Source organism: Zonotrichia leucophrys, chromosome Z (genome assembly GCF_028769735.1).
Source record: "Zonotrichia leucophrys gambelii isolate GWCS_2022_RI chromosome Z, RI_Zleu_2.0, whole genome shotgun sequence".
Classification (NCBI taxonomy): Eukaryota; Metazoa; Chordata; class Aves; order Passeriformes; family Passerellidae; genus Zonotrichia; species Zonotrichia leucophrys.
Window position 1 is genome coordinate 50,414,987 of NC_088200.1, and position 288,358 is coordinate 50,703,344.

Consider the following 288,358-nt stretch of genomic DNA (forward strand, 5'->3'; position numbering starts at 1 on the left):
GTGCCTAGTGATATTACAATTGAAGGATATATTTCTGTTAACTTCTCCTTTTGTCTTTGAAGTGACTATCAGAAACTTTCAGTGTAGAACCTTGTCTAGAGATCATCCTGATGTCAAAAGCCATTTTAATATTAGGCTAACATAGGTGTTGACTAATTTCCCTGACAAAGTCCTTTGCACCATTTAAACACATATGGCAAATATTACTGGCAGTAAAATGTTGCGTAACGCCTTTGTGGCCTTACTCTGGTAGCATACATATCTGTCATGGGATTTTCTGCTTGCTGTATTCTAATAAAATAGTGAAGGAAGCAAAATGCTGTAATTACCAAGATCTATGGCTGTAATCTACAACAAAACTGATTTTGCCTTCCAGTCTTATGTGAAAAAAGAAAAGATTGTGCACTGGTGTACCTGTCCTCTCTAGCAAGATTTCTTCTAATTCCTTCCTGGAGTTGTTGCTCTGCAGCTGTTTCATCAAAGTTCAACAAACTGAGTTAGTTATAATAATTTACATATATTCTTCAATGTATACAGGAAGCTGAGACGTCAGAAGACTGCAGTGTACTGGAATGACTGGTAAATGTTTGGTGTAAAGTTGTAAAATTATCTGAATGAGTACTGATGGTTGCTGTGTGCCACTTGAGAAGCCAGCTGAGACTAGTTAGTCATTATAAATCTGATCTTCATATAGCTTTGTATTAAGTAATAACTACTGTCACAGTTTATGGTGAATCTGAGTTATGAGTAGTTCACATGTGCTATTAGTAAAAATGTGTTTCCAAATGGAGAACAAAAGAAACAAAGGAAATTCTGGCTGTTTGATCCAATTAAGAATGTCAAGAGCTGTGTAGAACTGCACAGTTTCAATGTTTTGTACCCTTGGTTAATGTGTGGTATAGGAAAGAAGGCAACCATTGGCTGACGTGGCCCTAAAATGTTATACTAGAAATTACTGGATTAGTGGTGATGGTAACTACAGGCAGGGAGCTGCAACAATGACATTTCATCTCTGCAGCAAATAACGGGTCAAAGAGAAAGCACAAAGACCACATTCAGAAACTCTGTCCTTTTGTTGTGGGAAACAGCCTCAAATGCAAATGCTTATTGGTTTGAACAGACCTTGAAAAAAATGCTGGAAATTTAAACATATTCAAAAAATACACTGGTTTGTGTGAGCCTTTCAGAAATAAAATGCCATGGTGTTCTGGATTTGTGAGATTACAGATAACAATACAGAACTGGTTGAAAATGTTGCAATTCTGCAGCTGCTGTGTGACATAACAATAATCAACATGTTAAATGAGAGTTAAAACAGAGCTTGATATAACCTCCATGCTTCCTCCAGCTTCACAGCAAGACTCTGAAGGATGACCTAAAGGAGTGAATATGCAAAAAATCTAGATGCTATGAGCAACTTAAACAGAAGAAATCCCTCACTTTCTCTTGGGTGTTATTACAGTGAAGTTCTCATGTAGTTGTAAAAAGCTGACACTAAAAGTCTGTCTTGTGAAGTACAGGAGTGTTGAGTTCTTTGGCAGAGAGCAGAAAAAAAAATTAATCTGATCTGCAGAAGTGCAGAATATCCAGGCAGCTTACAATGAAACCTGTATTATGTACTGAATCTTACCACCTTCCTTCACTCAAGCTTTGGTCTGAATGACTGACTCATTATGCTCCTGAATTTGTAGGCTGTAGCAGGCATGTAGTGTTAGTGAATATGGCCAAAGTGCCTGAGGACACAGAAAGAAGGAGGGGGGAAAAATAATTCCTGCCTGAATGAAAATGGAGCTTCAGTTTCATTTGTGTCAGTGTTGGATCAAAACTTCTGGGAAGTCTGAGAAGCCCATTGTAGGTTTATCCACATGGATTAAATTCATACCATGTGCAGGAAGGTCCCTCCACTCCTTTCATTTCAGTCTTCCACATCAGCAGAATGTCACAGTGCTTGACAGAGGAACTTAGTGGTTATTAATGGCTGCTGGGTAGGAAATTATTTTCTTGTATTGCTAATAACCAGTTTCTAAATCTTGCTCTAGGAGTACATGTGAAGGTCTTACGAGAATGACAGAAGAAAATATGGTAATTTATGGTACCAACTATTAGGATAGTAATTTCAAGCTATCAGTCAAGTTACATGTTGGTTGTTTGCCAGTGGAAGAAGGAAGTAGCAGTGGTGACAAGGAACTGGCAACAATTATTTTGTGTCATAGTCTGATATGATGGGGTAAGATCTAATACAGTCCCACAATGTCTAAACAGTTATGGCAAAAGGATTGACTCATATACTGGAAAAACTACTTGTAGCATTCTTTAGTTGAAAGCAAGTTAGAGTAGTTAATTTGTTTTTTTCAGGTAGTTGTTGCCATGAATTGTGGGTCTCCTATGCTTCAAATAGCATCAGGTTCTTGGGAAGCTGCTGAATCAGAACTCTCTGACAGATGTAACCAGATACTCATATACAACTAGGAGGGAAAATACCCCTGTAACTTTCTAGTATCTTCTTATAGATTCATAAGAGTTTAAAACCAGAAGGGACTATTAACTCTGTTCACAACCATTTAATTTAATTTGTTCTTAATTTGGTCATTAAGCATACTACAGTTACAGGTATGTTAAACAACCTTCATTGTGCTTTATACAGTGTATAACTATATAGTGTGTGTGAAGATCAGCCAGAACAATATGTGCATAAGTAGCCTTCAGATGTTCATTATTATCAGCAAATCTTAGTATTTGAAACCCAACCAATATTTCCACGTTATTTTGCTGAATCAAGAAGATATGTGTAGAGCCATCCCATTAGTCATTTTTATTCATCAGTCTGCAGTGTAAAAACCAAAAAAAACCTGACTTCCAGCAAATCAGTAAAATTTTAGTTGTTTTGGTTTTAGGAAACAGGAGTAGAGGAATCCATGATGGATTTGTATTTTCCAAACTCCATACCACTGCCTCGCTTGGGTTTGAAATTGCATTTCCAAATAGCATTTCCAATGGGAACTCTAACATGGAGTACATCTTTAATGACTGGATACTTTTTCCTCTGTGAGATTTTAGAAATTTTTCAAGAGAAGAAACTTGTTGGAATATTAGGGGAAAACTGCTACTTTCAGTTTGCATTGGAGACTCTTTCTGGCAACCATCTGAGTGGGCCAGTTCAGCGCACTGAATGCAATGCACAAGGGGCTGGAGTCATTCAGAGAGTACTTTGTTGTCTGGAGGGTTTTTTTAGCCCTTTGGGGAAACTGGAAGAGGTTTACTGACTCAGGGAGAGTCAGATGATAAAATTCTGTCACTGACAACTGAATTCTCTCTCTCTTAACACCTTTTATGTGCATCATAAAAGGTCATCATGTCAAGAATTTAGTAGCTTATTGCTTTCTGTAGAACTGCAGAGCACTCACAAGAGCTGTGAAAGTCAATGGAAGGGGCATCTGGAAATTCCTGCTAATTCCAAAAAATTGAAAAAAAACAATCTAAGAACCTCACTTTAGACACCCACTTTAGATCCTGATCCTCTTGGACATTAATCTGCTGTTCTTCAATTTCCATGTTATTATAGTAGTCATTCTCTTCATAGGTTTGGTATAAATGCAGTCTATGAAGCACCCTAGTATTGTAATGAGAAGGAAAACAGAGACATGCAAGAAACCCAGTGCTTATGTCTTCAGAGTTGTCTCTGAATTATGCAGAAGACACATGCTGAACATTGGGAATGGGACACAGTGGTGACTAGCAGCCCTCGCCGTATCTTAAGGCACATACACAAGTGACCCCATGTTCTGGTATTCTTTATTTTAAAGAATTGAATCCATGACTTCATTCTGGATTTTTAGCCCTACAAAATAATGCATCCCTAATAGCTTTTCTTTTCATCATCTTTGTAATCCTAACTCTAATCTGAGATTTTTAAAATATTCCTTATATTTCTATACTTCTCTGTTACTAGAAAACTGCTTGTGTTTGGGTTTTTTTTTTTTTTAACATCATGACATCTTTTATGTCTAAATCAGAGGAACAAGTATTTGTTTGCCAACAACACACTCACCCTCCCTCCAGAATCAAAAAGAAAATCTAGTTCTTTGCATCCCATAGTATTATCCTGTCCTTACCTGCTCTGGTTCTCACTTCTGTGAGCCTTTATGGAAAAAGGCTTTTCAACCAGAGGGTGTTGGGCACTGGAACAGGCTCCCCAGAGAAGTGAGGCCACCAGCCTGACAGAGCTCAAGAAGAGTTTGGACAGTACTGTCATGCACGTGGTGACCCTTGGGATGGTGCTGTGCAGAGCCAGGGGTTGGACTCAGTGATCCTTGTGAGTCCCCTCCAATGCAGTTTATTCTACGATCCAGCTGACAATTATTTGACACCTGCTTTGGTTCCACTTCCGTTCTCCCTGCACTATCCTTCTTTCTGAGGATGTCCTATCTGGAGTTTCAGTGAGGATATTTCTCTGATAATATTAGTATTCACAAAAATTCCCTCATACAAAGTGCAGGACAGTACATTCATTCCCTAATCCAGTGTGACTTGCATTCTCATTTTTTTTCATGTATGTGGTACTTTAAATTTGCCTGTGTCTCACTTTAGGTCTATCAAATACTACAGGTCTTTGTCCTCTACCAGTAAAGGAAACCTCATAAAATTTTAATGGCTATCTTTCAGTGTATTTCTTGCTTCAAAGACATCATTATGACCTTATTGGAATTTCCCTTCTTGAAGATACATCTGTTAAAATTTTAGTTACATACAATCATCATGGCAAAAAATAGGAGGCTGTCTAGATACAATATGCATTTGCAGTAACTGTAGGGATGTGGCTGAAAGCATGTAAGCCTCGCTTAAGCATGCAAGCCTCAGGGTGTGAGATCCTCTTCCAAACATCTCTCCATAAGACAAAGGAATTTTGCAGTGTGCTGCTCTCACAGCCCAAGTCACTAGGACATTTCTCATTGACTACATAGAAAATAGATTAGTTAGCCAACAAATATCTTGCTCATACATGTGCTGTATTTGACATTCTAAGCTTTATTTTGTACCTGTTCTTTATCTAGTTAATGGAAACCAAATATGGTGTCCTTGGGTGAAACATTAGACCAGGACGCTGCTGGGCTCTTCAGGATTTGCAGCTTCCAGATGTTTTTACACAACTGTTCGAAACCGAGATGTTGAGTGTATGGCTTTCATTTTGTTTTTCTGCATTACGCACTATTGCTCCTTTGTCTCCCTTCCTTTGTGTGGTATTTGAGATGGCTTAAGGTAACGGTGTATATTGGCAATCCATTTTTACTGGGGCTCTGGATCCAATCAGTGCTGCGAGTAATTGAATGAACCTCTCCATCTACTAGTTTTTTATAAGCTTCTTTACGCTGTCTGAGTAGTTGTGTCTTTTTTTGGCAGAAATATATGACAGTTGCTAGATTGAATGAAACAGAAATTTTCAATTTAATTTGTGAACTCTGCTAATGAAAAGAAGTAATGTGAAAAATAAATCACTGCTTTGAAAAGACCTCTATGTCATGTCTCGTAAAAAAAGCCTTCAGATGTTCTTTAGTACAAACTGTATTTATTTTTATTTGTCTTCCTAATATCTAATAATGAAGCCTTGTATTTATGTGCCCTATCTTCAAAGTGGTTTGAAAACATTTGTTGTCTGAACATCTGCACGATGGGATGTCCATCTGCTACACAAAATAATCTTAAATGAATGCAGCACAACTACCACATGCCAGATTTTGAGAGGATGATTTTGCTTCAGCTTTATCTACCATTTGCCCAAAGGTTTACAGCATATTTTATATGTTCTTGGCTGTAGATTCAAACATGCTATAGCAAAATAATATATCTCTCTATGACACAAAAATTGAATTTGTTTCTTTTCCGTTTGGATTTTTCTAATATGTGCTACTTGTTTGCCTTAATCTCAGAATCCTGTGAAATTCTAATGCAACATAAATATGTTCCATCTGAGTTTATTTACCATGTTCTTCCTTCACTATGATACATTTGCATTTTTACTGTTGTTTTAATTTTTCCATCACACTCCAGTTACAATAATTTAATGTGTTTTCTGTTGTGTGACCTGGTGAAATTCATGTCTTCTACAAGAGTCAGACTTTGCCTATATTGTGTTGAAGGGGAATTTCAAAGAAGATAAGTGAACACAACTGGTTGACTTTGTTTAAAATGCTCCCTCCCTGGACCAAGACTTCCGTGCCTACTGCTGCGGTGGAAATGTTTAGTATCTATCAGGGCTACTCCCTGCTGCCATTGTGATTAGCCTGTGATTATCACCTCCCAGCCCCAGAGACAGAATGGTAACAGAGTTCTCCTGTTGGCAGAAGCTATTGATGTGAAGAGCTGGCTGTAACCTAGCAGTGACTTTGGGTGATTTTCTGTAATTTGCAGCTAATAGAAGAGTCTTGTCAGGAAGCAAAGCAGCTCAAGAAGTCTATAGCCTTCTCCACAGCATCTCCCGTAGATCTCTGCACAGCAGTGGAGCTCAGCAGTAGTTTTCTGTATCAATGAGATCACGCTGCGAAAAAAAATAATTAATTGTACTGGTAAGCAAGTAAACGCTTGCCCTTGGACTTAGTATTCATTGTAATCTCATGTTAATCTTATATGGGTGTGAGTCTAATTTGTTCAGTGAAACTAACAAAGAAAAAATCCCTCCAAAACCTCAATTTTACACAGACTTTTTAAAAAAGAATATAATAATTAATCAAACTGAAATTTGGAGCTGAACTTTCATCTTCTGTCTTTTAGATGGCTGTTTGCCTGGCTTGAACCTATTTCATTTTTCTTCTTTCACTTCAATACTTTGGTAGTTGAGATTGGGAAACAGCAGATGAATGTGTTTTATGGGAAAGTTTAAAGGAAGGAGTTCATGTGCAGCATGTTATCAATCATGTCCTGTAAATATGATTACAGCATTTACACTGCTTCACATCAAAAGCCAAATGTTTGGTGATGTCTCCACCGTTGTAAACTTGAAGGAAACTTTTTTACATTGTAGTGATCCCTCTCTGAAACTGGATGCCTGCTGTCAACAGTGAAAGCAGTAGCACTGTGATCTGAGAAAACTGGTAGCAGAGGGTGCAAATGCCAAGCTGCTGGTCAGTGCTGCAGCTGCCTAGGGAGGAACCAGAGATTTTCCATCATCTGTTCCAGCTGCAGTGAGGAAGTTGGCATTTTTCCACCTGTGCTTGTAATGGAATCAATATCGGTGTCTTGCTACAGCATCTGTAGAGCCATCTGTCTTTAGCCACTGACCTCCATTATCCTAGTGAGGGTAACTTTGATTAATCTCCTTGGGTGTTTTGTTTACAGAACAATTTTACTCAAATAGAATTTACTCAAATACAGTTATTGTTTTTTTTTTTTTTTTGTATCAGAACAGAGCAAAAGTAAGTTTTTCACATTGTGCCTGTGGACATGGATGTGAACAGAAAGACTGGGTCCAAATTTGTCACATGTTATTGAGATAAATTTAAGTGCAACTATTTCTGGTTTACATTTTTAGCTAGTGTCATTAACACTCACTGTGTGTACCTAGCCAGTAGTTTTTTATGCAAGAAAAAGATCCTGAGGAACACAGGGATTGAGCATGATTTATTTTTCCCTCATTAACCTACTCATCAACTCCCCTGTCCTGGATTCTGGGTAATGTAGTCCACAAGGACTCTCCTTGGGATAGATGGTTCTAGATGGTTAACATTTGAAAAAAGCCCTAGGCAGAGGAACCTAACACAATACAATTGCTCTCCAAAGAGTGGGCCATGGGCCCATGCTGTCTGCAGAGGCTCTTTCTCAAAATGAGAGCCTGAGACCCTACATAGCAGGGCTTGTGATCATGGGGAGGTGGAACAAGGACATACACTGGAAAAGAAGTTTAGCCTCTGGGTGCTGGGATCTGGGATGCAGGAACAATGGGAACAAAAATGGTTGGTAACTATGATTTCTGTTCTAAAGGAAATTCCAATGGTTTCAGACAAAGCTTATTCCAAAACAGAATAAAATGCTAGCATGTTCCCATTAAACAAAAGCCTGACAGGGTTTGATTACTGTGGTAGTATTTAAAAATTGTTTCAATATTAGTGTTGTAGTTCTGTGGAATTTTGAAAATTAAACTTGCCTATATTATACATAATGTTCATAGTATGTAACTATTTAGCATTTTGTCAATGTAGATTACAGTGTTACATAAACTTTGTCACAGTCTGAGCAGCTAAATCTTAACCAAAGTGGAGAAAAGCTGTGTATTTCAAATGCTTCCTGATGGATTTGTGGAGGCCAACCTGTTCCTGTAAACTTTCTCATACTGACAAACTGGATATTTTAAAGTCTTCTAAAAGTGGGCACATCCGCAGTTATGCTACAGTTGTGACCTAATGGAATCAGTTCCTTTGCTCCCATCTGTAGGAGGTCAAGAGCTGTTCCAACTGCCTCATCCATCACTGCGGTGCTAAGTCCAGATATTCAAATCTATATATCAGGATTTAGAATATTAGCAGGTTTTGTATTAATTTCTTTCTTCAGTTTGCAAAACCAAAGTCATGAGTCCTAGGCAGTTTCTGTGGTATTGCTGGCTGATCAGACATCTGCTTCAGCCCTTCATCACATCAGGGAGTGGGGGTCTTTTCTATTCTGCCTGTTCCTCCATACAACTAGTATTAGACTTGTTGTAGGTAGGACCAGCATTGTCACAGGTAAAACAAAGCTATTGTAGCTGTTAAATTTTGAAAATTTTCTGGAATAGCAAATTTTGTTGTACAATTCATGATGAGAATTTCCTGTAAAGCATAGTTCTTTCTTGATTTGCTATGGGGCACCTTGTTGCATCTCTTTGGAAACCAGCACGTGGATCCAACCATTAGAAAACTGTGCAAACTCTTATTTGTGGGGCCATGATGCTCTGGCTTCCTGACTTTTTGTAAATCATATATTTTGCACTCCTATAGGCAGTAGTGAGAGATCAATGCATCTGTCCTAACTTTTGGTTAGAACTAAACAGAAAGGGCAGAGATGCGGATAAACCATTGAAATGGCTATTAGCTTAGTCTCTGTTACAAATTAAGATACTAAATCAAGACTACAGTGATTTTATCAACCACATGTTGATGAAGAAAAGGAAAGGTAGCCTGGATCTGCAATCAAAGCTCATATTTGTGCTGGTAATTGCAAACTTGATGTCTTTTTTTGAGGGGGTTGTTGAAGATTGCAATGCAAGTTGTTTTCAATTACCACCTGTATGGCAGATTGTCTTTTGTCAAGTGAGCAGTTTGCCTTATCTCTCTCTCTGAGTGACCACATTCACACCTCCCTGGGAGGGGACATCTGCTGATAACAGGCTATTGAATGTCCCTGCATGGCTGATAAGAACTATAACATCCCATTATGAGATGCTGTGCCCAGTGGGAGGAGCCAAGCATTCCTACCCAGATATAATCCAGAGGTTTTCAAGACACCAGCCCAGCTTTCTCCACTGGATTCCTCAGAGGAACAGCAGCTGCCTCTTCTTCCACTGGATCTTCAGAGGAAGAATTCATCCTTCTCTACAGAACCCCCTGCTCCAACAGAAACACACCTGACACTTCAGGAGGACTGCAGCCACATTTCCAATTGGACTGCCACCAACACCCCACAGGGTGTCAGGTTGGGTTCTGACTCTGTCGGGGTTGTTCTAGTGTACCGCATTGCTTATTTTATCCCTTTTTTTTTTCTTTTCCCTATTAAAGAGCTGTTATTTCCCATATTTTTGCCTGAGAGCCCCTCAATTTAAAATTTTATAGCAATTCAGAGGAGGGGGGAGGGTTTACATTCTCCATTTCAGGGGAGGCTCCTGCTTTCCTTAGCAGACTCCTGTCTTTCCAAACCAAGACAGGGGTATACGCTGAAAGTGGCTGTGATCTCACATAAAAGGTATCATTGAAATCTGTGCATCTGAAAAAATTGTCCAAAGTGTCTTTATCCATAGAAGTAAACTGTTTGCATTTGTATATATCCACCAACAAGCATAGAACTCTTTACATGCACATTTCAACCTGGGACGTTTTATCAGGTCAGCAGGAGCAAAGGCTGTGCCTTGCCATCAGGAAGGGCAAGGGTCTTCCCTAGCACAAGCACACCTGACCCCACCATACATACTGACAGCAGTCAACAGCTGTCCTCCTGGGAAGAGGAAGCCATGCTGGGGAGCTTTGGCCTAACTGGCAGCCTATGAAATGCAGTCCAACAGAAGAGGCAAAGATTTCTCTGTTAACAAATTGTATCAATTGCCAGAGTGCTTTACACCATATTTATCATGTGTCCTGCTCCATGTCTGTCCAGCACCTTTGAGACACATCAGACCACCAAGGGTCAGACTTTCTATCTCTCTCATCACTCAACTACTCAATATATTGCCAATGACCAACAAAATGGGGCTAAAGCTGAGGTAGGGATAATGGCACAAGAGACCTTTTCAAGAGGTTCAGTATCTTTAGCTGCTAGAAGATACACAGGGCATTTTGTACCTTGCGAATTCCTCTAGATTTGTCACTGCTTCATTGTAGTCAGGAGCAATGGCTGAAGTATAGTATCATTCCAGTTCCTTGGGTTATAGTGTTGGGTTTTTTTTGTTTAAACCCTTTTTTTGCTTTTGTCTGACTGTATGAGAAATTCAGGTGCTCAAATATGGATATCTAGAGTAATTTCATGTGGTATGGTGAACCATGCCTAACCATCAGCTGTGGTCTTTGAGGGCTACAGAGCTCCCACAAGCACTGCATGAGGGTTTCAGGCGCCCACAGTAGCCTCCCACCTCGATGCAACTGCAGTTGGTGCTGCCGTTGGTCGATGTCTCCCATGAAGTACCTTGATAAAACACTGCTACTGTGCTATGGATAGCTCTGACTTCTTACCAGTCCCAAGCTACTAAGAGGAAATTGCACAGAGTGAAAAGACCAACAAAGACAAGTCATATAGTTCCTTGTGCTTTTAGCTGATATTTTGGGAAGAAATTACTTCAAAACATTTCACGTGAAGTTTGTTCAGCTTTGAGCTTCAAGTATTTATTGTTCACCTTTCTGAGGTCCAGAGTGCTTAATCCCACTGCAAACTTAATCTGCTGCCTCACTGAAAGCCCCCTCTACTCTTTGGCGGAGAAGGGGCCCATGGAAGTGGCAGCCCTCTGTAGATCCATTGAGGTCTGCAGGGCTAGGTCCCAGCCTACAGCACACCCACACTGCCCAGTGCTATCAGCCCTGATTTTCTGCTAGCCAGAAATTGCCATGAATCAGATCTGCGAGGCTGCCACCAGCCAGCTTCCTGTGCAGCCACATTTGTACCCATGCTGTTGACTCTCTCCGTACTTCCTGTGAAATCAGCTCTGCACCATGGTCATGATTCCTGTCAGTGCTTAGCACAGGCTCTCCCTGTTGAGAAGCAAAGCAAAACAAAGCAAAGCCCTCTGCCACCCCGGCTGAGCTTTTTAACTTTGTTACTACACCAAAAGCTGTCACTTGTAAACTCAGTGTCCTTCTGTAAGTCTACTTAGAAGAATAATCTATTAACCATCAAAACATAAACAAGTTTTAATCAAACTTCCAAAACACTGTGAGAGAACTTATCAGTGAGCATGTAAATGAAGACTCCCAGAGAAGCATTTTTCCCTTCATTGGGAGTTAAAACTCTCCTGCACCTGAAAGGAGACCTTTACTTCATGTTCTCTCTCTAGTCCCTTTATACCCATCGCTTCAGACAATATTTACCCTTTTCTCACCACATCTGTCTTGGAAGGTTGTTCTCTGTCATGCCTTCTGTTTGTCATGCCTGATTTAGACCTAAATTTTTTGGGGCAGGGAAAATATCTGTATTTGTAAAATGCCCAGTAAATTTATGGTGCTCTATAATTTATGATTGCAAATGCAGGACATATTTCAGTTTGAAATTCCAACTTATATTTTCAAAGCCATAAATAAAGTATTTATGAGCCAGATCTTGAACATTTAGTTTCTAACATGTCATATTTGAATGTTTAATTCAAGGATGGATAAATATTGAAGTTATGTGTACAGGACATAGTCCTTACTTTCTCCTTCTTCAGGCGATATTGAGGGGCCAATATCCCCTTCATTGCCAGAAAAGGGATATTATACTCTGCTTATGAGGATCCAGTGTACTATGTGTCACCAGGCAGAGTCAGCAATGATGGGTCCAGCTAAAAATGGCTTTGGAAAGGATAAACAATGATCCCCTTTCAAAAGCACTTGTGAACTAAGCTGATATACAGAAATGTTATTTTGATATAGCACAGAGTGAGTATGAATGTCCATTTCTTAAGAAAATGTTTGAGTGCTGCTGTTGCTCTCTCATCCCATATGGTTGTGTTTTTCAGCATGGTTTGAACTTGAAGCATTTTCCATTTATAAAAAATAATCCCTTAACAAGATCTTTTTTCAAAAAATATTCAATTCCTTTTGCAATTCACATGTGAGCCTCTGCTTCTGATATTTTTCTAATCAGTTAATCTCTTGTTCTCAGTTCACTTGTCTCCTTCCTCTGTTCTATGTGCATTTTATACCCATTGCTCTGAAATCTACTTAACTGGTCTGAGAGTGTGGAAAGGTTAGACAGCCTTGCTGTTGCTCCAGAGGATCTTGAGTTACCTGCTATGACAGTGTCTGAAGTCTCAGAGTTAATGTGCTCAGCTCACTGACAGTTTCCCTCTGGTTTTGCCTCTGTGAGACTGTCCTAAGTGCAGTCCTGGGCTCAGGATGGACATTGAGGCTATGTTGAAGCAAAATGAAAATTTTCCAGGATAGAAATCCATTTTAATTTAGGTGAAATGTACATTTTTGAGTTGAGTCTGTGGTTAGAAAGCATAGTTATTTAGCCAGATTGCAAGGCCTAAGCTCAGTGAAGTTACTTCAGCGAATGACAGAGATAAAGGGGAGGAGACAGAAGATGATAGAGAGAGACAGGGACTGCTGTAAGGGCAAGTCAACCTGACCTTGGAATTCTTTCTGATAAAAAGGAATAGTGGTAAAAGTCACACAAAACCCATAAAAATGAATATGTATGAACCTATTGTGAAACTGATGTATATGTACTTGAGAGAGAGCTAAAAAGAGACCTGACTTCTCAGAGGTATGCATGCCTTGTTTGAGGAGAGCAATCTCCGCATGCATCCAGCGCTGTAATAAACATACCAGCTTTACAATTTTACAAAGTTATGGGGTTTTCTTCTTTTCTCTGCAAAACAATGTATAACATCATTATGAGAAAGAAATGTCCCTTTGAGCATTGGAATGTGTTCATGCAAGGTTCTCTGGGCCACCTGGTGAGGTAGCTGAGGTTGGGTGCCGGGAGCTCGGCTCACTCCTGCACCGGCACTGGAAGCACAGCTGCAGACAGATCATCTTCTTCTGGAGTCCTGCAAGGCAGGTTAAACAGACACTCTTTCCAGCAGCCATGCAGATGGAGGCAAAAATGTGCTAAGCCTTCTGGAAAGACAGGTAGACTTAAAGTCTCACTGTCACAGCCATAGGCTAGAATGTTAGTTTATTAAATGTCTTTTTGAGCATCACATTATTTTAATCATAGTCAGGAAAATAAAAGCAGTTTGTCTTTCCACATATGTAACCTATTACTGGCTGAATCATAAAGACGCATTCTCATTCTACATCTACTTCTCTGGTGAATTCTTGTAAGGGAGACGAGAACATAACAATCTCTTAATCTGTTTCCTGTTACTGAGAAAATTATGTGGCTGTGATACATGGTTGATAAATGAATATATACTGGACAATTCCTGCTGTGCAAGCAGCACATCCATGCTGTAATTAGGTACTAGATTCTGTCGTCCCCTGAACGTCCTGTATGGATTATCTGTGGTGGTTTAATAAACCAAATTAGTAGTTCTGTGACCTGTCACCATCCACCCTTAGCCTTTGCATTCCATGTATGACCTTGAGAGATAGTGGCAGTTGGAGTGTCATGATAACATTTCTCCTTTACAACACTTCAACATAAAATGGTTGGCTAATGCAAATTACTGGGGGGGTTTGTTTGGACTCTCTGTTTTGGGTTAGATTTCATTGTTGTTGTTTGTTTAAGGAGGTTTTGTTTTGTTTTGTTTTGTTTTGTTTGGGGTTTTGGTTGTTTTGTTGTTTTATTTTTCTTTTGAAAACGCTCACTACACTGTGTAATGCTGGTTAATTCAGCTATGCATGTGCATTAAGACACCACCTTTTCCCCTATAGCTTCTATTGCTCCCTTGACAGAGGTAGGAGGTGGCATTCAGTACCCAGCTTGAAAGCTCCCTTGAGAACAAATGCTTAATATCAGCAAAAAAAGTCTCTATCTGATGTTTTTTTAGAATGATTAGTTAGGGAGTACTTAAGACTAATATTTCTGAGGACTAGACAACAGCAGTTTAAGGAACAAATTATGGGTTTTGACAGTTCCAAAAATCAAATTATAATGGATTGTGCCTTGTAAGTTTTTGAAACTGCCATGAATCAGCAGTTTGAAATTATATGAAAATGAAAGTTGCATTATTTTTCTTTTTCTTTCTTTAAGATTTGTAGCTGCACCTCAATTTTCAAAGTCTTATTTAAGTAGTCGAGGCACAAGTCATATCAGTTGATTAAGCAACTTCGCTTCTCAAGGCTTTAAGAAAGAGGTTCCATATATGCTGAGGCTCTGGATAAAATATTGCAACAATCAATAATGCAATCAACAACTCTAAAAAGATAAAAAAGCAAGCTTTAAAATGAAAAACCTGAAAATACATCAGTAATCTAATTCATTTGGTAAAAGTCATGCAGTCTTCATATAATTATCTTTTAAAAAGGACAAAGTTTCTGTTCTTATCAGTCGTTATGTGTGTTCCAGCACCTTCTGGAATCGTTGGAACAATAGGAGATGGATTTCCCTCAGAACGGCTTTCAATAAAATCTTCAACAAGGAAGATGAGAAGGCAAGAGCACAGACAGGAAAGTTGCAGATACTGAGAGAAAGACAGGGTGCTTAGGATAATTCCTGTGTATGTTTTTCCTATTCTTATTCATCCTACAACTGATTAACAGGTGATGTTGAGCTAGAGAAGTGAGCTCTTGTTTCAAATCTGACACCATTTAGAAGAAAGCATTTCACCATGCTTTATTCAGGGGGAGAGTAAATATTTGAAGGATTTAGTATTAATTTGCCTTCAAATCCTAAGTACCAAATAAAGGCATGTGAAATACATTTCCAACTGAAAAACAATATCATTTAAGGCTGAAAATAAGTGTAAGCTAGATTTATACCAATGAAGATTCAGCGACAATACATGACTGAAAAATAAAATAATGCAAAATAGATATGAATGTGAACCTCCAGCATTCAGTTCTGCATGATAAAGGTCCAGTTGACAGGGTTTTATCCTATAAATTCCACTCTCACTGATTAATGGCAGAATTCTGTGCGTACCTTAATCTCCCAAATGGTTCCTTCAGCTTCCTTGGGACTAAGCAGGTGTTAAAGCTTCTTTATATGTTTGAGGACTTTCCTGAGTTTACACCAAGACAGGCTGTTCTGTGCCACTGTCAGACGGACTCAGACCCCACTCACTTATCTAAGCACTGCTCAGTTTGTGGATTACCAGTGTCTGCTTCTTGCCTCTGCGCAAGATTTTTTTTGCTTGACTAGCTGGCAGGACAAATACTGGCCGGAGTGTCCAGGCTGTTTCAGATGCAGCTACCCACACATATTCCAGTCTCATGTAAGTGCACCATTTTCTTCCCACCAGTTGTCATGAGAAGGAAGCTCATGAAACCGATGTTTAGCTCCTGATCTTGAAAATTCTAAATTTCTGAACTCCAAATCACAGCAAACCTATGATAAAATCCAGCGGATATGATCAAAGTTTCTATAAGAGCTAGGAATATTTAATCATGGTCTAGTAACCACCAGAAGTTTCTTTAGCTTTCCAAACACCATGGTCTGATATTACACAAGTATATCTTCCTGCTAATCCTAATTTTGATTAGTGTTGGGAACAGTGATTATGTATAACTTCAAATGTTTAAAAAGTCTCAGAGTTGCTTCATAGTCAACAGAAGTCAAAGGTATTCAGTGCCTTGATGTTGAGCATAGAAAGGTGTGTGAGTGAAGACCTGCCCAACATTGCCATCACCTCGCTCCCTGTAAAATGCCTGTGCAGAGACACCAGGGCTGGGTGAGCCCAGACCACAGCTCTGTCCACAAAGGCTTTACACAGAGTGCTGGAAAAACCAAGAAGCATAGACAAAGTCATCAGGGATTCCTTCAACCCCACTTCCCTTTCTCTCTCTGTGATTCCTTCCAGGCCTTCCAGGTATAACAGCAACCATAAAAAATTAGGCTTCTTTAATGAGAGGAAAGGTCACAGACTTGGATTCTTTTGTGTGTTTGCCCAACAACAGACATTGTCTGGCTAAACATCACTATACAATAACTTAGATCAAAAAGAGAGCTTTATTTACTGTCCTCTCACATAAATGCAGACTAAGAAAGAACTATTTATTTACCACCAAAGCTGAAGCAGTACAAACATAATTTAATCTAACATCAGAAAAAAAATTTCCACTCTCGGGAAAGGCTTATTATAATTTTTCCTAGCTCAAAGTCCAGGAATCCTAATGTATGTCAGCAGCTAATAAAATTAATCTTTGGGATTTTTAAAATTTTCAATTAATTGTGCTTATATATTCCAGGGATTAAAAGGACAAATGCATCAATGCTCTGAAAAAACGCTGTCGAAAATAGCATCATTCTACCTGAAAACAAATTGACTGTAATATTATCAATACCTAGCTGTGACACAGTGGACCCTGAAGTGGTTCACAGAGAAGTCGTTATACAGGTGTGGCAATTGCAGCACAGTCTTGGTGAATGTCACTGAGCACAAACCTACTTTCAGAGCAGCAAGGAAGTGTGCCCAGCAATGCACACAGTTACCAGGCTGGTTTATGTGTTCAAGTCTGTTTTGTTGCACAAAGAGATGAACAGGAAGCAACAACTTAGCATCTGGGTTTTGCTTTGTGTTTCGGTTTCTAAGACTGGCAGTGATAGGCTAATGAAAAATACTGGATTGAATCCAAGTGTCCTGAGCCTGTCATGTCCATAAGCATATAATCTGCACACCTCTTCTCAGTGAATCCACTGATCATGTAATGGAAAAGAGCACACATTATTTACTTTTCAAGAAAAATGTGATTGAACTTCTGAGATAACACATGATCTTCTGGTGTGAAACTCTTGCTAAAATGGTAAAAAAACTTTGCAGGCTAGGGATAGAAGAGGAAGAGTCATACTGAAATAGAGGAAGGCAGAACACTAAGGTACACTTTCTGGAATAGTGACCTGAAAACACCAGTGGTTCTAGAACATGCCTGTGTACTGCTTGCTAAGCTGCCCACAGTAGGTAGGTGACAATTTGTGGGATGCTGCTTGGATCAGAGGAAGGCAGGTAGTCTTTTATTTCTTGTTTATTTTTTGTGCCTTGTTTGAGATTTGCAGATGGCATGGCTCAGGGATCTCAGTAGCTGCTGTCCTACAGACCAGGAGTATGGAAGTGATGGGGAGTCTCCAATTTCTTTTTAACTGATGTCTTGGTAGCGTGGCCTCCTTTCTGTACCTAACTCCTGTTTGCCCCTGTTTTTTACTTCTATATTCATTTATGTTGACCCAGTGTAGGATATCTAGAGATAGGGACTCACCTCTCAGAAGTTCTGTTTCACCTTGACACATAACTATTGTTCCTGCAGTTGTCATTACCTCCCCCTTCTGCTGTACTGAACAACAGATAATAAGCACTAGAGAGAAGAAAGGGCCTTCTTACAGCTGCATATTTTGGCCACACTCTAATGAAATGAACAGGAGAAATGTCTGACTACTGACCACCCTGCAGGTGTTATGCAGGAGGGTGGATGCTGTTGTTTCTCTTAGTGTTGCTACAGCTGTTTTTCCCAACAGGGCTGTGTTGCCAATTTTTAACTCCATCTGTTACACAGGTCATACTTCCTCTGTAAAATATACATTAGTGTATATACACACATGATTATATAGTTCCCACAGTTTGTCTTTTTTCCTGCCCCTCCTCAAATCCTGTGGTGCTTTACCTGGCTGAAGCTTGTTTTGTTGGTCCCCAGCTTAGCAATGCCATTTGCAGAGGGCAGATTTCTGGCTGGCCTGGGGAGAAGCCGTTCTCACGCTGGCTAAACTGGTTGTGCTGCCCTCCTCCTGGGCCCACTCACCGGACTTGAGCTCCAGTTCCTCTGCAAAGGGGAGATGGAAACTGCTTAGGGGAAGGAGGACAATGAGCAGCACAGCTTTCATGTCTAGTTAACTTGTGAAATACAGCTGTGTGCAATGAACACTAAGGAAACACTGAGAATCAAAATTCAGTAGCGGCAATGCAAATGTAGCGCAACTTCCAACAAATCAAGAGAAAAACACACCACCAAAACACCCCAAATATTTTTTGTTGTTGTGGCTTAATTACATTGTGGTTTACAATTTTTTGCAGAGACCTTTAATATGGAGTCTCTACATGGATTATTGTTAGTGTGAGAATAACAGCACTTTATTAATTACTTAGATTGGTTGCAGTAGTGCTTCTTTTGCTTGCTATTTTTTAAGACTTTTAGAGTTTTGCTACCTATTATGTTTTGGGGTTTTTTTCTTATGAATAGTGCCACATAAATATACTACAACCAGCCTGGCAAGAGCTGCACTTTGCTAATTGAATATAAAATCATATTCAAATTGATAGCAGTATCCCTTCCTTTAGCTTGCCTCTGCATGCTCATTGGAATTTTGCTTTGACTGTGAACCAGAGTTTGATGAAAAAATCTTCACTTCTCATGTTTGCGTCCTGCAAATGTTATGTCTTAAATCCCTCTTTTTTTCCACATGACTTCATGTGCTAGCAATTTGACTTAATGAGCAGCTACAATAAATGTAGAGTATGGAAATATTGTTGTAAGTCTGCTAGAACATTCCCATACTTAAACAAAGTGTTGCGTTGAAAGAGATGTAAAATATATAATTACACTGAAGCCTTGAACAAAATCCTTCTTCTTATTTCATTCTTACCCTTTTTTGGACAATGTGAGTAGTTCTCGTTTATGCCTTCTTTTTGAACAATATTGCTGAGCTTTTAAGCGTCAGAGCTTTGCTCTGCCTATCATCATCTGTAGATGCTACTAAAATGAATAGGTTTCCTTGTGTATTGTTTGTTTTATTTGAAGGTCTGCCAGATTCCTTATGTACCGAAGTTATTTTAAAAAGTCTCAGATATGCCCATTGGTAATTTTATCTGGGAATTTAATTTACTAGAGGCAACAAACAAGCAAAGCCTAGAATTAAATCAATGAGATTTCCTCTCTGGATTTACAAATATTAAACAAGTTAACTTTGCCTTCTTCTCTGCTTCAGTACCATCCTGCTCTGTTTTTCTTGCCTACAAATGCATATGTCATGGATGCAAATGTACATTCCATGTTTAAGGATTGATATTTGTTTTTTAATGTATTTTAGTACCTTTGCAAGCCACATCTTTCAAAGATTAAAGAAATAAGTTGGTGCTGACTTATAAACTACAGAGATTCAGTCTGGTTCCCAGCCTCCAGGCTTTGGAGAAGTGTGTGTGTTTGCTGCATTTCAGGGAGTACCTGAGTGCCATTTGCAGGTCTCTGCCTGAGGTTTGGTGAGCTGCCATGCTTATGCTCTGCATTTTCCACTCATCTGCTAATGCTAGCAAGGATTTCTTTCCTGACCACAGGCTCTCTCTGTGAGCTGAGCTTTCTTTCTCTCCTGTATCCCAGCCTTCTCTTCCAAGACACAGTGTAAGCCCTAAAAATCTCCCTGGTGGTGGAGTGTCACAGGGGACTGAACACGGCACGATCCTGCCTCATGAGCCATGAGACAACTGCCATTCAGAGCTCATGCTGCCAACAGCATTACCAAAATGGGAATACTTCCAGTTCACCCACATGTTTTGGTTTGTCAGGCAGATATTTACATTATTTCTAATGGAAATTTAACATTTTCTGTCGCAAGCAGACTTTTTTTTTTGGTTGAGACTTCATTTTTCCTCCAAGAAGGCTTTGATTAGAAGTCCTGTGAGCTATCACTGCTCTACTCCCCCACCTAGTTAGTTTTAGATGTTTCTCTTGAGGTTTATGCTCAATACTTTTTTTTTTATCTTTGGGCTAGGGAGCTTATGTTTGCTTTTACCATTGTTTGCATCTTAGTATGTTTCAGGAAAATGTTTCCTTTGAGCATTAATGTTACAGGGAGGCCTGGGCAGCCTACAAAAGGCAAGATGGGACATTTTACATCAGTGAACAAAAACAGTTAAAAGGCCCTTACTCTTGACACCCTAGTTCATTTTTAAAAAAATTGAGATAACAATTATTCTTGTAAAATGTCTGTTATGCCAAGGGATGAGAAAGCACTGAAAATCCCACAGGAAATGTCAGCAAGCCCCAGCCTGAACCTGGTCCGGCCTTCAACAAGGAATGCAGCATTGCACTGGGTCCTGGCTCATGAATGCCTTTCCTGAGCTGACACACATGCTCTGAGGTCTCCTGCTTGCTTTTCATGACTTGGCATCACAGAGTCTCTCTCCTGAGCAGCTCCTGAGAATATTTTGAAAAACTTCTTCAAAACACTATTGTAAGCAGTTTGTAACACTTGTACAATAATAGCACTATCACACTGTTTTACAAGGCCATAATTTGGTTCCCTCCCTGGCATAAACCAGGAGAACTTTATTCTGGTAGTTCCTCCACTTGGTGACTGGCTTACTGCCTTGTAAAACAGCACGATGGGACTATTACTGCTGGAGGAAGGGACAGGCATCACGAGAGCCGATTAGTTGACACCTCTTTTTCATTTAGCATAATATTTTTCTTCTTGGAAGTAACATATAAACCAAAATGTTTGCAACTGTAATACCTCATAACTTACTTTACCCCCACAATCCAAAATCAATTTTAATGTAACTTGCTTAATTTATAACCAACCCACCTATACCATTATTCATTGTTTATACACCAGCGTAAACAAGGAGGACGTGGCCGCCACACGCAGCAGGGGAGGACGGGGTGGCCATGCCACCTGACTGGGAGCAGGAGCATTTGCATCAGATGGAGCAGCGGCTGGCAGGAGGGCTTGCAGCCCCCCTGGCTTCCTGCAAGTCTGCCCTGGCTGGAGAGGCACGTGACATTTCATAACACTGCCAGTGTTTTTCTAATACCCTCATGGGTCCTTCTGAAAAATGTGTTCACTTACACCTGCAAGACTTCTACATGATAGGGAAATACTACTGTCCCTGTTTGACAGTCATTTTGGGCAGAGAGGGGCAAAGGCTAGCGTTTGCCCTTTGCTGTCAATTCTGCTTTGTTCCCATCCCAGACAGCATAAGGGTTCCTCTCCTAGTGATGTTCTACATGCCAGAGGGAACCCAAGATGCTGCAAACAGCTCTGAGCATTTAAAGAGTTCAGCTGTAATGCCTGGGCAAGGCTGTGCTACCACTGCACCACAAATACTTTCTCAACACCTTTGCTTCCTTTTAAACTAGATGTATTTTGTGATAAAATGCCTCTTAAAAAAAAAAAGAAAGAAATTGCTTTCAGGAACTCAGAATCAGTGCTTCTGTGTGTGTAGAATTTCTCATTATTCTCTTCCTTTCACTGTTTAACAAGTTTAGCTTAGACCAATGAGTTGTCAACCCAAAGATGTGTGTAGGAAAAAGAACTCTTGCCCAGAATAATTGCCACCCAGGCTTAGTTCCTGGCTAATATGATCCTGATTAGCTTTGTGTCCTCATAACAAATCAGACCCAGTCTCTGTTGAGGACATAAGAACAGCGCCATTGCCAAAAACAAATTTTGATTAACTCCTCTCCTCTCCTCTCCTCTCCTCTCCTCTCCTCTCCTCTCCTCTCCTCTCCTCTCCTCTCCTCTCCTCTCCTCTCCTCTCCTCTCCTCTCCTCTCCTCTCCTCTCCTCTCCTCTCCTCTCCTCTCCTCTCCTCTCCTCTCCTCTCCTCTCCTCTCCTCTCCTCTCCTCTCCTCTCCTCTCCTCTCCTCTCCTCTCCTCTCCTCTCCTCTCCTCTCCTCTCCTCTCCTCTCCTCTCCTCTCCTCTCCTCTCCTCTCCTCTCCTCTCTTCTCCTCTCCTCTCCTCTCCTCTCCTCTCCTCTCCTCTCCTCTCCTCTCCTCTCCTCTCCTCTCCTCTCCTCTCCTTCCCCTTTCCCCTTTCCCCTTTCCCCTTTCCCCTTTCCCCTTTCCCCTTTCCCCTTTCCCCTTTCCCTTTTCCCTTTCCCTTTCCCCTTTCCCCTTTCCCCTTTCCCCTTTCCCCTTTCCCCTTTCCATCCCAGTTGAGTTTTCTTCAATCCAAATTCTGAGAGCATCTGCCCAGCACAAAGTCAGGGTACTGCTTCCACTGCTCAGATAGTGGCAGTCTTTGTCAAGAGCTTTCCCAGGAATCTAGATGGTGTGGAAATCCCCTGCAGATGTGAAGGTTGTTTAAGTTTCATTTCCTTCTTTCATGCATCCTCTGACACAAGGGGCCTTTACAGGATGGGTCAATATTACTGTAACACAAGGGCATACTCCAGCAGTACCTGGCTGGTGTGGGACCCAGCAGGCTACCTGGAGCAGTAACAAAACAGAGGGTCTGCAGCCTGACACAAGCCTTGCTAGGACTAAGTCAAAACAAGTAATTAGCTTCTTTCTTTTCCCACCCTTAACCTGGCCTTGTACAGTTAATGAATAATACTTCTATATGTCATACATACTGATGAACAGCATTTGCTCTTCTACTATGCATATCTCCTTGCAAATTTGCCAAATTTCTTGCTAGCTGCACTTGCCCCCTAAACTACTCTCAAATGATTCCTTTCAACTCCACTGAGCTGCCTGAAAATTGCCTTGAAGGCACATTCAATCACGCATGTGATCCCATGAGAGTGGGATTGATCTTGTCAGTTCTCTTTTTAGCATTGACATTTCTGGTTTGAGCTGCTCTTAAGTGTTATTGCACTGATCAGGGACTGCCTTTGAGACAACCCTGCAGATCCCTGCTGTTACCTGGTGACGGTCCCTTGCCTGATTTTGCAGTGGCAGGACGTGTCTCACCTGCCTGCTGCAGTTCGTGCTGCAGCAGAGCAGAGTGAGCTGTGTGAGCCACTGTGGTTCACATCCCACTGCGTCCCCGCAAACCCAATTGAAGAGCTTATTGCAGTGAGCACGGACAGCTGGACTGCGAGTGGTGGTGGCTGGAGAAGCAGGACAGATCATGCCGACCATCTCAGCTGCAGGGGTAATAACCTGCAGACTGGAGCATTAACCAGAGCTAATTCCCATATAGGCTTGAGGCAGATGCCTTTAAGGGACAGCGTGCCAATGTGCTTCCAGCAGACCGAGACAAGTGTATCAGAAAAAACACGTGTGCATTCAATGTTGAAAATGGCCCGGTAGCTGTACAGCAGTAATTTAAATCCTTTCCAAATCCCACCAGTCAGTTTCCCTGTTAATTCTGACCCTCTCATCATCTCTGCACCGTGGCCCTGCTGAAGACGTGCAAAACGTGATCCACTGTGTGGGCCTTGGGGTGGCAGGGCAGGGCTCCGGGCCGTGCTGTTCCCATCCCGGGGCAGCAGACTGGAGTCTGGGGTGCCTCCGTGCAGTCAGTGTCCCCCTCCCACGGGAGCTGCCAGGCTCCGGCCACAGCAGTGCCTGTCCCGCCAGCCACAGGGCAGGCAGACGGGGCTTGGGGGGGGGATTCTGGGCTGTGTTGTCAATGTCAATATTTCTACAAGAAAATGGAACTTTTTTATTTAAATTGTGGAATTCTTCTCTCTAAGGAAAGCATGGAAAAAATTACTCACAGATTAAATGAGCTCACAGATTAAAATCTAAGTTTATTCAAATTTCAGATAATTTCTTTTACTACTTTTTTTTCTTTTCAGTTGAAGAAAACATTTTGTACTGAAGGGACAGTCTAGTTCCCACTTGTTAATGTTCCCAGTGCACTGCATGCATCTTGGCTCTATCTCAGAGAGAGTCTTCAGAGTGCTGCTGACAGGATTTAAAGCTCACCAGTGCTGCTGGGCTGAGTTTAAAGCTTGGGCTTTAAAGCCAGAAGCCGTGGGGGCTGTCTGTGTTTGCATGCATAGTTAATCAGACATCGATTAACATCCCTAGCACAACAAATCCCTGAGGATCACGATTTAATGGATGCGTTCTGGGTCACAGGCATAGTGCAGTCCACTTGAGCTTGCGGAAAACTGGCTTCTGACAGTGAAGTGGCATTGTTTCTTGTCATATCATCAGCACTTCATACAAGTTCCCTGATTTTGTAAACACATTTGAGAGAGGGACCTTTTATGTATCAACCATTTTCTCTGCCATTCCCCCTCCACGATGCAAATGTTGTTAACAAATTTTTTCCTTTTCTTCAGCTTTCAGTTAAATCCACAACCGATCATTTTGTTGGCCCAGTGTTCCCACTCGGCGAGATTGCACACCTGGAGATTTTTACAGGAGTTTCGTTTTAGTTTAATTCCCACGGGGTTTTGTACCCCTCTCTCAACAAAAAAATCAGAATAGCTTACATTCCTGCACCATGCTTTTCCTCCCAAAGGACCCTAAAACCATTTACAAACTATAAAAGCTGCTTTTCCTCTAAACAAAAATCACTTTACCCATCAGTAAAGTGCAGCCACCTGGAGGGGAGGGAGAGTGGAGAGCAGCAGCTGCTTAAAAACCCCCAATATTGTTGCATTTTAAGCTGAAAAGTGATAAGTACTAATATCCAGCTGAATGTATGGCTGGCATTTCAGAAAGTAGGATGTAATTTTTCAAACTGTAATTTGACCTAGAGAATGTACCCAGCTCTTGCCCCAAGTACAAAGAGACATTTAATTTTAGCACGCAGTCAAACAAGCAGCTTATGACTTATTATAAAGAAAACCAGGACCTCTGGCAGGAAATTATCCTAAAGTTATGCAGAAAGAAAGAAAAGAATGAAGTGGATAATCACCTCCCAAGCACAACTGTGTAGTATTATTTCATGAAGGACTATGTGCTGAGCAATCTCAGGCAGTTTGTTTTTTAAGTCTCAGATAATTGCAGCCCAAGGGGATAGGCTGCAACAATGATCTAGATGGCACGCAGAAAAATCGTCCGTCTCATTACTGTCTGAATACACAAAAAATTACTGTAATAATGATGATGACGAGGACAATGATGATGATAATGGCAACAACAACAACAACAACAACAATAAAACTCCAACAACAACCATTGATGATACAAATTAAACCAAATTCATGTGAACATGCTTGAGGCTGGTTTTCTTTGTTTTCAGAGATTACTTTTTGATGACTCAGAAGTGCTGGGCTCGACTATGGCAGGTTGTGTACTTGGGAACATGTACATGAAACATACAGAAAAAACAGTGTGTCTGGAGTCATCATGTGCACGTTTCCCAGTTGCAGGTGATGTGCCAAGGGAGAAATCTATATGCATTTTAAAATGCTGTGACAAGAGTAAAGATTTTCAATGAGCACCCTACTGAGAAGGAGTTTCACAGAAGACATTTATCACTACGGAGACCACAGAGATGTATGGCTGCCATAGCAAGAGTGATTACTGCTTATTTAGCAATCCTCATCTGGGCATTCCCAGGGGTCCTGAGGGACTGCAAGAGAGACATATGTCTCTTACACCCACTAAAGTGATAAAAAGGCACCATTCCTCTTTTAATGGAAAACCTCAGGTTTTTTAAAAGTTGCTCCCTTTGCTGAGGCTGGTGCTTGGACTGACTCTAAAAGAGACATTACTTTTTGAGACTGTAGGAAGCAAAGGACATTACACCTCTTTACTTAATAATATTGTCTTTATTTTACTAAAACACAAACGTGTTAAAGCACTGTCATCTAGTGAAGGACAAAATAAGCTGAAAGCATGAGGGAGGAGATGAAATAGGACTGAGATTGCATATGGGCAAAAGGAAGTGATCTGACCCCAAAATAACAGAATTAACTGGGTTGTTCCCTTTGCATTTGTCCCAGAAATATCTGGACTCCATATATGACTCCTGTATCCTGCCACAAATCAAACCAGCATCTTCATCTACTGTTTTTATACTGTCCATTTGAAATGCCAGTGTTAATACACTTTAACTAGAGTGCTCATTGCTGTTCTGGAGTGCTCTTGTTAGGGTTTGAAGAAAATTACATTCTTTTAACAGATAGAAGAGTTTCATGGGTTAAATAAAGCAGAATATATTCATTTTGAATATCTAAACATATAATACATTGCAGAAGTGAAAAGAATTTTAAAAATAGTAAGTTTTTGCCTTGTAACTAATTTTTCTTTTTCTCAATGCTGATGAAATCCACACTGAAGTCTGAGTAGTACCATCATAACAGAACACCAATACCCAAACAGGTTTTCTGAAGTTTGATTCTTCTCGATCTAGATTTTGTTGCTTAGTTAATATCTTCTCTATAAATTTATACTTTTGTTCAAAGGTAAACTACATTTTTTCTAACTACTATGACTTCTTCAAAAGGAGGCATGCTACATTGGTAAAGTTACACTTAAGGCAGGTTGACTAAAGTGATTGGAGTATTTTTCTTTTATTAGCATTAATTGAAGATAAATCTTCTTATTCAGTTTGCTTCCCTTATGCTGTTTCCATGTTAGAAGGTCATTCACAAAGTAGAAGCCATAATCAGGTTCACTTAATGGAAAGACAGAGCATGTAATTCCTGCAAGTAGATCAACTGATATTTCATCCCTCAGAGATAAAGGTCCACAACAGAATGAAGATAACATCAGAGTCATTGAGGGAATGAGTAACTGTACCTGAAAAATACATGATGATCAAACCTGGAAAATATGTCTGCAAGAAACCTTAGAAGGTCTTGATGTTTTTATCAACTCTATCTTTTTAAGTACTGAAGTGACATAAAAGCAGGGGGAAATGATTATACAATTTCAATTCCTTTACAGTATTTATTTCAAAGGCCATGGGTCAAGTAAAAATACAACAGAAATAACCCTGGTCAAATTTATTTGAAAAGTTTAAGTGCAACCAAAGCTTGGGAAGTTTTGGAGATCCATTATTTAAAGTATGAAGTGTAAGTTTCTTATCCAACAAACATTTATACACCATCTGAATTTGGGAGTCTCCCATCAAGTTCAACAAGCCTAATAGATGGCATAATTTTAAACACTGTTCAGTATTTAAAGATATTTTTTTATCTCTATTCAGTTCTATTCAGTAGATCATACTTTTTGTATACACAGAGAAGCTCATGCTTTGGGAAACCTGCCTAAAAGTTTTGTTAATTTCTATAATGGAGAATAATGAATTTGTACCTTGGACACCTGAGTGAAATGTGTGTATAAGGTGTACTCTATTATGAGGAGAATCACATTCTTGTATGGCAGAAATTAAAGTTTCATGATGAATTTATTGTTATCCTGCAGATTTTGTGAACTAGGTAGAGGAAACTCTTGGGCAGTTAATGTTCATATTATCAAAGCTGTTTTCTGAATATATTTAAAAAATTACCTTTTGGCAACCATATAACCCTGATTAAATTACGGTATTAGCATAGATAATTCTGGCATGGATAAAGTATGGCAATGGACAGAGTTTGTAAATGTGCATCTAATTCTATAGCTTGGGGGTAAAAACAGCCAAGGTGAGCTGTTTTCCTAGGAAGAGATCTCTGGCATCTGCCACTAACATTTTTCTGCTAAATACAAAAGAGGGTTTGTGGATATGATAAAAAGCTTTGGCTTTGTTGGAAATCTTGCTCAAAGAATAAAGATAACAAGTATTTAACTTAAAATTTTGGTAAGCAGCATTTATTCTCCAAGTATATAATGTCTCTGTAATGATTTTAATATGTCTCTGTGATTGTTCAGTGGGATGTACCAAATGAAAGGGATATTTAACAGGTCTGTTTTTATCATTGTATCTGCCTAATGATCTACCACATGTGCATATCATGTGGATATGGGCACATGGGCAGAAAATAGACAGACTTGGAGTCGGTACAGGACTACATTTTAGGCAAAATTGGAGCTTCAGTTTGGAGGGAGTCTCAAGGTCAGCCTGAAATCACCTTTTCTGCTCTTGTAAGATTTCACATTGGCATGGTAGATAAAAGGCACTAGAGGACTGTTTTTGCCACTAATAATAAAATTTCACTTGCTAGCTGTTGTGCTTGTGTCTGTTTGCTGCTTGTCTTCAAAATTTCAGAAGTAAAGGTATGTTCAGGAAATTTTCCTTGCATTTTTGCTCTATTCAGAAGAAGAAGCACTTCCAGGTTTCACATGTTCTCCAAACCTGTGGAGGAGCTCCTGCTCTGAGAAATCACCCAATTCTTTCACCTAATCCTCATGACAGAAATGATTTGTTGTGCTGAGTATGACCTTGGTTCTGTAGTAATGTGATATGATTGCAAGGAAAGCAATAATAGCCTTCAAAGACTCCTGCCTCTTCCTATTTTGTAACAAGAATATTATTTCCTATTACTGCACGTTAATCCAGAAAAGCCTCTGTTGCATTTTGTGGGACTTTAGATGAAGATGTGTTTTCTTTCCTCTTTTCCCTGACAGAAATGCAGTGTGATTTCAAATTGAGTCCATCCCTCAAACCATTAAAAATGAACTGGATGAACTACATGACATGCATGGTATATGGTACCTTTTTTTAAACCTGGAGGAAATATCCAGCCTTTCTCAAAACAAAAGCTTTTCTCATAGTCATCCCTTGGCTTTAAAAAGGTTTAAATCCTCATCAGGGATGACTAGTGCCACTTACAACAACAGGTGAGTCCCTTTTACATTCGGGTAAATGGCAGCTCTTAGGAAAGTGTAAGGCTTGAACACTACTTCTAGTGCTGTTGCTTTCATGTTAAATTCCAGGTAGTCACACCAATAAAGGAATTGCCAGTATTCATGCTGTATTCTACGCAACAGGCCAGCTCACACACCTATTTATAAGTTTTATCCATCAGTGAACCAATTCCAGGCACATGAAAAAGAAGAAGTTTTCTTTCTATTCTTTTGATCTTTAGCACATAAGCTGTGATTTAAATTTGATGATGGAGAGGCAATACAGTTACCGAATTTCCCTATATCTTTTTATGGAACAAAATTGCTATTTTCCAGGGGAAATTGTTGCTGTTTATTCTTCTTAGGAACCCAAGTCTGTATTTTTCATGCTTTATTGGTCCTCTGCATAATTTTAAGTGGATCTGAGTTTACAGAACTCTGTGAAGTCTACATCAGATTTTCCAATGATTAGTGGAAAGGTATCAGGGCAAATTTGACTGTGATCATCGTCAACGATACCCAGACCTCAGAACTGAATATGCAGACCAACAAAGATTGCTTAAATGCCAACATGGTTTTTGGGTGGTATTGAGTTGGCTTGGAAGCTCTTCTCAGATTCTAGTTCTCTGCTGTTTGCAGCAGGATAAAAGGGCCAGGCAGGATCTGTCCTTTACCAGTTTGTGGGTATGGTTTTAATTCCTCAGAGCTGAGAACTGTGGCTGGCATTAGGTTTCTCTGAGTACAAGAACTCAGAATGTAACTGAAAGAGGAAAGGGATTAGAAGGATGGAAAAAAGGGAAGAGAGAGAACCACAACTCTAAAACAGTTCCTACTGCGTGCAATTCAACCCATGCCTATTGTGTTTAGCTGCCTTTTCCCATGCACTTGTTTTTGATCTACAACATACGCGACAGTGGTAACTACTAAAACCCAGGGAACATTTGCAAGCTATCAAAGGAGGTGGAGTCACTCAGGCAACTGGAAAGGGAAACTCTGCTATTTCTCAGGATATTTATAGAAGGGTACCCCCACTGCCATTTGTGCTTCAGGGAGGTCCTTCCCTTGATTGCTGATAGTGTGTACTTTAGCCATGTGTGGTGCAGCAGATTGGGCTCAGCCCTGTGAGCCACAGTTCCCCTTTCCCAGAGATTCCTTTGAACTTTGCAGCCCCATGCAATAAACTTATGTGTGGTGTTAGGCTGGCCCACCCAGAAGTGAGATATTTCTTGGAAGCTGTCTTGCACTTCCCTATGGCAAGCTACTGTGAAAATGCTATGGTAAGAGCTCTGTGTCAACACTGCTTCTCCCTCCCATCCCTGCTCCAGCCTGCCCACTGCAGGCAGACCTGGACTATCCCTGCAGGAGCAGCACCTTTTGCTCAGCACTGTTTCTGATTTGAGATCTTTCATTACTGTCCCACTCCATGTGGACCGCTGGAAAAGCAGGATGTTCACTGACAACATCACATTTGCCCAAAGCTATTGTTTCAGCTTTTGTTTTTAATTGCAGCATTCTCAATAGCTGGCTTCTTTTCTGCTTTTTTGATTATGAAACAGGGCTATGTTCCATGTGTTTTGTTATTGATGGTGCTGTTCCAATCTCTAACCCATTCTCAAAACAACAGTCGGAAAATACTTTTCAGGTCTCTCTCCCCAGTAACAGCTGGTGCATTTTCAAAGACTTTGGTTTAAGATGAGAGAAGGGAAGGGAGTACCAGAAGGGCTAAGCGAGCCTGACAGCTCTCTTATCCAAACACACTGTCATTCCCGTGATTGATGGAGTCCTTGGCCAAACTCTGGAAGGCTTTCAAACACACTGTTCTGGGGTGGTGTGAGTTTCACAGGGTCATTCTGGCAGGTGTGACTAAACGCAAATTAAGTGTTAGCTCCCCAAATAAATACTAACTCCAGGAAGACAACTAGTACAATTTTCACAACTCACTACCTTTGAGCAAAGCAAATTGTCTCAGAACTTAGACATATTAATGAAAAATGCTGAGAATCCTGCAGTTGATTAGGCACTGATCATTATGTTAAAAATGTTAATACTTCTGCCAACAAATGCATGTTTCACAACCAAAACTGTGAGTATATGTTTTTAGTCAGTGGCTTTAAAAAATTACAAAAACAATAAAAAATACAAAGAATCAACCAACCAACCAACTAAAAAAAAAAAAAAAAGGGAAGTGAAACAACAACAACAACAACAACAAACCAATAAAACCAAAAAACCCAAACTAGCAAACCAAACAGAAAAAAAACCCCAAACCCACCACCAACCACTCCGTTCTCCTCAAACCTCCCAACCCTCACCATATATTCAAAGTAAAATTTTAGTTTAGCATCCAGAAAAGTGTCCCGTTCACTCAAAATGTGTTCAAGGACTAGCTTATCAGCACGAAGAGGCTTGTGATAGAGCTGTCTTTTCTCTGAGAAGTAAAAAACCCTACGTTCAAATGCCTCTAAAGAATCCCAGTCTGGAAGGGAAGCAGTTTTATATCCTTATATGTATTGTTCATATCCTTGTGATATGAGAGGTTGATATATATGTAACGTATTGTTGATACAAGAAAAGTATTTAATACACTACAAAGCTATATACAAATGTGACTCAATTTGACAATTTCAAATGCACTGTCTAAACAGGAAGGTCAAATAAATATGCACATCATTTGAATGGAACTCAGTTTCAATGTCCCTATACTAGAAAATTTTTCTAGTGTTTTCTTCTACTGTGAGTTATGACTAAGAATGTCTATCAGCCTAAAAATGCCCTGACAATGTTTCAATGTCATAAAAAAGGACTTTGGCTTCCAGTAAATGAATCACCACATTTTTTCTTTTATAAATATTACTTTGCACATAGAACACCTTCCACTAAATTTCCAGGAGTGAGGAAACTCTCCCTGTGCCTTTGGGAGACTGGAATGCGTGAAGTGAGGATGAGAGAATGCGTTAGGTTCCCAGTGATGTAAAAGCCGAAGCAGATGTGAAGAATCAATTCCAGTTCATCCCTCTGCTAATGTGTTGCTGTAACTATTAAACCTTACCCTCATTATATTTATAACAGTAAGTCAGTGAAGAGTTGCCTGCCAGTACAGGGATCTACTTTCCTGTGTTTTCTCAGAGTTCTCCAGAGAACCAGAGATTCAGTTTTTCTTTGGATTGGCATACACAGGTTAAAAGATGACACCGTGAAACTGTGTAATATTCATGTGTCTATACAGTTGGTGAGGCTCTTGGTTTTCCCAGCAGGCAAATGGGTAAAAAAGCAAAGACTCTATTCCGTCACTGTATGAGCTTTCTGGCTGCTTCTGGATGGAATAATCCTGGAGTTTGACTTTAAACCGGAAAATGCTGGAATTAATTTTGCTTTTACAATTGCACTAACTATGGTCAGTGTTTCATCCTCTGTCACTGAAGGACAAGAGAAGCTTTCTGCCATGGATGCATCAGATTCATCATGTGCAAAAATTTCCCTCTTGGAGGGTATCCATAATCATTGATGCTGCTGTGCTGTTTTCTCTCTCTGCCAACTGCCTCAGATCCCTGTGCCTTTAAAAGTCCCAGCTAACCGGTCTCTGGGGCCCAAACTCCTGCACATGTCTAGGACTGCATTTAAGCACTTTGCACCCCACTCAGATTGGGTCAGTTTGCATGTGCCTTCCAGTGTGCCCTAGCATATGAGTTTCCCCTTAAAGGAGAAATCTTATTTACCATTACACCACTTAAATAGTATAAAGGCAACTAAACGTTTCATTTACAACTGGGTTCTGAATACTGGCCTAGAGGATTTCATTCTGGTTTTAATTTCTTGGATACTTTTGTTTTGAATATATTGTCAGTGATTGAAAGCTTATACAGGGTGGGAAGGGGAAAGAGAGCAGATGAGTCACATTACATAGCTTGTGAAAGGCTGGAACAGAATGGCTGCTGCAGAACAATGCACATTTAGAAAGACACAGAGGCTGTGCTGGCAACTTTAGGCAGCTTTAAAGTAATGTGGATATAATACGTCCCCAGCATGAGGCTGCATAACTCTGCCAGAGTACTGCAATGAGAAGTACTGCCAAACAGTAAGTGCAGAGAAGTTCCCAGTATCTCACAGAATAAAGAAGCTGTGGAAAGACATCGTAGAAGATGCTTTGTTATTGGAAGTACAGGTGGGGTAGGGTTCCCCCATTTATGTCAAATTGTCTTTTCAGTCCTTTTTCAGATAAGGGAGGTAAATCAGCCCTCTGCAGGCAATATTAGGCTACTGACTTGATAGCAATTGGCTATAAAAAGACTGGAGAGACTGGATCCTAGAGTTATCTACATTATAAGCTTTACCTGACTGTAGTTGTACAGATACAATCCCACCCAAAACAACTTAGTGCTTCAAGGACATCTTCCAGTATTGCTTCACATACCACCCAATCTTCCTGAGTCTTTTTGTGGAGAGAGCCTTAGGTGACAGCATAGCAAGTAGTATTTGTATTGCTTGATTGCTTGAGATCTTTGAGCTGGCCTTCCCATAGGTCTTCATGAGCAGATACTCCAGTACCAGATATTGAATGAGAAAAATATGTTATAGAACACACATACACTCACAAACACATACACACACATGCATCTACAGATATGTAGACAAAAATTCAGAGTTTTCTTCTGAGTTTGGAAATAAGGATGTAAATGTGTAGGCACTTGGTTTATAAGGACTCATTTAACTCTTAATAGTCCTTTTTGCTGTCATTACCTGAGATAGGTAGCACAGTGATAGTGCTACATGATATCATGTGGACCCCATGTGAGTCAAGGGTCACAAAAAGCAAGAAGAGCAGACTCACACTGTGTGTCATACATGCAAAATTAATAAAACTGCAGAGCTGTTTCTTTTCACTTTACATACATGACTACTGATTTCCTGCTAAACTATTTCCTTATGTGAAACATAATGCTGTCTGACACTGGAAATTGTTTGATCATGAGTTACCATTCTAGAATTCATCATGTTGAATTTTATGTGCTTGTTAATTCACCTTAAAGCTCTAATTATGTTATACTCCTAGTTTATTTAAAAAAAAAAAAACCACAAACGAAAAGAACCACCAACCAAACAAAAGCATCAATTTAAAACAAAACAGGAAAAATCATCCCCTGCCCAAAAAGAACCACAAACGGAATGTGCAAATTCAATTGATTAGTTATAAAAAAATAAAAAAAAAAATCAATTCAGTGACAGCAGTACTATGGATATTATTTTTTTAGGTGTTGATAATTTGACTGCCAGATTGGACTGCTGTGAAGGTTGTTCCCAAATATTGGTTTTGATCTGTTGCAGAAAAACACACTAAACTTACATGTGTTTCTAGTAATGTATTACTACAGTGATTACTTAAATTAGGGAAATATGGTACCTAAACTTGTTATGCGCTCCAAAGCTAAGATGAAGTCTATGGAAGATAATAGCGGTCAAGCCTCCAATAATTTCCTTCCACACTCCATTTAATTTTCTTCATCAGAGTAGACCCTCAACACAGTAGAAGTAGAGTGGTTATTTTTCATAAAATGGGGTATTATTTTAGACATTTTATTAACCAAAGTGCACAAGGAAAGGCGATAAAGCAAACAACAGTTTCTGAGGAGGAAATCCTACAGAGAATTGACCTTAGAAATAATGAAGTTAGGTGGAGAAACATTTGCCAACATTCCCGTAGTAGACCAAAATATCTGAGCCTCAAGGAGAGGTGTGAGGAGCAAAGGCGACACAGAGGAAGGAAAACACAAGCAGGAGAAACAGGCTGTTTGGGAGGTTGTTATTTTTAAATGGCCTCAATACTATGCTTTAAAGAACAATTTGATCTTTACACAGAGTGAGAAATTACCGTGAGAATACTGTCTTCTTTCTCTTCTTACTCATTTACTTCAGTGAAAACACCTACCTTCTGCTCTATTTAGAAATGAATGTCTGGCCTGAGAAGCCTGTAACAATGAATTTGTTCTTAAGCCTAGGCCGGGATTTTAATAGATGTTAATAATTTTTATGGCTTTAGTGAAAACTCTTACTGTTTAGATCCCATACAAATAAAAGTCTTTCTATCACCTGTCATAATACCCTATATTGTTGTAGTTTAAGATAAAAGTCCATTAGAGTGATTGGCTGACTCACTGCAAAGATTCAAAGGCTGTTTATCTCGATTAATTAAAGACCTGTAATTACACCGGTTTGACCTCGAGGACAGCAATTACTCCACAAAAGCTCTCTACAGGAAACCAGACATTAGCCTTGGCTAATTAGCTTGACATTCACAAGCTGCCTGTATCAGAATGCAGATGTTTTGGCAACACCGGCATGCAAACAGCACCTACAAATGCTGCATGAACTGCCCCCAGAAAAGCAACTGCCTGTCAGTGATGGCTAAGAGTGAAATTATTTTCTTGATTGCTTTTATAATTTGCGTTTAGAAAAATCCTTTTCCCAGAGACAATTTCCCATGGAGACAAATGGAAGAAGGACATGGCAGCCTGGGAGATTGACTCAATTTATTATGGGAAAAAGTAGAGGAGTCTGGTTCTGTAGCTTTTCCTGGTCCTCCTGACAGTGATTAGTCTTCTCATGCCTATTGGCACATTCCTTCCCCTTGTCAAACCCTTGCCTATAAGGTTTATATTTAGAATGCTGTAGGATCCCTACATATGGTCCGAATACAGCAGCATATGAAGTAAAAAGTTGTCATTCAATTTATGCTAAAACTTGCATCATTTGCGCACAAACTAATGTGGAGTTTTGGGATGGGTTTACAGTTACAACTTCCATAGATGTTTAAATAAAGATTCTATTAGTCCTACAAAGATGTTTTAACATATGCTCAGTATGTAGCTCAAAATAAGCTGTGAGTTCACACTTTTTGAGAAAAGAGAATTTAGAATTATTTCTTTTCTTATGTCCTTCCCAAGTGACTGTCAAATTCTAACTTATGTTTCAATCTTATTCTTCAACCTAGTTTTCTACTGTGTGTTTTCAATGTTATAGGTTTGGAGTCATAGTACAATGATAGATAAGATTTGGTATTTGTCAGCATGACTATATATGGTGGGCCTAGACACTGAAATGCCAAACTTCTTTGTAATTTTTCTAGAAACTACAGTATGAGGGGTTTATCTGTTATGAATCAGTGTTTCAGCAAATGATCAAGTTGTGAATTTGGATAGCGGCCCAATAATCCACATCAGACCAGATGCCTTGGCCCTCCTCTGAAGGCCTGACTATGAGAGATTCACTTGCCTCTCTCCATATTCAGTGTGCCTACCACAATTTTGGGGTGTCCACCTGGGGTGGCAACAGATCCTGCCAAACAGAGATCAGCACAAGGGCTGGCACAGACAGACATATTCTTACATCATGTCTCAGAATTACACCATGGCAGGTATCCTGGTGAGAAGCAAGATAATAGCTGCATATAAATAAGAGAGATACGGCTGCTTTTTCTTTTTAATTGTTCATACCAAGAACGTTTTAAGTAAAGTCAGAATATTTTACTATCTCAAATGCAAATTCAAATAAAAATGTTAAGATGCCATTTTGTTCTTCCTGTCACAGACATTTTTTTATGAAAACATCCTTTGCAAATAAAGAAAAGAACCAAAAGGGGGATGAATCAGAAAAATTAAGTTGTTGAATATTCATGGTTGCTGCCAGCAAACATTTCCACCTGCTCTGAAGATTACGGTGATCAGCTTTCAATCAGCCAAACCACTTCTGCTATGCCTTCTGGAATTTTCCATAAACTTAATAGAAGAAAGGACTAGATTGTGAGACTTTTATGAGATGCATATGAAATGGAGAACAAAGAAGAAGAAAACCCCTCTGTGGACTTAAGTATGTTTGTAGTCCTTTCTTGTAACTAGCTTTTTACCCTCTGCAAGATATGAGATGGATAAGGAATGTTGGAATTTACATTAACAATTATGCTTCTCATAAGTTTATTTGTCATTCATTTATTTTCCGGTCTCAGCATAAGCAGTGTTCCATTGCTCAACTAACTGAGTAACATCTACACTTGTCAAGTGATGTTTGATTCTTCTTGAAAGTAAAAAAAGGGGAAAAAAGTCATATGCAAAAGACATTTGCAGTGAAAAATATCAACTAGCCCCATGGAACCGTGTGCTAATTGAAGATTTGTTGATACGTAGGGAATCATTTTACAGTTAGAATGAATGTTCTTCCTTTCACTATTTCCAACATCTACTCTTGCCCTCTGTGACATCGAGGAGCCTTTAGAAATGTCATTAAATTGTCCATTATTTTTACAGACATTCACAGCATATCTCTAATTTGATGCTTTTGCAGACCTGGTATCCAACGCAGAAGCACATTGTTTCATGTCAAGCTATGGAAATGCAGCCAAGGATCTGGTCCTTGTCTCAGGCTCTATCAGTTTTCTGCTGAAATAATTAATCATCACTGGACATGGTTGTGATGTTTTTGCACTGTCAGCACTATCAGAGCTGGCTGGTGTAAACCTGCTTCAGGTTTGTGTCATGATGTTCAAACTAATTTTCTGGTATAGCACATATCAATCTCAAAGAAAGGGTAATAATAGTAAAATGGTTACATTTTGATGAAAACCTGACCTGTTCACAATTCCTCTCAATCTCTCCTTTTGGGGGGATAGGAGGGGAAAGATAGAGTAGGCCTGCAAATGCCAAGTGGTGCATTCCTCCTAGCATGAAGCATTTCAGGAAAGTGAAGGTGCAACAGAATCTATGGAGCCTCAAGGCTACAAAGGACTGTCTTGTATGGATTCCTGATTGTATAGGTAGGACTGCCACCTCTCATACTTCTTTCAGTTGGCCTTCAAGTCACATGGGTCATGACATATCCAGAACCATGCGTGACGCCTGCAAACAGGCAGATGCCAATCTAGTGCATGGCATTGAAAATACACAGCTCAGAAATGACAAGTTACACTGTGTGCCAACCCTGAAAATGAGCATACTCATAAAGGTGCCTTTTCCAGTGTCTGTGTTTTGTTCCATACCATGAAAATTCACAGGGCTGAGCACGACTCAAACTGCCTCTAAGGCCTAAGGGACTGTACTACAACAAAGTGAGAAAAAGATTTGCGTCTACTTTCCCTATCTCTGCAGGCCTGTCTGTTTTCTAGACGTTTCAGCCCATGAAAAAGAAGCTGCTGTTTTGCAAACCCCTTCAGCCCTTATTCCCAAGAATCTTTGCCAAAAAGGCTATCAAATGCAGTGGTGGGGCATGGGGGGGCTTAGGAATGGGAAAGAAAATTGTGTATACCTACTTTTCCCTCATGAAATATACTAAATCTCAACAAAGAGCCACTGAAGCCAAACCAGTGACCCTGAATGTGCCTCCCAAGTCAGCCTTTGGAAAGGTAGCTTTTTAGGCATATGGGATAAAAAACTATATCCTGGAAAAACACAGAATGTAAATATTTAAAGAAAAAGAAACACAATGAAACAAATGCCTTGTGTTCATATTTCCATGGACCAGTGCCATGTATCTCTCAGACTGCTACCCAGCTAATGTTTACTGTACCAAATGTTTTATAAACCAGTGGATTACTCTCCTCCGTGGTTGTGAAAAAACATTGATGTATTTGTCCTGGACTTCCTTTTCCTGCCTTTGTTGTTAATTTGTGAGTTTCTCACATCCCTCTGACAATTTCTGTCTGTTTACATGTTTTAGATTTCTGATGGAATGTATACATTGCTCTTACCACCACTCAGGATCTGTTGCCCATTATCCCCAGGAACAAAAAATGTCTCTCAGCCATTTTTAGTGGACATTTGAGAACACAGGCCAGGAGTATCTCAGGTGTCTTTATGTTCCTATCATGTTCCTTGAAACTGCTTGAAGCAACACCTCTCTCCAAGGAGAAAAGACTGTCAGGTCTCAACCTCTGTTCAAATCTCTTGAAAGGTCTTAATCCAAATTATTTGAATTATGGAGAATGAAAACCACAGACTCCTAATTCTAACTTATGCTCTCTCACAACTATGTTATACTTCACTTTATGACATTTGATGATGAATCATGAGGTCAGAAACCAGCTGGGGAGCTGTATTTTTGCACATTGTGATTTTGCACATCTCTGTGTAGCAGACACACCTCTACTCAGCATGAGAAGCTCAGCCCTGGAAGATATAACCAGCAATTCCACCAATTTTCCCTCATTGCAGGTCTCTGATCAAGGCCTAGAGAGCTTCGTATGAAGCAAAAGAAGAAGCTTTCCTCTCTATGGTTTCATCTTTCCTGGGAAAGTTATCAGAAAATACCAAGCAGAGAGAGAAATTGATACAAAATAAATATGAAAGGAACATCAGGCTCATCAAACACCACAATTTTTTGGCTCTGGGAACATGCATGGAAGGGAGCTGGTCAAGAGCAGTCACTTCCACCCCAAGCGAGCACCCTTGCCCACACATTTCTTATGCAGTTGCGTGTGTACAGCGCTCAGATGGATGTTTGATCACGTTCACTCACAGATGTGGCTGGACACCTCTGTGCCCAAGGGGTGCCAGGAACGCATTCCTTAACCCTGGGAAAAACAACGAAGCTGTTGCTTTAAACCATAGCAGCAATCTTGTTCAGTGTTAGACCATGGGCAAGAACTCATTTCATATGTGAGGACAAGCAGGGAATTTTGTCTAAATATTCTGAAAATATATTCATTTACTTGAAAATAAAAGCTCTGGCTCAGTTTGCGCAATGATAAATGGTTGGTTGCCATATTACCTAGGCTGAAAAAGTCTGCATCTCTTTCTGGGAAAGCAGTGGGAAAAATGTCAAAAATTTAATGTTTCAAGTACAAAAACAAAGTCAAAACCTTCTCACAGATTGTGGTTGGGAAGCATATTAACTGGTGGTGCTCAGCTACTTGTAAGTGCTTAGTACCAAACTTCCATTAACTTCAATGATATGACTGTTTCCTGTGGGAATTGGACTTCTGGTTTTTATTTTTTGGGTTTGTTTTGGTTTTTTTTTTGAGGGGTTGGCCCACATTTCTTGTAGTTTTTGGTTTGGGTATTCTTGCTACTGCCTACCAGAAGTAGGTGGAAGTATTTCTGCAACTTTAGTAAAAATCAAAAGTTGAAAATTACTGAGAAGTCTCAGTGATAGGTCAGGGCCTAGTTCCAATTGCTTTCCAGAGGAAACAGCAGGTCACATGCCTTTGTTGATTTTTTTATGCTTAGCCTGTGCTCTTGCTTTTTATTAGATAGATGAGAATCATGGAGGAAACCATCCTGTTCAGAAAACATCAAGTTCAAAGGCCAGTATCAGCTGATTTAAGCTTTCCTTTCTTCTATTTTTTTATCCCATTTTGCTTGCCTTCTGTCATTAAAAATTACAGCAGCACAGATCCTTTTTTGGAGAAGAGTCTGAAGGTAAGGCCAACCCTTACTCTGCACTCCAAAGTGGTGAAAAACATCTTGGTGATCACTGAATGCAGCAGTTTTAGATCAGATTCATCATCATAGCATTTAGTAGGACAAGGTTTCCATTCAGTGTGACATCATTCTTCTAAATAATCTGTTTTTTGTGTCCATCACAGATGGGACACAAGTGGGTACAAATCATTGCAAGAGAGATTTGATCCTGATTTTAAGAAAACATGTGCATTGGTGTAGTTGGTGATGCACTGGCATGGATTATTGTGTGGGGTGGTGGTGGAAATTCCCAGCCCTGAAGGGTTTTAAAAAGGAGTTTGTCTAAGGCCAGTGAGGAATAATATAATTTTGTTAGTTATGTAAGTCCTACCAGCCATCTCCTCTTATTAGTGAGCTTTTCAGAAATAAGCCAAGTGGTCTGAGCAACCATGCAAGGAAGGATCCAGGACCTTTGAGGGAGGATGAGCAATCTCTAATCACCAGACAACAACAAATCCTGCCAGCCTCAAACCCTTCCAGCATCTTCCAGCATCTTCAGAGCCCAGCTCCCAGTGCTGCAGGAGCAGACCCAGAAGCCAGACTGCTGCAGTTTGTGCAGAGAGCCCAGGGATCTGCCCCCTGCACTGCCCACGTGTGCTCACAGCACCACTGCTGAGTTCTCACTGGGTCCAGAGCCAGCAATGTCCCTGTCTTAGCAGTAATGCATGTATTTTGTGCACTTAAGGAACAAAAACGTACTTTCAGTCTAGACAGTGCCCTCAGCTTCCTAACATCCTCCTCTCATGTTGGGTCTGGACTCACTCCTGAGAGGAAGAGTGTGTGGAGACTGCAGATTCCTGTCAGTCCAAGCACGTGTACAACAAACATGCTCAAAGGAACTTTGCAGCTGGACTGTTGGACTAACCCTGACTCCAAGCCTATGGCAAGGAAATTGCTGAGAGGTTGCAACTGGAGTGTGTTTATGTGGTAGGAAGGGACTCACTGTGTGCTTCTGCAGAGAAATACAGGCTATGTCCTGAGAAGCACACACAAGTGTTGCCATCTTCTTTATAAAACACCCCCAGGAATGTAAAAGTTGTTCAAAAACTATATAGGCAATGTCTGGTCAAAGTGCTGTCTGGGGGAATGGCAGGTGTTTGTTCTTATGGGACCTCTTCATGTCTCAGGGCATCTGAATATTTAAAGGGATCATTTGTATGTGAGGGGGTAAAGAAGGGTCAGGGCCACATTGTTCTTTGCTCTCTTTGTTTGTTAGAACAAAGCAAGGAGTCAAATTTGAATTCACAGGGGAGGAACAGCCAAACTTCGTGCTTGGAAACCTGTTTGCATTTGTAACTAGCATAGTGTTAATTAAGTTAAAATGGATTCTCAAGCATATTTTCAGTGCTGGTTTGTTTTTCTCTAAAACTTTGTTTCAGGGACAGGAGGGAAAGACAGTCCTTTTGTTGTGCATGTGACAATTTAAGCACAGTTACTTAACACTCCAATCTTCTCTGTGTGCATGGTGCAAATCACAGAAAGACAATTTGCAGAGTATTGCTATAGTTCTCATAGTAATCATAATTTGGCCTTGATTTTTCACAAGAAATTGTAGAAGGGGGAAAATAAGATACTTACAATGTCAGTTCAATTTGGGGTTTAGCTAATTTAAAATGTGTGTTTCCTATGAACAATAGCTCCAAATGGCAACTGAGCCTAAATTACGTGTTATCTCATTTGTATTCAGCATCACCACTACAGCTCTCAATTGCAGCTTCTCGTATAAAATGCCCATGTGAACACAGCATTTTACAGCCTCTGCATTTCTGGGTCAATCTGTATCAAGTCAGTTCACTGATACACACACAGAACAGATTTTCTGCCTTGTTCTTTGCTACCAGTCTGTTTCTTGCAAGGCCAAGAGATACACGAAGCACATTTGACTTCAGCCTGGGAGATGCACAATAAGTTCATTTCTGTTGTAAAGTCATTTTCCAAAGCAGAGCTGAACCTGGTTAAAAAGCTCCCAAACATATAGTTACTGAGAAAGAAAGAGGAGGAGGACTATGTACCATCACAGGACTTGTACTGCTCTGAAGTGTTCGCAACAAAAGCCAAGCCTCACACAGCAGTCAGAGAGAGGAGCTCTGGAGACATTGTCCTGCTTGTCACTAAAGCTGCAGGACCTGGCCTGTGGGAAGGGACAGCGGCTTCTGCCCCTTGCTGAGTCTCCAAATCAGGTGGAGAAGGGATGTGCCCATGCTTAATCAGGAGACAAAGTCCCCTGTGCCATGAATGCAAGGGTCAAGAGCAGGGACTGTGAGCATTTGCCATTTCCACAGTAAGGACCCTCGGGGAGCAGCAGTGTCTTCCTGATCGGAAGGGGCTGAGGAATGGGTGGGAACCACCAGCTGTACCCTGCTACTCCCAGGCTCACTGTCTGCTGCAGTGAAAAAAGATGTCTGGAAAATATGTTTAATCCAGTTATCTGTAATCATAGTTGTGGAAGCATGACTACTGCAGCCATTATGATTTTGAAAGCTTTAAAATGCTTTAGATCATATTATTTGGTATGTTTCATTATTTACTCTCTTTTAATTATGCCAGTAGTGGCTTAATCTATCACCTGGTGATGTTATCTTGCATGACAGAATCTGACCACTAAGATTTTCTTTGTGCCTATTATTACAGCTTTGATGTTCTGAATTAAATTAAGTCTTTTTTTTCCTAGAGGATCTCTTTTGGTTGGTTTTTTTTTGGTTGGTTTTGTTTTGTTTGCTTATTTCAGTTCAAATGAATATAACTGAAAAATTAAACTTTGACTTGGAGAAAAGAAGGCAGGAGAAATGAGATCTCATGTAACCCCTTTATTTCTCTGTGAAAGCAAGGCAATATTTCTCCTATGATTTCGAAGCTTGCCTAAAATTTGAAGAGTTTTTTTTCAAATAAAGGAAGTTCTTTGGTCTCCAAATAGAACATGCAGCTAAGATTTTCCAAAGTTGGAGGCAGGCCCCCACAAACTTCTAAATGTGATGTATCAAGTACTATGACTCTGCTGTCACTTTCTGTGTTTACTCACAGTATGCCCTAAATTTGATATTAAACCAGTTGTCTTTTATATTGCCTATTTGTAGAAGTAAAAACCACCTCCTTGGTGACAAGATCCCCTGTTGAGGACTCTGTGAAAATAAAGAGGTTGAATGGAAGACTAGAAATGAATCTTGCTTCTAAGGGCTGGGGTTTGGGGATGAAGTTTTTCTGAATTTTGTATGAGTTTCAGATACAAACGGAGTTCATGTGGTGGCAAGCACTGCTGAATCATGAGAAACTCAGATATAGAAATATTCCTTTAAGTTTTGGATCTTTGTCCTTATGGGAACAGGAGACACAAGCAGTATGATGCAACACAGTGTGATTTGCTGTGGGTTCAGATAGATTTCCAGTAACCTGCTGTGCTCAGTGGCGCCTCTCCTGAGAAATTTCAGAGGCTGAACCTCCTGGCCTATGGGTGTGGCTGTGTTGCCCCACTTGTCTAATGGAGAGGTGCTAATAACTGTGAAAAATGTTTTTTAAAATTATTTATGAAGAAGTGTATTGAGAGAATAGGGAAATCAAGGGCGACCACCACATGACTCACGCTCTGTGAAATTTTCACTGAACGAAACACTTCTGAAAGCCAGTTTTACTAGGCACCCTACAAAAACGTTCTGTTTAGCCATTCTGCATTTGCAGGGTGCTTCTAGTGCTGAGATTCTTCTATGCCTTAACTCTTCATATGGTTGATATCATCAACCCAGTCTGAAAATAGGTGAAGGTGTTTGTAGAGGAAAGCAGAACCATTAGAGCAAATTCTTAGGATCTGTCACCATTCTGTATGTCTCACTTAATTAACTTTTTTTTTGCAAGCAGTTTCTCCAGAAGCAATATTTCAGTGACAACTCTGTTCCCAGGAAGCATATAGGCACAATTACCAATGTGTGAAGAAATTATTTCATTTATTCAATTGCTTGTATTCGGTAGAGCAGCACCAGAGAGGCAGTGCAGAAGAGGAAGACAGAAGAAAATCATGCAAAGATTGATTTCAAAGAGAAGTTACTAGAGTTATTCTGATTTGACCTGGGCTTTTTTCTCATTGACTGCCTATGGAATTAAGGGTGGAAGGCCAGATTATTTAATGAAGTTTCTGCGTTTGGCTAATGTGAATACCCAGTAAGAGAAGAATATGAAAAACTGCATGCTGCTTCAGCCAATATGAAAAGTTCCTATTAACTCTAAAGACAATCTGTATTGTAACAGACATCTCTTTTCCCTATTGTAGCTTAACATCAAGATTGAAAAAAGAGGCAGTGGAGATGCAGTAAAACACAAATTAAGCCTGTTTGCAATCATGCTTGAGCATCTTGGACATAACAGAGGCAGATTCATGATCTCGCATCTCCCTTCTACATCACATACATTCCATAGCCTAGAAGGAGGCAAGCTGACAGTGGGACTTCAAAAATTATTATTTTAGTTTTGCAGGAGGTGGCCACTGACTTGGAAGTTGAAATGTACATTTGAAAGAAACAAGGAAAACCAAAGTTTCCTGCGATGGCCATTTCCCTGAAACTTTTCTGAAAGAGAAACGAAACATGATTTTGAAATCACCTCCATCATGGATTTCCATGGAAAGGCTGAGTGCTGACAGGATGTTGGGGCCTCTAATGACACCATTTGGTCACTGATTATTTGTAGGTTGGGGCTTAGTGGGTGGCATCGAGCTCTTTGTGAACTTTTTCATCTTCTTGTTGCTTTTGGCTGTTTTCTTCTTTTTTTTCTGTTCTTCTTTCTTTTTTTTTCCTCCTGTCCCCTGGAGTGGCCGGGAAAGGGTGGTGGTGGGAGGACAGAGCATTCACAGCTAGCCTGAGACACAAGCCAGTTTATTTACTTAAACAACAAACATCCAGCATGCCAGGAGAGCAGTGACAGAGGGCAGTTCCTGAATGGGATGAGACAGTATGTCTTCTAAAGCGCCCACCCACGTTGCCTGAAAGGGTTTAGCAGTGCTGTCTCCTTGTGAGGAAATAACAGCTTGTGTGTTCAGAAACGTCACAGGCAACCCGGCAATGTGTGTGTTGTGAGGATCTCACAAGCTGTCTGAAAATGACCAGAGGCAAAACTCTGCTTATTTTCCCTTTATTTCCTTCACAGCTCTGCATAGCCCTCCCCTGGTCCTCTTTTTGGGGCTGTCATTCTTCTCATCATCCTGCATGCAGCTGGCATTTAGCAGCAGAGCACATTCTCCATCAGATGGACAGAGAAGGGGGTTATATAAACAAACAGAACAACAAGAACATTTCTAGGAGCAACATCAAACCTGACCTTTTGTTTTATGGCAAAAAGTAACGAAGATGTTCTTGGGAAAACAGCTTAGCTGAGAGAGAAAAAACACGAACCCTTGAACTGTTGTGCGTGTGAGGAGCTGACCAAGCAGTGATTTGCTTTCTTACCAGGGCTCTGAACTCTGCTGGACTATAAAAATGTACATGGTTGCTGTCATTCCATAAAGCTTGGTAACCTCAGAACTCAGCTGAAATGAAGCAAAACAAACCTTTTGCTATCTGTTGTTTTTTCTAGCAGTCCTGGAGTTGGATTTTTGCTGACAACTCCTCAGCATGGCAATATGTGACACCAGTGCTCTGTGATCACTGCTGCTCTCCTGCTGCTTTTCCAGATTGAGGCAAAGTTGTTGACTTTGACCTACAAAGCCCTTGATGGCTTTGGACTTTCCTACTAGATTTTCTCTCTCTGAAAGCTGTGACCAACAGAGGGGCCCCAGCTGCTGTGTTTAAAAGAGAGCTATGAGACAGGTTTCTCTTCAAGGATGCCTTGTGGATGGCATAAACTCTTCCATACACATTCCAAAATATTCTCATGTGAAAGGTTTGCATCAGAGCAAGTAATTTCCTCTGGCTCTTGTCAAAAGTCTAATGTTCCCTTGAAAGACCACCAGGGAATCCCAAGATTTCATCCTTCATCTTCTAAATGCCAGCTCAGAAACTCTGTTATAGGGTTTTTAAAATACCTGGGCACTGGTACTTCACTACTTTCCTTCAGTTTTGATGGCATTTGAGAAGTTCCTTACTTCAGTTAAAGGGAATAAAATTAATTTCATCTTAATTCAGGTGCTTAAAATTTTTTTTCAATATTTATTATCTAATTAATGAGTACTTACCACTTCGCCTGCACCTAGGCTTCAGTTAATATGAACTATTAGACTGGACTTCATCAGCAGTCAGTGGTGAGGATTTTTTTAGCTCTCCAGACACTGCCATGGGATTAAAGGACCCATGCTTTAGAACTTCCCTTCCTCTTCACTGATTAGAGAAAGTCAGCGAATACTCATATGCATCTGAAACTCAGTTACCTAAACACGCTTAAATGGATAAATGTCAGATGGTGGTCACATCAAAACTGGGGTTTTTTCATTCCCTTTAACTAAAATTACAATTCTGTAATGCATATTCCTTCCCAAACTGTTTATGACTTCTTACTAGCACTGAGTTCTTTTCATCCACGACTCTTAGGCTGGGATCAACAACAGTGGTTAGCTCTACCCACATGGCATCTAGATGGCTTTTTGGATTTGGACTTTACTGTCCTAAATTTCAGTTTATCTCATCCACTCTTGCCTGGCTGCCATTAGCATTATACAAAATCATATGCAGACATCCCCTTCTAAAAAACTAAAGCTCATCCTCAAAATACACACAGAAGCAGCACCCATTTGCACTTCACCTTTTTAGGCGACTTGTGAAATCATGTTCTAAAGTAGTCTAAGAGTACACCTCACTGACTTCTCTGAGAAGCACTTCTCTCCCTGCTTTTCCCACAAAACACCGTAGCAAGCTTGTAAATACTTGGTACATCTGCAACAAACTTCACAGATAATTCATGCAACACTCACAGTTTAATGGTGGAAGAATGATGCATTTGGCCAGATTTCTGTGCCTACGCACACCTGCAGTTGTGGACCTGTGTCCTTACATGTGAGAAGGACAACTCTGAACAAATTAGATTAAATTATTTAAATAAATAGGAAAGCTAATCTCTAGAGGTAGGCACAGACAGAGCTGATTTTCTGCACTCTGATGAGGCCATCAAATCACATAAGCAAATGATAATTTGTGAAACCACATGGTGCCTATCACATCCACAGAAGTCTCTGGCTGAATGAAACTGGTCAAGAAACTATTCTGCTTCTTCCATCTAGCTCTTCCCGAAGACAGCTCAAAATTGTCCTTCCTTTCCATGTGAGCCATACAAGGTCTCTTCTGGTAAAACTGAGGTTTGTCAGCAGACAGAATCTCACTTGGCCACGTCACTAAACACCATTTCATAGATTGTTACCTGTGCTAGAGCTCATAGCTCGTGCCTGGTTTTACCATTAATCAGCTTTCCTGTTTGCAGTCTCCATGCTGATCATAAGCATAGCAAAACTATCTGCCTAAGAGGTGTAACCCTGCATTCCTCCCTACACACACCCCTGTGTATTGAGAGATGCAGCCTCAACTAATAGACAATTTTGAGTTTGTGCTTCCTCTGTTGCTGTTTGCTGCGTGTGGATACAGTCTCACACAGCACCACTGAAGCACCAAGTTATTGCTAAATGCAGTTTGAATAAAAGAGTAAGAGCATTTATAAACATTGCTACATTGTTTGGGGTCTCTGAAAACATTTTCCCTGACATTACACCATGCAGATAGTCATATGCTTAATGGTCATGCTTGAATTCTTGATGGCTATGCTTGAACTTGGACTACAGTAAATATGTGCTTCAGTGTTTTGTTAATAAACTGTAGCACAGCCAATCCCTGGTGTAATTTTAATTGGAGAATCACACTGTCCCTGAAAAAGGAAGAAGGAGAGGCTAGTCCAGGTTTTTAAACAGACCTTTCTACTGTACTGTACTGCACCCAAGGGAGAAGAAACAGTCCCATAATGACCAAAACTGAACAATTACCTTTGGGCATATGTTTCAATTAACAAATTATGGCTCATTTCAAAGTGACCAGTAGCAATCACTGTTTCTTACAAGCTCCAAGTGAACAGCAAACCTCTAAGCTCATGCCAGCAGTGGCACAAGCTTTTGTTGTGCCAAGAGTGCCGACCCTCCACCAGCACCTGTCCTCCCGGAGGAAAGAGGGGGGAAGCCTGTGTGAGTTAGTGGGCATGGGTGTCTGTTCAAAGGCTGGACTTGGTGATCTTGGAGGTTTTTTCCAACCATGGAAAAGACTCTATAGTTCTGACACTCAACATTTGTTTACAGTTCATTAAACATCTGCCTTCTGCCCGCACCGAGACAGAGCTTTATGGAAAATGTTTTGTGAGCTAGCATTTGTCTCCAAAGTTTCTCTGAGAGTTTTTTCATACAGGTCCACAGTGGACCTCTGTGTTTCATCTCAGTTTGTGAGATAATAGTTTACCTAAATATTATTATTATCAGCCCAAAATTACCTAAACCACATGACTTGTTTTGGAGCTAGCATGGAAAATCTTAACTTTAAAACAGTAGAGTAGATACAGACAGAAATGATGAACAGCTCCCCCACATAGTAAGGATACTCCTAATACCTTAATCCTAAAATATATAGAAGAAAATGAAGAAACATCATAATAATATATACAAACTGTCACTCAAGCATGCAAATATATGAATGTAATTATGACCCACCAGCTCTCATTCTGAATATTTTAGTGTGATGGGAAGTCTGCTGGAATCTTTGTGGAATGCAGATGCATTCCAGTCATCCATGTAGCTCCAGGACAGCCCAAGATCTGTGACTTCAAATAAATTCATGTAGTCCCTGAGTTTTAGAACCGAAGGATGTGTCTGACATGTGGATAATCTGAAATTTGTTTATGCAAAAGCTGACTCATCTGAGATTACCAGAATCCTGTGTGTGGACTATCTCTATTATGGATTTACAGTGTTATCAAATCAGACTCTCAAAGTTAGAGATACAATCCACTCATACCAACTATCTGCCAGAAGAGAAGGAGGCAGTTTTCTGCTGAGAGATGTACCACTTTTATTGATTTTGCATCTGGATTGCAAGTTTTGGGCAGACACTGGCTATCACTGGCTTCCCTGCAATTCTCAGACCAATTATTACACATATGAAAATTCTCCAAATAGGGGACCACAGTATTGTAAACGATGCCAGATCTTTTTTTCCCCAGGGAATTATTATATCAAACCAATAAATTAATTGTAATAATATACTCCCATAGCCTAAAAAACATTAAATCTAAATAATCTAGAAATAAATGCAGTTAGAAAGAGAGTAACTGTGCTTTATCAGTTTGGACTTAGTTTTGATAATATTTCCTTTGTAAAAGTGAGCTGGGATTCACGTTGAACACGTTGAGTTGTTTTAATCATACAGAGAAAAGCAAAAGTTTTAATTGACATCCTAAATAAAAAATTGAGAACTTTGGTTTCATATTTTGAAGTGACATGCTGTTTAGAAATGTGTCTTTATTTTACAAGACAGAAAAATCTCTGAATGAAACTCTGCATTGCAGGTTAAACAAAATGCCTCATACGTTCTCTCCAACAACTGTTTTACAACTTCCTGGTTTGTCTGTGGTGGAAAATGCAACTGATCCTCCCTGTAAAGTTTAGGGAGAGGCAGTTTTTTAATGAGATCTGAAATTTGTTCTCAGGGACACATCCTTCTGCAGCGCTGCAGCAGTGATGAGTGCAAGGCACAGCAGGATGACAGTGAAGCTCCAACAGCTCTCTTGGCAAGAGACAGGAGCCTGTGGTGCCCAGCCCAGGGCAGATGCCCTTCCAACTGGAGAAAGCAAGGCAACTGACAAACTTGAGCTACATGACGAGTAAATGTGTTCAGTCTCCACTGTATTTCTAATTTATTGACCTGTAGATAAGGAGAACGGAATTGGGACTAAAAGAATTTATATTGTTTTTATTTTCTGGTGAAACAAGCACAAGAAATTCAATAGGCTGTGTTTTAATTTGTCATAGTGTTCATGAGATAAATAAATATCACTGACGTTAATCACCACCTGGGACTGCAAAACACCTGTCAGACTCTGGAAGCTCAGATAGTCCTCTTTTATATTGCTAATTTACTGCAAAACCATTTGCATGTTGGACTTCTGTCTACATCTCAATTAAAAAATACTGTAAAAGGCAATGCCTCCCCCCACAAACTGCTTTTAAAAATTATCTCTTATGTGTCCTGTCTATTAGACATGATAACAGAAGCCCATGAAAAATGTGACACAATTGTACACCAGAACATATTGAACAGCTGCTAAACCTATAGAAATCACACTGTTTCCTGCACTGGCTGTTTGAGCATCTGATCTTATTGGAGCCAAGATGATTTGGAACAGTTTAGAGAGGAACTATTGACTGAAGAGACCTTTATATGGAAAACCATTGTTCAGTTAAATTTTATGACTTCACAGCTATTAAACTAGAGAAATTTAACAGAGCAAATTTCCTTGGAGGTTTCTTTATGAAGTGAGTACGCTGAGTTCCCCATTTCTTCACAGATTAAGCTCTGTTCTTAGGAGCTCTCTCATTTTTCATCTACTGGAAAAAACAGAAAGCATGACCTGGGTTTAGCAGTAGAAGCCCCTCTTTAAGAATGAACTTCACCCACCTAGAAGGAGGAGCAAGAATTGTCAACAATTCTACTGTTAATGTTGTGATGGATTTTAGAGAAGCCTGCTGGAGGTGACCAGAGTTTCTCCTTTGGCTAATAATTACATTATCAGGAATGCCCTCCCTATTGGCCACAACTTTTGCCATCAAGAAGTTTCCCTTTACCTAAGTGTCATTCCAATAGCAGCATGGAAGGAGCAGCTAGTGACTGCCATGCCACCTAAAGCACTCAGTTGTTCAGAGGTGAAGGGTCTTTCACCAGGAACAAAAAAGGGGAGAAGATATGGCCTATAAAACACATTGTCACACGCGTGCATGTGTTCTTGTGAGTCACCCCTCTGCTGAAGAAAGGTTACAACCTGTGGCAGGGCTTTCTTCAGTGGCTTCCTCCCAGGGGACAATCCAGCAGTTAAATCTGCACAATACCACGTGCATAATAGCACTCATTCAGTTTTTCTGATGCAGCCATGCTAAAGCTGGGGTACATGGAGAGAGAAGCAGATACCAAAATACGTAGACTTCAAAAGTACTCTTACATGACATTGAAAAGTCATATTAAAATCCACTGTAATCCTCCTTGCCAGGATTTTTCTGCCAGACCATCACTCATGGTCTTTATTACTCATTCTTGTAAACCTGGAGAATTATGTTTCATTCCTTGCTAGATGTTAAATGTCATTTCTAAAATGCTGATGTATGTCAGGACCCACCCAGGACATCATCTCATGAGAAACTGCAGTGTAACATTTTAATATACCTTCAAAATATATCTGAATTGAGAACAAAGCTATTATGCTTCTATAAGCATAAGTGTATCCATGTTCCAGTGACACTGATTGTTCTTAGTTCTTTCCTGATACCAGAGGTCTTGGCCTGATTTTATGTCCTTTGTGCTTCACTCTGTTCCTCTGTTTTTTTCTCTGACTCAAGGAAACATCATATTAACTAGAGCAAGTCAAGTTCAGTGCAGAGACGTGAGTGAACCCAACAAAGGGAAGACCCTTTTAATAATATTTTAATATCCTAAAGCTTCACACCTTGTAAATTGTGTGATTGGAGGATTTATTCTTCCCATTTTTTCCAGTGTTTGGACTTGATAGCAAAAGCTCTCAAAAGAAAAAAGCTGCATTTTGAAAGGCAGCTATTGCTCCCTATGTGGTAGTGCACTCTCACAAGTATAAATTTATGTCAGTGCACCACACAAACTGCTAGGGATAGGGGGAGCACAGCTAGAAACACACCTTGGGAAAAATGCCATTATTCTGCTTTGAAGCACCATGCAGAGTCTTGTCTTGACAAGATTGCAGAGAAATGGCAGGTCCATTGGCTTTTTGTTTCTTTTTTTTTTTTTTAAGATCATACATGTATTTAGAGAAACACCATAGGAAATATAAGAAAAAGACCAATATTGAACTTTTAAAATAAGTGACGGGAGAGAGGCAAATGTGTAAGAATTGCAGCACCACTATGTCAAGGTGCATGAGAATATTTATTACTTTAAAACAGCTGAAAATAATAGCGAATATGCAAGTTGTGTACATGAAAAATATTGTGTCTATTTGGTAATAAAAACCAAAGAGCATTATAAACGTCCCGATAGCCTCAGAGCATTTGTGTCATGCATGTGTGTCTGTGTGGAAACATACAACATGTGTTTCACACATACTTTATTTACATGAATGCTAAAATGTCCAGTGCCTCCAGAAAAGGAAAAGGACTGATATGGCCCTGAGAGTGCTTGGGGTTATCCCAGTGTAACTCTGACCTCCAAGCTTAGGTGTAGCTTTCCCTACGTGGATGCTCCACAGGGTGCTGCTGGAACACTGGGAAGTCACCCCAGCAGGGTGAGGGCAGCTTACCAGCACCTAGAGGAACTCTTCTTGCCCCCTGAATTATGTTGTTTCAACATAGAAAGTAGCTTCTGGAGGTGAAATTAGCTGAATTCCACTTTTGTGTACACGGGCTGTGCTTCTTCGGCCAGGTAGCTGGCTGCTAGATAACTTGATGATTGGTGGAACTGGGGGCAACACCTCATCCCCAGAGGAGCTGACCTGATGTGTCACCTCACATCAAATTACGTGGCACACTTTCACATTGCTCAAGGCCAGGTTCAGCAGCACAGCTTTTGAGTACCAGGGACAAAGAGCAGTCCTGTAAGAAAGAGGATGAGTGATGCTCTACACAGTGGCTGTTCCCAGGGAGAGGCAGGCAGCCATGCCCAGATCAAGGGAAGGATCTCAAATCCTTTAAGAGGCTGTGCTCTGCCTCCACCGCTTCGCTGGGGAGGTAATAAACACCTTACAACAGAAATTAAGATTTCATGAGAAGATGGTTGATGAAGAAAAATGAGAAGGCCAAATGCACGTGGGGGAACAGCTTTAAAGCAGGAAATTGCCATCTCCAGCATAGACATGGATGCACCATCCGGATGTGCTACAGCATCAAATAGGGTGCGAAAATGTACTGAAAAAGCAATAGTCACTTTCTTGCTGTGTTTGTGAGCACTTCCAACATATCATTGTATCAAACTGTGCTGGGTGGCCCTTCTCTTGTGGAAAAAGTAGAAAGTAACTCCACATTTAAGTGGGATTTAGAATATGCCCACTGCTGGAATTACATGGCACCTGGAGAGCCAGAGGCTGTCTCTATAGAGTTGTTAAGCAGCTGTTAAGAAAAGAGAACTTGTTGCTGACATTAAGCAGAAGTTTGCAACTAGATTAGAGAATATATAAAAGTATTATATCTAAAAGTTAAAACAAAATTTTAAAAATACACTGATTTTCAGTTTTACTGTGAAGTCTGTTACAAAGACCTAGGAGAGCAAAAGATGTCCATGAAGATGGAAATCAGCTTGTGAGGCAAATGTCTAATGCCCAAACCCATTACAGAATGTAAAAAAAGGTGAGATGGCTGCGAGTGTGTCCTCAAAAACTCCAAAAGCAACATCTGAAATTTTCAAATAAGAAACAAGTATCTGCGATTGTTGCTCACAAGGATATGAATGTTGTGTTGATATAGCTGTGATACAACGTACAAGGATAAAAGTAGACAGTGTTTTTGAGGAGAGGCAATATTTTTTATTACATTAGAATCTGGAGGAGGGCATATGTGTCTGAAAGATTTCCTGTTTTATCCAAGTATGAAACTCAATCTAACAAAGGACTATCTTTCCTGACAAATCTTGATTAACTCTTATTAAATCATGAAGTTTACTTTCTTTTTGCCAGACTTGCTTATACTTAGGAAAAAGAAAATTAAAAAGTTGTTTGTGTGCAACATCAATACTCTCTCAACAGGCAGGGGGGAGGGAGGGCATCAAGGAGAGAGGATATTCTTCTGCTGTGACATCTTTTTCTCCTAACAAAACATCACAAATAATTTACTAGCAATGGATTTTTCTGGACTGAAACTGCTAGAAACAAACTAAAACAATAGGTTCAGAGTACAGCATGTTGTTCATGTGCTTGCCATATGCCTATGTTGCAAGCGCAGCCAGACCCACACAGTTATTCAATATTGAAAGAATATTATTCAACTTTTACTGAAATTCTCTGTGATTTCATCAGTAAAAATGGTTTCTGTAATCCAGAGGGGATCAGTGACACAGTTTAGTAATAGAGGCAACTCTGAAAATTAAGGTGATTATCAATGTATGGGCCACCCACTCTGTGCCATTCATTGGAATACAATCCATTGGAAGCCAAACAGAACAGGAAGAGAAACTGGCATCTACTGTGTATCAGCAGCAGAGATATTTTGTTACTTTATTTATTGATCAATTCATTGATTTATGGTATGGGTGGAGCTCTGGGAGAAGAAAGCTGCCTTTTAAAGCCTGGGTCTATAAAATCAGCATGTGTAGACGGTTAGACAATGTTCTGCAAGCATTTGTCTCAGACACCAAGAGCTTCTGCTGGTTTGGTTTTTCTTTTGGTAGGGAATTAATCCTTAAACATTCTTGTTTTCAAAACTATTCCTGCACTGAAGAAAAGGGCAGAGTGTGCTTTGCTTATCCATTCTGAGCAACTCACATTGGGTGCATGTGGTTAAGTGTGATATACATATAACATCCTCAGAAGCGTTTGGTCATTGCAGTCTGGAGAACTTCCTTACAAAACATTCTCAGGCTTTAATTAAAACTGCGGGCTGTGTGCTGTACTACATTATCTTGCAGGAAAATAGCCCCAGAAGATAAACTGAAATAAATAAATTTAAAATTCAGGTGCAGCAGGGGCCACATGACCCCCAGCTCATTCCCATTATGTGACTGAAGTCATATTCACTTCACAGTCCAAAATTATATAGAAGGAGGGAGAAAAATGGGATTGGTTTTGTTTTGCCCCCTGATGGGCACACATTTCAAGCCAGGTAGCAGCAAGGAGTTTTAGGACCCTTAGGAATAAGAGTGAGCTGCTAGAACGACTCCACAAGCCTGCAGACTTGTGGAGAAGCAATGGGATAGGCAGAATCAGACATATTGGAAAGGTTTAAAGATTTTCACTGCTTTTATAGCACCGAAAGCAAAACGAAATTACTTACCGGTTGCTGCTTTCTCAATTTCCCCTCTACAGAAACTCCTTCCACTTGGCTTTGGGAATTAGCCATTTGCCTCACAAGCTGATTTCCATCTTCATGGACATCTTTTGCTCTCCTTGGTCTTTGTTCTAGTACCTCAGCTGTGACACATTCCTAGTCTTTCAGTCTGCACCTATTTGGTTGTCTCACTGGAGGCTATGTCCAGAACCCACACCTTGCAGACCTTTCTCCAAGCTTCTTTTGCCACCAGGGCCACTTCTCCTGTAAATCTCACATCCCGTTCCCTAGATAGCTTATGTCTAGGTTTCTTTCTTCTCCACTTCCTAGCAAGCACATCTTTATTCATCAAAAGGTATTCTCTCCAGGTGACCCAGATATTCTGCCTCTGTAAAATACAGTAGAGAAGAAACAAACAAGGTAAAGAATGGCCCTTGATTAAAGTCACAAAGTATTCATCTTGCTAGCAAAACTGGTTTCATTAATTTTCATCTTAAAGAGGCTTTAGTTTTCACAGATATTGGTCCCATCTGAGGAAGAAAACAAATTAAAGAAGTCAAGAAACAAATTCACTGCATGACCTATCTAGGTATCAGAGATCAGTGAAAGAATCAGACACAGGCCAAGCTGCAGCAAACCCTGGAGGAGCCCACTGAGATGAGCTGCTTTATTTGTTTAAGCTGAGTTGGGTTCTCCACTCTAAAATATCAGGGAATCAATACTTATTTGTTTAAAACAGATATGCATTCAGATGAATTGAAAAAGCTGAAGTTACAAGTTATACTTGTCTCACAACTTTCACATAGGCTCAGAACTTCATTTACATTTTAGAAAGTCAGCTCTGGACTCTACAATTCAAGATTTGATTTAGATTTAGATTTAGATTTAGATTTAGATTTAGATTTAGATTTAAGAGTGCTTTAAAATGGTGCTGTGAAGTCTGTGTGTGACTGTCTGGCTGTGCTCTTGAGGGTGTCATGAAACTGGCTCCACAGCCTCTGTGGTTCCTGACCATGCCCAAAAAGCCTCCAGGCAACTTGCAGCTGCCAGTCTGCCAGAGAACACCACTGTCTGGCTGCCAATGCTTAAATTCAGTTCCTTTTACAGCCTTCTTTTTTTTCTCCCACTCCTGCATGCACACTCAAGTCCCTCTGTCACTGTGTGAGAGGGAGAATACCATTCCAATGATATCTGAAATATTTCCATCCTGTTTACTATAATCTTAAATCATCAGTGCTGCTCAGCACAGGCTGGAAAGTAGGGGGTGGAATGGATTAGAAAGAAGATGCAGGTGAAAACCTAAGCTGGAATAAAAAGGGGGGCATAAATACCCAGTTATACTTTCTCACTAAGCCTTATTGTTCAAAGCTGAGATAAAACCAAAGGCAGACAAACTATGAAATCTGAGTGACAGATTAAAGCAGCTGTACATGCTGTAAACATTAGACAAATATAACAATCTGTGTGTGTAACAAAAAGGGCAATATAAAACCTTTGATCAGCAAGAAGATATATAACACTCTTTTGTGTTCTTCAAAGGCAAAAAGATGTTTTATTTACCTAATGTCACTTATATAATTGTTTGCTCTACCAGAGCAAGATCCAGAAGTATTTCTTCTTGTGTGCAGCACAGTGAAAGATAAGAGCCCATAAAGCAGCCAGATGATCTGACTCCCAGCCATATGTTAGCCTGTGGGTAGGAACGGAACAACACAGGGGATTTAGACCAAACTCTGCAAGCAGAGCAGACATAAACCAGAACCAGGTGTGCCCCATGGGCTGATCTCCTGTAGTGTTGATCCTTCTTCAATACTGTGTTGACATCAGTGGGCTTTTGGTGCGAGCATGCCCAGTCAGGTGTTTCGGAAGTTATTAATGTGGATGGCATGCTGTTGAGAGGTGTACAGAAGGCAGGACTTTCTGCTGAATAGTCAGACCTAAGAGTGGAGCTGAAACATGCTGTGGTCTGTGTATGGCTGAGGCAGAACAGAGATCTCTGATGCCTTTATCTGGGTTTCACTGTGCTCTGTCTCAAGAAAAACTCCCTTCAAATCAGCATTTAATTTTTCTTTCATTTCTTCTAAAAAAAACCCATGCAAACAAAAAACCCTCAGTATATATCTTGGAGAGAGCAGCTGAATGAGTGTACGAAGCCTGCAATGCCATTAGACGAGAAAAAACCCAGGGGAATAAAACAGCAGCCTAATTTTCCAGGGTTTCATTTTGTGGTCATAGTGCCCCCCAGAGGTACCTGCCCAGAAAGCCGCATGGCTCCCTCTAGCTTGAGAGCTTTATTTAAACAGCAGTGTACATAACACCTACAGGTCTAATTTGTTCTCTCAGCCCTGAGTTGTTCTGCTTTTCACACAATTTGGAGTGCTCCTGGCAAGGCACCATTGCTGTTCCCCACGCACAAGCTGGGGTTGCGCTGCTGACTGTGTTTTGGTTACAGTATGTCTCAGGGGTGAGGCCAACTCTTGCTTTGCTGCTTCCCAGCAGACAGCTTCAGGTGCCAGGCAGTGCTTCCGTTTTCCAGTATGGCATAAGAAGTATGGTTCCTCATGTCAGCAGCACAAACCTGCTCGCTTCCCTGCAGAGCACATCCTTGCTGTGCCTGTTCCAGGAGTGAGGCCTTGCTACACCTCATTCCCAGGCACTGGCTCAGCCATTCTGCATAAGTGTTTAAAATCTGGTATTTTGCTCTTTGCTCTCATAGTTTCAATAATAGCACTTCAATATTCATTACGAATTATCAGTTGGTCTGATTAACTCAGTTGGGTCACTTCCCTGCAAGAGATTCGTGCTGTGTAAAAAACCTGTTAGAACTGAATGTAGACAGATTACAATACTATAGTTTTCCTTGAAACACAATATCTGCTTTCAGCAGAAGATGTCTTGCTTCCTGCAGGTTCATTCTTTCTCAATAGGGATTGAGCCAAAGCCCACTGAGGTCATTGGAAGCCTTTCTTCTGCTTACTTTCCATGCTGACAAATCAGTACTTTCTGAAGCACACTTGTAGAAGTTAGGCTACCCTGGACAGGAAGCAGCTATAATCCTTATATAGGCCACATCTATTTTCTTCCAGAAGCCATTTAGGCTGTCCAATCTGTAGGGAAAGAACTACATTTCCCAATACTCACAGTATTATCATATTCTAAGCCATTTAACAGCAGTAATACTAACCAGCCTCCCTATGTCTGCAATAAGTCTTCCAAAAAGATGGCTTCACATCTTAGTGTCTTTGATGCAGGACAAATGTTCTGGTCGTCATGGAGAGACACTTTGATCCAGAGGTCTTAATAATCACAGACTCCCTACTGAGCCCTGTACCTGCATCAGTCCTCAGCCTAGATCACTCCCCTTCTATTGATCCAGGTCAGGCACTGGGGCCAGACACGGCCTCCTCTCTCCTGCACCCAAAATAGGCTTTAATCTACGTCAAAATAGCTGCTTTTGACTTCTTCCTTTCCTTTGCCAAATATTTCTGCACAAATACATTTTTGTCATTTTTTCTTCCCACTATTTACTTCCACAGCAGATTTTAAGTGAATGTCTATTTGAAGACGGTGAAAAGAACTTTGATCTCAATATAATTTTCATTGACCTGTTCAGTGAAGATATTTCACCAGCACAGACTCACACTGTGCTCACAACATAGCAAAGCCTGGTGGCGGGAGGACTTCTCCTCCCAGGTCTCAGTTTCAACAAAGTCTCTTGCTGTATTGAAAAAGGCCTTTAGCATTTTGAACAGTAGCAACAATTGTTTTGCCACACAGATTTTTCAAAAAGTTCTGTGGGAATACCCTAAATATTTTTAATTTGTTCCTAGGGAGTAACAATCCTAGCTGCCTGGATAATTCAGGGCATTGCAAAATGCAACAGGTCATCCTCCAGTAGATTTTATACTCTTCCCTTGAGCTAGCAAAGCTATCAAGATGTGATTTCATTGTGTAAAGATGTGTTTGACCTTGCTCCCCACTCACTCCTGAACCATTCAACTCAGAACTTTGTGGAGCAGCAGAGGAAAGAGAAAGGAAGAGAAGAATGTAGTAACCCTCTTGGGCCAGCTTCCTTTTTTGTGTATTTCTTCACCAAACAAGTAGCCAGGAACACTAACCAGCCTTTTGTTTTTTCGTGTACCTTTCTTTTTGGCAGCAACAACAACAACAAAAACTCACAACCAGTCGACCCCTTAAAAAACACTCAAAGCCAAAACAAAGTGGAAAAAACCCAAACCAAAGCAAAAAAACCCCAAACCCACTAAAATCAAAACCCCAAAACATTGTGGAGAGGAGAGAACTGTTTTACAGGTGGTCTCCTTTTCGGTGTGTCTGCCTCAGTTTTTCATGACAAATGCCCAGATTCAGCTAGATTTGAAACATTGGAAAAGTTTAGATAGCTTTAGTTCAAAATATGCTTTATGTAACATTTCAGTCACTCTTGAGTCTAATAATTTCTGAAATGTTAAAATACACCAAAATCAATGTAGGGGACTTCAGTTAGAAGTGTATTTTCATATCTCTCTCAATTCTCTCAGTAAGCTGTACAGCAATTTCAATGTAGATCACACAGACTGTTCTAAAATGTGTAAGTGTGGATGCTCGTATCCAGCGATTTAGAAAGCTCTCATTGTCCTACAGTGGTCTCAGGAGATGCTAGGGGCTGTCAAGGGGCAGTTTATACCAGATGTCTGCCATGCTCCTGCTGCAGCCGCTGACAGTGACTGATGGTGTGTCTCACTTTGGAAAACTCTGAGTTGTAATGCTGAGCTCTGCCCTCACCTTCAGAAACCCATATGCACCAGGATATGTGCTACTGTGGCTCAAAGACCATGCAGAAGGTCTGCAAGTAGGCTCTTAATCAAGGAGGCTCTTTAAAAGGAAAGGGGGCAGGAGGAAAGACAACTGTCCCTTTACACATGTTATGATTAATTTGGGATTCTTGAAATGCCATAATGCCGGAAAGACCAAAGGACAGAGCAGAACAGTCAAGCGGCTCTTTGAAGACTCCCTGTCTTTATTCTGTGTTTTAGGAGGACTGGCATTTCTGAAGTGCATGCTGCAGTCACTGTCAAGGCCAATCCCATCAGCTGCTCCCTCAGCAAAGCACTCCCCACTCGTATAGCTCTTTCATGCAGCTACCACATACTGGGGTATCGTAAATAAATTTTTCAGGCAAGTTGCCATATCAAATTCTTTCTCTTGTGGGTGGTCCTTGAGAAAAGCAGAGCTCTGTCTGTATTACCAGTCTTGATAACAGACTGTTTACAACATTAGGATTCAATGGTTTAGATTTTTCCCCTTGCTGTAAATTACTTGTCTAGACAAACTTGAAGCTCCAATCTTCATGAAAGTAAGGCTTTGACTCAAGTGTTGATGTAATTCCCTGATTGAATACAACATATTTTTAAAAGCAATCCTGCACTGCATAGTTCCTCTTTTCCTTAATCTAGTAGTCTTGAACTAACTGGAGAGATTATTTTCCTGGAGTGATTTTCTGCTTTGCCTGAGCATGTGACTAATGTAATAACTAAAATCTGCGTGAGTCAAAGATTTGAAGTTTGCATCCCACAGCTGTAAATTGTTTTATCTTTACTCCAAAAAGAGGTATTTGGGGGAAATAAACTCAATGAGACCAACAGAAAAATAGTCAAAAGTAAAAAACAAAAAAACAAAAAACTCAACAAAACAACAACAAAACCAAACCAAGCCAAACCAAAAAAATAAATAAAACCCTCAAAACCCCCAAACCGAACCAAAACTGAAACAACAAAACCACAAACAAACAAAAAACACCAAAAACCAAAACACAAAAGTAAAACAAAAAACAAAACAAACAAACAAAACCCCTACAGCCCCAGAAGACCAAAAAACCAACGAAACAAAAAACCTAACAAATCAGCAAAACCCTCACTCAACTCTATATTGGCCTGCACACTATGCATTCAAAACCCCGAATGAACATTTGCACTTTTATACCTGAAAGGAGCCTCAAGGACAAAAAGGTCTGACTTTGTCCAATTTTTTATATTTTTTTGTGGTCCTTATTGAAGACCAACTTCAAGGTAACTCAGGCCACCAACACTATCACACATATGTGACTATGCACATGCATGCTCACAGGGAAAAGCTGGGGAATGTAACCAGTGTGAATGTGTGAAGGATATAAGTGCATAAGCCCAGCAGAGTTTGGCTCTATGTGGATAGCCATTATTTTTTTTCTCTTAATTTTGAGGCATTTAACTTTCTGAGCTGTGAATCTCCTTAGAAGTCAAAGGCTCCTTGGAGGATGAAGCCAAGGAGAGGTGAACAGTGTTTGTCTTGAGGGGATCCTCCTTCCTCCAGGTGCCTTGGGCAGGGGCTTCAGCTCTCCACACTTCTTTCCACTCCATAAACAGGGATAATACTGAATCCTTCCGTGACAAGCCACTGCTCCAGAGTGCAATTTTGTGGTTATTACCAATGTTTTATCACAAAAGAGGAAATTCCATGCTATGGGTTCTGTGGGAGAAGCAGGAGGCCTGACTTGCTGGTCTGCTCCTTCACCTTCTCCCTAGGTGGGGAATACTGGGAAGATTTGCCATTTTTCCCTTCTGTTTCCATTTCCCCATGAACCATGCCCAAGAGCAAGGGCAGATAATATAACTTAGAGCAAGAGCAGATACTGTAACTTTTGTGCTGTTTGTTCAGCACTCAGAGAGAACACGTGGTGTACAAAATGAAGAGGAAGGTATGATTGCTTCTCCTCCAAGCTTACACATTGGTGGCTGATCCACTCACTGACCTCTCTGAGACGTCAAAGGAAGAGAAAACTCTTTTTGCAGACTTAGGTAATTTATCGTTAGAGAGAGTATTTCTACTTTATCATTAGAAGATTGGAAGTCAGCAGGATCCGGCCTAATATTGTGCAAACAGAAAAACAAAATTATAGAATCCTAGAGTATGCTGAATTGGACAGGACTGATGAGGATTATCCAGTCCAACTCCTGGCCCTGCTCAGGACGCCCCACGAATCACACCATCTGCCTGAGCTGGAAGATCAAACCAGGATGCTCCACAGACTGACCATGCAGGAGCAGCAAGTAACAGCATCCTTATGTTCATCAAGAGAAACAAATCAACACTGAGCTAGTTGCTCGGCTCTCTACTCAACCGCCTGCAAGACTCACACAGAATGCACAACCATAAACTGGTGTGAGACAAGAAACATGGAATTTCATTTGTCACGGATGACAGGACTTGCAAACCTTGGAAACCAAGTCTCTTACTCACTAACCCATGCCTGTACCAATGGTACCTCTGTGTTACCAGGGTCCCTGTATGTCAGATAAACATTTGTATCCAGAGACAAAACATTGTCATTGTAGGAAGGGTGAAAGTGTATTCTTTAACAGTAGTTAGGTAAATGGTGTGAAAGTCAGAGGGAAAATAAAGGAATTTGTAGCTATACTGTTGGGATCATGATGAGCTGCAGGCATGGGAGTGGTCAGGTTTGTGCTGCTGTGACTGAATCCCTGAGTGACCGCCACTGACTCAGCCAGAGCAGGAGCAGTCCCCAGTCCTTGGGAGTTGTTTCACCCTGCAGGACCTACCAATACATGCAAATCAAACGTGCAGAGAGCTGCCTGGGGACAAGGCCTCTGGATGTGCTCAGAGTGGATGAACTGGGAAAGACACACGCACTGCATCCATGCAGTATCTGAGGATGCATTGACTGAACACATACATGCATACAGAAATGGGGCACTTCTACAAACACAAACCCTACATCCCACACTTGGGCCTCCTATTCAATGCACACTTCCCCCAGGAACTTCAACAGCTTTTGGTGTACATGCAATATGTAACATATCTTGTATTCTATACTTATTTGCTGCACAGCTGCACAAATATAACACTTCAAATAATACAGTTTAATCACTTGAGAACATAGTCTTTATGGAGTGATGAACAAAGAGTTTCTATTCCTTGCTTTTCAAACCAGCAATGCTGAAATGTCCAGCATAGATGTCTCATTTCCAGATGTTTTCTACATCGGGTGATAATATTCAAGTAATAGTTTTATTTCCAATTCTGACATGAAAGAACATAAGTGTATCAGCACTCACTGAATTCAGTGGCAGAACCAACTGATAGGAGCCCATGTGAGTAAAGTGATTTTTTTACAACTGTTTGCAGGTCTGGGCTAAATCTGATTATACTGCAGGAAAGATACATATCATTTTATGTATTGCAATTTTCATTATTTCAGTTCAGATATCTCAGCTCATTCCTGAGTTGTTTTTGGTTGTTTTTGAGATTTATAACAACAAATTTAGGAGACTTGCAGAAAGCTGGGACCTAAATGGTGCTATAATGTATGTCTATGATGTGTTTTCCATAGATGTCATTCACTTCAATGCAGCAGACAGGAATTTCTGGAGCCAGCAGGATACATTTTGTGATTTCTCTTCCATCTACATGACAAAAATTACAGAGACTGTCCCTCACACTTGGCAAAAAATCTCATTTATTAGTAGAGTCCTTGCTATCTTCATACAAGTGTTTTACAAATACTTTTTGAAATGCAGAAGTTAAATAAATATGCAAAATTAAAAGACATTTGAAAATTACTGATTTTTAATTAGCAGAAATATATCTGATTAAATAGCAGAAACAAACCTAGCCCAGGATAAACTAGTTGGAAAGGACTTAAAGAGATTGTGTAGTTTAGCTGCCTGACCACTTCAGGGCCGACTAGCAGTTAAAGCCCAATGTGAATGGCGCTGTCCAGGTGCATTGACAGGCACAGGACATCCACCACATTTCTGGGAAGACTGTGACAGTGTTTCACCATTCTCTCAGTAGGAAGGTGCTTCCTGATGTCCAGAGCAGAGAGAAGAGATCAGATCTTCCCTCTCCAGGTCCCCTGCCCAGGGAGCTGTACAGAGCAATGAGGTCACCCCTGAGCCTCCTTCTCTCCAGCCCAGACAGACGCAGAGCCCTCAGCCCCTCCTCACAGGATGTGCCTTCCAGCCCTTCCACCAGCTCTGTTGTCCTCCTCCGGACCATTCCAGGACCTCCTTCCCACCCTTCTCAGAGTGTGGGGCCCAGCCCTGCACACAGGACTCAGGGTGAGGGCACCAGGGCTGAATCCAGCAGGATGATCCCAGTCCCAGCTGGTGATGCTGTGTCTGCTGCCCCCCAGGATGGGGTTTGCCCTCCTGGCTGCCCGGGCACACACTGCTGGCTCACCCTGAGCTGCTGCCCCCCAGCACCCAGAGCCCTTTGGCAGGCTGCTCCACACACACTCCTCTGCCAGCTTATACCCGTGCCCAGCCTTACTGCATGCCAGGGGCAGAATCTGGATTTGTTCTTGTTTAATTTCATGCCACTGGTAATTACCCAGTGCTCCAATCTATTTCAGATCCCTCTGCAAGGCTCTTGTGCCTCGAGAGAGTCAGCAGCACCTCTCAGTTTGGTATGATTGGCACACTTGCTAATGGTGCATTCATGTCCTGCATCCAGATCATTGATAAAGTTGTTGACCAGAACTGGTCCTACAGTGAATTCCTGAGGAATGCCACTGGAGATTGCTCACCAGGCAGATGTAGCCCCACACACTAAAACCCCTGAAGTTCTGACATTCAGCTGGTTTTCTATCCGCTGTGAACCTGATCATCACAACAGCTTGTCCAGAAGAACACTTTGAGAGACAGCATCAAAAATCTTACCAAAATCATACTAAATATTACTAAATTCAAGAAAAGCCTCACCCACCACATCCCTTTCATCCACTAGGCAAGTAACCCTATTCTAGATGTGTGTCAAATTAATTAGGCATGACTTTCCTTTTATGATCCCACAATGACTATGCCTGGTGATTGCATTGTCCTTGACATACCTTTTAATAGCACCCAGTTTGATTTGACTGCCATCCAGTCAAAACACTTGTCCTCTGGATTAATTCAGCAGTGTAGAATTACTGTGCATCCTTTTACCTGTTGCTGCCTCTTACATGCCATACTGGATATTGCAGAGCTGCTCAAAGGCTCTGGAAAGAAAGAATTTTTTTATCATTGCAGGCTTCCCAAAGCCCAGCGTGTACTTTACATTCTGAGATTTCTTTTTATCTTCTTGCAAATTTCCAAAGAAACCAAAGACACAAAACACTCACTGAAAGCATGAAAATACACTGTGAACAAGATGGAAATAAAGCAAATTATCATTTTATGAATAAGTATAATTATTGGTGACCTTTAAGATTATGTTAAAATGGCAATATAAATTTCTTAGAGCCTATATGAGGCTCACAAAAGCTTTTACTTCAGGCTTTCAGTAACCACATTTCTCTTGGAGGAAAATGTTAATTCCTGTGCTTTCAGCAAATCTGTCGCCTTTCTTACAATTTCATTTAATGCTCATCATTAACAGCTGCTGTGTATAAATATTTACTCTATTTTGTTAGCATGGTATCCAAGGAAATGATGTCTTTGTGATAGTACATTCAGGTTTTATGTCCTTCCTCTCCCCCACTAAAAACTTTTGAAATTGCTGGCCAATTTTTCTGAAGGAGTAGAGGTCTTGGAAAATTCCTTAGCAAGGTCATGAAAGCAGGCAGCTGGAGGGAGGACAAAGACTAACCAGACATGAAATTGAGCTCACTCAAGGCTCGTGAGCAGAGAAAACCATACAGTGCTGTAACCACTACATTTTACTTGTGTATTCCTCTCTTCATATTTTACTGGTGCCATATTAGCTCTAACAACCCATTGTCTCTTTCTCATTTAGTATCCAAGGTCTACAAAAAAGTGAAAAGAGCAGGCTGAGCCCAGACAGACTTGGCTGGAGTCTTTGGAAGACATTTACACACAACCAAATTCAATCAAAATTTCAAGGGTGAAACATCCAAAAATCTCATCTCCAAAGGTGAATACTCCAGTGATTCACTAAGAAACTCTTCTGCTGTCTTTGTAATAACACAAGGGTTTTGGTACATTGGAGCAGAAACACCATAAGGAATCAGTATCTAAAATAAAAAAAATTATAACAACAGTGTAATGCCATCTAATACTTAAATAAGGCACTCTGCAGAATCCCATAGCATCTGACATATTCTAACTGATGTTTGCAATGGATTAGGGCACTATATGGAATCAGTGATAGTACTATGGTGAAATAAGGAAACAAGCTGCATATAGAGGGAGACAAAAATATTGCAGAGTCACCCAGCAGTTCACTGAGGACAGCTACACAACACAGATTTAGACATTTCAAACATTCTTGAAGAATTTGCTAAAATGAAGGCTAATATGGCAAGATGCAGCAACACCTGTATGATATTTCCCTTTGCCTTATACTCTGCTTGCAGTGGTTGTAGAAGTGCTTATAAAAGCCTAGATAGAATATAACAAAACCAAACAAAACAAACCATTAGCATAGGAAGCTCAGTGCTTTCACTGTCCTCAGAAATAAGTGTGAACATGTCCTTAGCACAAATGGCCTAGCATTGTACAATCTAAGGCCCAGGGCATTGGTGGAAAGCACAGAAATGAAGTTTTCAAGATACAGTTTCTGCTGGTGCACCTGGGCGAGGCTGACTCTCTGCACCAGGAAAGATGGAACCTGGAACTGTCCTGAGATGGACATGCAACAAGTGTTGCTGCAGACTGCACTGGAGGCTTTGGCACTTTTATGAAAAAGTAGAGTCCCACTTATTGTAGCAATTGTTTCATGTGGCTCTGTGCTCTGGATGATCCCTACTGTGCCAGTCAGACACTTGCACTTGTTGTTTCGTTTGCAATGAAAAGTGGAGCAAAATGAAACTCGTGCCTTCAGTATTTACCTAGGAGCATAACCCACAGATAAATGTTTCAAAGTCAAGTATTTCTGAATTTGAAGGAAAGTTTTAGCTTCAATCTTTTAGATTTATTTAAGTTTTTCTCCACACTGTGAAGAGTATGCACATACTAATTTTGTGCAAATGTTGAGTTTCTTTCAAGAGAGATTTTAGGAGTTAGATCTTTGAGAAATAGTCAGACACCTGATGAGTTTGAATTGCTCCTCTGTAATGAAAAATATAAAAGTAAAGAAAAAAAAGACTGTTTTCCCAACCCATCATTTGATAGTCTTAAAACTGTAACATCAACACTGTCATGATATTGCATGATATAATGCTGACAAGTAAAATCATTTCCCTCCAGAAGACTAAAAAAAATGTTACAAATGAACTAATGAAAACAAACACCAAGCCAAAACAAAAGAAACCTCGAAGTTAAAAGATATCTGAGAATGAAAAAAGACAAGTAGACAACATAACCCTACCAATGTACTATATAATTTGGAAATAATGTTAAGTAAACATTTTTAGGGATCTAAAATTGTCTGGTTTGAATGAAGTTCAAATTTTGAGCAATGAGGGATTTATATAAAAGGAGAAAAAGGAAATAGAAAACTATATATTCCTACCAAGAATAGCTCTTTTCCTTTTTTTTTTGGCCAATCTAAACTTTAGCTACATTTAAGAAAATATCATTAGAATTTTTCATTTGAAGGAAACCTGAGCTGATCAAGTTACTTTTGGAATTTTTACTCAAAATCATTCATTCCTCACTTTTGTGAGTTCATGGATTCAAATTCAGAGCAAAAATTTAGGTGAAATCAATGAAGTTAGGCAACTCACCAGTCACCTACCAGAAATTTTATTCTTGGTTCCATAAGCAAAACCTAGCACTTTTGTGCATATACAATTTTAAATAAACTAGATAAATGAGCCCAGTAAAATTCATCACTTTCCAGAATGAAGACAAATTGTGAGCACTGGTATAATACTATTTAATCAAAGGCAAAATCATTCCAAGGATCAGACATACCCTGAGCTGACTTCATTTACAGTGTTTCACTCATTTTTGGTTGTCAGGTATTGCTAATTTACATTACTTCATTATTTCAATGGAGCAATGCTATTTAGTCTGATCATTTGTTATACTGATACAATGCTTTGATAAACACTTAATGGGGATTTCTTCATGAAGCATTGTGAAAGATTTACCTTAGTAGCTGAGTACGTTGTATATAATGGACAAGGGAAAGTACTCTAAACCAGAGGACAGATTCAGAATTAGAACTTTCTGACTGAAATTTAATTTAAACAGTTACATTCTGTTTACACTTTACAGGATTATAGTAAAAGTATAGTAGTATATCTCTGCATGAGCAGAAAACAATTTTTTCCCCAGAAGGCATAGGTCTCCTATTATACTGTCAAATGAGCCTTCAAAAGACCCCCTTTTTACAGTTTAGTTTGGTCTAAACCAGACAGGAGTAATGTCATAAGTGAAAATTGAATGCCTGCTGCAATCAGAACCGTGGGGACGTTGTACATGCAATTGTACAGACAAAAAAGTCGGTCATCAGAGGAAAGATTTTATTCTCCTAAGTAATTGGAAGATCCCCTTTGCTCTTTAGCCAGCACATTCTTTTCCTGCTCCATGGATCTGTTGGTTTAGCTTCCCCATTCACAACTCCCTGTACACATCACTGAAACCCAATGCATTTAGCAACAACAAGGAAAAACAAAACAAAACAAAATTAAAATTAAACAATAAGAATTTTTTTTTTTTTGCCAAAACCAAAAGCATGTACTGGCCTCTAAAATGCAGTATTTAACAATATTTTCTAGAAAATCCACCCAAAAAGCCAAACTTCTAGTTTAAGGACCCCATGTCTAAAATACACATAGTACAAAAAGAGGACAGAGATCCTTAATCGCACAGCTGAATTAATGTCTCTGATTAATAATATGGGTATTTCCAGAGCTTGAAAAGCATTATTCCAAGCCAAACTAGCACTCTTAGAAGAAGAGATAATATATTCAAATGCTGTTTCTTGCTTTGTTAGGCCCATCACATCCTATTCTATTTCTGCCGCACATTTTTAACTGGGGACAGATACATATTTTGTTTTCTGCTCTGTTCTACAATTGACTGACAATTTGTGGGAGTTCCTATACATATAATCATAGAGCAATAACAGAAGTAGAAGATATCTTACTGATTGATAGACTGTGAAGTTCAGAAGTTAATGAAAAATCCTAACTACCTCTAAAGGCATTGAAGGTAGAAGCTTAACACAGTTCGAAGTTATGGAAAAAATACCCTGCTTGCATCTGTTTCAAAACAATTTTTGTCAACTATATGACAAGTATTTTAAGAATTCTTTCAATTCCTCATCTTCCTGACAGCATTTTTGAACTGATTTTATTTTAATAACAAGTTTTTTCCCTTGATCAAGCTATATATATACAGCTCAAATAGCTAAAATATGGCACATTCAACATTTTGGAAAATATTTTAGAAATGCTTGTGGCCTGAAAATCATCTGAGTTGTCGAAAAACTCCAAAGGTTAGCCTTCTAAGCAGTGAGAGAATCTTAGGTTTATCCAAAGCTTTTCAACAGTTTCTGAAGTTCATAATTCTTCAACATGGAATCATAACTGCAAGGAGAAAGTCAAATCCATGTTCTTTTTGCATTTTCACTTCTGCCTCTAGCTGGATCAGAAATTGCAGAAAATCAGGAAAATACATCATTTTTTTCCTGCAACCAGAAAGAGCTTTAGGATCTTTTTTAGTGCTAATTATTTTATTATTTTTTCATTCTTATTTTAGCAATAGACTTAACCATGAATCTGATTTTTAAAGTGAAATTAGATGCATTTTTCAGATAAGAAATCAGCTTTTCTTCGCGCTTTTGAAGGGTATTATTGATAGGAAGCCCAAGTACCAGGAAGAAGTCATATTAACACTATGAATTGTGTCAGGACAGCAGTGTGACCTAACTTGTAAAGGGCAGTAGTGGAAAGTAGTGCAAATTAATGGCACAGTTTAATTGAATACTTGTTATTTCCTGATATTTTTTTCAGTAGTGTCATTGTGCTCAAGAGGATAGTAGGAGCAGTGTGGGGTTGACAAGGCTGAAAACACAGTCAGTCACATCAGCTTGGATGAAGAGGAATTTCCAAAAAAACATGGGAAAATGTCCTTCTTTTGCAGTGCTGAAAATCCCACTGACATCTGTGGGAGCCAGGATACCTGGACCTCAGGCATTACACTGCGAGAAATGGTGAACAGGATCTAGCAGGAATCCAGACAGGGAAGGGAAAGGAAATCCAAAAAGATTTAAAGATTTTTTGAACCTAACCATGAGGAATGCTGGTTAGGAGAATACTTTCTTCTCTGTAATTTGGAAAAAAGTGAATACTCGTGGAACACTGAAAAGGATGTGGTTGCAGCAGTGGGGTAAGCAATGCCCAGGCACTGCAAAAACAAAAGAGGTTGATTGTGAAATATAGGTAATGTGGGAAATGACAAAAAGAAAAACCTCCTGTATCCAGATCAAGAGGGTACAGAATGGCATATATATATAGCATTCAGATATTGCAGATATTTCTGTTCTTTTGATACAGAAATAGAATATATCCTATATCCTGGGAGCAGAAATGTCACAAAGCTATTTACAGAATTTGCTTCCACTGACTGGTATTGCATGATTTACAATCTTAAGTCATTAAGCAGCAGTACAAATTTGGGATGTAAATTTTGAAAGCTAGAGAGGGACAAACATCTGCTGTTAATTTTCATGTCGTTTTTAGAAAGACATGAAAGGCATGAAAGTCAAGGTTGAGATCTTCTGCTCATGTTCATGTTAACATGCTGCTTGCAAACAGCAGAGCAATACAAATCTTAATCAGAGTTGAAAAGCATGAAATACTAAATGTTCTTGGAGAGGAAGGAGCTGACCAAAATTAGCACTAAGGGGTAACAATACAGAATCAGGAGACAGATTCTGGAGTTTCTGTCCTGCATTGATACAAAAACATGTTGGCAAAAGAGAATTGTGATCAAAAAAATTGTACAGTGCTAAAATTCAAACTACAGATTTACCTGTCTTGAAAATTTTAATTCTGATGTATATCTCCCTGCATACCAAAACAAAAATGATTTGTGAAATGTTTTAGGTGTTTCAGCTGTAGTGCAAGGATGTGTTTCAACTGAGAAATTGTGTTAAAAATTTTAGGAGTTAGATCTTTGAGAAATAGTCAGACACCTGATGAGTTTGAATTGCTCAGTCAGTTCTGATCAAAATATTTCACAGGTAATAGAAACAGGTGGGTTCCTTAAATTAACACTGACAGTCCTGCTGAAAATCACTGTCTGCTGATGAATTAAATTATAATACATAGAAAAGCTAGTAATGTACTTTTTAATGAATTACATTACAGCCCCAGAACAGATAGGAAGGTGTCACATATCTACCTGGAACAGAAATAATATTGCAGTTGACAAGGTCCAGCAGGAAGCAACAAAACAGTAAACTCATCCTTAAACGAGAGTTTGACAGAAGCAGCCTGCCTGACGTTCTCTGATTTGGAAGAGAACGTGACACAAAAACTGAATGAATCCTGAGAGATGTGCTAGGAAGATACACACTTAGAAATTCTGGCCTTTTCATTGCAAGTGATATAGAGGCAAATAACAATAAGGCAATGGAGCACTTGATCACGTCCTTAATCCTGTCACTCAGTTCAACCACTGTAAATTAATTCCTCCACAAAGTAAACAGCACTTAAATGAGGTTTCTTTTTTCTCTCTTTTTTCTTTCTTTTCTTTTTTTAAAATTTGTTTGTTTGTTTGTTTGTTTGTTTCCACATACTTAAGCAATATGTCTCAAAGAAGCTAAGTTTTAATAACGCTAACAAGAACCCAATATTTTCAGCTGTGGCTGTGAATGGACTGGACCCCATTACACTACAAGCCAGCAGGGAGTCAGGGGTCTGCTAATCCTTGTTCCAACCAGGCCAGCTGCACTCTACCCTCTATCACTGCATGCTTCCTGCAGTTTAGCTGAAAACTACCATTCTTCTTCTCTTTCAAGCTCTTCCAAGCATTAAACCCAAATCAAAATATGCTTTTTCAGGCCCAGCTCGTTTCCAACCCAACTGAACAGTTAATGCTTGCTTGTAGCAGGGGCAAAATCTGTGCCTTGTTCAATGAATTACCATTCCTCATTGTTACATTTGAAGATGAAATCTACAGAATAATCCTAATTCTTCTATGTTTGGTCCATTAAGGAAATGGCATGGAAGAGGATTGTGAAGCATTCCAACATTGCTAACTAGTCAGGGAAAATACAATGTTAAGAATCAAATCTAGACAAAGTGCATAGTTCATCTAATTAAACAAAGTGCTTCTCTTCAAGACTCAGAAGATTGTGAGCTACATGTGAGGAGAAACACTGTTTAGCATTAAGTTTTGTTTTCGCTGAGGTCACTGATACTGAGGGAACAGAAAAACGGACCGTTGCTAAAGCTGTTTGTGTATTGTTGCTGTTGTTTCATTTCTTTCACTATTAAAAGGACGACTTTCTTTAAAATACAAAAAAACCTTCCAAAACCCCATCTTTTCACTGTTGCTTCATGAGTCATACCAGATAATGAGCCACAGACGCATTATGTATATTTGATTTTAAGCATTGGCTAACAAGTTGTTACAACACATCATTTATACAATGGTCTGTTAAATACACCACAGCCATAACATACTTGTCAATTAACAGACCTTAATGACTGACCCAGAACAGCAGTATCCGAGTCCTTCAGATCTTTTTCAATGCTCTCGTACACTGAATTTTTAGTGAAATCAGCTTGTATAACCTTCACCGTTTGATCTGTGGCCAGCTCTGTAACTAAAGAAAAACCCAAAACCAAAGACCAACCAGCCAAGAAAACCTCAGTTTGCATCTACAGAGAAAGAGGGGGAGCTGTAATAAGTAATGAGAGAAACAACCAGATGTCTTGCTAAGTAATGTCCATCATACATCAAGCAATTGTTTCAACATTCTTACTCTTAGGAATAATACAACACAAGCATAACACTCTCACTCTACCCAGCTGGTTTCAGGAAAATGGCCTGGCAAATATAGGAAGGATTCAATCAATGGAATTTTTCTTACATGACCTAAACAACATTAGGTCTTGTAAGAAGACCTTTAGTCCTTCAGTAAGGTAAAACAAAACAAATTCAGAAATAAGACACACAGGACTTCTTCCCCTTGTTATCATAATATTTATAGATGAACACTGTCAGCATACATTAAACAAATGAATGTGGATGCCAGATCCCCTACACAAGCACAGCTTTGCAGAACAGTTTGAAATAATTTTGATGGATAAGATAAGCATTTTAACAAGTGGAACTTATCTTTTTACACAAGAGGAGGGGTAAACAAGGATGGATGGGATGCAGCATTTTTTGTATTTTTTTTTTAATTCCTTGCCTATTTTAACATTTGCCCTCTCATAGTCTGAACCTTTCTTGGGATTTTGCAGCACTGAAAGACATTTTAGGGAGGCTATAGCTTAAATTTTACAAGGTCAATTAGAAGGGAAAGGGAAATGTGTGTGATTTTTCCAATGTCATTTCTATGCAGGAGGGGAGCCCAGCTGTACATTGCCATTTTTTTCAGGAGTTGATTTATTGCTGTTCATATTTTCAATGTAGTTTCATGAGGAAAAGAAGTAGAAACTCTTATTTATTCATTTTTAAAGGCAAGGCTCTCCTTTAAAAGGGCTCAATAAGGTCGCCTCTAACTAGATGTTCACATTGTAAATTTTTGCTACTAAACCCACTTTCAAGTTTTATGGGCAACCTGAAATCCAGATGAAGTTTGCTGAAAAAGTGACAGGCAAAGCTTGCAAATGTCAATAGAGTATCAGATCGCAGGCTCTCTGCAAGTGGCAGGAATTCAGGTGCATAGTCATGGCAAAAATTGTGCATGGCTTTTGGCAAAATGTCTCTTGCTGGCCTGTATTCTGATTTTATCATACAGAAGACAGAGAGGATTGCCTTGAATAGGAATCAGACTTGCTGAATTATTACCCAGAAATTTTGTTTCATCCATTGGTGCTGATTCACTAAGAAGAGGCCTTGTGCCAGCTCCTGTGGGAGAGCAAGGATGCAGAAAGCTGGCTTTGGTTCCAGCAGATCAATTTGCAACAAATCAGAACCTCTGTTTCAGTGGAGGATGAGACAAACTTGCTCCCTTCCAGTTGTTCCTCTTTGCCCCTCAAAGCTCTTCGAAAACTGCAAGTTTTGAACACCTTACACTACTCAAGTAATGAAGTCTGAGGAAACAGCAAGGACACTGACTGCAGATCTGAAATCTGCGCTGCATCTTGTGTGCAGTTTTAGAGGACATCTGTCTCCATGACAGAAGAAAGGAGGAAGGACTGCCCTTTTTCTTGCCCTCTTTCTAAGCTGCAGTTCTGTGTATGAAAGGGACAAAACATCCTTTGAACCTTCAACCTATAAAAGCAACTCTAGTGGCAAATGACCCCGTCATGGTCCTAGGCTGGGCGAATGGTGAAACTATAAATAAAAGGACATTGTGAGTGTAAATGCAGTGAGTGGGAAAGAACAGAGCAACAGCTGGAGCAGACACCTACAGTGACCTTCTGTTTGAAGAGCTCTATAAACAAAATGAGATGGTCTTAAAAAGTATAGTGATGTTGTGGCCATCCTTCTCGTGGGCAATCAGAAGGGCAGCCAAAACTAGAGCAACATAAAAATGAGGATCAAACAAGCCATTTGGACTTTCTCTGCAACTCCTTGTCTGTACAGAACTGTATGGCTGCAACCAGCACTGTCAGCCAACAAACAAGGACTCCAGATGGCTTTCCTCCATCTCTTATAAGAATAAACCAATATATTAAAAAACAATAAAACTCTCATGCTGACAAATGAATTACCCAGGGATAGCTCTTCAGAAAATTATAGCAATTCTGCAAAGGAGAGAGCCAAAAAACAATTTCCAATGTTTCTTATGTCTCTCCCTCCCTATGACAGATTTATGATAGTCTTTGAAGATTCAAGCCATTACATCTCTGTTTAAAAGTCCTAAGTGTCCTAGAGTAAAAAGCCTAACTTTTCAAACACCAGGACAGTTTATTGTCTTTTTTCTTCTTTAAAATTTTTTATTCTATTTTATTTTGAATCATGGAGTAAAAACGAATTTAAGGAAAATTAAAAGTGGAACCAAATTGGTTAGTTCAATGTGTTATAAGATGTATTTCTAAGACTTTTACATCTAACTTCTTCTGGCCTTCGACCACTTGGGAATCAGCTGTCAGATAGGATAATGTGCTGCTTTTTTGAAATTTACCGAAAAGATAATAAATCAGAATGAAGTATGAAGTTGTTTAGGATATACAGCATTCCAGTATCACTCCCCTCCTATTTAGATGGTTTAGAGAGTTACAAAATGTTCTGAAAATCAATGTAGCAAAATGAATGCCCAAGAACTGATCTTGAAAGGCCTTCTTGAAGTACTACAGCAACATTTGAATATAAAGAGAGAAGCACTAAATCTTAGGTGGTGTTCATATTCAGTGGAAATTTACAGGTAGAAGAGTAAATTGAGGAATTTACCTTAAGGGACCAGCAAGACACAACAGACAGTTTTAAATGTCCTTTTAGGATGCAGAAAGGCTCGTGAGATGAGTTGTTTTATGCTAGTCAGTGAACTCACTGTGTTACCTGCTTATTTCTTGGAGCAGGCAGGACAAGAGGCAGAGGACACAGCAGAGCAGATTGGAAACTCAGCCTATAGCAGGGAGGACAGCTGAATGAATTAGCATCTTCACAGATCTTTGTGGGAGTAAGGTATATTTTGTCCTGGGCTGTGTGGGTTCCTTTTTTATTCACTACTTAATTATATAGTAGCCAACATAATTTCTGTATAGTTTCCTGCATCACCAAATCCAAATTCATTAACTGTGTTCTCTGCTAATCTGAAGTGCTACAGCTGTATTTTTATTGTATCTGAGGATGCCATACCTTATTTTTCATTTTAAAAATACTTGTTTCTACTAAAAAACCACAAAAACAAACAAACAAAAAACGAACAACAAAAAAAACCCACAAACCAACCCCAAAACAACCAATCAGATCAAATAAAAAAATAAAATCAAACCCTACAAACCCCAACCACACTTGTGCTGAGGAATTTTGTGTCTTGCAGAAGTGGATTATTTTCTTTATTTGTTTATTTTGCTTTAACAACAGTATGGTACAGATCCTTAACATATAAATGGATCCTAAGGGAGTATTTTGCAAACAGGACCTAGCTCTGCCTGTACAGCTTGCTCAGGAAATGTAAGCAGAAGAAATGAAACAGGACTGCAGTTAGTAGCATTCCATAATTTCTAATCCCCTGGTATTGTGGCTTGATCAATGTTTCACAGCCACAGTGCGGAATGTGTTAAATGAGCAGTATACCTGTGCTAGTGATTCTGTCTGCCCTCTATAACACCTACTTTGGTATTTTTTATCTCATTTTAAAAGAGCTTTCCAGTCTGAATGAATGGAAATCTGGTTTTCAATTCCAGTGTGTCTTTGGAGAAATGTTTTTCTTACTGTGGATTTCTGCCGGCTCCAGCTCTGAGTGCTGTTCTCAGGCACACCTGTGGCCCACAGAACTTGGAAAGCCAAACATTGAGATGTCTGTAATTACCCACAGTTTAGACTCCTTTAATTTATAGCACTCAGTATCCAAACAGATGTGGCAGTATAATTAGGCAAATAATGGAGCAAGTCTTGAAAATGGAGCAAGTCTTTTCCATACAATGTCCAATGGACTGCAAAAAGGTATTGTGTAGATATTTTAAGAAAAGGAAACCAGTAATGTGTCCAGAGTTCCCTGGTTTTAGTGCCTCCACATCAGATACTCTATGCTTTTCATTACTGTCTTTTTTCTCTCTTTCCTTTTGTTCATGCCATCTATCTGTTATTAAGATACTAATTTCCAGCCGACACAATAAATAACAAATGACTCACTCTGGACTTCAGCTAAAACCTGCTGAAAACAATTGAAACACTCCACTGGGATTTGTCACCTATTTCAGCAAGTTGTGGGAAAGGCTATGACCACAACCAGGTGGAACACTGTCTAAATCTCATCAGTGTAGCCTGACTTCTAAGGTCACACAACACACCTCCCCACACCTTGGATTACATGGATAACACTGCTGCTGTCAGTGAAGCTTGGAGCTGTCACTCCAAGCCATGGATGTGTGCAGAAGGTGTAGGAGTGTTTGCAGGACAGGCAAGTCCTTCATTGCATGCTGCTACACAGTACAGAGCAGTATGGCCTCAGTCAGGAAGGTGTCCAGTGGGTGGCCTTGTACTCAGTCAAAGTGTGGAAGAATTTACAGCTGTCCTCGTCAGATACCCCTTGCTTTCCAAAGGAAAATAAGCCTATCCAGCCCCACCAAAAAAAAAAAAAAAAAAAAAAAAAAAAAAGAGAGAGGCACATTGGATAGAAAATTTCTGGATCCATTCCTTGATTTTGGTAGCTGCAGGTTGAAAATTTGCAGACAGATGTGCTGCTCTCTTAGTTAATTACCCTGGACCTGATGATACTCTGCTGGACTCAGCTGCTAAGCCTTCTTAAGGGAAAGTCTTTCCAACTTGTATAGATATAGTCTTGGGTTGACACATACTTTTAAACATGTAAATCATGGAGTCTGCTGGATAGAAACCATGTATAGAAAAAGAGACAGTGGAAAGAATGATTTTTATTCTAGCAATCTGTAAAGTTAATGGAGGATAAAAACTCATTTGACTCCTAAATAAATTCTAACTGTCAATCTTAAAGTATTTATACAAGACATTCACCAGGATTAATGGTTAATTTCCTTTGAAGAAAAGAAAGGGAACATTAATTCTAAAGGCACTCTATTTAACTGTTTCATCAAGGGCCAAATGTAATTTGAAAGCCTTAAAAAATCAACCAACCAACCCACCAACCAACCAAAAACAAACCTGGTACTTTGATTTTGTTTTTAGTCCTCCTCTGCTCTGTTCCAAGAACTACTTTAAAGGTAACCCATTTATCTGTATTTACAGATTTTTGAGGGCAGATAAAGGCAGTAAAGAACACACATTCACTTTTTTTAGCCCATTACACTCTTTGAAAGTAAGCATATGTTTTTAGAGTGATCCATGTCTAGAAGAGCTCAAGGGACAAAGTAATATAAAAATGTTCTTAGTACTGGAGAAATGCTTGGAGGTACAGCTGTAGCAATATCCAGCAGCCTGCTGTGCTAGATAACACGGGAAAAGACTTGCAGTTCCCTGTAAAGCCAGCCTGGTAAATGGGACGATAATTTTGAGACAAATGCTTATCAAATTCAATTTTTCAGAAGTTCTCCTTATCATCACTATAGTTAATTCACCTCTTGTCAGGTACAAGAGAGGAATATAAAATTGTTAAGAAATAGTAAGGCAACAAGGATCTTTCAATTTTTTACCGTTTTGCAAAAACAGTAATAATGAATTTTGAAACTGTTTTCATTCACCTGTCACTTGCCTAATGGATAAACAACAGAAGTTAAAATCAGGCCAAAAAATAATCAGTCTCTAGAGACTTCCAGAATATTTCCTTCACTGCATAATTTTGGACCTTTACAAAAAAAATATACTGGACAACAATCAAATCCCAATAATATGAAAAAATAAAAATAATTTGAGCCAAATTCAAATAAATGAAAGTCTGCAGGGAGTGAAAATCACATGGAATTTCTCAGAAACACAGTTTTAGTTTTAGTTTTAGTTTTAGTTTTAGTTTTAGTTTTAGTTTTAGTTTTATTTCTATTTCTATTTCAGAGCCTAGTCATGTTGCTGGCTTTCCAGTCATTTCGTAGCACCACCTTCCATCATCATTTTTTTTTCCTGAGGAAGTACTTTAAGCCTATTGAATTGAAGGCCCAACAGCTAGAAAAGATTTGGACTTTAATAATTTTCACTGAATATAAATTAGATATGATGCAGGTTTGATGGATAAATTTTAACTGCTTTTTCTTATTTTTTAATTAGATGCAAATTTAAAAGAACTAAATATTAAAAAATCAAAGGAAAAAAAGGTGAATTATAGACATAAACACTCAAAATAGAGTCACAAAAATGTACATCCACAAAGACGTTTGCAATAGCTGGAATTCTATAGCTGCAAACACTATTTAATATAATGATCCATTTATGGTCAGTTTCATGTAACCATGTGCAGAACAAACATAGAATGGTTTTCTCCTGATTTCTCCTCTCTCTGAGGCCCCCCATTCCCATCAGATTTTTAGGCAAAGTCAGAGAAAGGGCCATGTCCCCATTTTTTGAAATGAAGTTATTAACAATTGTCAGCTGAGCTGAGTTTATAAAGAAAGATAAAAATAAAACTAGAAAAATGCCTGCGAGAGAAAGGAGAAAAAGAGCTAAATTAGCCATCACAACACATAAAGTTTGTATCATCTGAAAGAACTTTCTGATTTGCTCAGAAGAAATGACTGCCAAAGACCATCCACTGAAGGTTTATTCATTTCTATAGCTGACTCACTGCAACACTTTCTTCTTAAACTATTTGAGGAAACAGTTTGTCCTGTTGGGTTCTCATGAGGCAATGCAGAGAATGTTAAGAAATAAGGACCTTTGCTCAAAAATTTTCTCCATCAAGAGTACAAGCGGATATTGCCCTGCTAAAGGCATCAGCCACAACCATTTGCATTTTCAGCCTTTCTCACAATTCTGTATTGCGTAGATCCTCTAACATATTGATCAGGGCTCCAAGGGCACCTGCACAGACTGGGGTGCTTTGGGTTTTCAGAAGTCTGTTTTAAGTACTCCACTTGAAGCTTTCAAGTAGAGAACTATAATTGCCTACACATTGGTAGATTTTCCATTGTCTGTAAGGAATTTGACTCAAGGCATTTTCAGTCAGAGATATGGTTTCTGTTTCCAGGGTCCTTCCAGTTGCTCCTTTCTGTCATTTGGGGGTGTTTGCACAGGGATTGATTAGACTTTTGCGTCTTCAGACCCAAGACAAATTGCCAGCCATGTAATACACAAAATAAAAAAAGTTCTGCTTCACTGGGTTTCTCAGTATCATACATTTTTCACTGTACGTCATTTGATAGAAAACCCCCTTCTAAAACCTAATTATGAAATGATTCTTGCTGCTAAGGTTGCATTGTATTTCACCTAAAAGCACATATTTAGAGCAACCTTATGAAAGTGTTACCTATCAGGTGAGAGGAACCTCTCTTGTTGCTGTGCACCAGGCTAACCAGAAGTCAAGGCAAAGGAAGTGTCTAGTCTCTTTTGATTAGTCTCTGACTAGTCTCTTTTGCTTCCTCATCCACATAGAAAATGTGTATCCTTTCCAGAAGCAGGTTTTGTAGAACACTGTAATTACCATGAGATACAAACAGACCCTCGAGCAAACAAAACTAATTTTGCTTAGAATTCCCTGGCCATCTGCAGGAAAGGTTAAACCTGGCATAATATTTCAAATGATGGTAATTTTTAGTGTTGATGTCTTTAGCACAAAGAATTTTCCTAATATACAAAGGCTTTGACGTTAAAGAATGGTGTTTCCCTTCTCAGTAAAGAATCAGCACTGGCTCCCAGCCAGTGTGTAATGGGAAGCTGCATCTGTTAGGAAATCCTGACTCCCAGTGGCAAAGGACTAAAATGCTTCTGAGACTCAGTCTGCCTAAATGTAAGAACATTATTAACAACACCAGCCACAAAGAATCATGACAAATAAGCATTTAGAAATAGGGCTAATGATAAAGAAAATTCAAGCACACTGGGATCTCAAAAATGCATGATTAAAAGTTCATTTATCTACATTAAACAAGTATTACACCCCTCTGCATTTTCTAGCATGTGTTTACAGCTCTGTCTGAATTGATTTTTTAAACAATAAAGCTCTGTGAAAGGTGAGATAGGTTTTAAATTCAAACCATGACTGCTTCTGCATGTGACTGCTACATTTACCTTGACAAATTCCTTATATTCTACATGGGTTATTAGATGTAATAATTTGAAATCCTTATTAATGCTTTGTGGAATCTGTAGTTGCCTACAGTAATCTTTAACTTCCTAGAGAAGAGACTCTTCTCTAGGACTGTACTGATATGATCCATGTTTCACCTTTTGTCTTTCTTTAACTGGGATTCAGAACTGTAGGGTCCCTACGAATCAAAAAGTCATTCATTCTGATTCAAATATTTCAATCCTGGTTTTGTTCCAGCAGACCAGAACTGAGATGACAGAGCAGGATGATCTAGCAATTTTTCTGCTAGCTCTGCATGATCTGTGCAATACAAGGACAATAGCAGTATTTCCAGGAATAAATCCAAGATCAAGTGGAGAAAATAGAATACTTTGCAACCAGGACAGGAAAACTCAGATCATGTTTAACTGGTATTATACTGCTGGTAATACTACCCAGAATTTCAGGACAAGAAACGAATATTTAAGATTTAAGGAGCTATTAAATTAGGAAATGAATGAAATTTAAATGAATGTGGTCTGTCTCAAAATGGTCTGCTGAAACACTGATTGAACACAAGTACTGGCCTAACTTATAAGAGAATGATGAACTATTAACAGTAGCAAGAATGGTGACCACATGAGCCAAAACACACCCTCCTTATGCCCTGACATAACATGAGAAGGGTGAAGAGGCCAAGCCATAAATCTCAGAGTATGCCATGGCCTTGTCTAAAAACCCAGTATGTCTGAGGTGCTACGTCAGTAACAGGTGGTAAAGCACATCTGTAGTTACTACACCACAAAAGCAGAACAAACAGTACTACATTAGTACCTGAAATGCTAGTCCTTGAGTGGAGATGTGACAGACTAGCAGCAGACTCACAGATGACTTACTTTTGTTTCTTCTTGAAAGTCTGGTGAGTTTAAACCCTACCAGCCCAAGAACTCATGGACCAAGTGTAACAGAAGCCTGGCTTTTCAAGTACATACAGCAAACTAGATCCAAAATTCCAGTACTCTGACATCACAGCAATCTGTTAAAAGGTCAGGGTCTTCATCTTCAAGAAAGTCAGTCATTCAAAACAACTGACCCACTCAAAATACATGTAGAGCCTTCAGGGAAGCCTGGATAATCATTCAGAAGAGGATAAACTTGAGTTCCACATTTTCTTGTCTCTCAAACAAGCTTGTGAAACAAAAGGTCTGTGTCCTGGCATCAACAATGTAGTGTTCTGAGACCTCATGGCTGCCAGGTTCTTCATACAGCCCCAGGCAGCTTTTGAGCTTAAGAGACTTTGTGGAGTCCTGTATCTAGGCATAAACCCTGGAAATAGGAGTATGGAACCTGTAGATACTGTAATCTGTCTCTGGACCTCTGCCTGCTGAGTTTTATCCAATGAACCACCCACTGGGATCTCTACATAAAACTAAACACAGGAAACCTCATTCCACCAGCCTTCCAAAACACAAAACCAGCTCTCCTAAGAATCCTGCAGCATATGCTACAAAGTGTGGAGTCCTTAAATTAGTTGTGACCCATGCCTGAACTGAGGGCATCAGAAAGAAATTCATCACTTGACATCAGAACTCAAACTCTGTAAGACTGTGTCCATCATACAAGGCTTGCCTTCACATCAGCACATAATGCCAGAGGAACTTACACCAGAAGAATATCAGAAAATTCTGCATCCTGACATTAGAGCAGCAAGACAGCAGTGCTGAGCCAGAGCCTCTGAAGACACACAAATATTAAAACAGCAGGATCACATTTATTTATCTACAAGCCATACGCAAGTGTGTGCTTCTACTTCAGCCAGCAAGATGATGTGCCAAACTATGAGTTCGTGTGGCGTGGGCTTGGGATCTATCCCACAGAGCAGTAGCTGAGTGCACCTTCAATCAGAGGGACCACCTGGAGAGGATGGTACATCTCAGCATGGAGAAAGATGACTTTCAGTCATCCCACAAATGCCAAAAATAATGAACAAATGTTCCACAGAATCTATCCAGCTCTAACCAAGTTTAAAAGAAGGACAGCAGTGGGTTTACTTTTTCTTATGGCATAAGCCATTCACATGTCATAGCTGGCCATTTAATGGGATTTATTCTTGCATAACCCATACAGCCCAAACAAAGCAGAACAATGACAAGCTCCAATCTAGACATTTACAGATTCTTGCGGCCTTCGCATGGATAAAATATCACACAGAAAATTAGTTCCGCTTCATAAACAGAGGACTTCACCCAGAGACATAATAAAAATGTTTGATACCTGCTCCCCCTGAATTGATCCCATCTCATTCCCCTTGACCTATATATTCATCAGACCCATCCCATTTACTAATTAATACTGCAACTTAGTGAGTAGACAGGAAATAGCATTTTCCCTTCTCTCACATGGGTTTTTTTCACAACTATGCCAAATATTAAACTCTAATACCTGGTATTTGTCTCTAATACCTGGTATTTGTCTTTGAGTGTTCTACATTCAATGCTCTTTCAAAAGTAGTTATTGTATTGCCATTCCCAACAATGGCAGTCATAATGGCAGTCTAGGTGTTTAAACAATGCATAATGAAAATACTAGTGCAGAAACCTTCTAAATCAATTCAATTTTTTTTTCTTTTCCTGTGAAATACATTTTATAATCTATGAGCAAAAGGCATCGCATCTAAGCTCTTGCATGTTACAGGATGTTCTTTGCCACCCAGTCACCTCAGCCCTGAAGACAGCAACTCTTGATTCATTGCTGTTTAGCTTCTAGAAAGGGAGGCACTTTAGAAAGAAGACACCAAGGAGAAAATATACTGCTCAGTCACAATCAATAATAGCAGGGCTGGTGTAACTCAATACAAGGCCAGCCTGCCCTCAGTGCTGACCATCATGGGTTAATGCAACGTACTGCTGCAGTGACTCTGCACAGCAGCAGCTACAGGGACAGAACTCTTCCTCCTGCAGCCTCCTAGGGCTCCTGATTCTAAATTAAACCATTTGGATTACTTATACTTTCCATAACTTGTAGTTTATATTAATTTATACAAGTTTCTCCCTTATTGGTTATTTCAGATAAAACTTTCAGTATGTGTTTGCAAGTGTAAAGGCTACAAAATTACATTTTGTGTGTTAATACTGGACAAGCTCATTGCAGATTAGCTGTGAAACTGGGAGAAAAGGGACAATTTAGGAGACCTCCTTCTCTGGACAGACAATAGGCCCTCTTTTGAATCACCCATTTTAGTTACCTGGTTTGATGAGACCACTGAGCTGCGAATGACCTTCCTCTGAAATGCACCACTGGTTTCCTTTCAGAATCTGATTAAAGCTATTCAGGTTATACATGAGAGAAAGATTAGGACCATGTTTGTCACAGTAACTTTGAATTCTAGAATAATTTTACTGATTTGAAGACACTGATGGAGGGATAGCAATTGTCATTTTGTTAAGGTAAAATGAAAGGTAGGCAATCTAATTTACCCGAAGGAATACGCTTTTCCAATCCCATCTCCAGCTCCTGTGATGACTGGAGAAAGCAAAAATGATACAGATTACATTTGGATCTCTGAATTTCTGAATTGTTCTATCTTCATCATCTGCATTTCCTGAATTATACAACCTAAATGTCTCAACTGAAGAATAGAACCAGTCTCCTAATATTTTTCCTTGTGACCAATGCATCTCTTAGTTCATTCAGCACTTTTTGTCATTAAAGCAAATCTCTCCCCAAGGTAGTCCATGTGGTACAGGAGGTAGCTATTACTCTCATTTTCAGTGATGTCTATAAGCAACAAGTCAATTGCTGAAGAGCCGGCAGAATTTTCTTCCATGTATGTATTTTCACAAGTTCTGTTTTGCAAGCTTTGAATCTATATGCTGGTGGCAGAATGGTAGGAGATAAAGGCCACCTGAAACTGATACAACAATTTCTCACACAAGACTTCTGTCTGTATGAAAGATCACATCAAACTTGCCGCCACCTATAAAAATGCTCTTTCTTCAGAGCTGTACTATTCTGTTTACTTTGGGATTTAGTCTTACTATGAAAATAAACAAATCCTGGCATTTGTAAAGTACCCTGAACTTTAAACACTATGCATATAAATAAAAAGAGGAACTATAAAAATAAAAATTCCTAACACCTTAGAAATAGAGAAGAAATAACCGAAGCAGTTCCAAGTAAACCTGGTAAGTTTTAGAGCAAATGAAAAACTAGTCAATATAAAAAAAATGTGGATTAAGGACTTTTGTGTCGACAGAGACACAGAAAGCAAAGTGGTTTTGAATGATTAGGTGTTGCCAACAGAAGAACAATTATTCTCTGATTTCTCTGATTTCACAGGGAAATGAGATCCCAATAAAGGAGTGGTGGGTATTAAGTTTCCTAACAGATCTGTAGATGAAAAGTGAAGCGTCTGTTGAGAAACAAGCTTCCACATGCTGTGGGAACTCAGCACATCACTCCAGATGTCCAGAGTTACCGAGACAACCCTTGGGGGGCTCGGAAATCCTGGAATGTTGCCAGAAGCGCCTGATGGTTGGACTTTGACCCTGCAAGGGATGTGCCACTTGTTTGAGGACAAGACAGTAACTTGGGAATGAATGGTGTAAGAATGAAGTATTTACTAGGTGAAAATATAGATTTTGGGATTTTGGTACAGGGGGGTTATGGAAACAAGATGGAGGAATCAGGGCGTGTCTTGTCCTTCTTCTTTCCTCTTCTTGTCATCCATTTTCTGTGGTGATGTTGGCACTTTGGGATTGGTCCTTGGTGAAGGTGCACTTGCTAATATGGATGAAAGGTATTGGGAAATAAAGGTAAATATGATGTAAGTTTTCAGTATAAAAATAGATGACTGCCCAGTGGGAGGGCAGAGTGCCCTTGGCTGCCTTGCTGGTCAGACCTCTATCGGGCTGAAAGAAAATTTTGTAGGTAAGAAATAATAAACAATTCGAAAACTGAAAATCTGAAGAGTCCAGACTCGTCCTTTGAAGCGCGGGCTGTCCCAAGGCCATCCTACGCGTGACCGTGCAGAGACAAACAGCCAGAGCAGTCAACATGCCAACTTTAATTTTCATGACTTTCAGAATCTCATGTGCCACATGATAACACAAATTATCTGAGCCTTATGAATTTTACTGGGGCCAGAAGACTTTGTTTATAGAAACACAGCATAAAGATTCACTGAAAGAAACAAGTCTTCCAACTTAAGTAAAAAGAAAGATTCTACATAGCAAGCTCTACGTGCTGTTCTTCATCTCACAAACAGAAGGGAGGTCTTTGCCTCACTTAAGTCAAAATGAGATCTATGCACTGTCTTAGAAGTGTGTGGTATTCAGGCAGGTCTTCTACAGGAATGGATTTATTTTATTAATCCACTAGAAGATGTGGTAGTTAAACATATATTTAATAGTTAATTATATATTTAATTGATGTATTTTATATATTTATAATTTTGTGTATTTTGTCCCATCAATTCTAATGCAGGAAGAAGGAATCAAACACAAGTCTACTGTTCAGGTAATTTCTTATCAACAAGCTGCCACCAGCAACACTGGCAGCCAAGGAACTCAGGAGCTGTTCATCCCTGCTTTATACTTATCATCTAATGAGCTTAAGAAACACATGAATAATCAACAGGAAGAAGCAGATGCTTGTTAAACTCTGTGTTATTCTACAAGAATGCATACTATCTTAGAAAACACTGCCAGCTTGCAGCTTTTGAAGATTTTAGACTAAAGCAAATTTAGTTCATTAATGGTATCATTAAGGATAGGTCAGCAATTCGGAAAAGAACACACTGGAACGACATCAGCAGGAGCAAGAAAAGTTGCTTTGAAGACTGGAGCACATATGCTAGACATAAACTAGCAGCTTCCCAGACCAGAAAACTGAGGATCTGGGCAATGCCACTAAAATAAAAGCATTTGCAGCAGAGAGAAAACAGCAGAAGTAGCAACAGAGAAAGAATTCACAGCTACACACCAGGGTGTGAGCTGTTACCAGTCTGACCAGTTTTCTATTCTCCCCAAGTACACAAAACCTTCAAGTTCATAAACCCAAAGCTTTAGGAGAAAAGAAAAAGGAACCAAGCAAACCATACATATCAGAAACTGTGTTTCATTCTGAAGGAACAGGGTAAAAAAAATACAAGGAAAACCATTCCTGATTAGTTAAGTAACAATCCACCACCCAATTACAAGCAGGAAGTGAAGTAATTTCCTTTACCTGCCCATTTTCCCATTGACTGAAAGAAAATCCAAGGCACAGAACTTCAGACAAATGGAAAAAGGTCTCTCATGAATCTGATGCATTTTATCAGAGTACAGAAACAGATCAGAGCCCCAACAAGACTGAATAGCTGATGCTGGAACACTTCCACGGTGAGAGAAGGTAGCAAGCTTGTATGAATAAGACACTCTCTACATGGAAAATGCCTCCTTCCAGCCCACTGTTAGACTCTAAGCCTTGGAAGAGAATTTAGAGGATGAATCAAGTCACATGATTTCATTTTCCAGAAAATGTCCCGGATTTAGATTAGCATAACATCACTACATTACACTCACATTTGTAAACTACTGAGAAAATCCAAACTAAACAATGATTTCTGATGTTGGCCTCAGGGGAAAGGTTTCACTTCTTTTCTGGAAACTACATAAACCCAAAAAACTAATTTTATAGTCATTGTTTACCATTCATAGAGACCAGAGATGTATCTAAACCAAACCCTTAAAAAAGAATACCCCAAACAGAGATCAACACTACTTCTTACAGTGAAGAGTTAAATTGTGGCCCAGACGTTTACATCTTATTTAGCAGATGCCTTTGTGTGTTCTTCAATAAGTCACACTGGAACCAGAAAAAAAGATTTATCGTGTTACATTACTGACACCTTCAGATAGAAACCCATAATTGTGCAGATGCTTTACAAGACAATGTCTGAATCACAAGGAACGTAATACTAGCTTATCTGTAACAAGAAGATAAAAAATCATTACTGTCTTAGCTTAACAACAACCCAGTTTCCTCACACTAAAGTGGTCTTAATTTTCCTCTCAGGGCTCACCTCATAAGTAAACCAGACCAAACAAATAAAAAAGGTTTGAATATTACATTTACAAAAGTATTTACAATCAATCATGAAAAAAACCAAAAAATTACTCACTGTTCAAGGAATACTTTAAATTTGAAGAGGTATCACTATTTTCTATATGTAAAAAATATTGCTGAATACCTCTTTTAAATTAATGCCCCCAAAATTTAAAAGAATTCCTTCTATTTAATGATGGAATCAAAACACAATCTTCCACAGCTGTCAGTCTTCTATTCTGGACTTCCATGTTTCCATTTTCTTTTCCTGTGGTTGGTAATGAGTCTCAGATAGCTCTACAGAGTCACAGGCCCAATATAAGTAAATTAGGTCAAGATAATGAGAAGAGACTTAATAAATTCTTAAGTATGTGAAGAATTGTTCAGTCTAAGTGGTTTTTTGTCTGAGGAAAGGTCTTTTTTGCCTCTCTGACTTCCACAGGAATCACTGCAAAAAATTTCCACAGTGAATAGGTAGGAAGTTGCTTGGGTGATCACATTTCTTCACTTAATCTCACTTCACTACAGTGAGGTCACTGCTAAAAAAGCCCCACAAAATTTAGACCATGAACAGATCAATGCACAGGACAACATTTTTTTTTCTGGTCCAGTAATGATTTTTCTTTGTATGTTTCCTTGTAAATATACCCTGGCACCTGTAATGGTATGAATGCCATATTTAAAACCTTAAGTTCAGTAATATGAAATCTGTAGAAAAGTAAGCAGCTGTATCCTAAAAAATCAGTTTTAAGTTTCTGTCTTAGTAACTGAAAGACACAATTATTGATGTTCTGGGTGAAATAGCCATACAATTTCCTAAATTCTAATATGATAGTTGTGTCTGGTTGAGCCCATATTGCCAGAATTTTAATCAGCAAATTTACTGAAATCAACAGTATCTCAGACATAGAGGAAAACAGAAAGTGACTGAAGCTGAATTTCTTTGTGAAAGTATACAAGCAATTGCAAGTACTTCTAGAGAGTACCTATTTCTTGTTATTCCTAGATTTATTTTTAAATTATTCTGAAGAACATTGTCATAAAGACTATCATTATCAGGTCTGTATTTCAGGTGAAAAATCTAAGTCTGAAGCACTTCAAAAACATTCTATGAACAAGAAATTAAAATCACTTCACTATGGTACAGAACGAGCTAAAGAAACTACTTGAAGTACACTAGAATCATATAAAAAACAAATAGTTGTGTTGTTCATATGCTTGGTACAATTGAATGTGTCCATCCACAAAAAAAAAAGTAACCCAAACAAAATACCTGTTAAAACTGTAATCTGTATAATTTTATTTATAAAAGGTAGAGCAAAATATTAATTAATTATATGCAAATGTTAAATGTTCCTTTGTGGGAACTACATCTTATTTAGCAGATGCCTTTGTGTGTTCTTCAATATTGCAATCAAATGTCACTCATACTAATTTCACAATACATGAAAACTTTCCAATTCCTTGTCTCATAGAAGAGAGTTAAGGTTCAGTAATTGAAATTGTGGAGGTAGAGATGTTCTGAAGAAAGAGAAGCCTTATAAAAGAATACACTCAAAAATATTGAAGGTTCCTAAGCATCTAAAAGCAGATGATCATGGAAAAATATTTCCAGCAATGCTTTCCCTCCACAGGTCTTCAACAGATAGAAAATGAAAGTCACATTCTTTGCCAGCTGTGAGAAAATTGATAGTTCAGATTTCTCTTTTCACTTTGACCATGTCTTTAAATGCCGCTTCTAGTATCTGCAGTCACTGCTCCTCTTGCCATTCAAATCCATGCAGGCAGTCACTCCCTGAATTTCTGGCATTACCCACATGTTTCTTAGATCTAATTCAGACTGGTCATTGATGCACTACACACAGAGTAATGTTTTCTGATTTTCTGTATTTTCAGATTAGCTGTATTTTAATTGAAGTGATCAAACAAGTCATTAGACCACCCTGATTCCATGTCAAAGTCTTTCCAAATCTTCTTTTGATTTGATTATTTTCAAAAATTTTGGCTCATGCTCACAGGGAATTGAGAATTTCAACAAGATTAATTTCTCTGCTGTCTTCCAGCACTTCAATGTGCCTATGACATTTTCAAAGGTTAACAGTTTAACCTCAGAGAAACAGGTAAGCATTGTCAAGTATTTTCAAGGAAGGAAATACAGATACAGGTGTTATTGAAATATAGATAAGGGTGTTATTGTCCCAGATGATCAATCAGACCATCAGTGTGGGCCTCTTAACCACTGTACCTGCTGAGCCTACTGTAGTCATCCCCAGGCTCATTATGATTCCTTGCTTAGAACAGAAAGCATAAATGAGTACCAGATAAGCTTTTACTGTACATATAAGACACAACAGGACACTAGCATTTCTCCTTATTTAAACACAAGTCAGTCTTCCACATATGTATGTTTCTCTTTCCTACTATGTTTGTACATAGTAGCACCACTTGTCTGCAGCAAGGTGGTTGCAGATAAAAGGTGAGAGGAGGGGAATGTGATATAAAAAGAAAAATGTACCTTAACAAAAATAGATTTTTCAGTACTGGCTCACAGACACACACACACACACAGAATCTTCAAATATTAAAATATCCCCTGTCATTTCCCTACTCTCCTTGATCTGCTGCAAAGTTATGAGGGTTCATTTATAACAACAGTGACAATTTCTGCAGAACACCATAGTGTGATTGAGGATGAGAAAAACACAGAGACAGAATGCCTACACAACGTACATACACGGACATAGCCTGAATTTTTTAGTTGACACTTACACAGGGAACAATCTGGGGGCAAATACCCTCTTTGCTCCATACTTTCTAATCACTTACTCAAGAGCACATGTATGTGTGAAATCAATCTGAACCACTAGGATCTTTCATCTCCTCAGTGATATCTAGGTTTGCATATGGCATAAGGCAATGGTGAATCAAGCCTCATGATCTTTACAGGGAATTTTGCCTGAAGAGACTACAGGCAGCCACTGAAACAAAGCTCAAAGATCTTGTTGAAATAGCACCAAGTACAGGTAAATGCAGAAATTTACAACTTAAGACTGGCTCATAGCATTCCTTCCTACAAAATGGCTTTCAGATTAAGAAGAAAAGGCTAAAATCAAACTAGCTTGCATGTAAAAAAAAATGGTGCGCAAGAATATTTCTGAGCCAGTGAATTGTGTGAATCTGTGAAAACTGAGGTAGATTTTTTTTGTTGTTGCTCCAAATATGTTCCAGCATATACTTATTTAAGGTCTTGGCAATGCTAAACCAACTTGTATCTTCAGTCTCTTTCAAGGCAGGCATTTTGTCTAAGTCTTTGACACTGTGAGTGCATTCTCTTCATCCCCAGGTTGTGCAGGCTTGCTGTTTCCTCTTAATGTTAAAAATGAGTAACTCAGTCCTCCTGCCATGCTAAACAAAAGAGAATGAACAGTGGTGTCAAAGATGTCTGATGTTACAGATGTCATTTCATAGGTACATAACTTTCCTTCTGAAGAGCTAAAGAACACCAGCTACTATAAACTAGGAGTGCCTAAGAGCTATGTAACCCATCTGAGAAAGCAGCCCCAAGCAGACAAAGATCAATTACCAGTTGCTCACACAGATTCACACACACAGGGCATCATCCAAGCACAGAAAGTAACCACTCACAAGTTAGAGCTTATATTCAATGGGCACAACTCATTCAGTCAGTGTTCTCACTTCCCACCTGGCTTTTACTTGGAAGCCTCACAACTCAGAACTGCTGCTCATAGAAAAATAAATAATTCCACACAGTAAAACTGCAGGCATATTTCCACAATTAGGCCTTACCACAGAAATATTTAATGTCTCAAAACAGACATGAAAAGACATAACTAACTGTAATGACCTTTACATCCTGGAGCAGTGCTTTGTCAGGCCAGTAGTTTCAAAACTGCATCACCAAATGAGTCCAATCAAACAAAATATAAAACTAGAACTCAATGAGAAATTTTCAGCTTCAATAAATAAAGGCTATTCAAGTTTCACTTACCAAATATTTAGCCCTACAAAGTTTAACATGGAGAATATGTAATCTCCACCAATCAACATTCCGATGTAAGCAACGGATATATTCTGAAAGGAAACAAAAATCATGCATTTATTTAAGTCAGATTTCATCTCCATGAATACAAACAACATAAACTATTTCACTTTTCTAAGGAAATAGTTATACTGTATTGCTGACCACTCTAAAATCAGCCTTGAAACTAACTTCATGGATGTCAGCCTTATGGATAATGTAACAATGAAAAAAAAAAGAATAATAAAATCAGTATGTTTTCTAAATGTATACTCTAAATATGTATATTCTAAATATATATATATATATATATTATCTTTGGAATTCAAGTCTCATTTCTCAAAAGTGGGTTTTGGATTCTCCAGCATAAAAAGGATGCCTTAAAGTCACAGTAAAAGTTCTTCATTATTACCTTAAGAGGGTTATCTTTTCCAACTAAATGTGCTCTGAAATCACTTGGTACAGGTTCAAGACAGGCACAGCTTAAAGTTAAAAATTCTACCTCTCACCCACCTGCTTCAAGTTTTGGAAAAATAGACCCCTAAAGACAGAAGGAAAAATGTAGAAGTGTGTGATCATTTTACCAACACTTTGTTGCTTTCAATTGTTTTAGCAGCCAGTCTGCATAATGACATCTGTCTCTACAAGTCTCTAATGGAGACTGCTGCATCATAACCTGCTTCTCAACTTTAACACTGTTCAAAGAGTGTCAAAGACTATTACAGCTAAGAAAATAGAAATAGTCTTGCCCTGACTTAATGGTTTGATGCAGACATATAAAATTTAAAACAATGTTTTCAGGGCCACAGAATGAAAATTACTAGATTAATCTTGCAGCTTTCAAAAAAGAAAAAGGATGTAGAAAGAGAAGTACTGCCCTCCTTTTGCAGATTTTGTCATGGTGAATTTTTTGTTTTCCTTAGTCATGGAAGGGAGCACTTTCAGTACTGTTATTCCTGTTAAGTTAAGTTGAATTCTGAAAATTTTTTGCCCACAGCTGCATAAGTTTTGTCTTTTCTCTTTCAGCTTTATAATTCTATGTTTCTCTCCAAACTGGCCTACTAAAAGCACATGGGCAGTCAGGGATGTTCCTAGACATGCTGTCCTCATCAGTACAAAGCAAGATGCACAGTTTTAAGTTAAACTGAGTTAAAGAAAACAGACTCTAAGGACACCAGGTTCAATTTTTAAGATGTGCATATTTTGGTGTTGGTTAAATTGACCAATTGTACAAACCAAAATTAAATAGTCCATTCAGCTAGAACACAGGTTCTCACATAGAGGCTGAGGCACTTAACCATAAAGCACACTTCATACTTCACCTTAGTCATCATTCTGTATCTACAAAAACCTTACATATCAGCTGCAAAAGAAATTAGTTTAGCCCAAAGTAAAAGTTCACCTGGATTTGCATCAGGGCATCTTGACTAACACATAATAACCTAATAAACAACAGAGGCACAGGATATTCCCTGATGAAATGTGGCTAAATGCACACCTTTTAATTAAAATTGTTCCAGTTTCTCTTGTAGAAGAAATAAAAATAGATCAATACTAACAATGTTTTCTGGAGCATACCTGACTTTGAAGGCAAGAGAACAGGGTCACTTTGTGGTGTGAACTTGCTTGGCACAAGCAGTGTCTCAGTATTAGCCCTCATTTTGAGTTTCCATCTCAAAGCAGAGTCAAGATCACTGCTGAGCCAATGCTCTTTCCTGTCTATTTGAGCATTTTTATTTCTCTCTTCTGGTCCATAACTCACCTTGATTGCACCAACTACTGTTGTTGTGAGTGCAGAATTGTAATGACTGCACAGGACAGTAGAATACATCAAGAGAAACCTAAACAAAGGAGAAAATTTTATAAATTCCTCCCAGGGAGCTAATAAGTTTAACATTACTTCAAGATATTCAACATTATCTGGATCGGTATTTTTCTGGAATCTATAATCCCACCTGCTTCAAACCCTCGTAAAAGAATTTCTGTGAATCTCTAATTTAAGTTAATGATGTGCACATACAGAATATTCAAACTACATGTTAAAATACGCTACTTGAGCTCTAGCAGAGTCAGCTCTTTTCTCTGTGCTGTTCATATGTCAGTGTTTGAAGTTAGTTTGACCCTTGGTTATGACGCGGAAGATAAGAACAGGATGCAAGTCCTTCTTCCTTTGACTCTGCAGTTTCAACAGGAACAAAGCATCGTTTCATTGCTTTTAGGTCTCCCACACTTTTCCAGCTGCTTTGAAGAACAAACACACTGAAACAGTTCTTATACTCAAGGACTTACATGCTATTAACTGCAAAGTTAGATTACTGGAAAAGACAGACAGAAGAGACCGTACAGAAAATACAACGCTAAATGTCATATTGCTCAGCACTCTACTGTGAGGTCAAAAACCCAGATAGCACTAAACAGTTATTTACACCATTAGAAACAGTTAAAAGTCAAGACATAACCCTGGAGGAAAACCCATTTTCTCTGAACTTTAATGTAACTTATTAGTGAGTCTTACGTTTGAGATTTGCAATTTGAAACATTGACATTAAAACAACTTGCTTTATTCCCCCATATCCTTACCCCAACAAGCAGGAAAGAATAAATTGAAAGACAAATAAAACATTTGTCCAGTGCTGGAAATGTGTTGCCTATTAAAAAGAGAGAGAGAGAATTAAGTGCTATATAATCAACTGTAAACACATATAAAATGTACTTAATATGAAAATATGTAAATTCACAAAATACATTTCATTCATACCAAAATTATGAACCACTTATATTACTTCTGGAAACAATTTAATGCATCTAACTTGACAGACAGCAGGATGACAGCATCCCTGATACCTAGACAAGTACTTGTAACATGTAGAGCAGTGCAGGTACACAAGTGCACGCTGTAAGCAATAAACATGAACGCAATACCGAAAATTGTGTTTTGCTATTTACTGACAGATACTAACACTGTGAATAATAACACATAATAAATAGTGTTGATGTGAGATGGACAGAAACAGCAAATACATAAATAATTTCCTCTGAATCTCTTCCACACCACAGATTCATTAATGAACAACTTTCAGGGCCCAAGCCTGTGTTTTTGAGCATTACTAAGGTCTCTCAATAATGAATATTGATGAAAAGGCTCAATCGCTTTGAAGTATCCTCCCTAGTGAAGTGCAGCAAATGAATACACAGTGCCAACCAGCCACTAAGAAACATGTCAGACATTCTTTTCCATCTCTAGCAACTCCTGGATATGCCTCATTTTAATCTGGTTAGTTTACACTTGCTACATAAACAACAAATTCAGCTAAGGCTGAACACATCCCTGAGAAACAGAAAAAAGGCCATTGGTCCATGCTAACAGCCAGCTGAGCCTCCACCATGTGAGGTAATGGGTAAAAAGGATCTTGAGCAGCTCTGCCCTACTAGAATTTTGCTGGTGTGCAACCACATGCTGCCAAGTATAACAGAGAGCCATTCTGGGGCTTCCTTCCTCTTACATTGCATCATGCTTTCCTGTCCTTACAGTGAGCCATCTAGCAGAGGAGAAATTAGTAACATGGGCATTCATTTAAAAACTGCAAATCTCTCCAAGATTACAGAACTAGCTAGAGGAGTAGAAGCATGTCCCTACCACTCGGGGGTAGGGACAGACATAGCACTGTTTCTTTGACTTCACAGCAGAAGACGTATGCTGTGACGGGTCAAGGCAAGAAGTTCTGCCAGGGTAAAAACTGGTCTGAAAATCTGCTCAGTAAAATGGTTATTCGCAATCATTTGCATATCATCCATTTTCCATTTTCTCTGTTTTCTCTGTAATTTGATTTCTGTGTGTTACACTGACACTAGTTATCTGCAACATTTAACAGTACTTCTATTTTTAAGTGACCAAACCAATGTGATGCACAGCAAGCAAAATTTTCCCTAATAGATATTTATTCTCTTCAGGTAACTGAGCATTAAGATGTTTACAGCAAATCAGCCAGTGGGTACAACATACTCCTTATTTTGCCCTGAAGTAAACATAGCAACCAGGTAAAATTCTCTGACCAGGTCTACCAAAATATTTCAAACCCTGTGTTCTGGAAAAGTAATTGAAATCTTACAGCTATAAAAACTTGGGCTCCTTTTCCAAGATAGGCAGCAGCTGCATTTTCCTAAACTGGCACAAGGTCATGCTGGACTGATGACATTAAGAAATTTCACATTCACTATTCTAGCACTTTCAGGGAATCATAATTTTTCTGCTTAAAGTAGAATTCTAAGAACACAGTGACAAAATCGTGTGAGTTCAGGGCACAACAACATACAACAAAGAACATTATAATGATTTATTACATCCTCCAAAGAATTTTCTGTGGCAAATATAAAACATTTCTAGAAAGGAATATGAATGATTAGACTCATTTAACTATTACCAAAAAGGCAGCTCAGCAAGTCTGAGGGAGCCAGGAAAACCTTCTGGTCTGATACTTTATGTATCAGGATATACTGCTTACAGATACTGTACTAGGATTACCTGGGGAGAGTCTTGCTCTCATTCTATGAGAATGCACAATGTAGGTTACTAAACTAGACAGACTAAACAGAAATTTGCCCTGGACATCAGAATGACAGAAAGACTCAAAGAGAAAGATTGAAAATTGTCTGTATAGCTGCAATATTGTTTTAGAACATGTGGCAAATCACACAGTGCAGCTGGATTCTCAACCTTTTGTTCAAGCTGGGTGTACCTGAATATACCTTAGTTCCAAGACAAAGACTCAAATAAGGACTATCACACAAATTAGCTTCTCCTTAAGTGAATACTCATAAGTTCTTACCTGTGAAGGACAAGTCTAACTCACAATTTTCATACTAATCAAACTAATATTGAGGGAGAATTACCTCTTCAGAAACAAACAAAAAGGCCCTCTCACTTCCCAAGAAGCCCCTCTCTTTCACTCCTCAAATGAAATCTGAACAAAATAACATTATCAGTCTGAGATATGCAATATTGGTACTTACCTGCTGAAAATCTCCAGTAGAAAAGCTAATAATAACTGTTGGAATCACCATGAAACAAGCATTATAAAACAGGACACCATATTTTCCCAGCTCCTGTGAAAAACAAACATGGCATTTGGCATTAAAAGCCACTTGGGAGCAAAATACTGCATATTTCTCTGGTAATTCTTCTGACACTATTGTCAGCGAGTAGACAGAATACATCTCAATTTAAAATACAAACTTGCAATCCTTTTATTCAGTGTTTCATACTAAGCTGAAATTCCACTTCACTCACTCTGTGCACTCAGCAGAGTGTTACTGCTCTGTTATACCTTGGACACTTCCCATACAACCCTAGGAACTTTCAAAAGCACTGGTCCAGAAGTGCTTTGTGTTGACTTCACATTAGTCTCTCCCTGGCCAAGGAATCACCTACTCATTCTACTACAAATCAACCACAAAAACATATAACAGGAAAATTAATGAAGTTTGACTCATAGATAGAGCTCTGTAATCACTGGTAATTGATGTAACTTTAAGCGACTTAAGGATTGCCATATAACCTGTGGGTTAACTTGCTTGGCACAAAGGCAGGAAATTAGGAGAATGAAAAAATAACCTTCCCTTCCTACAGATTCAGCCATGCTGCTTAGAAAATCTCTGCAGCCTATCTCTTCTCCTGTGTTTTGCAGAAAATTGCGAGGCTGTTAAGTGCTGCTTATAAATAAAAAAGGAATCTGGAATCGACAAAGATGTCTAAGATTATTAAAAGATATATATTTCTGCTATATAGAGTGAAGCACAGAAGTCAGAAACTGAACCTCTATCCAAGATTGCTCTTTGCTATGGCTTAGTATGTTTCATGGCACTGCATTTGAAGAGCAGCCTTGATATACATTTACATGAGTAATGTATATCAAGACATCACCTAATACCTTATCACACCTGCTTTTGCTGAAGACTTGCTTTTAGATAACTGAAAAAGACTACAGTTACTGTGGTTATGACTTAGGCTGGACAGTTCTCTGTTTATTTTACATAAACCTCACATAACATGTGTTTCTAGTCAAAAGGTCATCATCCCTATATATATACTTATCAAATTTGGAGGTAAACTGTTTGCTTATGGTTTGATTTTTTTTTAATAACTACAAACTCTGCTTTAAAGCCTTGGGAGAAAAGAAAATACAGTTTGCTTACCAAAGTGTAGCCAGAGATAGAAATAACAACTTTTTCTAGGCTGTTCTCTATTAAGAATGCATATATCAACTGGAATGTGAAAGTAAATGAAGTTATGTATGAGTTCATAATGGTAAGTACATAAAAGTCATATAATAAGTAGTTGTCCTGGGGTGACTAATGGGGTGACTTTATGATGCTGAATTTTATCCCCATTTGTCTGTTTAGCCTAGAAATAAGTTTTGTGCCTTTAAAACTAGATCCAAGAGTGAAGAGGGGGAAAAAGAGAAGCAGTGGAAGGTCTGAGGCAGCTGTATTCAAGAACATGGAGATAAGAGCTTCAACTCTCTCTCTCAGTGTGTGTTGTCTGCAGCACAGACAGTGGGAGAGAGCTCCCCTTTGCTTTTAGTTAGTTTTTTTAGCTAGCTGAGGCAGAGAAGTTCCCTGGACTCTACTTTGTCTTTTTCTTGGAACTATTCAAACCTGCTCTGGACTGAAAACCCAGGAAAACATCACGAGCTCATGCCTGTGCCCCACCAGGGCCCAGGACACGGCATTTTCTAGCACCAGAGGGACTGATAAGAGACTGAGCAAGCCGAGCTACACTCCATGACAAGGAATCTCTCTCTCTGAATTTGGCATCTCTTCAGAACAGTGTGAGGTTGCAATGCTTAATATTATTCTTTTTCTTTTTTTTTTTTTTTTTTATGTTTGTGAGTACCTTGCTTGTTAAATAAATAGTTTTTTCCACTTTTCTCCAAGGAAGTTTATCTCCCAATCAGGTAGGGAGAAGAGCCACTTGAATTTGTTTTGTAGAGGGACCCCTGCCTAAATTTGCCCTAAACCAAGACAGTAGCTCACTGCTAAATTCAAACCAACCACCCCAAGTTACCTTTGGATCAATTTTCTGCTTTGTATAAACTCCATTTGCTGCTGTGAAGATATCATTTAGCAACACAAACATATAGCCCTCCAGATTGAAAGACAGATCAGACCTGGGAAAGAAAGAAAGAAAAAAATACGATATTGTAAATAAGCAAAAAATATGCAATGCATTGCATTATCTTGTTTACCAAGAAAAATATTGTGAATGAGGATATGCAAACCCCATGAACTCCAGCCAGTCACAGGTTTTGCTCCAAGCCTTCTTTGTAAGTACTTTAAGTTTCTCCAGTCACAGGACCATCACAAATGAAACATCAGAGTTCCTAATGCTCAGTGTGAAAGTGGCAGGAAATGTTCAGTTTCCATTCAGAGAAAAATTCCACCCATCTCAACCCTGACCAGTCAAATTATAACTGAATTTACTTACCTATTTCTTTTACTAGAAAGAAAGCGGCTAGGGAATAAAATCCAACTGGTTTGTATGTTTTTCCGACATATTGCCATACTTTTTTTTTTGACTAGTTACTTCATCAATACAGGGTAATTCATTTGACAGGATATGGCTCTATCTCTGCTCTATCTCTGTCACATCACATGGAAATTATTTACCCTTGTTCATAGCAAAGCCAGGAAACAAACAAGGAAAACACTAACTTTGCAGATAGGTAAAGGCTTGTTCAAACAGAAAACAGAGAACAACAGCATATGGGTGCATTGTAGCAATTATCTCACAATGGAACTTTAAAAAAAAAAAATGGGAGGGGGTTATGATTAAAAAAATATACAATGTGTAACTCCATATTTGACTACCAAAATATCATTCTTTCTATCCAGAACAAGAATATACTTTTCCAAGATTATTAAAATACAATGATACCATGAAATAAAAACAAGATTCCTCACACAGTTTTAACTTGCTTCACTTACGATCCTGCAAACATGGAAAACTTAGAGGTGGAAAAAGACATACCCAAAGACTGTCAGCAGGAATTAGATTTTTTCCTTTGTATAACTGCAGCTCCCAGTGATGTCACCAGAGAGATTTTCCAAATCAAAACTTTATCCACAGTAACTTATCTCCACTTAGGTTTACTCAGAATTAAACAAGGAAAAAGTTCTCCTGCTGTCCCTCCCCTCATAATATGGCTTTGTATGAGAAATTAAAACCTTACCCAGCGGCTATGAAAGCCCCAAGAATGATGGCAAATACGCTGACTATAATATTCAGTGGGTACCGTTTCCTGCAGGCAAAAATTGAAACAGTTCACATTTTCAGTATTTGAAGCAGAGATTAAATGGCTGTCTGCCTGAAAAGTTTCAAAGCAATTAACAATCACAGAACACAGAACAGGGCAAAGTCTTGACAACCTTACAGAAACAATGTGATTGCTCATATGCCAGGCTGTCAGACCTTGGCCCTGAGAACGGAGATTGAAAAAGCACTCTGAGCACTCTCTTACTAGACAATTATGAAAGTAAAGATTAAAGGTTCAAAGTAACAGCACTGAACCAAACAAATTTAATGTGTATTGATATTCATAATAGACATATTTCAGTGTCATCCAGCAGTCCAGTACATCTCTCATGCAGTTTTTCATACCACCTCTGTTGAGGAAGATGCTATACAGCACATTGTCTGGATTATTTTCAAATAGATACTTATTTTGAACTCAAACTCAAACTTTTTACTTGAAAGGGAAAACATGGAGCTTATAACTTTCTTCACCACGACATCAGTGCTGCCACAGAGTAGTAAAAAGCATACTGTAAACCTATTAAAAGGTTTTTATATCTACACCACTTTATTTGGAAATATCTTAAGCATTCATTTTTGCATCGTACTGCAACATGCCTTACAGATATTCCCCTAGTCCTTATTCTGTCAAGATAAGACTGAGAGAGAAGATCCTCGAAACAAAATGTACAATTCTCTTTGAAGAAATACTCTTGGAGAAATCCTGTGTTTAAAGGACTACACCTGTGGACTACTGTCCCAAGAATAAAGTGCTGAGCAGACTCTAGATAAATTAGGCTTTGATCACAATGGCTCTCAAGAGTAACAATCCAAATCTTGATTGTTTCAAAAATCCTGACATAAGCCTGCACAGACTCTCTAGAGTTCTTTCACTTTCAGCCCTGACGAAGTCCACTGTGTCAGTCTGCACCAACACAGCATTCTCCTCCCAGGCTTTCCACTGGTTAGGATGTTGCTTGCACTCACAGGCCACATTGCTGTTCTCCAGCTGAGCATTTATGTGCATCTCACTGACACACATTTTTTTTCACTTGCTTGTGGGAGCGTTCAGGCCAACAGAAGACAGCAAGTTTTGCTTTCCCTGGGAGAAGTTAAAACTACATAAGAATTCCAGAGCATCTCCCAGTATGAATCACATTGATCAATTAATTGCTGCTTCGGCCAAAAGCAGATGACAGTTTAGTTGGGGGCTTTTTGCAGTTTTAGCTTTCCCCTGATCATCACTCTCACGCTGCCTGGGTTCAGATTCAGCAAGCTGGTTTTCTCCTTGTGAGTTCATCTGGTGAGCTCAGCATCAGTCATGTGGATAGAACTGTGGAATTCTGGACAAAGTATGATGTATTTCTACTCCTGTTCCTCCTGTTCCTCAGTACTACTGAAATTAGAGATCCTGAGCAGCTAGCATATCCTTCTTAATTTCTCATGAAAAATAACATAGGTGTCTGTAAGTAAGGAATTCTGTGATCTAAGAACTGGTAAATACCATTTTGCTTATTAACCTGGTATGTTTTCAGACTTGACCCAGACAGTTACTCTACATAAGCAGACTGCCATGCTATCAGTACTCTTTGGAGACATAAGGATCTGTCTGTTTGAAGCAGTTCACAGTTCAGAAACCTCCAAGACAAGACACAAACAGAACCACTGAAAGTGACTGAGTTGTGTCTGCTGACCCAAAACCCATGTAATGGTCTAGAGAATGAGATATGAAAATGGAGGCAAGTTGATTTTTTCCCTCTCTTCACTAAAATGTCTAATCTATGCCTTCAAAAAAGCTACATAAATCACTTTCTTTCTCTATTTGTAAGTAAAAATTTCTTTCTCTACTTGTAAGTAAAAATCACTCATTCAATTTTCTGATGAGATGACACAAGTAATCCATTTATGTGATCAAAAGTGAAGGAATCTTAAATGAAAAAAAAAAAAAAACAACAAAAACACAACCCCAAAAACAAACAAAAAGGATCACCCAAGTATGATGATTTCCAGCAGTAAAGTAAGTGGAATGGCAAACTTCCTGAGCACTGTAAACATCGGCAAACTGTCAAAAAAACCAAAATAAAAATCCAAGCATAGTATCAGATTAATAGCACTCTTATATTCTAACTCTTATTTTACTAACCCAGGGGATGGAACAATTAGTCCAGGAATAAGAAACCAAACCAAATAGCAAATCATGTAGTACATATATATGAAATGTCAGTCTGAAATGCACATGAGACAACCAAATAATTGAAAGATAGCAAGCTTTGCCAGCGAGTAAATTTGTGCAACTGGCTATGTTTGAAGGTCACTCTGCATTACTGAAGTGGAATATAGTAGGTATTTTTTACCTAGCATAACCCTTATAAAATAATTCTTCCTGCAAAATTCATAGGCAAAGTTAAATAAAAACTATTTCTATCAAAACTTAAGAGGAGAGACACTAAACTTTTCTCTGAAAACATGTAACAGAAATAAAATACAAAGAAAGCATGCTTAGTAAACAAGCTGTACTTTGAAAAAGTAAAATAAATCCATGACCAAAGAATTAGAGGAAATACAAGAAACATAAAAGGTGGGGCCACAGCTGCAACTACGAAACAAACTTCTATTTTTAGCAAGATGTTGTTGATCTGCATGAAGTAATGCAGTTGGAAACCTTTCTGGGTGAGAAAACACTTGCATCTGACACTGTAAATATGACAGCATGGCCATATGGACCAATTAATCTCCTGCTAAAGATAATTATTAACAATTGCATTAGTCAATGATACAATTCCTTACACAATGTTTAAAAACTTTACAACACATATTTTGAATTTATGCATGGGATCATCTGCACCTTCCAGACAACCTAAACAAGGTGAAGAATTCAATGATGTAAACAAGTATCATATATTGTACCAAAATACAATGTAACAAAATATTAATGGTAGGAACACTGCAGGCATTTTAAAGCTTCTGTTATAAAAATTAGTTAAAACTAGTAAATCTAAAATTGGTATACCAGCCACAGGAGAGGGAGAAGGCGCACTTACATACCCTACTAAGCATTTAAATTTACAATCAGAGAAAAGGGAAAGAAAAGCCCAACTTTTACGGCTTTAAAACTTCTTTCATATTCACAATGGCTGAAGTGCTACCAGGCACAGTACTGCCTAAGTCTTAATGTCTGTTTCAGTGGAACAGCTCGTGAACACATTCAACAAGGAGTTGCAGAACCAGGCATCTAGTGTTCATAGCTAGAGAACATTAATTCTATAAATAAAAAGAAATGTGTCACGGACATATTTTATGAAAAATCCTTTTGCTAGGATTTTTTCTCCTGAGAAGCTGAGAGGCCTCAGAAACGAAATGCAAACCATAATTATTTGCTGCTGTAGAATGCAACAGGTGCATCTTTGATTGGTCTCATGTGGCTGTTTTTAATTAATGGCCAATCACAGTCCAGCTGTCTCAGACTCTCTGGTCAGTGACAAGATTTTATTATCATTCCTTTCCTCACTAGCCTTCTGATTAAATCCTTTCTTCTATTATTTTAGTATAGTTTTAATATATAATTTTATTTTAATATCATATATATCATAAAATAATAAATCAGCCTTCTGAAACATAGAATCAAAATTCTTGTCTCTTCCCTCATCCTGACAACCCTGCGAACACCACCACAGAAATGTAAACAAATTAAAAGTAATACACTGGTGGACCTCATCACTCTCTACAACTCCCTGCAAGAAGGGTGCAGTGAAGTGAGGGCAGGTCTCTTCCACTGTGCCTACAGTGAGAGCACCAGATGTTATGGCCTTCAGATGAGGCAGGGGAGATTCAGACTAGATATTAGGAAAAAATTGCCACTGTTAGGGTGATCAGGCATTAGAATGGGTTGCCCAGGGAGGTTGGTGGAGTCACCATCCCTGAAGGTGCTTGGATCTGGCATTGGGTTGGTAAGATTACTAGTCCAGGGTTACAGTGGTAATAGCGCTGTGTTTACAGTTGCACTGGATCATCTTACAGGTCTTTTCCAACCTTGATGATTCTATGATTCTGTGGTTCTACTTTCTTTCCTAGCATCTGTCTAATAGTTATGAATTGCACACAAACCTGCAAAATTCTGTTTTGGTTTAGCTTAGTACCAAAACTTCAGGAGCCTGCAACAACATAGAAAACCATCACAATGGTAGTGGTGTATCCTGCTGTATCCTCTAGCTGTATCCTCCAGTCCTGGTGCAGCCATCATGCTTCTGTGCTTGTCTTCCACAGAAAATACAGACATTCATTCTATCTGCATTGCTTACACCTTTTTAGCACTAGCATGGAAGCAGGTCTCATGGGTCTAAGCTTACATGGGAGTCAAGGCACTCTTCAGCAGTGCTCTCTGACAACCACCACCTCCCCAAGCACCACCACTACTCCACTACACAGTAGTTTTTAATTTCTTGGTGATTCCTAAATATCTGCCATGACACCATGGTACAAACATTTTCCTTATGCTTCTTCCTTCAGAAACACAGTTTTCCAACTCTCTGGTTAAGACACCCAGGAAAAGCTGGATGCTTGGGTGTGAGGCAAAAGTGTAAGCATTTTCATGGTTACACAGGAGTATTGTGATTTTATGTCAGCACAGGACTGGCTAAGCTCCCCTTAAAGGAAGTAGACAACTTGTAAACTGATCAAATGTTTGTGTAAAAATTTCATAACAGTACCAGGGGTTTACACAGACAGACAGACACCACATGGATTTAAGACTCCAGACAATGCTCTTCTTCAGTGTTTTTTTTTTTTACCCCACAAGAAAAAAGGGTAAAATCCAAACAGTCTACTTATAACTTCTACTTACTGTACCTGAGTTTGCTGGTACTTGATAATCCACTTAAGTTGTTTCCAACATAAATCAGAGGCAGAGGAAATAACTGTGATAAAATTAAAAGCATAACTCAGATTATTTTGTTTAGAAGTACTGTTGAGGCACTTTACTTGATAGAATTTGATACCAGTCATATCAGATGTACTTTTGTGAAGAAAAAGGGGTTTTTCAACAGGAAAAAAGGTAACTATGCTGCAAGCTCATCTGCAGCTCCTATTTATGTGATGGGTCATGACCACAGCTTCACTGATGTTATTAGAAGAGTTGCAAAGAATCCCATTTGAAAAAGAAATGCAAATGTTTTTCTTGTCTCCATAAGAAAGAATGCTACTATAAGAAGTAACTAACTCTTTCCTGTTAATACCATGACATATGTGATCCTTACCTTCACAGGTATACTTTTGTCAAAATCAGGGAAGTGAACAATCTTATTTAGTTTTGACACATACAAGATAAGTATAGTGGCTGCCATCTAAACAAAAAGAAAAAATGAGAAGTCATGCAAGGGCAAAATTGGAATGTGTGAATGAAAAAACTGCTTCAAAGACAAAATCTTTATATGAATTTGACAAATGCTAGGTTTTATGTATTTCTTTAAAAGAACAGCACAGAATGAAATTATCAAATCAAAGTAATTTTGCTCTTATTGAAACAATTTTGTCAGCTATTTACTTAAAAGCAAAATACATAAATATACTTTACTATCCTGAAGAAAATTAGTGGCATTCTGTGAAACAATGCATGCTGAGAAGGAGTTGAGAAAATAAAATAGGACACAATCCCAGATAAACCATGAAATTTTTACTCAGAGAATAGTTTAGTCTGCAGAACCATTCCCAAAACTTTTTTTTGGTAATACAACATGGAAGTTGGGCATTGATCAATCTGTTGACAACATGACGAAGAAATAGTAAAGATGCAGACAGAATGAAGAAGAGTATCTGAGCAATCATACATCACAGGTGTTAATGTTGCCCCAAGGAGTCAAAACAAAGGGTCAAATTTTCCTAATATGAAAATACAGCAATCAACTATCTAGAGGATGAGGTGGAGTCATGTTCTGCAGACTAAAGCATTATACCATATCATATGTACTTTATAGTGTTCAGGAAAATCTTGGAAGGATCTGTCAACAAAAAAATGGGAATGCCATTAAGTCTTTGATTCTGCAAAGACTCTTTTTTTTTTTTCCTACAAAAGAAAAAAGCCACATCAAGACATGAATTATTGCCACATTTTCAAGCCTTTCACTGAAACAAGGTCCATGGTTCCTTGAGCAGTCTGGGTATGTAAAACTCTCTATCACATCTCAAAGTCTTTACAAGACATTTTACTTTCTCTAGCACCTAACAGCAGAGATGTCAGACCTGCGGTACCCTGGTTTCAATACTCCCTCACTACCCCCTGCTGTGCAGCCTTGGCAGAAAGCAAATTCCCTATAATATTGGAAAATTAATCCCAATATAACCAGTTAGATTGTGCCTGGGTCAGTGTGGTGCTCACTGCTGAGCCAAAGGCGGCTTCTGTGGTGCTTTACCCCAGAGATACCTTGGCTGCTGGAGATTGCAGTAGGGCACTGAGCAAGTCCAGGCTTGTCAGGGACTCCGTTTACCTCAGGAGAGAGAGCTTCTGGCGATGATGAAGAGAAAAAAGGAGAGGATTCTGCTGGAGGGTTATATCCAGATGTTTATTCCATGGTTACAGAGGTCTGAACCGGGGCAACTGCCCCAACCAGAAGACAGCTGCATGGTCTGATTAACCTTTTAAGCTCAGGGCAGGGGAAGGGGAGGGGACAGGTGAGCTACCAACCAGGTGAAAGGGGCAGGGTCTCAAGGGAGGATGACCAACCACACGACGACCTTCCTGGAATGTAGCCTGATTGACAGGACTCAGCAAGGGGCGAGGGGGAAGGGAGAGAGTATAGGCACACCTGGGAAGGGACCCGGAACTTTAAAACAGGACATTGCAACACACCGCAACACTATAAAATGTATTTGCCTAAATAATACTTGCTTCAAGGCTCAGTCTTTATCAGTGATCCCTCCCTCTTTATGGACCCAGTCCACAAGCATTTGAACTTTGGTTTTATCACAATGTCTCCTAACAACAAACATTTCTGCTGCCATACTCCAACTAATCCATGGGTAAATAAAACAAGAAAGAATCAAAATTTTGCACTAGTCCTACTGGAAAACTGCTGGGAAATGGGGAGAAATTTATGAGGAAGTTAATGGTTTGGCTACAAACAGGGGAAATATCTCTGCATGCAGTCCACAAGGGCTCAAGGACCCTCACAGAATGTATGTATACAGAATGTATGCATTTGCTGGACAGTTTTGAAGGCCAGATTCCTTAATTACTGAACTTTACAAGGAGAATTAAATAGCATTCCAGTCTTTCACTGGAATGACAGGCAGTAATCTTGACTAAAGCTCAAAATTGCCTGTTTTCAATGAAACAAATTATAGTTCCTTAAAGTGTATCTAATCCAGAAGACAAGCAGTTCACTGTAACTGTGATTTTGCCCCCTAAAATCTACCTCTATTATCATTAGTTTAACTTAAAAAAATAATGAATACTTTTAGTATGCTTTACTTGTGAACATACCTGTCCAATTCCAAGAAACATTGGTGATGGGAAGCTGAAAAGCATGAACAGATATTTAGTACTGAGGAATGGAAATAAATAATTAGAAAAAATAAAAAAGTTAAATTTTAAAACAAAATTCAACAATTAAACATGAGAATGACTGGCCTGTGTTTAAGAAGCGCTCAGGACTACACTTAATGTAGTAGAAATATTTTATTTCTGAAGCCCAAATGATACAGCCCATGTACAGTTGATCAATTCTGAATTGCTAGTTGTTTGGAGAATACTCATAAGTGAAGGTAACACACTTAAGAGAACTCAATGCACCATTTCTTGAGTAGCTTCACGTATACATTTTAAATCGTAAGATGGGATAGTAACTAAAACATCTTGCACTTGCTCTAACATGGAAGCTTATCTCTACAATCCAATCATACTAGCAATATGTTTTTGTCAAAATCACGTTCTTAGGTAAATGTTGTAGAAACATCTATTGTCTACTAAACCAGCTACATTCCTACTATAACCCTTCAGTAGGTTTTAGCTGAAAGCATGGATAGAGTCACAGAAAGGTTTAGGTTGGAAGGGACCTTAAAGATCATCTAGCTCCAAATCTTCTGCATGGGCAGGGACACTTTCCACTACTCCATGTTGCTCAAAGCCTCATCCAGACTGGTCTTGTTGACTGGTCATCTCTAGGGATGAGGAGCCCACAGCCTCTCTGGACAACTTACTCCAGTGCCTCACCACTTTCACAGTAAAGAATTTCTTCCTAGTATCAATCTAGACCTCCCCTCTTTCAGCTTAAGTCCATTTCCCTTTGTCCTATCACTACATGGCCTTCTCAAAAGTCCTTCTTGAGCTCTTCCCTTTAGGTACTGGAGAGCCACAGTAAGGTCTTCCTGGAATCTTCTCCAGGCTGAACTATCCCGTCTCTCTCAGCCTGTCTTCACAGGAGAGGTGCTGCCATCCTGCGATCAGAGCCACTGTGATTAGTGGCCTCCTCTGGACTAGTTCCAGCAGATCCATTTCTTCTTTGAGTTGGGGGGCTTCAAGACCTGGATGCATTATTACAAGTAGGGTCTCACCAGAACAGGGGCACAGAATCCCCTTCCTCCCCCTGCTGGCCTCACCTCTTCTGATGCAGCCCAGGTGTTGGATTTCTGAGCTGCAAACACGGTGCTGGTTCATATTCAGCTTTTTACCACAAACATCCCCAAGTCCTTCTCCCCTGGGCTAGTCTTGACCCATTCTCCATGCACACTATATTTGTGCCTAGGACTGCCTCAGTCCAGGTGCAGGACCTTGTACTTGGCCTTATTGAACTTCATGACATTTGCAGAAGCTGCAGTTCTCCTGCTTAGTGCAGTGAGAAACATACATCTAATATTAACATAATTGAAATGGGAACAAAGCATTGACAAAAGAAACAAACACACTGACTCACAGCAAAAAGGCCATAAGAGCACTACAGTCCTAACACAGAGCTAGGAGCAATTGATAGCAAAATGTCTGATTTTCGGCTGTTTGGATGGCCTGGAAAGGCCCGGGGTGGCCTTGGGGCAGCCCGCGTTTCAAAGGACGAGAAGAGGCTTTAGTTCTTTTCTCGGTCTCGGTGTTTATTAATTGTTTATCTAAAAGATTTTCTCTCTGCCCGACAGAGGTCTGCTCAGCAGCCAGCCATGAGCACACTCCCCTCCCCTCCGGGCGGTCTCCTATCTTTATACTCAAAGTTACGTGTACAATATTTATCATTTTTCCCCAATACCTTTCACCCTTATTGACCAGTGCACTTTTAGTAATGACCAATCCCAAAGTGCCAACATCACCACAGAAGATGGAGGAGAAGAAGAAGAAGAAGAAGGACAGGACACACCCCAATTCCTCCATCTTACTTCTCTAAACCCCCCTGTGCAGAAATCCTAAACCCTGTGTTTCACTCTCTAATTAACTTATCCCTTCACCATTCACTCCGGTGAAATCCTCCTATCCTCATACAGGTGTCGTCTCCTGTGTAGGATCAAAGTCCAGCCACCAGACACTTCTGGCAACATTCCAGGACTCCCGAGCCCCCCAAGGGTGGTCTTGGTGACTCAGCACCTCAGTCCTGAGGTGCTGAGATCCCACAGCAAAAGAGATCAGGGAAACAGAAGTATTGGGGGCAGGAAAAACATCAAAAATAGCAGGACTTCCATTTATAATCATGTGACACTTAAACTGCCTTTTGTTTAGTATTTACAGCCCCCCATATAAAGATGGAGAGTTTGTCCAACTGTACTGCACAGATTTCTGCAGACATTTGTGATTTGCAGAGGCCTAAATATTTCCAGCATTGCTGTAAGGTCTTAATACAAAACTTAGGTTTACTGACGGACATACTCGATTATCTCACGCAGATGTGCTAGATGTATGCCAAGGACTTTCAGGGAACTGCAGTCCATAGGATAAAAAGCACTATAAAATAAAATCTCAACTTGCACCATGTACAATTTATGAGACATATTAAATACAGCTGCTATATGTTCAAATAGCACTAAACATTAGAAAATGAATTTGGCTTTTTAACTTTCTTCTCATTTTGGTTTTTCTTTTTCTTATTTTGATTCAAGATGAGCTAAACCACAGCAAAAAAAGAGCAAAGATTTTAAGTAAAACATGTTACTGGTGACAAAAATGGCAGTCACAGGACAATATAGAATCATAGAATATCCTGAGTCAGAAGGGACCCGGAAGGATGATCGAAGTCCAACAAGCATACACACCTAGATGGGAAAAGAGTTGGAGAAGAATGCCCAAGTTCCTACTTCCCTCAGCTGCAAGACTAAGAGTAAAATGTAGTGTAAGAGGTGTGCAGTTAATGCTGTTGCTTTACACAGTGGTAGAAGAATCTAATTATCACCTGGATTCCATATGGGAATTAGCGCCATCAAGTCAAGGACGGAATCTCTCGGTGTTTTTATGATCAAGCCATTTTACGAAGTTCACTTTTCGTTTTTGGCTACCTCAGAAAACAAAGATGCTGGAAGGAAGATACTGTTCGGCAGGAACAGTTAGAGGATACGCTGTTTCCCTCACGGGTGTCTCAGGTAGTGCGATCCTCTGGGAATAGCGAAACGACCCGCAGGAAAAGAGGGGCATAGTCGGAACTGTGCCTGCCGTCGGGCGGTGCTGCAGAACCGGTACATACTGGGCACGGGTGAGGTCTCAGATTGGAGAAACCGGCCCTGCTTCCAGCACATTACCCACTAGCTGGCTGCTTGGGATCCCGAGCTGCACGGACACCCGAGGGTCACGCCTCCGGGAAGGGGAGCAGGAGCGGGAAGGCTTCTGCGCCGGGCAGGGACGGAGCCTGGTATGGCCCGGCACCGGCCGTACCGGCACCGGCTGCAGGGGGCCGCCCGCTCCGCCCCGGCGCTCACCTGTAGGCGCTGAGGAGCGCCTTGTTGACCAGCACGATGAGGAAAGAGCACGTCCCGTAGAAGAGCGCCGAGAGCACCCTGGGAAGTGTCGGCGAAGCGGCGGCGGCGTCCGCCTCCTCCCCCGCGGCTTGCCCGGCGCTCATGGCGGCGACGAGCGGTGGCGAGCAGGGCCGCACCGCGGGCTTGCACCAGGGTGGCCGTGGGGACGCCGCTCCTCCTCCTGCTCCCCGGCCCGTCCCCAGACGGCGGCGGCGGCGGCGGCTGCGGCCCCGGGTCCGGGTCCGGGCGTGGCGGCCCTGCGGGCGGGTCTGGAGCGGCGCCGCGCCTCGCCTCGCCTGCCGGAGGCGCTGCCGCCGCCAGGGCCGGGGCGCCCCGCCAGAGCGGCCCGCGGGGCTCGGCGGCGGCGGGGCGGGCACCGCGCGGGGCCTCCGGCGGGCCGGGGCCGCGGCAGCCGGGCCCCCAGAGCGCCCGGCCGTGTTGTTAAACCAGGCCGGCGGCAAAGCGTGGCCTCTGGGGCCGGCCTGCGGAAGGGAGAGGGCCGAACCTCGCGGGGGCACTGCTGCAGCCAGCCCTCAGCACCCCCAGAACTCGGCCTGGGCTTCGCGCGGAGGGACGGATTCTCACAAGTTCCTGAAACTAAAAAACAATTTGCCTTGGGTGGTTTAACTTGTGTCAAATTTCAAGGGACAGGGAAAATAAACACCTTAAGCCTTCTCTGCAACAAGCCGGGCTGTCAGAAACGAGGAGGAGGCCGAGTATTTAATAATTACCAAACAGCACACATTAAACCTGAAAATTAAATCAAGTTTTTATTCAAAGCATCTATTAGAATGACAGCACATCAACTCTTCTGCTTTTAACTCACACCAAACTACTACTTAAATCTTTCAAAGAACCAAACAATTTCTTGTATGTAATCACTTAATAAAAGAAAAAGCAGTCTTCCACAACCCATCTTTGCTTTTTTAACTTGGTATTTTACCCTAAACTTGTCATGATCGAAAACTGCTTCAGCTGTCTGAATTTTGTCTATGGCAAAGTACAATCCAGTGTACTTGTCATACTTCAAAGACCTGAGGAAATATTCTGGCTGACTGAAAAAAGAACTTTAAAAACCTCAAACCCAACAACAACAACAAAAAAACCCCACCAAAAAATCCACAGCCAATCCTGATGAAGTAATATTCCAGTCTGCAAGTGGCTGGTAATTACAGTCTTCTGCCCTGTGAAACACTACTTGGGAGCAATTCTGAGTTATGATTCAGAATTACAACAGATGTATGTTCAGGGCTCATTTTGGGATCAGACTATTCACATGAAGTCAGATGAACAGTCAGAAGCACTTAATATTTTTTAGAAACCCAAAACTTACATACATTAATGAATTACTAGTTTTACGTAGGCAAAGAAGCCTTGTATGACTAGTGTTTCCTATTTTTTTCAGAAGCTGAAGCAGAAGTTAAACCGTATCACTGGTGCAAAATTATTTACAATCAATGAAAGACACTTTCTTTTTTTAAATTATTCAATTTCTTTTTAGTTAAGTGCATCAACACAGGATTTAAACAAACTGGATTAATGAGATTTTCAACCACAGAAGGTTATCAGAGAACATACTTCAACAGCTGCAGTTTCTGATATAAAACCACTCTACTTTTCTGGAACAGCTGTATGCATCTGGTCAGCCTATATCAAGTGATTGACAAAATGTTTTCTTCCTTTTCAGTTCAAGCGAGAGGGAAAGAGACTTCCCTTCTCATCTGAATTTCCTGACTTCCAACAAGAGGAAGAAGTTAAAGCAAGCAGGTCAGTAAATACACATTATTAATATCCCCTTAAGCAGTAGCTTAACAACAACAACCAACAACAAAACCACACACAAAAAGTCCAATCTGAAAACAAAGTTTTGTTAGCATATTAGGAATCTCTGGCTGCCTTCAAAGCAAAATATGGTAAAAGATCACCATGAGGCAATGCTACTGAAAGTACATAACATTCACAAAGTGACAAGATACCCTGTTAAACATTTTATATCAGCATCTGAGTACTAGGCAGCATTCTGCAACTTCATTTATTTGGGAAATATATGAAATCACACTGTTAACACACTTGTAACTACCTTTGGAAGCCTATTTTCTATTTGTATAGTGAATACTTTTCTGCAGTGTTTACTTTATAGCTGTGCTATGGTTAGTGAACAAAAAATTGGCATGTTATGCTGGAGTAAAGCAGTAAGGTGGCTTTATGCACAGTTAGTATGGAGGCTTCTATTTGCTAATCATTATAAAAGCAATGCTTTAAAACTTAGTGTTTGCTAATAGAAGACCTAGAATAGTTTACTACAAACTCAAACCACCCTGTAAATAACCCCTTTATTAACAAAATCAAGTGCCAAATCACTACAGGGCCCAAAAACCTGAAAAAATATTACCAGTTCTTTACCTTTTTCTAGACTTTGCAAGACTAATCATTTTCAGATAAAGCAATGTGCAAAACATCCCAACTACACATGTTAGGAATAACAAGTGCTACCAAGAGATTCTGCTGAAATCAAATCAAAAAAATGTGAAGCAGCAAAGTCAAGCCTCATACCTTGGGCAGTCACAGTGAAGATATTCCCTGCATGAAGCATTTTTTTTCCCTGTACAAGTTGAGATAACTAAACTCTGCCCTTCGCCTTGGAGATGCTAGGTATAGATATACTGACATTAGAAAAACATGGTTTCATTGCTGTTTAACAATATCCCCAGACTCATCACTTTGCTAGATAGTCAGATAAATACTTTTTTGTTAGCCTTCTTTGGCCACATGTACCATCCTGCTAATTGTGAACACTTTGTTCAGAAAGTGTTTCCTGTGAAATCTGCTTCAGATAAATGAGTTAACCTTGCAAAATCTAGCTTCCCATGACACATAAATTTATCAACCCTGCCTTATGCAGTCCCATATTTACAAAATACTTAGAAATTTTACATCTGTCTTCTATCCTATCAAAAGTGCAATTCTCTCACCCCATGTTATGGGGCAACAACATTCTTCATAAATTCTACAGAATAGCAGCCTATTATAAGCAAATAAGGTGCTTAGCTTATGCTTGGGATCTAACTGGTTAAGTAACACCAGAAAGTACATTTTTCATGGGCAGAGACTGCTCCTCCTATCTACTGTCGCAGGGGTGCCACAGCTAAGTTTGCCAGCTCAATGAGTGCCAGCGCGCCATGCATGCGTTCACGCTGCTCCTGGAGGCGACGGTGGCGGGCAGCTGAATGAGCACTGTTTTTCTCTTCATCGTCCTCTTCATCCGACTGAAGATACTCCATTGGGTCCTGCTGTTCCTGATCTGTTTTCTGGATTGCTTTGGTCTTCAAAGCAGGAGCACGCTGCTCTCTAGTCTCCCAGTATCTATAACATCAAAGGTGAGGAATACTTGTAAAATACACATAACAATTGACTCGCACACCAACAATTCAAAATGGGCAAAAACCTCCCAAGTACTAGCTTGCATCCAACTGGGCATTGCACTTGGCTTTACCTTTCAGCCCTTATATGGTAGTATTTAAGCTATCAGAAAACTTCTTTACTTGGTATTTTAAATGTGAAGTGCCCAAGTGCACATCTGTGACAGACTTCTTGTCTCCATGGTGTTCTCAGCAGGCATTTCTTCCAGACATACAGTACACCTCATACAAATGCAAATTCAGCAAAACTGTAGCACTAGCTAATAAAGTATTAGCAGGCGTTGATTAAGCAAAAAAAAAAAGTATTGAAGCAGAGAGCAAACACAAAACAAAACAAAACTGTAAGAAGAAAGTCTCAAGAACTTTGTCTTGACCAGGAGTTCATAATTCTTTAAGGAGAGGCAAGGCTGTGCTGATGTGTACTGGAAAAACATCTATAGTTTTGCTTTCTTGAGGTTTAACTATCCCAAAGAATGAATGCTGTGTCAGACTACTCTTTTAAGTGTTTTGAGAAAGATGAGGAAACTTACTTCGCTAGCCACTCAGCCACAGCTTTATTGTCAGCTGTCTCCTTCTTACTCAGCCTGTCTGTGAGCTCTTCCCTCTTCAGTCGGGCATAGGGATGTTTGGGACAATGACGGTTTGCATGTGTGAATCTGCTTAAACAGCCTTAAAAAAACACGGAGTGACAATGAAGAAGTGTTACAGAAAGCAGCCAACCAAAGAAAGTGTAGCATCTGCGGGATGGAAATGCCACTGAATCCACCCTTCCCCATTCACAAAACCCCTAGGTTTTGTTGAAAACCAAAGGCTCTAGGTTCATAACATGCCCCATTATTTTATACATTAGTATCCACTGACACAGAATGTATGCAATCCTTAGATACATACTTGCAGAATTAGGCAGATTCTGCAGGGCTCTTCCCTTCCCTAAAAGTTCCAGCAAATTTAAACTCCAAAGCTTTTGCCATGTGAACATGCATACATTCCCAATATTAGTCTGACGCCAAAAAGCTGCAAATCGTTCTCTAATGACTTACCATTCTCTGAGCAGACAAAGGGCTTCTCTCCTGTGTGGAGACGCTGGTGAGTTTTGAGCTGCCCACTCTGTACAAAGGCTTTCCCACAATCTGGGTAATCACATAAATAAGGCCTTTCACCTAAAAGTAGTAACAGAAGAGATTTATGAAAGATGACTAGAAGTGTCATAGTACCCAGCAGTGGTCCCTGGCTTCAGAAACTTGCATCTGCTTTAAAAATACTGGTTTACTTAGAAGTGCATGCTTTGTGCTACTGAACAATACACTTACTTCCTAAAAGAAAAAAAAATTGTACTTTTCCTTGTCATATTTCCTGATTTAAAACTCCTAGATAGCACTACGTAAGTATTGTGAAACTGTGCAGGTACAAAGCAAGAAATATGGACAAGTAATTGGACAAGTAATGTAATTCAAGTTGTAACTAGAAACATTTTATCCTTACCATAGACTGAACTAGGGTAAAATATCCTGAGATCAACATCATTACAAGGTTATAGAAATATCTCATAAATCAGTCATCAAGGAAGAGTTCTCCATGCAAACGGCAACCAGGAGAACAAAGGTAGCAGGTGTCTCCTTCCTCAAGTGGACCTGACTGTACACACTACACAAAGGTATGCCATTCAACCCTCAGGAAGGCAACAAAATGAGGGTGAGTCTGGCTCACTAATTCAGAGGAATGACAGGGTAAGCTCTACCCAGTTAAGTAGTTCTTACAACTTCAACACATTGTAGGACCGAATGAAATAATTTATTTTGAGCAAAAAATGAGGAATGCTGGTGTTTAATATCATTATTTATATTAGTCATAGTGACCTGAGCCAGAAGGAGATGGTGACATGTGGGATCTCAGCACCTCAGGACTGAGGTGCCGAGTCACCGAGACCACCATTGGGGGGCTCGGGAGTCCTGGAATGTTGCCAGAAGTGTCTGGTGGCTGGACTTTGATCCTACACAGCAGACCTCTGAGAGAAAAATCTTTTAGATAAACAATTAATAAACAAAGAGACCGAGAAAAGAACTGAAGCCTCTTCTCGTCCTTTGAAACGCGGGCTGCCCCAAGGCCACCCCGGGCCTTTCCAGGCCATCCAAACAGCCGAAAACCGGACAGTGACAGGTAGGGCTTTTGTGGGATTTTGTTTGGTTGGTTTGAGGGGAGTGCTGGTGGTTGTGTCTGTATTGTGAGCTACATTTTTCATGTTTTATGGCAAACAGTGTTCTGTTGAAGAAATAAAATGTATTTGCTTGGTTTAAAAAAACCCAAACAGCATCTTCAGTTTAAGCTCAGCTGAGTATTGAGTGAGTTCATCATACATTTAAACTTAACTGCAAATCACCTTCTAAATACAGTTCAGTAAATTAACCTGATCTCCTCCACCCCAGAAAATTAATTTCAGGTGGTGGGAAAAAACAACTGGGTGGTGATTTAAAGCATGTAGACTCTTCTCACAATAATTAAGCTTACTTCCTAGGATGTGACAATCCCGAAGTTGCCACTTTTAAGTTACTCTAACCTCTTACAGCAAAACTTCAATTGTGATGTGAAAAATACATCAGCAAGGAGGAAACAAAGCACAAAGAGGCAATCAGGATACAAAGTGCTACCAGGCTCAAGTACAGAGTACCAAGCCCAAGACTACAGTCTTTCTTAAAAAGTGAGTCTGCGACAGATAAAATGTTTACACAATTTGGCTATACTATTATAGCCTAAATTGCTGCTACACTTCCGCACTACAAATATGGTTACAAAGACTTTGACTGATTAACAAGCACTGGGAGCGAAGTGTGGTTAATTTAGCAGTTACAATAAAATCATAACAGGTCAAGTTCTTTGAGGTTCCTTTATGTTTGCTGGGGGGATTCAATTCCTTCATTTGTGCTTCCTAAGTGGCTCTCCCCAGCTATTCACACCTTCCGTTTACTCACCGGTGTGAGTTCGTTTATGGGCTTGCAGTGACTTCTCTCGTGGAAAGACCCTGTTGCAAATATTGCAGCGTATCCTGCTGGAAGAGTGCTCTCCTTCACTGATCAGGTCTCGGACGGTGTCTGCTCTTGGACGGCCACGTCTTATTCCATCCTGGGTGCAAATAACGAGGCAACTAAGCTCGGGCACTTCCTCCCCCCGGCAGTTTGGCCAACTGGCACAGCATCCCCTGGAGCAAAGGCGTGACCAAGGATGGTGCTGTGACAGCACAGAGCCACACCAGACTGTGCCCAGCCCATTCCTAAGGGCCCGGTGCAGGAGGGGAGATAACAGGCACCACCATGAGCTCAGGAGAAACTGAGAACAGGATCACAGAATGGGTCAGGCTGAAAGGGACCACAGCGGGTCATCTGCTCCAACCTCCCTGCTCAAACAGTCATTCTAGACCACATGGCACAGGATTGTGTCTAGGCAGAACTTGAGTATCTCCAGGGACAGAGACTCCAAAACCTCTCTGGGCAACCTGTGCTATGCTTGGTCACCAACACACAAAAGAACTCCTCCTCATATTGAGGTGGAACTTCCTGTGTAACAGTTATTGCCTACTGCCTTTTTTTCCTCCAGCTTGTTACAAGCAAATCCTACCTCCATCCTCTTGGCACCCTTGTAAAATACTCATATCCATTATTAAATTCATCCCAATCGTCTCTTCTTGCGGCTGAACAGGTACAGCTCCCTCAGCCTTTCCTCATAAAATATATGCTCTGGTCCCTAAATAATCTTTGTTGTTCTATACTGGACGCACTGCAGGAGCTCCATGCCTCTCTCGTACTGAGGAGCCGAGAACGGGACAGACCGCTCCAGACGCGAGGAGAGATAAGACGAAGAGTTTTTTTCGACGGCGAGGATGGCTTTTTTTATGGCTATTTTTTTACTGTTTGAAGGAGGGAGGACGGGCAGCCACCCCGTTCCCCGCTCTCCCCCGCGGCGCGCGCGCCGTTGCCGGAAGTGACTTCACTTTAAATGCCCGGGCGGAAGCGCGGGAGGGGCGCGCGCGGCGGAGTCACCCCGCAGGAGCGCGGCCCGCCCGCCCCCGCCCGCCGCGCACTCACCTTCAGGTGCCGGTGCCGCCCGCCGCTCCCCGGGCTCCCCGCCTTCTCCTCGTCCCCGCCGGGAACTCTGCCCGCTCCCCCGCGGGGCGGCGGCAGGGCTGACGGGCCGGCGGTACTGTCGCCGCCGCCGGGGCTGAGGGTCACGTTGTGGGCGTTCTCGCCCCAGCGCCAGGGGTAGACCATGAAGTCGCTGAAGCCGGGGCTGGTGGGGACGGGCGGGACGGGCATCGGCTCCTCGGCCCCGCTCCCCGCCGAGGAGGGCTTGATCGGCGTGGTTTTGATAACGGAGACCAGGACGCGCTTCGGGGAGTCCTGGCAAAAAATCACCGGGGGAGCGCCCGGCGGGAGCCGCTCCGCCATCGCCGAACCCTCGCGGGCGGCGGCGAAGGGTGGGAAAGAGAGCGAAAGGAGGGCGCTCCGCGGCGGCACGGCCCCGCAGTCCGCAACCGTCTCCGGGAATGGGCCGTGCAGCTGCACGGAGGTCCCGCGGCCGTCGCCACCTGTCGCCGCCTGGGCTCGCCTCAGCCGCTCATCACTGAGGACGGCGGCTCCCTATGGTCTCGGCGGCTTGCCCTCCGCACCCCTCCGCCTCCGCGGCCACCCCCGAGCGGGTCCGCCAAGTCAGCGGCGGCCCTCGGCCATGGCAGCGGCCGGAGCGAAGCAGTCACAGCGTCCCCGCACCTGTCCGAAGCGAAGCCGGCCCCGCTGGCAGCCCTGGTCCCGGCGATTCCCGAGGAGGAGCCGCCGCCGCCGCCGCCGTGATACGTCCGCGCTCGCAGCCCGGGCCGAGCCCCAGGTTTTCCCGCGTTACGTTTCGCGCCCGAGCGCAGCCAATCACCCGGCCCGGCGCGGGTGTCACGGGGAGTCTGTTCCCGCCGGCCAACCGCTGGGCGGGAAAGTCGGCGGCCGCGCCCCTAGGGGCGGGGCCTGAGGAGGAGACCGGGCTGCTGCTGCCATTCTATTGGGCAGAAACCGGGCTCACGGCCCCGCCGGAGTCGCAGATTGGTCCGCCGGGGCGGGGGCGGGGGGAGGCAGAGGCCGTGCGCCCGGGCAGGTTTGGCGCGCTGCGGCTGTGGGCGGGCGGCGCGGGCCAATCCCGTGGCGGCGCAGCGGAGTTGGCGCGCCCGGCGGCTTAAAGGGGTCGCCTGGCGGTGGGACGGCGGGTCGTGGCTTCCCCTCCCTGGGGCGGGGGAAACGCTTTCCTTTCCCCTGCTGGAGCCCTGCTCTCATCGGCGGACAGAGCTGGGACCGATCTTACAGGTTGGGAGGGTACCCCAGTACGCTGCCTCCGCGGGTATCGCAGGGCGGGCGGGGTCGGGCCGGCACGGCCGTTATGGCGCTGGCGGGGCCGCCCGGGGAGACGCCCCGTCTAGCAGCCGTGCCGTGGCAATAGGGCACTCGTGTCTGTACAGCTACGTGCACCGGTCCCGGGGCTGTGAGAAGTGTGTAGAAGACATTGTCTCGGCCGTCGACTCGGGAATTTTAGGAGGTTCTTAAGGCAGGTGTTATTTTAAGAGGATGGTGCCAGACTTTATTCAGTGGTTCCCAGCGGCAGGACGAGGAGCAGTGGCTCTAAACTGAGACATAAGAAGCTCCACTTCAACATGAGTGACAGCTTCTTTACACTGAGTGTGGTAGAGAACTAAAACATAAGTTTCCCTTCAGCACAGGGCTGCTCCAGTCTGAGAACATAGCTTACATTTATTACATTAGTAGCTAAATTTTGAGGCCAGTATCAGGAGCACAGAGATGCCACAGAGCTCCAAAAATTGTGAGGTTTTTTTCCCAAGATCTATTTTGTTCACAGTTCGTATGCTGCTGACTGCTGCCTTGTAAGAGTGTTGGCAAACTTCATGACTGACAGGAACAGGAAAATGCAAGGAAGAGCAGGTTTGCAGTGTATGACTACTAAGTAATGCCCTTTTGGATAATGGGAAAAGCCTACCAATTCTTCCAATACAGAGGCTGTAATACGGGGCGTCAGCATTCCTTATCCATCCTGAGATCAGCAGCCTTTTCATTCTGAATTATAGTTGAGTTTGCTTCAACTGCTCTTTTAAACTAACTGAAAATCCTCAAGTGTTTACTTAGGCAAATTCTTGCCCATTGCTATGCTATCCCAGCTTCTCCAAGTCAGTGTAACATGTTAAAGTCCTACCATTACTACGCCGGGTCAGGCCTTCCTTACCAGGCTAGAAAGAAAATGTTGCGGCTTGTAACATTTGTTTCCAAAATGAGCAAATAGGTTTCCACATGCTTGGATCTGACCCCCTTAAAACCTTTGGCCCTGAAAATAGCCCATGGTAAATACTTCTGGTAATATAATGATGTTGTAGAGGAATGGTAATACAAAAAACATGTTAAAATCTACTTTAAAATTAAAAAAAAAAGAAAAAATTATTCATGTTAAAATAATTGCACCCCAAAACCAAGCTGCAAATATTCTTCATAACTTTCCAAAACTACATGCCTAATGCTTCAGGTACTACATGTAGCTGCTAAAGAACTCCAGTGGTGGATGGAATTAACATTGTAAGCTGGTATACAGAACTGTGGATACTGGGAATGGAGCAGTGCATTGTGAGAAACAGAATATCTCCATATTTAACCTATGCTACCCCAATGTACACATTATGTTTTGTGATGCCTTTCAAGGGCCTGGCAGCAGATTAACTTTTTTATGTGAGTCTTGTAAATTTTTCTAATGCCAACTTATTGAATTTTGTTAATAGAGGCAACACAAGAGAAGGGAGAATTAGTTGATGCCACATCTGATATTTTAACTGTTCTGAACAATAGTGTTTTATGTTGTAATAGCCATAACCAAAGAGAACTGAACTTTTTCTCCAGATCCTGCCACTGGAAGAGAAAATGGGCATATAGAATGCACCTGGCCTAGAGGGCTTAAAACACACTGCTTTTCAGTACACAGCCATAGGTATTATGATGTATTATTAAAATAGTTCATGTTATGTGTAAAACCTGTTCTAAAGTAATCATCTGAACTGAAACGTCTTAGCAATATTAAATATGTTTCCTTTTCATAGTATTTTGATGCTATGCTACTAGCTTAATGTGTGTTGTGGTTTGACTGTGGCTAGATTCCAAAGTCTCTATAACTTCTCTCTGCAGCTGGACAGAGGAAAGAAATTTTAACCAAAGGTAAATGGGTTGAGATAAGGACTGGGAGAGATCGCTCACCAAATACCATCATGGGCAAAAGAGGCTCAACTTAGAGATGTGAAGTGAATTTATTACTGACAAAATCAGAGCAGGATAATGAGAAGTAAAATAACCCTTAAAAACAGCTTCCTGCTACCCCTCCTTCCTTCCAGCTCTGCTCCTACCCCAGCAGCACAGGGAGACAGGGAATGGGGGTTATGGCCAGTTCATCACCCCAGGCTTCTCCCACTGCTCAGGAACAAGAGTCATTCCCCTGCTGCACCATGGAGTCCCTCCCACAGGAGACAGTTCTCCATGAGCTTCTCCAACATGGGTCCGTCTCATGAGCAGCAGCTGTCAGTGACCTGCTGCAGTGTGAGTCCCTCCCATGGACACACAGTCCTCCCAAAACTGCTGCAGCCTGGGGCACTCTTTTACAGGGTGCAGTCCTTCAAACACAAGCTGCTCCAGCATGGGGCCTCCCTTGGGTTCACAGACTCCTTTGTGCATCACCTGCTCCAGTGTGGGTCTCCTCCACGGGCTGCAGGTGGATCTCTGCATGCCCATGGACCTCCATGGGCTGCAGGGCACAGCTGCCTCACCATGGTCTGCACCAGGGGCTGCAGCAGAACCTCAGCTCTGGTGCCTGGAGCAACTCCTCCTCCTCCTCCTCCTCTGACCCTGGTGTCTGCAGAGTTGTTCCTCTCACGTGTTCTCACCCTACTCTTCTCTGACTGCAACTACATATGTGCAATTTCTTTTTTCCTTTCATCTGAAATCTGTTATCACAGCAGTGTTATCACTGTTTCTGACTGGCCCAGCCTAGGCCAGTGACACATCTGTATTGGAGCCACCAGGGATTGGCTCTGCTGGACATGGAGGAAACTTCCAGCAGCTTCTCACAGAAGCCATCTCTGCAGCCCTCCCCCCTGCAAAGCTTGCCCTTGCAAACCCAATTCAATGCATTAAAGCATTAATATTTTAGTGTAGAAACAAGAAAATTTCTCTATGCGAGTTGAAGGACCAAAATAAGGAAACATGATACAGTCAGATCAAATCCCGCTTATTACAACAAAGCACACCTTTTATCACACGTGACATAAGACTGGAATTGTAAAAGGATAGGGAGCAAGGATTCAAGAGAAAGCAGGAAAATGTATGGTAATAATATCTTTTATCCAAGTCTTTGTTATTATATTTTTAAAGTTTCAAGATTTCCTGTCTGAGCATTCAGATTCCACTCTAGGAATCACATTCCCAACTCGTGAGACTTTCACTGCTGGGACTGAGATCCCTTTGCAGAGGGTGGCTCCAGTCACCTGACAGGTGCCCTGTTTGAATCCCTACACTCACCATACTCACACTGCCAGACAAGCTTCCTTTGCCACCTTGACCCCACATTTCCCATAGCAGTGTCCCAGATGCTGGGTTCCTGGAAGTATTTTGATCCTGATGGGGCAACTCAGTAGCAGCACATGCTGTTTCTATGGAATTCCTGAGCTTTTACACCCTTACAATCTATGTGCCCACCCTTCATGCCCCTTGCACTTGCCTCTTGGTCCAGTGGTGATATTTTGGCTGAGGTCCTCTTCTTGTTCACTGGGTTCTGCAGAGGCTCTAGGTGACTGGGCACCCCCACCCCTTGCAGCTAGCAACAAGGTCCCCTTTGTCAGCAGAAGGTCAGTGCCTGTCCCTGGCTCATTTGATGGGGCTCCAACCATTTGTTGCCAGCCAGGGCACAATGTCCAGCTTGCACAGAAAGCTGTCAGCATTAGGGTACTCCTCTATAAGCATGTCCATCTTCGGTGATGCAGCTCTCTTTTTGGCTAAAGACTTCATGTAGTCAATTTTGCTTGGTAGAATTGTGTTGCTGGAAAATGTATGAGATAGCTAGATCCTCTAAGTGACACAGTGTTACCCTCTCTACCCTGCCCTAGAACGGCACCTTGAGCCATGTGATGTGTTCAGGATGTGTCTCCCTCAGGCAGGAGAGATGTGGGCATAGAAAATGAAATGTCCAGGGATGAGAAAGTGTCTGTACGAAAGGTCAAGGACAGGTTGACCCTTGCTGCTGATTAGGTACTTAGCTGCAAACACAGAGAAACACCAGTCAGCATTCTCAATTCTGTCTTTTGTAATTAGGCACTTTTGCACCTTAAACAAACAAACAAAAAAAAAAAAAAAAAACCAAAAAAAAAAAGAAGAAAAAAATAAGCAAAGGCTGTTTTGGTAAAGATGCCATATTCCATATCTACACCTGCTAGGCAACCTTGCATAGGGTGCTGTTCTGTGCGTGTGAAAAATCCACTTGTGGAGAGAATGCGGACGGGACAGCCAATTAGGCAGGCAGCCCTCCTCTTCACTTAACAAGAGTTACCTGTTGTCAGAAAGGTTAGGCACCTGTGCCTTGTATTACAACTAGGAGACTCAGGCTTTGCATGCAAATATGTAATCGCTCCAAAGCCATTGCTATTACTTTTTGGTATAAAATTCCAGACAGAGCATTATTAAAATGTAATATTCAAGTTTTCCTTGTCTGTCTCCATTGTTTGTGTAAGTATGTAACTCGCCAGTCACACACTGATTGCACAAAGTGAAAAGCTGTGAAAGGAATGAGAGGGAGGTGTTTTTTCAAACAAACTGTGGGCCTGCTGGTAGATAGAGCTAGACACTGATAGGAGAAAGAAGCAATAGGAACCATAAATTCCAGAGGAATTCCACTAATTGACACAGACTGTTACTCACTCAAGGCTGCACTAAATTCCTGGAGTTAGAGAAAAATAACAAGAGACACAAAGAAAAGGCAAGTGGGGGAGGATGCACATTGGAAGAGGGTCTGTATTAGGCGATTTGGGAAGTCTCTACTTCTCAAGGACCTAAAACAATGGGAAAAGAGAGAAGGAAACAGGACTGAGAAATTAGGATAAAAAGGACGATGCATCCCCCAGCAATTTGAGAGATCCCATGGGAAATTTCCCCATGACCTCTTAGTTTATTCATTAATAAAGCCATGGGACTCCACTCTTTTTATGGGACTCCATTCTGTCTCTTTTTTGGCCATAAAAACCTCTGGCATTTTGGATTAATTTTCCTGACAGCTGCAAGCAAAAAAGAGATTGCAAATTAATTTCATTTGTCATGCAAGACTTTTAATCAGTTTGGAGGTTGGAATCTCTTACAGAAATTTTGTTTTGATTGACAGTGCAGAGCATCAGAAAACTAAGGATTTTCTAAATCTTTGCATTAATTTTAGGAAACAGAATTGTACAGATAAAGACAAGATATATTTGTAGCAAACACTGGTTTTGGCTGTCATTGTGGAATCTCTCTGAGCAGTCAGATTTTTTTTTTTCTTTTGAGGCTTCACGAAAAAATAAGGAAATCCCACGGAGCCCCAAATCTCTAATCTTACTGCTGAAATATATCTGAATTTCTCATATTCATCCCTCTCCAAAGATACTGTGACCTTCAAAGTACCTATTAAAGCTGTAAGGACATTACAGTCAGTGATGGCACTGACCAATGATAGTCTGTCATTTTTCATATACAGCATAACCTTCATTCAAACTTGTAGAATATTGAAATAAAAAGATTTCTAAAATTTCTAAAAAAAATTCTGGATACAATGTGTGCTGAGGAAATCTAGTCTAGATGCTGCAATTGATACCAAAAGGCTCCAAAAAGATCTGCAAATATTTGGCAAGATTTTTGATGTGCTGTAGTAATGTGATGTTGTTAATGTCTTTCTCCAGATTAGTACAACCAGATTAGGACAACCTTCCTTTCCAGTTCCTTCTTCACACTGAAAACACATGAGGTTTCATCTTCCGACAAAATAAACCAACAATTCAAAGGAAAGGACAGTTGATCTAAGCGAACATTTCTTACAAAGTATTTTATTCCTTTTTCATATTATTGAAAATTTCATCATGAACTTTTGTTAATTATGGCTAGCTACATTCTACAACATAAGAACTGTGCAGAAATAATTATATTTTTCTTTTGTTGACTTATATTTTTCAGCTTTTAATTTCAAGTATTTCAGAGCCTGAGAGATTTGACTCAACAAGCAGGATTTTGTAAAGCTCTTTTGCAAGCAGATAATTGCCTGAAGTTTCTGTCATTAATTCCATGCAAAACAGTTTGTGTTCTCTTGAATGAAATTTAAACTTGAAAGGGCACTAAGCCAAATTAAATTAGTTTTCTAATTCTGCATGTCCTGATCATGCAAAAGTGGGTCTACATGACAGCCAGAAGAGATGAAATGACTATGTTAAAGGCTTGGAATAATCTGTAGAGGATACACATAATTTTGCTTTACAGTGTTTTCCACAGGCTTATCAGCATTCCAAAATGAAGAGAGAACAGGGCTGTCTTTAATCCTGCCTTTTGAAACAGCATGATTTCTGATACTGTTTCAAATTACTGTAATAAGGATAAAATTAATTTCAAAAAGCAGGTGGTATATGCAGTGAAGTTATCATGACAGAGGAAGCGTTAGTTTCATGGAATAAAGACAGCCTCATCACAGAAATCAAGACTGCAATCACCATTCTTTGGGCAATTGTGGCTGAAGGGCTAAGATTTTGTTTTTACTGTGGCTGATAAAAGAGGCACTGATATTTTGTTCTCCCAGGTGCCCGTCCCCTGCGGAAAAAAGCCTTGATGAGTTTCCTGGCATTATTGAGACAGCAAAAGCACTCGCAGCTGGGTCCAGCTAAGGCCTCTACAGGCGTGTAGGCCTATACAGGTGCGTGGCTGCACCACAATCTGTCACCGCGGGGGCTCGGCGGCGGCCGGGGAGCCCCGTCCTGGCTGTGGCTGCCCGGAGCCAAGCCTAGCTGTGAGTGCCGCGCTGCGGGCGGGCCGGGGATGGCGGTGCCGCTGCGGGCGGGCGGTGGCGGTGCCGCTGAGGGGCTCGCTGCCGGCACAGGCCGCGCCGCTCCGTTCGGACAGCCCGCGCTGACGCCGCGCTCGCCGCCTCATCCCGGCGTGCCTACCGCAGAGCCACCCCGGGGAACGCCCCGTGTGAGGGCGCCTCTTCCCTTGGTGCTGCGGAAAATGCGTGTTTTGTGATTGGCTTTTCGCAAATATCGAAATGGATATTATATGTGTTGTGTTAGAAAGTTACGCTGTATTAATTCTCTTAAGCAGTGTGCTAAATATAGTTTTAGGTTATAACAAAATGTAGAAATATGAAACTATGCTAAGTAAGGTGCTTTTTTAAAAGAAAGGACTCGCAGCACGATAGCACCGCAGGACACCTAAATCTTTCAGAAACAAAGAATTTATTGCCCTCTTATCAAAAGAAACTAACTTCTTCCCTCCTTGCTCAGGCTTGAAGGCGCCGTTAAGATTCAGAGGAAGAAGCTGACGATGACCCCGAGAGAATCCTGTATGTGAATGGAATTTATGCGTCATGTATGAGGTGTATGAATATGCAACAGGCTATTGTTTTTAAACGTTAATCCTCTGTTAACAGGTGTCCTTTACCGGGTTTATGCTGCCCAGAAAAAGGTACCGGGACGTCCGTAACTCCTTGTTTCTATTGTCTCATATTGTCCTAATTCAAATTGTCCAAATTATGATTACTCTAATTGTATTACTATTTTTATAACCATTTTATTCCTATTAAACTTTTAAAATTTAAAAAAAACCAAGTGATTGGCGTTTTTCACAGTGTCACTTGTTGCAGGATGTAGGTTGTACCCAAAGACCCGCGGCGACACCGTTGTGTGACGGCGCCACCTTCGAAGCGCTGCCGCCGGAGACCGTCCTCACACGGGGCGAGGCTGTACCGCTGCCGGGCTGGCGGGGCCCACGCCTGAAGAATAAGAGAGCTGAGCACCGCATTGGTTAACGGGCGTAATTGACAGTTCTGATCCTGCACGGTAATTGGCCGCAGATGGGCACCGGGGGCGGGGCGGAGCCTGGCGCCGGGATTGGCTGCTCTGTTACTCTCCGGTCGCGCGTGCAGGCGGTGGGCGGGCCCGGCCGTGCTTAAAGGCGGCGGGGACGGCGGGGGGGACGGCGGCTGTGGTGGGTGTGCTGTGGGGCTCCATTGGCTGCTGCGGTCCGGCTGGGGCGGGGCTGCGGAAGGTACGGCGGGTCGCGGGCGCTGGGGCGGCGCGTGGGCCGGGCTGCCGCCTCCGCTGCTGCTGCTCACGCCCGGCGTGTGCCCTGCTTCGGCCCCGCGCAGCGGCGGCAGACTCCTTGGGGGGGGGACAGCGGCCGCCGGGGTGCGCGCAGGGGGCGGTCGGGGAGGCGAGGCGGCCGCGCGGATGATGACGGGGCTGGTGGGCAGCCCGGTGGGTGCCGTCATGCAGGATGTCTTCGGGTGCTCCGTCGCCAATCGCTTCTGCCAGCTCCTGGACGACGAGTCGGACCCGTTCGATGTCCTGCACGAGGCCGAGCGCCGCCAGCAGCAGAGGAAGAAGCGCGATGAGGCGGCGGCCGTCGCCAAGAGAGCCGTGCCCGGCGGCTGGGCGGGCAGCGGCAAGAGGGAGACCCAGAAGGAGCGCAGGCAGCCAGAGAGCTCCCCTGCGGCGCCGCCGCAGCCAGGTACGCGGGCAGCACTCCGGCGGGGCGGGGGCGGGCGCGGGCCGGACCGGCGGCCGGTTTGGGAAGGCGGTTCCCGGCGCTGCGGTGCCCGGTGCGGGCCCCGCGGCGCGGCGTGGGTGGCTGCGGGCTCCGCCGGCCTCTCGGCAGCCCTGGCGTGGCGGGGCTGAAAAATCCTGGTTCCCGATGGGGTCTTCGTGGTGAATGCGCCTGAAAGTCCCCTCAGAGAAAGCAGTGACGCTTGGGCACGGTCACGGCACGATGTTGCTGAGCACTGTCAGCCGAGAAGGCCTTGGAATATGTAAATGAAAACTTCAGCAATATCCCCAAGAGAAAAGTGCAAGAGCACAAATTCCTACGCTGTGGCATCTACAGCTTTCATGGTGGTTTAGTGGTCCTGTTGCTGCGTTTCATTGCTTGTCACCCTGGACAGTATTCTTCAGTGTCTGAAGTTTCCAGGCTTGATTTCTCGGTACCTGTGAGTTTTTCTGGCCTGTTGGTGTCTTCAGAGTTCTGTCGTCTCCAGGGATCTGTGCTTATTTTGCCTTGAGCTTGCATTGGTGAGCCGGCCTTTTTATAAAACCTTATTTCCTGGGATAACTCTTCAGCCGGTGTTCAGGAGTGGTCATCTGCTAGATTTTGATGCGTAGGTTTCCCATCTGCTTGGGGAAAGAGGGAGTCAGTTGGGTTTTGTACTAGAATGTCCCTCACAGTCCTCTGGGCAGCTGGAGGCTCTGTGGGCTATAGCTTCTTGCATTTGGAGCTGATTGCTAGTCTTAGTGAGTCTGATTGTTACTACTTACCCGGTATTGAGCTTCTGGTTGCTGGATTCAGTATCTAAAGTACCTGAGAACTGGTGGATTGTTTCCAAATATTGAGAATCTTTGCACAAAAGATTCTGGTTTCACACTCTTGAATTGTAAGTTCCCGTTCTCCTACAGGAAGCAATGAAGCCTAACACGCAATCTGTTATTAAGATATTTTCTTCCTGTAGTAAAAGCTCCTGTTAAACTCACGGTAATGGTACTGTGCGTATTAATGCCCTAGGAAAAGGCTTTTGAATTAGGTTGTTGCTCCATCAAGTTGTTGCCAGTGTTGCCAATTCTATTGCTTAGGCTTACAGTCTTACACGCTTCCCAACAGCAGATAGTAGACGCATTTTTAGCAGTTTGTGGAGCAGAGAATCTTCAATGCTAAATATGTGCTGGATAATGAGCACCTTTGTAGAGGAAGATAAGTTTTCGCTGTCTTGATGGGCAGTTATATGAAACTAGTCTTTTTGAGATTTCTCTGCTATTATGTGAGTTAATCTCGTAAGACCAGTACTCAGACTATAACAGCTTCTTTTATTTAAAAGTTACTTTACTGTGGCTGTCAACAGAAGTTGAAGGAATCTGCTTAGTGAACATCAGAGTCTCAAGTTTTGATGAAAAAGTTCTTGAACAAGATCTGGTGGTTAGCAGTAACTTACCATAGTAGTGTGTGAAGACAATCCTTCGCCTCCCACTTGCCCATAGTTGTCACCATTCCTGGCAATACATAGTGGCTCTGTGGCTTGTCTTTGACTATTCTCTGCAACCTTGGTTGCAGAAATTTCTTGTTAATGCAGAAATTTATTGTTAAGAAATCTCTTTTCTCATTCAGAGACAACAGGCATGTGCACCTTGTTTCAATTTCCTGCTGATTTAAACTGCTGACTATACTACCCTTAGCGAAAGGGCATTAAGATCTATTTTAGGAGGAGTTATTTCTCTTCTATATTTAAAAACACACTTTCTTCTTTAAACATAGCATCTGTTTGGGATTTTGTGTGTTTGTCTTGGGCTCGTTAGGAAGTAAGGACTATAAAAGTACAGTGCTTAAGATGCTAAACCAGTGCGGATAGTCATGACTTGGTCTTGACTGTGTTCCTCATTTGAATGTGCTGTGTTAGTGAGTCTGCTCTGAATGGCAGAGAACCCTCTGAGTTAGGGTGAATACATAAATGATGATGTAGCCTACAAATGTTAAGCAAGTGTCACATTGAGTAAAAAATCTTGAGGTTTTTTGGATGGGAGTGGGTCAGCTCTTTATTGGTGCCATACAAAGTTGGTTTGTTATGTAGGGTTCAAAACTTCTATATTTTATATAAGATTCAGGGCGCTATCAACTTGACAGTTGAGAATGACCAGCCTCCTTGCACTCCCACAGTTTGGCATAAAGCTTCTAAAAACAGATGGGTTATTAGAAGAGTGCACCTCAGTTTGGGGAAATAAATAATATTGATTAAAATTACTAAATTGTTAAACTAATTGCTAAACTTTTAATTAAAAAAAGAAAAACATACAAATCTTAAGACTTTATTTCTAGACTTTCTTAGTGATTTTTTTCCCCCCTGATTTTGGGCATAACTACCCCTAACTTCATTCTACTTTTAGTAATTAAAACACCAAAAAATAGCATCTAGATCCACCAGACTAACAGAATCAGAATCTAGTGGTATTACAGTTGAAATGATGGAATTCACTGTCTCATACTAGTGTTTTTGGAATCATCACAGAATAGGGTTGAGAGGCTATGTTGGAAGGATGGTCTGGTCCAAACTTTCCTAGGAAAGGCAGCCTTGAAGACCTCCTCTGCCACCTTGTTGAGTTGCATTTTGAAAGCCTTCTGTGTTGGGGGTTTAACTCTGAAAAGGTAGTTTCAACATAAGGTAGCACCAGAAAGAAATTCTTAACACAGATGAAATCTCTTCTTGTGCAGCTTGTCCCTACTGTACTCACTTTCATGGGACTCCTTGTGAAAAGAGCCTTCATCACTGTAGCCTTTCTAATACCGGGGTACTGTGATGTGTCTTATATGAAGCCTTGTCCTGGGAAGAGGACAGTCTTTTCTCATAAGGCAGACTCACCAACTTTTTCATAACCTTCACAGCCTTCTTTTGGATATTCTGCAGCCTGATCATTTTCATAATCCTACTTTGGACCCCTCCAGACTGTTTTATCTAGTTTCTAGGGTATTTGCTTGTTTGGACTACAAAAAGTCTTGTTAAGTTTCATGATTTTTGTTTTATTCTAGTATTATTTCTTAAGCATATAGAATCTGTGAAAAAGGGTCTTTCTAAAGACTCAAAGCACATCTAGGCTTCTATCTTGCAATATAAGGAGTTTTGCCATAGTCAGAGATTTTTTGTGGTGGTATGTTTTAGTGTTTGAGTGGAAGATTTAGTCACAAAGTTCTGTAAGGTAGGTTTGTTGTTGTTTTTTTTTAAATGTAATTCTTCACTGAATTTTTCAAAGCAGGTTTTACTAAATTTCTGGAGATAATTTCAATTTGAAGCAAACCTCCTGAGAGGACTTTGCCAGAGAATGCAATACTTTGAACTCTAGAATCCAAACTATTTATTATGAAATGGCACAGCTCTAAGGAGATGACTTTTTAAGCTTTGTTTTTTATGGAGAAAATGGGTTCTATTTCACTGTCTACCAAAACCTATACTTTTGACCTTAAAGGTATATTTTTTTCTCTTCTCTGGACTGTTGTTTTGTGATTTTTAGACTGCATTAGCTGAGGATTGGGTAAAGACTGGTTGCAGGTGTTGCAGCTCTTGTAACTGCACCACTCGATGTTAACTCAGTTCATTCTTACCACAGTGACCAAACTGCATTTGCCAGCTCTTTATGCAAAAGGCTGAGTTGCAGAGCTTGCATTCTTTACCAGTCCAGGAAAATTCAATTTGTTGATCCTGCAGTAATACTCTCTGTTCTTTTGAAATCTCTAAACCTTTGTTGCTAATACTTCTAAAAGGTTTTCTTCTTTCATATACATATGATGACTCTGGTAACATTTATATATAGTTCCTAAATACTGTGCTTTTGAGTTTCTAGCTGTGGTTTTAAAATGGTGTGGAATTTTCTATGGAGTTTTATCTTATATTGATTGTGATTTTATTATTTTTTAATAGTTTATCCTGATAGCATTCTTTCAACTACAGTGCCATAAGGATTGTCTAAAGGAAAGATATGGTAGGCAATTCTGAAATTCAGCAAGTACTGGCACGCATGACAACAAAATGGCACAGGATGGAGTCTAACTCCATGTGTCTCTTTGGTGTGTTGCTTGCAATAGCTGAAGCTATTGTTTGAAGTTTGGTATTAGTATCACACACATTTAAAGGAAAGAAAGTGAAATTGTTTTTGGAGTCTTAATTGATTTACTCTCTAAAATATAGCAAAATAAGTGTCTGAGTGAGAATACATTTCCTTTTACTAATACCAGTTATGAAGTTTTGTTGTAAAGAAAGATTAATTGCCTGTGTATAAGTTGTTAAAGAAGTTTATTCACCCTAGGCTTCCTGCAGCTGGCATCCAGTTTCGGGAGAAAAAACATTAATAATTTTATGGTATTGCAACAGGTACAGCTCAAGCTAGGTGCCTCACCAGAGGGATTTAGGGTACAAAATCCCAGGTATTTCTTTGTTCTTACAACCAATGCTCCTATTCTTTGCACACTTCACCACCTTGCATGCACATCTTACTCCAATGGTGGTTTTTGTTTTGGAGTCTTCTTGTTCATATCACATTCTTTTTCTGTAGCTGTCTTTATCTGGATGGGTTGCAGGTTCGGATGATAGCCATGACTTCTTAATCTTTTAGTTTGCACTCGTCTCAGAGCCTCCTTTCATTGTAGCTGAACAATAGTAGAAGACTCATTCAGCATTTCAAGGTCAAAGTTTGCAGCTTGTGGCCTAAAACTTCAGCACTTTGCTTGTGCTGAGCAAAATTACTTAGATAAAAGAATTCAGCTAACTAAGCTCAGTATATAACAGTCTTATATAACAGTAGTTTTTATTAAGGTTTCCCACTATTATCAGAAAGAACTCATGAAGTTTTTCAAAGCATTTAACTGCTATCCATGTCACATGTGGTGTTATATACAAGTAACAGGCATAATATCCTAAAGCTTTAACAGCAAAGTAAGTACATGGTAAGGTGGTATGTGACCACTTCCATTTAGGTTCTAATTTGGATTTCTGTGAAAATACCTTAATTAATACTTCAGTAATACCATTGCATTGATTTAGCATGCTGATATGTGACCACTTCCATTTAGGTTCTAATTTGGATTTCTGTGAAAATATCTTAATTAATACTTCAGTAATACCATTGCATTGATTTAGCATGCTGAGTCAACCACTGATCTCCAAGAGGTTGATCCTAGGTGTAATTGTTTGCCAAACACTAATCCTGTTGTTGTCAACCTTAGATGTTGGGAAGTGCTGTTTCCCAACATTGCATAATATCCTAAAGTATACTGCTCCTAAGCTTCAGGACATTATAAACCTATCTGACTACAAGTTTGAGTTATTTTTTTTTTTTTTTTCATTTTGTTGGAGCCTTTTTATGAGCTCAGGAGTATACTACAGGAATATTATCTGCAGAAATATTACTTTCTGCTGAAGCAAGGGACTCTCATTTTTTCCATAGCATACCCATTGCATGACACACTCCAAAGGCTTACTTAGACTCAGTATAAATAGTGGCACTTGCTGATCGTGTCACCACAAGACTGCTTTTGCTAATGCAATTAGTCTGGCCTCTTGGGTCATCAGCAAGGGTTGTAGAAGTTTAAGTGCCTCAAAGTTTCTCACTAATGCATAGCCTCCGTGTTTTCCATTTGCATAGTATGGAGATCCATTGGTCAACAGTATCAGATCCAAGGTCTGTAGAGGCTGATTTTACTGATCTGTCCATAAGTGGCTGGAGTGAAACACCTCATGGCAATCATGATACAGCTCACTGTTGAAAAGAACAAATAGTAGAGCTGCTGAATTCAGCATCCTTTTAAAGTAGTAATAATTAAATTAATGATTTTAAATTCATAACAGTTCATTTTTTGAGGGGACAATTTTTGTCTATAATATTGTTTAAGCATCAGTTCTACTTTGTGTTACACAGTTATGTGATCAATAACTACTGTTCCTTTTACAACTTGGAATATCCTTTCTTTCTCCAAACTCCAATTCCTCTTTCTTTGCCTTGATAGCTTAACTGCCGTAGCCCTGGTAGTTAGGTTCTTCAGTACCCTACTGTGCCTAAAAAATTCCTCACAGTTGTTTTCTTTGTTACTTTGTTTGGTCAAGATATTTCTACCATAGCCTTGGACCTATTTTGGGTCTGCTTTGTCCTTTTGAGGTATACTGGGAAGAAGGATAGTCTTCTTTCAAAGCTGGAAGGGGTTTCCTCCCTTTTTTTTTTGTTTTGGTGGGGGGTGGTGGTAGTTGGTTTTTTGTATTGTTCTTTTTTTTCTTTTTTTTTTTTTTTTTTTGTTTGGGTGGGTTTTGCTATTTGTTTTTTGTTTTATTTATAGATTAAGCCCAAGCATCAGTTCTGCATTAGCGCTGATTTTTCTCCACAGCTTTGTGACCATGGTTTTCAGCAATTCTGGTATTTTTAGCTCCTTTTGTATGTTTTTGGTGATCACACTCCTTCCCATAAAGATTAGATCTATCCATTCAGGTAACAAATGTAATTCTGTGTCTCAGGTCTGTAAGAGGTCTCTTTTTATGCTGGGGAGTCTTCTGTCAATGTGACCCTTCCACAAACACTGTTTTTCCAGTTTGTTCTTTGTAAGCAGTTACCTCTCTCAGCTTGTGAATTGCATGCCAGCTACCACTGTCACATCCTTACATTAGGAAGTGGGAGAAACAGCAAGGTTTCTGCTTTAGTGTATAGTCTCTGATAGCAGTTGCAAGCTGGGCTCCTTGTGGTGTTTGTCTGAAGTCAAGGCTTTCTACAAAAAAATGTTTAAAATGAAAAATTTAAAAAAGGTGAAAGCACACTCTCTCAGTACAGGCTAGTGAAGAAACACAAAACCTAGAGATACCTCTTTCCAAGCAAAAGTCTCACTTTTTGAGGATGGATTATATAAGATGGATTATATAGATGGAGAAACTTGCTGAGAGCTAGACAGCAACACTGGAAAGACAGCTAGATTTTGCTGCATTATTTTATATCCATCTGTTAATACACAGATATCCAGTTTCTGGGAAACCAAACAATGCAAGTTATAAAAGTATAAGTTCTGCTTTTCCAGTAGCCAGTTCTGTGTACATACTTATTAAAAACAGTTCTCTAGAAAGTCTTTTTATCTAAGTGCTGCAGTGTTAGCAAAAGTAATACTAAAAGTGAAGCATTATTGTGGGGAAAGTGAAAACTGCTTAAGTATGTTTGCTCTGTATGATTTAGAGTTTTAACAATATCTCTCATACAACTGAGCTTTTTTCTTTAGCACTGTCTAGTTCTAGCACCTGGTAATTTTAGTATTTACAGATTCTTTCCTGCTAATAATAGTTCAGTTGCTTCTTCTGGGGAAAAAAAAGCTAAGTCTGTTGAAACACAGATCTCTGTTCTGATTCCTCAGTTTAGAAAGTAAAGTGATAGGCAGCTTAGCCAACAGACTGGGCTGATGTAGTAACAATCCAGGAAAGCTGTGGTGAAGTAGGGAATGGTGGGACACATATTCAGGTGAATACAGATTACAGATGTAATTTTAAGACACAGAAAAACCACTTTAAAGAGAGGCTAAACTAGGTAACTAGGAAAGAGTGATCTTCAGTTTTCAGAATTTTGTTTGTAAGGCCTCAAGTAGACGATCCACAGAACTCTAAAGCTTTTTTCTTTTGTGTGGTTTTGAAGAAAACCTGCTTACCAGATTATATAGACAAGCAAGCAGACAAAATTGGCGTCTGTTTGGAGAGGTAGTTATTAAGCAAGCATTCAGAATGTACCCCAGTTCTTTGTCAGTGATATACAAGATGGCTCATGCTTTGTCTTGATTTTGTTGCCTTGTTTTATTGTCCCCCAAAGGATAGATGGCCCTTGGGCTTTGTGAATTAAACTGAGTCTGTGTTAGGACATAGCAGAGGATTAAAATTGTGGAGCTTATGCTATCACTGCTGCCAAGCTCCAGTCTGGTTTTATTTACATGCAGAGCTGAAAGCTGGGCTGTCTTTTTTAACTGATTCACAAGCAGGTCACATGAACTTTTGCCCCAAGGGTGACTTGTCCTACTAGAGAGAGACAAGTGTTGCATACTGCCTTAATCCACTATTTCATGTCTGTCAAACCAATTAAAGATGTTTTTGTGGCACTTACTACTGTATAAAAGACTTTCTAGTGTTTAAAATACATCTGCAGTAAATGAAGCCACCTGTTAAAATCAAAGTGAGAGAGCATGGCACTCAAATTGGAGTAGAACACACAGCTCCATCCAGTACGCTCAGTGCTGCTGACATGTAATATACTGACATGTCTGGCAAGGAGACTCGTTTTGGAAGTTGTTTTGAAGTACTTATAAGCAGTACTGGCTGACAAAATGAGACACTATCTTTTTAAAATTACTTCTGCATTTTCTTTTTTTGGCATTGTTTTGCTAGTTTGAAGGAGCTCTTTGAACCTCAAGGTGAAATTGAGGTTAATAGTAAATATGTAGGGGTTCTGACTACTGCATTCTTGCCAAAGGAGTCTTTTTAGAATAATTGATGCTTCAGATAGCCAATGAGAGAGGATCAAAAATAAATAACATCATAGTCTTCTATGCATTTTTGTGCATTCAGATCCAAACAAAATAACTAAAATGAGACCAGAAATTAGTAGTAATTTTCCCAAGCAAGAGTCCATTTAGAATTAACCCTTACATAGCTGGTAGTGTAGTTGAGATGTGTGTAGAGCAGATGTTTCCCAACAGCATGTACTGTTCTGTATCATCTGTAATTTTGCTTTGTGTTAAACTGTCCTGATTTGAAAAGCTTACTCAGAAACTGATTTCAAAAGTTGTCCTATATGGAGAGATTACATTGTAATTTGGGTAATGCAAATGTGCTCAGTGCTCTGAGGGTCGAGTAACTTCAAACCTGAGAAGAGAGAATTACTGGAATGTATTATGTCAGGTGGTTTGTAGTTTAAAGAAAAGCAGAGCTGGAGTTGCTTCTGTACCACATATACTATCTTCTCTGTACAAATATGACTGTTCTTACTGCATAACAAAAAGCTTTATTTACTACATTCACCAAGTGGATAGTTCTTTGAAGCTTTCTCTTTACAAATGGTATTAGATTTCATCCTCACCACCTAAGCTTTGATCAAAAATATTCTGATGTGGGCATTTCTCTGGGGCTATGAATTAATTTGCATATTAATATTGTGACATAAAATGGCCTTTTTTCTCTCTATGTTCTAGCAACAGAGGTAGCCAGGACTGTCACTTGTCCACTAACCTGAGTTCAGTAATCTGCTCAGCATTCCATGGTAGTTCAGTACTTCTTGTGGGAACAGTAGCTTAGATCTGAGACCAATCTTCCTGTTCCTTACTTGATTGACTTACACTGTTGGCTGAGAAAGTTGTTGGTTTAAGTATAGAGGCTTAGCAGACAAAATGGCTTGCTTCTGGAGATCTTGGTCCCAGAGGGAGAACAGAATTTGGGAAAATGGGAAAGGAGGCATATAAAGAACCGTAGGTCTTCTGCTAGATGTATACAGGTTGAGTGTAAAACTTCAGGTTTTTTCTATTATAATTCACAATTTCTTTTCATTCATTCTGCCCAATCTGATCCTCCTCAACTCCAACAATGGCTGAACAAAACTCTAAAATCCTAAGTATATTTTATCTTAGAATATGCTTATGTTCTAGAATCAGTGGTGTTGAAGTCTTTCTACTTACTGTTTGGGTCTCTGCCAGCTGAACTCAGTGACCTTTAGTGTCGCTGAATGCTTCTTTTCTCCACAAAACAGCAGTGTGAGGAGGTGACCCTGTGCTGGTTGCTTGATACTGTGGCCATGAGCTTAGAGGACCCGGAGGCTTACACTTCCAAACTGAGCTCATCTGGCAGGAGGTGTGTTGGTTCACAATCAACACCTATCTGTAAGGGGTCCTTCTCTTTCCCTCACCTTCATTGCTTCTGCTGCCGTCTTTTAATTAGTCTTTTCCATTGAAGCTTCTCCACATCATCCTGTACTATGCTTTCATGATCCTTGAAAACATGAGAGAAACAGTTTTTGTTCTCCTTCTCTGTGACTTGTGAGCAAAATGAGATTTTTCTTTAGACTGTATTTTCTAGAAATCTCTGACTTTCAAAGCCCATAATATTTTGCAGGTTTATCAACACAGAAGGTAAAATAAGTACGTGTCTTTCAAGCAAACAGTGTCTGGCAACATTAGCTATAAGGAGTTTTAATGTTCTGGTGGATTTGGGTTTGGATGTGTAGCCAGCTCACTTCAGTCAGTAGTTTGGTAAATGCAATTGTGTTACTATTGAGCTGTCAGTAATCCCTGCGTGTGTTTGTATAGGCCCAAAGCGAGTACCCAGGCAGGGAGAACAACAAGGGTTCAGTAACAGAGGCACAGAGGGAAAACAGGACAAAACGGAATGGAGACCATCTTTCAGGGAATACCGTCCCTATGGAGCACAAAGACAAGTGGAATTCTCAGTGGAACGGTATGTATCCTGCAGAGAGAAATAAGGTCCCTCACAGAGGGATATTAGTGTGCAGGTTTTTTTGCAAGACTACTTACTTCATGCCTGTAAGAGCTGTAGTTTCACCTTCCTTGGGGGTTGAATTGGTACATTTTTTGTTGAAGGTTAGCAATATAAGGCAAAACTGAAAAATGTAAAGATCTGAAAATGTACCCCATAGTCAGCAGCATATTTATAATGTTAGTTTCCGAGCTCACATACCAAGCCTTGCAGAACATGTAAGAGGTTGCAAACTGGAATTTACTGCTTGGACAGTGAATGCATGTTGATTTTTCTTTTTTTATAAATATTAGCCGATTCCACCTAGCCCTTTAATGCTTCAGAATGTGGCTGGTCTTACTTTATACCATAATAGTTGATATTTAACAAGTTGTCTGAAATTTTAGCAGTTGCATATAAGTATGGGTTTAGATGGTGGAGCTATTGCATATAAAGTTGTGAAGACATGACTGTTTTATAATGTTTTCTTTAGTTTCTGTAATGTTTTCAGTGTAAATAACTGCTGATCCTTCTGTTTGTGTGCTGTAATAATTCCTCTAGAGTTCAGTTTGTCCATTTTCAATGACAAAACCCAAACAGCTGTAGTGTGTACTGTATAAAGATGCACTCTACAAATTGTGCTGTAACTGTTATATACTGATGTATCCCATAGCTGCACAAACATAACAACATGATTTTTTTTCTTCTTCTTAATTGTTCTATAAAAACGAAAGTCTGACTAATTACCTTCTTCTTAGACCAGTGGAAAGATCAGACTATGAAAGACCAATAAGAGGCCGTGGTGGGGGAAGAGGCAGAATGAGAGGTAGAGGAAGAGGTGGTGGATTAATTGGAAGTTTTGATGGATTTGACCAAAGAAGAAAACGTGAACCGGAAAGACAAAGTGGGAATGATAAAACGTAAGTGTTCTGTATGCTGTTTCCTACTTCATATACAAGTAAATAATAGTCAGCACTGCAATACTCTCTTTTAGTTATTCTGTTCGCTTCCATATCCAGATTGGCTGGCAAAAAGTCTGTACTGGTTTTAGTTTGAGGTCATAAAAAAAGGCAAAAACCTCCTTAACTCATTGAATTTCACACCTCTCTAGAGGTGTGAAAGCAGATGACAAAAAGGGTGGAGGTGGACCTCACAACTACAGAACAATGACAGATGGTATGAGGTATGTCATATACTTGTGCCCATCATAGATCATAATTTTCTGTGGCCTAGGTTAGATCATCATTTTCATCAGTTTCATGTCCATTTTGAGCTTTATAAGCATTGCTTTCTATTATTGTTGTAATTAATGTAATTTTACATTTTTTTAACTTGGCTCCTTCATGATGGTGAGATTAAATTGAAGCAAAGGCATGATGTTTGTTCACTTAAGACAGCCAGAATTTTTTGACTGGAGTGGAGTTTTCTTTTAATGGAAATAAGTTATTATTTTTCTCAATAGTCAAGTAAATGGTATTTAAAGGAATTGCTCCAAAATGCTAATTTTAAGATTCAAACTCTGTTACTGGGTTTAAAGTCTGTTGTAGGAAGGAGACCAGGACACCAGCTGGTTCATCACAGGTCCAACAGGTCCAGTTTATTGAAGAAAGTATCAAACACTTATACAGCAAATAATAACCTTATGAATATTCTGTAAGCTAAGCAATCTATTGGTTAAACTATGCCATGAACTCTTCCTCATTCCTTAGGGGTTACATCTCTCTTTTCTCATGTCTCTTTCACTGTTTGTTATCTTACTACAGCTAGGCCCAAGGACACGCTATCAACACAGGTGCAGGACTTGGAATTAGCCACGGTTTTGTACTTTTCCAGTCTTTAGCCAGCCAAACTCCCAACAAAAGTCTAGTCTTTTTCTGGAGTTTTATGGATAATTTGTAAATTGCAAAATGGTAGTACATTTCAGTGTGGTTCTGAAGGTAATATTCAGTTGACTGTACCATGGAAGTACATTTTGAAGTGATAGAAAAATCAGTAGCATAATGTGATTAATGGCCACTTTGAGGTAAAAAAATCAGGACTTCTCCATTCAGTTCTGTATATCTCTTAGGGGTACTGATTTCTGTTCAGATTTGTGAAACCTCACTGATTATGTTGGCTTTTATCCATTCTTTGTACCTAGCAATACATTGCTCTTTCCAGTAGCTTTTTTCTCTTATACATCTAGAACTCTTTAATTGAAGGCTGGTAAAGGATGGAGAAAAAGTAGTGCCTTGAACTTGTAGCAAATATATTTGGCCACATACACACTGATTGACAAAATTGTTTTAAAAAAATATTTTAAAATCAAATCTAGTTTTAAAAGTCAATGGATTCAGACAATCATGCTGAAAGTTTGAAAAATATAGCCTTTATATGTAATAATTTTTGGGTCTTGATACTCCAAATTCTTCTGAAAGTTGTATTAACTTCTCTCCCTCCTACAGAATTTCATATGAAGAGTAGATGGTTTAGGTACCCTGGCTTTTCAAAGAATCAGCTAGGTTAACATTGTTCTGAACTGATAGTTTTCTGCTAGCTTGTTTTGCACTATCTTCTGTAGGATATCAGGGAAGGCTTTATAAACTTACAAGGTATTTATTGGCCCTTACATATTTTCTTCCTAGTTGAGGTGGTTTTTTTTGGGTTTTTTCAGTTCAATAGCATCAGAACTTCTACCAGTGTTTTCCTGTGATATGGTAGAAGTGACATAAAATTAAAGTTCTCTGAACAATTCTAAAAGCATGCGTCTGTGTCCTGATTGTGGTAATCATGCATTGAAGCTAAAAGGTGTTAATCTTAAATATGTATGCCTGCTACTGGAATGAAAATAAGTTCCTGCTGTCATTTGACAGTGAATTAAAGTCCATTTTACAGAAAATACAAACTTTAATTCTTTAAAAGAAGCAAAAAGGCAACTCCAAATGTCAGTGTTATACTGACAATTAATACTAATCATGATTATTATGCATGATGGAATTATTTCATCTTCCTACATGCTTTTATTTTTTTAGCGAAATAGGATTTTTTCCCAGTATTCCCAAAATATACTTGTTAATTGCTCAACTAGTCACTTAGTATATCTTTCTGCTTATGATCAAAGAGTTTTCCCTTTTTTTTTTCCCTCCTTACCAGGGAATTGTGGTAAAAGAAATAATGTATTGATTTGGGTTTTTTTCCAGTGTGAGTCATGAAGATGATTGTTTTGTTTTGGGTTTTTTTGTATGTATTTTGTTTTGGTTTGTTTGCTTACTGTTTTAGTGGGAAGGAGCAGACTGCATCTATGGAGGAGACCGTGGAAACTCCTGAACAGCCAGGGACATACGAAGAAGAGCCTCTGAGCAAGTACAGACAAATATTTTCTGTCTAAATACAAAGGAAACAATTAACTCTTGCTGATGTACTTGTATTGAGGGGCACACTTGAAATGTGAACTGTGAAGTTTTGCTAGTGCATATATTTAAAAATAGAAAAACTTTGTGTTGTGTTTGTGAGTATGGAAAATATGTCCCTCATTCTGACTAAAGCTTGATTTATACAGCTGGAAATTGCATTTAATTGCACAGTGATGCTTAACTTCCTAAGATTTGGTGATGATTTAAGGAGGAGCTACATATGTTTTTCCTTTTTCACTTCTCTAATTTGTAGAAACAACCATGCTTTTTGTTCTCTGACAAGAGATATTTGAGGTGCCCATGCAATTGTACAAACACATTTAAAATATGCTGAGCTATTCTAAGTTTGTATTCACCAATCACTAATATCATGCAGATATCATCAATTCTTGAGAGGCCATGATAGAACTTGGAAAAAATTTCTGGAAATGCCATGAGCCTTAAAATAGGGAAACTGAGAGAGAAATGTCCCCATTGTCTTGTGGCTTTCATTCTAATCAGTGTCACGGCAAATAAATGAACACTGGCATAAGAAAACTAACTGGACAGTCTTGTCTAAGTAAAAGATGGAAAGAATAATTAAAGAGCATATGGTGCATATCTCCTAATGAGTGAAAGATGGTCAGTGCAGTATGTCAACCTCTTTTGTTGCCTTTTTTACTTCATGGAGCAGCTCCAGATATTAGTGATATGGGTTAATTTATTAATTATAAAGCTAACTAGATGACAAAACCTGTTTTATATGTTCAGGTTGTTTAACGCTGTCAGATGCTCAGTTGATATAACTTTGATTCTTTTAATTTTAGAGTAGATTTTAATATGTAGGTGAAGCTGTATATCCAGGGGGAAATCTGTCTTTGAATGACTTATGACTGAAAAAATGTTTTTAGGTTAATTTAAATCAGATGGGCAGTGTAGGTACAGTGGCAAAAATACACTGTATTAGCTAAATATGAAAATAGTTATTCAGCTTTTTTAAAATTTCAATTTTGTCAGTTGCTGGTACCTTTGTTTCCTGCTTGTACTTGTTTCTACTTCAATTCAAGCTCTTTGTAGATATGTCCTGATATCTGTTCATTTGTAGAGCTTAAGACATGAGAAGTGTGTACAGTGGAAAAGGCCTCCAGCAGAATTTGCCAGTTATCTTTAACTCTTTCATCTTTCTTAGAGATCACTAGATATTCAGTCAGACTGGGAGTCTTTCTGGAGATTTTACTGCTGTTCTTATTTTTTTTAAGATTAATTTAGGCATAGTCCACTGAAATTCAAATTATTCAAAAAGCAAGTAACCTACAAGCACAAAGTTCTGCACTTTCTCAATGTGTACTCCTTTCAGGGCAACAAATACTGTCCCGAAGGCCTACAAATCTATATACAAAACATGAGTTACATAAATCTCCCTGCACTTAATTTTTGGGGGAGTCAGCTTGGTGACCCTATGTATTTTAAAAGAGGAGATGCTGTGTGAATAGTGCCTAGGTCATTAGGGATGGTTGTATGGCATACACCTTAATAAGATGGAATTGTTGTTGTTTTAATGTTTAAAAGCTGAAGCTGGTAGGCTATGGTGTTCAGGCTTCAGGATGTCCTTAGAGGTCTGACATGCTTAGGTTGCCCCTGCTGTCCAGATAACACAAATTAGGCTACCTTCTGCTTTTGCTACAGCCTCAGTGTTATACAGGGTTGTGTGTTTGCATGGGCTGCTGCTAGGGTCATTCTCATTTTGACGCTAAAATGCAGTGACTGCAAGGTAACCATTTATTTTCTACTGCTTTATTGCAGTTGTGTGCTTGCATTGAGAAAGAGATTGGAGACTTGGGGTTGTTTCAGCTCTCATTCTCTTTCTAGTCTGAAGTTTCCATTTAAAATTACAAGTAAAAAAATGTATTCTTGGAAGTTGGGAATAACCTGTCTGCATGAAGGTGGTGTGGAGCTTTCTGATGTGGTGCTGGCTAATTACCATGCAGCTCTGGAAAAGAGGTTCTGTGGGTTTCTGTGACTTATGGGGTCTTCCCTTTAAGACTCTGTTTTGCTATTCCTGAGCTTCTATTTGCAGAGTATTGCTGGATAAGAATTTCTTTTATACTTGTGTGATGTAAGTCAAGGTGTTTCTTCCCATATCCTCAAATCTTGAGTGCATCAACAGTTTTTATCTCTAGTTGTTATTATCATCCCAAACCGCATGCTAGTATAGGGGGCTTTTTTGCTGCAAAAGCAAAACTAACCTTGACCCTGTATAAAATACATAGGTAGTGCAGAAGTATAAACTTTCCTCACAACTGCTTTTGGTTGAACTTTTCACAGTTTAAACAATGTAACACACTTGTGTTGGCCAATTCAAATTAGATTTTTTGGTTTCATTCAGTACAACGCATGGGCTAATCAACTGCTGTTCCTAAAGGTATTTGTAGAGCTTGTATTTAATCTTGTGGGGTTTTCTTACTTTTTTATGCATGTGATAGTTTTTCTTTTTGTGGAGCTATGTGTCATATTGGTTATTTAATAGGAAGCTTTAACAATTTATCTTCAGTGTTTTGGCTATTTATCTCATTTGTTTATTTGTTTTGTGGTTTGTTTTTTGTTGTTGTTTAATGGTGGTATAAAGCTTTTCCTGGACCAGGCCAGAGTTTCATAAGTATTTGATTGAGTGTTTTCTTCCATAGTAAGTTTGTACAATTGTTCTTACCTTATTTAACTTTAAACTTTTCTATAGCTGGTGATAATGCTCTTGTAAATAATGCTTAGTGGGAAAGCTTCTTGTCATTGACTTCTTGATAAAAGCTAAGCATTTGCTTTGTGCAGCTGAATAATACAAAAACTGATCTGAGAGAGACCTGCTGTCATTATTTTTAGTATGAAAATAATAGGTGAATAGCTGAGCTAAATGGCATTCCTTTCCATTTACCTTCCTTCTGGCAAAAAGCAAAGGTATTTTGTTTTATTGTATGCACAGCAATCAAGGCATAGTTAAGGGGTTATTGTTGTCCACTGGAGACACTGAAGCAGTAGGAACTATTACTGAAGGCTCTCATTTAGTGATTTTCTAGGACTTTCATTGTAAATTCAGTTTGTTCATGTCCAGAGGTTATGTTTAGTTGTCTGGCTGGCAGTGTTTTGTAAGCATGACTGCTGGTGTGCCAAGGAGCTTATTAAGTTGATAAATGAAAATGCACACTAAGCAGTTACTAAAAATGTATAACGTTAGAAGGTAGAAAGTAATATACAGAATGCATTTCTATTCTGGCTTGGTGCCCAAAATAACTTGCTGCAATTAAGTTTCCATCCAAAATGTGGTATGCAAAATGTGGTAGGTTTTTGTTGGTGTGCTTCACTCATAGGTGCTTCCCCTTGAGAGTCTTGACATCCTAAAACAAATTTGTACCCTAATAACCTAGCAATTAAAACCATCCTTTGGAGTAAAAACCAAAACCATACTTTGCAGTTGCAAAAACCAAATATTTGCAGCGTAAATCTGCAAGTATTTCCTTTGGAACTGGCAAGTGGATGTTTTTGTTGTATGTATATTTTTGAAAGGAATAGCTGTCTTTGCTTTTTGTGAGGTCAAGTTGCTGTGTGGTCAAATGTCCTTGTGTTTTCTTATGATCATAGCAATTCAGACCTGAAAGGGGTCTTTTGGGCCCAAGGCATGATCAATTTTAATTGTTGCGTCTGAAACATGTCCAGTTCATTTTAATGTACTCTGCTACTGGAGATTTCAATGTCCCCTGATGGTCTTTCTAATACTTAGAAAAATAGAAGCTGCTATGTTAGTTTTTTTTTTCTCCTGGATTTCTTGCCTTAATGTAATGGATATGCAAAATTGTTTTAGCATTATGTACATTTCCTTTGCACATCTTTAAAGGATTCCCCATTGTGCATCAGGTGTTTCAGACTTGTGTCTTGCAGCGCTACTGTGGACTTCTCATCTGTTCCCATGAGAAAATTCAGTTCAGTTGAGATTTTGTTCCACCCTGCCAGCAATAACAGCTGTTTCAGGCAAAACTGTTTATGTGGCTCCTTATCATACGTACTGTGTTGTTGAAGAAGGAGCAGATACTTGAGTGCAGTGCTCCTCCACAATCCAGGAAGTTGAGGTCCCTCCTTCAGAGCTTCTGCCTTGTCAGTGGTTCTTTCTATGTTTGGGTGGCTGATACTTTTGCCTGAGTGTACGTATTTCTAGTTGTTCTTGGGACTTTCTGGTGATTGTTGTTTTGGTTGCTTGTTTTCAAATCACTGGGTCACTTTAGCATCTCATACCACTGAATCAGAAGCTGTTCCGTATTCTTGAATACTTGCACTATTGCCCTTCTTTTGGGCAATCTTTGTGCCACAGAAAATGTAGTAAATATTATTTTACACTGTTAAACTCCCATTTGCATTCTTGGCTTGCTTTTGCAAATTGAAATATTGATAGCTAGTTCTCAAGTAGTTTTTGCTGTCAGTTCTGCATCTTTCTGCATCTCTTGCGAAGGACTGAAACATTGTGTCTCTAATGTGGTGAAACGTTCATGGAAGAGGAGGAAAAAAGACTTCCAAAATTCAGATATGCAATTTACTGAGATACGGCTTAGGAAAAAATTAAATCAATCAAATAGAGACACTTTTATTAGTTATGTTTCTCTTTAATTCCTCTAACACTTATTCCCAAAACTGAAGCTTCAGATAATTGATCAGAAGTTGTTTGGTCTCTTACTCTCGAGGACAACAAATTGAAACGGTTTTGGGGCTATGTGTTCTTAGTGCTCTTACAGATGCAACAATATCTGTTGGTGTTTTTTCAGAAGTAGCTGCTTCTTTCACCAGTATCCTTTTTATGTAACTCAATAAACTATTTTTTTTCCCTGGCAGTCCTTCTAATACAGTTTCAGATCATAATGAGAAGGGAGTGACAGACTGATTACCAGTCTTTTAACCTTGAACACCTTGAATTTCTGGTTGATAAAGCTGGAATTTTCAAAACAACAGGGCATAAAGGCATGTCAGAGAGGCAGGCATGTAGTGCAGGACTTCTGTATTCGTTATTCTTCTGTGAAGTGAATTTAGAACTAACTTATGTTAATCCTAGAACTAAAATCAAGGGTTGCTTTAGTGTTCAGTTCTGCTTCTCCCTTTCATATGCTGGGTGTTTAGAAAAATACTGTCTGATTTTGGCAAGAAATATGAATGCTTTGGTGCAGAATCTGGTAAGAAGGACTAGGCCTGTTCCCATATAGGCTAGTTCTATACAGTACAGTCCCAAAAACTGTGTGTATTCCAATGAGTTGCTTGTACAACTTTGAAAACAAAATACACACAGTCACTGATTGTCATTTGACTCTGCATCTGTCCATGATAAAAAGTTCCAACTTGCACCTAATAAACTGTATATTTACATTGGGGAAATTACAGTTTTTTGGTAGGACTGTGGAATTATGACTGAATGCAGAAAACCAAATCCATCATTCTCCCACAAGACAGGTCCTAATGAAGGGGCTTTCTAGAAAAGTCATTGTTAGGGAAACACAGTCAACTCCAACTGCTATTGTAACACATAACAGTTTTCAATGTAAGGAGAAATGGTTTCTCAAGCATCTTGGAGTAATCAGTGTGGGCTTTCCTGTACAAGTCATGGTATTTGACTTGTTTATGCAGCAGACAGTTGTGGTGGTGTAGGAAAGTGTGCTCTCCCTGTATGTGATGCTGGTTAGTAGGTAATAGCTTTCTGTAGGTATCATTAAATGTATATCTGTAGTATTCTAAAACCTGGTGTCCTGGCCTGGCCTGTCTTGATCAGCAGCAGAAAAGTGGCAGAAGAGTACTTAAGCATGATCAGTGGAAGGGAAGTTTTTTTGCTTATGTAACTTGTCTTATCTCTGTGTATTACAGACATAAAACCTTCTGTCTTTACAGTTCAAAAATATGCAAGGCCGCCTCTGATATATTCTGTATGTTTTTCTAGAACATATAGTTATTGTACTTAGTGATGTATGATAATTTGACTAGGATTAGTCTGATTTTGCCAAGTGATAAATACTGTCTGTTGCTACATCTGACAAAAAAATTCAAGGAAGCATCTTGTGAAATTAACAAAGGAAACGTTAATAATTACCTGTAAGATCCCATGGTGTGATCATCATATGGTGAACATTTTTGATGACTGAAAGCTACACTAAAAAATTAATTCACCTCATATTGTCATTGTGCAGTACAAGGCAATGAAACCATGCAATTGGTGTGTTTTAAAACTGCTCTGTGTGGTTTTTTTTTTGTTTTTTTTTTTTACTGTGGCTATATTTACTATGGGTAGATCCACTATTAAAATGTAGGGTTAAGAATATGCCAGATCAAAAGGCAGAATGATTTGTCTAGAATCTAAGTGCTTGAATTCAGGATGAGACTGGATGAGTACTAATACAGGAAGCTGCAGACAGCATTTGTTCATATGATTAATTTCAGAGTACATAAATATATACTCTTAAGTTATGTTAATATGAAAGTATCACATGAAGTTACTGTGAGGAGTAAGTGAAATTGACAATTTGGTGGGAAACATTCTAAATGTTTTGTTTAGTATCCTTACTTTAGTAGTTAAATGAGGTAAGTGCTCTTGTTTATCTTGTTGGTTTTTTTTAAAAAGTTTTTTACTCTAAAACTGTGAACTTCTAGAGCTGCTGAAGGAGAGCCAATGGAAGAAGTGATTCAAGAAATGACATTAGATGAGTGGAAAAATCTTCAGCAACGGAATCGACCAAAGCCTGAATTCAATATCCGGAAGCCAGAATCCACTGTTCCTTCCAAAGCAGTGGTGATTCACAAGTCAAAATATAGTGTCGATGTAAGCACTGTCTCAGGAATTCTGTCAACCTTCCTTTATTGCCCAGGGATGGGAAACTGTCTCTATTTTTTTTCTACTAACTTTAGTATAATTGAATGGGCAAGAGAACAATATCTAAGCTTTATCACTGCAATGACACGTGCCCCAAAACTGGCTTTAAATTGTGTGACAATTGTCTTTGTCTGACATCATCCCCCCTTTTTTCTGTGCAAATATGTAAAATATCAAGTTGTTCTACCTTATGGCTCAGCTGCTGCCACCTGTATAGGTCTCTAGTAATGCTGCTAGAAAAACTTGGCTTATGAGTTTAATACACACTTCTTTTCCTCAGTTTGAATCCCGCTTAGCTTGCTTGCCAGTATGCACTTGTGTGTATCATAATATGCACTTGAAAATACGAATTTTGGATTTTTAGGGTGTGGTTTTTTGGGTCCTGCTTCTTAGAACTAACCTTGGAGAGCTTGTGGTGCTGTAGTGTAAACGCCTCCCAATTTCCTCTTAAATTTCACTCCATAATGTTATTTAGGTTGAAATTTCATGGAGAAGTACTGAGGAGAGAGGGGAAGCTTCTTTCAGTTTCTAGCTTACTTAGATTTCAGATTTTGGGGGTCACAGAAGTATGTGCATACAGTCTAGCATGATGGAATTTTGATCCTTGAAGTCTACATGCATTTATGAATATGTACCTCTTCTCTAGTTATAATAATAATCTCAAAACTTGCTTAATCACTTTAGATTGTTGAGTCTGCCTTCTTTTTAATGAGACTTTTTAGGTCAGAGTTGTCATTATCCCTTTTTTCTTTTCTGAGAGGTAGTGGTAGGGGTGGGGAGATACCTTCCACAAATTCTGAAGAGAGCAGGTATGTGTTCCTTTTGCCCGTAAAGTTTCACTTCTGGTAGTATCAAGAGACCTTGTTAAAGTGAACACAGAACAGGAGCTACAGGAACTGTGTAACATAGGCAGGTGAAATCCCTGAATTAGACATTGAATAAGTGACTCATCATTGTAAGGGATGAGTTAGCATAGACTTTATCATTACTACAGTCCTCATTAGCTATGCTGGGCAATAGTCTGACATGCACTAGCTATTAGGAACACATAGTTAAAACCACAGTGATCTCATAGCTGCAGGCATGTAGGAGGAATACATCGATTAAGTAGCTTTGGTATGGCCTTTTATCTATTATTTGGACATGACTGTGGAGTAAGCAGCTTAGGTCTGATGCTCTAGTCTCTTTGAAAACCTCCTAGATTTATATTTCTGACAAACCTCTTCAGTATTATGGAGTTGGTATGGAAGCTTTTGCTACCAGGAATCTCTGAGCCAACAAAGAATGCATTTCCCAGCCATTTGGGAAGCTGCAGTTACCTCATGTGTGTTAAAATCCTGTAAAAGTTAAGGGCTGTCTTCTGCTCCAGATGCTATCTTGGTTCATCTGCTGCTTAGTCAATAATATAAGTGTGAATATGTATCTGGGAGGGGAGAAGCTCATATATGGAAAACTGTAGACTTTAACCAGATCTTCTCTTTAGTTGCAAAAAGAAGACTTTGAAGATAATTCTCATGTCTTTCGAAAACCAGTGAATGATATAACTTCTCAGCTGGATATTAATTTTGGGAGTCTTCCTCGCCCTGGCCGTGGATCAAGAGGAGCACGAGGTGGTCGTGGCAGAACACCTGAAGAGAGAGTACCTCGACCAGAAGTAATGGATTTTGTGGTGGTTGTTTTGTTCATTTGGGGTTTTTTTTGTTTGGTTGGGTTTTTTTTCTGTTGTTGATGGTGTTTGTGTGTGTCCTGCCCCTTTTGTGTGGAATTTTGATCTCTGTAGTGATAGACTTGTTTTTAATTCCTGTCTCATAGTATGTTGTCATGCATATTGAGTTCCTGTCCCATATTATGTTACTTGAAATTAAATACCGATTCAGGCTCCCAACTTTTAACACATGCATTTCAAAAGGTCTGATTACTGGATGCTCTAATGGTAACTAGAGAAAAGGATGCAATTAGTTTTGATATAAATTGGGAAGTAATTAAAATAACTAGAGGCTTATATCTCTTTGAAAAAATTCTGTGATACAGTGATACTTTGTTTACTAACAGTGAGATCAGTAAATCTGTGATCCTACAGGATGATTCATGTCTTCAATATAACCATTATATAAAAATTTCACTTACCTTTTCCTTTGGAATAAAAAAAAGCATTTGTACACTGGAAAATGGCTTCTTTATTCTTCATACTAACAGAAACTTTACTGTGACTAAAATGCTTTAAGACCAGGAACTATCAGAATAATATGGAAGTGTTGATGCATTTGTTTCATCTGTAAGAAAATGGTTCTTTATGGTAACAGATCAGAGAGATTAAAATGACAACCCAATATGTTTGGTAGTTCTAGAATGTAAAAATATAGTAATGCTACTTCAAAAAATATGCTGTATTCTGCTTGAGACTGCTTAAATTTTCTTTCATTCAGTGCTGCAGAACTTGTGACCTTCTGGTCCTCTCCAGGGAGCATTATAAAAACATTCACACTGAAAAGAAACTATAGCAGTTGGAAGTTCTGAGATAAAAGCCTTGTGATAGTGAGGGATACAATTTGAGTAGAAGTAGCCTTTAGTAGTAGTAGCATTTGAGTAGAAGAATGAACTCTTTTGAGGGTAAAATACATATACACAGCTGTCAGATACTTTTGAAATGTATTCATTTTTATAAGACTTCTTTTCTTCCATTCTAGGTGCAGCTTGTTGCTCCAAATCCTGATGATCCTGAGGATTTTCCAGCGTTAGCTTGAGGACCCATCCTGAATGGTGGTATCTCAAAGTTCCTTTGTAACTGTGAAGAGACCCGTTCTATGCTGATGTGGATTAAGGAAGCCAGTTTCCTTCTGGAAAGTTGTTTGAGTGTTTGGTGTGGAATGATTGCAGCTGTCTGCTAATAGAGTTGTGTTCTGGAGATATGGGTGGATTGGGATCCTGTCACAGGCTCCAATGTCTGCCTCCATTTAGGAAACCTATGGGAAGGCTTACAGTACTTCCCTACTTGGCTTCAAGTGAAGTTAAAGGGAAGAGTGTTTAAAAATGTATATATAGAGATTATATCAAGTTCTCCATGACACCATGGTGAAATATAAACTGTACAACACAATCCGCAATTGGGAGTCAATTTCACTGTATATTTGAAAGTTGTTTCCTTTGAGTGAAGTGTATATTTCAGACAGTCAAAAGTTTCAGTTCAGAGTTTCACAAATAAAGAAAAGTGCACATTGGTTTGGGTTTGAGGTATTATTTTAAGAAGTCAGAGTGGTAGGTGGAAGCTTTTGCTATTTGGATATAGTCTGTGGAAAAAAAGTGGGGGGAAAAAACCCAAACCCTAAACAGCAATTTGTACTCATCAAAAAAAGTGAACATCTCTCTAAGTGGAAGTGATCTTTAAAATCAAGGCAGCATAGGTGCTTTGAATTGACACCCAACTAAGTCCTGCTTAAGCAACAAGATAGTCTGCAATTACTTTGAAGATTAAGTAGAATTTTAATCTAAAGACAGAACTAGATTATTAAAGAAGTTTTTAATTTTAGCAAGAGCAACTACAAACGAAAATGCTAAATGCCTTACCAAGAAATTTGTGATGTTGGGGATGAGGTGCAATGTTCTTTCATTGCAGCTTTAACATACTTGAGCCAGATTTTCTGTTCCCTGTCCAAGGGGACATTGAGAGCCATTCTGGGGGATATGAGAGAAACAAGAAAATGGTGCCAGAGGTGATGACAGAAAGAAATGAGTGGAAAAGCACACTGGGCATTTTGGAAGTAGCTGTCAGCCTCACAAGAGTCTTCAAATGCCTGCTCAACTTGAACACATTCTTTAAATTTTCTGGGAAAGCAGATGACTGTAAACCTTCCATGTTTTTCCAGTTCTGTGCCTCACTTCTAAGCAACTCTAAGCAGTCTCCTTTGAAAATAAATAATGGATGAAACTTAGAAGAAAAGTTTTTGTTTGGAGTAAGCTCTAAAAGTACGCACAATCTTTGAAGACTTTGCTCACTGCTAAGGCTTTACTCAAATAGGATGTAGTCATTCTACAAAGACTCTTTTCTGTAAGCTCCAAGCAGATGGTCTGCAGAGTAGGTAAGCCCAAGGGATTTGTTTTTGCATTGTTAAATTACTTATATGACAATGTGCTGAACATGAGATTTTTTTACTCTGCAAGAAGTTCATTGTAGTGGCATAGAGATGCTCTGACTTGCAGTAGGAAGAAGTGCAAAAGCAAAGTTTTGGTGTTAGAGGAACCCATGCTGCTGCTATTTGAGTAACTGAACAGGATGAAACAATGCACACCTCCTTCACTTTGTAGTCACGAGGTGTTACTTGAAACCACTGCAGTTTAAGATTTACCTGATGCTGCCCTTTTTACAGGTGTTGTTTGTTTCTGAAAAAAATGGCAATTTAATCAACGTGGAATATAAGTGATTTTGTCTGTGGGGTAGTTGGAATATTTTGCTTGCTCTTCCCTTCTTGTTCCTATTTTCCCATTGGACAAGGAAGAATGTGTCAATTTTTATTTATATTTTTACTTGCTGGGGTGAGTGAATGCATAGAGATGAGAAGAGCTTGGCAGAGCTTCCTTCTATTTCCTGTCATGTTTTGAATATAGCCTTCTTTTCCACTGACCTGTTTTCGCTAAGGAAAGTGTTCATATAAGTAACCCTCCCTTTTTCTACTAAAAATTAAATCTTTGCTATGCTGTGCTACTGGGCTCAATCTGCTGTGATGCATTCAGTTTTGTTCTGACTGTTCTCTGAGAAAGCCAAGAGAATTGTTTATTTTTCAATCTCCTTCCTGCTGTTGCAAAGTTACTGTTCTTCTAACTTTGATCTGCCTTTCAAAACAGAATGACAAATAGGTTCTTTGGGGAATGCTTTAAAGGACTTGTCAGTTTTGGTTAGCGGGTTGTAAACTCCTGGTTAAAAGGAGAAAAGGCTGGTTACAAGACTGTTTATAATTAAAAACCATACAAACCAACCAACCAAAACTAAAAAATACAACCCATCCAAAACTTTGTGAGAATGAGATTCAGTGTAATTGATTACTGCTTCAACCAGTAAGAGCATGTATGTATGGCAATTTTATTTTTCAGTTTGTCAGACTTGAATATGGCTTAAGAGTTTCTCTAGTTGATGGTATATCAAAGTATAGAAAGGAAATTAATTGTAAGTGATGCAATTTCTTTGCCTAGCTGTGAGAACTGTAAATCTCAGTCATCTGTCATATTTAAGGTACCAAAATAGCTGTATCTGTTAAGCACAGATTTGCTGCTATCACTCCTGGTGTAGCTTTATTCCTTCATGTAAAGCAGTTGGCAGCAGGTGTAAATATATATACAAACACTAGTAGAATACGTTATACATACTAAGAAGGGATTAAATTGTGTTGCAGGTCTTAGTCATGTTATTCTTTAATGCACAGCTACCAGTTACTCTTTGGATTAATGTAGTGAGTGGCCTAGGAAAAAACGCTGCATTTCAGGTTTAAGTTTTAGATTCATGTTATGTTGCAGAAAGTTTGCAAAGAAAGGAATTCACCTCTTCATTACTGTCATTTACATATGATAATGTTGATATGATCTTGTTCAGTTGAATCATATGCAGTAGTACAGTTCAGGAGTGGCAAGTGTATATTAATATAAAAGTGCCTTTAGAAGAAAGTGGAGAGAAATGTCTGTGCTTAAGATAAGAATACCAAAGAATTAATTAAGAGACTAAGAGGTAAAAGCCTTGAGTTTATGAATAGGAATACTGGGCATTTGAGCCCATAAGAAATGAGCTTTCAGCTGGTTACACTTTTTTTTGGTATGAAAATGGGCCTTGGGGTAAAAGTATTGGGCCCAAATTCAGAATCTGTACCTCTAGCACACTTATACCATTAAGATTAAGAATATTCTTGTATTATTCCTAGAGCTTTTTTTTCCTAGAGCTGTCACAGGCACATACACACATTTTCTTATGAAAAACTGAATATATCTGTGTATATACACACACACAAACATATATATACATGTACATGCAGTGTTGGAAGTAATACAATGCTGACTCATTATCAGTGGATCAATAGTTGAATGTGAAAAATGATTCTTTGCATAAAAATACATTTCAATCACTGAATATTTGGCACAAAATCAGAGCTTTTTCTCTTTGAGTAGCATATGCTGAGCAAGTACTGAACAGTTTGTGCTTGGAGGGAGGTAGCCTTCAGTCTTTGGAGGAAGCAACAACTGTTACACTTTGGCTGTGTTGCTTAGAATTTAACTTGAAATACATTTTATCTTCAGCTTTTTGTTTCTTTATTTTTATTTCTCAGCAAATGCCTTTTTGAATTTGTGATACAAGTGTTGCAGATAGCTGTATCTTCAGCACAGCCTCAGATACTGCATCACATTTAACGACTGTTGGAGATGAACCAGTGCTAAGTAAATCGAATTAAATTTCTGCTCTCCCTGTTTAGGTAACTAAACTAGTTACTAGTAAAACTGACAAGTGTGGCTGTTCATAATCTGTGTTCTGTTGTCTCTACAATGTTTCACAGCTAGTTAACAGGACTCAATAAGCTGTTACTTGCTTTTAGCAATAGTATTTCTTCTGTTGAGATTTGTACAGTAGTTACTGTTTGAGCGAAAGATACTGAATTGTGTACTGGAATTAAGTCAGCGGGATAATTCTGCTAAAACATAAAAATAACAGCAAGGTACAAAATCTTTTTCTCATGCCAGAAGAAAATAATAAGCTGACACATTCTGATTCAGGAATTCTGTACATGTTAGTTGTTCGATTATATTTCAGTTGCTTATGGATTGAGTGCTTCTTTCTGGAGTTTTTGCTAGCTCTAGCAAAGGCTTGGAACCTTAGAGGGTATTGTAGGAAAAGAAAAACCCAATGAAACTGCCACTGGAGTGAAAGAATACCAGAGGCTAGAAAGGTTTGATCAGTGTGAAGAAGAGATGGAACTCTTTAAAAATAGGTATGATGCTGGTGCGAAGAGACGGACAAAAAGCACCTAGAAGCATGAAAGCAGGACAAATATAATGTGTTTTAGGTACTGAACTAGAGATTCAGTCCAGTGAGCATGCCATTTTGGGAAGAATGGTGAAAGATCAACCTAGATTACTAGTAAACATGAACTCAGGAAGAAATACAAGAATATCTAGAGAAAAGTTGTTTTCAGAGGAGTGATAATGAAGAGCTTGAGCTCTTCCACTGAGCAGAAAACAATGTAATTATTCTGCTGTCTTAAAAGAATGGCATCAAAGCACTGACAGAGGCAAAAGCAAGCTCATAAGGGTAAGAAGTGACGTTTCATTATTTACCCTCCTACTATTGGCATCACTCTTGCTTTGGATTTTCTTGCATTAGTAATAGCTGCTATCAGGGGTCTGTTCCCATTGTGCTGTCAGGGTACAAAGCCTTTGGGGTTTGCGGCTTTATCCTGTTAGTGCTGTAACTGAGCTGCAGTAACTGGCATGGTTGGAGGTGCTAGTGGCACAGAAGAGCTTCTCATCTGCTGCTATGCTCTTATGCAGCAGGGCCACCACATGCTGGGTTGAGGAATCAAGAACACCAGTGGCTGCTTGGCCTCTCTGGAATCTTCATCAGCCTTGAGAACTAGGACAGACTTTGATAGAAGGGACATGAATGGAGTTGTTTAAAGGACAGACTTTCTAGGTGCGTTCTTTCACCCCCTTTGTGACAGTCCAGCACTTAACAAGGCTCTTGGAAATACCCCATGGATGGAGGGTGCATGTTTAATACCAGATTTACTTACTTGAAGATGGTTCATGTCACATGGCATTTCTAGTTTGGAGTGATACAAAGTATACCAAAAACATAAAAATGTAATATTATAATTAATGTAGCAATTGCAGAACACAGATCCTTCACAATACCAATATTGGTCCTTAGGAAATACGTCCTCACTGTCATCATGTGAGGTGTCCTCAGGTGTCGAGAAGGAATGGGGAGGGTTGATCAGTTAAAGCCCATTGTTTTCTTTGAAATTCTTATGGCAGTTGTCTGACTTTTATTTCTATGTATATATTCTCCCCATGCTGGCCTGGTCTTCATTCTTGCTGAAAAAGTACTGGTTGATCCAACTTAACTTTGATAGCCATTTATCCAAAACAAAGGCCACCCCGTGTTCCTTCTGAGTTGAGATAAAGTCATCTTTATAACTGCTCTGGTTCATCTTTTCCTGAGCTTCAAAAGCACATCACCTTTTTCTGTGTTCTCTTGACCTTATTCCATATTTAGGACTTTTCACATCCATATGAAACCAATCCCAGAACCAGAAGTGCAAGAAAAATACATTTCTTCCTCAACAAACCCTTGGTGAGGTAGGTTTAAAGCACAGCTTCTCTCTGAAACTATGCTCAGATTTCATGTATAACAGGGCATCCTTTTGCTATATCATGTTTTTGTCTACTCCTATATAGGCAGTGTAGAAATTGCAATGCAAAGGAGGCTAAATAGATCCAAATTCAAGTTACTCAGAACTACTGTGAACAGATTATTCTTGCATTGACTTTTCAATGGAATTGGGCCACTGTTCAGTTTTGCTCTGTGGGATTCTTTCTGTCCTCTGCCCTCCCCTGCCCAGTGCCAATGCTCCTTTAATTGCTAATGATGTGAAAGGGCTTAACTGTGTTTTCCCATGTCACATGCATAAATTGGTGTTCTCCGCCATTCACTCTTAATCAGGGAGCTTGTTTGTCAGGAAAAGGTGCTTTAAATTCATGTGAATTTGGAAAGGATCACCTTACAACAAAAGAACACAGATTTTCCAACTATAAAACTCTACCTTTGAGGCAAGCAGAAGTTTACTTGCTTGTCAAATAGGCTCAAATTGGTGTGTGCAAATTCTGCATTTTCTAATGTAGGTAAGGTAAAGGTGATAAGTATTTCAGTTGATAGCTATTTTTTGCTATTGGATATTCTTTAAAAGGACTAAGCTAGGCCATCATCCATGCTCGTGCAAAAATCAGTGTACCTAAAAATTTAATTCTTTTGGGAAGCCTTCACTGTTGTGGTAAGTATAAACGTATAGAGTATTTAAGATAATGCTTGTTTCTAAAAATTAATACTATATAATCATAGAGGAAGGAGAAATAATGACTAAAATCCTATTGATCTGTTTTACTGTGCTTTTTTCACTGTGTAACTGTATCCCAGCAATTCAAATACAGGTACTTTTTTCCAATGCGAATTCCTGGAAATGTAGAGCCAGAATATTTCTATTTTTTAAATATGTGATAAAAATGTGTTTTAAGAATCTCTGCTTTAATTAAAGATTTTCAGGCAGCTGAGTGTGGTGTTTTTTCAGTGCACGTGTGAGTCAGTCTGGTACAGAAATGATGGCTTTGTAATCATACTGGAAATAAAAGAGAAAAAAAACCTTCTGATTATTTTTAATTTTAAACAGTTCACATTTACACTTCTCACTATTCAGTATTTTGTATAAAATCAAATGTAATTTGCAGTATTTTCAAATGACACACAAATGCATATTGAACTAATTAATATTACAAGATAATATGAAGCTTTATCTTAAAAATACCTTCAGCAAAATAAACTTTCTGTCAATCCAAGTTAAAAAAATATGATTAGAAATATACAGTTTAAAAATAATCAGGATGAACAGTACTGATTAGTCAAGAAATTTTAGACCTTGATAGCCTGTATATGAATTTACATATGACAGTCTGCAAACGATTAATATAAAAAATGCAGTACAACAAACTGGTGAACATCACATTTATGTTTTGGTTTTTTCCTATAATCTCTTACTGTTTTAAATCAGCAGTGCTTCCTCTATTGTCATACTGGGGCAAAAAGATAAGGTCTAGGTTAGTGTTTGAAATTTTTGATGCTGTAATGGAAACTAGCAATTTTACCAAAGAAATTACAACTTTTGAGCATGTAGTATCTTTTGAGTTTAGAATTTGAGGAAGAATCCATATGTAACATATTTGAGGAAAGGATTTCTAAGAAGAATCTCCTAATTGATGATAGCAGGAGTAACTTCATTCAGCTGCTCTGTTGTACAGATATACAAAGGTTATGCAGCTGCCATAACACATTCCATTTTGGCACATAATACTTCACAATTCAGAAAAAATTTAGAAACCAAGAACTTCCTCACCCATGTCCACTCTTCATTCTTGTACCTAAGACACATTTGGTATGGTATATTAGAAATGTTAGACAAAGTAACAAAAATTTGTTACCAACTAAGCAATGCAATTATATGTGGCACAATGAGGAAATGAGTTAATTTTCCATATAAGACTATTTGGAAAGCTCAGATGTAAAATCCCTTTGACACTTAGTGTTTTTCACTAAGATAGTGGGTGGTGGATGGGGTGTCCTGAAAGACATTGATGCTAAACATGCAGTTTTGGTTTAGCTAGAGTTGCTATTGTTTGTGCACTTGCATTATGCAAATTTACTTTTGATGAACCTAGAAGTGCTAATTACTCTGCTGCTTACTTTAAATGAGGCAAATTCTGATTTGGAATTTGGAAGGGGTGAGAAAGAGACAAATTATTTTTAGGTGAAAAAAAATGCTAAAAGCAGCTCAGCCAAACATAGTAAATATTACTAAATCTTTGTTCTGCTTTTCACTTCATTATTTGCATTCCTTTTGCCTTCCAAGATGAGACTTTTGTTCAAAAAGAAGCATAGGCTCATATTTGCACAACAGATCTACTATTGTGGTTACCTATACGTAAGCTTTTGCACAAAATGGCTTACTAAAAAACCCACCCAACCAAAAAAAAATCCAAACCACACAGCCTCCACTAGAAAATCCTAACCAAACAAACCAAACCCAAACCCCCCTAAACTGAAATAATCCCAGAAAAACCAAATAACCTCTGCCAAAACAAACAAAGCAACCCCATTGAAAGCCCAAGAAATTTTAATTGCCTTATCAGGATGAGATCAGTCCCTCTCTTTCAGATGCTTTTTATCTAGAAGAAAAGGGTGTGAAAAGGGAAGTTGAAGAAGAAAACAAAATCCTTTAAATCTGAGCCTTCAGTGGTCCTTTATTTTGCATCAAACCTTTCTTTTTAATTTGTATTCATGTTTGCAAATTTTGACTACCTAAGCACATGGCTGTTATTTGTAAGCTTTCTTACTTCACATCACATTTCCTCTCCAATTCATGATTCTTTTGTTAGAAAATGTTTTCAAACCACTGTGTAATATTCATATTGGCATTCAAAAATCATCAGCCTAACAGAAGGCTTAGTTTTCATTCAAAAGGATGCAACTAGTCACTGAACACTTACATTCATTGAAATTTCCCCCTCACCAAGGTAATCTGCATCTTTAAAAACTTCAGTTATTCCATTACTAACACTGTAGATTTCTCCATTTCTTCCACTTTGTACTGTAAAAGTCATTAAATCAACAGATAACTGATTCATAAGTAAGGCTATGTGGTAACAGCCCTCATCTGAGGGATATGCAGCTATAACCATCAGCTAGCTGGTGCACAAGAGCACATCAGCTTTGAAATGTCATAATGTGAAAAGTAGTAGGAAAAAAACCACTGTAGTCCTGTGCAGGATAAAAATGTCAGTCTCAAGTAGATTCCTCTAAAAATTATACTGCTTTCTACCAGAGGTAAATTGTAGTTCTTAAAGTGTTACATGTCAAAATTTTTACCTGCTCCTGAATTCCACTACCTCAGTTGTATGGCACCCTTATTTTCCCTTTTTTTGTGTGCTGCACTCAGTAAGTGTCCCAAAGCACTGTCCATGTGTTATCAAGCGTACCGATGAAATCCCAGGGGAGATTCCTACCTTTTATATATGGTAATTTAAAGTTTCATGTAAAGAGCTTGATAGAAAAGAAACAGTAATGACAATTTAATAAGACAGCACTGCTTTAAATGGTAGTGGTTTTCCTCCCCTTTAAAATCATACCAGGTTTAAAGCAGTTCTAACTAGTTCAAAGAGCAATTGGTTGTGAAGAACTAAAAACCTGTCACTACTAAAAACAAGTTAATCACTTACAATTAGTTTTTCCTAAATAAACCACACGACCTTTGACAATAAAGCACTCTTTGGTGGACAACAGTTACGTTGTGTACTCAGTACTGCAGCTTCATAAAAAACTTTATACAAAGTAAGAAAGAACAGCCAATCAACACAGGAGAGTACCAATACAATTAGAAATAAAAGCTTTTGTGGTTGATTCTCAGACTCAAGTGAAGACTTCAGCCCGATCTGAACGCACAACACAGATTTATATACTTAAATGCTCCCACCATCTGGTGATCAGCAGCTAAGTGATTGCCATCACAATTCGTACACATGCATCATACATACGAGCAAGCCCTCTTTATAATAGAGAGCTTAATATTTACACCTGAGTCTGAATGTACGTAGATTATGTTGGTTTTGAGAAAGTATTGGCATGGTAGAAAAAAGTCTACCAAGCATGTTGACAGTTCATTTTATTCTACAAATAAAAAAGAGATTGTTCTGTTTCATTTTTTACTGAAAAATAGAGCCAAAGTGAACTTCCTTGAATTGCATCAAGTCCCCTCTATATCCCCTTCACTCCTGAATATCCTCTTCAACACTGGTGGCTTATTCAAAATTCAACGCAATACTGTTCTATTCCTTGTGATGGATTGGCTGTTGAAATAAAACATATTTCAGGGAAAAAGTTAAACATTACTTAGTATGTAATTCAAGCAAACATTTCTGGCAAGGTAAAATGAGCAAATGGTACTTCAAAGAAAGAAACAAAAAGTAAAAGTCACTCCGTTTAGTAACACAGCAATACTGATTGTCAAGAATGCACAGACTGGTCTGATTACAGACAATATGAAGAAAATTCTGTTCCATACAGAAATGCAAAAGGGGACTCGAGTACCATAATTTAATTAGGCACATTTGTGTAAAGCATTACTTTTCTTTTTCTCCCTCTGAAGTATCAGACTGCAGGAAAAGTAGGAAGAACACGACAGAAAACATATTTTTTTAAAGCTAGGCTTAGATTACATATAGAAAAGTTCTGAAATGCTGCAGGTAGTTTACAGTATTTTAACAAGGGTATAGAAGACTACTTTGTAATACCTGGCAAAGCAAAGGCATATGAGATTTTTAAAGTGTATTCCTCTTCATTAGCTTTTGTGATATTCCTCTATACAACTTTCATACCTTTTCCCCATTATAATTTTTTGTAATAACTTTAACTACATTCCTTTAAGTACCTTTACCTATCAAAATGCCTTTACCACTTAGGAATTCATTTCTTATCAATTGCTTACTACAAATCAAAATTCTGTTCTGTGTGGTGACATGGAAAAGACCATTTAACTTGTATCTTATGACTCGGTTTGGATGTGAAGTATGCACCTTGTTAAAATACAGACATGAACTTCTCAATAACTGGCAGATTTACAAGGAAGATGTCTTATCTGGAGAAATAAGGGCATCCACAGAGAAATACTGGGGTATGGGCTAGAAATATGATTTCCTGCAGCTCAAAACACAGATATGTATTATGTCCATCAGTACTTTCTTTCATAGAAGGCAGCTCACATCTAAAGATGCTCCACAAAGGAAAAGCAATGAGTGTTATAGATAGGATTGAAATTCCCTATGTTCTCTTTAAAAAGCCAGAATAATGTTTTAGACGTAGATAGCTCTTATCGCTGAAAAATCATTCTGGAGACAATCCACGGTAGTGTCTCCAACAGTCTGAAGGATGAAATGACAAATGAATTCCCTAGCTGTGCAGATTATACTGCATTAAGATGGGTCCTGAGTGTGATTCGCATACAAAAAGAATTGACTGATGTGACATAATGCAGTAAATGAGGTTGATGTAAAAATGTTGCAAGATGTTTCCACTGGAATGTATCAGAAAGAAAAAGAATAAGGATATACAGTAATGTCAGTGAAGTTCAGTGAAATAAACAAAGTCTTGACAAAGACAGATGGTGTTAGGGCAGGATGTCAATATTGTAGAAATAATTATTCTCTACTCGGCAATCCACTTGATCTGGATTAAGTTCAATGAATCTGAGTACTGTGAGGTAATGCAAACTGCTCATAGTTCAAATTAAACTTAAATGAAAAGGCGTGCTTAAAAGAAGACTGATACTTTTTCAAATGGTACAGGAAAATAAAAGGACACTTACAAGACTAACAACAAGGCACTGCATTCTAAATCCATTAAATTATATGGCCACACCACAAGACCCTTCAGAGGGACCAGACCCAATTAGCCCTCTCAGATTATAAAACAATTAAGACTTCTAGAATTAGGACAAATTTGATTATTGGATGGAAATATGAAATTAACTGAAACTTATTTGACCTCCAAAGTTAGAAGAAAAGAAACAGTATATGGTGAGGAGATTGGGGTAGAAGTTTTAGAAAGTCCATTAAAATATGAAGGAAGTAATTTATGAAGTTTGAGATTGACCTGGTCCTTGGCCTTCAGAGCCATACATCTGGCAATACACTTAAAGGACTTCTTATGAAATTAATATCTTCTGTGAGCTCTATTTTAGGGATGCTGTTTTTTCCTAAGGATCTCACACAATACTAATGTCAGCTTGGAGAAGTGCTTTCCAGGAACTGAAAATCTCTCTACAGATTACACACATGCATGAATGTAGATACAAAATGTTGCAAACAGGTTAAGTTAAAACTGGGAGAGGCATGAAGAATAAAAACAGCAGGCAGAATCCCATCAATTCTATTTGAACCAAAACTGACATGATAAAAATTGGGTAAAATGGAGAAAAAATCCAACCAACCAAAAGGAAAACCTGGAAAAATACCACTGATTTTAGTAAAATACCTGTTTCCTAGAAAAGGTCTTGTTTTTTAATATGTTCAATAAATCAAAACAAGTCACAACTAAAATGTCTCTCAATAGGATTTACTGCACTCTACTGACTATTTCCACTGACTAACAGAGCAAATTTTTCCTAACTTCATTACCTTCAAGGTAACAGGATGAAGAAAGAGAAAGAAGAACTCTGTGAGGAAAAAGCTGCAAAACAACTTAAATTTTCAGAGATATTTATGAATAAAGCCACATCACATAGGAAGTAGTTATGTGCCATCTTATACTCTTTCCAGTCAGCACCTGACAGACCCATTTTTCACTAAGAGTTTAAAACAAATTCCAGTAAATTGTAAGCAATGGATATTGTTTTAAACTATGCTTTCAGAGTCTTCTTTTATAATGACCTGGAGAGTTGCCACTGAGGGGTGTGATCACAGGCAAACACAAAGATAAATTAGGAGTAGTCTGGCCATATGCTTCTGGGCCAAAAGGCACTTTCAGTCTTCCATAAATCGATTAGAATTTAGAATTTCATTAAGCTTTACCAAACAGGTTTACTTCACATTATCAGCCATGCTATCAGTAAAAAAATCTCATACCAGTATACACATGCATTTATGCACTTCACCTTTCCATAACCACTGCATTTCAGTTGTCTATTGAATTCTTCCTAGTTTTGAATTCATGCACTGACTAGTATATGACTTAATGCTGTGAGGCATTTTTCCGTCTCTCACTCCAGGCAAAGGGGTTTTCATGTTACCAAAATCCCTGTCGTCAGTAATTCTCACTCACATTAAGAATTACTATTTAAAATTCTTGAACTTGGAAGACTGAGGAAGATAAATAAATTACTTAAGATGTAAGGTTCCAGATGTTCTCAGTACATGATACAAACCATTTAATTGTTTCTCACTTTCCATTGCTAGGAGAAGGAGCTGAACTATGGCAAAGCTCCTGCCAGTAGTGGATAGAACAGCTCAAAGTATTTGCCTAGAAAACGGTTACAGGATCTGTAAAGAGGGTAACTCTCACCTTTTAAAACTTTTTTTTCTTGCAGCAGACCTGGTAGTTCTTTTAGTAATGTCTGTACTGTCAGAAATGCTAGGTTCAGAGGTTTTATTTTTCTGAACACTGGACTGCAGAGTTACTCTGTAAAGAGTAGGAAAAAAGAAAGATTATATAATTGGAAAGTTCCTAAAAACACTGAAAAGAGGGTGTTACAATAGAGCTAACAAGTATCAACTTTATATCTATTTTCTATTCCATTTGTGCAAGGTTCCAGCTGTGAAAGTATGCACTGTTTTACAGATTCTGACCTAGGAGTACCTTAGCTCTTACTCTTTATTCTCCTGCTATTATTAGACTCCAATTTTCAGTGGCTTCAGCGAGTCCAGTCGTATGAGCAGATTACATCAGACTGGAAATCAAAACCTTCATTAAATAGTGCAAGTTACAGTCTGGTCAGTTAATACTCTGAAGAAACTACTTTCACAGAATCCTAGATATGAATACTGAATGCTAACTTTTGGAGCAAAAGTGAACAGGAATATATGGGGAGAATATACATTTCTATATTCATGTAACATACTCACCAAAAACAGAAATGGAAAAAACCTCCAATGTTTTCATTGTTTTATATGGGCTTCAGAATTAGAACATGTATTTGAGATAACACAATTTCATCTAAAATATATTCTTTATGCAGTAAAATTGATCACCAACATTATTTTTACTACACACCTCTTGATTAGCAAACAAATGCCTACATACCCACAAATTTCAAGTACTTTAAACTTCTACTTGAAAAAATCTCTCTTAATAGTTCAGCCTTGCAAAATATTATTACTTGATTTGCAAATGTTCAAACAAAACAGCCAGTTGCTCAGATAAGATACAAGGTTTCAATGACAAGTACTACGAAAATGCAATGCAAATTCTCCTGTAAACACAGGACATTCAAAGTTGAAGGAATTGCTTTTACAGGAAGCATAAGAAATCACCCCCAGATGCCTTCAACTTCATATCATTTAGACAACACAAACTTTAGACAAAACAAATTCTTCTAATGAAAATGTTTTCCTTGCATGCCCAAGGTGAAAACATTTAAAACCTGAAAGCTTATGTTTTAGTTTCTACTGTGATTGTGAAACAGTTTTAGCAAGTCCTAATATTGAAATTCTTTTTTTAGTGCCACAGGTGTCATACAGAATGAACAAATTCAGTCCTATCACACTTTTAACCAAGCACTAAAAACTACAGAAGTGGTGAGATAAGACTTGCATTATACCATTCATCTGTGCTGATAGAAACTTCTAGGAATGAACAGAAAAGCACGAGGTTATGCTTAACCTCGTAACATTCAGTCACTGAAATATAAACATGAACAGATCATGGCACATTCTGTTTTACTAATGCTCATGCAGCCAGAAATATGGAAAAATCATGTTTTCTCCTTAAATACACATATTTGATGTCTCTCTGCATAAAATGCATGCAATGTACATATAAAAGAAAGCAAAAGTTATTGGAATGCAATTCTTGTAATCTTTCTCTCATAATCTTTCTTTCACCCTTTTTTCTAGATGCCAGAAGTTCAGAAAATGAATGTGCATGGCTTATACCCATGTATGTATCTAATATGAACTGAAATATGAGCCAGCAGTGTGCCCTGTCGCCCAGAAGGCTGCTAGTGTTCTGGGGACCATCAGGAAGATCACTGCCAGCAGGTCAGAGGAGGTGATCCTGCCCCTTTACTCAGCCCAGGTGAGGCACGTCTGGAGTGCTGTGTCCAGTTCTGAGCTGCCCAGCACAAGACAGACATGGAGCTCCTGGGGAGAGTCCAGTGGAAGGATATGAAGATGATGAAGGGACTGGACATCTCTCTTATGAGGAAAGCCTCAGGGAGCTGGGTCTGTTCAGCCTCCAGAAGAGATGACAGAGGGGACTTCATCATTGTCTGTCAATATCTGAAGGCAGGGTGTCTAGAGCCAGGCTCTGCTTGGTGGTGCTGAGCAACAGGAGGCACTGGGCACAAACGGGTGTACAGGAAGTTCCACCGGAATGTGAAGAACTTCTGAACTTCTGAACCCAACACCCAAACTTCTTTACTGTGCAGGTGACTGAGCTCTGGAAGATTGTCCAGAGAGGTTGTCAAGTCTCCTGCACTGGAGATTTAAGAATCATTTGGATGCAATCCTGTGCCATATAGTCTGGGATGACTCTGCATGAGCAGGGAGGTTGGACCACATGACCCACTGTGGTCTATTTCAACATTTATGCATTCTGTGATTCTGTGAAGCATTATGAATTCTCAAGATAGCATTTTGAACAAACATTTAAATATTCATCTTTTCAGTATCATAAGGTAGCCCTTACTTCCCAAAAAATTTCATCTGTTCAAAACAAAGAAAGAAAATAATAGAAGCTCTAAGTGGAAATGTGACTTATAATAAAAATAGCCACTAGGAAACCAAAACAACCACAAAAACATCCTTGTAAGTTTGCTGCATTTGCCAAAGGGAGATAACAAGATGCCTTATGGGATCAGCTCAGAGCCAGCCATGAGCAAAGTAGAATCTTTAACATCATCTGCTCTTCAGTTGATATGTCATTTTTACATCTCAGATATATGCCACTTCAGTGGGCTACTCTACAGGAAAGAAAAATTGAAATCACTGTGAACAAAACATTTGCTAAATTATCATACAGACATTTTAAAATCAGACTAGAATTCTAGACATCCAAGGCTGATAGCATCTCAAGGAAAAGAGACAAGCTTTCATTTACACCACTGTTTGACAGGTTGCTGCAAATAAACACCCAGAGCTGTCTTTGAGCCTCACAGCTGTCAGCTAAGGAGCAGCAACAGTGCTATCACAGCTTTTATTAGAATGCTGCTGCATATATGTTAAAGGTGAGAGAAGAAACCAATGCATGGAATTTTGGTTTAGCACAATTACACTAACAACCTCACTTGATAGCAGGAGCTTCAATAGATAGGTTTTATAATGAATGTGAGATGAAGAAGTAGAGGTACAGGAAAATTGTGTCAAAATGTCAGCATGAAAAACATATCCCAAACTATATTAGAGAAGTGTAAGACCTCAGGACACCTACCTTACTCCTTTGGAGCTGTTCACATAAAATAGTATGTCACACAACTTCCAGAAACACCAACAAACCCATCTGATGTACACAAAGTTTTTCTAACTCAATGAATATGATAAAAAAATGAAAAAAAACAACCAACCACCACCAAAGCCCCACAAAAAAGAAACAAAAAAAACCTAATCAAAAAACTCCCAAAACCCTGCAGGCTATAGGATGTTGTAATAGTCACACTATTAAACATACATTTACATTCTAAGAATTTTTCATCTCCAATTAATCTGTAATAGAAACATCACTTGGTAGTTCTGATCCTAAATACATACCACAAATAGCAGACAAGTTCATACACTGCTTTCTTATTCAAGCTAATACTTTGGCCTTTAAACAAATAAAGACCTGTTTGAATGGAACAGTGCTTGTGTAAGGAGCAGCAACTTTTAAATAACTCAAAACTCTTATTCACCATTTAACTCAGTGCAAGGGCAGAACACAGGCACACCACCAGCACACAAAAACCCAAACTCCACAACCCGGGACAAAATCCACAAAACTTGAATTGCAATCAGTGTAATACACATTGGACAGAAACCAGTCCACACAACAAGCTTTTTTAAAAGATGTGATTGCAGAATCCTAAGCAGAGAAGAAGAAAAAAGAGGTTACACAGGTACATGTCTTCTCTATGTGCTAAAGGCATTTTAGTCTTGCCAACCAATCTGGGCAACCTGTCTTACAAGGTCTGTCAAGAGCAATACTGCTTTCTCCTTCATCACCTCATGATTGTTAAGAAAATAGACCTGAGACCTCTGCTACTCTTCCAAGTCATCGACAGGCAACAAGTGACCAATAACTACTCAGCATACAGGGCTCCAGCCAACACAACTGCCAGGCTAGCCCAGATTGATCCATGATCCTTATCGATAATTTGATCTCTTAAAACATGAGATATTAGCTGCAGAAAGAAGAGGAAGTTGGGCAAGTTTTTAAGAAAAGCCTAAGTGTTTTCTCTCTCTATACTTAAACCCACATTGTTAATCTTCAGTCAAGCAGCAGCACCAGTAATTGGAAATTCACAGCAAATGGGAATAACAAAATTGCTTGCATCACATCTACCAACATCAAACAATCTTTTTTCATCTAGCAAGGAATAAGTGTTTCTAGTTTTTAGACAGAACACAGACACAGTAAGAGAAAGAAAGGATGATAGTTGACTGAAATTGATCTTATAGCACAGTACAGCAAAACAAAGCACAGATTGTTTCACCTCTTTAACCTGTGTTTTAAGTTTAGCTTTTTAGTATGTGTTCAGAAATCAGAGGTCTGACTTCCAGAGACCACTGAGAAAAGAAAGAGTGCTCCATTCACTGTAAAACTTTGAAAACACACCTCTCATATTATTTGGTATCATGCCTCTCAAGTAAGTTATTTGACAAGGTTAGGGGGAAAATTAAGCTGAAATGATCTTTATTTCTTTATAATTTCTTTCTCAAAAAGAACAGATTAAGATGACCTCAGTGAAGGCCAACTGAATAACTAACCTGTCCAAAGTCTCCCAGTTCTCATTCTATAGTTATCCAGTCACTTAGGTCAGCAGAAAGAGTTTCATGCTTTTTAAAAAAGTGCAGGCAAAAAGTTGCAAGGCCAAAGGTATGGATGACAGAAAATCTCAACCTTCATGCCTGTCAGGAGAGAATGCCTATTCTTAATTAGTAAAAGACTTTCTGACCATTTTTTTAGTCTGACAGCACCAAGATTTCAAGTATTCACCCAAAGTAATCATTCTGCTTTGAGGGTGATGATGACAGAGGAGCTCCAGGGAGGCTCAGAAACAAGCAAACAAGCAAAAAGTTCATTTGCACTTTCTCACAGTTCTGTGTGCTGTTGGAATTTTATTTGACCAAAATATGTAAGTTGTCATTTTATGAAAACATTGCACCTTTTAAGTAGAAGCAAGGCACAGAAATCACTGCAGCTACTCTGATGAAAGTGGAGTGAAGAAAGAGTAAAAACTGTACTCAAGGAACTGATATGCTATTAATGTTTTCTGAGCTGCTGAATCCAAGTAACAGAATAAAGGAATGTAAGTAGTCTCCTAAAGCTCTAGAAAACATAACTGTGAACAAAAGATGATGAAACCAGACTGGCTGGGTAAACAAGTGAGCCTGGACCTAACACTGCAACTTGCCCCATCTTCTTTAATGTCAAAAAGGTAAAAGAAATAATGTTTTATGACATGGCATATAATATTTGATCTCTTCATAGAAACAAAGACCTACTGACATTTCTAACAAATTCTAATTCTTGGCATTTCATGGGAATAAAATCATGTGTTGGGAAACTAGCCTACTTTGCAAGTTCATGACCTTCGAAGTAAAACTGAAGCTAACATTTGCATCTGCAATATGCAAAGGATAGGATCATATTTTAAAGCAGCACTTTTTTATTTCTTACAGATAATTTTGCTTATGTAGTTTTGCTTATCTGCAGAGAAGAAATATTTCAAAACTAAAAATTACTCTAATTTTAAGAGCTGTTTGCCTTTGTATATTGTAAGCCAGCCATAAAAATCACTCAATTATTCCAAATAATATACACAAGAATATAACAAAGCCAGAGCAGTGAAATTCACTCTTGCAACAAAGCCAGTAAGAAAAATGACATGAAAACATGCATTTAAGAGACATACTAGACAGAAGGTGTGAGCTATTGTAGAGAAATGGAATGGGACACTTACACAGTGGCTCTCTCTCAGGGAGTCCTGATGGTTACTATGTTCTTAAACCATCTAGACAGAATAGCAGGCTGGGCAGAAGGGAGCCACATACAATCCACCAGATGACAATGCTACACAGTGTAGACACCAGCATAGCTAGGAGCCATCTAAAAAGGGATTGGAGGGGGAGGTAGAGATGAAAAAAAATTCAAAGTAAAAGCTATTGGTGCATTTTAGCTTGTTTCAAGTTCTTCAAAAGGATACTGCTCTATAAACTTTGCCAAGCATTTCTTACTTTCTATGACTAACAATCCATACAGCCATAAATTGCCAATGTGGTACCCATGTGCTGCTGGAATCAAAGCAAATCTTCTGAAATCCACACCAAAGTCACCTATTTCACACAGTCTGTATCACACTTGGAAAGAATTGTGTGCAGGAACAATACATCTCTGACCACTTGCTGCCATCTCTTATGCAGTTTGAGCAGCCTGTATTCACACATTTTACTTCACAATCATACATTCTGATACTAAAACCTTACATCACAGACAGGTACATTTTCAGAAACAAGCAACTATATAAACGAGATGATGGGGTGTATTACCTTTCCATGTAAGAAGCAAAAGCCAATTCATAATCCTTTGCCACAGGTGCAGAATATTGCTTATTAGAACATACATAAAATATCCAGTCATCAACACATAAAGAATTTATACAGCCAACCTCAATAAACACTATACAAGTCCCTTGTGACTTAAAAGTAAATAATGCCTCTATTTTTCAAAGACTAACTGTCCAAGGTTCTGGTGCTCTTACTTTGCCCCCCCTCACCCCCCTTATTTTTTCCTCTGAAATAGAACTACTTGGAAGATTTAGAAGCTTCTGTTTGTTTGTTTGTTTGTTTAGATAAAAGTAAACAATTTCACTGCAAGAATAATTATTTTAACAGACTAAACTAAAAAGGAAAGAGACAGTCATCTCTTGTAGTAGAAAAAACTGATTCTTGTAAGGCAGCTAAATATTCCTTCAATAAAACAACAGTAACACAAAGGAATGTATGAGCTTACACATTCATTTTTCACTGAATTATTTCAGTACAGGTCGCAACCATAAAAATAACTCAGGGGAAGAGAAAGAAGTAAATTGAAGCTCCTTGAGCAGCAATGCACAATGTAAAAATGAGCTATAAGCTCCAGGTCAGTTAGTTTAATTCTACACAAGTACAAACTAATTAGAGCAGACATATTGCAGAATGTTTCATGAACCAAATAATATTTTAATAGTAGATAGGTTTTGTATTAAAAAGGTATTAGGACAATGGTTCTGAATAGATTATCACACAGTCCACATTCATCATATGGAACATACAGTGAGTGTATGGCAATTAAGTAGTTGACAATTAAGGCACTTCTGTGCCTTGGAAACTAATCTGCAAGGTAGTTGTTTTTTACTGTGTTATTTGAAGTAACTGAGGTGGTGCATTTTGGTATTTTTTAAGTCAGCTGGGCACAGTCCTTGTTCTGAGTATGTTGTTTCTTATATGGCTGCCTGTGTAAATGATAAGCATGAACAGAAGACAGTAATTTAAAACAAAAGCAGAAATCAGACATAGCAATGTGTGAAGGTTTCCAGAGATATATTCCTTTACCTTCAGCACATTTTTACTACATACTTCTCACTTTTTCTAAAAGTCTGCTTACAGTGGTGATCTTGAAAAAGAAGAAAAAGAAAATAAAAATTCCAGCAAGGTAGAAGCATCATGTCCTTCAGAAGGTCAACACAATAAAAGTCACGTTGACTGTGGCCTGTGACTTTGGTAACGTGTGATTACCAAAAGTCTGACAGCCAGGGGTCACCATTGCTTTCCTAGCAATCAAACGTGATCCTGCAAAGTTTTCCAAGGGTTGCATTCACTTGCAGTTTGTTTAAGGGCAGGAAGATGTATTTTGTACCTACAGTTCTTAGAAGCTACAAAAGATGCAAACTTTCTTTTACAGGTGATGTTTCAGAACTTGTCTAAAATAGACTACCAGCTTCACTGACAGAAATACAGTTCTTTGAATTTGTTTACTGAAACCGTGGCTACTCTGCCTTCCAGATTCACCAGACATTATCACAAAGCCTACAGGATTTAGGGAAAGTTCTCTTCCAAGGAAGAGAAAATGAAAGGAAGCTAAAAATCCTTCTTTCAACTCTGACTTTACTGACTTTACTTCAAACACCAGGACGTACCTTACTTGAGCCAATCAAACAAAACCACACAGAGTCATATTCTTTTGATTTTATACTACCACAAGACAGACAAGGGAATATTTGTGATTAAACTAAAAGAAAAGCATTCAGAAGTGCTATAGGAGCTTGTAAAGTGCAGAATATCAACATCAAAAACTATGCAGAAAACTAGAAATTCAGTCATGCAATTCTTTAACCAAATTGCCCTGCCTCCTCAGCATTCACCAAGCCTTCAGAGAAATAGTGAACCTCATGTTTGTTTTAACGGAATAAAAACAGCATTGATAGCAAAAATCTGTGGGCAATGGGAAGTATGCATGAAGAAAAGGATAAAAGTGTTTCTGGCATTTTATATATTCAGAAACTGACTTACGCTAGTGGAGATGCAGTTGGAGCTTTTGCTTGCCTTTTGCTTTTCAGAGCACGAAGCTTATCCCCTTGTGTTAAACAGTTTGTTTCATCATCATCACTGTACTGGATAAGTGGAGGGGGGAAAGGGATAAATCAAGATTAAATATAGGCACTTTGATATATAAGAATTAACTTTATCTTAAAGCTTAAAATTAGAATCATCTCAACAGGATAAAGTCAAAGAAAATTCACTTGCATAAATATAGTTCTGTTTCTTCCAGTTTCCTGTTTGCTGCCTTAGAAGCTGTAAACCATTAAGTGGTGTCATGACTTACATGCATTGGAATATTGTCTCCTTTTAAAGCATTGGAAGCAATATATTATGAAATCTTTGTTTAGGTACAGTATGATCTTCACTAAATACAGCATTTCCCTTCTTCACTTGCCTTTTTAAAACAGTGGTACTGTCTTTTTCAAAAAGCACCATCAAAAGGTGTTACAGAAGTTGCAATTACTTAGAAACTAAAATGAGTAAAAATGATAAGCATAACCCACCCTTTCATCCCCTCCATTTCAATACACACAGTAAAGCAACAGACAATCCAAAATGAAATCAGTGTTTTTGATTGCAGAATGTATGTTTTTTCTATTGTTGACATAATTACAGAAGAGTAAAACATGATGATGCTCCTACTTCACCTGTGTGCTAAACTCCATTTTTCATAATTGCCATCCCTAGTTTCCTCCCCCACCCCCATATCCTTTTATATAAAAAGGGTGAACAGAAAAAAAATTTGATTAACAAAGTTTTTGTGCACTCACAGGTTTTTTCAAAACCTGAGAGATTCTCAACAGTTTCAACTTTTACAAGAGCACAATATTTGGATGGTTACCAGTTCAATGTCCTTTTGGATGGTTCTCCTGTTTCTTGTGTTATTAATTGAAATATCATCTACTCCTGACAGAATTCTTGTTACAGCAATTTTATGGTTTCGTTTCAACTTTGCACGGAAAATATCCCCTTCTGTCCAAAGTTCTGCCTGTTTGCTATCATAACATGGAAAAAAAGGCCCAAAACACAACAAATTAACACTGAGGATTGTTAAGTGTACAATAGAAGAAGAAGAAGAAAAAGACATCTAGATTTATTTTTGGCAATAATTTACACTCAATCTACTTACTCCATCAGGAAATGCTGTTGTGGTCCAATGACAGAACCAGGTCTATTTATTCTGATCCAGGCAATAGATTCAGCAGCTGTCATCCGATAATGCTTCATGATATAACAGGCAATAAGTGTGCCAGTTCGTCCAAGACCAGCTGTGCAATATAAAAGAATGGCTTCTTTTATATATCCATCTTCATCTGGAATCTGTTGTAACTACAGACACTGTTACTTGGACAAGTAGTTACCTGCCTAATTTATCAAAACAAACCCCTACTTATCAAATGTGGTAAGGGAAACTTACTCTTTAATCTGTTTCATCATATACAAGGTTACTAACACGCTGTCCATATTTTCTTTGAGTGAGGTAACCCTCCAAAGGCAGCAACTTTACAAAGATCTGTAAGTTTAGCTACCTTTATTTATCTATCTATGAATATGTATGAAGGTATGAGAATGCTTATAAGCATGCGATAAAACAGTTTGCCTTATTTTTCTTTTCAGAATTCTCCCAGCACCTTCTTGCAAATTAATCATACATTGCATTGAAATCAGATGTTCTCCCAGCCCCCCTCTAATTAATCTCTTTAACTCCCAAGAAAAAACCAAATTTTGCAATAAGCAAGTCTGGGCACTAGCTAGCACAGGAAAAGAAGTACTCCAGAGTGAGAAACCTTATTTAAAATGGCCCTCAAAACAGTTCTATTTACCTTGGAAAAACATGAGAAGCAAGAGAGGACTGCTCCAGCTAAGTGGCATCTCTCCTTAATCACTTGCTGCACATGCAAACCACACACCACCTTAGCTCATTTAACAATTAACTGATCAACACCACTGTAAAATCTTCTGTATAACACAACAGCCAAGACAACCACACAGTAGCTTCCATGACTTGCTTTAGGAACTTGCTTTAGCTTTCCATGACTTCCACGACAGCTTTAGGAACAGGCTACAGCATTCTAAACTTCCTCAAGAGTAAGCACAGTCTAGACACCATTAGTCTGACATCTACCAAAGAACACCTTAATCTGAATAATAACAAAGCACTTGTATTACTGATACTCAATATTCTGGCATAACCAATTAAGCGATATGCCTGAATTTATCACCTCAGTGACGAATAAGAGTATGAACTTGTTTTCCCAGAGTCAAGGTGCTGGTTTCAACTATTCTTTCACTTTCCAGTATAATTCTGTTAAATGCAGCAAACAGATGGCAGATACAGGAACAAAACTGCAGTCTTTGCAGGTCCAAAGAAACAGGTTAGGAAAATGCCCTTCTCCTTCAATCACAGCATTATCAGATACACTAGTGATGCAAAGTTGTGGAGAAGAAATGTCTGATAGACTATTAAAGATGGTATGGGAAGGGAAATATACTGCCTCTAGAACAACCGAAAAAAATAACATTGGCCAGGCTCTTAAAATCTTCACAGCCTAACTCAGGAGGAATGGATATTCAGAGTGTGCCCAAACTAGTATAGTTTCTGAGGGATGAAGATTTTGGTAGCTACAGAAGAACACTCATACACTTTGAGAAATATCCCCAAAATACAGCACTGTTTCCAAAAGTTTACCACTTGGTATATTTAAACCTATATTTTCAGAGAAAACTTGACAGGACTTCAAATGCCTGCCCAAAGCATCCTTTGAAAATACTAACACTTTCTAGCAGAAACAGCTATTAATATCGTAAATCTCACTTTCCCCAGTCTCATTTTGGGAATGGCTTGGAAGATTTTTCTGGTACTTAAGAAAATTAGAAGAAATAAAAATCATAGAAATAATTTTAATGGAACAGTTGCAGTTTGGCAGAGATGTTAATAACTAGATATAATAGAATTATACTGCAAAATAGCTCAGGAACTGCAATTATAAACATCACTAGTGATATAAACTGATTTTTGCATCATACCTTTGCAATGGACAGCTATTACACCTTCAGCATTTTCACAAATATTTAGAAATGTTTTAACTATAGTATCACTAGGTGTGCTTCCATCAGCAAAGAAGAGATCAAAATGCTCAAATCCAGCATCTGTAAATCGTTTGGCATCATACAGTTTTTTGTTGAGGCGTATTATAGTGGTGACCTTCTTTTGCTTGAAGTATGGGAAATAAGCCTCTGGAGCATGGTGGGGATAGCCTATTTGAGAACATAAGATAAAAAAAGAGTAAGGCTTAAACTGAAGAAATAAAAAATATTTTAAAAAAAAGATATGAAAATACTCCCAAAACAGAGACAAGAAATAGACTAACTGAAAATGGAACTTTAATACAATCACCTAGGTCAGATACAATTAAACCAAGCATTAAAATTTTACTGCCAGAGTTCTTATAAAAGGAAAAGAGCCAAGGAAAAAACACACTGTTTGAGGAACAATTTTTAAAGCTTGTTCTTACTGATAACAATCAACTAAGAAAGTAGTGGGCTTGTGTTCCCCACCTCCTTTTTTAAGCATACCATTTTCAATTTTACTTCTTGAATGAGGTCCACTGAAGGCAATGAATTTGTTTGGTATTATCCAGTTAAAATCTCCATTTTCTGCTCTCTGTCAAGAGAAAATGCTTGGTTTATCATTATCCCTGTATTTTCAGGCTTTTCCTTATTGTTTCAAAATACATGCTAGATAGAATTTATGTATAATTTTTGTCAAAGGAAGGTGTGTTAGTTGGCTGCTTTCTTTTTCATCATGAGGATGCTGATGCTCTCAAACCTCACATTTCTCCTGTGTCCCTGTCTTTCTAAATCAGAGGTGTAGACCAACGCAACTCATGCCCTTGAGATGAAGAGCAACTTTCAAATTTTCAGTTTTGATACGATTCTAAATTGGTCTTACCAATTGGCCTTACCACCATACACAAATTATAAAATTAATTTTTCAGCTCTAGGACCATTTAATTTTCTCTTTACAGACATCTGGCAGCTTTGCATTTCTGAGACAGTGTACAGTCAGGAGTTGCAGTATTTCATTGTGACAATAATTTCCTATGACCCAAAGTGAATTTTATGCACTTGGAGTTTCCCAGCCCTGTTTTCTTCTTTACCTCAAAGAGCGTTATTACATTTTTGCCATGTGTCCTCAAATACATACTTTGATTGTTCTCTAGCATTCAGTTAGACTTGGGCTTGTATGCCCTTTAGTTTTTCATCAAGACTCCTCAAGAATATCCAGGGTTTTACTAATAAAGGAGACTCCCATTTATTTCCATTTTGGTTTCTGCTTTTCCCCATGTTTGAACATAATTATGCTTAAATCTGGGTTTTACTATTCTCTCTCTGACCGTGAACCTTTATTTAACTATCATAACTTAAAGAGACAAAACAAAAATGGAACTTAATACTACAAAAAAATAGCAGAAATTATAAGCAATTGCTTTAGCATTAGTAACAGCAAACAAATCAAGAGATTGATACTGAACACTTACTTCATAATGCTCATATTCATCTACATCAAACGTACTAAAATCCAGGAAACCATACTGCAAAGCCTAAAATTCAGAACACAGTTCTTAACAAAGATGCCTCTTCAATGAGGACAGTTTATTACTGGTTTTGGTTATGTGAAGTCCTTTAATACACACTCTCCCCTTCTTTCTTCACAAAACTTAAGAATACAGAAAAACTCAGCCTTGCTTCAAACTAGGTTTATAAGTCTCAATATAAGTGAAGTTAGTAAATCAACTTTTTTTGTTTTCACGAAATCACTATAAAAACCCCAGACTACTCAAGCATTTAGTCTTTTCATTATTGCTAGCTGCACAAAATAAAAAGAAAAATAACCAGCAAAAAATATCTATTGAAGCTCTAAGTAGATTCTAAAGACCACATTCAAGGATTGGAGATATTTTTTGTGCACAAATTCTATTTGCTAATATCTTCACTGATTTCAAATTGCTTGCAGTCACAAAGTCCTAAGTAGATATTACTGTGAGTCCATGATGTCCCATAATTAGCCACAACCATAATCCTTAACACTGTATAAAAAATGTAAACATTTGAGTAACTAATAGTTTATCCATTTGTTAAAACAGGAAGACATACACAGATAAACCTCATATCTCCAGATATTAACAATACTACATTCCAATTTTCTTTTTTACTACCTAATCTTCTGCAGCTTTCTTTCTTGTTCATCTGCAAGAACAACAATGCACCAGTCTTGGCATACAAATAACCAATTTCAAAATACCCAGAAAAGCTGAAAAATCACCAATCTTCAAGAAGATGACTTAACCAGTAAAAATATCACTATTTGGTAGAGATACCCATTATACAAAACACAATAGTACGGTGGAGAGCTGCAGAATTCCATTTCACTATTCATACAGACTAAAAATAATGTGGTTCGATTCCCTTATCCTTTAATGCTGCATTACTTCACTGCTATATTGCTATAAAACCGAGATTTTATATTTTTTATAGTTAAAAAAAGAAGCACCTACTCCTAACATTTGTTCTATTTCTATTACTAAAGCAAAATCTGAAATCATTACCATGTGCTGCAAATGCCAGAAGTATATAGCAAACCCATTCAAAACCCTTTGAAAGGCTATGTTCAGCCTAATACATAACACCAGGGGGCATACAACAAACCTAACACATAGCTCTTAGGATTAGAGGTGAATTACTGTCCCAATAGATTACACAAGTAAAATTCAGAATTCCCTCTACAATATCTTCACTTGTTGATTATATAAAGTACTGGTAGACTTCTAAGAATGCTGTATCTATTTTGTGACAATGCATAATGCATAGTAAACTAGGCAACAATCAGCAGATCTGCTAGTTCACAGCTTTAATTGGATCCTAGTTTCCTGAGCCTTCTTCTTCTGATGGGCAACATTTAGCTATTTTTTTGAAATGTGAAAAAATATTCATTTACTGACCTTGTTTATTGCATGAAAACAGTCCAGTAACGTTAGATGAAAACTGCAAGTACCAAAGGAAGCATCCCTATAAGATACAATGACCAAAACATAATTACTGTATTTTAATCCAAGTGAAAGCAATTGAAGATACTTCTGTAAAACACCTTTTAAAATTACTTCAAGGTAATAATTATTAAACTGAAATAATTATATCAAATGATTACTTCATTTCCCATACACTGAATCTTACAAGAATAACAACATAAAATAAGTTGTATTGACAGATACAAGAGTAAGATTACTCCAGCCACAGTTTTTGTAAAGCAGAAATGTTCAATTTCTGACATGGACTGTTATACTAAAATATTTAGTAAATATAGTAAATATATAAATCTAATAGTAATTATACAATAAATTATAGTAAATATAATAAAATAGAAAATATTTTCCTTAGTAAATATAATAAAATATTTTCCTTAAGAAGCATAAATAGTTAATGCTTATACAAGAGGAGAAACTACTTTCATTAAAACAGCTCCTTTCAGTGAAAAGTTTTTTAATTCTGTTGATCCAGGAATTGCATGTTCTTAGTATGTGACCATTACAAAATTTCATAAGCACCACAGATTACGAATTCCACAGAAATATTACAGTGAAGTAAATAAATAAATTAAACTGAATCTACACCAGAGAACCATTATGCCTTGGCAGAACACCTTAAGACCATGCAGCCCTTATCAGCTAATGTTTCTAATAAGTAGAAAACATTTCACGTTCAAATTTCAGCTGAGATAAAGAAGAATTTTGAAGAACCTGGACAGCTGTCTCTAGTAATTTTTTCTATCCTTTCCTTCCTTATGAATCAGTGTGAAAAAGGGCAGAAATTAGGAGGAGACAGAAATAATAGAATGTTACTCAAGTCAAAGCAAGGACACATAAAGTTGACATCGTAGTAGCACGTGTCTCTTAGACCACCTGATGCGAAGGAACAAATAGATAAAGCCTTTTATAGTCAGGTAGAAGCAGCCTCACATTCTTAGGCCGTGATCCTCACAGGGAACTGCAACCACTCTGATATGTTTTGGAGGCATAGCACAGTAGGGCACAGGCAACAGAGATGGCTCCTCGAATACACTGATGACAACTTCCTACTTGCCAAATATGTGCAGAAATCTGCAAATACTGCCTTGTGCATAAAGAATGCTATTAAGTATTGCAAGCCCTCTGTGGTGAATGACAGATATTTCGATATGTTTAACTATCAGCTACTGGCACAAAATCAGACTGCCAGGTGAGAAGCAATAAGGAAGATTAAAAAGCTCAATGAGTGGATACAAACAGTGGGGCTCCTTCCCCTTCTGCTGGGACACTTCACTATCAGCTGGTAACACCTCTGATTCACTGAATACCTAAGGTTAGGACAGTGAGTGTGTCCCAAGTAAAAAGTTCAACACCAAAAAAAATGCAACCCAAAAACCAACCACCCAAAAACAATCCACAAAAAAACAAACAAACAAAAACCCCTCAAACAAAGAAAAGTCCACCCCAAAACAAAACAAAATGAAATAAAACCCCAGAAAACCAACACAGCAGAAATTAGTACTGAAAAATTTTACATTCTTCTTCAAAATATCAAGGTACAGAAAGTTCTATCAACTTGTTATTTACCTGAAAGGAAGATATGAAACACTTCCTGACAATATAAGCCTGTACACATCTTCTGGGGATTCTCTCAGGTATATTATCTATTTTTGGAAAAAGACAGAAAAGGAAAAAGATTATTTTAAGACAGACTTCAATAATTTCAAGTAATTTGTTTACTACAGAAGGCATAATTAATTATCACAGAGTGCAAAAGTGCTGGAAAAGAGTGGAATCAAGAAGAAATGTTTCAAGTGTGCAACAATAAAAAATCTTGTCAATCTAAAGAAATATATATTTTAAAACAATCTTTATAGATTTGTGCAGGAGTTGTTCAGCTATAGACTGCAGTGAAAAGGCTCCTGTTCAACTGAATTTTTATATTTATCTTATGACTCGGGTTTCACCAGTTTGTAAATTTGTTTAAATTAAGCTTTTAAGATGTAAATCAAAACATAAAAACCTGCAGAGATATCAGTAAAGCTATCATCTAGTACACAAATTGTGGATACACACAGGAGACAGGACTAAACCAGTTATTTATGTTTGATCTTCCTACAGAACATTTGCATTAATCCAAATTCTGTACTTCCTCTTCCTCCCCACTGCTGGGGCAATATCCAGTAACTAAATCCAGATGTCATAAACTAAGAGAAAACAAAGAACAAAAAAAACCAACAAACACCCCCCCCCCCCAAAATCAACAACAACAAAAAGAAATCTGTAGCTTCAGAAGCAAAATACTATGAGCAGAATGAATTGAACTTTCTACTGTCAAAAACACTCAGAAAAGAATTCACAAAGGACCAACTTACGAGAAATATCCGTATGGTCTTCCATCACAACATGTCTCATCCCTCTTGGATAGCCTTTAACACTAAGGTCTCCTTAAAGAATACCTAAAACTCCTCTTTTTGCATATCTCTTCTTCAAATACCATTAAACACCATCCCCAGCATGGCCAGGAGGTAACAACTGTTAATAACAAGCTGTCATTAACAGGTCAATATTGAGTAATTTCAAGTTAATACTTTTTCTTTGAAATTGCTTTAAATATCTTCCAAAAATCAAGGCATGGTGTATTTACTTTCTGCTGCTCTGGACATTTTTTCTTTAAAATGTTAGCATTGCCTTTCAAATTTCTTTGATGCTGCCGCAAGGCCAGTTTGAACAAATGGCTTAACATACTTAAACATCCTCTCTCCACACACACACACAGAAAACAAGAGTTAGAACAGATGTTGCTTAAAAAACCAACAAACTCAGCTTGAAACACAACCTAAAGAGACAGCTAAAGCAGACATGGCCAACAGGTGACCCCTTTGATTTTCCTGATTCAATTAGTGTGTTAAGTATTTTCAGAGCATTCTTCCCTTGAAACTGGCAGAAGAAAACAGAAAAATAAATCTTTCTTGAGACATAGCTAAGTAATGAAAACTGCATGTTTTGTGTGTGTGTGCTTCACTGGGGAGAGATAAGCCACTTCTGCATTTATATTTGCAAGTATACACTCAAAATAGAAAAGATACTTCAAAAGCCTCCCCAATTATCATTGACAGCAAAATTCACTTTTTATTCTACAGGCATTCATTGCCTGATTTGGATGTAAAGGTTATCTTCCAAGTAATTTCAAATTGTGTCCTTTGCTACAGTCCTAATTTGCATCTGGTAGGACAGAGAACAACATATTGCCAGCAACCATACACATCAAGCACTTCTTGTTTATCAGGAAGAGAGCCCTGTTCCTGAAAAACTTACAAACCCAAGACATGAAATGGAATTAAAAAACAGACAGTAATTAGACAGGGTTTGTAGCCAGAAATGAGTCACCTGGAAAAAACCGGATTAAAGAATCACAGAATCAATTAGGCTGGAAAAGATCTCTGAGATCATTCTAGTCCAACCTTTGCCCAAACATGACCATGTGAACTAGACCATGGCACTGTGTGCCACGTCCAGTCTTCCCTTAAACATCTTGTCCACCATCTCCCTGGGCAGGCCATTACAATGTTTAATCAATCCTTCACCCTTCCTGTGAAGAAATTCCTCCTAATGTCCAACTGGACTTAAGTGCTATCACTGTGTAGTATATAGAGTACTAATCCTACCTCAGGCAAATAGAAAGGCAACTACTACTATGTGATTTTGTAAGCTTGTATAAAAGCTCAGCTGAGGTTTGAGAGAAATCCTTGGCCTGTCTGAGCTACCAGCTTCTTAAAAGAAACAAGACAGAATGCAGAAGAATTTGTTTACAAATGTAACAGCTGCAAGACAGAATTTTTTCTCATTTCACTGTGTTGTATTAAAATAAGTTAGTTAGTTCTATTTTATCTCTCAAGCACAGATCCTGCTTCTGAAAATACATTACCAGTGAAACTGCTAGAAATACCTTTTTAACATACATAACATACATGCATAACAACAACATCCATCCATCTGTCCATCCGTATGTGTATGGACTTTTAACACAGCTACATAAGAATACTTCCTCCATACAAGGACATTTAAAAAAACCCAATCTGATTTTACAAAGCAAAAATACAACTTGTATTATTCAACCGAAGCAAAATGCAGCATGTTTACTGAAGAAGAAAACTTATTCTGAAACAAAGAGAAATCCTGTTACACTCAGCTATGACACTACCACACACACAAAAGACTCAACAAGTGAACAGCTGCAGAGACGGCAGTTGATGAAATGGTCAAATAGTGCTCTCAGTTGAAAGTGCTTGCAAAAAAATTAGGTTAGTATGAGAATAGCTAGATGAGTGCAATGGTATAGAGTGCTTCAAAAGGGAAGAATGACACTCACACATAATGGGAAAGACCATAAACAGATAATTACTTCACAAGGAAAGTATCTGGCAGTAACACAACACAAGAAGCTGTGATATCAGTGGAGACATAATCAGTTTCTGCCACAGGTTAAGGGAGTACACAGCTAGAAATCCTGGATGTAACCAAGGCTGGATGAAGGCTAAACATGGGTGGGGCCTGCTTTTAGCTGGGGTTAACCAAATTCCATGTATGGTAACAGGTAAGACTGAAGCAGCAAAGCTCAGAGAAGCAACAGATGTCAAGGCAGCAGAGGCCACACATCTGCATTAGGAAATGATCTGCACCAAAAGAATTCCATCCGTAGACAGAGAGCCAGCACTGCAGATCTGACATCTTTTACTATATAAAACTTCCAGCAGCTTTTAAGCTTAACAGCTGGGTTTAGTCTGTTCCTGCAGACTGAATGCCCCTTATCTGTAGGGATTCCTCCTACACTGCTCCATGAAGTGAACCAAAATGCAGTAGTTAGCAGTTAAGGAAAGATTCAGTTAAAAAAATATTTCTGACACATCTACATCTATATAAAACTGAATATAATACTGTTTCTGACCTAGAGGAGGCCTGGGAAGCCTTAAAGATGAACAATTTCATTGAAATGATGTGAGTGAACAAAGTACTAAAGAAAGCAAATAAACAGGAAAGTGAAAGTAGTAGTGATCAAATATCTGTAGCTGACAGAAGTGTTGAAAGAGAGAAGGACGTTCTAAGGCAGCAAGCAGAACTGAAGTTTTAGAAAACTGAAAGTTTTAGAAAAACTGAAAACTGAAGTTTTAGAAAAGAAGAGAATGGAAATGTTGATCTGATGAATAACAAAACAAGATATATTTGTAAATTAATGAGGTATGTCCTGGGGGAAGGAGAGGAAATGAGAGAAGACAAACTCCAGAAATCAAAATATACAACAACTGAAACTAAGTTGTCCAGATGCTGATTACAACTTATGTTTCTGCTGTGCTTTCTAAGATGCTGAAAACCTTCACAAATAAAGCTGTTTTCTTAGGTTAATGCTAATAAAGCAACCAACAAAAATGACTACTAGAAAGATAAAAATATTAAACTAAATTTAAAGCAATGATATTAGCAGTTATTTAGTAGAAGCATTCACTCTCTGGGATAATTTTTATCCTTCTATGTAAATACAAATGAAGAAAAGACTATTAGAATTTTACACTTATTTCCCAAGAGGATTCTTTCCTGCAGTTAGGGAAATATTAGAAAAAAAAAAAGGCCTTCTTTCAAAAAAGCTTAGTCAATGCAGCATGCATCTACAGGTTCAGCTTTTAGAATTTTCCTACAGTCATATTCAAGTGCAGACAGGAGTATACATACCTATCTACACACACACAAATAAAAACAGAAAAAAACCCTTATAATATTTTAGAAATCTTCTACTTAAGTACTTTTCAGGAAAATTGTTATTATAAGGAATTGATATCTTTCAAGTCAAACATATCATTTTATCACAATCTGCAATCATGTGTATACAGAAAATTTAGAAATTTGGTTTTTTATGCATACAGAAAAAATATCCTACTGAACTTCAACATATAGCCAGGAATTTGCTATTAGCAGTTGAACTACTAACAATGCTCTAATAATCCTTTCCATTTAGGACATCTGTTTCTAATTAAGGAACTACAAGCACCTCTGTGAATGGTCAAGAACCATCCAAGCACTGAACACTGGGAAAGGTGCTCTCAAGCACTCCTCCTAACAGTGCTGTAGAGTCAAAACAGCTGCCTTCAAGTTCACTCAATGAAATACAAGGGTTTGTAGGATTACATGACCCAGTCTTTATTTAGGAGCATTTAAAATCAACCAGAGAATGAGAGCTTTTAGCAAGCCATGTTTTCATCTGATTCAATATAGTGTTTTCAATCCAGCTTTATTTTTCAAGCAACCATTTCATAGATTGGAGTTATAATCATTGGAATGATATTCACAATAGGATGCAAAGTATTCCTGGTAGAAAGGGAAATAAGTCTCTGGTCAAAAAGGCATCTTAACTTTCAATACATGGCACTGCCAAGTAAAATAATAATGCTGCATATAAGACCAAACATGTTTAGTAATAATAATCTATGACATAACTTGCTGCTTTTTCAATGGCTGTTGAAATAAGCTTTACTGTTAGAAACTATATCAACTCAAGTCTGTAAATAGCACTTTAAATTCATATCTATGATGAGCTGAATACAATCATGTTTATCCACCTGTTCACCCTCAAATGAAAAATCTGCTTAAGGCTGCTACCTAAATCATATATTTTACCAACCATGCTCACTTAGAAGCCAGAAAATAATGAGATAATTAATTTTAAACTGCTTACAAGTGAATTTTATGTGATACAACTTTGTTCCAAAAATGTCACTCTTCCAAGATGGCCTGAACTGCTGTAAACAGCAAACAATTAAACCCATTCTGAACAAATAACTGCTGTGTGTGACCAGACTCAAACACAAACTCATACAGTTTTTATAACTTTAAACTGTCAAATATTTTATTTCATTAAAACCTCAATTGGATATACTACTCAGTTAGTAGATTAAATTTCTAGCAATTTCCTTAGAAAAAAATGTTAGATGTTGCAAAATTAAAATATAAGTTTATTAGAACAAAAAGCTTCCTGTATGGATTTGTATTGTAGTGAAGAAATGCATGTGGCTAACAGTTTCGTCACTAGCAGAAACACAGTCATTAAGTGGACAAAAGAGACAGAGAGTGAATAACTGCCTGTCTCTGGCAACTCTCTTTGTTCATCATAAACAAAAGCAAGAAACCTCCAATTACCTTTTAAACAGCAGAGGAAAGTATAAAAAACCCTGAACTGATTGGATTGGGTGCATGACTACTTTATGCCAGATAAGGAAGCAACCTAAGGCTATAGAGTGAGGGACCTCCAAAAGAACAACCTTTCTTCTTCTATGGAGACAAGCAGTTTTGTGGGAGCATACTGGAATAGAACCTAGGAGCAACAGCAGGAAAAGCTGCTGCTGTGAAGATTAATCATGATTTCCCAAATACAACTCAGAGAAGGTAGCATTTTAGAGGACACAAACTCGGAGACAGCCAAGACTCCAGGTAACTTCTGCTTAAATGAAAGGTAAGTACTTTGTCCATCTAGTCTCTGTCACTTGCTCATCAAGCACCTCTCACCAAAACATAGCTGAGGGTAAACACAGTTTACCCACTCTAAATTTGAGCACTGCCACAGTTATCCATTCACCACCACCCAGCCTGGATCACTAGAAGGTTTATCTCAGGTTTAGCCAGAGATAATTCTGCAAGTGTCACACTAAGAACAGAACAGTTCAACATCACAGCAGTGGGTGCCAATTGATTCTCCAACCTCCAACTTCTACCCAGCATTAGGCCCACAACTAGGAAGGATACTAACAAATTGAAAAGGCAAAAAACCAATACTATGGATTAGAACGGATGAAGGAAACGCTGCTTACCCTGAAGAAAGAAGATGAGAAAATAGACAAAGTACAGAGATGAGTCCTGGAGAAGGTGACCTGAATTACAGCAGTTCATGGGGCGGTACCCTGGAAGGGTCACCCTCCAAGTACATAATTAGTGCCAGGCCTGAGAAAAAAAACACTGTTACTAAGTTAATGTAGCCAAGGGGAGAGGGGGGAGTTTGGGAATCGGGTGGACAGGGCACAGAGGGTACATTTTCTTTCGTAATATAGAAGGAGCAATGATGGAAGAAGCAGACTTTCCTCACCCACAGCCAAGTCCTGGTGAAAATCAAGAGAAGCCACTGTAGATATCAACTCAGAAGACCATTGCTGCTTTGGTACTGTGGTAAGGCCTGAACAGTGCAGATAGCTTTCAAGGAAAAGATTTTTCTTTAAAAGGTGAAGAACAAAGCTTCCCCCCGCACCCCCCTTCTTTCCCTTTTCCCCCTCCACCCAAATAAAGTGTAAACATTCACCCCCAACACACTGAATTCTGGCTACCCTTTGTGTGGCTGAATGTGCCAAATTTTTGCTAACCTGCACAGAAGAATATTATTCCCATGATGTCTGCAAAAATTTAGAAAAGAAATACAGATTTAAAATAGATGAAAGATGAACAATAAAGGGATTAAGGTCTAAATTGTTAAGATTTACTCTAAAAAATTTATATTTTATTCTAAAGCTACATATACAATAATGAATCTGTAATCTTAATTCTTCAATCTTAAGGCCATGTTATACTGAAGAGCTTGAGTTAGGCTGTGCTGTCACATCAATGTACACCTGGAAGGAAGCAGGAGATGCAGGAGGGGGGAGAAAGAAGTATGTAGTCTGGAGAGTTCATAAACTATCTCCACTGAAGAGGAAAGAAAGACAAGTTAGGTGAACGGGAATGGGGGAAACATTAAAACACATCAACTGTGAAGAAAAGACTGAGAATAGACTTTGCTTGAAAACAAGAACACTAACAGCTGCCCTTACCACATCACAGTTAATGAAGACTTTCATAATTGCCTTAGTAGTAGGAGCATATCCCCACATGATATATACACACACATATACATTTGAACAAAAGATGACAAACGAAAAATCATGCTAATATATTGCAATTCCTTTAAGCAGAAGTTATAAAATTCTGTTTAAGAATACAAGTTTGAGGTCAACAAGCCTTTGAAAAGACATGCTCAGAAGTTGAACATTTATCAGGACACAGAAGTCCCAGAGGAGAGATAGTCATATACAGTTCATTACAGTTTTATAGCTTAACTATAACTGTGCTTCAAAAAAACCCAAAAGATAACAAACCCAGAAATTACACAGACTCACTGTGCCTTGCTATTCTTGAAAACCTTGCTGTTATTCCTAGCAAGTAACTTGTAGCACCTGCATCTACAGAGCACCCCAAAACTGTGCTGATCAAACACTTTCAACCAAAGTAGACAAGCACTATTTTTGTGCTTGTCTGCACAAATCTGCAAAGACCCTTTCTACCTCCTTGCTCTTCCCTGAATGAACCAGAACTCCCTCAATGTAAGGCATTGCTTACCCACAGAGCTCCTCAACCCTGTTGAAATGGGAACCTATCATGAAGCTAAATAAATAGAATCAAGTAAGAAAACACATTCAATCCACAGAAAACAAAATACAGTATCAACCTACTACTTACACTGTAAGATCAGAAAATAAATTATGACAATCAGCTCAAGCAACAAAGAGTATTACCAACACGACACAGTCTGATTAACTAAAATTATAGAAAAACTCCTTAAAAGATTTGACCAGTATCTGGATGGATCTTCAACAAAAAGCAAAGCATTCTGAAACTAAAGAAGGTAGACACTTAAGCCTACATATGTTTTTAATAAAGAAGTAATCAATATTTCCTTTTAATCATGAAATATGCTGATAGACATGTCTATCAGGCATTCTGAACAGATCCCAAATCATTGCTTGCTCCACAGACAACAATCCAATTCTCCCTACAGAAAGCAAAAATATGGGACAAATATGTGTGAACACTTGAGCAATGAGCTCTGTAATTAAGCCTGCCTCTTCATGAAAGATCATTAAAGAAGGCCATGGGGAAAAAAAAGCCTCAGGGGCATAGTTTTTCTTCTGTGATCTTTCTTCAGTGGAATCCCTCCTACACAAAACTGGGAAGAAATTCTACCCCACTGTAAAGAAAAAAGCAGTATCAAAGTCAAAATGTATTGCACTGGAAAGAAAATCAGCATCTAGCTAGAGCTAGCTCACAATCTTAGACTTGCAAATTTGCAAGATAGACATGCCTACATATGACTGATACTAGTACTGTGCTTCACTTTTTCCATAGGCCTTTCAGGGAAACTGCCAAAATACTCAATGTGTACAAATTTTGCCATATTTTTTTGCCATATGCCATGTGTCTGCAACTAGCCCTACCACATGCCTTGACTGGGCAGTCAACATCTCTCTGTAAGCAAGCATCCTTTCTTTACTCTCAACTCCCTCTTCCTTCACTGCAGCTCTCTAAAGCAGAAACTGCCTATTCATCTGTAAAACAACCTCTATTTCTAATTACTGTGCTTTGGATTGTCATAAACCATACATATTAATGTTTTATTCAAGACTGTTGAAGAACTTACCTTCACTTGCATGTTATTATTGTGACATGGTAGGGCTACCAGGTGATCAAAAATAAGATTTATTTCAGGTTTTCTGTATACTTTTGCATAGTGAACCACAGTTTTTTTCCTATTAGATTGTTTTGCCATTAGTTAATCTTCTGTACCAAAATTCTGATCAGAATGTCAGCTGCCGTGCCACACAGTGCTACTACAACACATATTTCCTAAAAGCTGCAGCTGTTTTGCCAACATAATTCCTTAGTAGCAAACAAGCCTAATTACTCATATTTCCAGTCTCCATGCAGTTTAAGATTGCACAGGACTACAACAACATTCCCAATTCAAATACCAAGAGTGACATGTTTTGAAATTTAGTTCTCAATTTGTAAGAAGTGCTACAGAATATAGACAACAGAGAAACCCCAGGGAACAGAAAGTGGACATCCTGCATGATGCAGAGAGGCAGCAAGGAGACTGCCTGCATCACAGAAAGTACTGTGTAGCCTTTGCAGCCAATGAATAGGAATAACCTAAGGCTACATGAACCAATCTCTCAAATCTCCAACATCAAAAAGTGCATAGCTTCTTATTTCATTTTATTACTCAGTAAACAAGAGAAATGGTTACAACCAAGATGTGTTAAAAGTCAAAACAGAACCTGAATATGGTGTATCACAGCTTACAGCCTGAAGAATTCAACATTTTATTTCTTGACTACATTTCTGTGTACCAAATACATGCAGTTGTGATATAAAGCCAGCTCTTCATTCCTCTGTGGCCACAGACTTGGCTCAGTACCTTCTCAGCCACATTCTATCTTCCCAGGTTTTAGACAGGCTCTAAACCCACCGCACATTCTCCCTGCTTCTCCCAGATTAATGGAAGAGATTACTTTGTACTAGAGAAGAAGCAGCTGGGAAGGAGAGGTTAATTTAAACATGCACTGGGCAAATGATACATTATACTTCAAGCAAAATACTATGTTTCTATTATAAAAAAAGAAAAGAGGTTGTGTGGTTGGGGAAATGCAAAACTTCAAGAAGCAATGATCTTTTCCAAATGAAATCATTAAAACTGTTTTTTTTTCCGGCAACGATCTTATTTCTTAAGAACAAAAATGGCAGTAGGAAGGAAAAAAAACTGAAATCATACAACTTCGCTAACATATATTCTGGACCTTAGAAACTCCCTTATTATGTGCTTCATTACTATAATTACATTAGTAGGGTGATTATTCAAGAGGAAAGTACTGTTTTTATCTTGCTGTTCTAAAAATTGAGTATAAAAAATTAACACAATCAGCAGCTGTTGTAAAAATTTAAATACTTACTGCGTAGGAGCCTATGAGGAATGCAGCGTTTGCTTGCTTTTTCTGATCAAAGCCAGTATAATGAATTATTTTCTTCCTTATCAATGAAAATGACTGTATCAAGAAATGAACAAGATCATGATTTTTCATTTTAGACCTTTTATACCTTCTTTTATAAAATTAGAGAAATGCAAGAGTTTGTTTACCTCCTTTCATCCAGCTGTAGTCAGAGAACTAAAAAGACTGTGGAGTAGTCCCTCAGAAGCTTTGGAAAACTGCATTGCATCCCTACCTAAATTTTTCCAGTATTTTCCCCAGTATCCAGCCAAAATAATTTTTGATAGAAATTATTGAAATACTTTGTTTTTCTTCTTGAATGCATTCGTATTTTTAGCTTGTGTTTTTTACTTCAAGCCTTATGTAAGAGATAGCCATTTATGAGAACAGAAAGAGGCATTCTCAGAAGCAACACAAGTATATTAAAGTTGTAAAAATTTTAAAATCAGAGTTACACATTTTGTTCATTTTTCAAACTCAAACGTAGATAAATCCACTAGTATTTGTTTCTAAGGATTAGAACCATGCTTAGATTAAAATATTTTGAAATTATTTCTAAACTTTATCATAACTACTTTTTTTAGGTGTCTTCTTGGCTTGGCATACAGTTTCTCCATGTATCTTAGAATGTGGGTGGAATGGTATTTTCAATAGAAAGGACACACACGTCAGGTGGCTGTTATCCCCTAACTAGCCCTTGAAATAAATTCTGATGTGCTTGAAACTGCCCACTTTGATCAACTGCTAAGCTATCATAAAATATCATTTTATGCATTTAAATAGCCATGTTACCTCTTCAAGATACCATATTCAATGCATTCAAGACAAAACCTCAGATCAGTAGCAGAAATATGTTCTCAGAAAGCCTAACATGTCAGACACAAGACATGGAAAGGGACTATAACATAGAAGCAACTATTTTGTTTCTTCAGAGCATCCAATATACAAAAATCAGAGAATCTCATCTCTAATGAACACAGTTACCCACGTGGGAGTTTCCCGCCTCCCAGCCCGGACCACTAAACAGGTTTGTCTCAGGCTTAGCCAGAGACAATTCTGCTAGTGCCCCTGTAGGAACTGAGCAGCAAATCACACCGATGGGTGTCATTTGCTTATACAAACTGAAGAATAATAAAGCAAGTCTGAATTCTGCAAACTATTATCTGTGACAGATATCAAGGAATGAAAAAATAATACCCTCTTATTCTATTATGTGCTGTATATTTCCTACTTCTCACAGTTCAGTGGCAGTTTAAAGATTTAAGTAGTTTTGAAGAGGCAAACGATGATTGACATTAACAAAAATAAACTTTTTTATCTGCCAAACAGGTTTTATACTCCAACATCTACTAAAGGTGAACTAACTTGTAGTAAATTGTGTTAATTAATTTAAGAAATCTGTTTTAAACACACTATGCTTTATCAAGAGCCCAATCCCAAAAATTACTCAGCTCCTGTAAGAGAAAATAATCTGCAGTACAAGCAGAGCAGCCTCCTTCAGGCCAATGCTATCAATGCTACTAAATATCAAATGTTGTTCATTATTGAAGAATGTCAGCATCAGAAGAGAAGGCCAAGTCAAACAAAAATAATTTCAAATAAAAACATAGCACTACACCTTCAAGCTCAATCAATACTGGCAGATTGCCAATAGGACAGAATTCCAGGAAAAAAACTTTTCCTATATAAGAGGCTGTATTAATTCAGCAACTGATCTTCTAGAAGCTTAACAATAGTTACTGCCACAGTTGTGTATCTTCTGTAAGTGAGTGAGTGAATGAGTAAGTGAGTTTTCCACCCTGATCCTCCTCTTCCCTAAATTCACCTCACTAAAATATAGCATTCATATTCAGAATTCAGCTGGGTTAGGAAAACAGGAAAGCAACTGAACAATAGCAACAAATGTTGGCCTACTTGTTTTTGCTTTTTAAAAAGCCAGTAATAATTGTCTTTTGTATCAAAAACTCAAGTATTACCTTTAATTTCCTATTTAGCTTGCAGCAGTATCTGTAGACCATTGCCAGATTGAGTGGTCCAAAGTCTGCATAGAAACTGTTAGAAGAAATGAGAAAACTTGTACATGACCCCAGTAAATGCCTTTTTTTTAAACAAGATACACAAAGTTGTAATAATATACATGTGATATACATACATCATTCTAAAAACAAGCATGCTCTCTTACATAAATACTTCCTGTTTTGTTGGAGGAAATGTTTTGTCATCTTAAACATGAACTACATTTTTTTTATTTTACACACAGTACCATTTGAAACCAATACCCAAGACTTTAAGAACTATTTCTCGCTACTGTATCACTCTATGACAAAAGTTTTTAAACCCTATTTAAAGAGGACCTCATAAGCTTTACTTTAAAAGAAGGCAACTTGTGCTAGAGAAAAGTGAACACAGAGAATAAAGATTTATTAGTGTATTAAAAACCAGCAAGCATGCCCTTGATCAAAACTATTTGAAGAATTAGCAACATTCCACATCATATAAAAGACAAACACTGTTCACTACAGGGGAAATAATATATCCATTGTCAGCTCATAAAGGCTTGAATTGACTTTACCATTTTCTTGTCTGATTCTAGGAAGTTCAGACATTCCACTTAATACATGAGGAACCAAAGACACCCCTTTTAGTCTGGCAGTACAATGTGCACTTCTAAATTTATATGGCTGTATCATGTTTCTGTGTCTTCAAACAAGAATGGGTACAATGAAAGCTTCTGCTTTGAAGATGTTTTTAAGAAATCCTGATGGGAAAGCAAGAAACCCTTCAAAAGCCTATAAATCATCATGGCACAAAGTCTTAGAGGACCAAACTCATGGAATTAATTCTCCAAGGAGACTAATTCCTCACTGCTGTTGTTCTAACTAATTTATTTCTGTCAAAAAAGGAAAAAAACCCTAACTTGGTACTTACTTCTCATACACAAGTTCATCATCTATGCAGAAATAATGGGTATTTGCAGCTCCACTCTTTGGTTTTTGGTAGAGAATTGCAAAATAAAGGCGATCTGAAATGTAAGAAAATTGGAAGCTTTTATAAACATAATGATTTTCTGCTGAAACTCTGAAGTATTACTTGTCAATGGGACAACATTAAATGGTTTAGAGTGAAGAAAAGTTTCTTTAAGTATTAAATTAGATATTATTATTTCTCCAGTGTTAAACAAACAAGGCACACAAAGATTGAGGCTTTTTGCTCAGCAGCATTCCCATAATCCACAGCTCTTTAGTGTTCTTTCCCAAAGTGTTCCTTGTTTGATGATTTTGCAAAACAGCAGGAGCCTGACTTGCACCCACACACACAGCAGACACCTCCTTTATCAGGTTTGGTTCCACTCCAAATACCAATGCACACACACCACCCCTCAGACTAAAGCACAAATCCCTCTGCACCTCTGATTCCCTACATTAAACTAAATGATGAAGCACACTCACACCAAACACAGGCACTCCTTTCTGGAAAGCCATGATTTTGACAGTAGTGCCATACAAATTAAAGCCTGCAGGTAACAGACTCGGGAGGTATCCAACATGCTGCCCATGGGAGCACCAGCCAAGCCCCACCTGGACATCTCCAACTGAATTCTCATCCCCATCCCAGCTGCCCCTTCAAAGCCTGCGTGTCTGCAGGCAGGAGACATCTTGTACTTGCCCTGGCTTCCTTTGTTAAGCTGAGGGGAAAAAAATACCAGTGGTATTCACATAGATATAAATTACTTTTATGGCCGGGGAAGCTGAAGCCCCAGTGAACTTTAAACACTGACTGTGCTCCTGCTATAAATTGCTGTGCTTGGGGTAATTGGTCAATAAAAATTGAGGCTTGCAGCACCACTGCAATTCTTGTCTTCCTCCTGCTGAGAAAATATCATCATAAAGTATTTGAATTAAAATTCAGACCTAAAAGGAAAGCTTTTTTTTTTCAAATTAATTTCCTATAACAGATATTATGTAAGTATCAAAACAGATCATGTGTATTATTTCAAAACATGATCTGTGGTGAGGAAAATCTGTATGTCAGTTTTTATACAGCAGAGGGGGGAAAAAATCACTTCAAGCTTCAAAAAAACATCATCCATGACCACCACTTAGAAATCATCACCTGTATCTCGAAAATACATATCCAGGTACACCCTGAAAGGAGTTACCATATCTATATTTCAACAGTCACATGCTCAGTGCTCACCTACACACACTAGGATCTCAAGGGTGAGGGCAGAAAAGTCCACCAAAAAGAGTACAATTTCTTAATGTTTTTTTCAGTAGAAGAGCAGCCCAATGTGAGTGGTTTGGCTTAAACATGTACAGATCAGGAGCAACATTGGGATGTACAGTACCTCCTAAGCAACTCAGGCACCTACCTCCTTACTTTCTAGCAGAAGCAAGGCATCCAACTTGCTTATTTAATTTCTAATGGACCCATTCAGTAGCAGAGCAACTTCAAGTACTAAATGTGCTGTTTCTCTACTTCCAAGCACTTACCAAATAATTCCCTAAAAGCAAGACAAAGGATAAATGTGTGCATTTAAGAAGTGACTAAACTGCCCACAAAGTGAATTATGTGTGGAGAAGCAAGAGCACTGATACTTCAGCTGAGTGCAAAATATGCTGTGACAAAAACTGCTTCATAGAGAGGCAGTCCTGGGGTGGACTTTTGTGGGTAGTTCCCCACCATGGTGTTAATCATTGAGCTCTGTCAAGGTGGATTTGAATGAATTAGAAACTGTAACAGGTATCCCTGGGCAATATTAAAAAAAAAAAAAAAACACAAAAAAAACCCAAGGGAAAAAAAGGAAAAATTAAAAAATGGGAGAAAAAAGAAAAAAAAAAAAGGAAAAAGAAGGCAAGAAAAAAGAAAAAAAAAAGAAAAGTGGAAAACAAGGTAAAAAGCGGCTTTGCTGACTTCCTTCCCTCTGCTCTAAGAATGAGAGCTAATGTATGCAGGAGAACCAAGGGCAAGGGAGGAAGCAGAAAGGAGAACTGAGAGGACGTGATATCTAGGGATTGTATTTAAACTGGCATTGCTAGATTAAACACATGTCACTGCAGCCCCAAGCTATAATTTCACACCACTTCTAAACTGATTTAATGGCTAGCTGCCACCAGGTTCCTTAGAAGGAACAATCTACTGAGTTAGTTCACTGAACCAGCCTGCTGGGGGTTAAGAGCAGGAATATGCAGCCAAAATTTTTCCCTCCATGGCATCTGTCCTTAAGTGCCAGTCTAATTATTGACTAGACTGAGCTCTCCCTCTTCATTGTACACAAACAATAACCACATCAAAGTCTGGGAGGAATGGCAGTAGTACTCAAACTGAGTTCCTTGGGTACTCAAACAGCACCTTTTTACCTTTTTGCACTTCAGCTTCTTCAAAGAAACTTTACATCACTTTTGAAAATATAAAAGTACTTTGCAAAGAGCAATCCAAAATCTTCAAATACAGAAGGAGGACAAAAATGAAAATATATATAGTTTGCACAGGTCAAAGACCTAAAATAATTTAGCATTTTGCTCCACACCCAGATTTAGAATAAAAGAATCACGTGCATCCTCCGTGCTCATACTGTTACTGAAATGCTTCTGCAGCTTGCAAAAATGTCCAGCAAAAATAAGAATTCCTATCTTGAGCAAGCAGTGTGTATGTGGCCTTCAGAACTGCTATTGGCAATGGCTCTGCTCTGGTATCTCTGAACTGTGCTCATTGTTGCTATTCTTAAAACACCTGAAAGAAACTTGAGTTTAATGAGTTTACAGAAGTACCTCACAATAAGAGCAGTGTGAGTCAAATGCCAATATCCTGACAAGCTGTCCATTCCTGTGCACTGCTAACAATTAATCCCTATTATGTAAACAGCAGGTTCCATCTTTTTAACATGTTTCCTATGGGGAGATTTTGGAATGAAGAAATTTCCTGTAAGTGTATTTACCCTTCTACTGATTTACCAGTCCAGCATCTGACAAATGCTGTATTACTCACCACGTTTGTTTTTACCTGTTTTTTTTTCCCCAAACACATTCCAAGTTCTATTTAATAAAGGATTAGCGTGTTGAGATTTTTTTAACAGAAATTAAGAGAAATAAGAATTCCTTCATTAAGGATCTGATTGCAGGATTGAAAGTTTATACATAAAATACACTCAAGCACTGATCATTTGATTTCACTAGGATTTCACAAAGGTTTGGACTGCCAGGAGCAAGGCTTCCCTCTCATTATCTTTGTACTTCCTTTGCTAATTTTAGCTCTTTAGTATTTCATTTACATATAGTGCACTTGGGCACTTCCTAATTCCTGCAAATTTCTGATAAAAAATCACCCTAAAACTATCAAACTAGAGCAGACCTTTCTAATCATCTCTCAGAAGAACGACAGAGTAGGGCTCACAGCCTCACAGGCTGCATCTGCTCTGCAATTAAGAGATATGGCTGCAGCATTTTAGATATACTTCAAATACACTTAATTTTGTCAGCCTTATATAACAGAACAGTTAAAATACATAAGCATGGATGTCACTGCAGACATTTAATTTGAGTTATTGCTGGTAACTCAGCTAGTGAGACTAAGGCGAGCACGCACATGACTGTCCAAGCTGATTGCAGTGTTATAGAAGGAAAAGCACTCTCCTTGTTTATCAGAGCCACAGTGTTCTGTGGAAATAGATGTGTAGAAAATTGAGAGCTACTACTTCAAAATCACATTAATGTGAATTTAGAGATGAAAAAAATAATCTCCTTCCTTTACTCTCAACAGGCCTGATGCTTCTCAGGTTGTGCTGCATAGGCCTTCAAGAAAGAAACTTCATTAATTCAAGAATTACAGTTGGCCTTGATCATCTTAAGAGGCTTCTTCCAACTAAGTGATTCTATGATTTTAAGCGACAACTAAATATTAAATAGGCATTAGTGGCAGGACTAGCTTGCATATGATCAGCAAACATTACTTAATGCAAACAGAAATTCCACAGTTCTATTGTAAAATAGATATCCTAGATGAGAAACTCAGTGACTGACAGTACAACAAAACCCAGTGTTAGTCTGTTTTGAATCACCAGGAATGTAACCAAAGAGGAGTGTACTTCTGAATTCAGAGCTGGTATGTACAATTTTGTTGGGTTTGACTTAAAAAACTTCAACATATTTGTTTAAGATTTTTTGTCTTCCTATCCTTGAAAAATTTCATTAAGTGATCCTCACTATGATATTTCAAATTCAGCTAATGATAGACTTGCCAATTGGAAGAGCAGCCTGGAATCTGACAAGGAAAATAAAAGTACATTAAAAAGATAAAGGAACTTTTTTTTAAGCAAAAAACTATGAAAGCCTTATTTTCAGTGCCATGTCATGACTGATCGATACTATTATTTCTCTTACATAGAGTGCTTCCACTCTGCTGCTCTTGACTGACACACAAGACTGCACATGTTCAGGCACTTTCAGTGCTGGATTAGACACTAAAAGCCTTAAACATGTATTTAAAATCTTAGCTTTGGAGAAAACTCACAAGTAAGTGAGGTCATATTGATAAAAGAGTAAACACAGTTTTTGTACTGAGACAGCTGCATAATAAAAATGAATTGAAAATGTTGGGAGTCAAAATATTGGAAACGTAATGATACTTATTAGAAGTGTCATTAGCATTCTAGAAAAATAGTTTTCTATTGGGTATACAAATTTATAATGACCAGCACTCCTGGAAAAAGACAATAGTTTGAAAAAATTAACAAACTGCAATATAAAACCAAATAAAACAACCCACATATCAATGAATACATTAAAATGAATATTTAGTTATCAGCTCCTAATGACAATATAAGCAAAATTATTCTCAATGAAGAAAAACAAAATAGGTATGTACACTGTAGCTTAGAGCATCCTTTAAGATGTTCAGTTCTGTAAACAAGATGCGTATGCATTCAACAGGAAGAACAAACACCAAGAAATTATCCATGACACTATATCACTTAAAATTTAATTCCCTATCTAGTTATTGTAGTTATTTAATTTTAGAATTTACTACACAAAAAAGGTGAGAGAGAAACCCACACCTTTTGCCTGAAGTTTATGCATTATAATTCCACCTCTTCTTTAAAATGCTCTTAATAAAATAAGAGCAATGAGAAAGAAAAGGAGCTGAGGAAAGGAAATGAACAGCTTCCAAGCGTCTCACAGAGCATTGCTAAATTTTATTTAGATCATATAAATTACTTCTCTCAGAGATCAGAAGGATATGGGAATATGCTTCTAATAAACAGACTAAATGCATTCAGTTTCAGCAAATTGGATTCATACCAGCAAGCCTCATGCACCAGTTGACAAAGAGAAAATGATAAAGCTTACCATGCAGCTTAACAGACTAAAATGAACAACTTTTTAAAAGGACAGCTTTCCTGAACTAGTCTTACTAGTAACCAAGAATATTTAGACAGTTCTGATTAATGGTTATTCTGACATATGTCTGATGCATACAATTAATTACAAAATAAGGAAGTGCAATGATTACTGTAAGTATTGTGGGAATAAAATACCTAGAATGGATTTGAAACTTTGCCGTCTGTGAATGTAACATCACACAACAAAAGATCCATAAATCTTTATAGCAATTTCGGTTTATGTTCTGCTTCTGTCTTTTGCAAAGATGAAAACAAGGGTAGCCTGAGGTGTTTTTAATAAGTTTGGCACTGTTTCTCTAAGCAGATAAGCTAACACAGACCTCTCAGCCTTTAAAATGGTTCAAATATTTACCAGTATGTCCATTTTTGAGAATAAGACCTTATGCTTTGTCTCTAGTACACAGCTATTAATTAGCTTCTCAAAACTGCATTATGAGAAGGCAAAGCTGCCATTTCAAACCTTGACAGAATTTTAAAACAGCTGAACAAAAAGGTAAGCCTCTTAGCTTATTCTTTTAAGATTTCTCTTTAAATAAACAAGTATGACATAGCAGTAAACTAAACATTAGACTATAATTTGAATCAGAACTAGAAACTGGACAATAAACAGCAGCCACTGTGCACTGCAAGATCAAAAAAAAAGAAGTATTCTTAAATATAATAATCAAATGTACTTTAATCAAAGTAAAGTTAATTAAAGTGCACTTTAATCAAATTTACTACACTAGGTACTGCTGCACATGGTGAAATCCCACTGAAAAAACACAGGTCAAAGCCTAGGTGCTCTACTGAATTTTAAAAGGTAAACACTTTCTTGAAGGAGAAAATACAGTAATTTAATGGGCTTGCTGATGCCAGACGCACGTTACCAGGTCAAAGCAACTGCTTCGTGAGAATGGTTACAGAGATCTATTTGATGGAGATGTGAGCTGGACAGGGCTGCGTGGTAATACTGGCAGTAAAATCACTTTGATAGTAAAAAGTCATTATCTGTTACAAGAGGGGTTTCCACAACTGACCTTAAAATCATACTATCATCACATCCTATAGGAACAGTTGCTGCAATAGAAACAAAACACATATGGAGTTGTTGGAGCTTTAGAGTTCTGTAGATAAGTACGCCATTATGTTTCTCAGTGTAGATTAGGCCTAAAATGCTGATTTTTTTGGCTGGAATATTTAGGATTTTACTTGCTGACAGTATTAAAGCTTTTTTAAAAGAAGAATCTAGTATGCTTTGGCAGTTTACATTCTTTCAACGTTGCTATGACAAATTTTCAAAACAAAATCTTACGGTTTTCTATACATACTCTTATGTAGGAGACACACTAGTTAATATAAGGAACCATGTTTTTACCACAGAAATGAAAGGTACATTGGTGCCTTTTCTTCATGTTTGCTCTTTATATTTTTGCTTGCTCTGTCCACAGATATTTTCCACGCCTTTCACAAAGATGTGCCGGGAGGGATAGTTCTTGCTTTTTATGAGAAGTTGTAAATACACTAAAATTCTGAGATTATGACATATGACTTAAAAAGTAATTTTTGCTGTTGTTTTTGCCTTTAGGCAAACTAAACTCAAGCCCATCTTTCAGATGGAGAGCTCAAACCTAAACACAGAATTTTCTGGCTGTGATCCAACAGGCTTCTTAAGAGGCAGACTCATGTGCCAACACAAAGCGCGGCTCGGAGCCTGGAGTCACGGCAAGGAGGGAGGACACTGAGCAATCCTGCCCGCACAAGCTGTTGGCACTTGCACGTCAAAGGGAGGTGCGACGTTCGCCCACTATTTTACTCATTAGCCAGCAAGCCCGATATAACGGCATCAGGAGAAACAAATATCTGCATCTATCTATACATGTATATATAATAGATACAGACAGATTAGATATAGATATATTTGTGCGTGCGTGCGTATATACACATTCCCCCAATACATTGAGAAACACGCTACTTTTTTCCACCCCACAACGTGCTGAACGGCTAGAAACGCGTTTAACGTTGTTTTCCGTTCACTCTCTCTGGCAGGCAGAAAAAGCCAGCGAGAGGCAATCAGGGCTGGGTACGGCTCGGGCCACCGTACGGCAGGACGAGTTATCCCGCTGGACGAGCGGCGCAGTTCCCAACAACACTTGGCTGAGTGACACGCCAGAGCTCCGGGCTCGGGGACTGACCGGCCCACCGCCCGGACAGCAGCGCCTGCCGAGCGCCCCGGGCTCCCGCCGGGAATAGCACCGACGGCAAGTTTTCCTGCCCACTCGGCGCCGGCGCGGCGCCTACCGCCGGCGGGACGGGACACCGCGCCGGGACACCGGGACACCAGGACACCCCCGCCCCCCGCGCCCCCGGCACACCCCCCTCACCCGCGATCCTCAGGCAGGTCTCCAGACCGGCGGGGGGCGGCTGCCGCCGCCGCTCCGCCTCGCCCCCCGCCGCCCGCGACGCCGCGCCCCGCGTCCTCTTCAGCGCGGGCGGCGGCGGGGCTGCGCGGCGCCGCGCCTCGGCCCAGCTCTTCCGCTTCATGGCGGAGGCGGCCGCGGCGCTACGATCCCCTCATGCCGCGGGGACCCGGCGGCCGGAGGGAGGGGAGGGACCCCGCGGCGCCGAGGGCGGCGGCGCCGGCTGACGCGTCCCCGCGGACACCGCCCCCTCCCGCCGCACCTTGGCCCCGCAGCCCGGCGGAGCGCCCGCCGCACCCCCAACGGCCGCCCCTGATTGGGGCGCGCGGTGTGGCGTCATCGGCGCGAAGCGGCGGGGGGGGTGACGTCATGGCGGCCGCGGTAACAGGTGGGCCGGGGCACGCGCCCCCCCGCCCCCGCTGCCGCGGCGCCGCCTGTCTGGGCGCGCGGCCGACCCGCGCTGCTGACGTGGCGCCGCCTGTCCCCGGCGGGGAGCGCGGCCCGGCCCGGCCCGGGGGCCCCGCTTCTACCCCGCTCCTGCCCCGCTCCGGCCCCGCTTCTGCCCCGCTCTGGCCCCGCTCCTGCCCCGCTCCTGCCCTGCTCCTGCCCCGCTCCGGCCCCGCTCCTGCCCCGCGGCCTCGCAGCCCGCTAGGTGCCCCTCCTGACTCGTACCGAGAGAGGAGCCCGAGCGCTCGGTACTTTGTAAAGCCAGCTCAAAACAGTCCAGCGCATGCAGGCTGCTGGTCTGAGCGTTAAATGGGCTGATCTGGAAAGTTTAAATAACTGTGTTTGAATCTGCCTGTTAGATACAGCGATACTTTACAATATGCAGTTATTTTAAATGGCCGTAGCACTAAACCAAGCCGGTAGGTAAAACAGCTTCTGAGAACCACTCCCTTCCCACCTCCGTCTAATGGCCATGATGAAAGCCCTGGAGGGAGTATTCTACCATCGCTGAGTGTGCGTACTTACGGAGGAAAACCTGCTGGAAACATTCTACTAGCCGCTTATTCGCTGCATGACTTTTTAAAAAATATCCTTTCTAAATAACACCAGTCACCTAAAATTCTTCTGACACTTCGGAAACAAATTCTCCCAAGGGTGACTGTGGCCATCGTTGTTCCAATTCATTATGAATGTAAGAGTCATTGTCTCGCAGGGGTCAAGCAAACTGTCTCAAGCTGTGGCCAGATGCAAAAGGCAGGGCCAATGCCCTGATTAGGACACTTCAGCTCTTCTGCTGAATCCTCCTCTCTCTTCCTCTCTCCTTTTTTTCGTCTGCAGTTTGTGAGTCTTTCTGAAGAATTGATTTTGCTGGGATAACACAGAGGTTGTGATATGGTTCCTTTCAGTATTGAAATAATAAGGGTAGATTACTTCTACCTAAAGAGCTGTAAAACTACAGTTTAATTAATCACAATATATTTTAATCGTCCACAATTCTTTTAGCTGTAGTTAATTTTTAAAAATGTGTTTATTAGGACCAACAGAACTATTACCGTTGTATATTCTTTTAATTTTACTAAAAGCAAAAGAAGCAGGAAGGCAGCTAGAACGTTTCCTTTAAAATCAAAAGCACCAAGAACAACTGCAAAATAAAAGTGGAACAAGAATCAGTGCCCTTAACTGTGATTATCAGGTTAATGAAGCAGAGTGGAAGCACTACAAATCAACTGACTATTCATCATTCATTGTCTTTGAAAATAATTTTTATTTGTTCATTGTCTCTGTTTTACAAACATATGACCAGTTTTCCAGCCTGCTTTTGGCTGTTTAAGTAACATGAGGCAAAGAGGCAGATGCATTCCAGAGTTCTTGGCATGCTGAAAAATATTGTTGAGCTGGGGGACTGCTGGAGGGAGGAGGCAGCTCCTTATTTGAGACTGTAGGAACAGTGGTTCATGAAAAGCAGGCTTCACTCCCCTGTGAGCCTGAGCTGTCTGTCCCAGTCTGTTATGCCAAGTTTGAGGAACACCTCTGAAACCACAGGGGTTCAGAGTCGGCATGTGACTACCTTTAGCCCATTGCCGAGGGCTGTTCAGTCAAAGCATGGAACTGACAACTGTATTTTGCCATTCATAAAATTCTTCTAAACATGTAGTATCAATATAAGGGTGTAATGAATAAGTTGCTGAGACATAGTATCTTTAATAGAATTACATTGTTCAGTATTGTTGTGTTTCTTACGCGAGCCTTTTATTTTTATCAAGGAACAGTGCACTTAATTTCATATGCTCTTAATGGTGTAAAGCTTTCCAGACCTTGCTCTGGGCCTGCCAGTGACCTTAATGAATGCAGGAACAAACATCTTCACAAAATGCCATTTCACAATTGCATTAAAGCTTAAAAGGGGTGAAAATTTGCAGTTGAGACATGTATGTATGGTAACATTTTACAGTGAGGGTCAAAGATCAAAGGCTGCAGAGAAGGATATGCTCATCCATAAATCTTGCACTTTTTTTTTTTCAAATTGCTAGAAAGTGTATCCTAGATGAAAGAGGGCACGTCTACTTTAATGAAACCAATAGATGTTGAACATAAACATCTGTAGATAAATGAATAATATGAAATATGCCAGAACTGCAAACCAGAAAGAATGCTGTTATGCTTACTTCAGTTGTCCAAGACAGAAATAACTAAGAACAATTTATTCTGAGACCTCTTGCTCTGAGAGAAAATACGAACATACAAAGGAAGAATATCCTGCTGCAAAGCTTCATAGGAACATAAATAATTCGGCTTACTCCAAAACCAATAATCTGATCAGATAAAAATTTAAGACCCACCCCTCTCTGGTCTTACAGACCCATGTTTTTGTATCACACAAAAGAACTGCAGACAATACAGGATGATGTATTTAAAATTTTTATTTGAATTTGTGAAATGTGTTTCATAACTTCTGCCACTGCCAGATGCAAATGAAGTCCAGGTGTTCAAAACTGTGGCTTTTCAAGGTGTATTTCAATACAAAATTGTCATGCAGTGCTGGAAGCTTTAAAACAGTGCTGAGAGTCTTGGATTGAAAGCCAGTGTTGATCTGCTGAAGGCAGGAGTCCCAAGTTCTTCCTGAGCAAAATCTGGCTTTTTTACCTTAGTGAACCTTGAACAACAATGTTTAAAAAAACACTGGCAAGTTTGTCTGATGAGACAATAATAAGCTCCAGGATTTTTTGCAATCAGTCTGAGTTGTGTTTTGTTTTTTATTATCTTGTACTCGATGGAAATAGCACTTTTATATCCATCTCTAGTGTCAGGCAGTTTATTCTATGCTCTGATTTTCTACATAAGGTTTCAGATGTCCCACAAAGAAGCAACAGAAGCAATGCTTGTTGTAATTCACCGGAGAACTGTTCTTGTAGAGAACAAATTTATAAAAAAAAGTATACATTGCTTCAGTGTCATATGTCAATAATCCGGGGTTTGTTTGAGAAATTCACTGTTTTAACTCCTGCCAGCTGCAAGATTGTATTAATGGGGACATGATCCAGCCTGTTTTTATCAAGGTGCAAAAAATGAACTTCGTTGCCTGGAATGAGAATAAATTATTGAATAACATATTTATTTATTCAAAGATGTAAGTGTATTAAAGCAGCATTCTGACTACCTACCAGTTACCGTACAAATGTGTACTAGTTCTGTAGACTGCACGTGTTCTGTATTTTAAGCAATGACAAAATGTTTTTTAATTATATTAAAGAAGCAAGAATGTTTTTTAATTATATTAAAGAAGCAAGGAACATTGACACACTTAACTACTTTAAATCTGCTGTAGCAGGATGTTTCCTAATAATGTGGTGACTGTCATGTTGCAATTCCCCCTTCATGCTCTACCCCTCTAATAAAACCACATTAAATGCCTCAAATCACATGTGAACGCAGAATGTAGGTAAATACCACAATGTCAAGAAAACCCTCCAGACTTTGAGGCAGTTGTTCCATCACTGATCCAACCAATTTCTGCGGTACTGTGATCAGGTTTATGCCACCTCTGTGGGATATGGGACTACGCAATGACACTCTGCAGATTTCTTCATGCGACAGAAATCACACAGTTCAACACCAGACTGTCTCCTTGGGACCCACAGAGACAGAAGGCGTAATGGCAGCAAACAGCTAAAGGAGACAGTGGTGACTTTCACACAAAACAAAGCAGCTCACCTGGGCCTAAAATCAAAGCTCCTCCCTGCTGAGCAGGGTCTCCTTGAAAATCAAAAGCTGGGCCAGTCATTGCTCTCCATATACTTCTAATACTTCCCAGAAGAGTGTTTGATTTCACATGAGGGCTCCGAACTAAACAAAACCACAAAACACTTGTTATGTGGAAATATGAAAGTATATAAGAGCAACAACAATTAACAGCTGCTATGAATACTTTAGAGATTCCTGAGTACCAGTGTTTCCACAAAATATAGCCTGCGAGACACAGTCTGGTGGGCAACTCATTTTCTCTTTACATTGTGATCATACAATTTTATCAGAGCATTTCTGTTTTGTTTGTGAAAGTCTAAATAAGGTGAGAAAATCATTCTTACCTGATGCTTTATTACCTTCACCTCTTTTCATCCCAAGTATTTTATAAATTTCTCTTTTTGGATCTACATACATTTCATGTGTATATCCTGTTAAACTGCAAAAAGGCTGCAAAATATAGGCATAGACATAGACAGACACAGAAAAATAAAGTAATATTTGTAAAGTTAAGGCAGTAACTAGCTAGGGTTTACTGACAACAGCAAAAATACTGACACCCTGCCAGCTTCTGTTCCCCCCTCTTATTTGAAAGCTGTGTATTTGTTAGTTATGTTAAAGTACAAAATTTTTAGCCTCAAAGCTTCTATTAAAACAAAGCTTCCAGTGAAATCAAGAAAGGATGTTTCCTTAGCAACCCCTGGTGGCTCTTAAAGTGCAAGTTTTAATTATTTGCTTTAGTCATGTATTACTATTAGAATTGCCTCATGAACACTATCCTTTTTTCCTGTTGCAAAAGAGTACCTTTTCATGCAAACCAAATCCCTCAGTACAGACAAAGAGGACATAATAGAGGATTCATTGTATTTAATGACTACTTTATTTACCTTGATGTGATGATATGATGACTGTCCAATAACTATAAGTCTCACATTTGATTCCTAGAACAGAAGATGGGTATTGAAGCTGTAAAGAGGAAGTGGGTGTCCTACATGACTTCAAAACATTGCCAGAATCTGGTGTGCCAAGTTAGTGATCACAGTGCACTGACTTAAAATTATTTGACATTGACATAACTTCCATGTTTGGAGACTGTACTTTTGTATATCACGCACAATTAGCAGCAACATTAATTTTTTAAGTGAAAAATTATTTTTAAATATAACTTTTAAATTACAGTTGTGTAATCTTTAAGTTTCCTGTAGCATTGATAGGATTGTCTTTTCAATTAATTGCACCATGATATGATTTTGGAAACTCAAAATTTCCACTCAATTGCACCTACATCCAAAGAAGAAGCACAAAAATGATGGTGCCCAAACATTTGGGATTTACATATATGGACCCATTGATAGATATAACTTGCATTTATATGCACTGCTGTTTTTTGCAGATGCAGCCTTAGGCCTGAGTCTGTAAAACAGAGCCCAGAATTGAAGTTCATTTAGATATCTCTAAAACCAGTCCTAAATATAAGGTTGTTTTATTACATATTTGCCTTTCCCATATAAAATAATTTTGCTAGTTATGAAAAGAAGTCCTCCTAAAATCAGAATCCTTGCATTAAGAAACGGCCATTCTTAACTGACATTTCAGACTCTCTAGATACATTTATTTGAGGAGCCAAATTAAGAAAATGTCCTTTTGAGTAACACTGATCAAACAGTTTAGAAGTGTCTGTCCTGAGAAGGGAACCTGACAAAGAAATTGCTCCTTTTTGTCCTCATAATTCCTAATCCATCTCAGATGGACTTAGATGGAGTTGCCATCAGCAATGACCTGAGTCTCTGTCATTGACCACGCTGCTTTTGGGAATAAAGTATGGCAGAATTTCAATCAGCAGTCTAGAAGAGACAGATTGACCTTCCACATTTAGCAGGAGATCATTGTCTTCTCTGGCATCTCCTACCACCCAAAAAACTCATATCGATAGCAACCCTTGCCCACTGTACTTCTGTTTTCTGTCACTGTCATTCCTGTTTGTGCAGCTGCCCTGGAGAGCAGGACACACTACTAATGTACTTTACATATCACCATAGAAAAAGATCCTATTTTTAATCCAGATCAATTTTCTGATCTTGTTCTGTGCACTTCAGCTGGCCCTACTAGCATAATGGGAAGGGCAGTAGTTAGCAGTCAGAAGACAGCTGTCCAGGGCACTACTAATACTGAAAGAAATGCCTGTCAGATGTTGTCTAACTGTTCTGAGCACAACAGTAAAAAGAGCACCAAGCTAATAGGGCAGGGAGAAATAATGCTCTTCCAACAGAGCATGCAGTGCCATAAATCCTTTCCTGTGTCTCCTAGGCAGATTCATTACTGCTATTGTAGCAAACAATGAAAGTGCTTCTTCTGAGCCTTTTTTTTTTTATTCCTCGAAGCTTTATGTAAGTGCGTAGCTGGACATAACAGATCTGCTTGATTGCGGCCACAAACACATTAAGAGCAGAGTACTTACTTGTAAAAATGCCTTGGGGACTTTTGCCAGATCTTCTACGTACTCCTTGCAGGTGTAACACAAAAAGTTCTGCAACGTACCCAATTGAATGTGTCAGAAACAGATACAACTGCATAGATGGAAGCAGCAGACTTTGGACACACACCACTTTGGAGGTGATCAGGAACAAGGAATGGGAAAGATTCCAACCACAAAATTTGGATTCGGATACTGGTTTAACCCAAGCCTGAACAAGGACACTGGGCCTCCGGCCTTGCAAATATTTTTATCTCTAGATATTTTAGTAATGTGATAGCTGGCTCGACAGCCGGGAAATCAAGGAACAAGATACTTGTTTCCCTAAACACCCGGCTGAAGAAGTATTTCCTTTCTGGTAAATAGTGTTTCACTTTACCAAAGAACAGGCGTCTCAGGAGCAGCACGGCTCTCCTTTGTGTTCCTGCCCAGCCTGCCAAGCCCCCGCATCCCCGTCCTCCCACAGCCCCGCCGGGAGCCCGGCTGGGCCCCGCGACGGCCCCTCCTCACCCGCACGAACAGCACGATCGCTTTCTGCTCCGCGTACAGGGCCTGAAAGGGGACGCTCCTGCCGTCCGCGTCCAGCACCGGGCAGCGGGCGGCCTCCCGCAGCTGCTCCTGCTCCGGCCGCCGCCCGCTGCCCCGCTCCCGCCCGACCTGCTGCGTGACCGGGGGCGCCGACGGCCCGGCCATGGGAGCGCGGAAGGGAAAGGCGGAGCTGGAGCGGAAAGGCGCCGGGCGTTGTGCGACGGCGAGGAAGCGACGGGGCCAGGATGGAGCGGAGCGGTTCGCTCCCGACCGGGGGAGCGACCTCGGGCAGCCGCGCCGAGGCCCAGGAGGAGGCGTGGGATTCGGATGGAGAGAGCGAGCAACCTGCGGCCCAACCCTCTGCGCGTCCGTCAGCCATAGACGGGGTGCAGTTTGTGCCCGAGAAACACAGGAGAGTCACCCGGAGCTTCCCAGGAATGGTGTGCAAGCAGGAGCAGTGACATGGCCGCACGGCCCTCGAGGTCGGCGTTCTTTTTGCGGGAGGCCGCAGCCCTGCAGAGGGCCGTAAGCGAGATGGAAAACTTGTGGAGGAGTTGTCGAGCTGCTCGGTTTTGTGTCAGACAAAAACCGCATCAAACCCGGAGTCCCTGTTCATGCAAAAGCAGAGCTTCACAGTGTCTTGACAGCTGAATAGCAGATGTTCGAGTGCATTCAGAAATGAGTGAACAGTTCTTACAAAAATAAAAACACTATGTCCTTGAAGAGTATTGTAGTATTTTAGATTGTTGTGTCAGCTGAAAGCTTATGAGAATGAGGGTACTTTTCTTAGTGGGCAGAGGAGAAAGAAATATCAGAGAGAATAGGACTGGGGGGAATCCCGAGAATTTTTTCTGCTTTGTGAAACTGTCTGATTTTATTAATTTAAAGTTAAACTGCCAAGTTTCTCTTGGCAGACTGTCGTGGGCTCTATATGTTTGTGTGGTCCAAACTTACATCTCCTGTGCTTTGGGTTAAGCCGCTGCTTTTATGTTACCAGGACTGAGCACATAGAACAGGTTAAGTCTTACATTTCAATATGTCCTCACAAGGACTTTGATTTGAAAGGTGATGAATTCAAATTAGTAAAGATTTGTAAAGAACTTCAGAAAATTGTGAAACTTACAATTCTCCAATGCAGTTGGACCCAATGATTTTAATGATCTTTTCCAACATATGTAATTCTATGATTCTGGAAGAATATGGTCAGTTGTTTTCATCAGGCTTCCTTGTTCAGTTATTAGTATGTTAGAAGTATGCAGCACGCTTCTTCCCCTGGCAGTTCATAAACAAAACCATGTGCTGTGTGCTGTGTGCAGCAGCCCTGTAGCTCCCTCAGCAGTACTGATGGGAATGTGCTGCCTACCCTTGACTACTGCAGGACATAGCAAGGCAGACAACTGACAGCTTTTGACAAGCTTTGGTCTTCATCTTGAAGCTGAAGTGATGGGTAATCTTGTTGTGTTATGCCTGCGGTAGGCACTGGGCAGGACTCAGGGGCACAGCTCAGGACTCGATCATCAGGAGAGCTTAAGCCAGGGCCCTTGCCACTGCAGCTGGAAATCAGAAGAAGCAGTCGTATCACTGTAGGGAATCTGCTGATGAAAAGAATTGTGCCTTGTGGTGTCACAAGCTCAGAAGACACAGCCCCAGGTCAGTCTGCACATAGCTGACCTTGTGCATCCAGAGAGCTTGTTCTTTCTTGATTTGAAATGAAATCTCCTGAGGAGCCCAAGAGAGACACTCTGCCTGTCTGGGAGAGGTGGTAATCATTCCTACTAGGCCAATGAAGACTGCCTGCAGACTTTGCTTTATGTAATTTGGCCTCCTTAAACTAGCTGAAGAAGCACATCCTTAACAACTGGTTTCAGTAGTATACATGTGAGGAACAGCAACTTTCTTCTGAGGGTATTTGCCAAAGCATTCTCTAAAACCCCTCAAGCACCATGTTTCTAACTTTTGGTAGAGAATCTTAAGTGTTGTGAGAATACAAATACAAATTGCTGTCACCCCCACTTTTGTAGAGAAAGGGCAGAAGGGAAGGCAGTTGTACTCTAACATGTTCTCTGAAAGAAGAAACACTCAAAATTAGCAGTCATGTTTTGAAAGCTGAAGATTAAAGCCATTCATTAATACATGCTTAACAGAAATGCAGATGTAAGTTTTTCTTAGATGGGAAGAAAAAATGCATATCTGCTGAACAGTACTAACTACCTAAGTGTGCAGTCTACTAAAACTATATAATTCTTCTATGTGTGCTGTGAATAGGGAAATTTCCTTTTCTTTCCCTTCCCTCTTTTCTTTATAGCTCACAAATGTAGAAATGTGGATAACTTAAAAAAACACATTTGTCAGAGTGATGTATTTTTCATTGTCCTAAGGAGAATCAATCAGTGCATTTACATTATTAATTTTGATTCAGGATGCAAGTCACTCTTTTCATTGAAGTGCAATTTACAGTAGAGAGAAACGTAGCTAATATTTAATTAATCAAGTGTTGAGTTACTTTGTACTGTGGATAAGAAATTCAAATTCCTACCATTTCAAGAGGGAAGATAGTAATTACACAAATATGGTGGTTAATTTATTTGTTCTGTATTGACTAGTGAAACAAAATACCAGCTGTAATTATGCAACCTTAATTCCTTTGTATACTGCAGCTACACAAAATATTTGACAAGAGAGGTGTGGCCTGTATCAACGCCATAAATGCACTACCTAAAATATTTGGTGTTTATTTGTAAAGCAACATGTTATTATCAATTTACTGCACAATGTACTGTTTATTTAACACAAGAATATTTGTTCTTGCTAATCGAATATTGTTTAGCTAGAGATAACAAGGTTATTACTTGTCAGCAGAAATAAATTAGTGTTTACAATTCCAGGGAAAAACATCATGCTAAACACTAGCTAAGAATTAGTTGTTTTTAAACTATTGTTGTAATAACAAAGGAGTAAAAGTGTGTACTGTCCTGTAAATAAGAGAGATTCTTCTCTATAAGGATGGCGAGAGAAGTACCCCAGAGAAGTTGTGGACTCCCTGTCCCAGATAGTGTTCAAAGCCAGGCTGAATGGAGCTTGGAGCAGCCTTGGCAGCCTTGTGCCAAGGAAGGTTCCCTACCCATGGCAGGGGGCAGAACTGGATGATCTTTTAAAGTCCCTTCCAACTCAAACTATTTTATGATTCTATGATAAGAGGCTTTTTCCTTTATGTCTGCCTTTCATTGTTCCTTTAGTCTCACAATATCGTGGAGGTATGATTGAATAGCATCATGGAGTGATTCTTCCAAACAGCAAGGACAATACCCTCCTCCTGACCCAGAGATGCGGCAACTGAGAGGCATTTTAAAAACTTGTATTCCGTTTATTGTCCAGCAAGGACAGTAATTTGGACTTTGAAGTAATTTTGCAAGAGGTGAGTTAATCTCTACTTTCACTACCTGCTGTGTGTACTCATCCTGATGTTATTTCTCATTAGTTTTGCTTCCTGTTTTGTGTTCTGTGGTTGTTTTTGTATTGTTTGTTGGTTTTGTGTGTATGGTTTTTTGTTTGGTTTGGTTTGTGCTTCTCTATGTTTGTTTATTGAGGGAAGATTGGCTGTTTGTTTTTTTTTCCCTGAAGGGGGAGTTATTACCATTTCAAAGCTTGCCTAAGTTTTGCTTTTTGGCTCCATTTAAAAGTTCAAGATTATTTACCAGACTAAAGGGCTTTGTAAGTCTGGCTGCAGTGTCAGAGTATCAATGTGTATTTCATACTGACTAACTGTTGTTTCAGAACACAGATAATAGAAATGTAATTTAAAATCTACTCAAATAGTTCAGGGATTATAATGACGTATGGAGAGAAAATATTTTTCCTGTTAAATCTGATACATTTAGTTTAGTAAAGCAAACCCTACAGAGAGAGCAGAAGTACAAACTTTACTACACAGCAAAATAACAGTATTAATTGAAACTTGCACATTTTATTTAATATAGCCTCCAGGCACAAAGAGAACTTTTAAAACTCTCTGAATTGGATCTATTCTGCTTTGCTGCTGCCTACTCTGTGCTGCAAATGAGAAACAGAGATGACCATCTATATGTCAAGCACAGTAAATTATGTGTGAAGATGCTTTGAATATTTTTAAAATAACTAAGAGGTAGCAAAATGCTACTGAAATAGATGAGACATGGTCAAAAAACAAATAACAGATATGCTACAATCCAGACAGGCCAAACAGAATTCTCCTGTATCTTGTTAGCAATAAGGCTCTTAGAAAGCAAGCTAATTATCTTTAGTGTAAACCAGATGAGAGGATTAAGAAATAAAGAATGTGAAAAAAAGCAGATGTGATTTCATGGAGTGTCCAGGGAAAATTAAGCCTCACTTAAGACTGGTGTCTTGCAAAGTAAACAAAAACTTATTAAAAACTTTAGATACTGTTCCTTTTTTAACTTCTACCCACCCCCCCTTCATTTTTTGCTTATATGGAAAAGCGTGTTGTGAGAAGGCTGTAGTTCCCAGCTACTATTTTCTATATTTCCTATGTTCTTAGAGAGTTGGAGGTATACTTAGCAGTAGATTCAGTTCAAATGGCTCTTTTATTTATGACAACATTGATATGTAGCTACAGTTAGGAATTTCCTTCTTGAGGCCAGTGGATGGGCTAATATTTTCGCTGGAGGCTAATAGCTTTTGCTGATTATAGCACACACTTGAAACAGATCTCATTTATTTCTTGGTATAGAATTAAGAGTAGCATCACTTTAGCATCAGACATATCTCTTGAGCCTCTTTGCTAGAGGGATCAATTAGAAACCCAGGCCAGTTCTCATAAAGAGGTGGATTTTATTTTTTCACAAGGTTGCCTGACTGTATCCTAAGGACTACAAATGCATTACCCATGCCCACTCTTCTGCCTTTCACATTTGGCTAAAACTTGTTGCCTCTCTTAATATTGACTGACTGAGATGATGTATGTGCCAAACTCTGATGGAGTAAGCCACAGTTTTCATTTAGTGGGTACTTTCTTAAGAAATTATTTAAATAAGAAAGGGAGTCCAAAGATAAAGTGTCTAATGCCCATGTGAACCTTTAATCAGAAGCTTTAGACATTACAGCTTTCCAGCTGGCTCTCCTAGGAGGGCCTTTAAAATCCTCTCCAGTGGAAATAATGTGTTTGGTTTGTTAACAATGAAAGCGTCTACTGCAGCTGGTAAAACTCATGCTGGAGCTGAGGTGGAGGGCCTAGCCCTGAAGGCCTTTTTGGGCTGGGGTTCATGTGGATGCTGGATCCTGCACTTGGTGCTTTGAGAGATAAATCGTTGGCTTACGGCTCAAAAATATGGCCCCTTCTGTGCCTTCAATGTTTAAGCAAGAAAGCTGTTTTTCCTTATGTTGTTTGCACCGTAATTTTGTTACTTACTTCAACAAAGATGTCAATCTGCTCCAGATTTTTCTTTCTTAATGAAGCTATTTATTCTTTCCCTATTTTCAATTCCTATTTTCAATTATCTTTTTAATATATTTCAAATGCAGTCATTTGTTTATGTACAAAACTAGCAGTTAAAGTGAAGATCAGAAAAAAAAGGCAAATATAGATACATGGAATACTTTAGTTGGAGACAACCATAAATTAATATATATTAACATATCAGCTAAACCACAAATTATTTAAAAAAATGTCTGTAAATGTAAAATAAGTGTTATCTTTCTTTGCATATTGGTGAAAGACTATTCAAATGAATTCAAATTTATGTACTGTTGTTTCGTTACATCATCATCTTTCATGTTATAAGTTAGAATGTGCAATGTCCTTCTGTCTGCAACCTAAGATTTCACATGTAAAAGCTAAAGAATACAGTGTACAAAACCAAAATCTGTTAAAAAAGAAGAAGAAAATAATGGCAAAGGAATGAAAATTCCCTCTAAGCTCTGTTTTTCTTTTTTTTTATTTTCCTCATTGTTCCTCAATAAAATGTTTGCAACAATTTTAACTTTGTTTTCTTGATGCTAATGTTTATGCATCAATCATTTGTTAAATGTAGCTACTGCCATTTCTGCATAGTACATGAGTCACGTTTTTTTTCAAACTGAATTGACCTGTGTTTTCTCCAGAGAATGATCAACAGCCCCTGTTTAGAAATTCTCATTAGGCACTGTAGCATTCAAGCTGTGGCCCTGCTGTGGTTTCCAATGTCTTGAAATAGAACCCTAGTGATTTCTGTATCAGTTTGATCATACAAATATATTAGCTAGGTGTCATAACAATCAATCTGCAAAACGTATGTGTTTCTGTGGTGCTGCTATCATTAATTCTACAAAGGGAAATCCTTTAAAGAAGTACTAGTTGTTGTTTGAAAATATCAGAAGAGAGAAAATATCTGGCTTACAGTCCAAATGGGATCAACACAACTGCATCTGGAATTACTGTACCAGCAGGGATCTCTTCTTGCTAATGTAATTTGTGTGACCCTTTCTGAGTAGTAATTGCTGTGTTGCTTTTCTTAAATGAAAAGCCCGTACGACAGAAAAGAATGAATCAGAATTGAAGAATTCTTATTCCTTTCTACTGCTTAGTGGACTGCTAATTGCTAAAGCAGGTGAGTCAGGGATTGTTTGTATGTATTTATTTGTTTAAACAATTTTTTAAAGTAAATTTTGATTTTCTTAGTCTATGGAAATATTTAACTTACTCTAAAAATGACTTCAGGAGGTATGGTCCACTTGGAAATACACATATAAGTATTTTTCCCCATTATACATTTTTTACGTGTGTGTCTATCTGCTTTGGAATGCTGCTTCTGTGGCCTGTTCTCTGCCTGTGTCTTGTGGCAGTGACTTTTGCATAAAAGCATTGATCAAATGCTATTGAAAATCATACTTTTTAGTTACTTTTCCTTGTATATCTATGTAGCCGTATTCTAAACAGGTCATTGTAATTCAGCCTCTCCTTCGGAAAATGTAATAAGGAAATTATTCACACTTGAAAGTTAATTCTGACTAAAGTAGATGTAAATTTAATTTCTGTAGCTATTGCTGAGTAAGTCCACTTGTGGTTGTGCTTATTTGAACTGTGTTTATCTGAAATAACTTTCAAATAATGAGACTAAATCAGAATAAGGAATGATTCTCTAGGAAAAGATATGTAAAAACATGAGGGTGTTCAGAATACCTTTAACTCATATTGTGGACAGGCTTTGAGAAGTCTTCAGTGGGACGTGCTTGTAGCTTTGTTTGGGAATTTCAGGTGATAAAATGTCTTGAAATATCTTTGTTGTTACCTCTGATGTCACTTAGACAAAAGAATTTTTATCTACTTTGAAATTTACCTAAGAATTCTGCTTTCTTTGAAGGAAACTCATGACAATCTTCTAGAGCAAATGATTTACTAGATTCCAGTTCCAGTGAAAAAGAGCATTAAGAGCAGGGATTCAACAGCTGGCTTGCTGAATGGTGGATAGACCAGTCTTTACACAAAGAAGATGATACGCTATGTCTACAGTTTTCCACACATAAATTATTTATGTAATCCACGAAAGATTTTACGCCTTCCTCAAGTTCTTAGAAAGAGGTGTCACACATAAAGTGGAAGAGCTATGTCCTGTGGGGATGGAAATTCCATTTTCCTGGATGCACTATCTGCTTCTGCACATTTTTGAGACACTTGTGGGGTCAGAACTGGTTTGCTTTTAAGCACAGCATGCCACAGTACTTTTACTGGAAAGCTTGTAGAAGATGGAGGGGGTGGGAAAATAGTGTGTCATGAGTGCACAGAAATCTCTGTTACTAGTTAGTTCTCTTGACTACTTTAGCAACATGTCAACCTGGAATCACAAGCTTTCCCTAGAAAGTTGCTGGTTCTGCTTCTGTAACAAACAGAATCTTGAAAATAATGACCATGAGTGTAAAATCCCAAATTCTACTTAGAAAGAATCACCGGTGTGACCTTTGCAGAATCACCTTTGAAAAAATTTTGCATCAAAAGCAGCCTTTACTTAAAACTAGCAATACTGAAGTTACCACTGGCTACAGTTTCTTAATGCTTTCTGTAAATGCTTCAATGTCTAGCCTGTCCAACTTCAAATTAACAGGGCATGACTTATACTTCTAGGGGGAAATGTAGTTGTACCACTCTTCTCAATTCTGAGTGAAATAAAAGCTCTTTTCTCATTGAAACCATGGCATGACCTTGTCGAGCACTTCTTGACGTGTGGGGTTCTAAAACTGTGCACTACTACATCACAGCAGTCTAAGACAAGAGCCAAAGGAGTGTAGAGTATTTAAACAAAAATGCAGTGGAAAATTTAGTTTGATAGAATACAATTGCAAAAATGTGATTTAGTCAGAACTCCAGGGAAAACCTTGATCACGGTGCAGAGGAGTTCTCTGAGGACCATAAATATTTCAGATATAGGTTTAATATTGCTTCTAAAAGACAGTGAAGCCAATAATTCAGCTTGACACCATGCTGGCATATTATTTAATGCTACATCATAGAGGTAAGGATACTACCTATGAAGTCATTGGTGTTAATGCCTGTTATCTGACTTAGTAACAGGTAATATTTGACAGTTACTTGTTACCTTAAAAAGAGGAAATCATGCAACATATATTTTGTGTGATTTACACATAATAATTTTTCAGATTTAATAGTCTTTCAGAAGATTGGGGTATCTAGTAGCACTTGGAGGAAACAAGTATTTGTGAAACTCTTAATTCTAGCCCTGGAACAAACTCATTATCTCTGAGTGTGCAGAAAGAGCCAGTGGGGGATCCACCTTTCATGTACCTCTCACATGATCTCTTCTAAGATTATCTTGAGCTGGTAGAATTCCATTCAGGGGCCATTCATAAGCAAAACAGTCACAATCTGGGGAGCTGGAGTTGGGGCTTTATACCTAGTGTTTTATTTCTGCCAATATTTTCTTCTTGTTTTCCTCTGCCCCAGTGTGCTTTATGCATGGGTAGCCACCTCTTTGGGAAGTTTCTGCCCTGGCATATGTTCTCTGCAAGTCATAGTCCCTTTGGAAATGTCTTGCGACTGGAAGTGACCATCTATGGCCTGTAGCTCTTCAGGAGTGTCCCTACTCTGGTGTGTGTCACCAGTGGACTGTCCCTACTCTGGTGTGTGTCACTAGTGGACCACAGTCCCTTCAGGGCACCCGTACTGTGGGCTGAAGTCCCTTCAGTGCAGCTCCTCTGCATATGGAGAACCTCTGAAGAGCACATCTCCATCCGTGCCATCAACAACATCCCCATCATGTCTTCTCTGTTAATGCTTTACTGGCAGCCGTCACATTTTATAAACATGTCTGAACAGAAGCGCCGTGTGGTTGGTTGAAATTTTGGTGTGGGACATGGGGTGGACAGTGGTTGCAGAGCCAGCTGGAAACAGCTGTGACTACACAGCACAGATGTTGAATTCCTCCCTGCAGGGCACGCTTGCAGCCCCTGGGTACAGAAATCCCCACATTTCAGCCCAAAATCTGCTGGGTACACTCTCTCATCACAGCATGCTGTGCCCCTGCAAGACAAACTTTTACTGAGGGGATTCTAAAGACATGCCATGGTGGTTCAGATTTTATCTAAACAGTAAATTGTGTTTTGCTTTATTTATTCTGTAGTTGCATCTTGCTACTTGATATCAATGAAATACTTAATACTGTAATAGAAATCAGTTTAATTTCTTGTTTGTTTGTAGGAATGTCTCATTGAGAAAATGGCTCCCCCTTGAGGATGTTAAGAGTGTCCACTGGACATAACAATTGAAAACAGAGGACAAAAATTAAAATAAATGGAATTGGAAGTGAGTCCATTCAGAAATTATATATGATAATGATATGTTCACTACACTGACTTTCTTTGAAGAACGAAAGTGCCTTCAATTACCAAAGATGAGTCTTGCAAAGCAGTGGGTTAATATGAATACTGAGGAAATGCTGATCATCACTGGAGTAAAGCTGCTGTAATGATTTATATCTGAAATTGGTGATAGATGCCATCTTTATCTGGTGTAAATGCTGCAGTTAATTCCCTTTTCATAAAAAAATACACTACCAGAAGTTGCTATGTTTTCCATGATTCTACATAGTCTCTTATTTCACTCCTAGTATCCATTCAAGAGACTTTATTTTTTTTTACATTTACATCTTGATGCAGAAGATCAAGATGTAAATGCTGTGGTTAAAAAGCTCTGGGCAGATGAGAAAGGTTCTTCAATGAAGTCACTTGACTGTGAAGTAAGCTAATGGAGGAAATAAAAATTAATTTAAGCTGCAATTTGCAATTCTTACCTGTTAGGAACATCTTCTTTGTGTGTATGCTACTGCTGACAGAATTATATTAATAGAAAGGTTAAAAATCAAACTAATCAGTCAGAAAATGAGAATTTGAACATGTTTCGTTTAAATGTCCACTGGAGAGGCAAGGAGTTCAGGGTCCATTGTGAAGCATTCATCGAATGACCTAAAGATCTGAAGATGCATAGGAGCTGTGGTGATGGCTGCTTTACATGAAGCAGAAATAAACCTAATTTTACTCATTTTAATTGTTAATTAGACATAAACATTTAAAAGGAAAGTGGATTTTTTTTCCTGAGTGCTGATCACAGTTAATAAGAGCAGATATTTTTACAGCTGAGAGTGTCTAAAGACATCTGGGTTTCAGCAATCACTAAATTTGGGGCACAAATAATCTTAAAATGACAATCATGCTGGCAATTTGCTTTGCAGTTCTTCTTGGCTGATATGTTTTGTTTTCTGGTGTGCTTCTCTAATAGCAGTACAGGAGGGGTCAAGTCTGTTACATGTCAGTCTTGGGTTTAACTTGTGTTGGGGCTCTTTTTGCTGCTGTGAATTAGTTTTTAAATTGTAGGTGTTTTATTTCACAGAATGTGCATATGGTTCCTCTTAGGATCTTTTAAAATGCTTAATCTGGCTTCTGAATTGAAGTACATATACTTCAAGTATATATACTCTGAATTTTGAGTATAAATGAAAGGAAATTAATTTGAAATATAAAGGGCTGGAGTGAAATGAAAAAAAAAGTTTAGGTGGCATAATGTGGGTCTCTTACGAAAGACCATCCTAGGACTTGTAATACAGCTGAGAGTGGGCTGAGACCATTGGATTGAAAGCCATAAAATTTTCCTACTTTCATTGGGCGCATCCTGCTTGGTTGTAACCATTATTTTAAAGAAAGTATATAAGGAAAAAGCCCCTTTGAGGGCTGTTCGGGTGACCAACAGAATGCACCTCTACAGACAAACCACATGGTGTCAGGAAAGCACAGCCCAGCGCTGCTCAGGTGTCGAAATTTCAGTCAGACTGGAGGTGGCTAACGTTGTGTAATCTTAGTTTTGATATGTGGCTTCAGTAAAAGACTGGCCCTTCTGCTTCTTTATTTTTACTTGTCTTTCTTTCTTGTTTTTCAATATTTAGATTTTCTTGACCCCTCCCCCCACTCTCCTACAGTCTTTTTCTTGCCCTTTATCTGCATAATTTTTTTGCTAAAATGCTTGTATAATGAAGTCCTGCTGGTAAAATAAAATCCTGCTGGAATACATTTGGCAGGAGCTGTGTGCAGGCAACACAAGCCTTTCCTGGGCTTTTTTTCTGTGCTCAGAATTTTTTCCCAGAATTGCAGCTTGAAAGAAGAACGAGTCTTTAAAATAAGCTGTCTTATTCCAGAAAATGAAATCCTTAGACTCTACTTCTGATTGATGTATTAGCTGGGGTATGTTTCAGAATATGGAAGGAAAAAGTGACATATGCTAATGCAGATTGTACATCATGAATGTGCGCTTTCTAGTTATGTAAGCAATTGGATATTTACATCACTTTGCTTCCTATTTCCTAGCTAAAGCTTCCTGATATTTTGGTGCTGTAATTCTTTGAATTCTGATGCAAATATATTTAGAACACAAATATGAGGTTACAAAACATTGTGGCTTACATGGAATTTCCATATACCACACTGTTAATGAAGCTTCCTATCCCTTCCCTTTATGATTCAATTGATCTCCCCAGCCTTTGACACGGTATTCTAGTACATGGCAGCTTTTCCTTTTTCCTAAATCAAAATTGGCCTATGGGTATATCTTAACCATCTTGATGTGGAAACCACATTTTCTGTCCCCGAAGGCAATAAAAAATGGCCTTTCTTTCAAATTTGGAAAGAAAAAGTCCTCATGAAATAAAGAAGAAGGCAAATGAATATGTAATGCTGCAGTACAATTTGCACTTATAATATGCTGTATCCCTGTCACTGCCCTGATTATTTACACACCCACTATGAATTAGTTTAAATAGTCATTAACATTACACAAAGTGCAGTGTATAATAGGGATTCTGATGGTGATTCTGGGGAGTGGCAGTGTGAACTTCAGGGGATTGTTTAATATTCATTGTACACACTTTGTAAAAAGTCAGAACACGTTTTTCAACTTCACTGCACATCTGTGCATTGTTGTGTGTGTACTGCAAGCCCTAGTGGCCACTGAACAAGCTGGGCCAAATCTGCCATTGTTAATAATGTTAAAAATCTGGATAAATTATAATCTTTCAAAAACAGAGATAATTTCCTTACACCACTGTTGAGGCAGGCAGATCAGAGACCCACTACTTGATTTTGGCTGCTGTTATTGGTTGATGACTGTGTTTAATGGTATTACTGGCCTACAGTCTCAATTAAATCTGATATTCTCCTTAGGAAGAATTTTTTAAAAAATTAAAAACAGACAAAAAAAAAAAGAATGCGAGCCTCTTCTGTTTTCAAAAAGAATCTTTTGGAAGAGCCTTCTGGTCTCTATCTTCTACAATCACCTACTCCCTCCAGGAGCTTTTCTTGTCCTCCGGGTCAAAGCCTTAGATACTCTGAGATTTTCTTGGCTGTAATGTTGGGTTATAGGTAGAGGTTTTGTATGGTTGTGTATCAATGTATTTTGTCTTAGAAACTACAGAATATACGCAGAAAGATCCCCTGTTTCTGCGTATATTCTGCTGTATATCCTTGTAGAATGCTAGAAATCAAACCTTGTTCTCAGGTAACAGGACATACCACCTCATACAGATGTGTGACAGGGAGTCTGATATACTGATTTTGGTTTTTATTTACCCTGAGTTATGTAGTTCTGCTTGTTTTTTTCTAATTTGCTTAGTCTATGTTGCACAGCAACAATATGATTGTTCTTGTAGCTATGGAAGTTTCAGGGTTAACTTTATACTGAGCTATATTCAAAGGAAACTGAGATGCACAAGAATGTTAGTAGGATAAATGCTTTTTGTTTGTTCCTGTATGTCTACTGTCAGCAGAAATTATGCTAGTAAAGCATTTATGAGGTAAGATTCTCTGCTTCATGTTCCATAGTATCTGGAATCAGAGCATTTCTGAACCAGCTGTAATTAGAGAGAAATCTTTAGTGCCAGCTGTCATTGTTAACTAGTTCACTGTATGAGTATAATGTATGGTGGTGGCAAGAGGTGCATTGTGAATGCGCCAAATAAGTATTCTTTATAGTTACAACTTTTGGAATTAGGACAATATAATGAATCACGTTTATACAGTGACTGGGAAAATAACCTAAGATATTTTGTTAACATTTGCCACCATAGTTTGTAAAAATTGACATTTATAACACTTCATTCTGAATCACTGACCTTATGTGACAGTATATTTATTCTTTCGATGATACTGCTAACAAAATTGCTCAGTTCATAATGTAGGTTGTTAAATGATCCTATTTGCCAACCCCGTCTGTGAATGGAATTCTGAACATTTTTTCCTAATTTTATTGAGCCTATCCTGCTTGGTAGTAACAGTTATTTTAAAGAAGGTATATAAGGAAAAAACAATTATATTATTTTCTCCTTTTGGGCAAAAATTGAAAAAAACCACTGCAATAAACATTGGAGCATAAACGACTAAATTCATAGAAATATATAATGCAAGATGCAGTTGATCTATACAGAACTGCAATCAGTGGGTGTAGTTTTGCCTAGAAGTTTGTTGAAATTTAAATATGATTGATATATCAAGTACATGTAACTACTAGCATGTTCTTCTGGCATCTCTATTTATGCTTCTTCTCCTTTCTACTTATAAGAAAGCAACTGAATCAACACTCAGTAAGAACTTATTGATTGTAGGTGGTATTAAATGCAGCCTGCAAACTCTTCTTCACAGCCATACTCAAATACAACTTCATGTCAGTCCAAATCTGTTTTCCTTCTGCTTAGTGAACAGTGATACTGTTGTTGTTGTTTTTACCAGTACCTGCTGTACACACCTGTAACATCCCTTCTTGATAACATCACCTCTGATGATATCACCTTGCAGCAAAGAAGGACTGTTTTTATCCTTTTCACTGGTGGTAGTCTACAAAAAAAGACCACAGCTACCAATTACTTTGTTTAATCTCTAGGCTGAACAGTGCATACTCTGTGTTGCACTGATTAAAAGTGGGTGACTTCATCTTTGCCTAATCTTGAAGGTATCACTGAATCACTCCAAAGCTATCTTTTGAGGCGTGGTGGATTTATCTTTGCTCTTTTTTTTTCACACAGCAGCCACATCTTCTTGCTCAGCCAAACCATGTTGTCTGCCTAGAAATCCATTTGTCTCATTTCCATGTGGGGATGGTTTTCATCCTACCACACATCTCAGTCATGTTGACCACAGATTGGCTGTCCATTATTGTCATTGTTTTTGGGGTTCAGCTTTCACCAGCTTTTCAGCAAATTGTTGATTTAAGTATTATGAAACCTCTGTGAGGATAGCCATTGTCAAAAACAAAGAGCAGAAGAACACACCATCTCTCACACTGTTCCTGTCTCTCACACTGTTCCTGTCTTTGGCACAGCTGTAGTCTACCAGCTGTCCCAATTTATATATTTAATAGTAATATTGCTAGAGGGTGTACCGGGCTTTGTTACTTCACAGTTAAAAGGCTTTAGTGCTAACACTAGTTGACTCAGGAGAAAAGAAATTGGGAGTTTGCAGTTTGGAGGTTGTTTAATATTGTATCAGGAGGACAAAAACATTTCTTCATGTCTGAGTCGACTGTACAGGAAAAAACCCAAAGAAACTAAAATTGAAGTACAATAGCTGGAAATTACTCTTAATGACAAGAATAAACAGAGACCAAGCAAATAAAAGGCAACCAACGGAGTAAGAGCCAGAAGGGCTAGATCTTTTATTTCCTCTGTATTATGGTGATATGACTCATATTTCTGTGGATTGCTTCATTTGATATTGATTGATCACTCCACAAAGAACTCCCTGACTTATCTGAGCTTGTTGCTAAATATCTCATTTTTTGAAAGAAATGTCATGTTTGGAAACTCATCAAGCTGACAAAATTGCATGTCTGTGTCTACAAATTGCTAGTTCTTAAGTAGGAGGGCTTTAGATATTTTCCCATTGTCCCACTGTTCTTCAAACCTGTCCTAAAGGATACACCTCTCTAAGCACAATAAATGTTCAGTCCCCTTGCTTGTTGTGTGTGGTCTTAAATGTGAAACAGAGCACTTTAGCAGTTATATACTTCTTGTAAAATGGAAGAGACAAGTGCATTTATTTGTTTTACTTCTGATTTGAAGCAGGGTTTTAAGAGTGAAAGATTTTTTATCTTACTTCCCAAAAGAGATTCAGCAAGCCTGAACTGCAACACTCTATCTGACAACACATTCTGCATATAAGACTATCTGCTGCTTATGCATCTTAGAAAACTCTTTTATGTTGAACATCCATACCAGCTCCAAACGGAGTGGTTCTTGAGTAAAGCAAACCTTCAGGTTTCTGCAGCATGCTCTGTCAGGGAGGGCTCCACAAGATGGCAATGTGTATCCAGAATCTGTTTCCATCTGCTTTAGATACAGAGATCTTCCACATGCCTCAGCAGATTTTGCTGATGGAATAAAATATTTAAAAGTTCCATATGACAAAACCTCGATTTAATTAAATAGTTTTGATTATTTTGCTTAAATTAAAATCATTGTGCATTGTTTTAATATTGCTGGATTAATGTGCAAAAATAGAATTGCTTTGTAAAATATATGTTTTCTTTCCCTGAGACATTCCATATCATAGAATTTGTCTTTGATCAGACAGTATTATTTTATTGAGATAGATGACTCTATATACAAAATACAAGTAATCATGTCCATCCATAATTCAAAAAATACCCTTTTTTAGATACGAAATCATTGCAAATTAATTGTTCCTGTCTTTATATGAGTTTCTCCACTCAACTTAGTTCAAGATTGCTTTTGGGAGCATCCTGACTCATGCAAAAATTGTAAATGACCAGTCAGTCCCTTACAGATTGGGACTGTCTTTGTGGGGCAAACAAGTGAGCAAGGAGGAAGTTCTCTTGTCAAAGGAGGTAGGCAGAGAATACTTTCCTAGTGATGAAAGACAGGGAAAACTCCCTTTAAGCCAACACGGAAGGTAATCCTTGCCCCTGTATTACTGCTGGGCTCTAGTGCCTTCCTTCTTTGCATGAAGTAATGGATAAGCAGAGGCTGTTGGTCCCAGGGGCTGGGTGCAGTAATGTATGGGGAGCAGCAGGGCTCAGAGGCTGCATTTCACCACAGAAGCAAAGTGGAATCAGGGTGACAGACAGCCATGGAGGCTGTTTTAGCACACTTTTAACAGTTCATCACAGATGCACAAAAAATGAAGCTCATTTTTGAGACAATGAAAAAAGAGGGAGCATGACTGTGAGGGAGAAGGGGAGAGAAAAACAGCTCCTCCAGAAACTACAATGCTATTAAGACCTGGTTCCCAGTGGATGACTGTGCCTTATGGGGTCTAATAGGTATGAGCTCCAATCTAATCTTGGCTGGCAGTTGGAATATTCAGAGACTGCTGGGGAACACCAAGTTTCTCTTTCTGGGGGTATCTCAGGTGATTAATAATGTCAGAATGCATGCCTTAGCCTCTCCATCTTTGGGTCGCTAATGCGGCCTCTCTCTTTTCCTTGCCTGCCTATTTCCAAGAAACTTCCTTTGAGACTCCTTTGTCTTATTTGGCTGAAATTGAACATAAAGTTCAAATATTGCTAAAGGGAAAGAGACTGGCAGAAACAGACAGAGATATGGGCACATAGCAAAAGTATGTAAAAGCAAGTTCTTGTCCTTCATAGTGGTGGTGATGAAAACAGAGTGAAAAAATTCAATTTCTTTTCCTCAATTTAAACTTTTGAGGGAGACACAAGGTCAGTACTGAGGAAATGAAGCCACACATGAAATTATATGATTTTAGCAATGATGCAACTGTTTTGGGAGATGCTTGTTTACCTGTATTGGTTTCCTCAGGATATATGGAAATGCACTTTCAATGCTGGTGGGCTGCTTGTCACTTCTTTTTACCCTCCTAGTCTCCTAAATTGACAAAAGTCTACTCATTTTCTCCACTAGAGTATCTGAACAGTTCTTACCATTCTTATTTTAGTCAAGTAAGAAACTCTTCACACAACTTGGCTGGCCTGTCTCATTATAGCCTGTCTTTAGAAAATACCTAGGAATTTTTTAGTATATCGAAACACATTAATTTTCAACTTGCTGAAAACACTCAGCACTTTCTCAAAAACACTTCAAATATGCATCTTTTGTTACCATAAATGTGTGAGGTAACAAGTGGTCTTGTGGAGTTATCTGAGCCACCAAAGTATTATGCCTATTTATCCATGCTTCTATCTGACTGGTAACACAAGTGATTTGCATACTGCTATGAGACTGGCAATATGATTTTCATTTCCTGACATTCTTTGGGTCATGCAAGCCTAAAGCGACACTTCTTGATTCTTGCTGTATAAACAGAAGTTGAAATTTTGACTTCAGTGAAGTTAAAACAACCTCAATAGAAACCCAGTAGCGTATCAGTCCTACAGTCTGAGAAATTTCGTCTGAAGGACTTAAACCCAACTAGGCAAAATTAGGTTGATTTTTTTTGTTCATTTCTTTGTGGTTTTTTGTCGTATTTTGTTCGGGGTTTTTTTCAATCTGAGGGTAGGTAACAGAAATACAAGGCATCTAAGCGGGTTTTTAAAAAGTGCACAGCCGACAAGCAGGAGAACGTGGGAACTATAAAAGATGTTTGTGTATAACACCTGTTTACCATCTTTGTCAGTATGTGGGTGGTGGGATGGAGTGCAGCTCCAGCAATTTTGCTGAAGACACCAAGCTGTGCAATGCAGTCTCCTGATGCTGGAGAGAAGGGATGCCATCCTGAGGGATCTTCACAGCCTTGAAAGGTGGGTCTGTGCAAATGTCATGAAGTTCAACACGGACTAGTGTTGGGAGAGCCCTGAGAGAAGGAGCTGGGGGTGTTGGTGGTTGAGGAACTCTTCACAAACCATCATTGTGAGCCTTCAGCCCAGAGAGCCAAACGTGTCCTGGGCTGCATCCAGAGCAGCGTGGGCAGCAGGGCAGGGAGGGGATTCTGCCCCTCTGCTCTGCTCTGCTCTGCTCTGGGAGAGCCCACCTGGAACCTGCATCCAGCTCTGGGCTCCCAGCACAGGGAGGACATGGACCTGTTGGTGTGGGTCCAGAGGAGGGCCATGAAGATCACCCACGGACTGATCACCTCTCCTTTGCATAAATATCCACCCAAAACTGAAAGGCTGATTTAAAATTGGAGATGTGGTAGATGACTGCATCAGCAACATATGTTGCACAGCATATGAATAAATCAAGTTCCATCGATGGCTAATGAAAGTCTTTTCAATACACTTAGCACTAAATTACTTTTGATTAAAAAGCTTACTGGAGACACAAATGTAAACTATGGCTAGGTGCACTCCTGTTAGACAGTTATGTGCTGAATCTAATTTGAAATGGATAAGTCCTAACACATTTAATTTCCTGCATACTCAGTGAGACAATGTTCACTTTTTTTTTTAAACAGTAATTTCGAGTGTGCCTTTCAAAGTGCTTGAGTCAGCACCACAGCAAGAGTGTTTGGAAAGATGATCATGCAAATGGAACTTCAAGTGATTTAATATACTCACCATCACAGGTAGATAGCTTGATCTATGGCATACTTAGAATGATGGAACAAGCTGTATACATCAGTGGTGTATTTCAAGCTGTTAGCATTCACAGCAAATAATGTTTAATATGGGTTTATCTTTAGTCTGGAAAACTTACCAGAAAGTGTGATGAATAACAAAATTATGGAAGCAACAAAATAAATGAGAGTGGATTTCTGGATGTAATAGCAGAGAGAAGAGAGAAAATAAACTGTCTGGGTTGCACTGTAGCTAGTTTTGAGCTCTTTATGCTAAATCACGTCAGAACTGTGATTTCTTTTGATTATTCCTCTGACTGGAAACTTGAAATCTAAAAGAAATAACATATGTGGTTCTCGTACTCACAGGAGAAAAATCACATGGCTATGTGGAAAAGGATGCAACACTGAGTTCAGGGTCAGTCAAAGAGGAGCAGCAAGTACCACACTAATAGGTGAGGTAATGGAAGTACTGGAAATAGGTAACTTTATGCTAGAAAAGGGTGTTTCTTAATGGCAACAGCCTTGAGGTGAAAGCAAGAAACCCTGTTCACTGATTAAAGCTTTTTGAAAAGGTAGAGTCTGTAATAATTTTCAAAAATGTAGCCAATTCTCTTTGTGATTGTTTTTGCTCAAGGGTTGCAATCTAAACAGATATTGCATTCTAAACAAATTAATAGGCATGTATCCTCTTCTAGCATCCTTTTCAAACTCCCAGACAGCAATGAGTATGCTCACTCTTTACTCAGTGGCACTCCCATAATAGATTTTGCCCTTTCTAGCAATCAGTATAAAAAGTGCATTTCAAAAACGAAATGGATACCTATTTAAAAAGGGATGTAGTTCTTAGAGCTCTGAAAGCCTTAACAGGTAGATACTATTTTTTTTTTTCTTACTTTTGGAGGCACTTAAAGTGATTTTGAAATATACTGATATTTCTAAATTTTTCAATGCAAATTTATAGTTTGAACATAACTGATTTTCTTATTTCTGTTCTGACCAGACTTCAGCCACAGTCTCTGTGATGGCAGCAATCTGCTATGTGGTTTGGTGTCTGGCCCATAGCAGGAAAAGAAGCCTCTGGACTATTGTGAGGCAGGGTAGCAGCTGCACAGACACAGGTCTATGCTGAACTGAGTAATAGATCTGAACAGTTCCAAACCCACTGGTTTATTATGCTTTTTGCCGCTGAAATTTTTGCTTCAGATAACTTTTTTTTTTTTTTAAATAATAGTTTTTCTTTTGTTCTAATCTGGTTGCAAGGAAATAAAAAATATAAGTAAATAGATACGTTGTATTCCATGTTACGGAAATTACATAAAAGTTTACATTGAAAGGAATCCTTGGAAATAATCTTATCCAATTTTCTATTGAAAATGAGACTCTGGATTAGATTAGGTAGGGCGGTGTCAAGATGAGTTTTCAGTGTCTCCAGCAAGGAACATTCAACCACTTCCATGATTTAGTGAATCAAAGAATGGTTGGGGCAAGATGGGACTTCTGGAGGCCATCTGGCCCAGCTTCCTTGCTCAAACAGGTTGCCCAGGACTATGTCCTCATATGAAGTATTGTTTTTGCTATATCCAGATGGAATTTCTCCTGAAGCACCTTGTGTATCTTGGGTGTTCTGGCACCTGTGCATTCCTGTGCAGAGAGTAATTTCATCTTCTCTGCACCTCCCTGTTAGCTACTGGAATACTGTCATAAAGTCTCTGCTCAGCTCCCTCTCTTCTAGTCTGAGGACGAAACATTTCTTCAACATTTTTTTGTGTATCATATCCATCCATCAGTCTTCTAATCAACTTGGTGTATGTTTGTTGGGCTCTCCCCAGTTCTTCAGTGCTCTTCTTGAGCTGAAAAACAGGATGAAGTATTCCAGTTGTGGCTTAACAAGCACCAAGAGAAAGAATGGCAGCCCTCAAGCTGTTGAGTTACCTCTGGCTTGCACAGTCTCAGACTGTCCTGGCCTAGTCTAGGGCTGTCCTGGCCTTGTTACTGTCAGGGCACTCTGGTCACTCGAGCTTGCTGTCCCACAGGGACCTTCCTAGCAAAGCATTAAGTGAACCCAGTTAAGCAGTTAGGTGTCTCATCAGGCTCATCCATCTGTCTGATTTTTACCTAGGATATCTTCCCAGGTTCTCTTCCACCACTCTTTACTGCCTGTGTGTGTGTCTCATGCGAGAAAGGTTTAAAATGATAGTTAAATTGTTGAATTTTTCTAGTCCAAGGGAAACAAAAAAAAGACTCCTCCTGCTAAAGGTTCAGGAAAAGGGACAGGTATGTTATGTCATGATATAGTAAGACTCCTGTCAGAGAAAAGACAGCTCAAGCACAATTTGTGCTTGAGCCTGACCATTAATGAGGACTCAACCTGAATACTTAACCATCCCATCATTGGGGAAGGGATGACATGCTATTCTTTTTCAGTTCTGTGAATTATTTAATTAAAGATAGATATATGCATTTTATCTACCATTTACCTAACTGCTGAGATTTTTTTAAATTTTAAAGTAGGAAAAAAGAAATAGTCAAATACAAAAGAGATACAACAGAAGGTACAAACCAACTCTCCAACACAAGTGTCAGCCTCTATGTTGATTACATTTTACTTCATGTAGCTGAAAAATCCCAGTCCTTCATGCCAAAATTGATCACATCACACATCTTCTGTTTCTGATGCTCATATAGGCTCTTTAGCCTACTGAGACAAATGTCTGTTTTTCATGTTTCATTATCATTACTGTACCTGTGGAAAAATGTGTACTCTTATTGTGCTCAACCCAACTTAGTGTTAAAAGGTATTGTTTTGCTGAAATTCCATATTGTGGGGTAATAAGAAATGGACATACTGTTATTAATCTTCTTTTAGTAAGTCTTAAATTAATCCATACACATATCTTTTAAAGGGTTTTAAACTGCCATTTACATTTTCTGTAACTAAGAGGAGAACACCTTGTTATCTGGATAATGCAGATAGAAGTGGAAGAAACTATAGTTCATACTCCATTTGCAAAAACCTTTAAAAATCTGAACTCCATATTTGATGGAAATACAAGACAAAAGTTGACATTTGAAAAGGAAAAAGTAAATGTAATACATATTACATGAACATACTATAGTTGTATAAGTAATCTGAAATCAAATACTTTGGCAGAAAATGTGCCTAGAATTTGCATCAACAGCTGGTGATTATCAGATCAACCTCTATTCTGTAGCTGGGTATGAATTCTTAGATGGCTGGATAGTGCTTGACATAATAGGTGCCTTTTCTGAAATAATAATATAATTTGCAAATGCAAAAACACCCCAAAACTGTAAAGTGTGTATGCTGCTTTCTGTCATATGCATATTTATCTAACAAAGTTGCAATGGTAAAAAACACCAACAGATCTGGTACCAGAAAAAAGAAGAAAAGCCCATGTAAAATAGGTATACATGAGCTGTTATATCAACAAACTAAGTATTTGTTAACACTAATACTTTCATGTAAATTCTTTTGTTACTTGGGAATACATGGAATAGAATCTGGTCATAAATAATCAGAATCTGATCAGATCTGTTCTTAAAATCACCTCCCAGTTTCTGTTTTATTTGTAAACACCTACAGCCCCCTTTGTGATACAGATCCCGCAGGTGCATAAGGAACTGCATTATCAGTTAATTTGCCTGGCTTAATTTCTCAGCTGTACATCAGTGTCATGCTATGCACTAAAATGTCTGCCTTCATAGATTTTCCAGTAGGAACTAAAACCAAAATTATAGTTTTGGAAGCCTAACTGAGAACCGGTAATATGGATGTACGATATTTTCAGCACTGCAAAGAGAAAACATATATTTAACATTGATAAAAATCCCTTCTGTTAAAAATCATGAACGTGCTCCCTGGTAATATTTTCTGAGGAGCCTTAAACTTTCTGTTTCTCAGTCCCTTAGTATTCTCTACTGCAATGCATGTGTTTACAATATTATTTAATTATTTTATAGTATTGGATGCATTTAGTATTGGATGCATTTCAAAGAGAGCTGTTTGTTACCATATGGTATTTTTGCTCATTAAAATTATTTAATTTCATAAAATTATTCCATGCTTGAACGTCTCATCATCATGACACTGTTTAATTCTGCATTCTCCTTTTCAATTCTCATGGATTCTGCATTCTCATGGATGTGAATCCTGACTTAGGACAGCAGAGTATTAACTAAGGATCTACCATCAATGTGTGGAACATTAATGCAGGTGTTAAAAGCTGATCTACCTGATGGGTTAAATCTGGATGGAGGAAGAGCTTGGAGCGAGCAGCACTAACACAGAGGAGCTGAGATGGCTGGCTGAGGAAAGGTCCTTCTCCAAGGCAGTGCCCTGCATGTCCACTCTCAGTTTCCTGGCTTGGGAGACTGATTTCTGCCGAGCGAACGCTCATGTATGTACAGTGCTCATTTAATCTTTGGCTGACTTGCTGATAGCACTGACAGAAGGGCAAGTTTGAGCCATCTGCAGTGGTCACATTCTGGTGGACAACTTTGCTGTAGGGTCTGATCTGAGATGGCCAACTCATTTCACACAGATTACCCAACAGCCTCCAGACAGAGCAGGGCTGGTTGTTACGGACCTGGGCTGCATTCAAGCTGGCACTTAAAGCATGAAGGGCTCCATATGCCAGTGTGTCCCCTGAGCCATCAGGTGACATATGGTTTCATTCTCAGAAAAATGATGCTAAGCTGATCTGAAATTATGTATGCAAAGGTTAAAGGCGTCTTTTGCCATATCTCACGGGAGGTTTTTACAGATATTTATATCACAAGGGAGAGATCCATTGTGTGGAAATTATAAATCCCATCATTCATTTAGTATGCCTATTCCGGTTAAAATGAATGAGCATTGGTATCCTCAAACAAGTGAAGAAGCCTTTAGGCCTTACAGTAGGTTTTTTTAGCTTAAGTTTTTTTGTGTGTGTTTTTTTTTTTTTTGGTGTGTTGTTGTGTGTGTTGTTTGTTTTTTGTGGTTTGAGGCTCTTTGGTTTTTTTTTTTTGTTTGTTTGTTTGGTTTTGGGTTTTTTTTTTGTGGCTAGTGAGAGTAAAGATGTTTGCTTATTTTTTTTTTTTCATTCAGCTATGTAAATTGCTTATGAAAAATATGTCTATTAATTTAGTTTCTATCTACAGCTGCCATGTCACCTGTAGAGAATTCTTGTACAATCTAGCCAGCAACTCCTAAATTCACCTTTGCTGTTTTTAGCTGATAGGCACAGCTGAACTCCTGTTTTTGTACTAGTCCAAAACACATTCAGAAAGTCTTCTGAGCAATTTGTCAGAGGTGGTTGGAATATGCTATCTACAATTGAAGATCATGTTGACATTGCAATTTCTTCCAGACTATGAATAAAATTTAAAATATTCAATTATCTTTTCCCATTTGTGTGAGTCCTAGTATCTAAACAACACAGAGATTAGCTTCACTTAACTTACATTTCACACAGTCCAGCAGAAAGAAAATCAGCAGACTCTTTTCCCTTCCCTCACCAAACATTTTAGTAATCTACTGAAATTGGGCTTTAAGTATATATATCTTTAGAATAATGTGACTTCATGGCTAGATCTTCACTGCCAGTCTGCCAAGTGGGGAACAAACCCAGGTTCATCTACACCTATGGCTAGATTTGCAAGGAAAAAATTCTGTTGGAAGAAAATAGAAGATTAGGAGGAGCCTAGGATCTCTACTCACTGGTAGAGATCTGGTCCCAGACTAGATTTCCAAGCCTTTTGTTAGCACCAGACAGTTGCTGCTGTGCTTGCCCTTACTAGTTCCCACCTAAAATGCTTATGGCATAGTCATTTAAGTCAGAAATATGGCACAAAACCTGAAGCAGGCCTGGTGAATTCACTGAGAGTTTTGTGGTGTTTTTATTATCCTCACATTTCCTTCTCCTTAGTAAGCAATGTAAGTGCAGATACTACAGTGGGCATAGGAGACATGTCATTATTATCAGATGTGGGTCTACAGCTGTTGCACCAAAGAAATGTTACTTCTGATGCCCCTAAACTTTTGTTGTAAATATGTCCCCAGAAGAATAAAATAAGATTGTTAAAGGAGGGAAGCTACATGTGAGGGCATGCCTCAAGAGGAAGCAAAGAATGATTGAAGTTTCAAGAGAAAGATATAGGAGAAAAAGTCTTTTATAAACCACAGAGAAGCCTGGAGCATACTCTGTGGGATCTGGAGGAAGAGATAAAACCAAGGAATAAAAACGTGTTCACTCATAGAATGTTGTAAGCTACAAGGAAAAGAATAAATGGTAGTAAAGAAAAAAATTATGTATCAGACATCTACTAAAAATCAAGGTGAGACAGACTAGGAACTGATTTTTGAAAGTGATCCTGTCTATTTATATAGTCAGTATATGTATGTGTATATACATACATCTATATGTATATATATACACACTGATTTATAAGCAGCATAAATAGAAATGGTGTTTTTAGCCTTTATTGCAAGTAAAAGTAAAGAGCATGTGTTTTAGTAATTCAATTTTGTAAACCCATTATGAAATACTACTAAGTCCAAAATTTGAGTTGAAAATTTTATGCCACCATGGACAACTAAGCAAACCGAAAATCTGGCTGCTGGAATAATTCTGAGGATTAAGTGTATGAAATAGCCCATATCCAGTGTCTTTTGCTTTACTTTGTTTTTGTGCCATGTCACTCTTTTATTCCTTTTTCTACTCTATGCTAACATGTATAATTAACTGCATTTTTTTCTGTTTTGTTTTTTTCCTGGAGCAATCTACAAAAGCTACCACTCTGTGTTTATGTAGCTCTCTTAATCATAACCATGAAAAGAGCTGCTACAGAAGCTGTCATGAGCTGGTCAGGGGTCAGTGCTAATTAACAGAAGAACTTATAAGAGGAATAGTGTGACTCTGAGATTAAGGCTGGGATGTTTGGACAGAAAAGAGCTGGGCAATACTTTACTTCTTTTAGTGTGAAAGCTCATAAAGCCACAGAGGAGGAAGCTGCAGTAGTAAAGAAGAGGAAATGAAATGGATGTGTTAGGATTTCAGTAGTGATGCTCTTCAGGCAATGGCCCTCCCAGTCTGCTGCTTGCTCGGTGATAAAAGGAGGAGTCAGGGCAGACAGCTTAAGGATCAAGTTCAAGGTTCAAAACTAGGCCAAATTTTTCAGTTGCTTTCTGTATTTGAGTAGTTTCTTTTAATTTTAAGCGTAAATCAGCATGCTTTCCTTTAATAGAAATGCTGAAGATATTGCACAGAAAATAGTGAGGATAAATCCATAGATTTATTGGTTCATGGGAGACAGAGAGAAGTCACTTATGTCATTGCTTGAGTGTCTTCTGAACAGAAATGACAGCTGAAAATCATTTTATTAAAACTGCTTGTACTGTCCCAGACTGATTTGTATGTTCTCCATGGGAGGTCAGGGCTGTCTTATCTCAAGGTGACAGTTTTCCATAGGGAAAATCAATAATTTATATTCAGAGTCTAAAACACAGCTGAACTATGTGAGCCTAAAGATTACATATATTTCTGCAGAGTGAAAACCACGATCTGATGTGAAACTATTTACACTAGCCGTGGATATACAGCTTAATAAAATGAGTCAGGTTTTAGGCAGGTGATTATTCTTGCAATTCTTCTCTGATATTTGCTATTTTATAGTCCAGGGATATAAATCTTTACCACTTTCTAGTGTTTTGCTTTTTAGACAGGTTGATTTTTTTTTCTTTTTTACATTTCAAGCTGATCTAAATTTAACCATAATTACAAAAGGAACATGATTTATAAGCCTCTTAACTTGATCTAGTTAAACCAACATTTGGGTAATAAATAATTATTTTATTCAGTTAACCAAGATCTTTTCCATTTGTACATCTATTTCCAATAGGTGGCACTCCAACAATTTCTGTAAATGTGATGCTGTTTGAGTCTGAACTCTTGCAAAAGCCAAGGAGTCTGTGCAAATAATAAAAAATTGATTTGTAATTAATTTTTTTAGATGTCATACAAAAATTTTCTGTATCTACAAATTACATGTTTAACAGTGTAAACTAGGGAAACATTAGAGGAAGAAGAGAAAGAAATTTCTGAAATTGTTTGTTTATAAAATTCTGTGAAATGTGTTGTGACATTTTTATTTCGTATTCTCCAGTTATCTCCCAAAACTACTACAGTGCTTGCCCAGGATGTCTGGAGTTCCTGGCATGGAGACAGCTCTACTGCCTGCAATACTCTGGAGTTTGATTCCACAAAGCAACAATTCTTCCGTTCCTTAAAGGAGCTTCTGCCAGCAAGAGAAAAAGGGAAAGAATAGCGTTGAAAGAGATCAGCTTACAGGGAAATACAATAAGTGATTATGAGTCTGGATTTACCTTAATGCAAAATAATGGTAAAATATTCTGAGCCAAATGATGTGGTTGCCCCTAAAGCTGAGCTGACTCCAATTCCCTGACATTCTCTGGCTGCTGAATAGAGCTGGGGAGAAATCCTGGCAACAGTGAACACAGAGGCAAAACTCCGTTAAATTGATAGAAGTTGACATTTTACTTTGTAGTTCTTATCTTCCATCCATTGTCATCTCTTGTGATACAGGGAATAGCAGAGCTTTGGGAAAAACCATAACTGGTTCTGAATGCTCTCTAAATCTAGTTCAGCCAAGAAAACAAGTGCATATTCTTCACTTTCCAATAGGTAAATTTGGTGATTCAGTGTGCTGAATAGAGTCACTTACAGTACAAAAGACTGGGGCATCTCATTCCTGAAAACTTGATCTGCCAAGCAGCAGTAGTGCTATGACTGAAATCTTGTTGTGCTGCTGGTACTTACACATGCCTCACGTGGATCTTTATTTTTGTTCAGGATTGTCAATCTTGCACAGCACACCTTTGGTAAAGTAAAGATAATATCGTGATGATTTCTCAATTAATGGGTGGTATTTTGGACATTCTGCTTGTCATTCTGGGCAACAGCTCATCCTTCATTCTCCCCAAAAGCTGTCAATTTGAAGGTAAAATACAATTTTAGTTAACTTATAGTCTAGTAACAAACATCTAACTCAATTTCCTGAGGGGGTTTGGCATGGCTAATGGAGGTCTCAACCAAAATTCCTGAAGGGTAAATTCCTGGCGTTTTTTTTAGCTAAACTTGCTGAAATCTGGCAAGACAAAACAAGATGTAGTATTAATTTAAAAGTATTCATTCTGTAGAGTTTGTTTCATGTTTGCAGTAAATGGCACAGAACTTGCCTTCACTGAAAATCTACCTGGAACACAGAGGTGTTGGCTCTATATTCAATGAATATTTTTTGTTTTGATGGGATGTGGGAACATAAGCATGCAAACCAAATACATAACTACACATTTTCTTATTGTGAAGAACTGTTAATAAGCACATACTAAAGAACTTTTCTGAACTTTACCTGTAGTGTAGAAAGACTTCCCTCAGCTGCTCCTTTACCATGCCCTTCAAATCATGTTTGGCCAGAAAACCTCACTGCCTTTTTCTGCTGTCTGTATTTGTTTTGATCAATCTGTCAAAACAAGTGGCAACAATATTAGAGTAGGACTATGCAATACTCTTTAATTGTAGGTTTCTGTAAAAAGTATATGTCCTATGTAAGAACATCATTAAGGAAGAATCCTAGTTGTAAATTGCCCCACATAATTTTCTCTGCCCCAAATCAGCAATATCAGGTAAAACAGATTAGATTTCAAGAGCTATGACACTCTTCCCTCTGTTCTAGTTGACTTGTTTCATCTGGAGAGAAAACAAGCATGTTAAAAGGCAGTATAAAGCAGATAACTTTCATGAACAGAAAAGAACCTTTCAGCATCAGGAAGGTTAAAAAAATCCAGATATTTATCATGTTAAATAAATCCAGCTATTTATCATTGCCTGATTTCAGATATCAAAGCAATATGATCATACTTGTCAGGCAGAGAAGTGAATTTTCAGTTGTGTCTTCCTGAAGGTAAAATACAATTTTAGTTAACTTATAGTGTAGTAACAAACATCTAACTCAATTTCCTGAGGGAGTCTGGCATGGCATGGCATGAAGGGTTGAAAGTTTTAGCTCCTCTTTTGCATCCTTTTCTAATCCTTTTGCCATCCTAAAAGGATTGAGATTTGGCTCCTCTGATAATCTAAGTCCCTTAATAAACCTGAAAAGTGGCTGACTGGATGGCACAGACTAAGCCTGACATTTCCTTGTTTCTGACCAGAATGGTTTGCACAGAGGCTGGCTTTCTGTGACAGCTTCAGCCGAGGATTTAGAACTCCAACATATTAGCTGTGTCATATTTAGCTGCAGGAGTTTTGGACATTTCCACCCCCACCTGCCCATTTCTCCTTACCAGCTGCAGGTTAGTGTGTTTCCTAGCCAGGATGACAGAATGGAAATTACATCTGTACTTCAGTTCTCTCAGGTCAAGGACTCACATTTCAGTGTAAAAACTACACTCTTGGCTTAGGCTGGTTAACCAAATTGTACCTGGATGCTCAGATGGGCTGGGAGCCTGGGAGCCAGGAAACTGGTACCAACAATTTGATGTTGCAGTACTAAATCTGCCAAAACATCTATGAAGGAGCTCTAGAAAACACCAAAATTGAAACTTCTATCTTCTGTTGCATCAATACAGCAGTTTTTAAACCACAGACCATTTACTTTCAACTTCTTGGAAAAAAAAATCATATTTATGCAGAAATTCTGACTCTTTGCTTTCCTTTTGCTTTGAACTCATCAAAATCCATGTGTATTTAATTTTAATATGGCTATGAAGAAATGTGTGAAATCTTAAGTGGGCTAAATCTATATGTATAATTGCTAAAATATTTTTGTTTATCATATGCTGTCTTTAATATTGATGTTTGGTATATTATTTTCATATACTGAATATACAGATAATATTTTCACTAACTATTGCTCAGCATTTTACTTCGTTCCCATGTATTTATATTTTTTATGACATCTAAACAAAGCTAATTTTTAACAGAAAGCATATCTTGCATTTACCTGTATTGAAGATCTATGGTGTACAAATAATTGTGCTATAGAAAGAAATGTTAGGTGCTTTTTCAGATATGGAGTTTTCACAAATACAATTTAACATGAAACTTTAGGATCTCTTTTGGATTTCCTCAAAAGACAATATCATGCATGCTCTGGGAATTCTGTATTATGATATAACAAATTTTTTCTTCAGGGAGTAGGTAATGTCACGCTATTTCCTGACAAGTGAGTCAAGATGGCATGAATTAAAGCATGAATTTGGTTACCTGTGCTTATTAGCCTATCACTAACTAACGAGGCAACAAGCTCTTGAGTTTTGGGAACTGAACTACATTGTGTTTAACTCTTTTACCCTGTGAGAATTGCAGAGCTGAACCTTTTAATGATGCTTCTTCTCTTTGGAGACAAATAAATGTTAAATGTTGTCAGTACCCTCCTTCACAGTTTCTCTTTTAGCTTTGTCTGAATAGCTTTCTGTTTTTTCTTGTTCCCTTGATGCAAATTTTATTGAAGTCTCAGTTCCTTGTAAATTGGATCTCAAACTACCTTTAGAATTTTATCTAGAGGAAGCACAAAGCTACTGAGAATGACTGTTCCTCTTTCTTTTTTCACACATTCTCAGTAACTGCATAGACAATGAATTATTATTTTATTAACTTCTGTGGCCTCTTCGCTCTTCTAGCTGACAGAGATATTTATGTCTTATAGTATGACTTGGAGAATCTGGAGCTGGACTCTGAGAATTTGACAAAGAACAGAGAATCTGTTAAAGTCTTTTAAAAGTCAAAAGGCTTATTTCTGATTTGCTGGACAACTTAATCAGTGGAGATTCATTATGAATTTTCTGTATTTCCTTTGCTGCTAGAGGTAGCCAGAGCAAGACTCAGAGTTTTGAATCACTGGAAATCAAGGTCTTCCCAGTCAACCTTCAAAGCCTTGCCAGGACTACAGGGAGAAAAGGTTAGCTTCAAGGCAGCTGCTCATTCGCAGGTCACATAACTCATTGAATGAAAGATGCATGGTGGCAACATGCCATGGTTGCATGCTCACACTTAGGAGCATAAAGCTGGAATTAGAGAGCTATATGTTTTGCGTGTTAATTTTTGAGTGTGGGGAAATTGCTTGGTATGGGGGCAGCAGATTGCCCCTGGTGAGGCGTGGCATTAGCCAATGTGAATGTGAAGGTCAGCACAGACCTCTTCTCTGCCACAATTCCACTCCCAGTTTGACTCATGTGATGTTTCACTGTGTTCAGCCAAGGGTCCTTGTCCTGAGTAGGCCAGGTATCCCTGACCCAGCAGAAGTCTCACCCAGAAAATGTCTGGCTGGAGTTCTCTGGTATCAGAGGATTTCATTAGTGTCATGTTGGTAGTTAAAAATTTGACAATTTTACTTAAAATTAGCAAAGATCTTGCCTTGACTTCAGCTTCCGTCTTCTATTTCTTAGATATTTCTTCTCCTGTCATGGAGCTGCTAGGAAGCACTGAAGAGAAACATTGACTCATGTGCACTGACCAGGGTTTGTCCTGTGACTGTCGTGCTGCTGCAGATGGTTGAATTTGGAATTGACATGAGAGCAGCCAGCAGTTCTCAAGCAGCTTCAGTCAAATGCCATTTCAGGGTGACAGAGAAGAGAAAAATCAAAAAGCCTTTAAATTCCTGTCCTCGGGGCCCTTTCCCATGTTGCCAGTCACAGACCTATTGGGCTGCTGCTGCTGCTGCTTGCAGTAACAGAAGGAGAGCTTCAAGTAGCTCAGGAAGGCCATGGGAAGTGGGGCCAGGAGGTTACTTTGTGCCAGCCCTGCTAGCGGAGCGCAGTCTGTGAAGGCAGCTGTCTGGGTGGTCTTCCCTCTTGCATGGCCTTCTTGCAGAGGCACCTAGCATTTGGAGAAGATGATGGACCACACCTGCCCTACTCCCCAGTCGCCCTCAGTGATACAGAATAGAGGTGTAAAAGACGTCCTGTAGGAAAATGCAGAACCTATTTTCAGACTGAGGAACCAGAAGCTCAGGGAGTCCCAGGTGGTTCCCACCACCAGGGACTTAAATGTCGCTTCTTTGTCCCTACTTCTCTGACAGATTCCCATACCCTGCAAAAATACCCCCCATAAATAAATGAAAAACAAACCAAAAGAATATTTTAAAATATTTTGCTCTGTAAGCAGCTTTATTTTGTGTTTAGAGTTTCCTAGAACCTGTGTGCCTGAGGTTGCTGGGGATGTGCTCAATCAGTGTTTTGCATTCCCTAGCATGGTGCTGCTCTCTGACATATTCCTCCTATAGCAGGGAAGCAGCCAGGTGAAATTATTCAGAACAAATATTAAGAGACCAGGAGACAGAGTATGTTCACCATGTTGACATGGGGTGTTAGAAATTGACATTTTCCTGAAATTGAGATTAGAATTGCTGAAGCATTTAAGAGAGTATGCCTGCATGTACTTTGGAACCAAAAACCTTATCTTTGACTGTAATTCCAGTCCCCTGTGTAGAAGGCTCTCATTGTTTCATTTATAACTGATTTAATGCCACTACTGTAAAAACTGTGTTTCCTGCAGGCAAAATTCACATGTGTTTTATTTGGTTTACATTTTAATCAGCATGTTAATCTGAAGTAATTTGGAGCATCAAAAAGCATTATTGATTACTTTTGTTTCTATTTGTTTCCAGTGATTAAAAAATAATTTTCTGAATCAAGTAATCCAATTAGAATTTTCTTGTTAGGATATACATACATGTGCAAGTCAGGAATTGCTCTGCAGCCTAGGAGATACAGCTTGGAGAACAGGGACAGGAAGAAATTATGTGCCTGACCAGAACAAAGCTCCTGAAGCGTGTCTAGAATTCAACAGAGTTGCCTAGAATTTATGCTGGAAGGCCATATTTTTCCCAATTCAAATTTTGATTTTGTTTCTTGACAACATAAAAACCCCAAAAGTCCTCTGTTCATGAGTCCTGCAGCCTACTTGTGCACTCTTGTTGCCTACTTGCCAACCAAAATACCAGATTTTCTTAAGGCTAGTTAAGGACTGTCAGCCAGAAGCATTTGCACTTGGACTGTAGCTTTTAAAAGTGAAGTATCAGTGATTCCAAACAAGAAAATACCCCAAAGAGAAGATAGCACAGATGGAACTAGGCAGTGTAGCTGCTCAAATTTACCGGTTTTTGTTGAAAAGATTAGCTCAAATCTAGCAGTATTTGGGCTAGTCAGTATTGTATTTTTTTTAAACTAGCTTGCTAGAAAAAGTGTTAGTCTTATTGTCAGGACTGGCTGTGTTCTCTGGTGATTCCAGAGCATGTAAAGCAGCGCTCAAGTTAAACTATAAATATAGCAGCTAAAGTAGTTCAAGGTATACTTATTTTCTGCATCCTTAATCTTTGTAGTGATACATAAAACAGAGTGCTGTCAAAATCTCTGCAGTAAAGCTGTAAGATATGTTTGAACCTACTTGGAGATGTTCTTCAAAGGTGCCCTGTAATAAAAATAAAGCCCTCTTGGTTTTGAGATAAAGGGATACTTTAACTGCATCCACCAATTAAAGCAATAAAACATCCCATGGGACAATAGCATTTTGTCTGAACATAGTGGAGAGTTAAATATTAATTACTTCTAGATATTGCTCCTCATTAACTGTAGTGGCCAAAGGTAACCAAAATTAAAATAAACAAAGCATATGTGGAAATTGTTTTCACCAAACTCATGCTACAAAAGTTTGAAATAACTTCAAAGGGGCTTTTTATAGGTTTGCAGCACTGAAATTTGCCAGTGATTCAGGCAAAAGATTTTTCAAACATGTGTGCACTCTGTTAGTTTGTTGATAGACTCATTCCACAGTCCTCTAGTACATATAATAGAGGGGTCATTAGTTCTGAGAAAATTGAGTATTTTTCATCACTGTAGTAGAAGTGTGTACATATCATAAACAGACCCTGAAGGGATTTAGTTCCAGGTTATTAAGTGTTCATTTGAGATGGTGGAAAATAGCTGCTGTTTCTGATATTTTAGATTAGATGCCTCTTATTGCTTGTAGGGTTTGTTTTCAGTGACTGTTAGTCTTATTATTACAAATATATATTTAATGACTGAGGTAGTATCAACAAAATTGGTAAACTCAAGTGCTATCCAAAAGCTGAAAAGTATTGATTCATTAGTCAGGACTTTATCATTAGCTGAACTCTAGTAGAAACTCTGCTGCAATGATATCCAGCAATTAATGAGACAGAATTGTTATGTGAAACTTTTTACATGTAAAAATGAACAATTGTGTCAATTTGTTCACTTACAAGGATACATATAGGCACTAATAAAAATCTTACAGAAAAATTTTCCCTAAGAGAAGCTGCAGTGGAATCACCATCCTGCTTGTGAAAAAAAAAATTAAGACATCAGGGCAAACATAGGTAATTTTTCAAAAGGTTTTTCAGAAATAACATTCTTGACCACCCCAGTAATGTTGTGTTTTCCTTGCCTAATTAGATTCATAGCCTGTACTGCAACCTCAAACTCTTAACAATAATGATGCAGTTGTTAAATGGAATAACACATGAGAGAGAGAAAAATAGCACAACTCTATTCAAATAGTAAACTGTATTCAAAAACATAATTTTCTTCTGCCTGTTTGTGAAGAGACAACACAGATGAAGCTTTTTGTATCAGTATTTTGCAGATACAATTCCTTTTATTTAGGTACTAAATCTAATAGAATCAAGAACTTTTCAGTATTAATTCAATTTTTTGAACTCTTCCCTATGACTGAATCATCAATGTACACAGTGAACTCACAGTTCTGACTAAATGGCATCAATATTTATGTTGGGCATGTAGTACAGTCACACTGGAAATCTAACACAAAGGGACTATTTTTTTAAGGATTGGCCAAATAGCTAAACCAAACATATTACCATTCACATTTGCTGCTGCATTTTTTTCTGCCTTTTGATTCTTGTCAGATTATTTTTTTTTATTAGTACCATAGCTCTCTTTGATGCTGCTGCTGCTGTTCGCTATGGCAAAAAACAGTGACCCTGACTATGAACCTCTGAAGTCATGTCATTGAGTCTGAACATTGATGTTGCCTACTAATAGTCTCTCACCTTCCACTAGATACTAGTAGGATACTAGCTCCTTTAAGGGGTATTGTTTGAGACAACTACAGCTAATTATGAAGGTAGCACATGATGACCCACTGTTAAGTTTGGCTGCCCTGGTAGCATAATCCTTTTTCAATGTGTTTGTCAGCCTGTCATTTTTGGAGCTTGAATTTTCCCTGCTTTCTGTCCATTGTAGCTTGAAATATGTTTAAAACACTGGCCACTAAATAACACACAGATAAATACTGACAGCTGAAAGAACTGGGAATAGTAAACAGAACTTTGAATTGTTTGTCCTGCCTATTGAATTTTTTTATTCCATTTTGTCTTAAATGTATAACATTATGGATAGATACTGTTCTTGGTAAGAAATAAATAATATAGTAATACTTAATTCATGAATGGAAGCATTCTCAGGATGTATAAGACTTTCTAGAGCTTCTGTGGTTCATTCTTATTTATCTACAGATGCCTTTTTCAATCCAGAAGTATTTTATGTAATTTACTATTGTTCACACTCTGGTGCAGTTAAGTGCTGTTTATTAGGAGGGTAGAGAGCAGCATCCCTCAGGACACAGGCAGTTTGTAATTAGTAGGAATATTTGGTCTACGAAGTTGGTAATTATCCTCATATTCCTATAATTTAACTCTAGAAATGAACCATACATGCTGTTTAGTGGTTTCAGAAGCCAGATCTATTCTGAGTTTTGTGTAGGGAGGCTCTGTTCCATCACATGCAACTCCAGTGTGTGAGTTGACTAAACTGTGCTTAGTTGTGCATGCTAGCATATCTACATGGCTAATTAAATTATCATTCCTGAGCTCAGCTGAGGTCCACCTTCAGATCTATATGAAACGTATTATTGTGCTTTGATCCCACGTTTTATTTTTTGGTTGGGTTATACTCATCTACATTAGCAGGTGACTGAGCACATTACCAAGCAGCTCAATAGATCCAAGTGGCTGCTGCCGATGTCCCCACATTAGATTATGCATGGTCCAGGGGCTACATCAGACTCAATTTAGTTTGGTTAGTTGGACCAAATATCCCCTTTATGCAGGTGTCTCAAAACTATCTGAAAAGCTAGCGCTTGTCTCAGACCTTTAGAGGCTAGGGTTCTTCCATATGCGCTTGGAACACAGCTCTTGGTCTGGTTTCAGTTCCTCAGAAAGAAATCTGGTTTGTTTGCGTTAAATGGGCTTCAAACCAGTATGTGGTACATGCAGACAGTCAAGGGTTTAGCTTAAAAAATACCTCTCCTGCTCTGAATTTAAGTGCAAATTCAAGCAGAGCATCTCACAGGTGCTGAGTTGCTGCATCCTCCCTATAACTAATAGTGTGAGTGCTTTACCATGGTGTCCAAATGAAGCCAGGCTGCAGATTAACGCGGTGTTTACAGCCACCCTTTAGACTGCCTTGATTTAAGTAAGCCAGACTTCAACAACTGGCCAGAGCTCAGAGTTACTTAAAGAAAGCAAACTGCTGTTTCTCAGACATTAGTCACTGGTTCCTGGATCAGACAGCACTTAAAGACCAACAATGTGAATGGACATAGATTCTGCACACCATGTCTGTCATGCACATAAATCCGGGCACGCAAAGTGGGTGCTCTACAGCTGACATCAGTGCACCAGCTTGAGTGCATGATCGACACCTATTGCATCATATATCATAAAGTTAAACTCCCATGACCAAAATTCTAGCTACTGACCTATGCTGTACAAAATTAGTTGTTTACTGACTTAGACAAGTGCCAGGGCTGGTTTATGTGCTGATGCAAGACATGGTAATGTCTTGCTAGTGCAGGGTCACGGTGGTGCTGATTATGCAGATTATTATTCAATTAATCTCATTATATTCAATATGCATTCAGTTCATTTTCTATTAGATAAATAATAAAAATAAAAATCAGGGCAATTAGTTTCTAAAATATCTAGCCCAACTTTCTTAATATGGTTACTGTAATCTAAATTTTCCTTTTTTTTTCCCCATTGAAAAAATGGAAAAATGGAAAAAACTAGAGAGACAGGAGTTAAAAAATTCAGCTGTATTCAGTTGAAGTGGCCTACTCTCCTAACAGATTATGCTCACTGAATATCCTATTTTATAAATGGCTGCCATGTATATGAATGAGACAGTTCAAGTTGAATTTTTATATTTTAAAAAACTGACTTTTGTTTGTTTGGTTTTTTTATTGACAGCCAGTTATGTATGAAATGTCTAAGTTCAGGCTTGAATGTCACCAATTCACTGAATAAAGCAAAATGACAAAACATTATCTGCCACCTTCCTGTCTGCCTTCAGCTTTGCAATTTGCAAGCAGCAGATCTGACTACATTGAACTGCTAGACTTTATTATTTCTAGTACCTGATATCTGTCTCAGTCTGGTTATATGTGCAAGTAGCAGTGAAAATTGGATGAACACCTGCATTTGGGAACAGGAACACCTGATGGTGTTAGGTTACTGCTGTCATGTGAAATGTGTGCTAGAATAGGGAACCATGACTAATGCATGTGCACTTCAGCAATGCAAAAGGAAATGGTTTTTGTTAGGTGTGCTAGCATTTTGGTTTTTCACACTTGTGATATGTACACTCTTTTCTGCATCACAACTGAAATAGGTTCTATGCACTTGTGAAGGTAAACAATGCCTGCACCATTCCTTTGGTGTGTAGCTAATATGATACCAACTGCTTGTAGTGAAACTCATTTCACATACCCCTGGATGCCCTCAGAGCTCCTTACGGAAAAACTACTCCTCAGAGAGCTAAAGTTGGTTTTGGAAGAGGGCTGAAATTTGCTTCGTGTGAATTATGTTTATTTTTGTTGTCTTTTTCATATCTTACATAACTTCATAAAAAACCATGAAGAGTGTAATAAAAGTGTTCCTAATAAATAAAAAACATCTACATTAAGTGTAAAAGAACAATAAATGCTTATTGAGCCTGTTTTTCTTGGATCTTCTCTTGTCACATTGACATGGAGTAAGAATAAGCTGCACTGATGTGGGTGGCATTACAACACCATAAATCAGTGGTTAAGCTAACAAATCTAATAGATCTGGTTTTCAGAAGTGGAGAATCTGGCATTTCTCCATTTCAAAAGCCCATTTCTGTTTCCTTTAGTGATGACTACAGTAAGGTAACCCAGTCCAGGTTTTTGGTAAGTGGCAGCTAGTTCAGGTTGTGTCATATTTTAAGAATTATATTCCTCAATTTAGTACTCCCACTAAAGAGAAAACTACAAACCTCTGGTGGCAGATGAAACACAGAGGTTACATCTTGAGATAAGAACAACTTACTGGAAGCTGTAATGAGATGGGAAAACAATACTAATAAGAAAAGTACTCAAAGAGAGGGTGATGTACATGCAAAAATTATGGGCCCGACGTGCCCTACACCAAGGCAATGAACAGTGGCCGATGAATTCTCCACCCAGACTGTTCCCACATCCCAAGCCGCTCCCACCTTATTCCCCAAAGTATCCTGGACTTCCTACCCCCAGAGAGGGCAAGAGGTGCTGGAGAATAACACCCAGACATGGCCATAGAGCTCTAGGTTCCAATCCCTCACCGCTACTGTGAAAAGTTAACTCAGTCCTGGCCCAAATGAGGGTACTGGGTTACAGAAAGAACATTTTAGAGAATAATGGGAAATAAGTGGATACAGAAGAGAAACACCAGTCTTGCTGGGCAAAAGCAGCTACAACTTTATTATTTTTTCAGCATTGCTTTTCTAATGGAAAATAGCCACTGAAAGAAACAATTACATGCTTTTTGGGTCAGTTTTTATGAATGAAACCTGATACTAAAATCCCTTTTAATTGTTTTAATCCTGCATGGAATACCAACATTTTTATCACAGCTTTTTTTTTTTTTTTTTCCTGTGGCAAAATTTCACTTTGTAAGAGTGAGAACATTCAGTAAAATTTTGTGTTTAATGAAATATTATTTTAAAAGGATTAAAAAAGCATTTCTGTGAGGTCAAAATTATTTAATTTTTGTTGTTTTGAAATATCAAATGTTTTTCTACCTACTACTTTGGCATCAATGCAGATTCAAAGTAAATTTTTGTCTGGCACAATACTCTTAGACAAAAATAGCTGTTTAGACTTATGAGTCTTCTCTTGTGTTCCAAAGTTTATTTGCAGAGAAAACAAACAAATGTTTTAATCCAGAAGACCAGTATTTAGATACACAGACATAGGGGTAAATAGGGCACACTGTTACTACCCTGTGTTTTGTTATTCTACCTTTGTTTCACCTAACCCAGAAGAAGACGCAGAAGTTGTTTGGATTAGTGCATGTCAGGTATGGCGAGTGATACTTTGCACAGCATTTCCTTGCTGTTATGGCTCTCTGCCTTCTATTTCAAACTATCACACTGACTTGCTCTTACTATTCTACCATTTGTCAGACTGGCTCGCAATGAAGACTACTGGCTCAGTAGACTTTTTCTGACATTCCCCAAGAAAGTTAAAGTAATTTTTTGTATTTATTAAATTATTAAGATCTGTAAATGTTCTTAAATGTTGATCAGGAAAGTTGGTTTTTTTTCCCCCCTCATTAAAGAATATGTTTCTCGTCGTGGCCAGCTGATCAGGCTAATCCTTAACTCCTTCTGCTATGGCTCATCATGACAGAACCTCTTATGTGTGCATTAAGCCTGACTCTCTGAACTGTGTAAATGGAAATGTGCAATTTTGCATGCAGCTGTCTGAATGTATTATTCCTATTAAACAAGCACCCTCTTTCCTAGGCGCGTCTTGTTGTCACTTTGAAATGCAGTTAAATAAGAGAATCCTGATACATCACAGAAATAATATATCATGGAAAAATTAGAGTTGTCTGCTTCTCATCTATTCCTTTGTGCTTTTTTTCCCCTGTGGCATTATTCTTACACTGAATTTCAATAGGACCTTAATAGTTGCTCTAGTAAATAGTTTGGATAAAGGGCAGAATCTGACCTTTTGGTTGTCCAGCAGCATAACTGCTGGCTTCTAGATGCAGGTCAGAATCAGTCCCAGTGCTTGCTGTGTTTGCACAGCAACAGTTTAAGCAACAGTTTTATCTGGTGAGGGAAGAGCCTCGATAGACAGTGGTGTCATTTGTTCTTGCCGTGCTTTCATGTGCGCCTGGACCTGCCTTATTCGACCTTCCAGCCGCAGAGTCCATTCCTGGCGAAGTCTGCAAAGAGAGTACAAGTGCTTAGCAGTTATTGAGCCAAATCCTTCAAATGTATCCAGGGCTTTTCAGCAGGGTCGAAGCTTTCCTCTCTTTCATCACCAGAGCACTTGTCCTGTATTTATTTACCAATTACACATCCCTCTAGCTTGCTAGATTGGGAATGCAGGGGAGAAAAGGATAGTGCTGATATTATCAGCGGTTGACATTGCTGGATTCCAAATGAGTCAAACAACTGCTGAAATACTGTCACTGTGAAGAACTCTGTTTTTCCCTCTGGGGTATTCTCAAAGCCACACAGATGTACTGCCTATGCAGTAAGGTCATTCAATGTGTAAATTAAAAAATACAGTTTTTCCTCCAACCCCTCAAGTTCTGCTGTAAAATGTTGTGGAGAAGAGCAGGGTGAACTTAAAATATGTCCTTTTGGATAAAAAAGAAAACGAAGTCAACTCTGTAGACCCTGTACATGTTAAATGAAAGGAATTGATGTCACATGATGTCACATAGCTTCAAGACACTCGCATAGTAAAAACAGAAGAGAAAATCTCTACGGACCACTCCAAGATATTGTTGGCTGGGCTGTTTTCTGAAGGAAATGTTATGAAACATCTGACCCAGCAATGTTATAAGATTAGATATTATATGGTGATGCGAAATGCATTACAGAATATATGAGGTTTTAAATTACCTTTGGTGTGGTGTAAAGAACAGCAGCCAATGATTTCATCTGAGAATAACTCAGCAGTAGCTCTTTCACATGGTTGCTTGTGTTATCTGATTCTGAGTTTGGTTTTATATTGTGTTTTAAACTACCTAGTCTTCAATATCCTTTTGTGCATATAGATAAGCCTCAAACGAGAGGTGCAGTGAGTTAGGAAAAATCTGCCATTGAGAATACTGGTGTTTCTCATCAGTGTCCTACTGTCAAAAAAGGAGCACTCGCCTTTATGTAAAACCACACTATTCTCCCAAGTGCCTCTTACATGAGGTAGTAGATATGTATGTCTTGTATTGATAGTGTCTATTACCTCCTGAAAGTATCACTTTTTTTCAAATTATAGAACAGTTTGTGAACACTCTGGGCTTTGACTGGGCAAGTGACTTTGAAGGAACCTGCTTGGGTCTATTTCAGTTGTGATGGGTCAGTTATGACACATTGAATATGTAAGTTAAAACATATTCAAGGTTCTTTCACGACATCTCTTTATTCAGAGTAGAGTTTTTAACATTTTCAACTTTGTGAAGTCAAAAATGTTATCTAAACCACAAATTGCATTTCATTTGCACTGTCTTCTCCTGGTAGTCTTTTGTGATCTAGGGTGATAAATGTTTCCAGTGAAACTGAACAATTTCCTGGATTTTATTATACATGTTTTTTCTCCAGCAATTTTGTGATTAGGATTTGAGAATATTACTGAATAGTTGGAGTAGGATACTGGAAGAAGGATTGTCCACATCCAACTTTTTTGAGATACAAGGGCTGCCGAGATCTTGATTTCCAAGTATCTAAGTGATGACAGTACTTCCTTCTTGGGGACTGGGGTCAAAGTACCTAGAATTTTTTCCAAGAAGTAGTCCTTTAGCAGGACCTTCCAATTTGTTGAAGTCAAATTAGTTTATGTGAATGTCCCAGTTTTGAGAAAGGTTTATGCAGAAAACCTTTGTTAGCTTCAGGAGAAAAGCACAAAAAGAAGCCACATGAGACATGGTATTTCTTGTCCTCTGTTTCTGCCCATTAGAATTCAGGGGATTCACTCAGTGTGCAAGAGACCCTGGTTCAAAGTTCTGAGTTTTCACAAGTTGAAGAAATATTTGAAGCAGTCCACCACACTTGTGCAGAGTTATCTGTACCACAATACAGCTATATAGCTCTCTCTGTAGGCAATTCCTGTTGTTTTATACTGCTTTGTAAAGCTCCCCCCTTCCCCAAACTAAAACAAACAATAAAGCCCCATAACAACAAAAAGCCCACAGCATTTTCCATTAAATGGGAAAATCTCATTGTGTCATTTTTACCTTTGGGTTTGATGTGAAGGGCTGTTAAACATGACAAAGGTGCCACAGGTTTTTAATTCTACAGATTAGGTGGGTGGTTGTCCCTTTAATGTAATACTGTTTTGTTTATTTGTGTAGCTCTATCAGTTCCAGGTAAAATTCCTACTATTTTCTGGCTGTCACAAGCCATAATTCCAAAGTGCTTTATTTTTTCATGGCTGTGCTCCAAGGCCTTTGAAGAATGCTCATGAGGTTTAGGGGTGAGGGGTGTCTGAGTTTCCATGCAGAAGAGCCATGGTAATATGAGACAAGCAGCTGTGAGAGGAAAAGTGCCAAAGATCCAGAACACAATCTGTGCTATGAATAAAGCAGTACAATAACAGGTTACCTTATTTTAAAACACGTGATGACATGCCTTGCTGTCTTGTGGAAAAGAAAAAATACCACTTACTTGTTCAGGGCACTTTTGCTTAGCCTAGACTCTTCAGCTTCTTGTTGCTTAGTTTGCTCTTGGATGACCTTTTCCCAGAAGTTCTTCAGCTCTTCCGCATCATGACCACCCATCCTGTGGTGTCTAGAGTTCGTATGCTTGTTCATTTTCTGAAAAGCAATTTGGAGGTCACAGCAGTCAAAAGCCTGACCTGAGGCAGATATTCTCTTACTTAGCCCCTTGAAATTTCATTCTTGGGAAGTGCTATTAAAATAAATTATGTCACCCGAAAAGAATAGGTAACTGGTGTGCAGTCTGCCTTGAACCAAAATATAAGGCATTGAAACAGGCCTTAGGTGACAGTTGAATGGCATAACGATATTTTTGCTGCTGAGTAATGACTGTGCATAGCACAGTTCACTGAAATATTGTGGATGCCTCAGTATGTGTGATATTTTAAGTAATTTTAGAAGAACTTGTGAAAAATGCTTTCAAATATAGTGCCATTGTCACTGGAGTTCAGATTAGATGTGAAGGACTTTCCTATTTTCTATCTTCCATATTCTTAAAACAGATCATAGATGCTTTACCTCAGGGAAATGCACCACTCCTAAATGATTCCTTTTGCTACTCCAAATGATGTCATGCACAAAATATACAAGGGAATTATGAATCTGAATTGAAACACGCAGAGTGCAAAGCCCTGGGGAGCTTGTTATGGTCTTGTTCTATTTTTTGTCAAAATTGTCTTAAATGCTTTTAAAAGTATAGCTCATTGAAATACAGGGATCAGTTCCAATAAATAATGACAGAAAATAGGCGACTTTGTCCTTGCTAAATGCATGCTATTGAAACATTAAAATTCTCATCGTGTCTGATGTCCTTGCTGATATTACTATATTGTGTTGATTATCAGATGGTAGTGGTACTTTGAAAAGTTAGGTTCTGTAGCCTATTTCCTGAATCAGCCTTCTCCATTAAGTCCCACCAGAAAGTAGGAGGATACAAGAAAGAAAAACCCCAAAAACCTAAACTCCAGAGTTTTCTGTGACTAGATCAGCACTTAATTTGAGGGTTGCTATGAAACAAATCCCTTGTGTTTACCTGCGTTCTGCTATCATTAGATACATTTGCCAACACTCCACTTTGTAATGGTGATGAATTAATGCCTCATAGACCCTGATATGGACTTGTGAATCTTCTTTCTTGATGATTTCACACTTTAGGAGCTATTCTTGATAAACACAACAAAGGCTATGCTTATGTAGGCCAATCTGAAGAAACTTTTGCTTTGTACAGTGCTGTACAGTAGAAGATCAGAGTAAATGTAAAGGACTGTCAGATCTAATAAAATTAATGCAGATTTCTGAAAGATTACTATCAAATACAGTACTGGAAACTCCTGGCATCTTAAAAGTAAGTTTTAAGCTAAGTTCTGGGCATCTTCCTAAATTGAATATTTTAGATTTGTCATAATTTTTATGTATCATTTTTTAAAAAAAAGATCTGTAATAACAAATAATTTTGCCAAACTTTGCACAAAGTCTGGCTGGAATGGAAAAACTATTTAACAAAAAGAAAAATCTCTTTGAGATACATTCTTTTTCCATTGAAAATCCAGTTGCTTAAAGACCAGCACAGCCCAACTGGAGTGATAAGCATGATCATGTAATATAACCTTCCGTGTGATGGAATGCCTTGAGAGGTTAGAACACTGGTCCTCTTCACAGCAAGGCCAGCAAGAGCTGCACTATCACAAAAACAACCAGATATTTTTCTCTGAGGCAAACAGCATTTTTCTAGTATTTCCCTTGATATGGACTGGGGGTGCTGTAGATGTAGCAGTGTGATACAGCAGCAATTGTTGCATTGGTGTGGATAGAGCAGTTCTACTAACACCTTTTGCTAAATGTGTTGTGTTTGGCTATGAATATGGTCTAAATGGGAATATGGGTAATGTTAATAAAGCTTTGTCTCACTCTGAGGTCCCAAAATAATAGCATTATTTAAGGCATCATCTTGCAAAAAAATATTCCTGTCACGGATGCACTGGAACATGCCTTATCTTTGTCCTAATTCCATAGGCCTTGAGCAGTGTTAAAATAAATGCTCTGGTAATAGCTTGTTACAGCGAGTGATGGAATCTGATTATTTCATCATTCCTGGATCAGCAGGTCACATGGGTCTTCACACCATTTAGAGGCTCTTCTATCACTAGCAGCTGCCTACTTGACACTCTACAGATAATTATCCCATTGCCTCAGAAGCCAAGTGCAAGTTGCTGACAAACTGAATCAGCGTGCCCTCCAAACCCTATTATACTTTGCCTCATATAAGAATCTGCCATAACACATTAACCTTTAATTAGAGATTAAATTTTTATGATTATTAAACTTCTAGTTGATGTTCTCCAAATGGTACAAAGAGGATATCCAGTCTTTATCTGAGATTTAAATTAGTTAGATTTTGGGGGGTACATCAGGGTTTTGGCTGCCTTAAGCTTGTCTGCTCCACTGAAAAGAGCACACTGTGATCAGAGAGGTGCCCAAAAGATGGAGGTAGTTCTGCAAGTTTCAGTCTGCTAGGTTTGTGGGTCTTTTTGCAAGAACATTTGCTATTAGTTCCTAGGAATGCCAGTGACAGTTAATATTTCACATGGTATTGCTGTGGTCCTTGCTAAGATGGATTCTAGAACTTCTGAAGACAGTATTGTCTGCATTGCTGGCCAGCCTCTTTCATGGTATGATGTGTGAGAGCATCATATTTTTCAGCCTGGCATTACGACATCTAGGTGTAGAGACTAGGGTTCATGTGTACTGTAATACCTGCTTTTCTTTATGCTAATTGAAACATTCTTCTTAGGAGCTTGGTTTGAATTTCTGAGTAACCCTTTGTATAACAAAAAATCTTTATTATTGCTCTATTGATAACATTTTTGTTGATGTGTGATATATTATTTTTTAGATGTCCCAATAACCTAAATTAAATGTACACTGGCGACTGGACTTAATACTGTCAAAGTTCCTCTTGATTCCGTCACTCAGATAGCTCAGGGCCCAGTAACAAGTAGAACAATTAGATTTTCCCTGTAAATAAAAAGCACACTTTCTTACAGTCACTTGGCCAGTTTTGTCTGCGTGGACAGAGGGCAAAGAAAATAGGTTCATCATTCCAGAGATATTACAGTAAAGTCAGGGAGGTGTCTTTCTGACTCCTAATGGCAGGTTGTTTTAACATGTTATATACTGATATGAATGTAAAATAACCAAGAGCAAGCACTTCTGTTATTTTAAAATTATTCATTCAGAAGACTTGAAATATTGTAAGTATCATTTATGAACTGAAAATTTATGCTATAAAACTTTCTGCAATATATTTTCTATGAAAGGTTACTAAAATGTGTGTAACACTGGTGCAAGACAGTCTCTTATTAAATATTCAACTAAGATAGTTAAGGAAGAACTATGATTATATAGGTTTTGCTGTCCTACCTGCCCATATGAAATATAGTTTACTGCTCTTTTAGAGAGCCAAACTGATAAAACAACATTTAAATTAGAATGAAATTAGATCTTGGTTAAAGTGGTTTATGCATTTGGCAGCTCTGAACCTCAACTGTCAAAAACATGAAAGTATGTACAAAACAGTTCTTACAGCATTCGTAATTTACAGAAATTAATTTATATGCTACCATATTATTAATTTATGGAGAATGTCCACAAGAAGAAGTAATTGTAAAAACAAAATTAATGGCACTGTAAAAGAAAAATCTCCTACATTTATAATCAAACCATAAATCAGAGGGCCATGCAGCAATCTGTAAGATAGCAAATCACTTATGAAACATAGCACCTACATATAATACATTGTTTTAAACTCCTAAAATCATACAGACACCGACTATGCTGAATTGAAAGGGACCCACAAAGATCACCGAGTCCAGCTCCTGGCCCTGCACAGCACCATCCCCAGGAGTCACACCATGTGCCTGGGAACATTGTCCAAATGCTTCCTGAACTCTGTCAGGCTGTGACCACTTCTCTGGGGATCCTGTTCCAGTGTCCAACTACTCTCTGGATGAAGAGTCTTTTCCTGATAATCCAGCCTAAACCTCCCCTGATCCAGCCATTTCCTTGAGTCCTGTCACTGGTCACAAGAGTGAGGAGGTTGATACCTGCCCCTCTGCTTCTCCTTGTGAGGTCACATCCCAGAGACAGTTTAGAGGAGGTTTGAATTGTGAATGATGAACAGCTTTCCCTCTACAGACTTACCCCATAAAAGGGGAGAAAATTTTGCTTCTAGCTGTAAGTCATATGCACAACTTTTGTTCACTGACAAAAAACTAGTATAGAAAAAGCCAGTGGTACAACCTTCTCTCATTTAATCTGATCTGCATCTGAGTGTGCTTTGGTAAGGTGTTAAATTAGTAGGTTCCCACATGCTCTGGTCTTAGTCCCTGCCTGGTCTGCATGTATTGAACTAATGCAATCTCAGTCTATCTCTGCTGAGGTACAAAAAGGAGTTTTAAAAAGTATCCAATGCAAATAATTTCTTTTCTGTGCACTTTGTAATTTCTACATTGGACTCTTTCTGGAGAAATTTTAAGAGCCAGAAATGGCTCTTGATGTTTTGAACAAAACTGCTATTTGGAGTTACCTTTATGTGAAATAAACAAGCAGGAGAAGAAAATATTTTCTAAAGTCTCAGGAGCCATTTTTTTTACCTTTTAAAATTTTTCTATTTGACATGTGTCTTAAGATATCTATAGTCTTTAAAATTCAGTGTTTTATACAAACAGACTTGTAGGCAAAATATTTGTGCTTTTGCTTTATAGTGAGAAGTATTTCAATATATTCAGTAAAACTGTTAGTTAAACTTATTTGGAGAAAAATATCAATGTGATTTTTAGTCTGAATTATGCATTATTTAAAGAAAAATTGGTTTGGCTAACAGAAGGAAAACCACTTTATGTTTTACATTACCAATAATGTAAAACAATATTTGAATATTTCCAAAGTTTATTTAGAAAATTTTTGCTGAAAGACAGTCTTTAACAATAATTATATTTTCTACATGTATATATACATATCTTAAAAATATTTCCTTTCTAAAAGATGGGGATAAGTCTAATTTTAACTCTTTCCATGAATCTGATGATTCAGCCAATTTTAATAAGGAACATAAGTATATTCCTGGAAGAATTTCCACAGTCACTTCAGAGATTTTTTGGTGACCATTGTAAACAATGGAAAGATTATCTTTAACTAGACTCAGTCCCTTGGGTCATATCATGACCATGAGCTGGTTTATCTTTGTCAGGACACTAATTAATATCCTATTCCTTTTGCCCTTCACCAGGGTTTGTTTGCCTAAGCATGGAATGTTTTCCAGCATTATAGATCTACTACAGTACAGTTCGAAGCCTGTTTTTAGTGGTCCTTAAAAAAAATTTTAAAAAAGCTCAAAGCTCTGAGAAGTTTTAAGTTACACATAAAGAATGCATAATTTTGATGAGTATCCCCTTACATGTTCCTTTTATGGTGGTTTTCCTTTCAGTAGAAGTGTGTGTAATACAGAAGTTCTTGTAATACGAAAAAAGATAATAACAAATAATAGCTTAATAACTGAAGTTATGACTAGAGTAAAATGAAACAGTGTAAGGATACTTATATTTTATAAATCACAGAGGATCAAAATAATTTTCTAAAGGTATATTGAAATATACAGAATTCCAGAATTCCCTCCAGGTCATGGAGGGAACAAGAAGAAAACATTGTTTAAATTCATATGGTTTAACAAAACATAAAATTAATGTATATCCATGTATATCTAGGCAGGTTTAATAATCAGGAAAGGAAGAGAAAATCTTATTTTGGCCAAAATACAAGAATATAAATGCTTACTTTGATTGTATAGTAGCTTCCTCTTCTGTCAAAGTGTGGTTTTCTTGAGTGATTACTGAATCATGTCAGTTTTACCCCTGGGTTCCCCTTTTCAAGAGAACTCCAACTGCCAGGAATAACTGATGAAATCTTTTCATCCGTCACTCATTTTTATTTGGGAGTGATGACATCTGCTATTATGAATTAGCTTAATGGCAGCAGGGAAAAAAACCCCAAACCCACAGTCTCATTTTGTGAAGCCTGCAACACACCACGAGTTATGACCAGACAGTTACAGGGCACAAACTCTGAATACCACGTTTGATATGTGCTATAAATTTTGGCAGGTGCCACTGATGTCATAACTTGGCTCTGGAGAAAGTTACTCAAGTAAGATCCCACAAGTGTGGATCACTGTAGCATAACCTCCATATGACTTGTGAGAATTCAGCACCATCCTCTCCAAGAAAAAGGATAGATCTGAAAAGATCATGTTGAATAACACATCTTGTCTCACGTCTGTGCTTCTGAGTGACTGACAGATAAATAGATTTCTTTTCCACTTCTTTTGAAGTGTTGGTCTGTAAAAGCACCTGGTAGACTACATGACAGGATTCCAGCTAAGCTGTTAATACACTCAATAGTGCAGGAATCTGACCAGCTGCAAGCTGAAGCATAGCGTATATAATTTGTTACCGAACTTAGCAATTCCACTTCTTGCACATATTCTTTTTCCTTCCACTGGTAGTCCCGGGTGAACAGAAAAACACAAGCGAGTAAGGTGCTACTTACTCTGACAAAGGGAGAGCAAATAGGGACAGACTTTCTGCTCTCAGCTTTTTTTTTGGCAACCTGAATGCATAACCTTTTGGCAAGTTCCACCCTGAATTTAATTATACTTCTTACTCCAGGTATTCTTAGTGAAAGCTTGCTCCAGACTTTTCTGTGCCAACTACTGTAAGTTTTCTTTTAATCTAAAATCTGAATGTATGCAAGAGACAAGTTACCCTTCTCCTGTTTTCAAGCTATGTAGGGCAGAAATCTCTTCCCCTCTCCTTCCTTGTTTTGATATTATAGCATTTAAGGACTTTGGAGTCTTCTCATACTCATTCTCTGGATAGAGAGATAGGTATCATGACTCTTTTCTGTGGTGTCATTAAACACAAGCACTGAGAACAGTATGTCACATTCTAGCTAAGTATTAGTCCCTTGTATGCCTCCTTATTTTGTTTGGATAGCACAATTGGAATCTAAAATAACTTTCATCTTTTCCAGAGAAGTACAATGCTCATTACAACTTTCTAATTGATTCATGCACTCATCTAGTTCTCCTCTTATTTTTTGCAACTTACAAGGTTCAACTTATGGCAGAACTTTTAATTAGATCTCAAGCTCACAAACTGCCCCTTGTGCTATTTTCTCTATTCCAATCCTTCCAGTAATATCTTTCTTTTGTTTTTGAAATTCAGTTCTCTATGCTTATGACAACCTTTCTGTTCTCCAGAAAATTTATTTAACTCACTGCTTCATTTTGTGCCAAATGCTGTTGCTCAAAACATTGTTTCTAAGACAGCTCTGGATAAATTCCTTTTTTAAACTTCTCACAGTTCGGGAGCTTTCACTAAAAGATGTTAGCTCATTTTAACAACTTCTAAGTTTAAATAGATACATCCTGGTGAGATCATAAGAAATAAAAGCTGGTTCCTCCACAGGGAAGAGAAGAAGGGTAAAGAAGAGGCATGTAGTCAGCCTTATCTCCTAACACAAAGAGTAACAGGTTATTTATTGTCTGCTGGATGTGGTTAGTAGACAGTGAGAAAGCAAGAGAGAGGGAGATTGCAATGTATCATTAAGTATCCTTATAGAATCCATAATTAGTTCAGATGAACAGCTAAATTAATTTTTCCACTAATCAATCAGTAAAACCTCAGCACTGCTACTATTAGTGTAGGTGAGCCATGAAATGTAACATGAAGCTGGTAAATCACCGTTCCAGGACAGACTGCTCTGACTGACGGCTAATCCTGAACCCTAGACAAATGCCCAAATTGCTGATGATGGTGTCAGACTCACAGTTTCTCATCTTGGACCTGCTCCTCTTCATATAAATAATGCAGAACTCTGGGCTTGAGAGGCAGTACCAACAGCATTGCTTGTTTGATCTCCTGTATGTCTCAGAGGTGCGTTTTGCACTTTCCAAGACTATCAAATATATAGCTCACATTTTCTCTACTAGGTATCCTAAGGCATACTTTTTCATGGCAAACAAGTTATGGAATTTTTTTTAAAAATCTGAATTTCACTGCAGCCCAGACATAAAGCAGATCTTGAAATCCCGCTTATATTCTTGTGCTGAAACTGCCCCAATTCAACATCTCAGAGAACTCACACACAGTTCCACTGTGCAATGTCAGTGGTGCCTAGTGGTAAGAAAGCATAAGAAACACTAGGGAGAGGATGAGGCTGCAGCAAAGCACACAGAAATAATCAGAGATTTTTGATCATTGTAAATAAAGTGACTGAGAAATTGGAAGTAAGACTGACTGATCACTGCAGTATCAGTCTGATACCATGAAGAGATCAGCAGCATAGTCTACTCCAGCCTTCTTGCTGTTCAGTCAGTTGAAACAATGTTATGTGACTTTAGAAGCAGCATAGATTTTCTCTATAGACTTGTCAGACAAATCAATATTTTGAGTAAATTATTTCAAGTTTATAAAGCACACAGACACCACTATATGATCAAAATTTTACAGCCTAACTTGACAGTTTCACCTAAGAATTTGACAAGTCTGCAGCGTAGCTCTCACAGTAAGGCTCTGACAGTTGCTTCTGCTCATTTGTAATGATTTAAATCTATAGGTATCAGATAATATTGTCTTGCACTGACACAGCCTTTGTTAAAAATGACTGTGTTTTGGATGCTGTATTACAGTAATTCACTTTGTTATCCTTTCACCACCTTGTAATTTTTGCCAGTTGGAGCTGATATAGTAATTTATATTTCTTTTGCTTTATGTGAGCTATTGATGCTGTCAATAAAATGCTTGTTTGCATCAGGTAACTAAAACTTATCCTTCATTAAAAGGAAGAGAATTAATTTGTTAAAGTCCATTGAAGATTTCAGTGGGCAATTAACTATGGTGATGCCCATATAGTCTAACACTCTACAAAACATATATTTCTTTCCCTCTATTTTGCTTGGTCATATACACTTAACTACCAGAAAAGGAGGTAGCCTAGTCTCAGATTTTTTTACTTCCATTTCCTTATCAGGACTGTTTGCATTTTGTCTACTGCACATTATTTTCAAGCATGAGGGGAAGACACCAAAAGAAATGAAGGCTAAGTTGGGCTACAGCAGCTGATTCCTGATTTTCACTTATATAAAGCTACTGCCAGCTTGCAGAGCCCATAGCACATAATGTAGGCTCCCTCATGGAAGGGCTCCGTGACTGATTCAAGGTGCACGAAACAGTCGATGTGAGAGGTCATGATGAAGTACAGATGGTACTGCAGGTTTTGTGAGCTCTGGAAAGAGTTCTTCCTGTGTTATGAACTGGTTTAACACAGAATGTTTAAGACAAAAGACCAAAGAATGCTAAGCCTCTGTGAACAAAATGGATCAGACCCAGAAAAGCTTGAAATATACTTCAAAAATGTGATTAAAACCAAACGAGGTTAGATGTTGCTGCCAAAAAGTTGAAAAGTTTTATTTAATAGTAAAAGAGGCAAAGAGAAAGAAAGAAAAAAAAAAGAAATAGAGAAACAGAGAAAGAAGAGAGTGTGGGGGGATGGCAGGACAGGGAAAGGGTGATGGGGTTATGTTGAAACACGTCTGAGGGTCCCAATGACGTCTCGTTGCTCCCCTCATCGGGTGTTCTTGAGGCTCCCCTGCGGCTGCCGTGCCCCCAGGGCACACGGACTGTATTGAATCCCGGGGATGGATGTACCTGTGGGCAGTGGGGATGCCCGGGTGCCTCCCTTGCAAGCCCGGTCTGACGGCGTCCCTTGCGGCGCTGCGGCTCTGTCGCACCGCGATGCCGTGCCCCGGGCGGGCTCCGGGAGCCCTCGGGGGATCCTGTGGCAGCCCACGGCACCCCCGGGTCCTCGGTGTGGCTGCGGCTTCTCCGGGGCGAAGGGGCCCCCCGGCCGAGCCCTCTGCACAGCCGGCATGGGCGGCCACGGCCTCTCGGCAGAGGCCTTTTCCCCACAGCCCAAAGCCTCTCCCGCAGCTCAGTGTGAGCCCTGTGCGGGCCTGGCCGCTGAAAGCCCTGGGTCTGTGCTTTCCCTTCACAAGGTGCTCAGCTTGTGCGCTGTGAATTGATTCTCCTGCCCCAGCCCTAGTTGTTACTTTATTTTTCTTCATCAGTGAGCCGTGTAGGGCCTCAGTCAGGGCCCTGTTCAGGGCGTGGTCGTCTTCTCTGCAGCTTTTGTAATACAGTTTTGGCGTAGCAGGCAAAAGTCGTTCATAAAGATGTTTAAGTCATAAACTATAATATTTTAGTATTCAATGTACTATCTCTACATTTTTCTTCTATCTTTACTACTCAGCAAATGCAGCCACCAATTACACATTCAGGAAATTTCTGTGGCGAATTTCTGAATCTTGTCTTCCACACTTCCACCTATGCTGTGCTAATTGTCTTTAGTTGTCTGACTTTAACTTGAAGGGTCAAGCTTCTTTAAGCTTGAAAATCAGGATGATCTTCAACTAGACAGAAAAACAATGCTCAAGGGTTTAAGGATTCTTATTAGATATTGTCTGGGGACAATGCTGCTAATGGTAGGGTTTATTTGAATGCTCTCTGTCTGCACCAGATAGGGAGACACAGTTTGAATAATCTGTGGGGTAACATGCCAGAAACACTGAAAAGGTGGGGGGGGTCAAGGTAGAAGCACTGCATCTGGCCCTGTGAATGATATCGCTAAGCTCATGCAAATAGACATCATGCTAGAAGATGTGATATTATTTCATCTGTATAAGCTGGAAAGTATTTATCTCTAATGAAGTCAGGCGTATTATGTCACAGGTCCTATATTATGTCACATTTCCTGAAGAAATGTAAAATGATTGTACAAGATAAGCAATTGGAGAAGCCTGATATCTTGAACACTATGGCTGTATGGTGTAATACTACTTGATCTACAGCTTAAAGAAAGGCTTGTCTGTGAAATGTGCAGCAAAAGTCTAGGAACAGAAAAAGTCCAGAATGGAAGACAACACAGTGGTCCTATGTGAGGGAGGTTGGAGGGTCCAGAGGGGAGTGAAATTGATGTAATACCATAAAATCAATATTTGTGACAAAGCTAATTGAAATTTGGTGTGAACAAACATGAGAGGACCAATAGAAAATCTGCTTGGGGTACGAAATTACCCTGTCAAATTCCTTCGAATTAATCTGATTTTGCAATCTGAGTTTACAGCTGGTCAGCGCTACGCACTGTGGAATTGTATTACTGGAACTGAAAAGTTGACTTTACTATCCTAAGGAAAAGGAGTTTGGAAATACTTTCCCCGAGAGGTTGAATCAGGCTACCCAGTTTGTTCAAGATTCACTCTTAATAACTCTCCAAAGTAAAGAAGCGGGTTATTATACCCATAAAGTCTGGAAAAGGATCTCGTGTATTTCAGCTGACAGTGAGAAAGAATTTGTATAAGAACAAGTCGATGTTTTATTCATATTAACATGTTCAGATCTACTAGTTACATTGTGACTTGCTCAAGAAGTAGTGCAGTATTTTCCTTGTATTTTTAATTAATTAGTTAATAAAAAATTCTCTTGATATATTATGGAATTTTAACACAACTTAGCTTTGTGGTATTTGCAACCTTTTAATGTTCTGATAGCATGATAGTCACTTCATGGACTTGAACATTCAAATTTAGATAATTTCTAATAAATAACGGAGGTATTCCCAACTCCATATGACTTATTGCACTGAGCTGTTACTTTGATTTGTTCCTCTAATGATTTATCACATCCTACCTATGTTATTAGGGCACCAAGTTTTTCAGACTATCTTTTAAATCAGAGAATGTAGCAAAATCTGTCCTTAGTCCTATTAGGCTGTTTGGTGCTTGATAGTGTAATAATATTTCTGTTTAAAAACTTTATTTCCTTTAAATAGTACTTAAATATTAACCTGCCTAAATCACTTGACTGTTGTCGAGAAATATCTTAGAGTTTAAACACACAGACAAATCACCCATGATCTCCAGTAATTTTTTCTACTTATTATTTTAATCTGTTGCAAGAATGAAAAGCAGCAATGTTGCTCTAGAGCAAAAGGCAGTCTAAGTAAATTTCTACTGTAACAAGGAATGCATAAGAAAAAAACAGCATTAAGGGAAAGCAATTGGTGGTGAGGCCCTGAAGTTCAGTCAGTGCATTTCAGGGTCTTCAGCAAGTTTGTATCTCTATGACAGACTACTTCTATTCTGGTCTGAAATTCTCTCAGCATTTGTTTGATGTGTACTGGATGGGTTCTTAGAGCATGCCTGTTATATTCTCTTACCTGAAAGTAAGTTCTTCATAAGTGCCCTTTCATTTCATTACTGTTTGTTGTGGGCTAAGAAAGTGGGCTCACACAACATGAATGAGAAGATGTATAGTAAATTGCAACCCACAGCAGCATGTTTATGTATCCAAGGTGTTGAAACATTTTCTTCCTTTTTTTCAATAGTAAACTGGGTTAATGACAATATATAAGAACACAAATTATGTAAGACTATAGTTTTCTGACTTACAATTAATGTTTAATTTTCCTGGGAATTATTTCTTTTCTTATGGGAACCTAGGATCAAAATGTCATTGCCTCAAACATTTTAAGACTGAACCACAGCACCACCAAGTGCACTGGGGAATCAGAGTAAAATGGCAGAAAAATGTATTAAATTACCCAATTAGTCTTTTCCATTTATCATTTTTATGCTTCTGTACCCCTATATATGCTTCCTTTTAGCTTTTATTTAATGACAGACAGACTCATGTGGAAGAGCCAAAAGCCATTCCGGGAGGCCCAAAACTCAATAATGGAAGGACCAGCAGCTGAGGCTTTTTACCAAGTATTGTATTTCACAACTGGGTAAATGAAGAATACATTTTTTAGTTGTTTTTTGTTCTTGAATCTTGGCGCAAGATTTGATGAAGGAAATCTCTGACCTTAAATAATTGCAACAGTAAGCCTGAAAACAAACTAATCAAGACTCTGAAATTGTGGAGAGGATGTGCTACTTTCAAAAAGCAGGCCTTCTAGGTGAAGCTGCTGTACTTTCCATTACCGTATTGCACAGCTGTTCAGTTACTCTGCCAGTTGCCATAATTTGCATCGCTTTTTTTTGAGGCCTAATGAGTACTTCTTGCCACTAAGACCCATCTTACTGAACATTGCCTGGGTACTTGCGTCCTAATTATTTTATAAACAGATACTGACAATGTTGAAATTTCTGGTGGGAACAAAGCTCATTTTCTCACCTTTTATCAGGGACCAGGATTCCTTCTTCCTCTATGGCAACACCATAAAGAGAGGCATGACACAGTAGGGACTCTTACTTTTGACTGCCATGCAAGTATCAAAATATACCAGAATAGCTTTCTATCCCTTTCTAAATAAGCATTAGGTATCTCAAGTTAGAAGGCATTTTGCTGCCAGCAGAGGATTAAATTTTCTGTCATGGCTTTGTTTTGGATCACTTTAAAATAGAATGTTTTATTCTAGAGCTTCCTGCTACCTAATTAATGTCTCCTGGGCTTCATTTTTACTGTATTGCTCCTTTCTGATTTGATTCAACATTATCCGTCAATGTCAGAGGTCCTTCTGACACCCCGTTATGAACTTCCACACCCCAGATGCAGCTGCACAGGCTGAGGCAGTGGCCAGCACCTCTTGCCTCAGCTAATTATCACCTCTGCCATGCTAGCAGCTACCTGCTGCTCCTCTGCTCTGCCAGATGCAATGATGAAGGAATTTCCTGAGCTCAGTATCCAATGCACCCCAGAGGTTTAAAGAGTCAGAAGAGTAGGTCCCTGCTCATACACATGTTTTGGTAGAAATGGTTTGGGGAGAGATCACCTGAGAAACTTAGGTGGCAGGTTTGACAAGAGGAATGCTGAGGACTCTCACAGCTAGCTCACTGTAGCCAAAACATACCAGTTTTATCCTGTGTTATCTTAGACATGAAAGAAAGCCTAGCTTTCATTAATGCTCTCATTTGCTGTCTCTGGTTACACTGATGAACTACAGGCCATGTTTCTCTATTCAAATATTTGTCTTTTGTCCCAGTTAAAATTTATTTTAGAAAATGCTTAACCCCAGGGAACTGGACAAAATGGTAAAAGTGGCAAATATTTTTAAGATGAGAAAAACAACATCTGAAGGAGGCAGAAACAAAACTGTTCGCAAACATTTAGAAACAACAAATGTCCATCATGGTGATGGATGTTTCTAGGTGGGAGAAAGGCTATGGGTGAGAGCATTTACTTCACTGGGGTTTGGCACATGTCAAAAGATGGTGACCATCCTGTTGCCAAACTGTCTTTAGTTTAAAAGAAGTGATAGCCTGAAGGCTGATAATAAAGATGAAGTCACACAATTGAGCAGGCTTTCCAAAAGCAGATGCTGCCTGAAAACATATTTAAGTGTTACCTTCCATTCATTCTCTTTCAAGGCACAAATTGCTAGTAAGAAATTATGTCTTCACGAGTACAAGAGAGATGATTTGAAAAAGTAAGGATTTTTTTGAGAAAGAAAAATATTTTAGTAATTACAGAAATAAAAATCAATTTTGACCTTAGACTTGGGAAACTCCGGGATTCTGAACAGATAATTCAATGACCTGTCTTCAGTCTGCCAGCAGGTGAGAGAAAATTGATTCAACTTTACTAGTCCTATGAAATGGCTCCTGGGTTTTAAATCCAGTGTTTTGTTTTGGGTACCCTACGGCTATTTTGAAGAATCTGTTTCCTTAAGTTTTTGTTGTGAGGAAAAAAAGTTGCCGCAAAAGAGGACAAATAATTGTTTAGAAAAGATTTTCTGCAAAATATGTTTTCCACAAAACAGATCATTTTAACTTTTGGTCTTTTCTTAATTCAGCTTACTTTTAATGCTTTCCTACATCTTTAGAGTGTGGGTGCAAGGTTGCAAGCAGAGGTGTGGACTTCAGGGACTTCTGTTTTGCAGCAAAAGATCTCATCAGGTGCCAATGACTGTCAGTTTTTCTAACTAATTTCCATATTAATTATGTAATTAGTAAACTGCTCTAGAAGAGAAAGGTTACAGGTATATTGGGAAGCACAGTGAGGAAAAAAAGCATTTAAAAATCAAAGGAAATTACACTTGTTGATATGTGCTAAAAAAGAGGAAAATAAAATCTCACATTCTGATAATTAAGTTCAATTGTGGTTGGGTAAGAAATATGTTTGTGGTGAGATGTTACAGGTTAATTTAAAATGAGGTCTGACTCTGGTTACGTTCTGCCCAGCCTACTTTAAATGCAGTAATTGCCCTTTATAATCAAGCTATTAGAATAACATTAAAATGTAGTCCTCAGAAACAACATAGTAATTTATCAAATATTACGTTAGTTTCCTTGACATTTTAATTTACAAGCTCTTTATTATTAGTTTGGTCTCTCAGTTATTAATTACTTGAAAAACATGTCATTTTTCATGTTTTATATAAACAAATACAAGAAAAGGGTCAAATTTTAATCTTCATGAAACCAGCATAAATCAAAGATAACTGCACTTAGTTGGTGAAAAGTGTATGACAGAGACACATCTCCTCTCATATCTAAGCAGACACAAAGGAAAGTAGGGAAGTTTGTTTTAAGCATTATGTAGAATATATATAATTTGTTTACAGTAAAAGAGATGTTTTTCCCCTTTCAGTTTTCAAATTCTTCAGTAATAAAATATACCATTCAATTTCTCAACTGTTTTGTTTCTTTCAGTCAAGTTATGTCTTGAAATGTTTTCTGTAACATCTTGGATGTCAGTAGCTGAAGCCTATAAAGAAGGGATTCTCAAGCAAGAAGAAAAAAAGGAAAAAGGGGGAAAAAAAGTAAAATCACCTTTTGCTTCTGTTGGAAAAGCAGTCAATCTCTGCTTGCTAATGAGCTCATATTTGTGGCATGTATATTTATTTTATTGGAAACCAGTAATTTTGAGTTTTAGCTGAGAAAACCTGGCATTGACATGACTCTTATTGTCATTTTATTCCATTGCTAGGACTGTGATTACTAGACTACTTAATAGTTGCAAGCTGAATGTGAACAAATTCACCAAGACCATCCTGTGAAATTGTCAGTGTTGAAAGAATTTTGAGCACATATAACCAGATGATCTGGAAAACACAGTACTGTACATCAAGTCAAAACTTGCCCTTTACATTCACAACTTTTCTTAGCTATAAAGCTAAGAAAAGAGATAAGCTAACACTGCTGAGGTGATACCAGAAGAGATCTGGCTTTTTTTCAGAAATTTGCAGTACGCAAGGCTGGAACATCAGTAGTGAAAGCATAAGTAATGCTTTTTACTTGCAAATGTAGCAGCATTTTATGTGGAATGTAAGTGTTAATGTTTTCATTTTATAGATGGAAAGAATGGGACTTTGAGGAGAAAGTAATTTGCTCAAAGCAGCTCTATAGCTGATCCAGGAATCCATTTATTATATAGCTGCAGTGAGCCTGCATTATGCTATGCTTAAACTGGAGATTGAGATAAACTTTTTCTGAGTTGCATCTTCTTTTTCATCTTAATGTGTTTTCTCTGAGTCACTGTTGGGCATGAACAAATACTGGGATGAAATATGTTTTTTGTGATGTTTCTAATTAAGCAGAAATCAGAAAACATCAGAGATCTTTAATATTCTGCTTTTGCCATAGATGTTCAGTGTCCCTGTAAAAAAAGGCTCATGTGGCTGTGTCACTAGTGAGTAACAACATTTTTCTCTATTTATTCTTTTGTTTTGTTAATCTTATTTTATTAATTTCTATTTTATGAATTGCCATAATTAGATGTTGATAATTTGTTTTACTGAGAACAAACTACAAACCCTATCAACATAATATCTGGCTGCCTTCAATGACTACTGGCTTCACTTTTAATGTGTATTTTAGAGAATGGTCAGTGTATTTTAAAGCAGCCTTATTCTGCTCTACCAACAAAAGTCAGGACATGGAAGAACCAAGATATTATTGTCACTCTATATCTTCTACAGACATAGCATGAGAATTTACTGGCTTCTTCTGTAGTTTTTCCTTAGTGTGCTCTTATGTTTCTATGTTCTTACTCTGCTTTTTTTCCTCTCCTTTATCTCTAGGCAGTCTTAATGATATTAATTGAAGTCACCCAGTGAAAGAAATTTATGTAACCTTTTAAATATTCCTGATGGCACCTGGCTAAATTCCAGATGGAATCTACACATTTTGTTTTTGTTTTGTGACAGATTTTTATCTGTCTGATGTCCACAAATCTGCAATTCTTGTCTACATTTTTTTTTTTTACTTGGTAAAAAAGAGATCTCCAGCAGACCTCTCCTAAGCAAACAAGGGCTTCTTAAAGAGCCAGCCTTAAAACTCTGGAAGTAGGAGAATCCAATGATATATTTTTTTATAATTGAAATTCACTGTTCAATCCAGATTCAATGCACAGTACTATGTGAACATATGAATGGATTTGGTCTGAATGTTTTAAATATGGGAAACTATCTCTTATGGATTTCCTGGGCCAGTCCAAATCCTGTATCACTTCCCACCATAGGCAGGAGATACTCATCCTCCTTTTCTTTCTTTAGAAGAGAAATTTCTAGGGTTTAGAAACAAGATTAGAAAGTCATACATGCTGGAAGGTATTTGAGCAGTGAGGATGGAAGAGAATGAGACACAGAGATGGAAGAAAACAAAACTATGAGAGTGGAAAAAGTGAAGAGAGTGTTTTATTTATATACCCTGAGTACCCCATGCAAGGTTTGGAAAATGTATGTTCCCAGCTCCTCTGTTTTGAGTTGGGTTTTCAGGCTTACTATAAATGACTGAACAGGCAGTTTTAATTATAGCAAAACATGACAACAGAAATGAATCCTCATGGTTAGCAGATCATAAGACTGCATTGCTGTCCTCAGGGACTGAGCCGGCAAGGACTCAAATGCTTGTAAATAGTGCAGGTGTTGAAAACCAATATGAGGTTATATAATTTCTTGACCAGAGAAATGCCAACACATGTCTTATAGCATCGTGGTTTGTGACAGGACATTTATGGTGGCAATTTACAGGCAGGGAAAGACATCTTTGATCTCACTACAGCTGGCAACCTTCACATTTCATAGTCACTCATCACCATCTCAGAATGTGCCAATTTTTAGGAAGAAATTATAACTATGAAAAAGTGGCCAGCTGTGTTGCCAATTTTTCAAGAAAATTCCAAACCATTTATGTGAATAATTTTCAGCCCTTTATATATGAAATATTACTGTTATTAGTTTTAATTTGTTAATTACTCTCATGTAATTAGGGATCTTATTCCCCAAACTCTTTATTCCTTGATGAAATGACCAAAGCTTGACAGAGGAACAGAAAAAAGATGAATGACTTAAAGACTAACAGTCAAAGATAATTGGTATTAAAATAGTAACATTTCTGTGATTGAGAAATAATCCATTGTCCTATGTCCCTGAAGACAAAGTGTCTTCACGGGTGTCAAAAACCTGCGTACCAGTAACGTAGGTTATTACTCTTTCTCTGAAGAGACTTTTGTACTACGTTTTGTGGTGTCTGCCACTGTAATTTCTTGTCCTTGCTTAAAGCTGAGATAGTTTTCTCATCTAGTCCAACTTGATATATCATTTAAGGTGATCTTTGGGACTCAGTTCAACCATAAGAAACAGCAGATTTTATGAGGTGATTGAAAATACATGCAGTACTTCCAGGGCAAGATTTTCAGGAAAATTGTTCTGGTTTTTAGTTTTAGTTTTCTGTAAGTACTTGTGTTTCTGTAGTGCTGCAGATATATTACGTCTATAATTGCTCACTCAAGCCTCCAAAATGTTACAATAATGTAATTTCAAGTCAAATGATAAGACATTTCATTTAAACCACATTGTTGCTGTAAGCTGTCCTCATGTTCCTCTGCAATCCAGATTTATTGCCCTCCTTACTCTCAGCAAGCATGAGCAAACATGTAATAGTTTTCTATAATTGTATAAAAAAGAAATATAAGTAGTGTTACAAAACCTTCTATGAGATGACAAGGTCAGCCATATGCCACTGAATAATTTCCTGAGCATCTGTTCATTCTGGCTATCGCAGTGTCCAATAGTGCAGATATAGTATAAATAATAGTGACAGTACCATTTATTGAGGTCTAAATCTACAACTGTATGTTTTGCAAAAGTCCTGCTGAAGGACATGAAAAGTCCTGTTGAAGGACATAGAGTTTTGAACAGGGAAATTTTGTGAAGCTGGGCTGTGCCTTTAGACCTATTATAAAATCAATAACCTGCTCGACCTTCACGGCAGCAACATGCAAGTACAGCGTGAAATCAGACATGTAGATATACAAAGAGAAACACAGAGAGTTAGTATATCCTGGTACAGGGAATTAGCTGTCCTCTTCAAAGATGGGCATTTCAAAGGACGGGGGTTTGAAATGCGATGTCTGCAAGCTTGGCAGCTGTCAACTGCATAATAAAAATCTGATAGGAGACCTCAGTCCTAAGGGTGGCTTCTCAAATAACTTTCATAGGTTGTTTTAAATGTTCATAAAGGACATCAAGAAACCCAAGTCCTGTTAGTTCATGACTCCATTTTGGAAGAAATGTCCCGGAAGAAATGTCCCGGAAGAAATGTGACACTAATATTTTGTCGAAATTTCTGCTGTTCCTGATGTGTCAGGTAAAAGAGATGTGTTGTAGTGTGTTGTTAAGTTTCTTGTGTTATTCCCCCAATTTATGTATTGCCCCCCTTATTATGTGTAAAATGGTTCTATCCTCCCCAGTTTTCCCGCCACAGCCCTGCTGACAGTTTGTTACTATGGTTATCCCTGCCCTCAGTCTGTGTCTGTCACCCAAGTTATATAATTTTTCCTGCCCCTTTTTCCCTTTTTAGTAAATCCTTTCTCCTCCCTGGGCCCAGTCAATAACCCCCCACTCCTCCCAGTTTTCCAGAACCTTCATTTCCCTGGGGGTTGTGGTTGGCTGTGGTCCCGGGACCCCTCCCTTACCTTTTATTTATTGGTTTCCCTGGAATGTCAGTTCTGTGAACTTCATCCCCCTCACCTTTCCCGATTGGTTCCACCTGTACATACCCCCCTCCTTTATAATCCTGTTTCACCCCCCCCCCCCACACACACACCTATTTGGCGCCACTTTCCCGGCTGGTTTCCCCATGTTGGATTTCCTGTACCACCAATAAACCAACGTTAACCCCCGGAGAAGTGGTCAGCTCCGTTCCTCGCCAATACCAGCGGTGTGAGCCAGTCCGCAAGCAGCGCAGCCCGAGGCCATTTGGCCGAGGCTGGCCAGGAATTGCAGAGGGGCGTCGGCCTTTCGCCCTCAGCTAGCCGGACTTCGACCTTCGGGCCACATACGCCCCCCTGCAGAGATGTTCTCTCAGTAGTTTTTCTGAAGAGAGCTCCAATCTGTGTTCTCTTACAATCCATATTTTTACAAAATTGAGAGAAGAGTATAAATCAGACAGAAACACTGGGTCCCCATTCAGTATCTTGTAGTTGCCAGGCAGCCATTCCTGTGTCTGTCCAGGAGATGGACACTCTCTACAGACATCAGCAGCACACAGATCTTGTGTACTGCTGCCCACACTGCCTTCCTAACCACAGACTGTCTCTGATGCTGTCTCAGCAGACAACACTGAGTAGGGCTATTTGGTGTTTTCTAAATGCTGTAAAATTGCAGATTAATTTATTGATGTGTCTGTTCCAGGCTTGCTGAGCAAACCAGGAGCTTTGGGATGCCTTTGTGGCCAAATATTATGGTAACATTCTCCGCTAGAGAATGGAGGAGCTGGCATAAGCCTGTGTGGTTGGCAAGACACACACAGATGTTTCTGTGGTCTAAACCCAGAGCTGAGCCTGTTAGTTTTCTAACCTTGTGCAGGAGAATGATAAGCTGCGCAGGCAAAATGGTCTCTGTGCTTTTCTGAGAGAAAAGGAGGATGGGTTTCCTGCTGAGGACATAAGGCTTTGATTGTGACTGTTGTAGTGAAATTTGCCTTTTCTCACAGTCCAGAGAGAAGTACAGAGAGAAAAAAATAAGAATAATAGACATTGAAAAATGCCCATTATTTCCATATAACTAATACTTAAAGTAAGATAATGAATAGAAAAATAGACATCTTTCAGAGGAATAAGAAAAATGGCCTTGGTAACAGAAATGTTAAGGAATACTAGTTGAAATGAATAGATTTCTTGAGAAAAGTCAAAGTACATTATTTGCTGTCTTATGACTAACACTTTGCTAATCTTGTCAACCTCTGCCCCTTCCCCTTCTGTTGTCTAATACAAACTAATGATCACTTCCATGATGGAATAGTGTATTGTGTACAATGTAGAAATGAATTTAATTGTGACTAAGTTAAACAACATTTTTTTCTCTCTGTTAACTCTGATTCTCTGTTTGTGATGAGAAAAAATAATGTAGACTACACTCCATTGAACTGCCCTTCCCACATTTACATCTACAGAACACTGGGTGGAGAATCACGTGTTCTAGTTCCTTTCACATTTTGGCTTATTTATACAACTATAAGCAAAAATATACATAAAATATAACCCTTTAAGAACTTAAACCTTACTAGAAAGAACGGGGGAAAAAAGGTGGGAAAAGGGTTAACACAACTTTCTGCTGTTATATTAAGTACATGTTAGTGGTTGCTATCTTTTAACAAGGTAAGATATGGATGGACAGCTGGGGTTTTATGGGATGCCTCATGAGGTGCTGGCTTGTTTTGTTTAGCCTGAAGCAATGTAAATCAGTTATTAGATTAGTAAGATTGTGAATATTGCTACATGTTTGTGTGTCTGGGGATGGGGAGTGTAGAGCCAGAAAGTGTTGGCAAAATTAGCTGAATGCAACTGTATACGTGTGTCTGAAAATCTAGCTTAAAACAGAACTTGTCCCACACAAACAAAGAACTTATCCTACTTTAGACTGTGTTGGAGAGGGTGGAATCAATTTCCAAATCCACTGCCTTAATGGAGGAAAAGACAAAAACTCTTAAGCCCTATGGGGAGGCGGACAGTATTTGACAAAAATTTTGGTTAATATATCTGTGACCTCATTTCTTTACATCTGCTCTCTCAAGATCATCTAACATGTTCTTAAACAAGATTTCTACGGGCCACATTAGGAACAAAATAACTGTTGCTGTGCTTGATAGAACTGTGCATGAATCCATTTTCCCAGCTGTGGGTTATACCTGTGTTACTGGTGGTCTGTACAAGAGCAGTTATGTGACTAAACTTCGGCATGTAGGGAAGACTTTTGGAAGAGAAACCATTGCTTATGCAGCAATCCCTCCTGACTAGGAACATAACCTGTTTTTCAAACACCTCCCTCATTGATTAATAGGCTGTCAAACATGGACTTCTAGTTTGTGTAGAACTTGTATTAAGGGATATGGTACAGTTTTAAGTACATTGAACTATCTCTATTAGGATTGGCAAAGATATCTTATTATTCCTTTCTGGGAAAAAAAGTGGGAAAAAAACCAAAGCAACAAACTCCAACCCCCAAAAAAAGCCTGTTCTTGGGAGTAAATAAATCAGTCACTGAGTATGTTGAGAATCAATGAAACAACCAGGACTCAAGGATATTGTCTGTGCTCTAGATAAATATTAATACTATCAATCCTACATACTAACTGTGTCAACAAGGACACATTCCTAAGATTTATGGAAAGATCAGGTTTTCATTCAATTGGTGCCAGATTTGAAGACATCAGACTTAATAAATAAATGATAATAAATTGTCATTGGGCATATATTTTAGGATTTGACATCAATCATGTGCTAGCTCTGTTGTGATGGGCATAGGTATAAATCTACTCTGCAATAAATTCAGACTCTTCCCCAGATGAAAAAGGTACAAAAAGTGGAAATGAGATTTAATTTTGTGATTCTTCCTCTCCTATTTTTAGTTTTAAATGAAACTCTTTGAGGTAGAAGGTAAACAATTTGATTATTTAATTACTTACCAGAACTAAAAAGCCTATCTGAGTGTGCACAGTAAGAAGAAATACATCTTTATCTTAAGGTGTAAGTACTTCTTTTGTGAATTTTCTAGCTCTGAAGAATAAAAATAAGTGTTACTGAGTAGACATCCGAAGAGAAAAATGTTAAAGGTAAGAAAATCAATAATGTTATTTTTGTTTTTGAAGGAAATATCTGGTAGCTCAGAATCTCCCTACTCTGAATTGTCTGGTTAAACAAGCTGGGTTGTACATGATTCACATTTTGAAAATGCATTTTAAATATTCTCACAAGGATATGATGCTTTTAATTTTTAAGAGGTAGAATATGCTAAATCTTAGAATTAGTTTTGAAATAAAAATTTCTTTGCACATGTAAGAAGTAACTAGATAGGTGAAATACAGACCTAACACCCTGATAAATATTTAAGATACAAACTTTAAAAACCATGACTCAAAAGGAAAGTTTCCTCTGGGAAAATAAAATCGAAAAATTCAACATTAAAACTCCCCACAAAACAAGCCAATAATCTTTAACAACAAAAACTTTACACAAAAACTATGAAAACATCTTCAAGTTCATCTTTTCAGAGGCTGAAATAGGCAACAATTAAAACTAAATGATAAAAATAAATGGTGACTGTTTTTAAGCATGTGTAATTTTTTAGTATGTTATATAGCATGTGGAAGAGCTGATCTTTCAATGCCGAACCGTATGCCAGTTGCTGGATGCAATAAGGCCATTTCAAGGTGCACAGAACGAGGGGGGTTTTCAGGGAATGTGCCCTCCGGTGTTGCAGCCCTGCCATTAGTGCGAAGGTGGACATGGAGGTGTCCTGCAATCCTCCCACCACAGACAGATAATCAGTCAGGTTTGGCCCTGCCAATTCTCTGAAGCTCCCTACACAAAGTGTTCCGCTTGTTCAAGGGCCACGGTCCTGCCGCTGTCTGTCCCTCCTTAGAAGGAAGGGACCAAAGGCTCCCACTTGCCAAAGCGGTGGGAGTCGGCTCGGCAGGAGACAGGCGTTCAGCTGAGCGCTCAGTCCTTCAGTCAAAAAGATTCTTTTTGTGAGACCTGAGCAAACAAAAAACCCTCAATTTAAATTGCTTAAATTAAGCAGAAACAAGAGTGATTTGCCTGTGTTGCTTCAAGTTCTTCATTGCTCTAAACTACTTCCTTTCAACCCTCACAAAAAATACTTCAGCAGAACAGGCAATGATGGAGGGTCCTTAAACAGTGTTCACAATTTTGAAAGAGCAGCAAACAGCGGCACTCAGAACATTTTAGAAATGACTGATGAGATTTTATGGTGTTTAGGAGAGAAAATATCTGAGTATTCATATGTAAATCTCTGATATTCTCTAGAATGTTGCATTTTAAGTACTGCCATATTTTTCTCTGCAAGTGCATATGGAGTAAGTAGCTGGAGGTAATGTTCCCTCTAGAGATATGAAATTTGTTTTAATGTGAAACAAAAATATCAGAGTACTAAAGCTCTCAGGCTTTTTTTCTTCTTTTGCAAGGAAAATTCTCAAGGGAACGTGGATAGAAAAATTAATTCTAGAGAGATTAACAAAATACAATTAACCTAGTAAAATCATTAAGTAAATTAGCAAATTTAGTTATCAGAATGTTGTTGGGATTTTTTGTTTGCCTAATTCTTGCTTTAATAGCTTAATATGGTAAATGTTCAACAAAGAGCCCTCTTTGTCACACTTAAATAAGTTCATGCTTTTGTTTAAATTGAAGAAGCTCTGAAAGAAGCTCACCATGCTGGTCATGAATCAAATTTGTTGAACATCATTCTGTTGGGATGTAGTAAGTCAGTGTTTTTGTATTTCATTATGGTCTGGGTGTACTTCAGTATATTGTGTGTATATATACACTATCTACTGAAGTCAATTCAAACTTTGTACACATCTCTGTATATGTATGTATTTTTCTTTTTCATATTTGTGTGCATTTGTATGAACACAAACATATACTCATCAGACGTCATTCTCAAATTTCTGGTAGGCCAGATAAATTAGAATTATTTACTAATGAACATGGGAAAACTGAAGTGTTTTCCACTTTCTTTCCAACAAAGGATTCAAAGTTCAGGATGGTCAAAAGACATGGTTTGGATTTTACAATATTTTATACATTAATAGTATTAATTAATAATAATATACATGAATTATCTCTACCATATGCTACAGGTCAAATGGGCCTATTGTATAAAAGTTTTGGCAAATTGTAAAACCTGAAGGAACTAGTGACAGGCTGGTCTTTAATGGTACTGATGCTGGCTAGTACACCCTGTCCTCACACCCCCGAGAAGCTCTCTGCCACTTACACTCAAAAACTCCAAATCCTATCTGCTCCACTCTAATTTGCCCCAAGCCACATACACACTCTTTTGTGGGGTGAAGCAAGTGCCACTTTTTAAGAATTATTGCTTTCCATCATTTTGGTGGTCAGTGTCAGGGGCACCTGGGTATGGGGTGGGGGTAGAAGGAATTTAAATCCATTTAATGCTTTGATGTGAAGGAATCTCCACAAATAGTCTGTCATTGTTCTAGGCGAATTGACTCAGGGATACTCAGTCATGAATAATATGAATGGACTTCTGCGTGCTGGTTTAAGGATTTCCAACATGCATGGGTGTTCTGTGTCTCTCACCACAGCCATCTCTCATACCATGAAGGAAACAGAAAACGCCCCTTGGGCACACGGACAGAGGAGGCAGCTGCCCTTGGTCTACTCCCCAAGCCTCACCATGCCAGAATCTACAGAGTTAGAAAATTAGTGCAATAACAAAAATAATGAAGATGAGAGTAATAATAATAGCCTAGAAAGTGAATCACATGTGTTGAAAGTAAGTTTGTTACTATTTCTGAGGTTAAAAAACTCTCCACATTTTGCTCACTTCAAATGTTTATCATGTTCCCAATGACTACCAGTAAAATGCTTTGGACGTATGCTAAGTCTCCAGGAAACTGATTCTTCCATTTTGGCAGCAGTCCTTGCTTAAGGGCTACAGCCAAAACTCAGAAGTTATTGCAGAAAATTTGCTGAGCAAATAAGGTCCCCACTTTAGCTGCAGACAGACATGCCAGCAATTTAAAATTGATGCTTTTACAATTTGTTTTGGTTCTCTATTGCAAAGATTCTACACAGTTATTCTGACTTGTTAGCACATTCAAAAGGTCAAAGACTAAATTAACCAGCATTCTGATAAATTTTAACTAATCTTTCAGTAAGAAATACAATTGCCTTCAGGCTTTTGTTGTTCTTGTGCTTAATCAGAGCTTAAAGCTTGTAGAGGCACTCATTCAAGGACCTGACCTTTCATATGTTCTCTAAAAACACAGAAGGAGTTACCTTCTTTGATCCAGTTTTCTGGCTACCAAGTCTGGAAAAGGCATGCAAACCCTGGTGTCTGAACAGATGGCTACAGCACTCAATTATATCCATTCTGGGCTAGCAGAAAAGTCACACCAACTCTCTTTACCCGTGTGCCTTTTCAAAAATGTTTTGGAAGATGCTTCCAGATAGTGAAGAGAGACAGAAGTCATATGTGTCTAGGGAGCAGGCACTGCATGTACGTCTGCAGCTGAAGCTGGTAACACACATCTTACTTCGGGTACAAAAGCATCAGTTCTTTACACTCTCCATGGGAACTGGGGGAAATGTTAGGAAAACTGAAATGAAATAGCTCTCTCTGAAGCAGGGCAATAGCTTTCAGCATAGATCCTTTCGTTGTCCAATGGCAAATAAAGGGCTCACCTACAGTAATAACATGGATAGCAGGCATGGGAGAATCTCTATTACTGCAATTTTCTTATTTCCTCTGGAAATTTAGAATCAAAAACTTTGAATATTAGAAATTGTCTTCTCTCCAGGTGAGGGGAAGAGGAGATTTTATAGGTGATAACCAGTGCTGCTGGCACTCATACCAAGGCAATAGGCACTGACCAGAAACTGTCTGAAACTGGCATTTTGGGCCCTGTGAATGGAATATGAGCAATTGTTCCTCAGCAGCTTCTAGAGTCTGAAGCTGCCCTCACATCTCAAAATAGAAGCATGAGGTGAAAAATGGTTTTTTGATGAGGTACAAGTTTTTTGATCAGGTACATATCTTTTTTTATCAGGTTTTGTTGGCAGTACAACCTAAAGCTATTGCATCACCTGTGAAGTGGGGAGCGTTTGACATAAGTTTCTGAACTCTGCTTTTGCTTCCTGTTTTTTTAACAAAATTGTCAGCCTTTTCTAACCTTCTCCACCAATTTTCAAAAATCAGAAAATAATGATGTTTCATCTCCCATCATTTCCACAGGACCAGCATATTGCAAGAGTTTCTGTGGATGCTTTAGCTGGCATTAGCAATGACATCAGGGGCACAGAAGGGTGCCCTTCTGCTCATGAAAGGACTTGCGAACTGTGATGCCTGTGGCTGCTTTCACTCTTACCGGGCTTCGAGGGCTCTTTGCTATTTGCTAAAGAAGCTGCACTGTGGTGTCAAGGTCCTTTGCACCGGGTCTACATGCTTTCATAAACATGTATGGCTTTTTGTCTATTGGGTTTTGGCTAATATATCGCTATGTACCAGAGCCAGTCTATCAAGGCCTTCAAGCCCTTTTCCTCTGCTAGAAACATCTTCACAGTGGATGTGAAAAATCAACTTATATACTCGTATGATGAACAATTTACTATGGTTAACTCAATAGAATATGTCAGAAGGATTTCCGCTCTTTTCTGCTTAGAACAGAGGAATTTTCTTAAAGATTGTTTAAAGGTATGCGTTGATTTTCTTGGTTTGGGGAATTGTTACAGTTTCCCCCTTTACATCCTTTAAACACGTAAATTAAAAGAGTACAGTAATGTTCTGTTACAACAACTAAGACTCAAAATTTACATGCATCACTACTTAGAAAAACTGACAATATGAAATTATTTCTAAAAAGTCATGAGCATCAAAGCTGAAATTTTAGAAATTCATAGAGAAGCTTATATCTGTTTATATCTCATATTAGCTTTTTTCTTTCTGCTTCACAATTCAAATCAGTACTGTTATATTGGTTCGGAAGATGGAATGGTAAAATAAAAAATACTAAAATGTCTAGATTCTTACATTTTTTTTATTTGCAAGAAGAGTCACAAGGGATCAAGACACACACTGTTACTCCTAAGCAGGCAACAGAGATGACACAACCAGATTCTGCTCACTGAAGCTTAATGTGGGAATCCTGCGTCCTTCGTGATGTGAAGGAGCCTGGTTCCCTGAAAAAGTCAAAGAGAGCAATATTAGAGAAAATAATAGCCCTATGAACATGAGGGCAATCCCGTTCACACAACTAACACCATTAATACATGAAGGTGCCTGAAAACTGAGGCTAAAAGACAGTAGTGAATTTAATGCTTGATATTAAGAGGAGGTGAGGGAACACCTCCTTAATAAAAGTGAAGTATTTTCTTTGATTGGTAGAACTATCACCTATAAAAACGCAACAACAAACAAAAAAAACGACCCCCCCCGCCCCCCCCAGCAAAACCAAATCAAGAAATAAAGATTATGTCTCACTAGTTTCAAATTTGTGCACTTGAAAAGATATTGGTGTACTTTACAAAACTCTGCACTGCAAAGATAAAATTACAGGAAAAATGAATTCACAAAAATATTATGGATTTACCTTATGAAGTTAGTGAAAGATAATTATAATTATGGTTTTGGAGCACGTGGGGGAGGGAAGTAAATGATTCTCTATAGATAGCATAAGTATTAGGGGAAAAGTGATTCTCTCACCCAGTTTTAAGTAACTACTAGGAAAGGAAATGTGAAGGTACAATATACAAGAATTTACTAAAGAAAATTACCAGAGTTTTTTTCCCCCCCTGTAAACAGTATCAAACATTTAAAAAACTACATTTTCATTATTTTAGAAAAGTATTTCCTTACCTAAAAAGCTTGATATGTTTTCTCTCTGATCTGCCTGTATTTCCTTTTTTGCACGTGAAATTCCTCTACCATAGCCTTACACTGCTGGGTACACAAAAATGAATTAGTTTGAGGGGGATGTTTTGGTGAAATATAGTTATGAAAGTGAAGTAAATCCTCTGCTTATCATCTAAGAAAAAACGATGTATTTCACTCTCTGAGCTTTAACATCGTAGGCCCTGCAGCAAGTAATTTACACATGATCAGCACCTTGCTACTCTCGCCTCTCATTTCCCTACTTGAACTCCCTTCATTAACCCAGCAATTTGCAATGGCATTGGGCGGTGGATTTATCACAGGACCTGCTCGAAATTGGTCTCTGGCGGCAACAGAGCCTAAAGTAAATTGAATTTCTCGTGTGAAAGTCTCTTTTTCTTTCTTCCCTTTTTTGTGTTCTCTTGTCTTAAAATGTAATATCATTGTCATGACTCAGATCTGGTAAATGATATAGCTAGATGGTCAACGTACTGTGATATCTAGAATAAATGAGAAGTCGATTTGAAAGGTAATATTTTACATTAGGTTCTATTAAAAAATATTTTCCATGTGGCTTCTTGGTTTAGAGTACATTTTATATGTTACTGCAGTATTTTTAAGATTCGTTTGTTTTTGCTTGATAATATTAAGGTCTGAATATTACTGTCCTGGGAGGTTTGAAAAGAATTTTGTACCTAGTCTATTGTGATCTAATCTAAATCAAAATGTTCCAGGACTTGCTATGCTTTTGCTAAGCAAATGGCTCTAAGCCGGGGTGAACGTTTTTGTGGAAAGGAACACAATGAAAACTGTTACCTTCCTGCACAGCTGCATGCCTCAAAGTGCATCTTTCATGTATCACCACAGTAATGAAAAATCTCCACTTTCTGAAGGCAAAACCTTCTTCAGGCAGCTGAGTTAGGCCCGAGTGTCCATCTTAACTTCGTTTGAATTCTGATTCTTGATACTGCTTTTTTTTCTTTTCTTTTTCACTTTTCGAAGATTACTCTGTACTCACAGGAAAACCAATGGCTGAATTATTACTCAGTGCAGAACAGGATGGTTATGTCACCGTGTGATACCAGGAGTTTGGATTAACAGCCGATTGACACACCCAGGAAGAAGGCCCACGGGCTTTACATACAGGTTTTTATGAAATACTAAAAAACCATTCTTTTTGCACGGGCTCTGGGAACTTGATCAGGGAGGGAACCAGGATAACAGCCCTACTGATTGTTTGGTTTTGTCGTTGAAGCTCAATAGGGAAAGAGCACGTATTTAAGACTCATAATGAGCATAGACTATCTTTGCTCTACTGAATAATGTCCCTGAGCAATTCCTTGTTCCTCCAAAACCGATGCTATCTCTTCCCACCATACCTTCTGCATACACTCATACAAAGGACTTTGAAGCAATTACCATCCTTAACATGCTGGAACAATTTAAGGAGAATAAGGCTTGCAAATTAAAATAGTGGTCATTTCTATCAACTTTGATTTAGTTCAATGATTGCAAATAACAATTAGTAGTTGGTATTTGAACACATTATCATTGAAAACTCCCCAGTGATTACAGTACATCTAGGTCGTTTAGATGAACAGTGTCACCTATTCCAAGGCAAATGAGCAGGATTTGTGGCTGAAATCCAGGGCCTTTTGCATGCCTTGAATAATCCCTGGAAGTGATTCAGTACCCTCTTATCACATCTCTCTTGTGTGAATTACTGTCTCACCATTTCACCTTTCAAGAAGAAAAATCTGCCAGCATGTTTGATAGACGAGTGATTTCAAACCCTTAAATTTCCTTTTTTGATTCTTTGCAACATGTCTGTTTTTAATATTTAATTAAAAGTTAGGATAAATATGCAGTTGCTGCAGTGAGGCCTGAGGAGTTTATGGATACCACAGGAATACTAAGTACAAAATGAGCTTGTGTACTTACCAGCCATTATGAAGACGTTCAAAGCCCTTGATACACTAATTGAATTAAATTTTTCTCTAATATCTATCATTTCTTTTAAGCTTGATTTTTGCTAAGATCTGTTAGTAAAATATTTGTATTGATCACCTATTTTCTTAGAAAACTTCGTGTATAATCAGTATATTGAACGCTGTTTCAAAATATTAACCACTATCTTAAACTCTCCTTTTTTTAATATTTTTTTTTAATAAACAAAAAGTAGCAGGAAATCTTAAAGATAAATTTGGGGTTTTTTTTCTAATTTCATGTTAAAATAAAAATAATTATTTCCTGCTCACTCTTTTGATTGTTTTTTATTTTTCTGCAAGGCAAAATAGAAAGGCTGTACTCTTGGATAGGTACAATTGAGATTTATTTTAAAATAAATTTTTAAGCTTTATCAGCATGGTTTCTCAGGACCACAGATTAAAATCAAGAACTTTAGAACGTCGGGTAAACACATTAGTTTTTCCAGTTTCATCCATATAAATCACAAATTTCCTTAACTTACTTCATTCTTACATGAATTTTGCAGCTTCTCTGCTGTTGGTGCGTTTGTATGCCAAGGGTATGACCAAATCTGATATTCCTGTAGTGCAGTAGTGGTTGAAACACCTCAGCTGCATTCTAACCACAACAGCATAAGCAGGGTGAGAAATGCTGGTAAATTGCACCTCTTCCAAAGACATAATTCAGAAAGTGCTGATGTCCTCTCACCTGCATGTTGTTCTATACTTCTGTCTGTGGTTCAGTTCAGATTTTATGAAAAACAGATGAAAGTGTTCCCTTGCAACAGAAAGATGTTATGAGCCTATATTCATTCATAAACACGATGAGTTACATAAAGATGTTCATAAACATATTGCTGAGAAAGTAGTGTTATAAATGGCTTCAGGATAATGGGACTGCTACCTAATGGACAAAACCATTTTCAAAACAGTTGCTAGGATTATGTTTTTCATCTTTTTGATACACATATTACACCAGGAAAAGATAATGCCTAATTCTCTCCTCCATAAGCTGATGGAAATTTTACCTGGGTCTCTGATGTCAAATACCAATTCATATTCTACCTTAGGCTAGAGATAATTTACTGACCTGCAGTGCATTTTGTGCAGCTCAGTGGCACCATTATCTAGGCATTTCTACGTGTGTTTTTTGAAGGCAATGAAGGCTCCTAGGATGCTGGAATCATTATGGGTTCAACAGGAGAAGACAAAATTATAAAAGTTGTCTAAATGCAAGTTCTTTGTGTTGTGTAAGTTCGTGGTGAAGGTAAGCAAAAGGAAATAACAACAAACCCCCAAAATGTTAAGGTTAATATTGACAGGTAAAATTATATGTGGAAATTATGAATAATTTAGGTATATTCTTATGTCTCCTCCTGTTGTCAAACTTTTTTTAAATGAACTGGAAAAATGTCCCGTCAGTGGGCTTTATTAATTCTTTCTGTGCATACTTAGGAATCTCACAGTTTTTTTCAGGTTTGGCTCATACTGCAAGTTTCTATCAACACTGCTCAGCCAGACATTGTGTTTGATCCAACAGGACTTTATGATTAGACTAAAGAATGGATTCAATGAAAAAAACGGGACACATTCAGCCTGTACAAGGCCTCACTTTGTAAAACTGAACATGGTTGTTTCTGTCATTTCTTCTTGGAGGAAATGTCATCTATTCTAAATGCAGGTAAAACCCAGGTGTTTCATTATTTTGTACCACACTGCCACAGTAGGTTAATGGTATTGTCCATTCAAACAAATATGAATTGAGACTTACTAGCTGGTGTATAGAAAAATCCATTTCCTGGTCGAGTTCAGAATGAGAACATAATGCCTTACTTTTCAAGAGCTACCTATTTCAAGGAGAGGTCATGCATGGTACTGACACAAGTAGAGTGAGAGTTAATTTCTTGTCAAAAATGTCAAATGGACAAAGCTTTAGGGCTCAATTATGTCTCTGTAGAAGCAGATGAGAGTGAAGAGCAATCAGTTAAGTTTTTTCCCTACCCAGTCATGTTTTATCACAGAAATGTCAATGAATTCCTCTTTTTGAAGTCTTTTGGGCTCACATATGCTGTTTCTAGAATGAATAATTTGTTATTTGAGAATGTAGATTAAAGGACTTTTTTTGAAGTGTTTTAATACAGATTTTTTTTCTGTGATCTGTGTTACAGTTTGATCCCACAAATGTTTCATTGTTAATCTGAAAAGATCCAGATTAACAATGGAAACGTGAAACACTCTGCAGCTCCACACCGTAAGTGGCCCCTCCTGATGCCGCTGGGCACAGCCTTTGCCTCCCTAAGCAGTGTCTTCTCTCACAAATAATCAGGAAGCACAGGAGAATGCAGAAGACTATCTACATGTCTAATACAAGCTGCTGCCACCTTCGCCTCTGTCTGTGAGGGTGACTGGCACAAACATTAAATGTATCTCTCCAGGGCTATAGGACGTGACACAGTGATCATGCACAAAAATTTTACACATACTCTGAAAGAAGAGAATGTAGAGGAGGTCTCACTAACAGCCTGTGTGAAAGTATTACAGTGGGAACTTTTTCCTTCAAGTGCTTTGTGCAATCTTACAGTTCAACTAAAATCAAGGTGTTCAGACTTTTCCTTCAGGGATTAATTATACACTGCTATAAGAGATGGAAGTAAGAACATTTTTCTGAATTCTGACTGTATAAACCTCAGTAGAATCTTTATCGTTCTCTTGAAGTTTTATACCTATTTCCCTGGTATATTTAATTGCTCTTGTTTATACTTGCAGCCTTTGCTTGCTCATTCTTGTCTTTCCTGTTCTGACTCCTCCACACTATGTACTGAATCCCTGACCACATGTGTGCAGCAAATGTGTATTAGTGGGCCTGACAATGAAATATATCTCTTGGCATTATCTTTAAAGAACATGCAGACATAGAGAAAGATCTTGAATGGTAATAATGCCATCAAAATTACCCAAATATCACTAATGCAGAGAGTGTTTAAGAGTGGTTAAGATTCCATAAAAAAATTCTGAAATCAATATTGTTACAGATATTTTCAGCTTTGAAAAATGATCAACGAATTCTGCTTATTAAAGCTGATACCAATGGTCTATATTTTCATAACTGTGAAAGGAAAATATTTTTTTTGGGACTGAATATGCAGCCACTATTTCTTTTGCTCCTCTTACGCATATTGAGGACACCTACTACTCTTCCAGAGTAATCTTCAGGATTACCCATATTCAGGATTTTTCAACATTTTGACAAGGTGTCTGTAAATTATTCTCTTTTAAGGTTGAAATTTTCCAGCATTGTCCATAAAGACTTTGTGTCTCCAGATACTTGCACACTACTCTCGTGCGCTATCCAGAGCATGCAAAGACATGACTTCTGCCAAATGAGGAAAACTTCCCTTCAATTGGCTGCAAGAAGTGATCCCTCACATTAACAAAGAAATGAGGGGCCCAATCCCTCCCTCCTATCCCCCACCTTACAACAATTATTATGTCTTAAGGCCAACAGTACATGACAAAGGGGCTGAGCTGTCTGTAGTGCAGCTGCAGCCAGTTTGTGCTACTTTGACTCACAGGCAGAAGGTTGCCCTTGTGTTTGTTTCCTTTAAGGGGAGGTTTCATGACAAGTGTCCTGGTGCTACATCTCTCGGCTGAACCTGGTTCATGTTTCCATTTGGCCTTTGTAAGCTAGAAATTCTTCTGTTTCTGCAGCTCTTCCAGCTCTTCATCACTACCCTACCCTTTTGTGTAATGGGTTCTAGATGATAGCGTCCTCATATGTCCCTTTCCAAGTCAGATTGATCCAGATACATAGTTTGCCAAAGTAAATATTAAGTTTAAATCCCCTGCTCCTCTTCTTCTTTCATTAGTTGAGTCAGAGTAGCATCTGCATCCTTATGAAACAGCTGAGTCAAAGTCAGCCACCTGCATCACTGCAAATACATTTACCATCTGTTTCTTATTAAAGGTTGTCAAATTTACATCATCCAGAAATGGGACTTCGCTGCCAAAGAAGCTGTGCAGAAATAGCACTGGAAAAATAATGAATCCCAAGAAGCTAATCAGAGGAATATGTTAGTTTTACTTCTCATAAAATTTTTATATTATTTGTAGATGTGCTAGAATCGTGAGGAGAGAGATGGTAAGAGGTGGCTTTCCTACCTGAGAATTCTGCCTGTAATCCAAACCAGTTTATATGAGCAAAGGTAGAACTTCAAAGAGGCAAAGGATTTACTAGGAGCAGTTTGTAAGAGTAAGATAAGGTATGGTGGATGCTACTATGCCTAATCATTCAATTTTTTCCTGCAAGTGGGAAAAGTAGATTTATATAGTATTGCCATGGAGCCATGGCCTTAATGACCCTATCTCAGTATCAAACAGATTGGTAAATCATCATCCTGTCTCCACACAGTATAAAACCTCAGAAGTAGAAAGGAGAGAGGATAGCCACCAAAGGCCTGAGGCAGGGTGAGCTTGACCTTAGTGAGGATTTCACCTAATTTTTGTCTCAAATTCAGAAGGTTGTAGTTCGAAGACTTGGTGAAAGATGGGAATAGGTCCATGACCTCTCATGAAGATGAAAAAAGGACTGTAATTTGGTGAGGACAGCCAGGTAATCGCAAGCTAAAGGAGACAACTGTGCAGAAACTCACAAAAAGAAATGGTCTAAGAGGCTAAATGACTCAAACGCATAATCCACAGTTACTCTTCTCTGTCTTGCTTTTGCATTAATCAGGATTAGGTTCAGTTTAATGTGTTCCTCTTCATCCTACATCAGAAGCAGGTCCTCTCTCTCAGGAGAAACTTACAGTGGTGGGTTAGTGTAATTTGGACAGTAATATTAGGAAG

General features: G+C 38.9%; 7 protein-coding genes and 1 long non-coding RNA gene across 19 annotated transcripts; 2 read left to right on the forward strand and 6 right to left on the reverse strand.

Moving 5' to 3' along the window:
* Positions 1–66,310: 66,310 nt before the first annotated feature.
* Positions 66,311–88,397, reverse strand: HSD17B3 (hydroxysteroid 17-beta dehydrogenase 3). Its single transcript, XM_064735885.1, is given in 14 exon segments — positions 66,311–66,378; positions 66,381–66,474; positions 66,778–66,826; positions 66,828–66,841; positions 68,497–68,541; positions 68,543–68,579; positions 69,602–69,636; positions 71,751–71,793; positions 72,551–72,617; positions 73,074–73,187; positions 78,676–78,740; positions 84,797–84,851; positions 87,555–87,748; positions 88,393–88,397. Coding segments are annotated over 14 exon segments (885 nt in total).
* A 1,424-nt stretch (positions 88,398–89,821) lies between these two features.
* Positions 89,822–111,903, reverse strand: SLC35D2 (solute carrier family 35 member D2). Its single transcript, XM_064735619.1, has 12 exons — positions 111,620–111,903; positions 108,219–108,252; positions 105,997–106,083; positions 105,590–105,657; positions 102,735–102,806; positions 100,683–100,751; positions 99,518–99,620; positions 97,465–97,557; positions 95,035–95,102; positions 94,217–94,295; positions 92,425–92,507; positions 89,822–91,820 (listed from the first exon to the last, which is right to left on the reverse strand). The coding sequence occupies exons 1-12, from the start codon at positions 111,760–111,762 to the stop codon at positions 91,718–91,720; spliced, it is 1,002 nt and encodes a 333-aa protein (XP_064591689.1). The 5' UTR covers positions 111,763–111,903; the 3' UTR covers positions 89,822–91,717.
* Positions 111,904–112,422: 519 nt separating this feature from the next.
* On the reverse strand, positions 112,423–120,011 carry ZNF367 (zinc finger protein 367). The gene is made up of 5 exons (XM_064736685.1): positions 119,154–120,011; positions 118,044–118,194; positions 116,118–116,237; positions 115,608–115,746; positions 112,423–115,021 (listed from the first exon to the last, which is right to left on the reverse strand). Exons 1-5 carry the CDS (start codon positions 119,511–119,513, stop codon positions 114,781–114,783), a joined length of 1,011 nt encoding a protein of 336 aa, XP_064592755.1. The 5' UTR covers positions 119,514–120,011; the 3' UTR covers positions 112,423–114,780.
* Positions 120,012–120,149: 138 nt separating this feature from the next.
* LOC135459451 (uncharacterized) lies at positions 120,150–127,908 on the forward strand. 2 transcript variants are annotated; one of them, XR_010443037.1, is made up of 4 exons: positions 120,150–120,413; positions 126,952–127,065; positions 127,652–127,710; positions 127,798–127,908. It is a non-coding gene; the product is annotated as an uncharacterized LOC135459451 (long non-coding RNA). The 2 variants fall into 2 exon arrangements; XR_010443036.1 differs by having other exon boundaries at positions 127,652–127,887.
* A 149-nt stretch (positions 127,909–128,057) lies between these two features.
* On the forward strand, positions 128,058–168,842 carry HABP4 (hyaluronan binding protein 4). Of its 4 annotated transcripts, XM_064735521.1 has the most exons (9): positions 128,452–128,876; positions 139,200–139,347; positions 140,124–140,285; positions 142,624–142,707; positions 149,403–149,571; positions 151,106–151,276; positions 152,310–157,285; positions 157,871–157,953; positions 167,023–168,842. In XM_064735521.1, exons 1-7 carry the CDS (start codon positions 128,597–128,599, stop codon positions 152,364–152,366), a joined length of 1,071 nt encoding a protein of 356 aa, XP_064591591.1. In that variant the 5' UTR covers positions 128,452–128,596; the 3' UTR covers positions 152,367–157,285; positions 157,871–157,953; positions 167,023–168,842. The 4 variants fall into 4 exon arrangements, with proteins under 4 accessions (XP_064591593.1, XP_064591592.1, XP_064591591.1 ...); XM_064735523.1 differs by lacking the exons at positions 157,871–157,953; positions 167,023–168,842 and adding an exon at positions 128,058–128,206 and having other exon boundaries at positions 128,620–128,876; positions 152,310–152,840; XM_064735522.1 differs by lacking the exons at positions 157,871–157,953; positions 167,023–168,842 and adding an exon at positions 128,324–128,414 and having other exon boundaries at positions 128,620–128,876; positions 152,310–152,840.
* On the reverse strand, positions 159,092–202,808 carry CDC14B (cell division cycle 14B). Of its 5 annotated transcripts, none has more exons than XM_064735515.1 (14): positions 202,562–202,808; positions 194,729–194,822; positions 193,777–193,852; positions 191,765–191,857; positions 181,554–181,630; positions 179,904–179,970; positions 178,443–178,505; positions 177,478–177,565; positions 176,929–177,159; positions 175,031–175,169; positions 174,743–174,896; positions 173,872–173,972; positions 165,473–165,589; positions 159,092–162,264 (listed from the first exon to the last, which is right to left on the reverse strand). In XM_064735515.1, the coding sequence occupies exons 1-14, from the start codon at positions 202,719–202,721 to the stop codon at positions 162,228–162,230; spliced, it is 1,497 nt and encodes a 498-aa protein (XP_064591585.1). In that variant the 5' UTR covers positions 202,722–202,808; the 3' UTR covers positions 159,092–162,227. The 5 variants fall into 5 exon arrangements, with proteins under 5 accessions (XP_064591585.1, XP_064591587.1, XP_064591589.1 ...); XM_064735517.1 differs by lacking the exon at positions 165,473–165,589 and adding an exon at positions 171,285–171,430; XM_064735516.1 differs by lacking the exon at positions 159,092–162,264 and adding an exon at positions 171,285–171,430.
* A 2,641-nt stretch (positions 202,809–205,449) lies between these two features.
* On the reverse strand, positions 205,450–210,289 carry PRXL2C (peroxiredoxin like 2C). 4 transcript variants are annotated; one of them, XM_064735844.1, is made up of 6 exons: positions 209,806–210,289; positions 209,244–209,312; positions 207,673–207,726; positions 207,130–207,235; positions 206,756–206,887; positions 205,450–206,123 (listed from the first exon to the last, which is right to left on the reverse strand). In XM_064735844.1, exons 1-6 carry the CDS (start codon positions 210,163–210,165, stop codon positions 205,996–205,998), a joined length of 849 nt encoding a protein of 282 aa, XP_064591914.1. In that variant the 5' UTR covers positions 210,166–210,289; the 3' UTR covers positions 205,450–205,995. The 4 variants fall into 4 exon arrangements, 3 of the variants coding, with proteins under 3 accessions (XP_064591914.1, XP_064591916.1, XP_064591915.1); XM_064735846.1 differs by having other exon boundaries at positions 209,769–210,077; XM_064735845.1 differs by lacking the exon at positions 206,756–206,887.
* Positions 210,290–249,943: 39,654 nt separating this feature from the next.
* LOC135459367 (protein FAM240B-like) lies at positions 249,944–252,668 on the reverse strand. The gene is made up of 2 exons (XM_064735319.1): positions 252,523–252,668; positions 249,944–250,076 (listed from the first exon to the last, which is right to left on the reverse strand). Exons 1-2 carry the CDS (start codon positions 252,666–252,668, stop codon positions 249,944–249,946), a joined length of 279 nt encoding a protein of 92 aa, XP_064591389.1.
* Positions 252,669–288,358: the final 35,690 nt, after the last annotated feature.

What these genes read in the sequence shown, in the direction of transcription:
- CDC14B (XM_064735515.1), bottom strand. Translation starts at nt 202,721, where the DNA reads ATGAAGCGGAAGAGCTGGGCCGAGGCGCGGCGCCGCGCAGCCCCGCCG. An exon ending in GACCTGCCTGAGGATCGCGG is followed by an intron (nt 194,823 to 202,561) that starts GTGAGGGGGGTG and finishes CTTACATTTCAG; the next exon opens with ATCGCCTTTATTTTGCAATT. An exon ending in AGCTAAATAGGAAATTAAAG is followed by an intron (nt 191,858 to 193,776) that starts GTAATACTTGAG and finishes TTCTTGATACAG; the next exon opens with TCATTTTCATTGATAAGGAA.
- ZNF367 (XM_064736685.1), bottom strand. Translation starts at nt 119,513, where the DNA reads ATGGCGGAGCGGCTCCCGCCGGGCGCTCCCCCGGTGATTTTTTGCCAG. An exon ending in CCATAAACGAACTCACACCG is followed by an intron (nt 116,238 to 118,043) that starts GTGAGTAAACGG and finishes TACTACTTTTAG; the next exon opens with GTGAAAGGCCTTATTTATGT. An exon ending in CTTTGTCTGCTCAGAGAATG is followed by an intron (nt 115,747 to 116,117) that starts GTAAGTCATTAG and finishes TGTTTTTTTAAG; the next exon opens with GCTGTTTAAGCAGATTCACA.
- LOC135459367 (XM_064735319.1), bottom strand. Translation starts at nt 252,668, where the DNA reads ATGAACAAGCATACGAACTCTAGACACCACAGGATGGGTGGTCATGAT. An exon ending in AGCAAAAGTGCCCTGAACAA is followed by an intron (nt 250,077 to 252,522) that starts GTAAGTGGTATT and finishes CTCTCTTTGCAG; the next exon opens with ACTTCGCCAGGAATGGACTC.
- HABP4 (XM_064735520.1), top strand. Translation starts at nt 128,597, where the DNA reads ATGATGACGGGGCTGGTGGGCAGCCCGGTGGGTGCCGTCATGCAGGAT. An exon ending in GTGGAATTCTCAGTGGAACG is followed by an intron (nt 139,348 to 140,123) that starts GTATGTATCCTG and finishes CCTTCTTCTTAG; the next exon opens with ACCAGTGGAAAGATCAGACT. An exon ending in CAAAGTGGGAATGATAAAAC is followed by an intron (nt 140,286 to 142,623) that starts GTAAGTGTTCTG and finishes TTACTGTTTTAG; the next exon opens with TGGGAAGGAGCAGACTGCAT.
- PRXL2C (XM_064735844.1), bottom strand. Translation starts at nt 210,165, where the DNA reads ATGGCTGACGGACGCGCAGAGGGTTGGGCCGCAGGTTGCTCGCTCTCT. An exon ending in TCCCCAAGGCATTTTTACAA is followed by an intron (nt 207,727 to 209,243) that starts GTAAGTACTCTG and finishes CTTCTGTTCTAG; the next exon opens with GAATCAAATGTGAGACTTAT. An exon ending in TGAAGGTAATAAAGCATCAG is followed by an intron (nt 206,888 to 207,129) that starts GTAAGAATGATT and finishes GGTTTTGTTTAG; the next exon opens with TTCGGAGCCCTCATGTGAAA.
- SLC35D2 (XM_064735619.1), bottom strand. Translation starts at nt 111,762, where the DNA reads ATGAGCGCCGGGCAAGCCGCGGGGGAGGAGGCGGACGCCGCCGCCGCT. An exon ending in TGTTTCTTGGAATTGGACAG is followed by an intron (nt 106,084 to 108,218) that starts GTATGTTCACAA and finishes CTTTTTGTTTAG; the next exon opens with ATGGCAGCCACTATACTTAT. An exon ending in ATTCTTTCCTGCTTGTTGGG is followed by an intron (nt 94,296 to 95,034) that starts GTAAGGATATGG and finishes TCCTTTGTTTAG; the next exon opens with GTTTCTCTTGATGTATTCTA.